Raw genomic sequence first — 288358 nt, forward strand, 5'->3', positions numbered from 1 at the left:
AAAAATTTTTTTTCCAAAATTTTGCTGATGTAAAGTAAACATGTGGGAAATGTTATTTATTAACTATTTTGTGTCACATATCTCTCTGGTTTAACAGAATAAAAATTCAAAATGTGAAAATTGCAAAATTTTCAAAATTTTCGCCAAATTTCCGTTTTTATCACAAATAAACGCAGAATTTATTGACCTAAATTTACCACTAACATGAAGCCCAATATGTCACGAAAAAACAGTCTCAGAACCGCTAGGATCCGTTGAAGCGTTCCTGAGTTATTACCTCATAAAGGGACACTGGTCAGAATTGTAAAAAACGGCAAAGGTCTTTAAGGTCAAAATAGGCTGGGTCATGAAGGGGTTAAAAACACTATATACAGCAATGTTTTCAGTTGTAATGTTTTTCATTTCAAGCACACTAAGAAATCTATTGCCAACAACATTAATGCATGTAAAAGAAGAGAAATCATTGTGTCCAAAATAAACTCCATACAATGCATTCTGGCAGCCGTGTTTAAGAATGAAGTAGTTCTTGTAAAGAATATAGACTCCTTTGAGAGCAGAATACATTTTGCTATATATATTATGTTAAAGGGCAATATAACAAAGATATGTTTTAAAAAAACATTCTTATTTTAACTGAAAGCTCCTAACCCCACCTTAACCTTTCTCAACATTAAAAAAAAATAATAGAAAACAATTTGCTGTCATCTTTAACTTAAAAACATAATGATTCCTCACATGTAAAGCGCCATGGAATAAATGGCGCTATAACAATAAATAATAATAATAATAATAATAATTCCTCCCAACCGGCCCAATTTGAGCCCAAAAATGTAGAGCTGGCAGGCTTCATAGAAGCATCTCATAAATTGAGATTCAAATAAGAAAACTGCTACCTTTTTCATTTTTGCAGTAGATCAAGTTTCAAGACCACAGTTACAGTAGATGTTTTCTTTTTTATACTTAGCCCTAATTTGCATTACATTTATCACTAGGAATCTGTCAATAGGATCAACCCTCCTAAGCCAGCTACAGCTCTGGCCAAAATTATGAGACCACTGCAAAATGTTCAGTTTGTCTGACTTTTCTCATTATAGGCATATTTTTTAGTAAAATGTAAATTGTTCTTTTAGTCTATAAACTACTGACAACATGTCTCCGAATTTCCAAGCAATACATTTTGTATTTTTTTCTGAAAAGGAGAAGTGGTCAAAATTACAAAAAAAAACAGTGCTTTCAGACCTCAAATAATGGAAAGAAAACAAGTACATAATCATTTAGAAACAACAATACTAATGTTTTAACTCAGGAAGAGTTCAGAAATCAATATTTTGTGGAATAACCATGATTTTTAATCACAGCTTTCATGCGTCTTGGCATGCTTTCCACCAGTTTTTCACACTGCTTTTGGCACAAAAAAATATAAGCAGGTCTTCTTTGCTTGATTACTTGTGACTAGGGTTGAGCGAAACGGGTCGAACATTTTCAAAAGTCGCCGACTTTTGGCGAAGTCGAGTTTCATGAAACCCGATCCGACCCCTGTGCGTGGTCGGCCATGCGGTACGCGACTTTCGCGCCAAAGTCGCGTTTCAATGATGCGAAAAGCGCCATTTCTCAGCCAATGAAGGTAAACGCAGAGTGTGGGCAGCGTGATGACATAGGTCCTGGTCCCCACCATCTTAGAGAAGGGCATTGCAGTGATTGGCTTGCTGTCTGCGACGTCACAGGGGCTATAAAGGGGAGTTCCCGCCGACCGCCATGTTACTGCTGCTGATCTGAGCTTAGGGAGAGGTTGCTGCCGCTTCGTCAGAAGCAGGGATAGCGTTAGGCAGGGTCCATTAATCACAAAACCGCTTGTGCTGTAGCGATTTCCACTGCCCAACACCACCTTCGGTGTGCAGGGACAGTGGAAGCTCCTTTTTTTTTTTGCCTCAGCGCTGTAGCTCATTGGGCTGCCCTAGAAGGCTCCCTGATAGCTGCATTGCTGTGTGTACGCCGCTGTGCAAACCAACTGCTTTTTTCAAAGCACAAATCCTCTTGTTCCTTCCTTTCTGCACAGCTATCTTGTTTGTTTGTCCACACTTTTTATTTAATTTGTGCATCAGTCCACTCCTTATTGCTGCCTGCCATACCTGGCTGAGATTAGTGCAGGGAGATAGTAATTGAAGGACAGTTCCTTTTTTTTTTTTTTTTGTGGGAGATTAAGATTGACATTTCTGCTAGAGTGCCATCTCTGTCTGTGTCATCTCTCACTCAGTGGGCCATAGAAAGCCTATTTATTTTTTTGCTTGATTTGGGTTCCAAAATCTACCAGAAAAAATCACAACATCAATCAGTGGGAGAAAAATATTGGCCTCAGGGCTTGTGTGCCAGTCCTAAGCGTGCCATCTCTCTCTCTCTCAGATAGTGGGCCATAGAAAGCCTATTTTTTTATTATTTTATTGGGTTTATAAATTTTCCCTGGAAAAAAAAAAAAGTGGGAGATTAATATTGGCCTCTGGGCTTGTGTGCCAGTCCTGAGCGTGCCATCTCTCTCACAAATAGTGGGCCATAGAAAGCCTATTTATTTTTTTGGTTGATTTGGGTTCATAATTCTACCTGAAAAAATCAATCAATCAATCAGTGGGAGATTAATATTGGCCTTTGGGCTTGTGTGCCAGTCTTAAGCGTGCCATCTCTCTCTCTCAGATAGTGGGCCATAGAAAGCCTATTTATTATTATTTTTTTTATTGGGTTTATAAATTTTCCTTGGAAAAAAAAAAAAATAGGAGATTAATATTGGCCTCTGGGCTTGTGTGCCAGTCCTGAGCGTGCCATCTCTCTCACAAATAGTGGGCCATAGAAAGCCTATTTATTTTTTTGGTTGATTTGGGTTCATAATTCTACCTGAAAAAATCAATCAATCAATCAGTGGGAGAAAAATATTGGCCTCAGGGCTTGTGTGCCACTCCTTACTCCTGTGTGTGCCATCTCTCATTCAGTGGGCCATAGAAAGCCTATTAATTTTTTTGCTTGATTTGGGTTCTAAATTCTACCTGAAAAAATCATTAAATCAATCAGTGGGAGATTAATATTGGCCTTTGGGCTTGTGTGCCAGTCCTAAGCGTGCCATCTCTCTCTCTCAGATAGTGGGCCATAGAAAGCCTATTTATTATTATTTTTTTTATTGAGTTTATAAATTTTCCCTGGAAAAAAAAAAAAATGGGAGATTAATATTGGCCTCTGGGCTTGTGTGCCAGTCCTGAGCGTGCCATCTCTCTCACAAATAGTGGGCCATAGAAAGCCTATTAATTTTTTTGCTTGATTTGGGTTCCAAAATCTACCAAAAAAAATCACTAAATCAATCAGTGGGAGATTAATATTGGCCTCTGGGCTTGTGTGCCACTCCTGACTCCTGTGTGCGTCATCTGTCACTCAGTGGGCCCTAGAAAGCCTATTTTTTGTTTTATTTGTTTTCTAAATTCTCCCTGAAACAATCATTTTATTTTCTTTGGTTTCTAAATTATTCCTGAAAAAAATCATTTTTTTTGTATTTTTTTTTCTCTCAAGTCTCCCTGAAAAAAAAAAAAAAAAAAAATCTGTGGGAGATTCATATTGCCCCTTCTGCTTGTGTGCCAGTCTTGACTTCTGGGTGTGCCATCTCTCTCTCTCTCCCCAATTGTGGGCCATAGAAAGCCTATTAATTTTTTTGCTTGATTTGGGTTCCAAAATCTACCAAAAAAAATCACTAAATCAATCAGTGGGAGATTAATATTGGCCTCTGGGCTTGTGTGCCACTCCTGACTCCTGTGTGCGTCATCTGTCACTCAGTGGGCCCTAGACAGCCTATTTTTTATTTTATTTGTTTTCTAAATTCTCCCTGAAACAATCATTTTATTTTCTTTGGTTTCTAAATTATTCCTGAAAAAAATCTTTTTTTTTGTATTTTTTTTTCTCTCAAGTCTCCCTGAAAAAAAAAAAAAAAAAAAAATCTGTGGGAGATTCATATTGCCCCTTCTGCTTGTGTGCCAGTCTTGACTCCTGGGTGTGCCATCTCTCTCTCCCCAATTGTGGGCCATAGAAAGCCTATTAATTTTTTTGCTTGATTTGGGTTCCAAAATCTACCAAAAAAAATAACTAAATCAATCGGTGGGAGATTAATATTGGCCTCTGGGCTTGTGTGCCACTTCTGACTCCTGTGTGCGTCCTCTCTCACTCAGTGGGCCCTACAAAGCCTTTTTTTTTTTTTTTTCGTAAATTCTCCCTGAAACAATCATTTCATTTTATTTGTTTTATAAATTCTTCTGTAAAAAATAATTTTTTTTTAATTTTTTTTTTTTTCTGAAGTCTCCCTTTAAAAAAAAACAAACACAAATCAGTGGGAGATAAATATTTACATTTGCGCTTCAGTGACAGTCCTGCGTGTGTGCCATCTCATTTGTTGCCAACAACAACAGAGTGTGTAACATTGTGGCTGATTTTCGTTGTGGTCTCACCCACCTGTAAAGGGGTAGCTAAATCATACTGAAGTTATAGCTCACCGTGTAAGTTGTGTGACAGCAACAAATACCGTTCGTTTGGTAACGTTTTTAAAACAATGAGGAAGTCTGGTGGAAGAGGTCGTGGCCGGGGGCGTTCATTGTCAGCTGGTAATGAGGGTAGTGGTAGTGGTGGAGCATCAGCTGGTCGTGGGAAAAAAAATATTGCACCTAAGTCTGGAGCTGTGGAGCCAGGTTCGTCGTCTGGCTACACAAGGCCTCGAACGCTCCCTTTTCTGGGAGTAGGAAAACCGCTTTTAAAGCCGGAGCAGCAAGAGCAAGTTTTGGCTTATCTTGCTGACTCAGCCTCTAGCTCTTTTGCCTCCTCTCGTGAAACTGGTAAATGTCAAAGCAGCGCGTCGTTAGTGGATGTTCACGGTCAGGGACAAGTCGCTTCCTTGTCCTCTTCAGCAAAAACAACAACAGAGAAGAATGCAGCAGGCGACACAACGGGTTACTCCATGGAGCTCTTTACACATACCGTCCCTGGCTTAGAAAGTGAAGCAGTTAACAGTCCATGCCCATTACAAGTTGAATCTGACATGGAGTGCACTGATGCACAGCCACAGCCAGACTACTATCCTGGTCCTTTGACTCAGACCACAACATTGCCATCGCAGGGTGCTGATCAAGAATCAGACCCTGATGAGACTATGTTGCCCCATCACGAACGCTATACCACCGACCGACACGGTGACACAGACGAAGTTGCACACGAGCTACAAGAAGAGGTAATAGATGACCCAGTTCTTGACCCCGATTGGCAGCCATTGGGGGAACAGGGTGCAGGCGGCAGCAGTTCTGAAGCGGAGGAGGAGGGGCCGCAGCAGGCATCAACATCGCAACAGGTTCCATCTGCCGGGCCCGTATCTTGCCCAAAACGCGTGGCAAAGCTAAAACCTGTTGGAGGACAGCGTGGTCATCCGGTTAAAGCTCAGTCTGCAATGCCTGAAAAGGTATCCGATGCTAGAAAGAGTGCAGTCTGGCATTTTTTTAAACAACATCCAATTGATCAGCGCAAAGTCATCTGTCAAAAATGTTCAACTACCTTAAGCAGAGGACAGAATCTGAAAAGTCTCAATACAAGTTGCATGCATAGACATTTAACCACCATGCATTTGCAAGCCTGGACTAACTACCAAACGTCCCTTAAGGTTGTAGCACCCTCGGCCAATGAAGCTAGTCAGCAACGCAACATCCCTTCCGGCAGTGTAGGGCCACCATTTTCTGCACCACCTGCAGTATCTGTGCAGGTTTCTTTGCCAGGCCAAAGCCGTCAGGGTCAGGGAATCACCAGTTTCGTAGTAGGAAACACTGCATCTAGGGCACCGGTGGCAACAATACCATCTCCCACCGTCTCTCAGTCTGCCATGTCCACCGGCACCCCCGCTAGTTCCACGATCTCCAGCTCTCCAGTCCAGCTCACCCTACATGAGACTATGGTTAGAAAAAGGAAGTACTTAGCCTCGCATCCGCGTACACAGGGTTTGAACGCACACATAGCTAGACTAATCTCGTTAGAGATGATGCCCTACCGGTTAGTTGAAAGCGAAGCTTTCAAAGCCCTGATGGACTACGCTGTACCACGCTACGAGCTACCCAGTCGACACTTTTTTTCCAGAAAAGCCATCCCAGCCCTCCACCAGCATGTTAAAGAGCGCATCGTCCATGCACTCAGGCAATCTGTGAGCACAAAGGTGCACCTGACAACAGATGCATGGACCAGTAGGCATGGCCAGGGACGTTACGTGTCCATCACGGCACACTGGGTAAATGTGGTGGATGCAGGGTCCACAGGGGACAGCAAGTTTGGGACAGTTCTGCCTAGCCCACGGTCTAGGAAACAATTGGCTGTAGCCATTCGCACCCCCTCCTCCTCCTCTTCGTCCTCCTGCAGAAGCGAGAGCTCGTCCACAGACCGCAGTCGCACAACCACTCCATCCGCAGCTGCCACTGTTGCACACCAGGTCTCCCATTATGGGGCAGCTACTGGCAAACGTCAGCAGGCTGTATTGGCTATGAAGTGTTTGGGCGACAACAGACACACCGCGGAAGTTCTGTCCGAGTTCTTGCAGAAAGAAACGCAGTCGTGGCTGGGCACTGTAGATCTTGAGGCAGGCAAGGTAGTGAGTGATAACGGAAGGAATTTCATGGCTGCCATCTCCCTTTCCCAACTGAAACACATTCCTTGCCTGGCTCACACCTTAAACCTGGTGGTGCAGTGCTTCCTGAAAAGTTATCCGGGGTTATCCGACCTGCTCCTCAAAGTGCGTGGACTTTGCTCACATATCCGCCGTTCGCCCGTACACTCCAGCCGTATGCAGACCTATCAGCGTTCTTTGAACCTTCCCCAGCATCGCCTAATCATAGACGTTGCAACAAGGTGGAACTCAACACTGCACATGCTTCAGAGACTGTGTGAACAGAGGCGGGCTGTTATGTTTTTGTGGGAGGATACACATACACGGGCAGGCAGTAGGATGGCAGACATGGAGTTGTCAGGTGTGCAGTGGTCGAAGATTCAAGACATGTGTCAAGTCCTTCAGTGTTTTGAGGAATGCACACGGCTGGTTAGTGCAGACAACGCCATAATAAGCATGAGCATCCCCCTAATGCGTCTGCTGATGCAAAGTTTGACGCACATAAAGGATCAGGCGTCTGCAGCTGAGGAAGAGGAAAGCCTTGATGACAGTCAGCCATTGTCTGGCCAGGGCAGTGTACAGGACGAGGTAGCGGGCGAAGAGGAGGAGGAGGACGAGGAGGATGATGGGGATGATTATATTTTTAATGAGGAAGCTTTTCCGGGGCCACTGGAAATTGGTGGCGCGGCAAGGCCAGGGTCTGGTTTTTTGAGGGACACAAGTGACGTGGATTTGCCTGAAACTGCCCCTCAACCAAGCACAACCGCAGATTTGAGAACTGGAACTTTGGCCCACATGGCGGATTATGCCTTACGTATCCTCAAAAGGGACAAACGCATAACTAAAATGATGAATGATGACGATTACTGGTTGGCCTGCCTCCTTGATCCTCGCTATAAAGGCAAATTGCAAAATATAATGCCACATGAGAACTTGGAACTAATATTAGCAACCAAACAATCAACTCTTGTTGACCGTTTGCTTCTGGCATTCCCTGCACACAGCGCCCGTGATCGTTCTCACACGAGCTGCAGGGGCCAGCAGACCAGAGGAGTTAGAGGGGCAGAAATCAGAAGTGGCGTTGGCCAGAGGGGTTTTCTGACCAGGTTGTGGAGTGATTTTGCTATGACCGCAGACAGGACAGGTACTGCAGCATCAATTCAAAGTGACAGGAGACAACATTTGTCCAGTATGGTTACAAACTATTTTTCATCCCTTATCGATGTTCTCCCTCAACCGTCATTCCCATTTGATTACTGGGCATCAAAATTAGACACCTGGCCAGAATTGGCAGAATATGCATTGCAGGAGCTTGCTTGCCCGGCAGCTAGTGTCCTATCAGAAAGAGTATTCAGTGCTGCAGGTTCAATACTAACAGAAAAAAGGACTCGTCTGGCTACCCAAAATGTAGATGATCTAACCTTCATTAAAATGAACCACAACTGGATTTCGAAATCTTTTGCCCCACCTTGCCCGGCTGACACCTAGCTTTCCTATGAAAAGGTCTTGCCTGTGGACTATTCTGAATGCCTTTTCCAATCTCGTAATTTTCAGCACCTGATTGTCCAGCATACGACATGTTTACACCTCACTAAATGGCCAAACTCTCCACACGGGGCCGTGGTATCGACACTTGGCGACAGCACCCGTGAGAGTGCAGTTTGTCTGAAGAGGTGGGTGAGCCCGCTTTTGGTCGACGGCACTGCCACTGGGTCCCTCCTAGTACAATAAAGTGTCTCTGGCGGTGGTGGTGCGCACCCAACGTCAGACACACCGTTGTAATATGAGGGGCCCTGGGCCTGTACCGCCGGCCACAAGACAGTTTCCCCCCACCCCAGCTCAAACAGTGCTCTACCACTTGCAAAATTATCTCACAGCTCCACCAATGTTTAGTCTATGCGCTGACATCCTTCAATGCCTGCCACTGACAATACCATTGTATTGACATTTTTGTTATGTTAGGCCTTCGATGCCTGTCTGTGGTCACTCCTTCCACTAGGCCTCCACTGACCACACCACTGCTGCCCGTGTACCCCTGGAACTAATTTAAAATTGCCTACAGCCATGTGTTATTATTTTAGGCCTTCGATGCCTGTCTGCGGTCACTCCTTCCACTAGGCCTCTACTGACCACACCACTGCTGCCAGTGTACCCCTGGAACCAATTTAAAATTGCCTACAGCCAGCCCAATTTTTTTATTTTAGGCCTTCGATGCCTGTCTGCGGTCCATTCTTTCAACTACTACTACACTGACCAGGGCACTGCTGCCCGTGTACCCCTGGAACCAATTTAAAATTGCCTACAGCCATGTGTTATTATTTTAGGCCTTCGATGCCTGTCTGCGGTCACTCCTTCCACTAGGCCTCTACTGACCACACCACTGCTGCCAGTGTACCCCTGGAACCAATTTAAAATTGCCTACAGCCAGCCCAATTTTTTTATTTTAGGCCTTCGATGCCTGTCTGCGGTCCATTCTTTCAACTACTACTACACTGACCAGGGCACTGCTGCCCGTGTACCCCTGGAACCAATTTAAAATTGCCTACAGCCATGTGTTATTATTTTAGGCCTTCGATGCCTGTCTGCGGTCACTCCTTCCACTAGGCCTCCACTGACCACACCACTGCTGCCCGTGTACCCCTGGAACCAATTTAAAATTGCCTACAGCCATGTGTTATTATTTTAGGCCTTCGATGCCTGTCTGCGGTCACTCCTTCCACTAGGCCTCCACTGACCACACCACTGCTGTCCGTGTACCCCTGGAACCAATTTAAAATTGCCTACAGCCATGTGTTATTATTTTAGGCATTTGATGCCTGTCTGCGGTCCATTCTTTCAACTACTACTACACTGACCAGGGCACTGCTGCCCGTGTGCCCCTGGAACCAATTTAAAATTGCCTACAGCCATGTGTTATTATTTTAGGCCTTCGATGCCTGTCTGCGGTCACTCCTTCCACTAGGCCTCCACTGACCACACCACTGCTGCCCGTGTACCCCTGGAACCAATTTAAAATTGCCTACAGCCATGTGTTATTATTTTAGGCCTTCGATGCCTGTCTGCGGTCACTCCTTCCACTAGGCCTCCACTGACCACACCACTGCTGTCCGTGTACCCCTGGAACCAATTTAAAATTGCCTACAGCCATGTGTTATTATTTTAGGCCTTCGATGCCTGTCTGCGGTCCATTCTTTCAACTACTACTACACTGACCAGGGCACTGCTGCCCGTGTACCCCTGGAACCAATTTAAAATTGCCTACAGCCATGTGTTATTATTTTAGGCCTTCGATGCCTGTCTGCGGTCACTCCTTCCACTAGGCCTCCACTGACCACACCACTGCTGCCCGTGTACCCCTGGAACCAATTTAAAATTGCCTACAGCCATGTGTTATTATTTTAGGCCTTCGATGCCTGTCTGCGGTCACTCCTTCCACTAGGCCCCCACTGACCACACCACTGCTGCCCGTGTACCCCTGGAACCAATTTAAAATTGCCTACAGCCAGCCCAATTTTTTTATTTTAGGCCTTCGATGCCTGTCTGCGGTCCATTCTTTCAACTACTACTACACTGACCAGGGCACTGCTGCCCGTGTACCCCTGGAACCAATTTAAAATTGCCTACAGCCATGTGTTATTATTTTAGGCCTTCGATGCCTGTCTGCGGTCACTCCTTCCACTAGGCCTCCACTGACACCACTGCTGCCCGTGTACCCCTGGAACCAATTTAAAATTGCCTACAGCCATGTGTTATTATTTTAGGCCTTCGATGCCTGTCTGCGGTCACTCCTTCCACTAGGCCTCCACTGACCACACCACTGCTGCCCGTGTACCCCTGGAACCAATTTAAAATTGCCTACAGCCAGCCCAATTTTTTTATTTTAGGCCTTCGATGCCTGTCTGCGGTCCATTCTTTCAACTACTACTACACTGACCAGGGCACTGCTGCCCGTGTACCCCTGGAACCAATTTAAAATTGCCTACAGCCATGTGTTATTATTTTAGGCCTTCGATGCCTGTCTGCGGTCACTCCTTCCACTAGGCCTCCACTGACCACACCACTGCTGCCCGTGTACCCCTGGAACCAATTTAAAATTGCCTACAGCCATGTGTTATTATTTTAGGCCTTCGATGCCTGTCTGCGGTCACTCCTTCCACTAGGCCTCCACTGACCACACCACTGCTGCCCGTGTACCCCTGGAACCAATTTAAAATTGCCTACAGCCATGTGTTATTATTTTAGGCCTTCGATGCCTGTCTGCGGTCACTCCTTCCACTAGGCCTCCACTGACCACACCACTGCTGCCCGTGTACCCCTGGAACCAATTTAAAATTGCCTACAGCCAGCCCAATTTTTTTATTTTAGGCCTTCGATGCCTGTCTGCGGTCCATTCTTTCAACTACTACTACACTGACCAGGGCACTGCTGCCCGTGTACCCCTGGAACCAACATCAGAAAATATAAAAATAAGTATTTTGCTTACAAAAAAGAAAATACTGGAGAGATATCAAATGCAGACATTTTAACATTAAAAACAAACACACAACTAAAATCTGGTACAGTACTAAAAATGGCCACCAGCTACAATTACTTTCTCCTGCAAGTAGTTAACTGAAAGGTTTTTTAAATTGAAAACACAGATATGGCATCCACCGAGTGTTGTCCTGTCGTGTCTTCTTTATATTATTGCCGAGAAGATGCAAAACAATGAAAATAATAAAATCATTAATTACCAAAATAATAGAGAAAGTCAACACCACATTGCAAATAAACATTCATTCCAAATAAAGAAGCAGGGCGCGTCCGAGGGTGAGTATATACCTAATAAGAATATAATCACCCTCGGACGCGCAATGCTTATTTCCAACAGCCTTCCTTCCTAAGAATCAGCCGTTCCGTGGTGTAGAGAGACGTTGTGTTACACTCCAAGGTGTTCCCCAGGTTGCCTTTCCTGAGCTTCGATCTTCCGGCTCTCGTTTAGTAGTTGTTGGAAACTACGCTGCATTAGGCCTTCAAATTGGGTATGGGGTGTAGAGAGATGGTGTGTTCCACTCCAAGGTGTTCCCCAGGTTGCCTTTCCTGAGCTTCGATCTTCCGGCTCTTGTTTAGTAGTTCTTGGAAACTACACTGCATTAGGCCTTCAAATTGGGTATGGGGTGTAGAGAGAGGGTGTGTTACACTCCAAGGTGTTCCCCAGGTTGCCTTTCCTGAGCTTCGATCTTCATGCTCTCATTTAGTAGTTGTCGGAAACTACGCTGCATTAGGCCTACAAATTGGGTATGGGGTGTAGAGAGAGGGTTTGTTACACTCCAAGGTGTTCCCCAGGTTGCCTTTCCTGAGCTTCGATATTCCGGCTCTCGTTTAGTAGTTGTTGGAAACTACGCTGCATTAGGCCTTCAAATTGGGTATGGGGTGTAGAGAGAGGGTATGTTACACTCCAAGGTGTTCCCCGGGTTGCCTTATCTGAGCTTCGATCTTCCGGCTCTCGTTTAGTAGTTCTTGGAAACTACACTGCATTAGGCCTTCAAATTGGGTATGGGGTGTAGAGAGAGGGTGTGTTACACTCCAAGGTGTTCCCCAGGTTGCCTTTCCTGAGCTTCGATATTCCGGCTCTCGTTTAGTAGTTGTTGGAAACTACACTGCATTAGGCCTACAAATTTGGTATGGGGGAAACATTGGCGCATCTGCGGTCCCTCCTTCCTCTAGGCCTCCACTGACCTGTCTACTGCTGCCCGTGTTCCCCTGGAACCAATTTTAAATTGCCTACAGGCAGCCCAATTTATTATGTTAGGGCTTCGAAGCCTGTCTGCGGTCCCTCCTTCCACTAGGCCTCCACTGACCTGTCTACTGCTGCCCGTGTACCCCTTGAACCAACATCATAAAATAAAAAAAAAAGTATTTTGCTTATAAAAAAGAAAATACTGGTGAGATATCAAATGCAGACATTTTAACATTAAAAACAAACACACAACTAAAATCTGGTACAGTACTAAAAATGGCCACCAGCTACAATTACTTTCTCCTGCAAGTAGTTAACTGAAAGGTTTTTTAAATTGAAAACACACATATGGCATCCACCGAGTGTTGTCCTGTCGCGTCTTCTTTATATTATTGCCGAGAAGATGCAAAACAATGAAAATAATAAAATCATTAATTACCAAAATAATAGAGAAAGTCAACACCACATTGCAAATAAACATTTATTCCAAATAAAGAAGCAGGGCGCGTCCGAGGGTGAGTATATACCTAATAAGAATATAATCACCCTCGGACGCGCAATGCTTATTTCCAACAGCCTTCCTTCCTAAGAATCAGTCCTTCCGTGGTGTAGAGAGACGTTGTGTTACACTCCAAGGTGTTCCCCAGGTTGCCTTTCCTGAGCTTCGATCTTCCGGCTCTCGTTTAGTAGTTGTTGGAAACTACGCTGCATTAGGCCTTCAAATTGGGTATGGGGTGTAGAGAGATGGTGTGTTCCACTCCAAGGTGTTCCCCAGGTTGCCTTTCCTGAGCTTCGATCTTCCGGCTCTCGTTTAGTAGTTCTTGGAAACTACACTGCATTAGGCCTTCAAATTGGGTATGGGGTGTAGAGAGAGGGTGTGTTACACTCCAAGGTGTTCCCCAGGTTGCCTTTCCTGAGCTTCGATCTTCATGCTCTCGTTTAGTAGTTGTCGGAAACTACGCTGCATTAGGCCTACAAATTGGGTATGGGGTGTAGAGAGAGGGTTTGTTACACTCCAAGGTGTTCCCCAGGTTGCCTTTCCTGAGCTTCGATCTTCCGGCTCTCGTTTAGTAGTTGTTGGAAACTACGCTGCATTAGGCCTTCAAATTGGGTATGGGGTGTAGAGAGAGGGTGTGTTACACTCCAAGGTGTTCCCCAGGTTGCCTTTCCTGAGCTTCGATCTTCCGGCTCTTGTTTAGTAGTTCTTGGAAACTACACTGCATTAGGCCTTCAAATTGGGTATGGGGTGTAGAGAGAGGGTGTGTTACACTCCAAGGTGTTCCCCAGGTTGCCTTTCCTGAGCTTCGATCTTCCGGCTCTCGTTTAGTAGTTCTTGGAAACTACACTGCATTAGGCCTACAAATTGGGTATGGGGTGGAGAGAGATGGTGTGTTACACTCCAAGGTGTTCCCCAGGTTTCCTTGCCATTGCTTCGGTCTTCCGACTCTCGTTTAGTAGTTGTAGAAAAGTACACTGCATTAGGCCTACAAAATGGGTATGGGGTGGAGAGAGATGGTGTGTTACACTCCAAGGTGTTCCCCAGGTTGCCTTTCCTGAGCTTCTATCTTCAGGCTCTCATTAAATTGTGGTTAAATGGAACAACTGCATTTGGCGTACTAGTTGGTTTGGGGCCTACTATCGGTGTCTGCCACTCCTTGCTGTTCTCCTGGTTTCCTGTCCTGAAATTCCATTTTCAGGCTCTCGTTAAGTAGTTGTTAATGTTAGACTGCATTTGGCCTACTAGTTGGGTTGGGGCCTACTATCGGTGTCTGCCACTCCTTGCTGTTCTCCTCCACTGAACAAAGCTGTGCCGCCTGTTTACTACGGTTGCCAATTTTGAACTGCATTTCGACTACTTACTGATTTGGCCCTACTCTCTGTGTCAGCCTCTCATTCCAGTTGTCCTCCATTGCAATGCCCCCTGGTTATTCCTGTGTTACCAATTTTGAACTGCATTTAGCCCACTTTATTCTTTGGGCCTATATCTGTGTTTCCACTTCATCGTGCCCATTGCCCAGCCAGTGATAGATGAGTCTGCTGGTACATTGACCCATAACGCAACATTCCCCGTGCATGCTACACAACAACATTGTGACCCTGCTGAAAGTCAGGTTGCTCTTCCCGCATACCATACCACCTTACACGGGGACAAAGAGGAAGGTGCAGATGAAAGTGCAGGTTCCTTCATCAGGTGGGGGGAGGAATACTAGTTGGCGACGTCCCTGGCACAGGGCCTCTCATAGTACGCAAAAGTGTTGCTGCCGGTGGGAGGCGCCCCCGCCGTGCAAACACACCGCTGTACTTTGAGGGGCCCTGTGCCAGTGCCAATGCCAACAAGTGGGCCCCCCCTGCTTGCTCAGGATCACAGCACTTGCAAAGTTGAAATAATTACCTCTCCCTGCTCCACTGCCGTGACGTGGTCCAGATTTCCTGGGCCCACTAATTACTTGAACCAGCCCTACCCCACACAACTTTAGCCAAATGACCCCCAATTTCAAATGCCTTCCAATTATTATAAGGTAAATTACGCTTGACAAGCTTCATTAAGAAGAATGGATGGTTTTGACATTAAAATGGGCACTCTAGGTGTTTTCCTGGCCCCCACTCACTGCCGACTATGCTGCCCCATTGACTTGCATTGGGTTTCGTGTTTCGGTCGATCCCGACTTTACGTCATAATCGGCCGATTTCACTCGACCCGACTTTTGAGATAGTCGGGTTTCGCGAAACCCGGCTCGACTCTAAAAAGGTCAAGGTCGCTCAACTCTACTTGTGACTATTCATCATCCTCTTGATTCCATTCCAGAGGTTTTCAATGGGGTTCAGGTCTGGAGATTGGGCTGCCCATGACAGGGTTTTGATGTGGTGGTCTCTTAATTTTTGCCAGAGCCGTGTATGGTCATGCAAGTCATTGGAAGCCAAATAAACTGATACCTTGAAATCTGCTATCCGATCTCTTATTCTACAGAAATCCATATTTTTCTTATATGTAAATTATCTGTTCAGGAATATAGGACTGATATTAATCTCTGTGACTAGACTTTTTTTTAAAATGAACGGGGGTGTTACTAGTGATGAGTAAGTATCCTCGTTGCTTGGGTTTTCCCGAGCATGCTCGGGTGTCATCCAAGTATTTTGTCATGCACGGAGATTTAGTTTTCGGCGCCGCAGCTCCATGATTTGCAACTGCTAGACAGCCTGAATACATGTGTGGGTTGCCTCTTTACAAATTCCCACATGTATTCAGCCTGTCTAGTAGTTGCAAATCATGAAAACTAAATCTCCGAGCATGCCAAAATACTCGGAGACTACCAGAACATGCTCGGGAAAACCCGAGCAACGAGTATACTCGCTCATTACTAGGTGTTACCAGTGTGAGACATATATCAAAGACAGTACAGGAAAACTGAACTTTTTCTCCTTACAAACAATTTTTTGCAGCTCTTGAGCTCTGCTGGATTGTAACAATATTGCAACTCTATAGTGCAATCAGAACAATGGAGTGTAATGACAAAAATTGTAAACATATTTTATTAATTAAAAACAATAAAAAATATACAAAACATACAAGAAGATAATAGGATAACAAAAACATAATACCCTGGTGACAAGTAATAAATATAGTGCAACAGTTATCAGTAAATAAATCCACAACCTAACATGAAAAGGCATGGAAATACAGAGCACTTGTAGATAGGGTGTGCATCACAAATAGAGCTAACTGTCACAATTGATCTGGATTACACCTCTTCTCCACTATGCTAGTGCAGTATAACATAAATATAAGCATTGGACCCGTCATTAGGGGGATAAGGAAATGGACCTTCAACTGTCCTTTTAACTTTCATGACCTGCAGTGACATTGACCAGATAGACTGATCAAAGCCAGTAATCACGGTGCATGTGTTCGCCCCTCAATGCACGCTGAATGCAACACCCCATCAAGTAAAGGAGGTCCACACATGGCCGAGAGCCAGGATGGTTGCCAAGACTCCCGGACATGTGCAGAGACCCATAAAGATACGGGGGACAGGGTGGGTGCACAGTACAGTAGAGCAAGCATGCGCACACCGTAATCTAATACAGGACCACAAAGAATGCTCAAAAATATATAGAAACACCCGCCATTAGGATAAGAGCCACATACAAATGCAGTACGGTTGTGCTAAAACTAAAAAGTTTATATACCCCAGCAGAATTTTTGCTTTCTTGGCCTTCTTTCAAAGAATATGAATGATAACACCAAACCTGTTTCTCCACTATTGGTTAGTGGTTGGGTGAAGCCATTTATTGTCAAACTACTGCTTTTTTTCTTTTTAAATCATAATGACAACAAAAAACATTCAAAGGACCCTGATCAAAAGTTTACATACCCCAGTTCTTAATACCGTGTATTGCCCCTTCTAACATCAATGACAGCTTGAAGTCTTTTGTGGTAGTTGTGGATGAGGTTCTTTATTTTCTCAGATGGTACACCTGCCCACTCTTCTTGGCAAAAAGCCTCCAGTTCCTGTAAATTCCTGGGCTGTTTAGTATGAACTGCACACTTGAGATCTCCCCAGAGTGACTCAATGATATTGAGGTCAGGAGACTGAGATGGCCAATCCAGAACATCACTTTGTTCTGCTGTAGCCAATGATAGGTCGACTTGGCCTTGTGTTTTGGATTGTTGTCATGTTGGGACATCCATGTACGTCCCATGTGCAGCTTCCAGGCTGATTATTGCAAATTTGCTTCCAGTATTTGCTGATAACATGCTGCATTCATCTTTCCTTCAACTTTGACAAGTTTCCTGTGCCTGTGTAGCTCAGATCCCCAAAACATCAGCAATCCACCTATGTGCTTTACAGTTGGAATGGTGTTCCTTTCATCATAAGCCTTGTTGAACTCTATCCAAATGTAATGTTTATGGTTGTGGCAAAAGGTTCAATTTTTGTCTCATCACTCCAAATTACCTTGTTCCAGAAATTTTGAGGCTTGTCTCTGTGCTGTTTTGCGTATTGTAGGTAAGATGCTTTGTGGCATTTGCGCAGTAATGGCTTTCTTCTGGTGACTCAACTATGCAGCCCATTTTTCTTCAAGTGCCAACTTATTGTGCTTATTGAAACAGCCACACTGCTAGTTTTCAGAGAGTTCAGTATGTAAGCTGTTATTTGTGTATTTTCTTTGCATACGAGTAATTTTCCTGGCAGTTGTGGACAATATTTTTGTTGGTCTACCTGACCATGGTTTTGTTTTTACAGAGCCCCTGATATTGTATTTGTTAATCACAGTTTGAATGATGCTGATTGGCATTATCAATTCCTTGGATATCTTTGTGTCCCTTTCCTTTTTTTTGCATTTCAACTACTTTTTCCTGTAGATCCGTTGACAATTCTTTTGCTTTCCCCATGGCTCACAATCTAGAAACATCAGTGGCTGGATGAAAGATGCAAGAGTCTGTCTGGATCCCAGAAACTCACTCAGTTTTTATGCACACACACTGATTACAAGAAAACAGGTCACAGGTGAGGATGTTACCTTTAGTGTCCATTCAAACCCATTTGTGTCAACTTCTGTACATGTTATCAGGCCTAAATCACCAGGGTTTGTCAGGCAATCCCAACATGTATTCAAGTTGTCTGGCAGCCGCAAATCATGCAGCTATGTCGACATAAAGGAAATCCCCAAGCATGACAAAATACTCAGAGACCACCCAAGCATGATTGGGAAAATCCGAGCAACGATCATACCATACTCGTTTATCACTATTGCAGAGGTTATAATTGGTGGCATGAGAGCCCACAACTCCAATGCTGCTTTCCATGTCAGTTGCTGTAAAGGTAAGTCACCTCTGTTTCCTCCATTGAAATTTCCTTTGTGTACAATTCCCATTATTAGGTTGCTACTTAAATACTCCCAAAAGAAAGATTTCAATGAAAAGAAACAATCTAATTTGGCATGAGAGCTAAGATACCCTGATCTTGAAAGACTTGCTTGGTCTTAACATTTCTATAAGGCTTGTGGACTAACCTAGTGGACATTAATACCTACGTATTATTTCCATTTAAAAGCACCCACTGACAACTCTCATAATTTAGAGATAATAAAATATACAAACATATTTTATATCATAATTAAACTTCTTATAAACTAAACAAAATATTTTGATGGACATAATTAAGTTCAAGGAATCTTCAAAACAAAACAAATACTCGAAGATTTGGGAGGCAATTCCTCAAATAGAAAATAAAAATCTAAAAAACAAGTAAACCTAAGGTAATTCCAAAGGAACAGCTATACTCAGATCACCGTACAATATACTGTAACTGAATGGTGAATTCAAATATATAAGTTGATTATAGAGATCTCAAAATAGCACAAGTACTGAAAGGACAATTCCCAAAATACATCCAGGACTTACACATTTCATAAAAACCTATAACAGGTACTATGTCTTATGCAAGTGCAATCAAATTGCATTCATTCTAACTGTAGAGTTACGTTTAGTGTTGAGCATTCCGATACCGCAAGTATCGGGTATCGGCCGATACTTGCGGTATCGGAATTCCGATACCGAGTTCCGATACTTTTGTGGTATCGGGAATCGGTATCGGATCCATATTAATGTGTAAAATAAAGAATTAAAATAAAAAATATTGATATACTCACCTCTCCGGAGGCCCCTGGACATCACCGCTGGTAACCGGCAGCCTTCTTTGTTTAAAATGAGCGCGTTTAGGGACTTCCATGACGTCACGGCTTCCGATTGGTCGCGTGCCGCTCATGTGACCACCACACGACCAATCAGAAGCCGCGACGTCATTCTCAGGTCCTAAACTCCTCATTCTAGGAATTTAGGACCTGAGAATGACGTCGCGGCTTCTGATTGGTCGCGTGGCGGTCACATGAGCGGCACGCGACCAATCAGAAGCCGCGACGTCATTCTCAGGTCCTAAACGCGCTCATTTTAAGTAAAGAAGGCTGCCGGTTACCAGCGGTGATGTCCAGTGGCCTCCGGAGAGGTAATTTTATCAATATTTTTTAATTCTTTATTTTACACATTAATATGGATTCCAGGGCCTGAAGGAGAGTTTCCTCTCCTTCAGACCCTGGGAAACATCAGGATACCTTCCGATACTTGGTGTCCCATTGACTTGTATTGGTATCGGGTATCGGTATCAGCGATATCCGATACTTTTCGGGTATCGGCCGATACTATCCGATACCGATACTTTCAAGTATCGGACGGTATCGCTCAACACTAGTTACGTTACATTCATGTCTCATGAGAAAAAAAGCTATAGTAATTCCTATGGAAAAGTCATGATTAAATAGAAATAAACAACAATGTAAATGTAATAGAAGAAGATGGAGAGAAAAAAGGCGATTTTACCAAAGTATATCAATTCAACATGGATATCCCCTTTGTGCCAGACCTGCAGAAGAAAACGTGATTGACAGTCAGTCTTCTGTGGCTGTTACCAAAATCAAAGATAACACCAATTTCATTTAATTGCTTAAATGAGATGCCCACGAATAAAATTCATTTTAATTAGCAGATCTTAGTATAAAAAAGATAAAATAATGTTAATGTTTTAAAATAATGTTCCTGCACTGAGGTAATCTTATAAATCAGCTGTGATCACGTTCTGTCCTGTCTGTATACTCTCTTCTGCTTCCTCCCCTGCTCAAGAGCTGTGGTATGATCAGACATGTTCCTGTATTACACAGTACATAGCAGGTGGCAATTTGTAACATTATCTAAGCACAGCAACATTTTTTTAGCACATGAAATTGTAGAACTTATTATTATTCCAAAAGGTGTTAAATAAAATGTACTTTTTTCTGTGGGAAAACTCCTTTATGTTTCAATTTAATAGCTTAGATGTCATGCATCCTCAAGACTATAAAGTGGATAAGTACAGATACCTCCTTCCTTGGTTGCTCATGTTACAATACTGTTAAAAAAGTAAGTTCTCAAACTTCACAAAGAAATTGGTTAACGAAAGCCTTGAATGCTCAAATTAGACTATTGCGTGATAACAACTGATATTCTTCTCATAGGAAAAAAAATCCACTGCTACGTGCATGTTGTAAAATGGAATTCACACTATTTCATAATAATGAACATATTTTTCTACTGCAAAAAGAGGATGTTGTGGTAAAGAAGTAGCTAAAATTTGGTTTTGTAAATCACCAAAACAAGTAATGTTTAGAAATATGTTGCATTCACTTCATAAATTAATCTTTTTATGCAATGTATACACAGTCATAATATTTGCTTACAATAATGACGTACACATACCCGCATCAATTTGTATGACAGTTTAGATACTGTAAAGTAAATGAAAATAATGACGTTCATGCGAAAACCCAGAATATCTTATGTTTAGAAAAATGTTGTGAAAATATTTGTGATATAGCACAGTCATTCTTAAACCAGACATTACAGGAAAGATGCCCCTCTGAACTGACCGTAAATGCCACATTTATTAGCAGGAAAAATTACCATGATAATCTGATGTCACCACATCTAATTGTCAGCTTATAAAAACACACAATTAATCCAAAATGTGCACTCATAAAGTTTCATATAGGAGAACATAAAATTACAGCTTTCTATAAGCAATACAGTTGTGTTAGAGTATGTTTCCACGTTCAGGAAACGCTGCGTGTTTGACGCTGCGTAGAGCCGCAGCGTCAAACACACAGTGTCCAGATGTTACAGCATAGTGGAGGGGATTTCATGCGGTAAAACATGCATGCAGCAGACCCGCGTAAACGGACATGCTGTGCGTCTTTTCAGGATGCGGCATGTCTGTTTACAATGCGGCGACGCTCCGTCGCTGTGCCGTAAATTTACCATAGACTATCATTAGATGCAATAACATCGCATCTAATGATTAGTCACATGCGTAGAAACTGCGTAAATGCAGCTTACTATGCATGTCTGCCGGCTCACCTGTCCCGCCACTGGAAGTCCCTCGTCCACTGCAGTTCTTGAGATATCTTATGTTATCGCGAGAACTGCAGTGCACCTGACCGGGACTTATCTCCGGTCACTAGTTTGGTTCTCGCAAACAGCTGATCAGCTGTTTGCGAGAATGCTGTAGTGTAGGTGATCACTGGAGAGTTATCTCCGGTGATCATCTACCGGCTCCGCTACATCTAGATGTCAGGCATCCAGATGTAGCAGAGCTGGACTCATCTACACTGTGTGCACATACACCACACAACATACACCATACACCATACAACATACACCATGCAATAACATGCAACAACATGCAACATGCGACAACATGCAACATGCGACGACATGTGACATGTGACAACATGCAACATGCGACAACATGCAACATTTGACATGCAACATGCGACAACATACAACATGCGACAACATGCAACATGTGACATGTTACAACATGCGACATGCAACATGCAACAACATGTGACAAGTGGCAACGACATGCAACATGCAACATGTGACATGCAACATGAGACATGCAACATGCAACAACATGCGACATGCAACATGTGACAACATGCAACATGCAACATACGACATGCACCATGCACCATATAACATGCAACATACACTATACAACACATACCTACAGTACATACATATAGACATACAGTACATTAAACATAGATTACATACTCACCATCACTTGTCACTTTGATCCCCGAAGCCAGTGTCACGTGTAAAAAATATTAAACTAATAAACAAACACTATACTCCCTGATCCGCAGAAATCCAATTAAAACGAGTGTCCCACAACGATCTCCCGTGGAGAGCATCAACATCAGCTGATGCGACCGCTCTCCAGGGGCTCCAGGAATACAATGAAGGAAGGTATCCTTCCGCACTGTATTCCTCCGCCACTATAAAAAATAGTCCCTAGTCTCACTTGTGGCACTACTGTGTGAGAAAGTTCCCACACAGCAATGCCATAAAGTGAGACCCTGAACTAAGGTAACCTCTGTGATACACTGCAGGAGCCATTATCTCCTGTCAGTGTGTCACTGGAGGGCCTATAGAGCAGTGACATCACCAGATGGCACTGTTCTATAGAGGAGATCGTCACGGGACACTTGTTATTAATTGGACTACGGCGGACAGGTAGTATACGGTTTATTATTTTACGTTTTTTGCAGGCTCTGAAGTATGGTAAGTATGGTTAAATGAAGAATATTAATAATACCCATTTCTGGCTGTGTCTTTATTTTTTTAACTCTTTCACTACACTATTATTAATAATGGATAGACGTCTTATTGACGCCTCTCCATTATTAACCCGGCTTAATGTCACCTTATAATAGCAAGGTGACATTAACCCCTTATTACCCCATATCCCACTGCTACACAGGAGTGGGAAGAGAGGGGTTAAGTGCCGGAATTAGCACATCTTACAGATGCGCCATTTCTGGGGCGGCTGGGGGCTGGTATTTATAGCCAGGGGGCCAATATCTATGGTCCCTCTCTTGGCTATGAATATCAGCCCGCAGCTGTCTGCGTAGCCTTCCTGGCTATAAAATATAGGGTGACCCCATGTCTTTATTTTTTGGGGTCCCCCTATCTTTATAGCCAGTAAAGGCTACGCAGACAGCTGCGGGCTGATATTCATAGCCTAGAGAGGGGCCATGCGTATTACCCCCTTCCCAAGCTACAAACATTGGCCCCTGGCCATTGGCTTTCCCCCTCTTGCGCAGACAATTGGGCGGGAGCCCACATCATTTTTTTTCCCATTTTATTTAAATTAAATGTTCATTCATAAACATTGGCCTTGCTATTACATATCTACTAGATGGTTGCCCGATTTTAACGCATCGGGTATTCTAGAATATGTATGTATGTATGTATGTCGCGCTGTGAGTGGGGATTAAATTCCGCACCAATATCGCTGATTGTTCACGGCCAGCCGTGTAATATATAACACAGCCACGTAGTATATAGCACAGCCACGTAGTATATAGCACAGTCCACGTAGTATATAACACAGCCATGTAGTATATAGCACAGCCACGTAGTATATAACACAGCCCATGTAGTATATAGCACAGCCCATGCAGTAGATAGCACAGCCGCGTAGTATATAGCACAGCCCTCGTAGTATATAACACAGCCACATAGTATATGGCACAACCAACGCAGTAGATAGCACAGCCACGTAGTATATAGCAGCCACGTAGTAAATAACACAGCCCACAAAAAGAATGAAAATAAAAAATAGTTACATACTCAGCTTCCGTCATCCCCCGAAGATGTCCCACTCCTCGCGATGCGGCCGGCAGCTTCCATAACCAGAGATGCATTGCGAAATTACCCAGATGACTTAGCGGTCTTTGCTTCAGACCGCTAAGTCATCTGTGTAATTTCGCAATGCATATCTGGGAACGGAAGCTGCCGAGATCATCGGGAGGAGCGGGAAAGCTGCGGAGGCGACGGAAGGTCAGAATAGCATGATTTTTTATTTTTTTTTATTACTGTTACCATTATATCTTTATACTATTGATGCTGTATAGCCAGCATCAATAGTAAAAAGTTGGTCCGGGATGGGGAGTAGGGAGGGGCCAATTCGCGGACGAACTGCCGGCCGCGATCAATCAGCGACTCGGGATTTCCGTTACAGACAGAAAGACAGGCAGACAAACAGACGGAAGTACCCCTTAGATGATTATATCGATAGATGGACGATCTATCTATAGATATATTTATAGATAGATATATCTATAGATACATAGATATACTAATCATCGGGCTTGGTATTATCTATCTATCGTATCTATCTATTACAGTATCTATCATCTATCTATTATCTATCTATTGCTATATATATAGCTATCTATAGATAAATCTATCAATAGATATATTTATAGATAGATAATAGATATGAAAGATACGATACGATAGATAGATAGATAGATAGATAGATAGATAGATAGATAGATAGAATAGATAGATACGATAGATACGATAGATACGATAGATACGATAGATACGATAGATCTATCTATTAGCTATTTATTATCTATCTATCCATATCTATCATCTATCTATCTATCTATCTATCTATCTATCTATCTATCTATCATCTATTAGCTACCTATCGATCTATCTGTCTGTGTGTGTAAACATTATTCTTCAATGGAGTATGTAAATGAAGAGGTTGGACAAGAAATGACATCACCCTTTTTTTTGGTACATCTTTATTGAGCTTACAAAAACACACACAAATGCGCATGAAAAAAACACGTCAAAAAACGCATGAAAAGTGCAGGTGACCTGCCAGTGACCTCAGGTGCAGATTTGGTGCAGATTTGGTGCAGATTTTACCTGTATCAAATCCTGATCAAATCCTGATGCAATCCTCAACGTGGACACACACCCTAAAATGTTTAACCCCTTAATCCCATATGACGTACTATCCCGTCAAGGTGGGGTGGGCCTTAGTTCCCACCGACGGGATAGTACGTCATAGGCAATCGGCCGCGCTCACGGGGGGATCGCGGCCGGCTGTCAGCTGACTATCGCAGCTGACATCCGGCACTATGTGCCAGGAGCGGTCATGGACCGCTCCCGGCACATTAACCCTCGGCGGTACAGGGAAGCATCGCGCAGGGAGGGGGCTCCCTGCGGGCTTCCCTGAGACGATCGGTACAAGGTGATGTGCTCACCTTGTACCGAGCATCTTCTCCCTGCAGTCCCCGGATCCAAAATGGCCGCAGGGCTGCATCTGGGTCCTGCAGGGAGTACTTCCGGGTCAGGAGCAGGCTGCAGCTGCAGCTCTGTAAGCCTGCAGCGATGAGTGAGATCGCCGATCTCAGAGTGCTATGCAAACTGTGAGATCGGCGATCTGTGATGTCACCCCCTGGGACAAAGTAAAAAAGTTAAAAAAAAATTTCCACATGTGTAAAAAAAAAAAAAAAATTACTAAATATATAAATAAATAAAAAATATATTATTCCCATAAATACATTTCTTTGTCTAAAAAAATAATAAAAATAAATAAAAGTACGCATATTTAGTATCACCGCGTCCGTAATGACCTATCCTATAAAACTGTCCCACTAGTTAACCCCTTCAGTGAACACCGTAAGAAAAAAAAAAAAAAAGAGCCAAAAAACAACGCTTTATTATCATACCGCCGAACAAAAAGTGGAATAACACGCGATCAAAAAGACGGATATAAATAACCATGGTATCGCTGAAAACGTTATCTTGTCACGCAAAAAACGAGCCATCACAACGCATAATAAGCAAAAAAATAAAAAAGTTATAGTCCTGAGAATAAAGCGATGCCAAAATAATTATTTTTTCTATAAAATAGCTTTTATCGTATAAAAGCGCCAAAACATAAAAAAATGATATAAATGAGCTATCGCTGTAATCGTACTGACCCGTTGAATAAAACTGCTTTATCAATTTTACCAAACGCGGAATGGTATAAACGCCTCCCCCAAAAGAAATTCATGAATAGCTGGTTTTTGGTCATTCTGCCTCACAAAAATCGGAATAAAAAGTGATCAAAAACTGTCACGTGTCCAAAAATGTTACCAATAAAAACGTCAACTCGTCCCGCAAAAATCAAGACCTCAGATGACTCTGTGGACCAAAATATGGAAAAATTATAGGTCTCAGAATGTGGAGACGCAAAAACTTTTTTGCTATAAAAAAGCGTCTTTCAGTATGACGGCTGCCAATCATAAAAATCCGATGTAAAAAACGCTATAAAAGTAAATCAAACCCCCCTTCATCACCCCCTTAGTTAGGGAAAAATAATAAAATTAAAAAAATGTATTTATTTCCATTTTCCCATCAGTGCTAGGGTTAGGGTTAGGGCTAGGGTTAGGGCTAGGGTTAGGGTTAGGGCTAGGGTTGGGGTTAGGGCTAGGGCTAGGGTTGGGGCTAGGGTTAGGGCTAGGGTTGGGGCTAGGGTTGGGGCTAGGGCTGGGGCTGGGGTTAGGGCTAGGGTTAGGGTTGGGGCTAGGGTTGGGGCTATGGTTGGGGCTAGGGTTAGGGCTAGGGCTAGGGTTAGGGTTGGGGTTAAGGTTCGGAGCTAAAGTTAGGGTTAGGGTTGGGGCTAAAATTAGGGTTAGGGTTTGGATTATATTTACGGTTGGGATTAGGGTTGGGATTAGAGTTAGGGGTGTGTCAGGGTTAGGGGTGTGGTTAGGGTTACCGTTGGGATTAGGGTTAGGGGTGTTGTTGGATTAGGGTTTCAGGTAGAATTGGGGAGTTTCCACTGTTCAGGCACATCAGGGTCTCTCCAAACGCGACATGGCGTCCGATCTCAATTCCAGCCAATTCTGCGTTGAAAAAGTAAAACAGTGCTCCTTCCCTTCCGAGCTCTCCGGTGCGCCCAAACAGGGGTTTACCCCAACATATGGGGTATCAGTGTACTCAGGACAAATTGGACAACAACTTTTTGGGTCCAAGTTCTCTTGTTATCCTTGGAAAAATAAAAATGTGGGGGGCTAAAAATCATTTTTGTGGGAAAAATAAGATTTTTTTATTTTCGCAGCTCTGCGTTGTAGACTGCAGTGAAACACTTGGGGGTTCAAAGTTCTCACAACACATCTAGATAAGTTCTTGGGGGTTCTAATTTCCATTATGGGGTCACTTGTGGGGGGTTTCTACTGTTTGGGTACATCAGGGGCTCTGCAAATGCAACGTGATGCCTGCAGACCAATCCATCTAAGTCTGTATTCCAAATGGCGCTCCTTCCCTTCCGAGCTCTGCCATGTGCCCAAACAGTGCTTCACCCCCACATATGGGGTATCAGCGTACTCAGGACAAATTGGACAACAACTTTTGGGGTCCAATTTATCCTGTTACCCTTGTGAAAATACAAAACTGGGGGCTAAAATATCATTTTTGTGAAAAAAAAATAATTTTTATTTTCACGGCTCTGCGTTATAAACTGTAGTGAAACACTTGAGGGTTCAAAGTTCTCACAACACATCTAGATAAGTTCCTTGGGGGGTCTAGTTTCCAATATGGGGTCTCTTGTGGGGGGTTTCTACTGTTTGGGTACATCAGGGGCTCTGCAAATGCAACGTGATGCCTGCAGACCAATCCATCTAAGTCTGTATTCCAAATGGCGCTCCTTCTTTTCCGAGCTCTACCATGCGCCCAAACAGTGCTTCCCCCCCACATATGGGGTATCAGCGTACTCAGGACAAATTGGACAACAACTTTTGGGGTCCAATTTTTCCTGTTACCCTTGTGAAAATACAAAACTGGGGACTAAAAAATCATTTTTGTGAAAAATAAAATAATTTTTATTTTCACGGCTCTGCGTTATAAACTGTAGTGAAACACTTGGGGGCTCAAAGCTCTCAAAACACATCTAGATAAGTTCCTTAAGGGGTCTACTTTCCAAAATGGTGTCACTTGTGGGTGGTTTCAATGTTTAGGCACATCAGGGGCTCTCCAAACGCAACATGGCGTCCCATCTCAATTCCAGTCAATTTTGTATTGAAAAGTCAAATGGCGCTCCTTCCCTTCCGAGCTCTGCCATGCGCCCAAACAATGGTTTACACCCACATATGGGGTATCAGCGTACTCAGGACAAATTGCACAACAACTTTTGTGTGTCTAATTTTTTCTCTTACCCTTGGGAAAATAAAAAATTGGGGGCAAAATGATCATTTTTGTGAAAAAATATGATTTTTTATTTTGATGGCTCTGCATTATAAACTTCTATGAAGCACGTGTTGGGTTAAAGTGCTCACCACACCTCTAGATAAGTTCCTCAAGGGGTCTACTTTCCAAAATGGTGTCACTTGTGGGGGGTTTCAATGTTTAGGCACATCAGTGGCTCTCCAAACGCAACATGGCGTCCCATCTCAATTCCAGTCAATTTTGTATTGAAAAGTCAAATGGCGCTGCTTCCCTTCCGAGCTCTGCCATGCGCCCAAACAATGGTTTACACCCACATATGTGGTATCAGCGTACTCAGGACAAATTGCACAACAACTTTTGTGTGTCTAATTTTTTCTCTTACCCTTGGGAAAATAACAAATTGGGGGCAAAAAGATAATTTTTGTGAAAAAATATGATTTTTTATTTTTATGGCTCTGCATTATAAACTTCTATGAAGCACTTGTTGGGTTAAAGTGCTCACCACACCTCTAGATAAGTTCCTCAAGGGGTCTACTTTCCAAAATGGTGTCACTTGTGGGGGGTTTCAATGTTTAGGCACATCAGTGGCTCTCCAAACGCAACATGGCGTCCCATCTCAATTCCAGTCAATTTTGTATTGAAAAGTCAAATGGCGCTGCTTCCCTTCCGAGCTCTGCCATGCGCCCAAACAATGGTTTACACCCACATATGTGGTATCAGCGTACTCAGGACAAATTGCACAACAACTTTTGTGTGTCTAATTTTTTCTCTTACCCTTGGGAAAATAACAAATTGGGGGCAAAAAGATAATTTTTGTGAAAAAATATGATTTTTTATTTTTATGGCTCTGCATTATAAACTTCTATGAAGCACTTGTTGGGTTAAAGTGCTCACCACACCTCTAGATAAGTTCCTCAAGGGGTCTACTTTCCAAAATGGTGTCACTTGTGGGGGGTTTCAATGTTTAGGCACATCAGGGGCTCTCCAAATGCAATATGGCGTCCCATCTCAATTCCAGTCAATTTTGCATTGAAAAGTCAAATGGCACTCCTTCCCTTCCGAGCTCTCCCACGCGCCCAAACAATGGTTTACACCCACATATGGGGTATCAGCGTACTCAGGACAAATTGCACAACAACTTTTCGGGTCCATTTTCTCCTGTTACCCTTGGTAAAATAAAACAAATTGGAGCTGAAATAAATTTTGTGTGAAAAAAAGTTAAATGTTCATTTTTATTTAAACATTCCAAAAATTCCTGTAAAACACCTGAAGAGTTAATAAATTTCTTGAATGTGGTTTTGAGCACCTTGAGGGGTGCAGTTTTTAGAATGGTGTCACACTTGGGTATTTTCTATCATATAGACCCCTCAAAATGACTTCAAATGAGATGTGGTCCCTAAAAAAAAATGGTGTTGTAAAAATGAGAAATTGCTGGTCAATTTTAACCCTTATAACTCCCTAACAAAAAAAAATTTTGGTTCCAAAATTGTGCTGATGTAAAGTAGACATGTGGGAAATGTTACTTATTAAGTATTTTGCATGACATAGCTCTGTGATTTAAGGGTATAAAAATTCAAATTTGGAAAATTGCGAAATTTTCAAAATTTTTGCCAAATTTCCGTTTTTTTCTCAAATAAACGCAACTTATATCGAATAAATTTTACCACTAACATGAAGTACAATACATCACGAGAAAACTGCGTCAGAATCGCCAAGATCTGTTGAAGCGTTCCAGAGTTATAACCTCATAAAAGGACAGTGGTCAGAATTGTAAAAATTGGCCCGGTCATTAACGTGCAAACCACCCTCGGGGCTTAAGGTGTTAATAGATTACTACAACAGATAAAATCTCTACTAAAAAAGCAACCAAATACGACTTGATGGTTTCTTTTAAAGGCAGCATTCCCATCAAAGTTTTTATCATCTTAATAGCTTGAAATTGTTATTTTATATAGCACTATGTACTTACAATTGCTAAATTTTCTTTTACATAATTCTCTTTTCTCTGCTCTATGTAGAAACAGAAAGTCTCTTGTTCCTGCAACATTCATTCCCTTTTTCAGCTCCTGATCCAGGTGCTTGGAATATTTTTCAGTGATTATGACTCATATAGTGAAAATTGACCTCCTGTTTCTACATAGAGCTTAGAAGGATTCAGCTAGATAGTCTTTAATCATGAGAATTCATAGACCTAATGGAAAAGAGAATAATTATCTAGGTAGTAGGGCAAAATGAGCAACTGTAAGTACACAGTGCTAGATAATATGATGACTTCAATATATTAAGAGGATACAAATTTTGATGAGATTGCTTCTTTAACTAAAGAACCAAAGATACCCTAAGTTCAATACGTTTTTCAATGCTTACCAAACATTCTACAGTTAGGTGCAGAAACATTTGGACAGCAACACAAGTTTTGTCATTTTAGCGGTTTATCAAAACATTTTTAAGATTATTATATAGCATCATTAATTCCATGGTGCTGTGCATGTGAAAAGGGGTTACATACAGGCTTATAGATATTGTTAAGAGTAAACAAATTTACAGTGACAGACTGGTACAGAGGGGAGAGGGCCCTGTCCTTGCGGACTTACATGCTTCGGGATAATGTGAAAGAGAAAGGAGGTCGGTGTGCTGCAGCACTGGTGGTGGTGAGGCGGCAGCTTGGGTGGTTGGTGAGGCAGCAGCTTGGGTGGTTGGTGAGGCGGCAGCGATGCGGCAACTCGGGTGGTTGGTGACGTGGCGGCAGCTTGGGTGGTTGGTGAGGCGGCAGAATCGTTATTGCAGGCTGTAGGCTTTCCTGAAGAGATAGGTTTTTAGGTTCCGTCTGAAGGATCTGAGGGTGCTGGATAATCGAACGTGTTCAGGCATGGAATTCCAGAGGATAGGGGATATTCGGGAGAAATCTTGGAGGCGGTTGTGTGAGGAATGAATAAGTGTGGAGGAGAGTAGGAGGTCTTGAGAGGTTCAAAGATTGCATGAGGGAAGATAGTGGGAGATTAGTTCAGAGATATAAGGAGGGGACAGGTTGTGGATGGCTTTGTAGATCAGTGTTACTAGTTTGAACTGGATTTGTTGGGGAATTGGGAGCCAGTGGAGGGATTTGCAGAGGGGTGAAGCAAGGGAGTAGCGAGGAGAGAGGTGGATTAGCCAAGCAGCAGAGTTGAGGACAGACTGGAGTGGTGCAAGGGAGTTAGCGGGGAGGCCACAGAGGAGGGTGTTGCAGTAATCGAGGCGGGAGATGATGAGGGCATGCACAAGCATTTTAGTAGATTGTGGGCTGCGGAAGGGACAGATTCTGGCAATATTTTTGAGTTGGAGGCGACAGGGGGTGACAAGAATTTGGACATGTGGTTGGAAAGACATGGCAGAATTGTGAGTTACCCCGAGGCAGTGGATTTCAAGTGTAGGAGAGAGCGTGATGCCGTTTACCATAATAGATAGATCAGGTAGGGGGATACGCGAGATGGGGGAAAGATGATGAGTTCGGTTTTGTCTACATTGAGTTTTAGGAAGCGAGAGTTGAAGAAGGAGGATATGTCTGACAGACACTCCAGGATTCTGGACAGAAGAGAGGCGACATCTGAGCCAGAGAGGTACATCTGAGTGTCGTCCGCATATAGGTGGTACTGGAAGCCATAGGACTTTATGAGTTGTCCTAGGCCAAGGGTATAGATAGAAAAAAGGAGAGGCCCTAGGACAGAGCCTTGAGGGACTCCAACAGAGAGGAGGCGGGGTGAGAAGGTAGTATGGGAGTGGGAAACGCTAAATGTGCGGTCGGAAAGGTATGGGGCAATCCAGGACAGGGCAAGGCTTTTGATGCTGAAGGAAGAAAGAAACTGTAGCAGTAGGCAGTGGTCGACTGTGTCGAAAGCAGAGGACAGGTCGAGAAGGAGGAGGATGGAGAACTGTCTGCTAGCTTTGGCTGTGAGTAAGTCATTAGTAATTTTGGTCAGAGCAGTTTCGGTGGAGTGGTGGTTGCGGAAACCAGATTGGAGGTTGTCAAGGAGAGAGTTAGATAAGAGGTTGGAGGAAAGTTGACCATTGACATGCTGCTCAAGAAGTTTGGAAGTAAACAGGAGAAGTGATATGGGGCGAAAGTTGGGCATAGCAGTTGGGTCAAGGTTAGCTTTTTTGAGGATGGGTGTGATTGTGGCATGTTTGAAGGCAGAGGGGAAAGTAACAGAAGATAGCGATAGGTTGAAGAGATGGGTTAGGGCTGGAATGAGTGTGTTAGTGAGGTTGGGGAGCAGGTGGGAAGGGATGGGGTCAAGTGCACAGGTGGTGAGGTGTGATTTGGAAAGGAAGCGAGTAAGTTCCCCTTCAGTGAGGTTGGAGAGGGAAGTTATTGGGGAAGGGCAGAGGTCTGGTATATGGAGAGGTTGGGGTGGTGGAACAGTAAAGGTTTGCCTTGTTTGGTCTATCTTGTTTTTGAAATAGGTGGCAAAGTCCTCAGAAGAGATGAGGGGAGTTGGAGGTGGCAGTGGGGGCGGAGGAGAGAGTTAAAAGTGCTGAACAGTTGTTTTGGGCTGTAGGATAGTGAAGATACAAGGTTAGTGAAATAGGTCTGTTTAGCAGAAGTGAGGGCTAGGTTGAAGGCAATTGTAGCTTGTTTGAAAGCGATGAAGTCGTCTGGCAGGCGTGTTTTTTCCAACGCTGCTCAGCGACCCTGGATGCTTGTCGGAGTTTTTTGGTGAGGTTGTTATGCCAGGTTGCCTATTGATTTGTCGCACTTTGCCATGTATGAGAGGGGCGACTGAGTCAATGGCTGATGTGAGGGTGGAGTTATAGAAAGCGGTGGTGTTATCCATGTTGTGGAGTGAAGATATGAAGGACAGGGGTAGAAGAGAGTCTGAGAGTCTGTGAATGTCTAGGTGTACAAGGTTTCTGCGAGGATTTGGTACTGGCTGGACGTGGGGGGCGGGTGAGGAGGACAAGGAAGAAAAGGTGAGTAGATGGTGGTCAGATAAAGGGAAGGGAGAGGTTGTGAGATTAGATAAGGAACAAAGGCGGGTGAAGATGAGGTCTAGCGTTTGTCCGTCTGTGTAGGTGGCTGTGGAGGACCACTGAGTAAGTCCAGAGGATTATGTAGGGGCCAGGAGCTTGGAGGCTGCTGGATGGCGGGTGTCAGTAGGGATATTAAAGTCACCCATTATGATGGTGGGGATGTCAGCAGAGAGAAAGTGAAGAAGCCAGGTGGAGAATTGGTCAATGAAGGCAGTGGCTGAGCCCGGTGGTTGGTATATAACAGCCATTTGAAGAATAGAGGGAGAGTAGATATGAACACAGTGAACCTCGAAAGAAGGGAGTATAAGGGAGGATGGGGGTTGGACAGGGTTGAAGTAGCAGTTTTTAGAAAAAAGGAAACCCACTCCCCCACCATGTCTGTTGCCAGAGCGAGGAGTGTGGGTAAAGTGGAGGCCACCATAACTCAGTGCAGCAGGGGAGGCCGTGTCAGGGGGCGTCAGCCAGGTCTCAGTGAGGGCCAGGAAGGAAAGGTTGCAGGAAGTAAAGAGATCATGGATCACGTGGAGCTTGTGGCAGACAGAGCGGGCATTCCAAAGTGTCCCAGAGAGAGGAAGCAGGGGGGTGGGGGTCAGTTGAACAGGTTTTAAGTGTGAGGGATTGCGATAGTTTCTCATAGTGTGACAAGGATAGGGGTGAAGATTAGTGGAGTGAAAATAGTGAGGGCAAATGTGAGTATGGTTAAATAGCAGAGGAAGAAAGGAGAAGCAAGTAAAATTAGAATACAGTGATTAGTCTTACCGTCTGGCCGATTCCTCGACTAATCCTGGCATATTTGTGATGATACACTTAAAGATATCAGTTGAAATGATGTCACATCTGACTAAAGTCAAATCTGACCTACACCATTCAACTTATACCATTCAAGTGTCCAAGAAATGAAGCCAGGTGAGAGAGGGGGGGGAGGAAGGAGGTGGAGGACAGTCCAGAGCAGGGAACATTTAGCAGATTGCAGTTAAATGAACATTTGGCTGCCATCAAAGCTGAAGAACGATAGGATAAGGTAGGAGGATAGTGTTAGGTGTGATAAGCATGGTTATATCAATCAGCATGCAGTAAATTAGAAGTATGATTCATTGAATTAAAGTCAGGGAAAAAGTAGCAGTGGACCAGGTAGAATAGGTGGAGAGAAGTGCATGGATTAAGGGGTGCAGTGGGTATTCCTGGTTAGCAGACAGTTAAAACATACCAGGTAGAATGGGGGGCGAGAGGTGCATGGATTCAGGGGTGCAGTGGGTATTCCAGGTTAGCAGACAGTTCAAATGTACCAGATAGAATGGGGAGAGATAGGTGCATGGATTCAGGAGTGCAGTGGGTATTCCAGGTTAGCAGACAGTTCAAACGTACCTGTGAATGGAAGTAGATGGGTCAGGGCATGGTTATCTTTCTGGTATATTTCTGACGATACACTTAAAGATGTCAGTAAGATACAGTTATTATGCCATTATGGGCTTAAAGTACAGACTCTCAGCTTTGATTTCAGGGAATTCATATTCTAAATGGAGTGAGAGATTAGGAATTACAGCACTTTACTATGTAGCTGGCTATTTTTAACCCCTTCATGACACAGCCTATTTTGACCTTAATGACCTGGCCATTTTATGCAATTCTGACCGGTGTCCTTTTATGAGGTCATAACTCAGGAACGCTTCAACGGATCCTAGCGATTCTGAATTTTTTTTGTAACATATTGGGCTTCATGATACTGGTAAATTTATGTCGATCATTTTTGCGTTTATTTGTGAAAAAAAATGGAAATTTGGTGACAATTTTGATAATTTCGCAATTTTCAAATTTAGAATTTCTATTGTTAAACCAGAGAGTTATGTGACACAAAATACATAACAAATAACATTTCCCACATGTCTACTTTATATCAGCACAATTTTGGAAACAATTTGTTTTTGTTAGGAAGTTATAGGAGTTAAAAATTGACCAGCAATGTGTCAATTTTACAACAAAATTTGCAAAACCATTTTTTTAGGGACCACCTCACATTTGAAGTCACTTTGAGGGGTCTATATGGCAGAAAATACCCAAAAGTGACACCTTTCTAAAAACTACACCCCTCAAGCTGATGAAAATCACCATAAAAAATTGATTAACCCTTCAGGTATTTCAAAAAATGAACATTTAACATTTTAGTCACAAAAATGATCTTTAAGCAGCAATTTTTTTATTTTCCCAGGGGTAAAAGGAGAACGTTGACCCCAAAAGTTGTTGTCCAATTTGTCCTGAGTATGCTGAAACCCCATATGTGGGGGGATCCACTGTTTGGGTGCACGGTAGGGCTCGGAAGGGAAGGAGCACCATTTGACTTTTTGAATGGAAAATTAGCTCCAATCGTTAGCGGACAAAAGGTCGTGTATTGAGAGCCCCTGTGTGCCTAAACTTTGGAGCTCCCCACAATTTACCCAATTTTGGAAACTAGACCCCCCAATAAACTTATCTAGATGCATAGTGAGCACTTTGAACCCCCATGTGCTTCACAAATTGATCCATAAAAATGAAAAAGTACTTTTTTTCACAAAAATTTTCTTTTAGCCTCAATTTTTTCTTTTTCACATGGGCAACAGGATAATATGGATCATAAAATGTATTGGGCAATTTCTCCTGAGTACACCGATACCTTATATGTGGTCATAAGCCACTGTTTGGGCGCATGGCAGGGCTCGGAAGGGAAGGAGCTCCATTTGACTCTTTGAATGGAAAATTAGCTCCAATCGCTAGTGGACACATGTCGCGTATGGAGAGCCCCTGTGTGACTAAACATTGGAGCTCATTCACAAGTGACCCCATTTTGGAAAACAGACCCCCCCGGGACCTTATCTAGATATGTGGTGAGCACTTTGAACCCCAAGTGCTTCACAGAAGTATATAACGCAGAGCCGTGAAAATAAAAAATCATTTTTTTTCCTCAAAAAATTATTTTTAGCCCGCAATTTTTTTATTTTCATAAGGGTAACAGGGGAAATTAAACCCCCAAAGTTGTTGTCCAGTTTGTCCTGAGTACGCTGATACCCCATATGTATGTCGGGGCTCTGAAGGGAAGTAGTGATGTTTTGAAATGCAGACTTTGATGGAATGGTCTGCAGGCGTCATGCTACGTTTGCAGAGCCCCTGATGTGCCTAAATAGTAGAAACCCCCCACAAGTGACCCCAGTTTGGAAACTAGACCCCTTAAGGAACTTATCAAGATGTGTGGAGAGAACTTTGAATCTCCAAGTGCTTCACAGAATTTTCTAATGCAGAGCTGTGAAAATTAAAAATAATTTTTTTTTCCACAAAAATAATTTTTTGGCCCTCAATTTTATTTTCCCAAGGGTAACAGGAGAATTTAGACCCCCAAAGTTGTTGTGCAATTTCTCCTGAGTGCGCTGATGCCCAAAATGTTTAGGTAAACCACTGTTTGGGCGCACATCGGGGCTCGGAAGGGAGGAGCACCATTTGACTTTTTCAACACAAGATTGGCTGGAATCAATGGTAGCGCCATGTCGCGTTTGGAGACCCCTTGATGTGCCTAAACAGTGGAAACCCCTCAATTCTAACTCTAACACTAACCCCAACACACCACTAACCCTAATCCCAACCCTAACCATAACCCTAATTACAACTCTAACCCCAACACACCCCTAACCACAACCCTAACCTCAACACACCCCTAACCCTAATCCCAACCCTAACCATAACCCTAACCACAACCCTAACTTTAATCCCAATCCTAACCATAACCCTAACCACAAGCCTAACCCTAACCCCAACACACCCCTAACCCTAATCTTAACCCTAATTCCAACCCTATCCCTAACCCTAATCCCAACCCTAACCATAACTCCAACCCTAACCCTAATTCCCACCCTAACCCTAATTCCAATCCTAACCCTAATTCTAACCCTACCCTTAGTGGAAAAATAAAAATAAATATATTTTCTTTATTTCATTATTTTCCCTACCTATGGGGTTGATAAAAAATTTTCAATTTTTTTATTTTGATCACTGTGATAGTGTCTATCACAGTGATCAAAATGTACCTGGAATGAATGATTCTGCGCGTGCGCCTGCCATTTTGGAGGATGGCGGCGCCCATGGGGGAAGATGGACGGACACCGGGAGGGACACCGGGACTCAGGATGTATGGGGGGGTGGGAGCAGACCACGGGGGGAGCAGAGGACAGGACAGAGGGGAGAGGAGGGCAGCAGAGGACATCAGTTAGATAGCAGGGGCAGATCGCTGTCTCTAGCCATGGCTGATGATATTGCAGCATCGGCCATGGCTGGTTTGTGGGTCGGGTGACCTTTCATTGACCCCGGTCATCCGACCCGCAGGAACTTGGTCATTCTGTGACACAGCATATGATTCACAGGTCGGATTGGCACCGACTTTCATGATGCATACGCTGTGTCACAGGTCGGGAAGGGGTTAAAGGGACCAAGAGTAACAAACCATCCTTAGGCTGAAAAAAGAAAGAAATCCATCAGAGAGATTGCATAAATGTTAGGAGTGGCCAAATCAACACTTTGGTACATTCTGCAAAAAAAAAGTGCACTGGTAAGCTTGGGAACTCAAAAAGACCTGGACATCCATGGAAGACAAGAACAGAGGGTTCACCACAAGGGGCAAACCACAAATCAGCCTCAAAAATAGAAAGGATAGATTAAGCTTTGCAAAAAAAAAACATTTAAAGAAGCCAGTCCAGTTACAGAAAAGCATTCTTCGAACATACCTGAACCCTATTGACTTCAATGGGAGATGAAACTTTTAAATAACGCCTTAAGGAGGATCAAAAAGCTGCCAAAACAGCTAAAATTAGGGGCAGACACCAGGATAAGTGGCATCAACTGCATTATAAATAAATAATGAAAAAAAAATTGATGTGGGTTTCCCTCTATTTTTGATAACCAGATAGGCAAACTGACAGTTACGGGCTGCAACCCTCAGCTGTCAGCATTAGCAAAACTAATTATCAAGAATAGAGGGGTCCCAACTTTAAATAAATAACTAAAAAATCCAGCTTGGGGTCCCCCCTATTTTTCACAACCTTCCAAGCTAAAGCTGAATAGGAGCCTGCAGCCTCCCCAGAAAAGGCACATCTATTAAATGTGCTATTTATGGTGCTTTGCCCGGCTCTTCTCACTTGCCTTGTGATGGTAGCAAGTGGGGTTCATATTTGTGAGGTTGATATCACCTTTGTATCGTCTAGTGACATCAAGCACATGGCTTAGTAATGGAGAGGGATCTGTGGGGGACCCAATTTGTATCTAAATTTTGGAGGGCTTTTTGTGCTCGCTTACATATGCATCTATTCTTTTCTTCGGCGTTCCATCCTTAAGCTAATGGCTAGACAGAACACCTAAACCAAAGTTTGGGTAGTTACCTCAGATGTGTTGTCTCAGATAACCTGGAGGATTGGCCTTCTTTTCTACTATTGCCTGAGTTTGCGTTAATCAATATTCATCTTTGCTCAAAAAATTTGTTGCACCTGTGGAACCTTTACCGCCACCACCAGCTATTGTTAATGGCAATTTAGAATTTCATATAGTGAAAATTAATGATAGCCGTATAGTTCACGGCTCTGTACAGTACCTAGTACATTGGAAAGGATGTGACCCGGATAAGAGGATATGGGTGCCAGCATCTGAGGTTAAAGCCGGTAGGTTGATAAGGTCCTTTCATTTGTCCCGTCCAGGTGTTAAGTCCTTCTCAGTCCCTGGCTTACTAGAGGTAGGGATCCAGAGTAAATGACACGCAAACAAGGTATTGTGTGATCATATACAGGGGAAGCCCAGGAGCACATCTCTCTCTCTGGGCTTTTCCCTTCCTTTATATAGAAAAGAATTATTCTTTTACAGACATGCGCACAAGCGCTCATATTTCACTATCTCTTACATAAACAATCTATACCAGTCTTTATCAGTAGAAAGTTACATCATCTGGAAGGTGAATGAAAGGCTGCTATTGAAAGAAGGAATGCACACATGATTACTTCCATAAAAGGAAATGTCAAGTCAGCAGAAATGTATCTTGTTGTAAGCGAGATTTCTCAGGAAGAAGACAAGATGGATTGTTTTAGTTCAGTCTGATCTCCACAATTCCCCCCTTTGACATTTTCTTTTATTTATTTTATTACCACAGGGCCAAAGACAAAGCCTTTATTTGGTATTACACATGTACATGCTTGTATTCAATAAGAGAATCAAATCTAGTATTAATTCTTCCGTTTAACTCTCGCAACCTTTTCTTTGTTTTGCAATAAGTACAGATATTACAAAGGGATAGCAAAATAAGCGCAATAATCAGTATTAGCAAAGGATAACATAAGAGAAGAAGGAAAAAAAAAACTTTATACTCTTGCATCTATTACACAAAGTTTATCTGTGCATACTGAGATACTCTTGAGCACAATCTGGAATAGTACGTATATGACTACAATAATCATAACTATATGTATTATGCTCTGCATAATCCCAGCAACCCACCCACCGATTCCTCTGAACCAGTTGGCTGGGTTAAGAAAAGAAAAGGTATCTGACCACCAGCTATCCTTATTCTGGTCATTGTCTTTGTCATACTGATCTCTGAGTCGTTGTACGTCCTTTAATTTAAATGTCATACTCATAGTACTATTCGGGTCTATATAATGACAGCAGGTGGGTCCGATGATTTGACACATACCCCCTTGTGAGGCAGTTAGGTAATCCAATACCAGGGTATGTTGGTTAGTGACTATTATAAGCTGATTCTGTACAGCTATACTAGTGTTTAGTATATCCAATATATCCCAGATCTGATCATCTAGATAATCCGTGGCTCTAACTAATTTATCCCACATCTGTGTTAACATAGGATAAATAAAAATGGTACTAGCAATTTTGTTAGGAATTCCCATTTGTACTATATGTGGCCTCCCCGAGGGACGTGGTGAGTTATCTGCAGCTCTTTTATACAGTGTGTGCTTGGGCACGGCTTGCATATTCACTTGTTTATTTGAAATTATGAATGTAGCCGGGGTTAGGCGTCCTAATGTACAAGTACCCTTTATACCTACGGGAAGCCATTTATATGCTCCTTCTCCGCATATCCAAAATGTACCTTCAGGCAGATCCCATAGAGCTGAGTGCTGCAATACCAATCTGTGAGCCAAGTCCACAAATCTAGATACATTCTGAAGCATACACCAAGAGGGTTTTTGTCCCAAGGGGCTACAGTACCCGGCTGCGGGATTCCCACATACAGGCATTCCTTTGATATACTCATTGGATTCATTACAAACCAGGTTCCCCAGCTTACTTGTACAACTGTTTGCATCACCTTGGGGGAACAATTTAGAATGTTTCCATTTTTCTATTATGTATGTATCTTTCCAATACTACAGGTTTGAAAGCATCAGAGGGGGGGACGGTTGTACTGAAACTAAGCTGTAGATTTTCTGTGGGGACCTGTCCTAAATTAGTTAATCCAGTCTTATTTCTAGGTACCCATTTTCCTCCCCTAAATGCTAAATATTGTAGATGTGTGTTACTCCCTGAGAGATTACCCTGCCACCAAGGAAATTCTACCCGTCCCACAATTGGTATGGCGATTGTAGTATTCCACAGCCTAGCATTACCAGTTTGGTTGTTGGCCAGGTTGTCTGAACAATTAGGCCAAGCGAATATTTCTTCTGCTAATACGGGAACTGCTAGAAAAGGTATACTTGTGGCTGATACCGGCGAATGGGTACAGATCCAACAATCTGTCAGGGTTTGTGTATTGTTTAACAAGTCATGCACTAATTTTCTATGATGTTGTACGAATCTATTGTTCAAAGGGGCTAGAGAATTCAGTCTATCCCACGCCTCCGTTGAGGTTATCATTATTAACATCAATATCATGAGTTTATACTGCTTTTCTTGCAATGGCTTGCATGTATCCATGATGCCTTTCCTTCAAGCTTGACTGATGTAGGTGTTGTCAACAGGACTTGGAAGGGTCCGTCAAACCTTGGTTCTAGAGCCTTTCTGGTGTGTCTTTTTACATAGACTTGATCACCTGGTTCCAACTTGTGACTTCCTTCTGTGTTGTCAGGATCTGGAAGGGAAGCAAAAACTTGTGCATGCACCTTAGTTAATTGTTTCTGAAGATTTTGCACATAAGAAGTCAATGACTCAATATTTAACACAAGTTGCTGTGGAAAATAACATCCTAAATTGGCAGTCCTGCCAAACAAAATTTCATATGGAGACAGTTTAGTCTTACCCCTTGGGGTATTGCGTATTGAGTAAAGGGCCAGTGAAAGGCATTCTGTCCAAGGCTTTCCTGTTTCAGCCATGGCTTTCTGTATTTTTAATTTTAAAGTTCCATTCATGCGTTCTACCTTACCAGAACTTTGAGGATGATACGGAGTGTGTAACTGACTTTCAACACCCAACATTTTCAGTACATTTTGAAATATTTCTCCAGTAAAATGAGTACCCCTATCTGACTCGATCACTTCAGGGAGACCGTAACGGGGTATCAGTTCGGCAACTAGCTTTACAGCAGTGTTTTTAGCTGAAGCCTTCCGAACTGGATAGGCCTCTGGCCACCCCGAGAACATGTCCACACATACCAACACATACTCATACCCATTACTTTTTGGCAGCTGGATAAAGTCTATCTGCAACCGTTGAAACGGGTAGAGAGGTCGGACGTGGTGCTTCATAGGGGTCTTTGCTGTCTGTCCGGGATTATGTGTCAGGCATATAGCGCATGCAGCACAATAGTCTCTTGCATAGTTGCCAAAACCTGGAGCCAACCAGACTTGCTTTGCCAGTAGTGTCATTGCATTTGCAGACACATGCGTAGGGTGATGTAATCCACCAACTACTATCGGGTACCAGGCTCTAGGTAGACATATTAGTCCATCTTTCTTCCAAATTCCCGCTTGTTCTTCTGCCCCTTCCTTTTTCCACCTGTCCCTCTCCTCTTCTCCTGCATCTTCCTGTGCTTGTCTCAGTCTATCTTCAGTATTTTCTGTGGGGTTTACAGTATGAACCTGTTGTAAGGGTTTGACAGCTGCTGCTTTGGCTGCTTTATCAGCCCTATCATTTCCCCTAGATTCCCTAGTGTCGAGTCTCACATGTGCAGCTACCTTGATTACTGCTACTTCTTTTGTTTCTTGTGCAGCCTCTAAGATCTGTTTGATCAGAGAAGCATGTTTTACAGGTTGTCCTGACGCTGTCATGTAACCTCTAGCTCTCCAGATTACTCCAAAATCAAACACAATACCATGTGCATACCTAGAATCAGTGTATATATTAGCTGTCTGGTTCTCAGCTATTTTAAGAGCTTCAATCAATGCTGTTAGTTCTGCTTCTTGTGCAGACTGTTTCGGTGGAAGTGGTTCTGCTTTGAGAGTTTCAGATTCTGACACAACTGCATACCCTGTATGGAAGTTACCTGTGTCATCTGCAAACCTACTACCATCTATAAACAGCTCTAAATCTGGATTTTGAAGTGGTGTTTCGGATACATTGGGTAAGCCTACCGTTTCTTGTAAAATGAGCTCTGTACAATCATGTGTGTCTGTAGGGAAAAAATTTGCGTGTGGATCAGTGTCCTTATTCCCCCCTTCAGACTCGAGAGGTAGCAGTGTAGCTATATTGAGAGTCTGAAGCCTAGCAAATGTGATAGTAGAGGGGAGCAACAAAGAACACTGCAGCCGCAAATGTTTGGCCATGGAAATGTGTTTTGGTTGGACCTGGTTTAATATCCCATAAACATCATGTGTAGTTTGAACTGTGAGTGGATGCTCTAGGACAATTTCTGATGCTTTGTCCAACAATAGTGAGACAGCAACAACTACACGTACACAGGTTGGCGCTGCTCTAGCTACGGGATCTAACCTTGCTGAAAGATATGCAATTGGTCTTTGTTTCCCTGCATGCTTCTGGGTAAGAACTCCTGTAGCATGGGAATCAACTTCTGCAGCCATAAGCTGAAACGGTTTGGTGTAGTCTGGTAGCCCTAACGCTGGAGCTGAAACAAGGGCATCTTTTAATTGTTGGAACGAAATCTGACCTTCTTTTGTCAACAAATAAGGTTCACTTTTTACACAGTCATACAGTGGTTGCATTAGTTGACTTGCATGTATAATCCATTGTCTACAATGAGACACTATTCCTAAAAATGCTCGTAGCTGTTTATGATTTCTAGGCTCATTCATCTGTCTTATTGCTTCAGTTCTTTGTGGTGTAAGATGCTTTTTACCTTGAGAAATGCAATGACCTAGAAAGACCACTTTGGTCTGACAAACTTGTAGCTTTTGTCTATTCACTTTACACCCTTCTTTTTCTAAAAAACATAGTAAACTCACAGTGGACCTTTCTGCAGTTTCTAGATCTGGGCAGCAAAGTAGTAGGTCATCCACATACTGCAAAATTACTACCTGTGGTTCGGGTTCAAACCTCTGAAGGACTGTTTGTAGGGCATTTGAATAAAGAGTAGGGGAGTGTATCATTCCCTGTGGAAGGCGTGTCCACGCCAACTGTTTGCCCTTAAATGTAAATGCAAACAAATGCCAACTATCTTGGTGTAAAGGAACCGAGAAAAATGCATTTGAAAGATCTATTACAGTAAATACTTGAGAACTGGCTGGTATCTGTGATAGTAACGTATGAGGATTGGGTACAACTGGGGTGATTGGATCTAGAACTTTGTTTATTTCTCTTAGATCATGTACCATACGATATTTGGGCATAGAACCCTTATCAAGAGTTCTCTTTTTGACTGGATACAGAGGAGTGTTAGCAGGTGATTGTATCTCTACCAAAACTCCTTTCTCTCTATATCCCTCTATCTGTTTTGTAATCGCTAGTTCCTGCTGGGCACTCACAGGGTATTGTCTGAGCTGTGGGAGAACAGTTCCTGGTTTCACAGATAGTTTTACAGGAGAGATATGCAATAGTCCCACATCAGTGTCACCCTGTGCCCACAGTGTTTCTGGGACCATTGAGAGGTCTAGATCTGTGGTGTACTCTTTTTCTTCAGCATAATCCTCAAAAGCCTGAATTCTAACATATTGTTCTAATGTTTCTGCATCATCAGGGATAGTCAGTATAACTGTGCCATCTTCCCTAAAATTGATGTTAGCTTCTAATTTCTTTAGGACATCAGTTCCTAACAAACATGTTGGGGCACCTCTGGCATACAAAAATCTGGATGCAAAACATTTAGGTCCTAATGAGACCTCTAGGGGCACAGTATATGGCAGTGTTCGAATTACCCCATCATAACCCTCAGCAAAAGTTGTTTGTTCTGAAATATCTTCCGGATTCGGAAGAAAATCTTGATTCAAAATTGAGGAAGTTGCACCTGTATCTATCAAAAATGGAATCTCTCTCCCCCCCACATTCACCTGTATCATAGGTCTTCTAGCTGGTAGGGAAGTTTGTAACACATCGAGTCAATCTGAATCTGGTATGGGACCATCTATGATGGTAGATTTCTGCTGGTTGTCCGTTTGGGGAGGGTTATTTCTGGGAACAAATTTGCCTGACTTTATATCTGCCAACTTCTTCCTGCACTCTCTTTAGAAATGACCTGGCTTTTTACAGTAGTGGCAAGGAAAGTTGTGTCTTACTCTTCCTCCTGTATTAGCTTGTGCTATTCTAACAGGCTTACGATTCTCTCTCATATCCATGACTATTCCTAAACATCGTTGTTTCACAATATTTGGTTGTTCAATTGTTCTCCAATCTGGAGTAGAGGATTTAAATTTTTCTCTGATTTTCGGATCTAGCCCCTCTATTAATTGTTTTGTAAAAAGTCTCCTTACTGAAGCATCAGTCAAATCCAATCCTTCATCCCTAAAGCTATTTTCTAATTCTTGACTATATTCTTCAATACTTTGCCCAAATTTCTGCATAATCACACCCGTAGATCCCCTTTCCCTCTGTTTTTCTCTCATGAAAATTATTAATGCCTCTGTGAACTGGGTACCTGATGCTTCTGTCTGTAAGGCACCCCCTTCTGCCACTGGTCTATTGGGCTGTAGGTGTGTCAATAATTCCTGAAAAAGTCCGGGGGACATTTTCATTCTACATAATTCTTCCCCGTCCGCCCAGACCCCAGCATGAGTCTGCATGATTTGTTGTATGTATTGTGCAAATCGGATGGGATATTGAGTGGGATCAGGCGCATTATGCAGGAGGGACATACCTTCAGCAGGGGACCAAGGAAAATACTGTCGGGTCTGGTGATATCTAGTTCCCATTACCCCGTCAGCACCAGGTTCCCTAAAGGGTCTTGGTACTACCCTAACAGGGGCAAGTACAGCGCCATGTCTAGGTGTACCACAGACTAGGCAATCATTTCTCCAATCTGGATTTTGTTGTCCACAGTGTGAACATACCCATCCTCCTACCCCACCAAGATTGGGATACAAGGCTGGAAATTGTTTTCCTCCTTCTGCTCCTCCAGATGGTACAAATGATTGGGCTTTTGGATCTAGGTAAGGTGGTGGGATTATGTCACAACTTTTTCCCTTCCCCATAATCCATTTGGAAGTGTCTGGATCATACTTCCAATTCTCCTCTTTAGCTGTTTTTGAGACCTCTATCATACAGTGTATGATTTCTTCCCACCCATTGTCTTTGATAATTCCACCTCGTTCTTTACTCAGTCTTTCCCATTCAGTGCTAAACATAAGTGCTTCTGAAATTCCCAATTTTTCTCTTACCCTTCTAATCTGCCTTCTGACTGTCTTCCCACATCTTTCCTGTATGATATCTGCTGCTTCCACTTGTCCTAAGACGGTTTTTGTCTGTTTATTTCCCATTTTTCTTTTTTTTTTTTTCAATATTAGCTATTTCTACCCCAGGTGACGTTTGGACAATCACTTATCCTAGGTGATGTCTCGTTGCCTTCTCTCCTAGGGAGCTAAAATATTGAAGGGCTGATCTGCTCCATTCTTTCTAATGTGCAGAATGTACTTAAGTGCTATTATGCACGCAAACAGACCCAGCAACACCATACAGATCACAAAACTTTCTGTGTCAGTTAGCATACTTGTCCCAGGCTCATGGACCCGCGTCCTGGGCTCATTCTATCAAACCTTATCCAGAAATGAAGGAGGTTAAGCACTTAAATGAGAGTCAAGCATGGGCGGAGGTCTCCCCGAAAGGACGCAACCACATGACCCAGTTAGGCTGACTTCCGTGTATAAGGCTTATACCCCAACTATTTCGGCTTATTTTTCTACGCACTTTTGCTCTTCTTTCACAACATACCACAACCTTCACTCTGTTCACACACTGCCAGGGACAGGACTCATAAATCTATACAATATAGTAACCCGAGTTTTATAGGTATCTACTCACTACTAGACTAACCCAGCGTGACACGGCTCATAGAGATCTTTCGGATAATACAAGGCAGATAAAAGAGAACTAATAATGTCTCTTACCTGGCCAGGTTTTTCAGTTCATTTGCCGTCCATTATCCCAGATCTCCATTGTCCGTATCTGCAGGTGAATCTCGAGCAAATACTCTCATCTCGGGTCCCCGTTCGGTGCGCCAAAGAAATGTTAAGTCCTTCTCAGTCCCTGGCTTACTAGAGGTAGGGATCCAGAGTAAATGACACGCAAACAAGGTATTGTGTGATCATATACAGGGGAAGCCCAGGAGCACATCTCTCTCTCTGGGCTTTTCCCTTCCTTTATATAGAAAAGAATTATTCTTTTACAGACATGCGCACAAGCGCTCATATTTCACTATCTCTTACATAAACAATCTATACCAGTCTTTATCAGTAGAAAGTTACATCATCTGGAAGGTGAATGAAAGGCTGCTATTGAAAGAAGGAATGCACACATGATTACTTCCATAAAAGGAAATGTCAAGTCAGCAGAAATGTATCTTGTTGTAAGCGAGATTTCTCAGGAAGAAGACAAGATGGATTGTTTTAGTTCAGTCTGATCTCCACACAGGTAAACCCGGCCCTCAGGGTCCTGGGGCCCTTGTAGAAGGGGGGCTACTGTCACGAGTATGTCACATAGAATTGGGAGCAATGGGAGTAGTAGATCACTGTGCATTGTGAATTGCAGATCTTTTATTTAGTCTGTGTGATTGGATCCCATATTAAAAGAATTTGGTTACCTTTGGTGCTGAAGAGGTTAATTACCATTTCTATGCTGGTCAGAAGCTTGCAGCTGCATTTCCAGCTACTTCTGATTTGGTCATTACCTCTACTTATGAAACCTGGCCAGATCCTCTCTGTCTTGCAGGTGAAATATTTGTCTTCCTGTGTCGTGTGCTAAAGCTAAGTGTTTGGAGTGGATTAATTGTAGAAGTGTTCTGTGGTTTGCTAGTTAGCTCCTGATCCCTGTTCCCATTTAGTTCATTCCTCCATTTCCCTATCCTTCTCCTTATTGTTGGTTAGTGCTTTTGTACAATAGAGGTTTTCTTTTATCCCTGTTTTGTCTTTCTATCTTGTTTACATTATTTTGCTGTCTCATGCCTCATGGGGTGAGGGAGTGGACAGACCAGGGCTTAGCAGCAGAATAGTAAGGTTGGAGACTGGGACCTCCCTACCTTCATGAGCACCCTGGGACAGGTATAGTTAGAGTCCCAGGGACAGTTTGATTCCCCTCTTCCATACTAAAGGCTGTCACAGCATGACAATTAGCTGCTCTAATTTTCCCCACTATTCTATGAGACTACTTTCTAAATATACTAAAGTATCTCACTCGTATATATCAGGATTATTAGTAATCTGTTGATGCATTCTATGGCCGCGGACCACACATAATTGCTTTGTATTAATGGACCAGAACATTATTGCATTTAAAATAAAAAGACAGCTGCATCCCCTTATCTTTAGTTAGGAATTATTTGCCTCAGGCAAACTGCAAATATTGTAATTGCTAATCCCGTGAACGATTTTGTTGGTCCAATTAGCTTAAAGCTTTAATATTTAAAATTATTCTTAAAGATTCTACACTTCTCAATTATCCTGTCATTGGTTCCCACATTTCTCACAATAGCTGAATCATTACAAGCCCCTAAAGGAATATATTGACCCTCTCCACTTCATGCCAAACCCCGACACCAGGAACACATCAAATCATTCAGTTGAGGGGGTCTTGGCAATAAATTATTCTAGCCATCTTCCTGATTATAGAATCACCTATAACCAACTGTCTTTCCACTTACATTATCATCCTCCCAACTGAAAGCTGGGCTTTTATCCAGAATTTTAGAAAGAACAATATCTACAACGTTTTCCTTTTATGAGACTGACATACTTGTATCATTACCTATTTTGGCAATGTTGCTTGTATGTACAGAAACAAGAAAGATTTCTCTTTCTTAGGTCACGTTCACACATTTAATATTTGGTCAGTATTTTACATCAGTATTTGCAGCCAAAACTAGGAGTGGGTGGAAAATGTAGATTGTTTCACTCCTGGCTTTGATTTACAAATACTGATGTGAAATACTGACCAAATGCTGAACGTGTGAACGTGGCATTAGACTTCTTTACATGCTCCCTTTCTACATTAATCCGGCTACTTGCCAGCTCATCTTGACCCATGCATCGACCCTTTATGGCTACACCTCTAATTGGTAGATCAATAAAAAAACAATACTTTTACTTTCAAGATTGTCAATTGCCCTAAGTGTTGTATTTTTCTATTACAGATCTCTACTAAGACCTTCAAGGACTTCAATATTCTGTCACAGTAGTAGTCACCCTAAAACTCATGCTCCAATTCTATACACATGTCATAAGGCAAAGTGTGTATCTCCAATCCTGCTTTCTATTAACTAATCAAATAAAGAACAGTAAATTATAATAAAAGGTTGGTAAAATGTAAGTGCTTACAGGTATCGAAATCTTACTTTCAAATCCTGTTTTTTTGTTATCTTCATTTTCAAATCTAGTGTACCATTTAGACTAGATTGTGTCTTTATTTTTATTTTAGCCATTTCAGATAGTATAATATGCCTTTCAGTGAATACTAACAGGCATCCTATTAAAACTTGTCCCTGCCGAGGCCATTTTTAGGTTCCCAGCAGCCATGCTAAAACAGTGGCACTCATGGATTGCTTTGTGGTGGTGCAGATATAGTGGCAATGAGAGCCATTGACTGTGGCATTTGAGAAGATAAACATGAGAGATCAGATCTAACTGTCTGCTAAAGCCAACAACATCTGTTAATGGAGTTGGCTCAGGTTCTACATTTCCTGCATCATACATTGTCTTATAAGAAATTGAAGCACAAGATTAAATATTAATTCATATGTGCTGAAGATACAATTAAACTTTTATATCATCATTATCTAATGAAGCTGTAAATCTCATTCTGCTATTTACGGTAGTTTTTGGACTATAAGACGTACCGACCATAAGACGCACCCCAAACTTTCAAAAGTAAAATAGGGAAAAAAAACAAATTGTGTCAATTGGGAGTCCGTCTTACAGTCTGAATTCAGCTTATCGGGGCGGGATCAGCACAAGTGGAGGAGTGGTCACAGAGTAGCGTGGTCACAGAGGTTGTTCGGTGGTCCAGACTGGTGTGGTGGCCTTCGGTAAATCCCATCCCAGGTTGGTGCGGCGGTGGTTATCTGGAGTTCCTGGCGGTTCTGCCGGTTCGGGGGTGGTGTGGCAGCCTCTGCTGGCATTTTGTGACCGGTGCGGCAGGGCACCGCTGGCATTTGGTGAAAGCCCGGGGGTTTCTGCAGATCTATTGCTGCGATGCGGTGGCCACCAGAAAAATATCTGCCATGGGCAGCGCATGCTCAGTTTCAGATCTTGGTACCGAGATATCGCCTCGAGTCCCGGTGCCGAGTTCTGAATCTGAGCATGCGCTGCCCCGGTGAACACTTTCCCAAAGGCCACCGCATCACAGCAATGAATCTGCGGGGGCCTCCGGGCTTTCAGAAAATGCCGGTGGAGCACTGCACAACGGAGCACAACCACCGCACCAGCCTGGGTAGAGAAGCTGCATCGCCCTGCAGCGTCGGACCAGGACCACCGCCACAGTATTTTGTAAGTATATTCTGACTATAAGACACACACCCATTTTCCCCCAAAAAATTTTGTGGAAAAAGTACGTTGTGTAGTCCAAAAAATACGGTAATATTAAAATGAAGCTTGCTTAAAACTCTTGCTTTGCTAAAATTACGGCACTTGAATCTTGCATAGATGTTTAGCCCTGCATCCATACACAATTTACCATTCAATGCAAACATAATCCAGCCATGTGGAGGAAGTGAAAACATTCACTGTTATAGGATTTTACCTCATTTAAACTTAAAAGAAATGTCACATTCTAAATAATCCTCAATTTCTTTTCCATTTTTATTTATTGTATTAGTTTGAGCACACATATACTGCAGCAAGATTTGGAAATTAGAAATATTGCTTCCCATTACAAGTTGCTACAAATTATATTGGTGTTTAATAGTTTCATAACTACTTAAGACAAAGAAATAATAGAAAAAAATTGACAATTTAGTTGAAATTTTCAAAACATTTTTTAACCAGCTCATAAACAATAAAAAACAAGAAAAAATGTTTGGCATATGCTGAAACAATGAGCAAGCAGACATTTACAATTCCATAACTCCACATCTGATGTCAATTACATTCATGTCAAGTAGTTTTATTATTTGACAAAACCATTCCAAGGAAATAAGCTGTGTCGGATGGCTTGAAATATCATTATGAGACAATGCACACAGACACGCAAGGCAGTCACGTTTTCCACTTTACACAGGAACCCAATAGTATAAGAGTTTTAAGGACATTGTCCTCATTAATCAATATCACTATCCATCTTTGTTCTAGAATAAATCATTATTTACTTGTAACAAAACAATACAAATAGGCATTACCTTTTTAATACATCATTTATTTTTCGCATGACAAGCATTGGTTCTCGGTTCTCAGCGAACTGCAATAACATCTCCACTTTTTATTTGAAATGTATCAGAAAAGTACTTGATTGGTGGTTTAAGGATAAATATTGAGAATACCATTCTTGAATAAATTACAAAATATATAGATATATGGTAAATCTCTATTAGTTTGGAACCGTTCAACAGTATTTCAATGGTTAAACATTTTTGAACACTAAAAGTCCAAATTTGGAGAAATGAGACGCATAGATGCAAATAGTTCATCATAAATCTCTAAAAAAGGTAGATCTGCATTACCTGAAGATGCATTGAAGGGGAATTGTATGACTGAGTGAGTCGAAATACAAACATCTACTGTACACACAACAAAAATTGTAATTTACCGGTTGATTTGTTTTTCAATGAAAAGTTTTGATTAAATCATTCTCAATTACACAAATGCAAAATGAGCATCACACCACAGTCAACAAACTTGTGATAAAAGTAATGTTAAACCGTATTTGACAAAGAAATTAAAAATAACTGAAATATTGGTAAGAGCATTAGATTTAAACGATGGTATTAAAAACAATTTACTAACAATAAAGTCTAAACTAGGAATAGGGATAATTTGATTTACAGGGAAAAATATGACTGGTTGGGAATCTGAAATTGCCGTTTTGTCTTTTTGGAGTGTGCACATTAGCAAGGTGAAAATTAAAATCAATAAGCAAATAAGTCAGCCATGGCTCACTAGTCCTTAGCCTCTCTTCAGGACACTCATTGCTAAATATTGAAACTGTCAATCTCTGTCAATATCATAAGCTGTCAGTATCACGGTGCTGATAGGCTTACATGGCTGCATACATTGTCAGGCATGACATGATGTGACACATCACTACTGATTGCATGTCCAGTTTCACATTTAGCATCTGTGATTTCAACAGAGAATTGCAATAATGTTTTGTTAACGCCTGATGTTATGTGAACAACTGAACAAAATAAAGTGATAGTCAATCATTGCTTCACCTACTTCCATACTACATGTAAGGGCTCATATCCATATGCGAGAAAAAAATCGGTACGATATCCGGACCGAAAAAACAGACAAGTGCTATGCGAGTGTCATGCGAATGTCAGCGAGTGTCATGCGAGTATAATGCGATTTTTAAATGCAACATCCTTATGATATCCGTATGCAATGCGATTTTAACATGAGCTTTTTACAAACAGCAGTTCTTTGTCATTTACACATCGTTTTAAAACAAAATATTCTTCAAAACACACACACACACACACACATATACATATATATTTAATATATAAAGCTGAATGTGTGTGTGTGCATGTATGTATGTGTGTATGTCCAGGATTGGCTTCTGCACCGTCGCAGGTACAGCCACAAAATTTTGCACAGTCACACGTCTGGACCCAGAGAGCATCAAAGGCTATGTTGTGAGGCAAAATTTTAACCTTGCAATTTCCAATTCACCAAACAATTGTGCCCCTATCTACTTAATGGGGAAAAAGTGAAAGGAAAAGTGTTGGAGGCAAATTGACAGCTGCCAGATGTGAACAAGGGGGACTTAAAGAATGAGAGCAAGGCGCCAAAAGTATATACCATACAGTTGCTAAGGTGGGGGCCCGACATGGGATACTCACCACACACGGGGATATGAACACACACAAAATGCACCACACACTACCACAAGCTTGAACATATATACCACCCTTAGCACACATTTCACCACACATACACCAACTTCGCCACATAAAAGTCGAAATACAAAAGTTGCCACTCAAGACTCGCCACGCGCAAGATTTGCCACATGCAAAACTCGCCACATGCAAAACTAGGCTCATGAAAAACTCGCCACACGTGCAAAACTCACCGCATGGAAAACTCGCCACACGCAAAACTTGCACACACGGAAAAATTGTCACATGCACAAAAGTTGCAACACATGCAAAAGTTGCCTCACACAAAACTTGCACATACTCAAAATACACCACACATAAAACTTGCCATGAGCAAAACTCGCCATGCGCAAAACTTGCTGCACACAACTTGCTACACTAACATGTCACATGCATCTCGATACACAAAACTCATCTCACGAAAGTTGCTACATGCATGTTGCCACACGCAACTCAACACACACAACTTGACACATGAAAGTCACCCTAAAACACACACAAGTCTTGTATTAGCCTTCAAAAATAAAAATCTGATTAATAAGCAGACAAATTACAAGAGCAACAAATATACCATATAGGAAATACGGCAGCTGTCAGTCACATGACCTGTCTATTATGTGTATATGTGAGCTAATATATGCTGCCAGGGGGGAGGGCTTCCTGTTGGCTTGGGATTTATCACGCTGCCAATAGCAACCAAACACAGCTCAGCTTCTATTTTGCTACAGTTATTTAATCTGAGCTCTGGAATTCCAAGGCATGAATGTCAGCTGATGTGAAAAGAAAAGCTGCATTACAGGCCAATGAAAAATGTGAAGACCGAGAAAAAAGGCTGACACACATGAGAACAGCAGCTGCTTCCTCAAGAGCCAATTAACTTTCTGAGCAGAGGGAAGCGAGGCTTGCAGACAAGAGAACAAGAGCTGCTTCCTCAAGGGCTAATGAACTTTCTGAGGAGAGGGAAGCGAGGCTTGCAGACATGAAAACAAGAGCTGCTTCCTCAAGAGGCAATGAACTTTCTATGGAGAGGGAAGCGAGGCTTGCCGGCAAGAGAACAAGAACTGCTTCCTCAAAAGCCAATGAACTTTCTGAGGAGAGGGAAGCGGAGCTTGCAGATAAGAGAAGAAGAGCTGCTTCATCAAGGGCCAATGAGTCATCTCAGCAGAGAGAAGGCCAACTTGCCACTAAGAGAATTGCTATTTCTTCCACAAGGGCACAGGAAATAGTTGGAGATTTGAAACATGCTGCCTTTTGTTACCAGTCAGACATAAACTATCAGGATAATCCTAAAGTTCAGATAGGAAAAATGGATGTGGTCTGCATGTACTGCAGTGCCCTGAAATGGAAAGATGAACAGCCAGGTTTATGCTGTACAAATGACAAGATAAAATTTCCACCTCTCCTGTCACCACCAGATCCCCTAAAGTCTCTGATGACAGGTACCAGTACAATATCAAAGCATTTCTTGGACAACATCAGGAAGTACAACTTCTGCTTCCAAATGACATTATTTGGTGCAACAAAAGAAATTTTTACAACAGGATTTATGCTGACATTTAAAAAAAAAAAAAACAGTAAAAAGAAAGCATTTGCACTACTAAAGCAGGATGGCACCATTGAAGCTCTAAAAAACTATAGGGAGAAAAATACTTTATCTAAAAAACTAATTAAAGCTGCCAAAAAGGAAACAGAGAAGCACATTGCTAAGGAGAGTAAAACTAATCCCAAACTGTTCTTCAACTATATCAATAGTAAAAGAATAAAAACTGAAAATGTAGGCCCCTTAAAAAATAGTGAGGAAAGAATGGTTGTGGATGACGAGGAAAAAGCTAACATATTAAACACCTTCTTCTCCACGGTATTCACGGTGGAAAATGAAATGCTAGGTGAAATCCCAAGAAACAATGAAAACCCTATATTAAGGGTCACCAATCTAACCCAAGAAGAGGTGCGGAACCGGCTAAATAAGATTAAAATAGATAAATCTCCGGGTCCGGATGGCATACACCCACGAGTACTAAGAGAACTAAGTAATGTAATAGATAAACCATTATTTCTTATTTTTAGGGACTCTATAGCGACAGGGTCTGTTCCGAAGGACTGGCGCATAGCAAATGTGGTGCCAATATTCAAAAAGGGCTCTAAAAGTCAACCTGGAAATTATAGGCCAGTAAGTCTAACCTCTATTGTTGGTAAAATATTTGAAAGGTTTCTGAGGGATGTTATTCTGGATTATCTCAATGAGAATAACTGTTTAACTCCATATCAGCATGGGTTTATGAGAAATCGCTCCTGTCAAACCAATCTAATCAGTTTTTATGAAGAGGTAAGCTATAGGCTGGACCACGGTGAGTCATTGGACGTGGTATCGATTTTTCCAAAGCGTTTGATACCGTGCCGCACAAGAGGTTGGTACACAAAATGAGAATGCTTGGTCTGGGGGAAAATGTGTGTAAATGGGTTAGTAACTGGCTTAGTGATAGAAAGCAAAGGGTGGTTATAAATGGTATAGTCTCTAACTGGGTTGCTGTGACCAGTGGGGTACCGCAGGGGTCAATATTGGGACCTGTTCTCTTCAACATATTCATTATTGATCTGGTAGAAGGTTTACACAGTAAAATATCGATATTTGCAGATGATACAAAACTATGTAAAGCAGTTAATACAAGAGAAGATAGTATTCTGCTACAGATGGATCTGGATAAGTTGGAAACTTGGGCTGAAAGGTGGCAGATGAGGTTTAACAATGATAAATGTAAGGTTATACACATGGGAAGAAGGAATCAATATCACCATTACACACTGAATGGGAAACCACTGGGTAAATCTGACAGGGAGAAGGACTTGGGGATCCTAGTTAATGATAAACTTACCTGGAGCAGCCAGTGCCAGGCAGCAGCTGCCAAGGCAAACAGGATCATGGGGTGCATTAAAAGAGGTCTGGATACACATGATGAGAGCATTATACTGCCTCTGTACAAATCCCTAGTTAGACCGCACATGGAGTACTGTGTCCAGTTTTGGGCACTGGTGCTCAGGAAGGATATAATGGAACTAGAGAGAGTACAAAGGAGGGCAACAAAATTAATAAAGGGGATGGGAGAACTACAATACCCAGATAGATTAGCGAAAGTAGGATTATTTAGTCTAGAAAAAAGACGACTGAGGGGCGATCTAATAACCATGTATAAGTATATAAGGGGACAATACAAATATCTCGCTGAGGATCTGTTTATACCAAGGAAGGTGACGGGCACAAGGGGGCATTCTTTGCGTCTGGAGGAGAGTAGGTTTTTCCACCAACATAGAAGAGGATTCTTTACTGTTAGGGCAGTGAGAATCTGGAATTGCTTGCCTGAGGAGGTGGTGATGGCGAACTCAGTTGAGGGGTTCAAGAGAGGCCTGGATGTCTTCCTGGAGCAGAACAATATTGTATCATACAATTATTAAGTTCTGTAGAAGGACGTAGATCTGGGGATTTATTCTGACGGAATATAGGCTGAACTGGATGGACAAATGTCTTTTTTCGGCCTTACCAACTATGTTACTATGTTACTAAGTTCAAGGACAGGTTCACCACTCAATTGGCTCACTGCTTCCATTACAAGGAAAAGAACCTCAATTGCTTCAAATCTTCATGGGAAATGCAGAACCAGAGGCTCAGCGGAGATGCTCTTTAATTCCTAACAATCGCATTTTGCTAACAGCAGTTATTAACCCGGGCGAAGCCGGGTAGTACAGCTAGTGTATGTACAATATATATATGATAGATAGATAGATAGATAGATAGATAGATAGATAGATAGATAGATAGATAGATAGATAGATAGACAGATAGATTAAAAGCTGGCAAATGATCTGCCGCTTACAGTGTAATCACACAGTGACAGGTTAGAAAAGAATAGTTAGAATAGATATATACACATAGAATATATATATATACTGTATGTATATATATATTTACAGTACAGACCAAAAGTTTTTTCTGTATTTTCATGATTATGAAAATTGTACATTCACACTGAAGGCATGAAACTATGAATTAACACTAGTGTTGAGCCACCTCCCTAGTGTTCGAGTTCTGTTCGGTTCGTCGAACTGGGATGTATTTGAACCCCATTAAAACCAATGGCAGACAAACACATGCAATCACATAGAAAACACATAGAAAACACCTTACAAGGTGTACAAAAGCTGACAAACTGCTAAGAAGACACAACAAACACATGGAAAAGTCACAACTACATATAGTCATGCGAAAAGAAAAGAGGTGGAGGAGTAACAGGAGGAGACACAGATATAGGCATGTCATGGTCTAAAATCAAGAAAGGCTGGAGTAAAAATCTAAAATCACCCTACCAACACCCAGACGTCATGACAAAAAAAATTAAAAAATAAATATCTTTAGGTGGAATGGCGGTGGGTCCATTCAGAAAACTTTCCTTAGAAGACGTAGTGGTACCCCCATTGGGAGTTGTGCCAAAAAAGGAACCCAATACATTCAGACTAATCCACCATTTGTCATATCCAAGGGGCAGGTCAGTAAATCAACATCAATGCGGAACCAAGTACAGTACTATGTACTGTACCTCCTTTGACGAGGCAATCAGGCGGGTCAAGAAGTTGGGAAGGGGCACCCTAATGGCCAAAACAGACATTGAGGGGACGTTCCAGTTATTACCTGTGCCTCCAAATAATGTCCTCCCATTGGGCTGCTTCTGTGAAGGAGCATACTACATAGATCGCTGTTTGCCCATGGGGTGCTCCATATCCTGCTCACTATTTGAGGCATTTAGTTGCTTCCTCGAATGTGTCATCATGGACGTTTGTAAGGCAGCACATATTATCCATTACCTCGACGACTTCTTATGCCTGGGCCCAAAAGATTCACCTCAGTGTGAATACACACGGTAGTCCACCTGTGAGAAGGAGAGAGCTGGAGGGAGAGTGGACACCCCAGAGCCGAGGGGTTAGATTGAGAAAGGAAGAAGGCGGTGTAGGATTTCCTGAGCCAGATGCCGTTAAATAATAGTACTTAGGTAAACAGGCGGTGTAGCTTGCTTCATGGGTGAAGTTTGCTGCTAATTAGCACCAAATTCTACTAGGCCCAAAAGGATTTCCTGGGCTAGATGCCGTTAAAAAATAGTACTTAGGTAAACAGGCAGTGTAGCTTGCTTTATGGGTGAAGTAGGCTGCTGAGTAGCACCAAATTCTTCTAGGCTCAAAAGGATTTCCTGGGCTAGATGCCATTACAAAATAGTACGTAGGTAAACAGGCAGTGTAGCTTGCTTCATGGGTGGGGTATGCTGCTGAGTAGCACTAAATTCTGCTAGGCCCAAAAGGATTTCCTGGGCTAGATGCCATTAAAAAAGAGTACTTAGGTAAACAGGCGGTGCAGCTTGCTTCATGGGTGAAGTACGCTGCTAAGTAGCACCAAATTCTACTAGGCCCAAAAGGATTTCCTGGGCCAGATGCTGATAAAAATAGTACTTAGGTAAACAGGCGGTGGGTGGCTGGGCAACTCTGCTGACTAGCAGACACTGAAGCTCTGGAGCAGACCTCTGAATCCCAGGCCATAGTATGAGTAAACAACTCTGCAGACGACCCCACCCACCTGGAATTGACGATGGCAACGTCATGTAAAACACAGCAAGGGGACTCAATAAGGAGTCTCCACCTTTTCCAAAAATTCGGCCACAGACACCACTTAAGTGGCATCAATTTTGCCAGAGTTTTTTAAAACGGTTGGTGAGGTGATATTCAAAAATCATCAAGCTTCTAGTCTCCCCAAGATGACACAGGGGTAGAAAAGTCCATGCGGATTCAGGATTTTATCATCTTGATGAACGTTAGTCTGTCTACATTGTCACTGACAGCTGTGTGTGCTTATCTGTCAGCACACCATCAGCAGCGCTGAACACACGTTCAGAGCGAACGCTGGCTGTGGGGCACGACAAGATCTCCAAGGTGTAATTGGCGAGCTCAGGCCATTTTTCAAGATTGGAAGACCAAATTGAGCAAGGGTCCAGTTCCACAGTCATGGCATCGATGTTAATTTGGAGATGCTCTTGTACCATCCTCTCTAGGCGTTGGCTGTGTGTCAGACTTCTTGTCTCCTGTGGCCTTGCAAAGGATGGTCTAAAAAAATCTTGAAATGATTGGAAAAAATTGCTGTTGCCACCAGATACGATGCTACTGTAACAGTTTGAGTGATGATTCGATAGTCGCACGGTTGGCAAGTTAGAACTCAGAGATTCACTACGTGCACCACTGGTGTTTTGTGGAAAAGCAGATGTTAGATTCTGTAACAGTCTCTGCTGATACTCCTGCATGTGTGAATCCCTTTCTATGGCAGGAATTATTTCACCAAAATTACTTTTGTACCGGTGATCTAAGTATGTGGCAACCCAGTAGTCAGCATTACTTCGGATTCTGACATTCCAAGAGTCATGTTGCAGGTAGTGCAGCAAGAAAGCACTCATGTGTCTTGCGCATCCAGGAGGACCAAATCCTTGTTGTCTTGGTGGTGGCAAGGTGAGAATCATGCTTCCTTCCTCTGTCCTCTCTGTTATGATGAGGTAATTCAGTACCACAATGGACATAGAAGTCAGAGCACATACAGTGACCTTACAATAACCCAAAAACATAGAACGAGCTCTGAGACGTGGGAACTCTGCTGACCGCAATCCCTAATCCTCTCCAACCACACTAGAGGCAGCCGTGGATTGCGCCTAACGCTCCCTATGCAACTCGGCACAGCCTGAGAAACTAGCTAGCCTGAAGATAGAAAACAAGCCTACCTTGCCTCAGAGAAATAGCCCAAAGGAAAAGGCAGCCCCCACATATAATGACTGTGAGTTAAGATGAAAAGACAAACGTAGAGATGAAATAGATTTAGCAAAGTGAGGCCCGACTTTCTGAACAGAGCAAGGATAGGAAAGGTAACTTTGCGGTCAACACAAAACCCTACAAACAACCACGCAAAGGGGGCAAAAAGACCTTCCGTACCGAACTAACGGCACGGAGGTACACCCTCTGCGTCCCAGAGCTTCCAGCAAGCAAGAAAAAAACAAATAAGCAAGCTGGACAGAAAAAACAGCAAACAAAATAACAAAAGCGGAACTTAGCTATGCAGAGCAGCAGGCCACAGGAACGATCCAGGAGGAAACAGGTCCAATACTAGAACATTGACTGGAGGCCAGGATCAAAGCACTAGGTGGAGTTAAATAGAGCAGCACCTAACGACTTCACCACATCACCTGAGGAAGGAAACTCAGAAGCCGCAGTACCACTCTCCTCCACCAACGGAAGCTCATAGAGAGAATCAGCCGAAGTACCACTTGTGACCACAGGAGGGAGCTCTGCCACAGAAATCACAACAGTACCCCCCCCTTGAGGAGGGGTCACCGAACCCTCACCAGAGCCCCCAGGACGACCAGGATGAGCCATATGAAAGGCACGAACAAGATCGGGAGCATGGACATCAGAGGCAAAGACCCAGGAATTATCTTCCTGAGCATAACCCTTCCACTTAACCAGATACTGGAGTTTCCGTCTTGAAACACGAGAATCCAAAATCTTCTCCACAATATACTCCAACTCCCCCTCCACCAAAACCGGGGCAGGAGGATCAACAGATGGAACCATAGGTGCCACGTATCTCCGCAACAATGACCTATGGAATACGTTATGAATGGAAAAAGAATCTGGAAGGATCAGACGAAAAGACACAGGATTAAGAACCTCAGAAATGCTATACAGACCAGTGAAACGAGGTTTAAACTTAGGAGAGGAAACCTTCATAGGAATATGACGAGAAGACAACCAAACCAAATCCCCAACACGAAGTCGGGGACCCACACAGCTTCTGCGATTAGCGAAATGTTGAGCCTTCTCCTGGGACAAGGTCAAATTGTCCACCACCTGAGTCCAAATCTGCTGCAACTTGTCCACCACAGTATCCACACCAGGACAGTCCGAAGACTCAACCTGCCCTGAAGAGAAACGAGGATGGAACCCAGAGTTGCAGAAAAACGGCGAAACCAAGGTAGCCGAGCTGGCCCGATTATTAAGGGCGAACTCAGCCAAAGGCAAAAAGGACACCCAGTCATCCTGATCAGCAGAAACAAAGCATCTCAGATATGTTTCCAAAGTCTGATTGGTTCGTTCGGTCTGGCCATTAGTCTGAGGATGGAAAGCCGAGGAAAAAGACAAGTCAATGCCCATCCTACCACAAAAGGCTCGCCAAAACCTCGAAACAAACTGGGAACCTCTGTCAGAAACGATATTCTCTGGAATGCCATGTAAACGAACCACATGCTGGAAGAACAATGGCACCAAATCAGAGGAGGAAGGTAATTTAGACAAGGGTACCAAATGGACCATCTTAGAGAAGCGATCACAAACCACCTAAATGACTGACATTTTTTGAGAGACGGGAAGATCTGAAATAAAATCCATAGAGATATGTGTCCAAGGCCTCTTCGGGACCGGCAAGGGCAAAAGCAACCCACTGGCACGAGAACAGCAGGGCTTAGCCCGAGCACAAATCCCACAGGACTGCACAAAAGAACGCACATCCCGCGACAGAGATGGCCACCAAAAGGATCTAGCCACTAACTCTCTGGTACCAAAGATTCCAGGATGACCAGCCAAAACCGAACAATGAACCTCAGAGATAACTTTATTCGTCCACCTATCAGGGACAAACAGTTTCTCCGCTGGGCAACGATCAGGTTTATTAGCCTGAAATTTTTGCAGCACCCGCCGCAAATCAGGGGAGATGGCAGACACAATTACTCCCTCTTTGAGAATACCCGCCGGCTCAGATAAACCCGGAGAGTCGGGCACAAAACTCCTAGACAGGGCATCTGCCTTCACATTTTTAGAGCCCGGAAGGTACGAAATCACAAAGTCAAAACGGGCAAAAAACAGCGACCAACGAGCCTGTCTAGGATTCAACCGCTTGGCAGACTCGAGATAAGTCAAGTTCTTATGATCAGTCAAGACCACCACGCGATGCTTAGCTCCTTCAAGCCAATGACGCCACTCCTTGAATGCCCACTTCATGGCCAGCAACTCTCGATTGCCAACATCATAATTTCGCTCAGCAGGCGAAAACTTCCTGGAAAAGAAGGCGCATGGTTTCATCACCGAGCAATCAGAACTTCTCTGCAACAAAACAGCCCCTGCTCCAATCTCTGAAGCATCAACCTCGACCTGAAATGGAAGCGAAACATCTGGTTGACACAACACAGGGGCAGAAGAAAAACGACTCTTCAACTCTTGAAAAGCTTCCACAGCAGCAGAAGACCAATTGACCACATCAGCACCCTTCTTGGTCAAATCGGTCAATGGTTTAGCAATACTAGAAAAATTGCAGATGAAGCGACGATAAAAATTAGCAAAGCCCAGGAACTTTTGCAGACTTTTCAGAGATGTCGGCTGAGTCCAATCATGGATGGCTTGGACCTTAACAGGGTCCATCTCGATAGTAGAAGGGGAAAAAATGAACCCCAAAAATGAAACCTTCTGTACACCAAAGAGACACTTTGATCCCTTCACAAACAAAGAATTAGCACGCAGGACCTGAAACACCGTTCTGACCTGCTTCACATGAGACTCCCAATCATCCGAGAAGATCAAAATATCATCCAAGTATACAATCAGGAATTTATCCAGGTATTCTCGGAAGATGTCATGCATAAAGGACTGAAACACTGATGGAGCATTGGCAAGTCCGAATGGCATTACTAGATACTCAAAATGGCCCTCGGGCATATTAAATGCAGTTTTCCATTCATCGCCTCGCTTAATACGCACAAGATTATACGCACCACGAAGATCTATCTTGGTGAACCAACTAGCCCCCTTAATCCGAGCAAACAAATCAGATAACAATGGCAAGGGGTACTGAAATTTAACAGTGATCTTATTTAGAAGGCGGTAATCTATACAAGGTCTCAGCGAACCATCCTTCTTGGCCACAAAAAAGAACCCTGCTCCTAATGGCGACAATGACGGGCGAATATGCCCCTTCTCCAAGGACTCCTTCACATAACTTCGCATAGCGGCGTGCTCAGGCACAGATAAATTAAACAGTCGACCTTTTGGGAATTTACTACCAGGAATCAAATCGATAGCACAATCACAATCCCTATGCGGAGGTAGGGTATCGGACTTGGGCTCATCAAATACATCCCGGTAATCAGACAAGAACTCTGGAACCTCAGAAGGGGTGGATGACGAAATAGACAGAAATGGGACATCACCATGTACCCCTTGACAACCCCAGCTGGACACAGACATGGATTTCCAATCTAATACTGGATTATGGACTTGTAGCCATGGCAACCCCAACACGACCACATCATGCAGATTATGCAACACCAGAAAGCGAATAACCTCCTGATGTGCAGGAGCCATGCACATGGTCAGCTGGGTCCAGTACTGAGGCTTATTCTTGGCCAAAGGTGTAGCATCAATTCCTCTCAATGGAATAGGACACTGCAAGGGCTCCAAGAAAAACCCACAACGCCTAGCATACTCCAAGTCCATCAAATTCAGGGCAGCGCCTGAATCCACAAATGCCATGACAGAATAAGATGACAAAGAGCAGATCAAGGTAATGGACAAAAGAAATTTTGACTGTACCGTACCAATGGTGGCAGACCTAGCGAACCGCTTAGTGTGCTTAGGACAATCAGAGATAGCATGGAATCACCACAGTAGAAACACAGCCCATTCTGACGTCTGTGTTCTTGCCGTTCAACTCTGGTCAAAGTCCTATCGCACTGCATAGGCTCAGGTTTATGCTCAGATAATACCGCCAAATGGTGCACAGATTTACGCTCACGCAAGCGTCGACCGATCTGAATGGCCAAAGACATAGACTCATTCAGACCAGCAGGCATAGGAAATCCCACCATGACATCCTCAAGGGCTTCAGAGAGACCCTTTCTGAAAATAGCTGCGAGCGCACCTTCATTCCATTGAGTGAGTACGGACCACTTTCTAAATTTCTGACAATATACCTCTATCTCATCCTGAGCCTGACACAGAGCCAGCAAATTTTTCTCTGCCTGATCCACTGAATTAGGTTCATCGTACAGCAATCCGAGCGCCAGGAAAAATGCATCAATATTACCTAATGCAGGATCTCCTGGCGCAAGAGAAAATGCCCAGTCCTGAGGGTCGCCACGTAAAAAAGAAATAATGATCCTAACTTGTTGAACTAGGTCACCAGAGGAGCAAGGTTTCAAAGCCAGAAATAGTTTACAATTATTTTTGAAACTCAGAAACTTAGTTCTATCTCCAAAAAACAAATCAGGAATAGGTATTCTAGGTTCTAACATAGATTTCTGATCAATAGTGTCTTGAATCTTTTGTAGTCTTGCCGTGAGCTGATCCACACATGAAGACAGACCTTTAATGTCCATCGCTACACCTGTGTACTGAACCACCCAAATGTCTAGGGGAAAAAAAAGGCAAAACACAGTGCAGAGAAAAAAAATGGTCTCAGAACTTCTTTTTTCCCTCTATTGAGAATCATTAGTACTTTGGGCCTCCAGTACTGTTATGATGAGGTAATTAAGTACCACAATGGACATAGAAGTCAGAGCACATACAGTGACCTGACAATAACCCAAAAACATAGAACGAGCTCTGAGACGTGGGAACTCTGCTGACCGCAATCCCTAATCCTCTCCAACCACACTAAAGGCAGCCGTGGATTGCGCCTAACGCTCCCTATGCAACTCGGCACAGCCTGAGAAACTAGCTAGCCTGAAGATAGAAAATAAGCCTACCTTGCCTCAGAGAAATACCCCAAAGGAAAAGGCAGCCCCCACATATAATGACTGTGAGTTAAGATGAAAAGACAAACGTAGAGATGAAATAGATTTCGCAAAGTGAGGCCCGACTTTCTGAACAGAGCGAGGATAGGAAAGGTAACTTTGCAGTCAACACAAAACCCTACAAACAACCACGCAAAGGGGGCAAAAAGACTCTCCGTACCGAACTAACGGCACGGAGGTACACCCTCTGCGTCCCAGAGCTTCCAGCAAGCAATAAAAAAACAAATAAGCAAGCTGGACAGAAAAAACAGCAAACAAAATAACAAAAGCGGAACTTAGCTATGCAGAGCAGCAGGCCACAGGAACGATCCAGGAGGAAACAGGTCCAATACTAGAACATTGACTGGAGGCCAGGATCAAAGCACTAGGTGGAGTTAAATAGAGCAGTACCTAACGACTTCACCACATCACCTGAGGAAGGAAACTCAGAAGCCGCAGTACCACTCTCCTCCACCAACGGAAGCTCATAGAGAGAATCAGCCGAAGTACCACTTGTGACCACAGGAGGGAGCTCTGCCACAGAAATCACAACACCTCTCCCCCCAACCTCGCACAACAGAAATTTGATCAAGGTCTCCCTCATCTGATGAGTTTTCCATGCCCAGCGCCAGTTCATCCTCCACTTCTTCCTTGCCTCCTGCAGCTTCCTCAACAGTTTGGCTGCTACCATGTGCCCTCGGTAATCTCTCTCCCCCAGCCTCCAATGCCAACCGCCTTGGTGCTGCCAACCGTCTGGACCTTGGAGATAGTATCCCTTCCACATACGAATCCTCCTGTTCCTCCTCCTTCTTCTCCTCCTCTTGTTCCACCACCTGACTCCGAATACTGTTTAAGGTGTGCTCCAGCATGTAAATCACCGGAATGGTCATGCTGATAATGGCATCGTCAGCACTAAACATCTTTATTACTATTTCAAAACTGTGCAGAAGGGTGCATAGGTCCCTGATCTGAGACCACTTCTGCAGCGTGATTTGCCCCACCTCTGGATCTCGTTGGCCCAGGCTATACATCATAACGAATTGCACCAGGGCTCGTCGGTGCTGCCACAGTCGCTGCAACATATGCATAGTTGAATTCCACCGTGTGGGCACATCGCATTTCAGCCGGTGAACTGGCAGGCCCAGCGACTTCTGTAGAGATGTAAGTCGTTGAGCTGCGGGATGCGAACGGCGGAAGTGAGCACACAGTGACCGTGCCAACTCATGGGGATGGCAAGACTTTGACAGCAGCCCCTTCTCCTGATGTCACCATAGTTACCCAGTGCCCAGTCACTGACATGTAACTCCCCTGTCCATGTCTACTCATCCAAGTGTCTGTGGTGAAATGCACCCTGTCACACACAGAGTTTCTCAAGGAAGCAGTGATGTTGTGTGCGACATGCTTATGTAGCGCAGGCACAGCTTTCTTGGAGAAGTAGTGGCGACTGGGCATCTGGTACTGGGGCACTGCGATGGACATAAGGTCTCGAAAATCCTCTGTGTCCACCAGGCGGAAAGCAGCATTTCTGTAGCCAACAGCTTGCAGATGGTGAAATTCAACCTCTTAGCTTTGTCATAGCTAGGAGGAAATGGACTTTTACTTGTCCACATCTGAGGGACTGAGGGCTGGCTGCCGTGCTTAGACGAGTTGAGTAGGGTGTCCCCAGCAAACTGCTGGTCTGTGAGGAAGGTGCAGGCGGAGATTTTATGTTGCCTTGATCAAAATGTGGTGTCGATGTCAGAGAGCGCTCAACACCAGCAGGTGTTTCCACTTGCAAATGTCCTGATGACCTGCCAATCACACTGGCTGTTGCGGGTAAAGAGGTGAAAGGTCTGCATCCAAAACCATGTGCGACTGCTGTCCCCACAGTCACAAAGGATGAAGAGGATGCGGATGCACTTGATGGGGCAGACGGTGGTTGACCCGGCCCACTAGGCCACATTGTAGCACAGTGAGCTTCCTACTGCAACTTGTGCCTCATATCCATGTGACTAGGGTTGAGCGAAACGGGTCGGCCATTTTCAGAAGTCGCCGACTTTTGGCAAAGTCGGGTTTCATGAAACCCGACCCCTGTGTGGGGTCGGCCATGAGGTCGGCGATCTTCTGAATCTGCTATCGGAATTCCGATACTGAGTTCCGATATGTTTGCAATATCAGAAATCGGTATCAGAATCCATATTTAAGTGTAAAATAAAGAATTAAAATAAAAAATATTGCTATACTTACCCTCTGACGCGCCCTGGTACTAACCGGCGGCCTTCCTTCCTTAGAATCAGCGCGTGAAGGACCTTAGATGACGTCACGGCTTGTGATTGGTCGCGCGACCGCCCATGTGACCGCTCACGCGACCAATCACAAGCCGCGACGTCACCGAAGGTCCTTCAAGCGCTGATTCTTAGGAAGGAAGGCTGCCGGAAAGAAGCAGGGCGCGTCCGAGGGTGAGTATATACCTAATAGGAATATACTCACCCTCGGACGCGCTTGAAGGACCTTCGGTAATGTCGCGGCTTGTGATTGGTCGCGTGAGCGGTCACATGGGCGGTCGTGCGACCAATCACAAGGCGTGACGTCATCTAAGGTCTTTCACGCGCTGATTCTAAGGAAGGAAGGCTGCCGGTTAGTACCAGGGCGCGTCAGAGGCTAAGTATAGCAATATTTTTTATTTTAATTCATTATTTTACACTTAAATATGGATCCCAGGGCCTGAAGGAGAGTTTCCTCTCCTTCAGACCCTGGGAACCATAGTATCCCATTGCACTGCATTGGGTTTCGTGTTTCGGCCGACCCCGACCCCGACTTTTCTATAGGATCGGCCGATTTCACTCGACTCGACTTTTGAGAAAGTCAGGTTTCGTGAAACCCGACCCGATCCTATAAAAGTAAAAGTCGCTCAACCCTACATGTGACGGTTCATGCATGAATTACTCAAGCTAGTCATTTTTTGGCCTCTACTGAGATTTTGCTGACAAATCTTATAGACAACATGAGTTGGGACATCCTTTGCGATGTCAAAAAATGCCCAGGCTATGCAAGGCTTAGAGCCCGTGCGACCTGAAGAGCCTCCACGACTTCTTCTCAGAGGCACAGTTGGGGTTGAGGATGCAGTTTTTGAAGTGCTTCCAGTACTCCGTCTCTGTCCAGGAAGGCGCAGCGTAACCTCGTCATCAGACTCGTCACTAGCATCTTCCTCCACCTCCTCTGCTAACCTCATGGACAGGTGGACTGTGGGTTGACAGAATGTGGGGTCTTGAACCTCATCATCATCATCCTGTGTGTTCTCACACCCGTCGTTCTCAGAGCCAACCTCTTCCTGCCCTGACCGAAAAGTCATGTTTTCGTTCCATTCAGATATCTCAGTCTCATCATCATCTTCCTCATTGTCTCCACCAACAGGAGTTACAGTTTGGGAATGAGGGTCTACATTATGCTCAGAACCTTCTTAATCTGGGCCTGGATCCGACTCACAAACATTCTGGGCATTAGTGCAGATCATTTCCTCGTCTGGATTCACGGAAGCTCTGGAGCAGACCTCTGATTCCCAGGCTATAGTATGCGTAAACAGCTCTACAGACTCAACCATGTGTGTTACCCCATGCTCAGACGGCAGCTGGAGACTTGGGAGCTGTGAGCAAGCAAGTGCGATTGGGGTGTTGGTGTGACAATTCTGAGGACTGGAGTAGTTGTGATGTTGAAGTTGACATGGAGGAGAGCCCACTTGAACGAGCACTTGATTCCCATTCAAGCACCTGCTGTTTTTGTACCTCATCTGGATTTTTTGGCGATGCTCCTAGCGATGGTCGTAAGAAAGGGATCATATCAGATTGTCCACGAAAAGAAGTAGACATCTTACTTTGGCTGGAGGATGGTCTTTCTTCTGCAGATGTTACTGTTGCTTTACCACCTACCCCATGAACACAACCTTTTTTTCCCTTTCCAACATGCTTATTCCCCTTTCCACCAGCAGCAGGCCTTTTGCCTCTCATTTTTGTGCTTAACTAATTGGCAACTCTGTATCTGTAGTTGTTGGCACAACAACCGATGGATGAAAACCGAGCAAAACGGAGTGGCCAAACTGTGGTACTAGGCCCAAAAGGATTTACTGGGTTAGATGCAGAAAAAATTTAGATACACAGGCGGTGTAGTTAGCTTCACAGGCGGGCTACTCCACTGACGTGCAGACACTGCTCCTAGGCCCAAAACTATTTACCAGGTTAGATGCAGTAAAAATTGAGATACACAGGTGTGCAGACACTGCTCCTAGGCCCAAAATTATTTACTGGGTTAGATGCAGTAAACATTTAATACACAGGCGTGCAGACACTGCTCCTAGTCCCAAACTATTTACTGGGTTAGATGCAAGTAAAAATTTAGATACACAGGCATGCAGACACTGCAACTAGGCCCAAAACTATTTACTGAGTGAGATGCAGTAAAAATATAGATACACAGGCATACAGACACTGCTCCTAGTCCCAAAACTATTTACTGGGTTAGATGCAGTAAAAATTTATATACACAGACGTGCAGACACTGCTCCTAGGCCCAAAACTATTTACTGGGTTAGATGCAGTAAAAATTTAGATACACAGGCAGTGTAATTAGCTTCACAGGCGGGCTACTCAGTTGACTACCAAATAATGCTACTAGCCCAAAAGGATTGGCTGAGCTAGATTACACCAAATACTGTGACAAACACTTGAACAGCACTGGCACAGACCTGCCTGGCAAAAAGTGCTATGAACTGCTGTAACCTACCCTGAAAAGGGCTGATATTACAACTAGTCCCGACTCCTCCCGACTCCCTAAACCTATCTCTCTAAAAATTCACTCCAGAAAAACACTCTTAGACTGTATAGCGCCCACAGCAGCAGCGGTGCTGTCTAACACTAAGCTGCAGCAGTGAGGAAATGGAGGCGAGGGGGCAAATGGCTGGTTCTTATAGGGCAAGGACATGTGACATACACAGCCAATATCACATGCCCTTGCTTTTGTGCATCACATGCACATTGCTGTGTGTGTTTGCACTGCTGATAGGCTGAGATACTGCACCGCCCCACTGTAAATCCGGGAAAGAAAAAAAATCGGCATTATTTCAGCACAGATCTATTCAACAATCTTGAAGGAGTTCCCAGAGATGCTTAGCACTTGTTGGCCCTTTTGCCTTCACTCTGCGGTCCAGCTCACCCCATACCATCTCGTTTGGGTTCAGGTCTGGTGACTGTGGAGGCCAGGTCATCTGGCGTAGCACCCCATCACTTTCCTTCTTCATCAAATAGCCCTTACACAGCCTGGAGGTGTGTTTGGGGTCATTGTCCTGTTGAAAAATAAATGATGGTCCAACTAAATGCAAACCGGATGGAATAGCATGCCGCTGCAAGATGCTGTGATAGCCATGCTGGTTCAGTATGCCTTTAATTTTGAATAAATCCCCAACAGTGTCACCAGCAAAGCACCCCCACACCATCACACCTCCTCCTCCATGCTTCACGGTGGGAACCAGGAATGTAGAGTCCATCCGTTCACCTTTTCTGCATCACACAAAGACACGATGGTTGGCATCAAAGATCTCAAATTTCGACTCATCAGACCAAAGCACAGATTTCCACTGGTCTAATGTCCATTGCTTGTGTTCTTTAGTCCAAACAAGTCTCTTCTGCTTGTTGCCTGTCCTTAGCAGTGGTTTGCTAGCAGCTATTTTACCATGAAGGCCTGCTGCACAAAGTCTCCTCTTAACAGTTGTTGTAGAGATGTGTCTGCTGCTAGAACTCTGTGTGGCCTTGACCTATTCTCTAATCTGAGCTGCTGTTAACCTGCGATTTCTGAGGCTGGTGACTCAGATAAACTTATCCTCAGAAGCAAAGTAGACTCTTGATCTTCCTTTCCTGGGGGACCTCATGTGAGCCAGTTTATTTGTAGCGCTTGATGGTTTTTACAAGTGCACTTGGGGACACTTTCAAAGTTTTCCCAATCTTTCGGACTGACTGACCTTCATTTCTTAAAATAATGATGGCCACTCGTTTTTCTTTACTTAGCTGCTGTTTTCTTGCCATAATACAAATTCTAACAGTCTATTCAGTAGGACTATCAGCTGTGTATCCACCTGACTTCTGCACAATACAACTGATGGTCCCAACCCCATTTATAAGGCAAGAAATCACACTTATTAAATCTGACAGGGCACACCTGTGAAGTGAAAACCATTTCCGGTGACTACCTCTTGAAGCTCATCAAGAGAATGCCAAGAGTGTGCAAACAGTCATCAAAGCAAAAGGTGACTTCTTTGAAGAATCTAGAATATAAGGCATTATTTCAGTTGTTTCACACTTTTTTGTTAAGTATTTAATTCCACATGTGTTAATTCATAGTTTTGAATAGAACAAGAACAGCATTGGGGAGACCCTGTAAGCATCTCTTTCTCCTAAAATCACTGCTGAGAACAATTGTGTCATACTTTTACTCAACTTTAAGGACTGACAATAAAACACTCAATATCAAAGAGAACTTGGAGATTACAGGAAAAAAAATGCTACTCAAATTTGCTTTGAATAATTCCCACACTTGTGCAGTGTATCATAGACCCACGCTTGTGTAGTGTCGATCAGGAAGCTGCACTTTCATGGTGACGAGTGGCTCCACATGTGCACCGAAACTGTGTGTGCTATCCAGCTGCACTTATTGTGTGGCTGGAGCCGCTCGTCATGGCCCATGTGTGGCCGCCTGATCGACATTGCGCAAGTGTGGCTCCCTGATCAACACTGCGCAAGCGCGGCACCACGAAGCACTGCGCAAGCATGGGATTTTTTAAAGCGGATTTGAATGACATTGGCACAATGCCGGGAGCATCATTTAAATTAAGTGGGTGGTGCAAACCATGACTGAATAAAATGAAGCCCACCCCTATAACTAAATTATTAAGTGAAGCTACCGCCTCACCAACACCGGAGCTACCACCTCACCAACACCGGAGCTACCGCCTCACCAACACCGGAGCTCCTGCAACCCTCAACCTACTGTCTCCTTCCCCATAATCCTGTAGAATGTAAGCCCGCAAGGGCAGGGTCCTCGCCCCTCTGTATCAGTCTGTAATTGTTAGTTTGTTTACTGTATGTGATATTTGTAACTTGTATGTAACCCCTTCTCATGTACAGCACCATGGAATCAATGGTGCTATATAAATAAATAATAATAATAATAATAATAAAAAAGTGTGATTTTACTATATGAAGTGCTTTTTTGCACATTATTAAACCACCGTTTTTAATGAAAAAAGTGTGGTAGTGATGCACATTGCATCACTAGCAATGCACTGTGGACAGTTACAGGCTAAAAAGGACATGACAGGTTCCATTTAAGCAAACCAAAATTAAATTTTTTATTACAAATTTGAAATTTCTGCATAATTTATGAAGGAAGCAAGAAGTGGCAACAATTATGGACTCAGAGGGACTCAGATACGCGCTGTATAAGACTTAAAGACTGGCATATCGCCTCAACATACTTATCTAACTATCCCATACAAAATGTTCTTCAAAACCAGGACCCCCGTATCATTTGTTCACACACTCTACATGCACTTAATAGCCCTTTGCGTCTGTACACATACTGGTTGATGGCCGGTTCATGCGGCATTTTGTGAACACCCTACTCATTATATTGATGGCTGGACCATACTTTGCAAGCAATTGTTACCATTCACCTTTTGCGTCTCCTCTATTTCCTCATAGATTGTAAGCTTGCGAGCAGGGACCTCACTCCTCTTGGTATCTGTTGATTTATGTAATTATTGTTATTCTGTAATTTATCTTTTTGTCTATAGAAGCTACCTCTAAAATTTGAAATGTTGTGGAATATTTTGGCGCCATAGAAGTAAAATTAATATTATTAAGACGGGCCTCATATACTTTCTGTTCAAATTGTCATGTAGTGGTACTCCTAGAGTGCAAAGCCTGCCAAAAATTACAAGCAGGGTCATGCATTGTAATTTCAAGTCACCAACTGTAGAATCTCATTCAAATACTGTGAAAAAAAAGTAGTTGAGGTACATCTACACTCATAAAAGCTCTTCACACAATGCAAAGACAGACAAAAACTACAAGCAGGGTCATCCATACACCCCTCAGGGCACCAACTGTAGAACCTCATTCAAATATTAAGAATGTGTAGTTGTAGATACTTCCACGCTCAAAAAGGCTTTGCACATATATCAAAGCCAGGAAAAGATTATAAGGAGGGTCAACCAGTCATCCATAGACCCTTGAAGGCAACAATTGACAGACCTCATTCAAATATTGAAGATTAAAAACACTTTATGCACTGCTGTAATCTGGTTCTGTGGAAATGTAGGGGCTAATCCAAACTTTGCTCATTTTTATCAAAGTGAGCCTGTCAGCACTTTCCGTTGACAGACAAAAGCACCTGTCTGTTCTGCTTAATGCTGAATATTTATGATACAAACAGCAAAGTACAAGATTAGACCTTAGAAGGACTGTTAGTATGATGGTTCAGCATCAGCACCAGTATCAACACTAGAGGACTCTGATTAGTTAAACTGTGCAAACAGGTCTGGATAACCAATCTCTCCCTCAAATCAGAACTGTCCTGAACTCTGCAATGATGTCAGTGAACTGAGTGGGCTGCGCAAGTCCTTTTATAACCATTGATGTGGTAATGCAGCCAGACAATGACAGTAATGCAACTGACAAGATGACTACAGAATTACAGTGACTTGCAGGCAATCACCGCATGCTTATCGGCTGTGTAACAGGTAGCATACATGGGGTGTGGATTTAAGCTTCAAATTCGAGCACCAGCCAATGCTCATCAAATGCTGAGCACATCCTTGCACCCAGAGTATCACCAAGCATGTTCGCTCATTCCTACTTAAAATCAATTAGATACAAAAAGGCATTGCAAGATCATTGGTATGTAACGTGACACATGAGAGATTTGAAAAATGAGGTTGCGATCTGAAGGCCTAAAGAAGCCTCATGTCACAATGTTATGGTCTGAAGTAAGGAAGAGGGGTGTAAAACCATTCTTGGAACTGGGACCCTAATTATCCATGTCCCAGGGGTACTTTTGATGGTAGAGATGCCTGGGTCTTTGACTTTACTATGCTCCTGTTAAAACCTAATCTGTCCCCTCCATTACCACATTAGACATGGAAAAGAAATGTAAAGGAAACAAGACAGAAAGACGAACAGGGACAAATTCATACCACTAACATACAAAAACACTCAACAACAAATAAGGAGCAGAATAGGGAAAGGAAGGAAAGAAAGGGAAAACAAACTAAATAGGAATAATGACAAGGAGATAAACACTCACCCTACTACTGCGCGCAGATCCCTTCAACTACTACTCCCAACTACACAGGTCAACTCTTTCCAGATAGAAGATTCTTTCACTGGCAAGGAAGAATTGAGTAGTTTCAGCTGAGAACCATCACTCTGTATGTTCTCAGCCAGGTTGGAAAGAATTCTTAACCCTTTTAGCACTGATGGAAAGGAAATTGATTTAAAATAGGACATGAATCACACAATTCATTACCCGGCGTGACCTTCTAACTTCAAGTCTCCAAGGGGGACATTACACCCTCATGACACCATATCGTTAAGAGTCTAAGCTATGAAAAATCCCATAAACTATTAAGAATGGTTCTTGTATTTAACTAATACTATCCAAAGCACATGTGTCAAAGGGGTACATTTGGAATATGGATAGTTAAACAAGACCAAGACATCCATCTGAATGATGACTAACTCAATTTTTAACTAAACTGAATAATCTAAAAGGTTATAGAAATAATCTACCACTCGAGCTATATATTTTTTGTATAAATTTGCCAAAACAGTTTTAAATATTTGTGTGAATTAAACCATAGGAATTCAGGTAATCTTTAACTAAATGGATATGCCAGCAAAATGTCTGTCGGATATTTCCCTGTAAACTGTATTCTTTTTTAACAAGTTTTTAAATAAAAGTAAAATGTTTCTAATTACCGTATATACTCGAGTATAAGCCGACCCGAGTATAAGCCGACCCCCCTAATTTTGCCACAAAAAACTGGGAAAACTTATTGACTCGAGTATAAGCCTAGGGTGGAAATGCAGCATTTACCGGTGAATTTCAAAAATAAAAATAGATCATTATTTCCCCATAGCTGTGCCATATAGTGCTCTGCACCGTTCATATTTCCCCATAGGTGTGAACCATATAGTGCTCTGCACCGTTCATTGTGCCCCCTAGCTGTGCCATATACGGTGCTCTGCACCGTTCATTGTGCCCCATAGATGTGCCATATACGGTGCTCTGCACCGTTCACTGTGCCCCATAGCTGTGCCATATACGGTGCTCTGCACCGTTCACTGTGCCCCATACATAGCTGTGCTGTGCCATATACGGTGCTCTGCACCGTTCACTGTGCCCCATAGCTGTGCTGTGCCATATACGGTGCTCTGCACCGTTCACTGTGCCCCATAGCTGTGCTGTGCCATATACGGTGCTCTGCACCGTTCACTGTGCCCCATAGCTGTGCTGTGCCATATACGGTGATCTGCACCGTTCACTGTGCCCCATAGCTGTGCTGTGCCATATACGGTGCTCTGCACCGTTCACTGTGCCCCATAGCTGTGCTGTGCCATATACGGTGCTCTGCACCGTTCACTGTGCCCCATAGCTGTGCTGTGCCATATACGGTGCTCTGCACCGTTCACTGTGCCCCATAGCTGTGCTGTGCCATATACGGTGATCTGCACCGTTCACTGTGCCCCATAGCTGTGCTGTGCCATATACGGTGCTCTGCACCGTTCACTGTGCCCCATAGCTGTGCTGTGCCATATACGGTGCTCTGCACCGTTCACTGTGCCCCATAGCTGTGCTGTGCCATATACGGTGATCTGCACCGTTCACTGTGCCCCATAGCTGTGCTGTGCCATATACGGTGCTCTGCACCGTTCACTGTGCCCCATAGCTGTGCTGTGCCATATACGGTGCTCTGCACCGTTCACTGTGCCCCATAGCTGTGCTGTGCCATATACGGTGCTCTGCACCGTTCACTGTGCCCCATACATAGCTGTGCTGTGCCATATACGGTGCTCTGCACCGTTCACTGTGCCCCATAGCTGTGCTGTGCCATATACGGTGCTCTGCACCGTTCACTGTGCCCCATAGCTGTGCTGTGCCATATACGGTGCTCTGCACCGTTCACTGTGCCCCATAGATGTTCCACATAAATTTGTGCCGCCGCTGCCGCAATAAAGAAAAAAAAACACATACTCACCTCCCTTGATTGCAGCTCCCGGCGTCTCGTTCCGGCGCCTCCATCTTCCCGGCGTCTCTGCTCTGACTGATCAGGCAGAGGGCGCCGCGCACACTATATGCGTCATCGCGCCCTCTGCCTGAACAGTCAGAGAGCAGAGACGCCGGGAAGATGGAGGAGCCGGCCGGGAAGATGGATCGGCGCCCGGCGGCTGGAACGAGGACAGGTGAATATGCTATACTCACCTAGTCCTGGCGATCCTCGCGCTGTCCCCTCCTGTCTTCGGTGCCGCAGCTTCTTTCTCTATCAGCGGTCACCGGCACCGCTGATTAGAGAAATGAATAAGCGGCTCCGCCCCTATGGGAGGTGGAGCCGCTTATTCATTTCTGTAATGAGCGGTCCCACGTGACCGCTGAAGAGAGGAAGAAACTGCAGCGCCGAAGCCCGTGGGACGGCAGGGACAGCGCGAGGATCGCTGGGACTAGGTAAGTATACCCCAGCGCCCTCACCCCCTCACCCGCCGACCCCACCGCTACCGTGACTCGAGTATAAGCCGAGGGGGGCACTTTCAGCCCAAAAATTTGGGCTGAAAATCTCGGCTTATACTCGAGTATATACGGTAATTCCACTTCTAGAAAGAACGGGAGTTTCTTATTTGTTTCTTAGCTATTGTTGACAAAGTGATAGTTTACTAGTGTACAACACTGATTTATGGGACGTGGATTTTTCTTTAGAATTTCACACTTCAAAACTTCAAAAGCTTTATTGTTCACTGTAAAAGAATATGAGGATGATCTGAGTGCCACTTTTCCAATTCCACATTTTCTCCTTATTTGATGTTTAATTAACACTGCTAACAGTTTTGTTAAGAGCTTATTCACTCTGTGTTTCTAATCTGAAACTTCATCCTTGTTAGAAAAAAATAGAACTTCCATTATCTCTCTTGCTTTCATATTTTATATCCAGTTCATTTATTTATCCATTTATGTGGCCTCAAATACTGTTATTTTGTGGCCCCTATTTTAATGCCTTCAGCTCCCAAGCCTGTTTTCACCTTCATGAACAGGCCAAATTTTACAATTCTGACCAGTGTCATTTTATGTGGTAAAAACCCTGAATTCTTCCAAGGATCCCACTGTTTCGGAGAGGTTTTTTTTCAGAACAGCAAAAAACCTCAAGAGACCTTATTTTACAAATTACACCTCTTAATAAATTCATCTAGGTGTGCAGTAATCATATTGACATCACAGTAATGTCGCAGAATTTAATAATATTGGGCTGTGAAGAAAAAAAATTGCATTTCTACCACCCAAATTTTGTTTCAGCCCCATATTTTATATTTTCACATCGGGAAATGGGTAAAAATGGCACTAAAATTTGTCCCACAATTTCTGCTCAATGTATAAATACCCCATATATGGCTGTACAGTACTGCTTTTCCATAAGGAGAGACTTTGGAGGGAAGTGGCGCTATTTGTCTCATGGAGGGCAGATTTTCCTAAAATAGTTTGCAGACTCCATATACAGAGCCCCTAAGTGCTAGAAGAGTAGAATCGTCCCTCAAGTGATCCCATTTGGAAATTATACCCCTTTGGAAATGTATCTACAGGTGTAGTGGCGATTCTGACTCCATGGCTATTGTCCAGAAACAAGCAGTAGCGGATGTTGTTGAGTGAAAATTGTAAACTGCCATTGTAGTGATGAGTACGCTGTAGCGGCCAGTACCAAACATGTGGACGCTAAATGTGATTTAATCACACTGTGGAGCTCATAAGGGAGGGGAGCATTTGGATTTACACAGAATCTGCTGTATTTCTTTTGGGGGGATAGGAGCCATTTTGTTTTTCCAGAGACTATGTACTACCAATAATGTGGAAGTCCCCTATATTTCTGTTGACAGATGACTTACTTGAATGGGGACTTGCAATTTTTGTAGATTGATTTGAAGCTTTTGCTAGGAATATTTTACATAACATTTGGGATCACATTTATCCTGCGCCCTATGCTGAGCACTTACGTTGGGGTTTCCATCTAAATCATCGAGTGATGTTATTCGTATGAAACCTCTGAGGGATCCATTTACTATAATGAGGCAGCAGAGTTATTCTGGACTGCATCTGGCCTCTGTTCAGTCTTATTCTTCTTCAGAGCTGCACAAAACTGTCTCCAGCGACATTTTTATGCACACCTAAAAAGACGGTGACCTCCGGATCATAAGCCAGACAATGTCCACAGTGCCTCCATTTGCCTCATTATAGGGAATCCTCCGCTGGGGGATCCATCTGAATCACGTATTTCAGAGAATTACACAGAAATCCCGATGTAAAAGATCATCGCAAAGCACAGGATAAATGTGAGGCAAGCTTTTCTGCAATTTTTGAGAGACAGAATTTAAAAAATCAACAGGTGAAGAATTGGTTTTATCTATTTTATACGCCGTTCATTGTGTGGTAATATTGATTAGTCGACTTTATTCTTCGTGTCATTGCAATGAAAGCGATATCATATTTAGATCAGTATTTTATGTTTGTCTACTGTCACACACTAAAATATGCCTTTTATTGCATAAATAAGTTTTTTTGCATCACCATATTTTGAAAGCTTCAATTTTTCTATATTTCTGCAGCAGAGGTGTAGTTTTGGTTCGGGGGGGGGATGAAGATTATGAGTGGGCCCCTAACCAAGTAACCTTGATTACAACTGGGTGATGCACCCTAATAGTGGAGGAGAACCTCAGCAGATGCCAGTCCTGCAGAACATATAAGAGATCACAGCACAGTTAGGGTATGTGCACACGTAGGTGGGATGTCTGCGGATTTTTCTGCACCTGTATTTGTAAATCCACAGGTAAACCGCACTGCAGATTACAGGCGGATTTACTGTGGAATTACCGCAGATTTACAGTGGTTTTTGTGCGGATTCCACCTGCGGTTTTACACTTGCTGATTCCTTTTATGGAGCAGGTGTAACCCGCAGTGGAATTCGCATAAAGGATTGACATGCTGCAGAATAAACAATGGCGCATTTCTGCACTGCGGATTTTGTTTTCCAGAGGTTTACATGGTACTGTAAACTCATGGAAAACTGATGCGAATCCGCAGCGTCAAAACCGCTGCGGATCCGCAGCAAAATCCGCAGCGTGTGAACATAGCCTTACAGATAATGACTTACCCTCGACGTTCTTTTTGATGAAATCGTTCAGTTTTCATGTCTTTTCCATCTGGCCCAGACCGACATGACAACTTCTTCCAGCCTGGACTCGGCTGCAGAAAATGCAACAAAGACACATTTTACATCTCATATTTCCAGCACTGTCCCCAATGGGACAATTCCCAACCTGCACAAACTCCTCATCCTGCTGATACCCCAATGCTGAGCCACTGCTGCCATATGTGTCCCTATTACTACACCTATTGTCTGGTTTTCTGTGCCCTCTAAATTCTAAAGCAACTCTCTATAATATAGTAATGCCAAGTGCAAATGCCGTAGAAAACAGTGCCCACATTTTGTCCCCTAAAAAGTAATAATGCCCTCTGTGCTCTTTTGACAGTCGCAGTAACATGAAGGTTCCCCTATAACAATAAGTGACCACTTTACATTTAATAATGTCCAGAGTCTCTCACTTTAAAGCTCCCCTCTACTCAATATGATGTTCTCTTATACAGTCTAATGCCCCCTCACTACATACAGTGGGGCAAAAAAGTATTTAGTCAGTCAGCAATAGTGCAAGTTCCACCACTTAAAAAGATGAGAGGCGTCTGTAATTTACATCATAGGTAGACCTCAACTATGGGAGACAAACTGAGAAAAAAAAATCCAGAAAATCACATTGTCTGTTTTTTTAACATTTTTTTTGCATATTATGGTGGAAAATAAGTATTTGGTCAGAAACAAACAATCAAGATTTCTGGCTCTCACAGACCTGTAACTTCTTCTTTAAGAGTCTCCTCTTTCCTCCACTCATTACCTGTAGTAATGGCACCTGTTTAAACTTGTTATCAGTATAAAAAGACACCTGTGCACACCCTCAAACAGTCTAACTCCAAACTCCACTATGGTGAAGACCAAAGAGCTGTCAAAGGACACCAGAAACAAAATTGTAGCCCTGCACCAGGCTGGGAAGACTGAATCTGCAATAGCCAACCAGCTTGGAGTGAAGAAATCAACAGTGGGAGCAATAATTAGAAAATGGAAGACATACAAGACCACTGATAATCTCCCTCGATCTGGGGCTCCACGCAAAATCCCACCCCGTGGGGTCAGAATGATCACAAGAACGGTGAGCAAAAATCCCAGAACCAGGCGGGGGGACCTAGTGAATGAACTGCAGAGAGCTGGGACCAATGTAACAAGGCCTACCATAAGTAACACACTACGCCACCATGGACTCAGATCCTGCAGTGCCAGACGTGTCCCACTGCTTAAGCCAGTACATGTCCGGGCCCGTCTGAAGTTTGCTAGAGAGCATTTGGATGATCCAGAGGAGTTTTGGGAGAATGTCCTATGGTCTGATGAAACCAAACTGGAACTGTTTGGTAGAAACACAACTTGTCGTGTTTGGAGGAAAAAGAATACTGAGTTGCATCCATCAAACACCATACCTACTGTAAAGCATGGTGGTGGAAACATCATGCTTTGGGGCTGTTTCTCTGCAAAGGGGCCAGGACGACTGATCCGGGTACATGAAAGAATGAATGGGGCCATGTACCGTGAGATTTTGAGTGCAAACCTCCTTCCATCAGCAAGGGCATTGAAGATGAAATGTGGCTGGGTCTTTCAACATGACAATGATCCAAAGCACACCGCCAGGGCAACGAAGGAGTGGCTTCGTAAGAAGCATTTCAAGGTCCTGGAGTGGCCTAGCCAGTCTCCAGATCTCAACCCTATAGAAAACCTTTGGAGGGAGTTGAAAGTCCGTGTTGCCAAGCGAAAAGCCAAAAACATCACTGCTCTAGAGGAGATCTGCATGGAGGAATGGGCCAACATACCAACAACAGTGTGTGGCAACCTTGTGAAGACTTACAGAAAACGTTTGACCTCTGTCATTGCCAACAAAGGATATATTACAAAGTATTGAGATGAAATTTTGCTTCTGACCAAATACTTATTTTCCACCATAATATGCAAATAAAATGTTAAAAAAACAGACAATGTGATTTTCTGGATTTTTTTTTCTCAGTTTGTCTCCCATAGTTGAGGTCTACCTATGATGTAAATTACAGACGCCTCTCATCTTTTTAAGTGGTGGAACTTGCACTATTGCTGACTGACTAAATACTTTTTTGCCCCACTGTATATACTGACCCCTTAGTATCCCCCAAACGGTTTGATAGCTCTAACACTAATCTAGATAGCTTCCATATAACCCTAGATAGCTTCGATATAGTATAACGCATCAGACAATCCTCAAGATAGTATAATGAACTCCCCATAGGCCTCCATATGGTATAATGCTCTCCCCATAGGCAGACTCTATAGTATAATGCACTCCCCATAGGCAGAATCTATAGTATAATGCAGCCCCTAATATAATGAACCCCCATAGGCTACCTCTGTAGTATAATACACTTTCCATAGGCAGCCTCTATAGTGTAATGCAGCCCCTAATATAATGCACCCTCATTGGCAGCCTGTATAGAATAATGCACCCCCATATGCAGCCTGTATAGTGTAATGCACTCCATAGGCAGCCTGTACAGTATAATGCATCCCCATAGGCAGCCTGTATAGTATAATGCACCCCCATAGGCAGCCTATATAGTATAATGCAACCCCCCATAGGCAGCCTGTATACAAGGTGGGTCATATATATAGATACACCTAAATAAAATGAGAATGGTTGGTGATATCAACTTCTCGTTTGTGGCACATTAGTATATGGGAGGGGAAAACTTTTCAAGATGGGTGTTGACCATGGCGGCCATTTTGGATCCAACTTTATTTTTTCCATTGGGAAGAGGGTCATGTGACACATCAAACTTATTGAGAGTTTCACAAGAAAAACAATGGTGTGCTTTGTTTTAACATAACTTTATTCTCTCATGAGTTATTTACAAGTTTCTCTTTGTTTACAGCCATTGACATGTCACAGAGGTTAACAAGGGAGGAGCAGATAGTAATTGTGTTGATGTCTGGTGAACGCAGTACTCGGGTCATTGAAGCAGATTTCAATGCAAGACACCATATGCAAGAAAACTGTCATTATTCCCATGTTATTTAGGTGTATCCATATACAGTAAATGGCCCACCCAAAAAAGTTTACCTCACCACTGAACATAATGTTCTGTATAAACTTCAGCACGCCGATCTGGCATCAGTCAAACATCCCTTCGGCGGATATTAGCTACTCACAAATTGCACCCTTACAAAATCTAGCTGCTGCAGCATCACAACGAGGATGACCCAGATCGGCGTGCTGAATTTGCAGAATGGGCAAAATAAAAATTGGAACAGGACCCTCAATTTACACAGAACATTATGTTCAGTGATGAGTAGTGATGAGCTAGCACTAAAATGCTCGGGTGCTTGTTGCTCGGGTCGAGCAAATTGGAATTCTCGGGTACTCGGACGGAACAACAAGCCCAATGTAAGTCTATGGGAGACCTGAGCATTTTAACCGCAATCACCCCTGGGGGTCATTTTAAGGTCTAAAAACATCTGCTCAAATAACACTGCTCAAATGACACGGTAAAAACATGCCAAATATCCCTGGAATCATTTCTGACTCCTAGGTCACAGCTGTAAACAATGTTGTCAGAGTTTCACGCCATTTTTACAGGTGTACCAAAAAAACATACAAAAATGAAACCAAAATGGATTTTGCTGGGAAATATGTTAAGGTACATCCTTTCCAAGGTAATGACTTGTATATAAGGCAAAATAATTAACCCCAGACCAAAATGTTCCTCCACTACTTGGGCTATGTTCACACACAGCGATTTTGATGAACTTTAACCTATTAATCCCATATGACGTACTATACCGTCGAGGTGGGGTGGGCTTTAATTCCCACCGACGGTATAGTACGTCATAGGCGATCGGCCGCGCTCACGGGGGGAGCGCGGCCGATCGCGGCCGGGTGTCAGCTGACTATCGCAGCTGACATCCGGCACTATGTGCCAGGAGCGGTCACGGACCGCCTCCGGCACATTAACACCCGGCACACCGCGATCAAACATGATCGCGATGTGCCGGCGGTATAAGGAAGCATTGCGCAGGGAGGGGGCTCCCTGTGGGCTTCCCTGAGCCCCACGCAGCAACGCGATGTGATCGCGTTGCTGCGAGGGTCTCCTACCTCCTTCCTCCTTGCTGGACCCAGATCCAAGATGGCCACGGCATCCAGGTCCTGCAGGGAGGGAGGTGGCTTACCAAGTGCCTGCTCAGAGCAGGCACTTGGTAACGCTGCACTGCTCTCAGACAGATCGGTGATCTGTCAGAGTGCTGTGCAAACTGGCAGATCACCGATCTGTATTGTCCCCCCTGGGACAAAGTAAAAAAGTAAAAAAAAATTTTTCAAAATGTGTAAAAAACAATAAAAAAAAATATTCCTAAATAATGAAAAAAAAAATATTATTCCCATAAATACATTTCTTTATCTAAATAATAAAAAAAAACAATAAAAGTACACATATTTAGTATCGCCGTGTCCGTAACGACCCGACCTATAAAACTGGCCCACTAGTTAACCCCTTCAGTAAACACCGTAAGAAAAAAAAAAAACGAGGCAAAAAACAACGCTTTATTATCATACCGCCGAACAAAAAGTGGAATAACACGTGATAAAAAAGACAGATATAAATAACCATGGTACCGCTGAAAGCGTCATCTTGTCCCGCAAAAAATGAGCTGCCATACAGTATCATCAGCAAAAAAATAAAAAAGTTATAGTCCTTAGAATAAAGCGATGCAAAAATAATTATTTTTTCTATAAAATAGTTTTTATCGTATAAACGCGCCAAAACATAAAAAAAATGATTTAAATGAGGTATCGCTGTAATCGTACTGATCCAAACAATAAAACTGCTTTATCAATTTTACCAAAAGCGGAACGGTATAAACGCCTCCCTCAAAAGAAATTCATGAATAGCTGGTTTTTGGTCATTCTGCCTCACAAAAATCGTAATAAAAAGCGATCTAAAAATGTGACGTGCCCGAAAATGTTACCAATAAAAACGACAACTCGTCCCGCAAAAAACAAGACCTCACATGACTCTGTGGACCAAAATATGGAAAAATTATAGCTCTCAAAATATGGTAACGCAAAAAATATTTTTTGCAATCAAAAGCGTCTTTCAGTGTGTGACGGCTGCCAATCATAAAAATCCGCTAAATAACCCGCTATAAAAGTAAATCAAACCCCCCTTCATCACCCCCTTAGTTAGGGAAAAATTAAAAAAATGTATTTATTTCCATTTTCCCATTAGGGTTAGGGTTAGGGCTAGGGTTTGGGGTTAGGGCTAGGGCTAGGGTTAGGGCTAGGGTTAGGGCTAGGGCTAGGGTTAGGGCTAGGGTTAGGGCTAGGGTTAGGGTTGGGGCCACAGTTAGGGTTGGGGCTAAAGTTAGGGTTAGTTTTGGGGCTAAAGTTACGGTTAGGGTTTAGATTACATTTACAGTTGGGAATAGGGTTGGGATTAGGGTTGGGGGTGTGTCTGGGTTAGAGGTGTGGTTAGGGTTACTGTTGGGATTAGGGTTAGGGGTGTGTTTGCATTAGGGTTTCAGTTATAATTGAGGGGTTTCCACTGTTTAGGCACATCAGGGGCTCTCCAAACGCGACATGGCGTCCGATCTCAATTCCAGCCAATTCTGCATTGAAAAAGTAAAACAGTGCTCCTTCCCTTCCGAGCTCTCCCGTGTGCCCAAACAGGCGTTTACCCCAACATATGGGGTATCAGCGTACTCAGGACAAATACGACAACAACTTTTGGGATCCAATTTCTCCTGATATCCTTGGGAAAATACAAAACTGGGGGCTAAATAATAGTTTTTGGGGGAAAATTTTTTTTAAATTATTTTCACGGCTCTGCGTTACAAACTGTAGTGAAACACTTGGGGGTTCAAAGCTCTCACAACACATCTAGATGAGTTCCTTAGGGGGTCTACTTTCCAAAATGGTGTCACTTGTGGGGGGTTTCTACTGTTTAGGTACATTAGAGGCTCTGCAAACACAATGTGACACCTGCAGACCATTCCATCTAAATCTGCATTCCAAATGGCGCTCCTTCCCTTCCGAGCCCTCCCATGCGGCCAAACAGTGGTTCCCCCCCACATATGGGGTATCAGCGCACTCAGGACAAATTGGACAACAACTTTTCGGGTCGAATTTCTCCTCTTAACCTCAGGAAAAAACAAAACTGGGGGCTAAAGTATAATTTTGGGGGAAATTTTTTTTTTTTATTTTCACGGCTCTGCGTTACAAACTGTAGTGAAACACTTGGGGGTTCAAAGCTCTCACAACACATTTAGATGAGTTCCTTAGGGGGTCTACTTTCCAAAATGGTGTCACTTGTGGGGGTTTCTACTGTTTAGGTACATTAGGGGCTCTGCAAACGCAATGTGACACCTGCAGACCATTCCATCTAAGTCTGCATTCCAAATGGCGCTCCTTCCCTTCCGAGCCCTCCCATGCGGCCAAACAGTGGTTCCCCCACACATATTTGGTATCAGCACACTCAGGACAAATTGGACAACAATTTTTGGGGTCGAATTTCTCTTCTTACCCTCGGGAAAATTCAAAACTGGGGGCTAAAAATAATTTTTGTGGGAAAAAATTTTTGTTTTGTTTTTACGGCTCTGCATTATAAACTTCTGTGAAGCCCTTGGTGGGTCAAAGCGCTCAAAACACATCCAGATAAATTCCTTAGGGGGTCTACTTTACAAAATGGTGTCACTTGTGGGGGGTTTCAATGTTTAGGCACATCAGTGGCTCTCCAAACGCAACATGGTGTCCCATCTCAATTCCTGTCAATTTTGCATTGAAAAGTCAAACGGCGCTCCTTCCCTTCCGAGCTCTGTCATGCGCCCAAACAGTGGTTTACCCCCACATATGGGGTATCAGCGTACTCAGGACAAATTGTACAACAACTTTTGTGGTCCAATTTCTTCTCTTACCCTTGGGAAAATAAAAAATTGGGGGCGAAAAGATAATTTTTGTGAAAAAATATGATTTTTTATTTTTTTACGGTTCTGCATTATAAACTTCTGTGAAGCACTTGGTGGGTCAAAGTGCTCACCACACCTCTAGATAAGTTCCTTAGGGGGTCTACTTTCCAAAATGGTGTCACTTTTGGGGGGTTTCAATGTTTAGGCACATCAGGGCTCTCCAAACGCAACATGGTGTCCCATCTCAATTCCAGTCAATTTTGCATTGAAAAGTCAAATGGCGCTCCTTTGCTTCCGAGCTCTGTCATGCGCCAAAACAGTGGTTTACCCCCACATATGGGATATCGGTGTACTCAGGACAAATTGTACAACAACTTTTGTGGTCCATTTTCTCCTGTTATCCTTGGTAAAATAAAACAAATTGGAGCTGAAGTAAATTTTTTGTGAAAAAAAGTTAAATGTTCATTTTTATTTAAACATTCCAAAAATTCCTGTGAAGCACCAGAAGGGTTAATAAACTTCTTGAATATGGTTTTGAGCACCTTGAGGGGTGCAGGTTTTAGAATGATGTCACACTTGGGTATTTTCTATCATATAGACCCCTCAAAATGACTTCAAATGAGATGTGGTCCCTAAAAAAAAATGGTGTTGTAAAAATGAGAAATTGCTGGTCAACTTTTAACCCTTATAACTCCCTAACAAAAAATCTCTGTAATTTAATTGCATAAAAATTCAAAGTTGGAAAATTGCAAAATTTTCATAATTTTCGCCAAATTTCCGTTTTTTTCGCAAACAAACGCAGGTACTATCAAAGAATTTTTACCACTATCATGAAGTACAATATGTCCCGAGAAAACAATGTCAGAATCACTGGGATCTGTTGAAGCGTTCCAGAGTTATAACCTCATAAAGGGACAGTGGTCAGAATTGTAAAAATTGGCCCGGTCATTAACGTGCAAACCATCCTCGGGGCTTAAGGGGTTAACATTGCTTTCAACCAATACAAAAGCATTCACTGGAAAATGTCATTGTAACATTTAACAACCCTAGCTGGCCATGTGGTGTGTGACACATAAGCAGACACATCTTGGTTTATGAAGGAGGGACTCTTGAAATCACAAAGCCTATTTTTAGAGAGGCATCAGGCGGCATAAATATTCTTAAAGGGTCATAATGAAACAGTGGGTCTTCTAGCTGTTATTGCCTATGCAGTGAGCCACTGTGCTGTCAAGAATTACGACGCACCCCAATACCCCTTTCACGAAAGGTAAAGGAGGTCTTCCTGAAAAAATGTTGCACTGACTTCAAGGCCTATCCTGCTACCAAGTCATATGCACCCCAATAAGCCTTTGAACCCAGGTACTGGTTGGCCACAGGAAAACCCACTTCAGATCATTCATTTTGTACTCCCATACTGTTTTCTTATGCATTGACTGCAAGGCCTGCCCTGCCACCAAGTCATATGTACCCCATTAAGAACCCAGGTATTGAATAGCCACTAGAAAATATACTTCACATTCTTCAGTTGGTCCTGCCATAAAGTTTCCTTATGCATTGAATGCAAGGGCCGCCTTGACCCAAATTTGCATGTACCCCAATCCCCCCTTGGAATTAACAGGGAGGAGGGCCTCATAAAAAAACTGTCCCATTACAAAGGAGCTGGTCTCCTAGACTTGTAATGCCCATACGCTAAGTGTATGGGCTGACAAACATTTTCTCCTGGGGGGGTACTCATCAACATACTGTGTAAATGTTTTTATTACGGGCATCATAAACACCCTTGAAAAAACTAGAGTGGCTGTAGCAGCACAGAACACGCTAACCCTGGTGATCTAGTGGCGGTGGATGATGAGACGTGGAGGAAGGCCTTATTAAAAAGTAGGCCCAATTTGAAGGATCGGGTCTCCTAAACTTGGAATGCCCATACACTAAGTGCATGGGCTGACAAACACTTCCCCCTAGGGGTACATATCAATATAGTGTATACATTTTTTTTAGGGCCATCCTAAACACCTTGCAAAACTGTAAAGTGGTTTCCTACGCAGTTGCTGCTGGGAAGGTGCAGGTTTTTAGTAAAAATATGGTGGACGAATTGTTGGATGAAGTGATCAGGAAAAGGGATATGGTGATGACAGGAATGGGGATGTACATCTACTATATAAATGTCTAAGGGTCACTTCCGTCTGTCTGTCCTTCTGTCTGTCACAGATATTCATTGGTTGCGGCCTCTGTATGTCATGGAATCCAAGTCGCTGATTGGTCTCACCAGCTGCCTGTCATGGCTGCCGCGACCAATCAGCAATGGCCACAGTCCGATTAGTCCCTCCCCTGAAGTCAGCGCCCGGTGCCCGCTCCATACTCCCTGCAGTCACCGCTCACACAGGGTTAATGCCAGCGGTAACGGACCGCGTTATGCCGCGGGTAACTCACTCCGTTACCTCCGCTATTAACCCTGTGTGACCAAGTTTTTACTATTGATGCTGCCTATGCAGCGTCAATAGTAAAAACATCTAATGTTAAAAATAATTTAAAAAAAATAAAAAATCATGATATACTCACCATTCGTGAGGCTCCGGTGACCGCTCCATGCAAGCAGCGGGTTCTGGAGCCAAGGATGGTATGGGAGAAAAACCTGTCATGACGTCACGGTCATGTGACCGCGACGTCATCACAGGTCCTGCGCGAATGCGCGAGAAGGACCTGCCATGACGTCACGGTCATGTGACCGAACTACAACGGGCCCTCGAAAGGTGAGTATATGTTTATTTTTTAATTTTTTAAACTCTGACATACATGGCTGGGCAATATACTACGTAGCTGGGCAATATACTACGTGACTGGCCAATATACTACGTGGCTCTGTGCTGTATACTACGTGGCTCTGTGCTGTATACTAAGTCGCTGTGCAATATACTATGTGGCTCTGTGCTGTATTCTACATCACTGGGCAATATACTACGTCACTGGGCAATATACTATGTGCCTGGGCAATATACTACGTGCCTGGGCAATATACTACGTCACTGGGCAATATACTATGTGGCTAGGCAATATACTACGTGGCTTGGCAATATACTACGTGACTGGGCAATATACTATGTGACTGGGCAATATACTACGTCACTGGGCAATATACTACGTGGTTGGGCAATATACTACGTGGCTGGGCAATATACTATGTGGGCTATGCAATATACTACGTGGCTGGGCAATATACTACGTGGCTGGGCAATATACTACGTGGCTGGGCAATATGCTACGTGGGCTGTGCAGTATACTACGTGGCTGGGCAATATACAACGTGGCTGGGCAATATACTATGTGACTGGGCAATATACTACGTGGCTGGGCAATATACTACGTGGCTGTGCAATATACTACGTGGGCTGTGCAATATACTACGTGGACATGCATATTCTAGAATACTCGATGCATCAGAATCTAGTGATTCTAGTGACCATCTAGTGATTAATAACAGCGGTGGCTATGGGAGGTATGAGATCCATGATACAGCCTACAATAAATAGTCATTTAGCCACCTCCAATTACCAGAATGTGTTTCATGTTGATCAGAAGATCAATGTAAAAGATGCGCATGTAAGACTCTGCCTAAAAAATGCCGGTCAAAAATATGTTGCCAAAGACGCATGAGTCTGTCTAAAGGGCAAAGTGCAACATGTTCATGAGATGCTGAATTAGAGAAAGCAGATCAGTATTGGAGGAAGACCAAACAAACTGAAGCATGCTTGTGAAAAACTAGGTTTAAAGAGGAATGCACCATCCGTAACTATAAACACACCCGTGGCACAAGCTTCTTCATTTTCACCCATACACATTAATAATAAAATTAAAAATGTCACAGTCGAAAATTATTTGTTCTAGTGTAATGAACACTGTTAAAGGAATGCCACTAAACATAGTTAACCACAACCCTGGGAAGCACTAGATTTCCTCTTTACAAGATATGGACGATGATGGTATTGATAACGACTTTGAAATTTACCACATCTACACCAAGAAAATGAAGATCACAGCTGCAAAACATGTGCAAAACAGGCTGTGAATATCTGGAAACTCATTTTCTCTTGGGCAAACTTTCCCTCTTACTAAATTGGTACCGAATGATGCATACACAGCTCTCATGTCTATTTAGCGTGAGATGGTAGAAAGATGATGTATTCTGTTTTGTCCATGTCCACTTTTTGAAAGCGAGCATAAAAAAAGGATGAAATGGCAGGAAGACGTGTGATTTTGGTCAGTAAGGAGGTGATGTCAGGTACAGATAGGTGGATCTGCGTGTCATTGGTATACCGATGATATTGCAAACCGTGCCATTACATCAGCTGTCCCAGGCTGAAAGTGTAGATGGACCAGAGTAGGGGTCCTAGAACTGAGCCTATGGGAACTCCAAAAGACCGGGGTCGAGGTGAGGAGGTGGTGTGGGAGAGGGAGACACTGAATATCCCCGTAAGTCTGGTTGTTTTTTAAAGACTCTGCCAATAACCCCAAAAAGTCCATTTGCACCATTGGCCATGCCAGCAACAGCACAGGTAGCAAAACTACCAGCCTAACCACCACCAGCATGATCAGGCACATGGCAGCAATGCACCCAACTTTGTTGGTTGAACACAAGGCTCCATGAACAGTGTCGGCGGATGATACCACTTCTTCTTCTGATGTTGTGCGTGCAAGCAAATCCCCTGTACATGGTGCATGCAAAGATACCCTGCATCTGTAGTTGCACAGAAACTCAACTAGCACCATCAACAAGCACGTTCACATCCTTGTCCCACCACAGCGTTCAGTTGTCCATACCCCAGTCCTAGGAACGCAAGCGTAAATACAAAGCCAATGCCACAGTACTAAATTTACACATTTCTCGTCTGCTTGCGCTCGAAATGTTGCATTTTAGGCTCACGGGATACGGAAGCTTTCCGCAACCTGATGGCGGTGATCATCACAAGGTACCACAATTTCTCCTGGTCTGCCGTCATGACATTACACAAGCAAGCACGTGTCCCACAACATTACCCGGGCCCTCAACAATGCTGTTACAGAGAATGTGCACCTAACCATGGACACGTGGATAAGTGCTTGTGGGCAGGGATGGTATATCTTGCTGGGGCACACTGGATTAGCATAGAGAAAGCCATGACCCAGTTGGACATTGGGAAACCATGTCACAGATGTATGGAGACAGGTTGTGGAAGGCTTTGCATGTCATAGTTAGGGTTTTGAACTGTAGCCTCTGGGCAATAGGAAGGCAGTGAAGGGCCTGGCAGAGAGGAGAGGCTGTGGAATAACGGAGGGAGAGTTGGATTACTCAGGCAGCAGAGTTTAGGATAGATTGGAGTGGTGCAAGAGTGCTAGAGGGGAGGATAGAGAGTAGCAGGTTGCAATAGTCGAGGTGGGAGATTATTAGGGCATGGACAAACATTTTTGCAGTTTCTTGGAATGTACAGGTCCTGGAAATGTTTTTGAGTTGTATTGGGCAGGAGTAGTTAAGTGCTTGGATATGTAGCTTGAAAAAGAGGGCAGAGTCGAGGATCACCCCGAGGCCCCGAACATGCATGACTATTTGTCCCGGTGTGCTGTCCCGGCATTACACAAGCACGTGTCCCACAACATTACCCTCCGCAATGCTGACCGTGCCCTCTGCAATGCTGTTACTGGGAAAGTCCACCTAACATTAGACACGTGGACAAGTGCTTGTGGTCACGGACTGTACATCTCACTGACGGCACACTGGGTTAACATAGTGGAAGCCAGGACCCAGTCCGACCTTGGGATGGTGCATGTCATCGCAACCCGAGTATTGCGGGCCCTACATCAATCTGGGTTGCCCCCACAGTCTACAGCTCCTGCACCTCCTCCTCCTTTGCGTCCTCTTCAGCCTCCATCTCCGAAAGTAGCACATCAGTCATAAGCTGGAAGCAGTTCAGCACTGCCTCATCCAAGAAGCAAAATTAATTAAACACAGAAGCGACACCCCAGTATTATATAAAAAAAAATCCCGTAGTTTGTATAAAAATATTTAAATTATTAAAATACCAGGAGATCATCATATGTGCACACAGTATAGTGAAACCACTAAAAGAGATTAAAAGAACCATACTCCAACCAGAACCAGGACCAACACAACAGGAAATATTTAAAATATATATGTTTATTTATTCAGTGACAATAGAAAACCATTAAAATATACAACCATTATATCTCATAAATGTGTATATATATATATATATATATATATATATATATATATATAATGTGCACGTAAAATCATTGTGTAGCAGGTCACTCCATTTTATATATAATATATGATACCCCCAAGGACTCAATATATATTACAAGACCATATTGCACATATAAGAAAGTGCTTGTGTTAGGACTGGTGGAACGCACCAAGAAAGATGTAATAGATGCGTTCGCAGTCCGGGGTCCACCGTGCAGGTGAAAACCTGCTGCTAGTAAATGGCAGCGTAATATGGCGGTGGAAGTGAACCCGGTAAAGCTACAGGTCCGCAATACCGCACTAAAGAGTGCAAGCAAGGAGTCAGCGAACACAACCCCAAGACTCAGGATTGAAGTCCGATTAGACCACTTGCTGACACAACACCGCAACTGGGTGTGTTAGGCAACTATTATAATTAGAGCACCAAAGTGCGAACTGTGCCGTGCTGGCAGACACCACTAAGCACCCAGACGTGGGTCAGGAAGCGCACTACTGGCACGTGGCGCCGCACTGGCGGTCACAGCAATAGACGCTGATACGTGTGTGACACGTTGAGTGGTTAGTCGGGCGCTAGATAGCAGCCATACTCCATACGCGAACAGTCATACAATAGGGTAGGGGTATTTAATGAACGACTTGCACTCACAACAAACAAACATATACAATTGTACACTAGCGCATGGCCGTGCGGTCATGCGAAGCTTATATAGCTGTAGTACTTTCAGGACCTTCCAATAAAGGACCAATGGGCAGCTGCCACAGAAGTTAGCCCTTTCAGGACCTGCCAGGAGGACCAATGGGAACCACTGCAGCATCTGAGCATGTGACCCTTGATCTCCAATGGGAGATCTCACCTTGGGCATGCTCAGAAGGGAAAAAGGAGGACTTAGTCCCAAAAGCATCCGCTCGCTGCTGCCCAGCACTGGCTTTAATGGCAAAAGCTGGAGAAGCAAAAGCAAGCCTAAGCACAGAGTGAGACTGAGCCAGACGCAAGGACCGACGTCTCTGCTGAGCAGGTTTTCCTGCGGCAGGAGAGGAATGGGAGACCGCAGCAGAAGCGGCCCGAGATTCCCCCTGAGCAGAAGCGGGAACTCGACCCCTAACAGCTTGTGCCAGAAAATCTAACCAAAAATCTAATAAAAGTGCATACAATGTGCATCTCATCTACAAAAATCAAAAATTCAAAAATCAGGTGTCCTGAGAAATCATTTAACCCCTTTACCCCCAAGGGTGGTTTGCACGTCAATGACCAGGCCAATTTTTACAATTCTGACCACTGTCCCTTTATGAGATTATAACTCCGAAACGCTTCAACGGATCCTGGTGATTCTGACATTGTTTTCTCGTGACATATTGTACTTCATGATAGTGGTAAAATTTCTTTGATAGTACCTGCGTTTATTTGTGAAAAAAACGGAAATTTGGCGAAAATTTTGAAAATTTCGCAATTTTCAAACTTTGAATTTTTATGCAATTAAATCACAGAGATATGTCACACAAAATACTTAATAAGTAACATTTCCCACATGTCTCCTTTACATCAGCATAATTTTGGAACCAATTTTTTTTTTTGTTAGGGAGTTATAAGGGTTAAAACTTGACCAGCAATTTCTCATTTTTACAACACCATTTTTTTTTAGGGACCACGTCTCATTTGAAGTCATTTTGAGGGGTCTATATGATAGAAAATGCCCAAGTGTGACACCATTCTACAAAATGCACCCCTCAAGGTGCTCAAAACCACATTCAAGAAGTTTATTAACCCTTCAGGTGTTTAATAGGAATTTTTGGAATGTTTAAATAAAAATGAACATTTAACTTTTTTACACAAAAAATTTACTTCAGCTCCAATTTGTTTTATTTTACCATGGGTATCAGGAGAAAATGGACCCCAAAAGTTGTTGTACAATTTGTCCTGAGTACGCTGATACCCCATATGTGGCAGTAAACCACTGTTTGGGCGCATGGGAGAGCTCGGAAGGGAAGGAGCACCGTTTGACTTTTCAATACAAAATTGACTGAAATTGAGATGGGACGCCATGTTGCGTTTGGAGAGCCACTGATGTGCCTAAACATTGAAACCCCCCACAAGTGACACCATTTTGGAAAGTAGACCCCCTAAGGAACTTATCTGGATGTGTGGTGAGCACTTTGACCCACCAAGTGCTTCACAGAAGTTTATAATGCAGAACCGTAAAAATAAAAAATCATATTATTTCACAAAAATTATATTTTTGCCCCCAATTTTTTATTTTTCCAAGGGTAAGAGAAGAAATTGGACCTCAAAAGTTGTTGTCCAATTTGTCCTGAGTACGCTGATACCCCATATGTGGCAGTAAGCCACTGTTTGGGCGCATGGGAGAGCTCGGAAGGGAAGGAGCGCCGTTTGACTTTTCAATGCAAAATTGACAGAAATTGAGATGGGACGCCATGTTGCGTTTGGAGAGCCACTGATGTGCCTAATCATTGAAACCCCCCACAAGTGACACCATTTTGGAAAGTAGACCCCCTAAGGAACTTATCTGGATGTGTGGTGAGCACTTTGACCCACCAAGGGCTTCACAGAAGTTTATAATGCAGAGCCATAAAAATAAAACAAAATTTGTTTCCCACAAAAATTATATTTTAGCCCCCAGTTTTGTATTTTCCCTAGGGTAACAGGAGAAATTGGACCCCAAAAGTTGTTGTCCAATTTGTCCTGAGTACGCTGATACCCCATATGTGGGGGGAACCACCGTTTTGGCGCATGGGAGGGCTCGGAAGGGAAGGAGCGCCATTTGGAATGCAGACTTAGATGGAATGGTCTGCAGGCGTCACATTGCGTTTGCAGAGCCCCTAATGTACCTAAACAGTAGAAACCCCCCACAGGTGACACCATTTTGGAAAGTAGACCCCCTAAGGAACTCATCTTGATGTGTTGTGAGAGCTTTGAACCCCCAAGTATTTCACTACAGTTTATAACGCAGAGCCGTGCAAATAAAAAATATTTTTTTTTCCACAAAAATTATATTTTAGCCCCCAGTTTTGTATTTTTCCAAGGTTAGCAGGAGAAATTGGACCCCAAATGTTGTTGTCCAATTTGTCCTGAGTACGCTGATATCCGATATGTGGGGGGGAACCACCGTTTGGGCGCATGGGAGGGCTCGGAAGGGAAGGAGCATCATTTGGAATGCAGACTTAGATGGATTGGTCTGCAGGCGTCACATTGCATTTGCAGAGCCCCTAATGTACCTAAACAGTAGAAACCCCCCACAAGTGACCCCATATTGGAAACTAGACCCCTCAATGAACTTATCTAGATGTGTTGTGAGAACTTTGAACCCCCAAGTGTTTCACTACAGTTTATAACGCAGAGCCGTGAAAATAAAAAATCTTTTTGTTTTCCCACAAAAATTATTTTTTAGCCCCCAGTTTTGTATTTTCCCAAGGGTAACAGGAGAAATTGGTCCACAAAAGTTGTTGTCCAATTTGTCCTGAGTACGCTGATACCCCATATGTGAGGGTAAACCCCTGTTTGGGCACACAGGAGAGCTCGGAAGGGAAGGAGCACTGTTTTACTTTTTCAACGCAGAATTGGCTGGAATTGAGATCGGACGCCATGTCGTGTTTGGAGAGCCCCTGATGTGCCGAAACAGTGGAAACCCACCAATTATAACTGAAACCCTAATCTAAACACACCCCTAACCCTAATTCCAACGGTAACCCTAACCACACCTCTAACCCTGACACACCCCTAACCCTAATCCCAACCCTATTCCCAACTGTAAATGTAATCTAAACCCTAACCCTAACTTTAGCCCCAACCCTAACTGTAGCCCCAACCCTAACCCTAGCCCTAACCCTAGCCCTAGCCCTAACCCTAGCCCTAACCCTAACCCTAGCCCTAACCCTAGCCCTAACCCTAGCCCTAACCCTAACCCTAGCCCTAACCCTAGCCCTAACCCTAGCCCTAACCCTAACCCTAGCCCTAACCCTAGCCCTAGCCCTAACCCTAGCCCTAACCCTAGCCCTAACCCTAGCCCTAACCCTAACCCTAGCCCTAGCCCTAACCCTAGCCCTAACCCTAGCCCTAGCCCTAACCCTAGCCCTAATGGGAAAATGGAAATAAATACATTTTTTTTTATTTTTCCCTAACTAAGGGGGTGATGAAGGGGGGTTTGATTTACTTTTATAGCGAGTTTTTTAGCGGATTTTTATGATTGGCAGCCGTCACACACTGAAAGACCCTTTTCATTGCAAAAAATATTTTTTGCAATACCACATTTTGAGAGCTATAATTTTTCCATATTTTGGTCCACAGAGTCATGTGAGGTCTTGTTTTTTGCGGGACGAGTTGACGTTTTTATTGAAAACATTTTCGGGCACGTGACATTTTTTGATCGCTTTTTATTCCGATTTTTGTGAGGAAGAATGACCAAAAACCAGCTATTCATGAATTTCTATTGGGGGAGGCGTTTATACCGTTCCGCGTTTGGTAAAATTGATAAATCAGTTTTATTCTTCGGGTCAGTACGATTACAGCGACACCTCATTTATATCATTTTTTTATGGTTTGGCGCTTTTATACGATAAAAACTATTTTACAGAAAAAATAATTATTTTTGCATCGCTTTATTCTCAGGACTATAACTTTTTTATTTTTTCACTGATGATGCTGTGTGGTGGCTCGTTTTTTGCGGGACAAGATGACGCTTTCAGTGGTACCATGGTTATTTATATCTGTCCTTTTGATCGCGTGTTATTCCACTTTTTGTTCGGCGGTATGATAATAAAGCGCTGTTTTTTGCCTCGTTTTTTTTTTTTTTTTTCTTACGGTGTTTACTGAAGGGGTTAACTAGTGGGACAGTTTTATAGGTCGGGTCGTTACGGACGCAGCGATACTAAATATGTGTACTTTTATTGGTTTTTTTTTTTATTTAGATGAAGAAATGTATTTATGGGAATAATATATATATTTTTTTTTCATTATTTTGGAATATTTTTTTTTATTTTTTTTTACACATTTGTAAAATTTTTTTTTAACTTTTTTACTTTGTCCCGGGGGGGACATCACAGATCAGTGATCTGACAGTTTGCACAGCACTCTGTCAGATCACTGATCTGACATGCAGCGCTGCAGGCTTCACAGTGCCTGCTCTGAGCAGGCTCTGTGAAGCCACCTCCCTCCCTGCAGGACCCGGATCCGCGGCCATCTTGGATCCGGGGCTGGAGGGAGCAGGGAGGGAGGTGAGACCCTCGCAGCAACGCGATCACATCGCGTTGCTCCGGGGGTCTCAGGGAAGCCCGCAGGGAGCCCCCTCCCTGCGCGGTGCTTCCCTGCACCGCCGGCACATCGCGATCATCTTTGATCGCGGTGTGCCAGGGGTTAATGTGCCGGGGGCGGTCCGTGACCGCTCCTGGCACATAGTGCCGGATGTCAGCTGCGATAAGCAGCTGACACCCGGCCGCGATCGGCCGCGCTCCCCCCGTGAGCGCGGCCGATCGGCTATGACGTACTATCCCGTCCAGGGTCAGATAAGCCCAGGGCACCTCGACGGGATAGTACGTCTAAGGTCACAGAGGGGTTAAAGTGCATAATGTGCATAGAAGAAAGTGCTGTGTTAAGGTGCTATATGTGAATGCTGTCAGGAGTCACTTACTTATGAAAATGGGGGAGTTGTTCTGGGACCGCCAAAAGCCTGATAACGTGCACCCTGAGGCGTGTTTTGGAAGCGCTGTTCCTTCGTCCGTAAAACTCTCGAGTGTGGCGCCGACCTTAGTTTGACTAGAATGGAGTAGCACCAAATATTGCAATGTTTTAAAAAGTTGCAATTAAAAAAGTAAGGCAAAAACATCTGGAATGTCTGAGCTCAGCCCACAAATCAGAAAACAAAAAAACAGCGCATACAGTATAATAAACTCAATGAAATTTGCAAATGGAATAATTAGTCGGTTCAAAGAAAGAAAAAGGCACAAAATACACAAAACTAGACAAAAAATGGTGCAAAGACAGTGATGTAACAGGGCCATTGTCTAATATTCACACTTGTACGTGATCTTGTTATGTCTCCTGACAGGGACGGACATATCATTGGTGCAACGTGTGCAGCTGCACGGGCCCAAGAGGTAATAGGGCCCATCTCCACCTATAAATCAGCAAGCAGCTTCTCTTCTGTCATATACACAGAGTGGACCACATACTGGTCTTGCAAAGGGGCCTCCTTCCATCTAGGCCCACCATTGTTCCCCAAGGATGTTTCTCAGCCATGTTTGTTGATTATCCTTTTTTCATATAACAGAACCAATTATTTTATTTTGAAAAATAAATCTTTTAAAATGTAATAAAAAACTATTCTAGTTATTTGTTTTCAATAGATACTGTAGATTTACATTATATTTTAGGAAGACAAATTTTACCTTCATCATCACAGTTATAATAGTGCTGAAGATCGTCATATTATATTGAACTAATCTACCGTTCTACTCTACGTCATTGAGAAAATATCAAGCTCCCCGTACAGAAAGCTTCAATATAATCTGACATTACCCAGAATAAAACGCTACTGGTAACTTCCTATTGCTAGAAGTGCATAGCAAACACTGCTTTCTTAAATTACATCTTTCAAAACTGAAATCATGGATTCCATTAGGCATTGTTAATGTATGATGTAAACGGAGTGTCACTCCACCAGGTCAGCAGCGGGAACAAAGGCATTCCTTTTTACTCCAAAATATGTATACCAGTATCCACTTCACACACATCAACCTAATTTGTTTGCAAGACCTTATGCTGAAAGAACTGATTTTTCAAATGTAATTTCTTTAATTACCTATTGTATTTATGTGCTATATCCAGTGAACTTTTCCACATTTTTTTCAAGCAACACCCACACACTTAAATGCATTTTGTTGTGATTTTATGTGATATACCAACACAAAGTATCAAGTCTTTGTTAAGTGTAAGAGGAGCATTGCGGCTTTAAGTCTCCTCATTTCGGCACGCTTAGCATGTTGTCGATCTCCGCAAGGAGAAACGATACTTTTTGGATAATGTTAAGCGTAAAGGAAATGATACAAGGTTTTCTGAATATTTAAAAAAAATATAAATCTAAAAATTGTGATGCAAGTGCTATTTTGAGTTGGTATATCGCATAAAATCCCAATTTAATACAAAGTTTGTGGCTGTAATGTTTAAAAATGTGGTAAAGTTCACAAGGTATGAATACTTTCTCAAGGCACTGTATTCATTGATGAGTGCGTGTGCTCAGCACTGCTCGGGCTCCATGCTTGATTCCCCACACCAAATTTTAAGCCATTAAAAATTAGGGGATTGCCTGGCAACTACAGTGATGCTGTAGCCATAATGGCTACTGGCATTACTGTGATTGACCGGCCGCATAGCGTCATCATGTCACCGGAATAGCTAAAGGAGAGCTGCTGGAGAAAGGACAGTGTGCTGGACCGCGTTTATCTACCTGATTGTGCAATCTTAAATCAAAAGCCTTTTTTAGTGCTAATGCAAATAGATTCTATTCTATAATACTGCAGTTAGCTGCATTTTAAGCTGCAGGAGTAGGAAGAGTGTGTTAGGGGCACTTGGAGCAGCCTTGCTTGCTTAGCAGTCCTTGGTGTTGCTATACGAAACTAACAGCTCTTTTCAGGATAGTTCAAACAGATTCTATTTTGTAATATTATCGCTCATATCTGAAAATAATTAGCTGGAGGAGTAGAGATTAGAGTATTAGAGACATTTTGGCAGGTTTGATTGCGTTTCAGAGTTTGTTGCCGCCATGTATCTACTATAAAATTGTCTAAGGGTCACTTATGTCTTTCGGTCTGTCTGTCTTTCTGTCTGTCTGTCTGTCATGGATATTCATTGGTCGTGTCCTCTGTCTGTCATAGAAATCCTAGAAATCCAAGTCGCTGATTGGTCATGGCAAAACAGCCACGACCAATCAGCGACGGGCACAGTACGGCGGCAAAATGGCCGCTCCTTACTCCCCGCAGTCAGTGCCCACTCTGTACTCCCCTCCAGTCAGCGCTCACACAGGGTTAATGGCAGAGCTAATGGACCGCGTTATGCCACAGTGTAACGCACTCCATTAACGCTGCTATTAACCCTGTGTGACCAACTTTTTACTATTGATGCTGCCTATGCAGCATCAATAGTAAAAAGATCTAATGTTAAAAATAATTAAAAAAAAATAAAAAATCATTATATACTCACCGTCCGTCGGCCCCTCGGATCCAGAACAGGCCTTTCCCGCTCCTCGCGACGCTCCGGTGACCACTCCATGCATTGCAATCTTGTGAGATGATGACGTAGCGGTCTTGCGAGACTGCTACGTCATCATCTCGCGGGACCGTAATGCACTCTTCAGACCGGAGCGCGCGAGGAGCGTCGGTAACCGCTTCGATCCGGGGGCCAACGGAAGGTGAGTATATAACTATTTTTTATTTTAATTCTTTTTTTAACAGGGATATGATGCCCACATTGCTATATATTACGTGGGCTGTGCAATATACTACATGGGCTGTGCAATATACTACGTGGCTGTGCAATATACTTCGTGGGCTGTACAATATACTATGTGGCTGTGCAATATACTACGTGGGCTGTGCAATATACTATGTGGCTGTGCTATACACTACGTGGGCTGTGTTATACACTACGTGGGCTGTGTTATACACTATGTGGGCTGTGTTATACACTACGTGGCCTGTGTTATACACTATGTGGCTTGTGTTATATACTGCGTGCGTGGGCTGTTATATATTACGTGGCTGTGTTATATGCTATGTTGGCTGTTATACACTCCGTGGGCTGTGCTATATACTACGTGGCTGCGCTATATACTCTGTGGGCTGTGCTTTATACTACGTGGCTGTGCTATATATTCCATGGGCTGTTATATACTACGTGGATGTGCTATATACTCCCTGGGCTGTGCTATATACTCCGTGGGTTGTGCTATATACTATGTGGATGTGCTATATACTACATGGCTGTGCAATATACTATGTGGCTGTGCAATATACTATGTGGCTGTGCAATATACTAAGTGGGCTGTTATATACTACGTGCCTGTGCTATATACTATGTGGCTGCACTATATACTCCGTGGGCTGTGCTTTATATTATGTGGCTGTGCTATATACTCCATGGGCTGTTATATACTACGTGGATGTGCTATATACTCCATGGGCTGTGCTATATACTCTGTGGGCTGTGCTATATACTATGTGGATGTGCTATATACTATGTGGCTGTGCAATATACTACGTGGCTGTGCAATATACTATTTGGCTGGGCAATATACTGAGTGGGCTGTTATATACTACGTGGCTGTGCTATATACTATGAGGCTGGCCGCGAACTATCAGCGACAGGAGCAGTCCAAATCCTGTGTATTCAATGTATTATTCTAAAATCCTCATAAATAAACTACATACATATTCTAGAATAGCCGATGCGTTAGATTCAGGCTACCATCTAGTAAGAAAATAATCCTTTCATGGACAATTAAAATATATTCTATTCTATCACAATACCCCATAACTGAAAAGGGTTCAGTGGCAGAGTAGGCATTAATGCACTGATATCTGCTAATGCTGTTAATGGCACTTTAAAAACTTTAGTCAAGCACTACAAGTTCGAATCATGGATATAAAGGATCTGTAGTGACACAGGGATGGTGTCGCCAGGGTTTAGACCAAGGTGTGTAGAGCACACAGGATCTGAGCTAGGCTGGTCACGTGATCACAGGGAGTGGAGCTAAGCCGATCACGTGACTGAAGGGGTGGAGCTACCCACGAGCGGACCGAGAGTTGACCATGGTGCGGAGAACGGTGCGCAATCCGAATAAGGAAGTCAAAGCAAAGCCAAGGGTCAGAAGCCAGACAAGTGTGAGGTAATCAAGGGCAAGACAGATGAGTAAACAGGGACAAGCCAAGGGGTCAGAATACCAGGAGGGGCAAAGCAGTACTGAGCAGGAAGACAGAGACAATAGTAAAGGGACAAACCGGGTCATACACAGCGAAACTCACACAAACAGCGTTTACAGATGAGGAATATGGGTCAGCAAACTCTAGCCGAGTAAACAGAAGTATCACTGACACTGGACCCAGGAACTATCAGCATTAAATAGAACCAAAGAGAGGTGGACAAACTTAACCCTGACCTGACCAGGACAGAGCAGAACTGCCCCATCCTGAGTCATGACAGAATCAAGTTGAGAAGAGATAATAAAATAATCATTTTTATTAAATCACAAATGTTAAAAAATCAATAAAAAATGTGCAGATGTCATATAGGGGATGCTGAAAAGTAACATAAATTAAAGGATAACGATAAGCTGGAAATAATTACAAAATGTCTAAATATTATTTTGATACCATATATTCCTATATCCTTATGATACAACAGTTGTAGGTATGTGACACAAGTCGATATATAGTAGATGGTATGAAATGTGTTGGTCTATAAGTGATCAAGAAAAAGCCTCCAAATTATCCATAGAAGAAAAAAGGTAAAATGACAAGGGGATATGGCAAAAACAGGATGGATGTTGAATATTGTACATTGATTCAATTGAACCTTATGTGGTGATGCAAAGTGCAGGCAAGTAAAAAAGATTTGACCCAATGCACATCCCCACAGTTTGTATAAATGTCAATTCATTACACAAAGGCCATGCAAGCAATTAGCAGAGAGGTAAAACAGATAAGGTAATAAAGTGCTATGTGCCATTATACCTTGTGTCAGTAAAACTCCTGATGAAAATGGTCACCTGAGCGACCAGAGGTGAGTATGTGATTTTTTTTTTAATCCCAGCAACAGCATATGGGGCAAATGTCTCTATGGAGCATCTTATGGGGCCATAATCAGCATTTGTGGAGCATTATATGGGGCAAATGTGTCTATGGAGCATCTTATGGGGCCATAAACAGCATTTGTGGAGCAATATATAGGGAAAGTGTCTGTATGGAACATCTTATGGGGCCATAATCAGCATTTGTGCAGCACTATATGGTGCAAATGTCTGTATGGAGCATCTTATGGGGTCATATTTAACATTTGTGCAGCATTATATGGGGCATATTTTAATATGGAGCATCTTATGGGGCCCATCATGAACTGTGTGGAGCATTATATGGGGCTCCTTATTCAATATGGATTTTCAAAAACACTTAACCTACTGTTAGGGGTCGAGTTCCCGCTTCTGCACAGGGGGAATCTCGAGCCACTTCCGCTGCGGTCTCCCATTCTTGTCCAGCCGCAGTGGAGCCTGCTCAGCAAGGACGTCGGTCCCAGCGTCTTGCTCAGTCTCACTCTGTTCTGAGAGTTAGTGCTGCTTCTCCAGTCTCTGCCTTTAAAGTCAGTGCTGGTCAGCAGCGAGCGGACTTCTCTGGGACTAAGTCCTTGTCTGCATGTACTGAGCATGCCCAGCGTAAGGTCTCCCGTTGGAGATCGAGGGTCATGTGCTCAGTCTCTGCAGCACATTCCATTGGTCCTCTTGGCAGGTCCTAGAAGGGCAAAAGTGCTGTGGCCACTTCCTGTGCTGCTGCTATATTAACTGCGCATGACCGCACGGCCATGCGCTAGTATTTTCTTACAATTGCTTATGTGTGTATGTTGTGAGTGCAAGTCGTCCTTGGAAACCCCTACCCTATTGAATGTCTGTTCGCGGAAGGTGTATGGCTGCTACCTAGCGCCCGACTTAGCCTACAGCACTAACACACATCACAGCGTCCTGTAGCTGTGCCTGCCAGTACGGCGCCGTGCGCCTGCCTTGCGCTTTCCATACCCGAGTCTGGGTGGTTAGTGGCGTCCGTTAGTGCAGCATCGCTCGCACTCTTGTGCACATAGATTGCTTAAGGTTCTCTACACACCCAGTTGCGGTGTTACGCCAGCAAGGGTCTAATCGGGCTCCAATCCCTTCTGGGGTTAAGTCCGCTGACCACTTGCTCGCGCACTAGTGCGGTACTGTGGTCCTGTGAATTAACAGGATCGCTTTCTTCACGCTGGGTGAGGTTTAACCCACGCGTGTATACCGCCATATTGTCTGCTAATTGCTAGCAGCAGGTTCTCACCTGCACGGTGGACCCCGGACTGCGAACGCACCTTTATCATCTGTCTTGGTGCGTTCCGCCAGTCCTAACATAATACTAGCGCCAGGGTCTGGCTAGTAAAATGGCGGACGATCAGCGTTTACAGCGGTACATCCAGCAGCTGGAGGGAAGGTTGGCGGCTCTTGAGCGTTCAACCTCAGCTGTGGATGTTACTGCTGTCGCTGTTCAGGCTGCAAGTGTGGCTGCAGCTACCTTGTCCACTGCCGCTCCTGTACCGACGCTATCTCGCCTCCCGCTACCAGAGAAATTTTCTGGTGACAGTAAGTCCTGTAGGGGTTTCGTGAGTCAGTGCTAAATACATCTCGAGCTTCTGGCCTCTCGTTTCCCTACAGAGCGGGCTAAGGTGGGCTTTATAATTTCCTTATTGTCGGACAGGGCGTTGTAGTGGGCTACGCCGCTGTGGGAGCGTGGCGATCATGTGGTGCAGAGTGCTCCGTTATTCCTGAGCACTCTGAAACAGGTCTTTCTAGGACCTCGTGTCACCCATGATACGGCGCTCCAACTGTTGGCACTGACTCAGGGCTCGTCCTTGGTCAGCCTTTTTGCCGTCCATTTCCGCACTCTGGCATCTGAGCTGGAGTGGACGGATAAAACCCTTATCCCTATATTTTGGAGGGGGCTGGCTGACCACGTTAAGGACGCTCTGGCCACTAGGGAGATTCCCGCCACACTGGAGGAGTTAATAGCAGTATCTACTCGCATTGACCTCCGTTTTCACGAGCGGAGGTTAGAGCGAGCCCAGTGTAGGCAGAGGTTTCGGCTGGCTCCCACCTTCGCCAAACCTTTGGAATCTCCAGTTCAGGCTCCTGAGTTCCAGGAACCTAAGGTGGTGTCACGAGCGGGATCTAAGTCCCAGACTGCTCGTGCACCCCAGGGTTGCCAGGTTTGCCAACAGTCAGGACATCTTGCCACCAGATGTCATCAGCGGTCGAGGAAACGTCAGCGTCTAGTGGTAGTAGGTGGAGGTGCACTAGACACTGCGACGTTTGCCTCCAAATTGTCCTTTAAGGGGACAATTACCTTTGGCTCATCCTCCCACTCGGTAGACCTCTGCGTGGATTCTGGGGCGGAGGGCAATTTTATGTCTTCTGCCTTCGCCCAACGTCACGCAATACCCCTGGTTATGCTATCCCAACCAGTAACGGTACGAGTGGTGAATGGGTCGACGCTCCCCGCACAGATAACACATCAGACCATCCCTATTACTCTGTCCCTGTCGCCATCCCATCAGGAGATTATTTCTCTGCTCGTCATTCCTGAGGGTATTGATGAGGTCCTGTTGGGGATACCTTGGCTACGGTACCACTCTCCTCACATCGAGTGGTCCTCAGGCAGAATTCTGGGATGGGGTGAATCATGTGGGGGTAGGTGTCACCGAGAGTGCGTTCAGGTTGCTACTACTGAGGTACCCGCAGATCTATCCTCTCTCCCCAAGCAATATTGGTCTTATGCAGATGTATTCTCCAAGAAGGCGGCGGAGACCCTTCCGCCCCATCGCCCCTATGACTGTCCTATCGATCTCTTGCCTGGTGCTGAGCCTCCCCGGGGTCGAGTCTATCCATTATCTCTCCCGGAAACGGAGGCAATGTCTCAGTACATACAAGAGAATCTGGCAAGAGGGTTCATTAGGAAGTCAGTGTCACCTGCTGGGGCAGGGTTCTTCTTCGTGCAGAAGAAGAATGGAGAACTACGTCCATGCATAGACTACAGGGGTCTTAATGCTATCACAGTGAAGAACAAGTACCCTTTGCCGTTGATTTCTGAGCTTTTCGATAGGCTTCGGGGAGCTAGAGTGTTTACGAAACTAGATCTGCGGGGTGCTTACAATCTGATTCGCATCCGTGAGGGGGACGAGTGGAAAACGGCATTTAACACCAGAGATGGGCACTATGAGTATCTGGTGATGCCCTTCGGGCTCTGTAATGCACCTGCCGTTTTTCAAGACTTTGTTAATGACATCTTCCGGGATATGCTTTCCACCTCGGTTGTAGTCTATCTGGATGATATTCTCATCTTTTCTCCAGATATTGACTCCCACCGGAGAGATGTTGGCAGAGTCTTCGACCTCCTACGGGCAAACTCTCTTTACGCAAAGTTGGAGAAGTGTGTGTTTGAGCAGGAGTCCTTACCTTTCCTGGGCTATATCATCTCCGCCCAGGGATTGGCTATGGATCCTGCCAAACTACAGGCTGTGATGGACTGGCAAGAGCCCCATTCTCTTAAAGCGGTGCAGCGCTTTATGGGGTTCATAAACTATTACCGCCAGTTCATTCCCCACTTCTCAACTCTGGTGGCTCCCTTGGTAGCCCTCACCAAGAAGGGAGCGAATCCCAAATTGTGGTCGGAAGAGGTCTCCAAGGCCTTCACTTCTATTAAGTCCCACTTTGCTAGCGCTCCCATCTTACATCGTCCCGATGTGGATAAGCCATTCCTACTGGAGGTGGATGCCTCGTCCGTTGGTGCTGGAGCAGTCCTCTACCAAAAGGATGCTCAAGGTCGGAAGCATCCATGCTTCTTCTTCTCCAAGACCTTCACGCCAGCGGAGAGGAACTACTCCATCGGGGACAGGGAGTTGCTAGCAATGAAGTTGGCCTTTTCGGAGTGGAGACATCTTCTGGAAGGTGCGCGGTTTCCCTTCCAAGTTTACACGGACCACAAAAATTTGGTCTATTTGCAGACAGCCCAGCGGCTAAATTCTCGCCAGGCCAGATGGTCCCTGTTCTTCTCCCGGTTCCACTTTTCCCTTCATTATCTCGCCGGGGAGAAGAATATCCGTGCTGACGCTCTCTCTCGCTCCCTTATGTCAACTGAGGAGGAGGAAGAGGAGCCTCGGCTTATTGTCCCTTCCGAGAGCCTGAGAACCGTGGCGCCGGTTTCGCTAGAGTCTGTGCCTCCGGGCAAGACTTTTGTGCCCATTAATTTGCGACCGGAGGTTCTCTCTTGGGCTCATTCGTCCAGGGTGGGTGGACACTTTGGGACAAAGAGGACATCTGAGCTACTGGCGAGGACGTACTGGTGGCCGCATATGGTCCGGGATGTCAGGGATTATGTTCTGGCGTGTGTCTCCTGCGCCAAAAATAAATCTCCGCGTCAAAGGCCAGCTGGTTTGCTCTATCCCTTGCCGGTGGCAGATAGGCCCTGGGAGATGGTCGGGATGGACTTTGTTGTGGGTTTGCCCAAGTCTCGCGGCTGTACCATCATTTGGGTCATCACCGATCATTTCTCAAAAATGGTGCATTTGGTGCCGCTGCCGCGGTTACCTTCTGCACGGGCCTTGGCAGCGTTGTTCATCAAACATATCTTCCGCCTACATGGTATGCCAGACAAAATTGTCAGTGACCGGGGTCCCCAGTTTGCGTCTCGGTTCTGGAGAGAGCTCTGTCGTCTTCTCAGTATTGAGTTGAATCTCTCTTCCGCTTATCATCCCGAGACGAATGGGTTGGTAGAGAGGGCCAACCAGACCTTGGTCACATACCTGCGGCATTTTGTTTCAGCCAGGCAGGATGACTGGGCATCCTTGCTATCATGGGCAGAGTTTGCACTGAACAACGCCGTTGCCGACTCCACTGGACAAACCCCATTCCTCCTCAACTATGGTCAGCATCCACGGGTACCTGTGCCTATGCCCGTGTCTTCCGCCGACTCCAGGGTGGCAGACTGGGCTGTGGAGGCACGGGATATTTGGGACCGCACTCAGGATGCCATTCGGGCCTCTAAGGAGAGAATGAGGTCCTCCGCTGATGCTCATCGGCGTCCCGCCCCGACCTTTGCTCCTGGCGACTTGGTGTGGCTCTCCGCCCGTAACATCAGACTGCGAGTTGAGTCCACTAAATTTGCTCCTCGCTACTTGGGTCCATTCAAGGTCCTCGAACAGGTTAATCCTGTGGTCTATCGTTTGGCCCTTCCGCCACGCCTGGGTATCACCGACACCTTTCATGTGTCCCTCTTGAAACCCGTGTATATGTCCCGCTTTTCCGAGTCATCTGCTGGGACATCGGGTTCGTCTACGGACGATTATGAGGTGAACGCTATTTTGGGGTGCAAGGTGATGCGTGGTAAAAAATTTTATTTGGTGGACTGGAAGGGTTATGGTCCCGAGGACAGGTCCTGGGAGCCTGTTGAGCACATTCGGGCTCCGCAGCTCATTGCTGCCTTCGAACGTAGCGAGGCCCAAGGAGGGGGGGGCCCTAGGAGGGGGGGGTAATGTTAGGGGTCGAGTTCCCGCTTCTGCACAGGGGGAATCTCGAGCCACTTCCGCTGCGGTCTCCCATTCTTGTCCAGCCGCAGTGGAGCCTGCTCAGCAAGGACGTCGGTCCCAGCGTCTTGCTCAGTCTCACTCTGTTCTGAGAGTTAGTGCTGCTTCTCCAGTCTCTGCCTTTAAAGTCAGTGCTGGTCAGCAGCGAGCGGACTTCTCTGGGACTAAGTCCTTGTCTGCATGTACTGAGCATGCCCAGCGTAAGGTCTCCCGTTGGAGATCGAGGGTCATGTGCTCAGTCTCTGCAGCACATTCCATTGGTCCTCTTGGCAGGTCCTAGAAGGGCAAAAGTGCTGTGGCCACTTCCTGTGCTGCTGCTATATTAACTGCGCATGACCGCACGGCCATGCGCTAGTATTTTCTTACAATTGCTTATGTGTGTATGTTGTGAGTGCAAGTCGTCCTTGGAAACCCCTACCCTATTGAATGTCTGTTCGCGGAAGGTGTATGGCTGCTACCTAGCGCCCGACTTAGCCTACAGCACTAACACACATCACAGCGTCCTGTAGCTGTGCCTGCCAGTACGGCGCCGTGCGCCTGCCTTGCGCTTTCCATACCCGAGTCTGGGTGGTTAGTGGCGTCCGTTAGTGCAGCATCGCTCGCACTCTTGTGCACATAGATTGCTTAAGGTTCTCTACACACCCAGTTGCGGTGTTACGCCAGCAAGGGTCTAATCGGGCTCCAATCCCTTCTGGGGTTAAGTCCGCTGACCACTTGCTCGCGCACTAGTGCGGTACTGTGGTCCTGTGAATTAACAGGATCGCTTTCTTCACGCTGGGTGAGGTTTAACCCACGCGTGTATACCGCCATATTGTCTGCTAATTGCTAGCAGCAGGTTCTCACCTGCACGGTGGACCCCGGACTGCGAACGCACCTTTATCATCTGTCTTGGTGCGTTCCGCCAGTCCTAACACCTACTGATGTCTCAATTAATTTTACTTTTATTGGTATCTATTTTTATTTTTGACATTTACCGGTAGCTGCTGCATTTCCCACCATAGGCTTATACTCGAGTCATTACGTTTTCCCAGTTTTTTGTGGCAAAATTAGGGGGGTCGGCTTATACTCGTGTCGGCTTATACTCAAGTATATACGGTATATTTTTGAGTAAAATGTAACTTGTTCTTTTATTCTATAAACTTCTGACAAATATGTCTCCAAATTTCCAAGCAATACATTTTGTATTTTTTTTTCTAAAAAGGAGAAATGGTCAAAATAAAAAAAAAATACCAGTGCTTTCAGACTTTAAATAATGCAAAGAAAACATTTTCATAATCATTTAGAAACAACAATATTAATGTTTAACCCCTCTGTGACCTTAGACGTACTATCCCGTCGAGGTGCCCTGGGCTTATCTGACCCTGGACGGGATAGTACGTCATAGCCGATCGGCCGCGCTCACGGGGGGAGCGCGGCCGATCGCGGCCGGGTGTCAGCTGCTTATCGCAGCTGACATCCGGCACTATGTGCCAGGAGCGGTCACGGACCGCCCCCGGCACATTAACCCCTGGCACACCGCGATCAAAGATGATCGCGATGTGCCGGCGGTGCAGGGAAGCACCGCGCAGGGAGGGGGCTCCCTGCGGGCTTCCCTGAGCCCCCCGCAGCAACGCGATGTGATCGCGTTGCTGCGAGGGTCTCCTCACCTCCCTCCCTGCTCGAGCCCCGGATCCAAGATGGCCGCGGATCCGGGTCCTGCAGGGAGGGAGGTGGCTTCACAGAGCCTGCTCAGAGCAGGCACTGTGAAGCAGCCTGCACTCATATCAGATCAGTGATCTGACAGAGTGCTGTGCAAACTGTCAGATCACTGATCTGTGATGTCCCCCCCTGGGACAAAGTAAAAAAGTAAAAAAAAAATTTTCCAAATGTGTAAAAAAAAAAAAAAAATATTTCAAAATAATGAAAAAAAAAAAAAAATATTATTCCCATAAATACATTTCTTCATCTAAATAAAAAAAAAAAACCAATAAAAGTACACATATTTAGTATCGCCGCGTCCGTAACGACCCGACCTATAAAACTGTCCCACTAGTTAACCCCTTCAGTAAACACCGTAAGAAAAAAAAAAAAAAAACGAGGCAAAAAACAACGCTTTATTATCATACCGCCGAACAAAAAGTGGAATAACACGCGATCAAAAGGACAGATATAAATAACCATGGTACTGCTGAAAGCGTCATATTGTCCCGCAAAAAAAGAGCCGCCATACAGCATCATCAGCAAAAAAATAAAAAAGTTATAGTCCTGAGAATAAAGCGATGCAAAAATAATTATTTTTTCTGTAAAATAGTTTTTATCGTATAAAAGCACCAAACCATAAAAAAATGATATAAATGAGGTATCGCTGTAATCGTACTGACCCGAAGAATAAAACTGATTTATCAATTTTACCAAACGCGGAACGGTATAAACGCCTCCCCCAATAGAAATTCATGAATAGCTGGCTTTTGGTCATTCTTCCTCACAAAAATCGGAATAAAAAGCGATAAAAAAATGTCACGTGCCCAAAAATGTTTTCAATAAAAACGTCAACTCGTCCCGCAAAAAACAAGACCTCACATGACTCTGTGGACCAAAATATGGAAAAATTATAGCTCTCAAAATGTGGTATTGCAAAAAATATTTTTTGCAATAAAAAGGGTCTTTCAGTGTGTGACGGCTGCCAATCATAAAAATCCGCTAAAAAACTCGCTATAAAAGTAAATCAAACCCCCCTTCATCACCCCCTTAGTTAGGGAAAAATAAAAAAAAATGTATTTATTTCCATTTTCCCATTAGGGCTAGGGTTAGGGCTAGGGTTAGGGTTAGGGCTAGGGTTAGGGCTAGGGTTAGGGCTAGGGTTAGGGCTAGGGTTAGGGTTAGGGTTAGGGCTAGGGTTAGGGCTAGGGTTAGGGCTAGGGCTAGGGTTAGGGTTAGGGCTAGGGATAGGGTTAGGGCTAGGGTTAGGGCTAGGGTTAGGGCTAGGGTTAGGGCTAGGGCTAGGGTTAGGGCTAGGGTTAGGGCTAGGGTTAGGGCTAGGGTTAGGGCTAGGGTTAGGGTTGGGGCTACAGTTAGGGTTGGGGCTAAAGTTAGGGTTAGGGTTTAGATTACATTTACAGTTGGGAATAGGGTTGGGATTAGGGTTAGGGGTGTGTCAGGGTTAGAGGTGTGGTTAGGGTTACCGTTGGAATTAGGGTTAGGGGTGTGTTTAGATTAGGGTTTCAGTTATAATTGGGGGGTTTCCACTGTTTCGGCACATCAGGGGCTCTCCAAACACGACATGGCGTCCGATCTCAATTCCAGCCAATTCTGCGTTGAAAAAGTAAAACAGTGCTCCTTCCCTTCCGAGCTCTCCTGTGTGCCCAAACAGGGGTTTACCCCAACATATGGGGTATCAGCGTACTCAGGACAAATTGGACAACAACTTTTGTGGACCAATTTCTCCTGTTACCCTTGGGAAAATACAAAACTGGGGGCTAAAAAATAATTTTTGTGGGAAAACAAAAAGATTTTTTATTTTCACGGCTCTGCGTTATAAACTGTAGTGAAACACTTGGGGGTTCAAAGTTCTCACAACACATCTAGATAAGTTCATTGAGGGGTCTAGTTTCCAATATGGGGTCACTTGTGGGGGGTTTCTACTGTTTAGGTACATTAGGGGCTCTGCAAACGCAATGTGACGCCTGCAGACCAATCCATCTAAGTCTGCATTCCAAATGATGCTCCTTCCCTTCCGAGCCCTCCCATGCGCCCAAACGGTGGTTCCCCCCCACATATCGGGTATCAGCGTACTCAGGACAAATTGGACAACAACATTTAGGGTCCAATTTCTCCTGCTAACCTTGGAAAAATACAAAACTGGGGGCTAAAATATAATTTTTGTGGAAAAAAAAATATTTTTTATTTGCATGGCTCTGCGTTATAAACTGTAGTGAAATACTTGGGGGTTCAAAGCTCTCACAACACATCAAGATGAGTTCCTTAGGGGGTCTACTTTCCAAAATGGTGTCACTTGTGGGGGGTTTCTACTGTTTAGGTACATTAGGGGCTCTGCAAACGCAATGTGACGCCTGCAGACCATTCCATCTAAGTCTGCATTCCAAATGGCGCTCCTTCCCTTCCGAACCCTCCCATGCGCCCAAACGGTGGTTCCCCCCCACATATGGGGTATCAGCGTACTCAGGACAAATTGGACAACAACTTTTGTGGTCCAATTTCTCCTGTTACCCTAGGGAAAATACAAAACTGGGGGCTAAAAAATAATTTTTGTGGGAAAAAAATTTTGTTTTATTTTTATGGCTCTGCATTATAAACTTCTGTGAAGCTCTTGGTGGGTCAAAGTGCTCACCACACATCCAGATAAGTTCCTTAGGGGGTCTACTTTCCAAAATGGTGTCACTTGTGGGGGGTTTCAATGTTTAGGCACATCAGGGGCTCTCCAAACGCAACATGGCGTCCCATCTCAATTCCTGTCAATTTTGCATTGAAAAGTCAAACGGCGCTCCTTCCCTTCCGAGCTCTCCCATGCGCCCAAACAGTGGTTTACTGCCACATATGGGGTATCAGCGTACTCGGGACAAATTGGACAACAACTTTTGAGGTCCAATTTCTTCTCTTACCCTTGGAAAAATAAAAAATTGGGGGCAAAAATATAATTTTTGTGAAAAAATATGATTTTTTATTTTTACGGTTCTGCATTATAAACTTCTGTGAAGCACTTGGTGGGTCAAAGTGCTCACCACACATCCAGATAAGTTCCTTAGGGGGTCTACTTTCCAAAATGGTGTCACTTGTGGGGGGTTTCAATGTTTAGGCACATCAGTGGCTCTCCAAACGCAACATGGCGTCCCATCTCAATTCCTGTCAATTTTGCATTGAAAAGTCAAATAGCGCTCCTTCCCTTCCGAGCTCTCCCATGCGCCCAAACAGTGGTTTACTGCCACATATGGGGTATCGGCGTACTCAGGACAAATTGGACAACAACTTTTTGGGTCCAATTTCTCCTGTTACCCTTGGTAAAATAAAACAAATTGGAGCTGAAGTAAATTTTTTGTGTAAAAAAGTTAAATGTTCATTTTTATTTAAACATTCCAAAAATTCCTATTAAACACCTGAAGGGTTAATAAACTTCTTGAATGTGGTTTTGAGCACCTTGAGGGGTGCAGTTTTTAGAATGGTGTCACACTTGGGCATTTTCTATCATATAGACCCCTCAAAATGACTTCAAATGAGACGTGGTCCCTAAAAAAAAATGGTGTTGTAAAAATGAGAAATTGCTGGTCAACTTTTAACCTTTATAACTCCCTAACAAAAAAAAAAATTGGTTCCAAAATTATGCTGATGTAAAGGAGACATGTGGGAAATGTTACTTATTAAGTATTTTGTGTGACATATCTCTGTGATTTAATTGCATAAAAATTCAAAGTTTGAAAATTGCGAAATTTTCAAAATTTTCGCCAAATTTCTGTTTTTTTCACAAATAAACGCAGGTACTATCAAAGAAATTTTACCACTATCATGAAGTACAATATGTCACGAGAAAACAATGTCAGAATCACCAGGATCCGTTTAAGCGTTTCGGAGTTATAACCTCATAAAGGGACAGTGGTCAGAATTGTAAAAATTGGCCTGGTCATTAACGTGCAAACCACCCTTGGGGGTAAAGGGGTTAACTCAGGAAGAGTTCAGAAATCAATATTTTGTGGAATAACCATGATTTTTAATCACAGCTTTCATGCGCCTTGGCCATGCTTTCCACAAGCCTTTCACACTGATTCTGGCACAAAAATGTAAGCAGTTCTTTGTTTGATGGCTTGTAACTATCCATCATCCTCTTGATTACATTCTAGAGGTTTTTAATGGTGTTCAGGTCTGGAGATTGGGCTGCCCATGACAGGGTCTTAATTTTTGCCAGAGCAGTGTATAGCACTGAGAAATTTATATTCTTATGTAAAAAAAAAGGTACATGTTTGGTAACGTCGCGTCTGTCACGTCCCACTATTTAACCCCTTTAGTTAACTTGTAAAAAAAAGGGGAAAAGCCATGCTTTTTTATCATATTGCCAAATAAAAAATAAAAGACAATCAAAAAGATTTATGTAAATACAAATATCTCTGAAAATGTCATCTTGTCCCGCAAAAAACAAGCCACCATACAGCTCCATCAGTGAAAAAAAGAGTCATAGCTCTCATATTAACCCCTTAGTGATGGAGCCAAATTTTTGTATTCTGACCAGTGTCACTTTATGTGGTAATAACTCTGGAACACTTCAACAAATCCCAGTGATTTTGAGATTTTTTTTTTCGTGACATATTGTACTTTATGATAATGCTAAATTTAGGTCAATATGTTTTGTGCTTATTTATTGAAAATATCAGAAATTTGAGAAAAATGTTAAAACATTAGCAGTTTTCAGACTTTGAACGATTATCCCTTTTTTATCCAGATTATCATACATTTGCAAACCATTAATAAATAACATTTCCCTCATGTCGGCTTTACATCAGCACCATTTGTAAAATGTTCTTTTATTTTGTTAGCATTTTAGGAGATTTAAAAATGTAGCAGTATTTTTTCATTTTTTCAAGGAAATTTACAAAATTAATTTTTTTAGGGACCTATCCATGTTTGAAGTGACTTTGAGGGTCCTATAAATTGGAAAACCCTCAAAATGTGATAACATTTTAAAAACAGCACCACTGACATACTGAAAACTGTCAGGTCATTTATTAGCCCTTCAGGTGATTTTCAGGAATTAATGCAATGTGGCATGACAGAAATGAAAATGTGTATTTTTACCACCTAAATGTCGCTAACTTCTGAACTGGTCACAACAGCCAGCAAACTCTAAGGCCACTATTTGGCCGTGAATTGCCATTGCAAACATCAGGACTACACAATCATGATCTGAGGGCACCAAATGGGATAAAGAGGAAGCCCCCAGACTCCGTTAACCATTTATAATATGTAGTGACTATTGACAGCAGCATCTAAGGGGTTAAACAGATTTGGACAGTGCAAACACTGATCGTGGCTGATGCAGCAGGCTGTCAGCTTTAGCATACAGCCGACAGCTGCTGGATTGTCACCTGTATGGGGAGGCTATTCTCTTATATCTCAGGTCAGTTAAAAGATGTATTGGCGGTCATTAAGGGGTTAAATTGAATACAAAAATAATAATTTTTTCTATGTAATAGTTTTTATTATGCAAAAGCGCCAAAACACAAAAAAACTATATAAAGGTGGTATCGCGGTAATCATACTGAGCAGAAGAATAAGGCTGCCTTATCAATTTTACCATACGCGGAACGGCATTAAAAAAGAAATTCTTGAATTGATGAATTTTATTCATTCTGTCTCCCAAAAATCGAAATAGCAATAAAAAAAAGCATTATGTGACCAAAAATGATATCAATAAAAATGTCAACTCGTCCCACGATAAACAAGCCCTTACATGACTCTGTCAGATGAAATATGAAAAAATTATAGCACTCAAAATATGGTGATGGCAATAAAAAGCGTTTTTTTAGTGTGTGACAGCTGCAAAATATAAAAAAATCCATGTAAATCTGGTATCGCTATAATCGCACCAACCTGAATAATAAAGCCATCTAATCTCTTATACCACATGAGAAACAGCATAAAAATAAAACCTGTTCTTCACCTTCTGTTTATTTTTTCATTCTGACTCCTAAAGATCACGGTAAAGCTTGGCTCACAGAGTAGCTGTGTAATTTTTTTTTAGAAATTTTCAGATGCAGACAGTGCCCAGTGGAAGATTCTCTATAATGAGGCAGACTGAAGCACTGTGGAGACCATCTGTCCTATGATCTGGTAGCGTCCGTCTTTTTAGGCATGTATAAAAATGCAGTCGACCACAATTTTGCACACTTCTGAAAAGAAGGAAAAAGCTGAACAGATGTCAGATGGATTCCAGAGTAACTCTGCTGACTCATTATAGTGAATGGCTTCTTTGGAGGTTTCATCTGAATCACGTAACTAGGCGGTTGGGATGGAAACCCCAAAGTAAGTGATCAAATTACAGTGCCGGAAAAATGCGATATCAAACGTTATGTAAAATATTAACGATAAAAGCTTCAACTCAATATACAAAAATAGCAAGTCCCCACTCAGGTCCGTCATCTATCAATGGAAACATAGGGGGCTTTCATGTTACTGGTAGCACAAAGCTCTGAAAAAGTGCTATAGCTCCACGTACCCCCAAAAAATATCCAGCTTATTCTGTGCTCACAAATTCAAATGCCCGCTTCCTTTGGAGCCCCACAGTGTGCTTAAACCACATTTAGCATCCACGTTTGGCATTTCTGTAATGATCACAGCCAGACTAAAATATGGGTGCGTCTCCAGAAGCTTGAGCTGGGCACCACAACTTACTAGTCTCTACATCGTTCTGGTCACTACAATGTACTGGTCATTTTAACGGCAGTTTGCTATTTACTCAATAACATCCACTGCTTCTTGTTTCTGGAAAACATATATGAAGTCAAAATCATCACCACATCTGTAGATAAATTCCCTGAGGGGTATAATTTCTAAAATGGCATCATTTGAGGGGGGATTCTGCTCTTCTAGCACTTAGGAACTCTGTATATGGAGTCCGCAAAATATTGTAGGAAAATCTTCACTCAATGAGGCAAATAGCACTCTGTCCCTCCCGAGTCTCTCCGTATGACTAAGCAGTACTGTACAACCACATATGGGGTATTTCTACATTCAGCACAGGGGGTACAGTTATCACGAAATCACATCATATTTACTTGGACAGTTAAACACAGCAGAATTTTTGTGCAAAAAAAAGCAACAGAAAATATGCAATATTTATTGCACATGTGAATAAGGTCTAAATTTCAACGCAAACTGAATGTGATTCCATGAAATCTCCTCCCCCTGTGGTCTGAAGACTCTGCTGAACTCGGCTGTTTTGGTGAATTTTTTTTCTGTAGGCTTCTTCTAAAAAAAAAAAACATAAAAAATAAAGCGTAGAATCAAAGTTTTCTGTACTGTTAAAAAAGCATTTACAATATGCTTCATATCTGCCCCAAAATCGCATCAAATAAGTAGGAAACCACATAAAAGAAACACAGCAAACACACCGTAATCACAGAAGATAGTAATGGCATTGTATGGTGTGGACACCTGCAGCAGAAAGAGTGCAGTATTTACGCTTAAGTGTGAACACATCCTCAAAATTACAGTTTTATTATATTTTTTATGTGTTTAATAGGTTTACCGATTTTTTTTCAATGGGTTTACCAATCCCGTTAAATAACCTGATCTCTGTATTTTGCAGGTCGTTACGATTACAAGGACGCCAAATATGTCTGAGTTATTTGCTGATTTGTGATGTCTATTATATTCTATGAAAAGCATTAAAAATGCCAATATTTTTTTCAGTATCAAGTGTTTTTCATTATTAATTTTTAGCCATTTTATGGGATGAAAAAATTAATTAGTGTCACTCAGGAATACAAATACATACAGTACATTGTGCACAGCAGAGTATTTCTATCAATATAATCTGCTTGTAGCAAGAGCCTGCAGTACAGATCAAGTACACAAAATTCTCCCCATAACATCACTACAACTTGTGGCACAGCAGCTTAAGGCCTGCCTGTAATGTTTACCTCTAAAATGTTACTTTAGCACCAATATTTTCACTTTTGCAAGAGGTAACACTAAAAACTGGACCACACAGTTTGTTTCCACTTTCTTTTGAGTGCAGCGATACCCAACATGCAGTCAAAAGATTTGTTTGGACAAAAAGCAGGGCTTGGAATGGAGAAATCATTATTTAAAGCTTGTAACACAAATTGACTGTAACAAATGGAAACGAAGGCACAGATGTAGAAGTTCACATTCGTTTTTATTATGATTAAATGTGGAACATCGGGACTATAGTCTGGGGGGCTCCGAAGGGGGCATGACTATGTGAGCCCCAGATATCCGTGGTAAGTCCCCTCAAACAGGGTCTGAATGGAATGCCTGGGGGACACGGGTGCTACCTCTAGTTAGATCCCAAACTCGTGGCAGCTGTCCCAGCGGGACAAGTGGACAAACAGGGTTAGCAGGAGATGTGGAGCCAACCAGATGATACTGGGTGTACGGGTAGGAGCTGGTACCGGCATTGTCCAGAGATGAGGATGGCAGATTGGTGGGATGAGATGGAACTGGCGTAGACAGAGCGGACATCATCCAGGATAGCTGGGTAACAGGTAGCTGATGATCTGTGGAGACAGACAGTATAAGCGGAGCACTGGCAGAGGACTTCAGAAAAAGAAGCACATGCTAGCAGGAACCGGAAGAAGCAACAGTGGATACTTGTTGCTCCGGCACCCTCCCTATGGTGGAGGAGCTAGAAATAGTAATCATCAATACGCCATTAGCCGGAAGCACTTTTTGAAAAATGTGAACTGTCTCTTTAAGAGACTGGGAGCGAGTGTGCACGACCTAAGCACTCTTCCCGAGAACTTGCTGGCCGCGCGCCAGGAAGCAGAGAAGGGGGAGGCAAAGGCTGTATACTGACAGAGTGGAGCTGGCACAGAGCAGGAGTCCCGACGGGGACCCCACAAAGGTACAGGGACCAGACTGGGTGTAACATTGACTAAAATAGATTGCGGGTGACATGTCACATTTGCAGGGCCCCTAATGTGCCTACACAGCAGAAAACCCCTCAAGACACCCCATTTTGGAAACTGCACCCCTAAATCATTTTATCCAGGGGTATAGTGAGGATTGTTAAGCCAAAGGTGCTACACAGAATTTGATAACATTAGGTCTTCATATTGAATATGTCATCATTAGTGTTGAGCACAATTTCTCACTACTCCAGTTTGTATTGGGCACTCGGGTATGCACCAAGAATCGTGGGTGCATGAGTGACATGCTCAAGTCCCTGCCCTGCATGTTCATATGTTTCATGGCTGTTAGACACCCCCCAAAAATGCAGGGATCTTTGATACTCGGTACATATCCGAGCACCCAATGCAAATTTGAATAGCGAGCACTTGTGCTCAAAACTAACATAACCCTAACACAACCCTAACCCCCAACTCACTCCTAACTCTAACCCAACCCCAACCTTAACTCTGACACAACCCTAACACAATCCCAACCCTAACACAACTCTAACCCTAGTACAACCCTAACCCCAACCCTATCACAACCCTAACCCCAACATAACCCATCCATCAATTCCAGACAATTTTGCATTCAAAAAGTGCCCAAACAGTGGATTTCTCCCACATATGGGGTATATCATTGTACTCAGGAGAAATTGCACAACAAATTTTGTGGTTCATTTTCTCTTGTTACCTTTGTGAAAATAAAAAGGTTCGGGTCTAAAGTAAATTTTTGGGGAATGTTAATTTTTTCCTTCCATGTTGCTTCTGTTCTCATGAAGCACCTGAAGGGTTAATAAACTTCTTGAATGTAGTTTTGAGTAAATTGAGGGGTGCAGTTTTTTGACTTGTGCCACTTTTGGGTATTTTGGGTATTCTGTCATATAGACCCCTCAAATTAACTTTAAATGTGATGTGGTCTCTAAAAAGGATGATTTTGTAAATTTGTTGGAAAAATTAGAAATTGCTGGTCAACTTTAACCCTCATAACCTCCTAACAAAAAAATTGTTTTCAAAATTGTGCTGATGTAAAGTTAGCATGTGGGAAATGCTATTTATGAACTATTTTGTTTGACATAACTCTCTGATTTAAGGGCACAAATATTTAAAGTTTGAAAATAGCTACATTTTCAAAATATTTGCCAAATTTCCAATTTTTCATGAACAAAAGCAAGTCATATGGAAGAAATTTTACCATTATCATGAAGTATCATATGTCACGAAAAAAAAATCTCAGAATCAGTGGGATTCATTGAGTTATCCCAAAGTTATAACCTCATAAAGTGACAGTGGTCAGAATTGTAAAAATTGGCTTGCACATTAAGGTCAAAATTTGCACAGTCACTAAGGGGTTAATGAATATATTCACAACTGGATATTACCAGTTGTTTACAATTGTAGGGATACATTTCTTTGACCCAACTAAGATGTCGACATGCAGATTTATAAAAAAACGGTATTTTTTTCTTTAACCCTTAAGGACCCTTGCAATTTTTATTTTTTGCACTTTTGTTTATTTCTCCCTTATTCCAAAAGCAATAACTTTTCTATTCTTCTGTCCACATATCCATATGTATAAACTACTGTAACAAAAACTTTAGATGCTTAACATAATTATTTATTCGCATTGTGAAATGAATTTTACGAAATGACATTCATTACAATGACATATTTGTAGAGGTAGAGAATAGAGGTGAGCAGATCAGGCAAAATGGGAATTTGCCAGTTTGCATGTGCTTTTTCCCAGAAATTCAGTTTGTAAAGAAGTTATGATCCACAAGTTTAATATTCTTTATAATTCTCTAGGATCTTTCCAGACCACAGACTGTAATAGGTGTTTAAATAAACACATCCTTATACTCATCACTGACCTCTACGGCCCCATTACCACTCACCATCACCCATTCAATCTTGGTTGCATCTTCTGATCATTGCTGAGAGCACTGAAATCCAGAGATCTCTCATGCTAAAGCTTCAGGCTCTAATGAGGCCTGAGTGGGTTCTGTGCAAGTGTTCGAATGGTCATGTCATGTAACTTGATCTTTTTTAAAATTTGGATTTTTATATACTTTGCGTAGAATTCGATTCCTCTCGCTCAGCTCTACATTTTTTATTTTAGACACCTTAGAATTCACAACATTTCTGCTTCTAAAATCTGTAGATATTTGTTACCCTTATTTATGAACTTTTATGTACACTTTAAAAAAAAACTGGATGAAAGAATGGAGTAAATATACCAACGCAACGGTTTAATATGCTGTGGATTTTAAAACATGCTCCGATCACTGTAATTTAACCACTTAAATGCAGCTGTCAATCTCTCTAAAGACACCCAATTGCTCCATAAGACATGATTGCAGAGATCTAATAGGTTACAATTAGTGATAAACAAGTATACTCCTTGCTCATAAATCATGCCATGAATCATGCAAGTGAGGCGATGAAAACTAAATCTCCGAGCACGCCAAAATACTTGGAGATCACCCGAGCATGCTCGGGGAGACCTGAGCAACAATGCTAATCGCCCATCACTAGTTACTATGGAAGTCATGGACATGCAGAAGTCCCAGTAACTGCCATCTTGGTTCTCCTGTTAAGCACAACCACAGGTTGAGAACCACAATTTCACTATATACTGCAATACTCTGCAGTACTATTGAAACATAAATACAGCCATGAGAAAAGCCCAACATCCAGAGTACATTTAAACCATAATTAATTTTTATTAGTAAATAATTAAAATTAACAAAATTCACAAGATTAAAACAGTGTGGCTAAGAACATGCGGGAATCTATAGTGAATTTTTTATACCTATCAAAAAAGGTTGTGTGGCACTCCACTATTAAAGGGTGCACGAATAGCATACTACTCCAAAATAGTCTAAAAATAGATTCAGCACTCCCAATTTAGATGCAGAAAATATGAAAATATTTTATCAACATAGGTACAGCTACTTTGTGAAAACGTTGATGTTTCGGCCAAAACTAGGCCTTCTCCAGAAATTGTTTTCAGCTCTTGAAAACTATAGAAACAGGTCAGGTACAGCTGAGCAATAAATTCTTTGTGGGATCAGTCAAGGCGCTGGGGACATGCACAACCATTGTAGAAGATTAGTTTTGGCCGAAACGTCAATGTTTTCACAAAGTGGATGTACCTTGGTTAATAAAATATTTTCATGTTTTCTGCATCTACATAGGGAGTGCCAAATCAATTTTTAGAGAATTTTTTTATCCCATCCAAAAATACCAGATTATAAGATATAGTAGTGTATAAACCCCTGATACATTATTGAATATAAACAATTTTGTATCAGCATTTATATATGTAATTAGACAACCCATGTCCTGGTGGTATATATAATCCTAATTAGATAGCTACAATAGAATATAAAGTGACAAGTGCAATTAATACCTATAAGGTTAAGCATAGCTTGAATTAAGTACCAATATGTGTTATCACAAATATAGAGAATCATAGTAAGGAATAAAGTGGCAAATGCAACCAATCATGCCTATAAGGTTAAGCATAACTTAAATGTATGGGCTGTGTGTGCTGTCAGTTACGATACATATGGACCTAATTACTACCAGTATAATATGACATGAAAAACATTAATTAAAGATAAAGTTCATGGTAGATGAAAGCATTTCTCCCTTTCTTCGTCAGGGGGACTGTAGTAGTACTATAGTATTGCGGTGTTACATTTAAGTGATTGAACGATTGCAGGCTCAAGTGCCCTAACTGACTAAAAACATAAAGTAAAAATGAGAAAAAATCATTTAAAAATATAATAGTATATCAAAAGTATAATCATGCATAATGATTATATTCATATACTATAATTACACTTATTTACTGGGAGCCAGTTGGAGTTGACACTTTCTGATAAAATGAAAGTAATTAATAAAGAATAAAGTGGCAAAGTAGAGTCTATTAAAATGGTTATTATGGATCTTTGTGTACTAATATTTATTTATTTTTACCATTTTTACATTCAATTCATGTGAAATACATTTCTGCATTTAGACTCTTTTTTTTTTCAATAATAACTTTGGCAGTTTCTCCATAGCCAAAATTATTTCTTTTCCGATTGCTTGTCAGTTGGGACAACCTCCTTGGAATGTGTACTGCTACTTCCCTTACCTCCTCTCAACACTGCAAGCCTCGGTGGACTTCCAATCTCCCATTCCCATTCCCCCACCCAATCAATTTCTTTCCAGCTTTCCATTTGGCAGCCCCAGTAAAAAATGTTATAATTCTCACACCCTTCTCCCCCAGCCGTCAGCTGAAAAAACAACCGCACTGTACAACCAAATTCCCACTGATAGTCTCTAGTAAATCCAACAAGTTGCACTGATTTAATACAAACATAGAATCTCAGAATCTCATGAAGCCCAATAATTGCGTAGTGATTAGTGGTTTATAAACTATAGTCACAAATTACTGCAATGGATAGATAGATAGATAGATAGATAGATAGATAGATAGATAGATAGATAGATAGATAGATAGATAGATAGATAGATAGATAGATAATCACTTCTGGTCACACAAGCTATAATGAATACCTTTTCAAATGAACCAAATAAGGATTAAATTACACACATTGTGTATATACACACATAAAATGTATACTATATATATATATATATATATATATATATATATATTTGAGCAGCCTGTAATTTAACCCTTAACAGGGATCTAGCTACACACTTTGCATATATATGTATATATATATACTAGCTATTGAACCCGTTCTACACCCGGCTGGCAAGCATTTATATTGGTATATGGTCCCCATCCTGTCATGTGCTGCTCCCATCCTGCGCCTCCATTCTGACATGTGCTGCTCCATCCTGCGCCTCCATTCTGTCATGTGCTGCTCCCATCCTGCGCCCCCGTTCTGTCATGTGCTGCTTCCATCCTGCGCCCCCGTTCTGTCATGTGCTGCTTCCATCCTGCGCCCCCGTTCTGTCATGTGCTGCTCCCATCCTGCGCCCCCATTCTGTCATGTGCTGCTCCCATCCTGCGCCCCGGTTCTGTCATGTGCTGCCCTATTCTGTCATGTGCTGCTCCCATCCTGCGCCCCCGTTCTGTCATGTGCTGCTCCCATCCTGTGCCCCCGTTCTGTCATGTGCTGCCCTATTCTGTCATGTGCTGCTCCCATCCTGCGCCCCCGTTCTGTCATGTGCTGCTCCCATCCTGCGCCCCCGTTCTTTTATGTGTTGCTCCCATCCTGCGCCCCCGTTCTGTCATGTGCTGCTCCCATCCTGCGCCCCCGTTCTGTCATGTGCTGCCCTATTCTGTCATGTGCTGCTCCCATCCTGCGCCCCCGTTCTGTCATGTGCTGCCCTATTCTGTCATGTGCTGCTCTCATCCTGCGCCCCCGTTCTGTCATGTGCTGCTCCCATCCTGCGCCGTTCTTTCATGTGCTGCTCCCATCCTGCGCCCCCGTTCTTTCATGTGCTGCTCCTATCCTGCGCCCCCGTTCTGTCATGTGCTGCCCTATTCTGTCATGTGCTGCTCCCATCCTGCGCCCCCGTTCTGTCATGTGCTGCCCTATTGTCATGTGCTGCTCCCATCCTGCGCCCCCGTTCTTTCATGTGCTGCTGCCATCCTGCGCCCCCATTCTGTCATGTGCTGCTCCCATCCTGCGCCCCCGTTCTGTCATGTGCTGCTCCCATCCTGCGTCCGTTCTGTCATGTGCTGCTCCCATCCTGCGCCCCCGTTCTGTCATGTGCTGCTCCCATCCATATGCCCCATAAAGGTTTATGGCCCCCATAAGATGCTCCATAGTATATGCCCCCGTACACTGCTCCATTATGGTTTATGGCCCATAAGATGCTCCATTGTATATTCCCCCGTACACTGCTCCATTCTGGTTTATGGCCCCATAAGATGCTCCATAGTATATGCCCCCGTACACTGCTCCATTATGGTTTATGGCCCCATAAGATGCTCCATTGTATATGCCCCCGTACACTGCTCCATTATGGTTTATGGCCCCCATAAGATGCTCCATTGTATATGCCCCGTATGCTGCTGCAATACATAAAAAAAGAAAAATACCATACTCACCTTTGGTCGCTGGGCGCCGAGTGCTGGGGGGCCTGAGCAGGGGGGACACCGGCGCGCTGTGGGGGTCAGGTGCCGGTATCGCCGCCAGCTCAGGCCCCCCAGCACTTACTATATTCACCTGGCCCCGTTCCACCGCTGCGCGCCGCCATCTTCCCGATCCTCTGGCTGTGACTGGTCAGTCAGAGGGCGGCGCCGGCGCGCATTAAGCGCGTCATCGCGCCCTCTGAACTGAAGGTCACAGGCCGAGGACCGGGAAGATGGCGGCGCGCAGCGGTGGAACGGGGGACAGGTGAATATGGCCGATACTCACCCTCCTGGCGGTCCCTGCTTCTCTGTTGGAGATCGCGGTGTGCGTTCAGTGCTTGCGCATACCGCGATCTCCTGGGAACGTCACTCTGTGAGGCCCAGACTGCGACGGCGCTTGCGCAGTCTATAAAGGCTTCGGACAGAGTGACGCTCCCAGCGTTATATTATAGATATATATATATATATGTATATACACAACACACGCACACATATATATATGTACATATATGCAAACATATATATGTACACATATATGTATGTGTGTGTATATATATACTATATCTATATATATATACACACAGATATGTTACTGAGCATTATATATATATGTACGTGTAGTGAGTTTTTATTCATAGAATAATATATATGCATGTGAGAGATAATCAGTATTCTGTTTAAAAGAAAGATGAAGAACTCCATGATGAAAATGTACTGTGTGTCAGTTAAACAGCTGTTGTACTTTTATGTGTTGGATCCTTTTGGTTTTTTTATAACTCATAAAAATGTTTTTATGAACCCTGAGGAACTTGGAGATGGTACCATCTACATAATATTTAATATTTTTTTAAACTGTTGACCTCAAATTATTTAACACTTGTAGGCTCTTTTTTCTTTTTAAGATTTACTTAAAAATATAAAGGTACATGAATAAAAATATTTATTTGACATTTCATTTACGGCTTAAACTTTTATAACTTAAAAATTAAATTGTAGTAATAGCAACAAATGAGCAGTAAATGATACAATCACATGCTCTAAATCAAGGGTGAGCAATTAATTTTCCTGAGGGGCCACATGACAAACTGTGACTGTTGTGGAGGGCCGAATTAATTGGCCAAACTTAATTCTGTTCATTATTATTGTTTTATATTAATTTTTATCACTTAAAATTGAGCAGAAAGAAGTATATTTAATAGCTGCTATTATTGCAACATGATATGATAGGACGTATTATAACTAGAGATGAGCAAACACCTTGATGTTCGGGTCTTGCGGATTCGGCCGAACACATATGTGACCGTCCAGGCTGAGAACCACTTATAAATGAGCTCCTGCGAGCGACACATCAGTGACTACCGGTGATGTCATCGATGTTACCGCAGCTCACTGAGGCTGCATTCCCAACTGGGCCAATGTACTGCAGTGACCTTGGTGGAATCCTTACTAGTACAATGAGAAAAAGTCTCACAGTTCAGAGGTAATGCATTGACCACTGATTTGCCATGAGGATTTCACTGCAGTGAATTTGAAACGCGGTGAACCCTCAGTACCCTGAGACCTTTTCTCACTGTGCAAGTGGGGATCTCACCGAGGTCACTACAGTTCAGCCTGGCTGGGAATGCAGTCTCAGTGACTGGCAGTAACCTCAATGAGGTCACCGCTAGTCACCGAGGCTGAGCTTGCAGTAGCTCATTCCCAAGTGGCACCATCCAGGTTGAAAACTGTTTATCCCCAGACATGGATTGCGGCATCGTACAAACTGTATTTGCTATTTTTAAATAAAAAAGTAAAAGTGCTTTTTTTAAATCAAATAAAAGACTTTATAGACACCTCTCCATTACTAAGCTGTGGGATATATGTCACCTGACAAAACAAAGGTGACATCAACCTCACAAATTTGAACCTCACTTGCCACTCCTACAGGGCAAGTGGAAAGATCTGGGAAAAGTGCCAGAATTGGCTCATCTATTAAATGTGCCTTTTCTGGGTGGTTGTGGGCTGCTATTTTTAGGCTGGAGAGTCCAATATCCAAAGCCCCTTAAAAGCCTGAGAATACCAACCTCCATTCATCTACTTTAGCAAGGTTTGTTGTCAAAAATGGGGGGACCCCACGCCGTTTTTTAAATTATTGATTTATTTAAATAATTTAAAAAATCAGAGTGGGGACCCATCTATTCTTGATTACCACCTTGCTGAAGCTGACAGCTGAGGATTGCAGCCCCAAGGTGTGAGCTTTTAACCTGGCTGGTTATAAAAAATAAAGGGGAACAGGAGCCGACTGATTAATACTCCCATCAGCCGCTCCTGCTCCCACTTTTATTAGCGGCAGCAGGCATCGACTGATGGAAGCAGTATTCACATCAGCCAACACCAGTGACCAGAAGTACACTTTATACCTCCGATCACAGCTGCATGCCATGCTGGCTTTTGACAATGCAGGAACCACAGCTCTTTGACCGGTGGTGATGATTTTACTGACGATCAGAAACGGTATTTGCCGCACTGTCATGCACATGACAGCGCGACAAACACCCGGTGTTCGAGGGCCAAACCCAAATAGAAACATGGACTTCCTGGTGAAGTCCGTGTTCAGTGTCCATGCCAGAACAGTAGCTGTTCAATACAGACCCCAAACTTTACTGTTCGGGTTCACCCATCTCAAATTGTAGCGTATTCTTACCTGTAACAGCTAATCAAAACCACATAATTAATTGCTATTTACAAAGTTTATAAATATTGATGAGCGAACAGGCCCAAATAATTTCTAATATCCGTGAATCCGTACCGAATAACGAATCCAATGCAAGTCAAAGGGAAAGCTGAATATTTTTCTGCTGGACCCAACAAATGGGTCTGGAGCATAAGAGTAAAAGATGAAATGTGTTGTGAATTCTGTGGCAGAGCTCCCTCCTGTGGTCACAAGTGGTACTTCGGCTGGTTCTCTCTGTGAGCTTCTGTTGGTGGAGGAAAGTGGTACTGCGGCTTCTGAGTTTCCTTCCTCAGGTGATGTGGTGAAGTCGTTAGGTGCTTCTCTATTTAACTCCACCTAGTGCTTTGATCCTGGCTTCCAGTCAATGTTCTAGTATTGGACCTGTTTCCTCCTGGATCGTTCCTGTGGCCTGCTGCTCTGCATAGCTAAGTTCCTCTTAGCTGGTATGAATGAGTCTATGTCTTTGGCCATTCAGATCGGTCGACGCTTGCGCGAGCGTAAATCTGTGCACCATTTAGCGGTATTACCTGAGCTTAAACCTGAGCCTATGCAGTGCGATAGGACTTTGACCAGAGTTGAACGGCAAGAACACAGACGTCGGAATGGGCTGTGTTTCTACTGTGGTGATTCCACTCATGCTATCTCTGATTGTCCTAAGCGCACTAAGCGGTTCGCTAGGTCTGCCACCATTGGTACGGTACAGTCAAAATTTCTTCTGTCCGTTACGTTGATCTGCTCTTTGTCACCGTATTCTGTCATGGCATTTGTGGACTCAGGCGCTGCTCTGAATTTGATGGACTTGGAGTATGCTAGGCGTTGTGGGTTTTTCTTGGAGTCCTTGCAGTGTCCTATTCCATTGAGAGGAATCGATGCTACGCCTTTGGCCAAGAATAAGCCTCAGTACTGGACCCAGCTGACCATGTGCATGGCTCCTGCACATCAGGAGGTTATTCGCTTTCTGGTGTTGCATAATCTGCATGATGTGGTCGTGTTGGGGTTGCCATGGCTACAAGTCCATAATCCAGTTTTAGATTGGAAATCCATGTCTGTGTCCAGCTGGGGTTGTCAGGGGGTACATGGTGATGTCCCATTTCTGACTATTTCGTCATCCACCCCTTCTGAGGTTCCTGAGTTCTTGTCTGATTACCGGGATATATTTACTGAGCCCAAGTCCGATACCCTACCTCCGCATAGGGATTGTGATTGTGCTATCGATTTGATTCCTGGTAGTAAATTCCCAAAAGGTCGACTGTTTAATTTATCTGTGCCTGAGCACGCCGCTATGCGGAGTTATGTGAAGGAGTCTTTGGAGAAGGGGCATATTCGCCCGTCATCGTCGCCATTGGGAGCAGGGTTCTTTTTTGTAGCCAAGAAGGATGGTTCACTGAGACCTTGTATAGATTACCGCCTTCTAAATAAGATCACGGTTAAATTTCAGTACCCCTTGCCATTGTTATCTGATTTGTTTGCTCGGATTAAGGGGGCTAGTTGGTTCACCAAGATAGATCTTCGTGGTGCGTATAATCTTGTGCGTATTAAGCGAGGCGATGAGTGGAAAACTGCATTTAATATGCCCGAGGGCCATTTTGAGTATCTAGTAATGCCATTCGGACTTGCCAATGCTCCATCAGTGTTTCAGTCCTTTATGCATGACATCTTCCGAGAGTACCTGGATAAATTCTTGATTGTGTACTTAGATGACGTTTTGATCTTCTCGGATGATTGGGAGTCTCATGTGAAGCAGGTCAGAACGGTGTTTCAGGTCCTGCGTGCTAATTCTTTGTTTGTGAAGGGATCAAGTGTCTCTTTGGTGTTCAGAAGTTTTCATTTTTGGGGTTCATCTTTTCCCCTTCTACTATCGAGATGGATCCTGTTAAGGTCCAAGCCATCCATAATTGGACTCAGCCGACATCTCTGAAAAGTCTGCAAAAGTTCCTGGGCTTTGCTAATTTTTATCGTCGCTTCATCTGCAATTTTTCTAGTATTGCTAAACCATTGACCGATTTGACCAAGAAAGGTGCTGATTTGGTCAATTGGTCTTCTGCTGCGGTGGAAGCTTTTCAAGAGTTGAAGCGTCGTTTTTCTTCTGCCCCTGTGTTGTGTCAACCAGATGTTTCGCTTCCGTTCCAGGTCGAGGTTGATGCTTCTGAGATTGGAGCAGGGGCTGTTTTGTCGCAGAGAAGTTCTGATTGCTCGGTGATGAAACCATGCGCCTTCTTTTCCAGGAAGTTTTTGCCTGCTGAGCGTAATTATGATGTGGGCAATCGAGAGTTGCTGGCCATGAAGTGGGCATTCGAGGAGTGGCGTCATTGGCTTGAAGGAGCTAAGCATCGCGTGGTGGTCTTGACTGATCATAAGAACTTGACTTATCTCGAGTCCGCCAAGCGGTTGAATCCTAGACAAGCTCGTTGGTCGTTGTTTTTTGCCCGTTTTGACTTTGTGATTTCATACCTTCCGGGCTCTAAAAATGTGAAGTCGGATGCTCTGTCTAGGAATTTTGTGCCCGACTCTCCGGGTGTATCTGAGCCGGCGGGTATCCTCAAAGAGGAAGTAATTGTGTCTGCCATCTCCCCTGATTTGCGGCGGGTGCTGCAAAAATTTCAGGCTAATAAACCTGATCGTTGCCCAGCGGAGAAACTGTTTGTCCCTGATAGGTGGACGAATAAAGTTATCTCTGAGGTTCATTGTTCGGTGTTGGCTGGTGATCCTGGAATCTTTGGTACCAGAGAGTTGGTGGCTAGATCCTTTTGGTGCCCATCTCTGTCGCGGGATGTGCGTACTTTTGTGCAGTCCTGTGGGATTTGTGCTCGGGCTAAGCCCTGCTGTTCTCGTGCCAGTGGGTTGCTTTTGCCCTTGCCGGTCCCGAAGAGGCCTTGGACACATATCTCTATGGATTTTATTTCAGATCTTCCCGTCTCTCAAAAGATGTCAGTCATTTGGGTGGTCTGTGATCGCTTCTCTTAGATGGTCCATTTGGTACCCTTGTCTAAATTGCCTTCCTCCTCTGATTTGGTGCCATTGTTTTTCCAGCATGTGGTTCGTTTGCATGGCATTCCGGAGAATATCGTTTCTGACAGAGGTTCCCAGTTTGTTTCGAGGTTTTGGCGAGCCTTTTGTGGTAGGATGGGCATTGACTTGTCTTTTTCCTCGGCTTTCCATCCTCAGACTAATGGCCAGACCGAACGAACCAATCAGACCTTGGAAACATATCTGAGATGCTTTGTTTCTGCTGATCAGGATGACTGGGTGTCCTTTTTGCCTTTGGCTGAGTTTGCCCTTAATAATCGGGCCAGCTCGGCTACCTTGGTTTCACCGTTTTTCTGCAACTCTGGGTTCCATCCTCGTTTCTCTTCAGGGCAGGTTGAGTCTTCGGACTGTCCTGGTGTGGATACTGTGGTGGACAGGTTGCAGTAGATTTGGACTCATGTGGTGGACAATTTGACTTTGTCCCAGGAGAAGGCTCAACGTTTCGCTAATCGCAGACGCTGTGTGGGTCCCCGACTTCGGGTTGGGGACTTGGTTTGGTTATCTTCTCGTCATATTCCTATGAAGGTTTCCTCTCCTAAGTTTAAACCTCGTTTTATTGGTCCGTATAGGATTTCTGAGGTTCTTAATCCTGTGTCTTTTCGTGTGACCCTTCCAGATTCATTTTCCATACATAACGTATTCCATAGGTCATTGTTGCGGAGATACGTGGCACCTATGGTTCCATCTGTTGATCCTCCTGCCCCGGTTTTGGTGGAGGGGGAGTTGGAGTATATTGTGGAGAAGATTTTGGATTCCCGTGTTTCAAGGCGGAAACTCCAGTATCTGGTTAAGTGGAAGGGTTATGCTCAGGAAGATAATTCCTGGGTCTTTGCCTCTGATGTCTATGCTCCCGATCTTGTTCGTGCCTTTCATATGGCTCATCCTGGTCGTCCTGGGAGCTCTGGTGAGGGTTCGGTGACCCCTCCTCAATGGGGGGTACTGTTGTGAATTCTGTGGCAGAGCTCCCTCCTGTGGTCACAAGTGGTACTTCGGCTGGTTCTCTCTGTGAGCTTCCGTTGGTGGAGGAAAGTGGTACTGCGGCTTCTGAGTTTCCTTCCTCAGGTGATGTGGTGAAGTCGTTAGGTGCTTCTCTATTTAACTCCACCTAGTGCTTTGATCCTGGCTTCCAGTCAATGTTCTAGTATTGGACCTGTTTCCTCCTGGATCGTTCCTGTGGCCTGCTGCTCTGCATAGCTAAGTTCCTCTTTGCTATTTGTTTGCTGTTTTTTTCTGTCCAGCTTGTCAATTTGTTTTTTTCTGCTTGCTGGAAGCTCTGGGACGCAGAGGGTGTACCTCCGTGCCGTTAGTTCGGTACGGAGGGTCTTTTTGCCCCCTTTGCGTGGTTTTTGTAGGGTTTTGTGTTGACCACAAAGTTACCTTTCCTATCCTCGCTCTGTTCAGAAAGTTGGGCCTCACTTTGCTAAATCTATTTCATCTCTACGTTTGTCTTTTCATCTTAACTCACAGTCATTATATGTGGGGGCTGCCTTTTCCTTTGGGGTATTTCTCTGAGGCAAGGTAGGCTTATTTTCTATCTTCAGGCTAGCTAGTTTCTCAGGCCGTGCCGAGTTGCATAGGCAGCGTTAGGCGCAATCCACGGCTGCCTTTAGTGTGGTTGGAGAGGATTAGGGATTGCGGTCAACAGAGTTCCCACGTCTCAGAGCTCGTTCTTGTTTTTTGGGTTATTGCCAGGTCACTGTATGTGCGCTGACCTCTATGTCCATTGTGGTACTGAATTACCTTTCATAACAGAAATGGATGGGAATGAGCTCATTCTAAATGGGAACAGCATGGCATGCCTTTCTTACTCACATATGGTAACTGAGAATAACGTTGTCAGACTATTGCGCCGGTTTTACAGATTTATAAGACCTACCAAACCAAACCTTTTTTTAAGGGAAAAATGCTAAGAAACATTTTTTCCTTCATAATAATTACATAATTAGCTTAACTACATATTGGAATACATATTTCACATCACTTTACAATGTCAGCTAAAACATGCCCATTTGAATTTTGGGCTTTGCCTTATCATTATATGGCACTCGCTTGACATTTTCAGGGTGACAGGAGGTGTGGTGAAACCTGAGTTTGGGAAGGGTCCTCAGGTAGCCCTGTATCATACATTTGGGGGAGCTCTCACTCCTATATTTGGGAGGTCCCTCCCTTATTCCAAATTGTTAGCTAGATAGTGGAATACACATTCCCCATCACTATACAATGCCAGCTAAAACATGCCCATTTGAATTTTGGGTTTCGCACATCATAACTACCACGTCCATCGCCATGTCATTATGCGGCCCTCATTTCACATGTTCAGATGGCCGGCAGGTGCCATGAAACCTGAGTTTTGTGAGCTCCACAGTTTATTTTGACCACAGGATCCCAATGGAGCCACTGTGATAGCGGGTGAAGCTGCTGTAAGAAAAATATGACACAGGAGTTGGGGGAGCTGTATGTTCAGTGTCAGTAAATTGGATTCTACCAGACACTAAAAACATTAGAATTAAATTCTAAATACAGTGTAAGCAAGCGAGGACCTGTATTGTAGTCAGTCTTTCAGGCCTAAAAACCCATGTCAGGAACATGTACAAGCCTCATTTTACAAGAGAAAAAGACAGAAATGCCATTGACGAATCTGCACAAGTCTAAGCACTTCTTCTGGAAACTACTCACCAGGCAGAATGTATCTCATTTGAATACCTTTGTATGTTTGTCTATTATATGTGCAATAAAATTTTTATTTTTTCATCACAAATCCCCTTAACTTTTCATTTGGATCTTCAGACTATATATTATCCACGACAAAGCCTGTTGACTTTATTAGGACTTTTTTACTTAGAGATCCATTTCTATCTCTCTTTTGGTTCTAGAATGTATCTTTTGCATGGTTTTGAGCAACAATGAAGTAATTACTTCAGGATATGTCCCACAGAGTGTCGAGGTCTGTGGAGTGTATTACTCAAGTGACAGGCAGTGCTACAGAGCTCAGATAAAGGCCTTAGCGTGGCAATGAGCTTCTTCCAATATGTCTAAGGCCGGCGTCACACTAGCAAGTTTTATGGACGTATGAGAGGCGCAGAAAATACGGATTGCATACGGCACAATGATTCTCTATGGCCCAGCTGCTATCTGCTGTATTTTACGGATCCGTATTATAAGGTCTTGTACGGCCGTAGAAAATCGCAGCATGCTGCGTTTGTCAGGGTATTGCCCAAAAAATCCGCCAATGAAAGTCAATGGGGCAAGAAAAATACGGATTACACATGGACCAGCAGTGTGACTTGCGAGAAATACGCCAGACATCTCTAGGTGCCAGGAAATGTGCCAAGCCCTCAATCAGAAAGCTCAGACTTGCTAATTAGCTCAAAAAGCCAGACAGACATCCCAGAAGTCTGGCGCTCGCCTCCACGGAGTTCCAAGCAGCATGGCAAGCATCATCAATGTTGATCAGCTCCTCATCCTGGTCCAAGAAAGGCCAGAAATCTGGGACCAGCGTGATCCAAATGATTCAAACCGGGCCAGGAAGGAGGCAGCTTGGAGGACCATCTGTGGGATCCTATTACCAGATTATGCCCAACAGCCACGTGCGGAGCAGACACAACTTTGTAGGTACACTCATGTTGCGAGATTAATTAACATTGAAAAATGCTTTACCTACATGATTTCCTTTTTTTTGGGGGGGGGCTTAGTCAGGTATGTTTTTTTTTTTATTTTTGTCCAAAAACAAAGATACTGAACATGAGAAAGGGTTTACGCAAATACATAATCTAGATGTTGCGTTGTGTCCTATTTTTGTAAATGCCAGACTGGTACAGTGGGGAGTGTACCCTGTCCTTGTGTTGTTTTATTTTATTGTGTACAATATTTTTTTGGGGTTTAAGCAATTTAAACTTTAGGAAATCCATTTAAGAAGGCATTTTGTTAGCATCGTTAAAATATGATCAGTCAATGCCAACTGTTTTAAGCAATGTGCAGAATGAGCTTATAGAATATTTTTTACCATGTCGTTGCAGTGGAAGATGTTATGATACGATGGCGCAGCATCAGGGACCAATACCACCGGGAAAGGCAGCAGCGGGCAAGAAGTGGGTCAGCAGCTCCAACCAAAAAGTGCAAATACATATATTACGATAGACTTTCCTTTTTGGATCCCAGCATGGATCTTAGACAGTAAGTAAAAACATCACAACACAATTACTATTAATATTATAATTGTTATTGTTATTTTTGAATGTTACAGGCCATTTATTCGATGGAGCTTTACATGTAAGGAGGGATAAACATAACAAAGACAAGTACAAAAATCTTAAACAATACAAGTAAGAACTGGTACAGGAGGTGAGAGGACCCTGCCTGCGAAGCCTCACAATCTACAAGGGTGGGTGAGAATACAGTAGGCGAGTTTAGAGCTGGTCATGCAGTGGTTTGGTTGATAGGTGGTTTCTGCAGGTTATATGCTTGTCGGAAGAGGTGGGTCTTCAGCCTCTTTTAGAAGGTTTCAATGGTAGGCGAGAGTCTGATGTGTTGTGGTAGAGGGTTCCAGAGTAGGGGTCAGACACAAGATAAATCTTGTATACGATTGTGGGAAGAGGAGATAAGAGGGGAGTAGAGGAGATCTTGTGAGTATCGGAGGTTGCATGTAGGTAATTACCGGGAGACGAGGTCACAGATGTATGATAAATTTATGTTAGCAAATGACTCAACATTTTTTTTTTATATAATTTTTTTAATACCAGAACACAGTCCAACCTCACTGAGAGGGAGACCGGGTCGGACTCGGAGGCTGTGATTGATCACGTTGGTGTTGAAGAAGAGGTGACACTGGCAGGCCCATCTTTGGCCTCTTCTACCTCCATCCTTTCTGGACCATCGGCTTCTGCATCACAAGAGACAGCAGCAAGTGTCCAAGAAGCTGCACCACCCTCATCAGCACCTGATTCTGGTAGCCAGGAAGAGCATGGTCACAGCAGCAGCCCTACTGTCCCACTGGTGTCCTCCCCACAGGCAGCTGGTCCTTTACGTAGAGGCCGCAGAAGGAGAAAGCTGCAAGCCAGAAGGAGAGATTGGACACTGATGTCCTCAATTATTTGGCCAGGGCAGCCACAGATGATGGAGAGGAGGCCTTTGCTCGTAGCCTTGCCCGGTACCTTCGTCCCCTTCCCCGTGAGGTGAGGCTACGTGTGAGAGGGTGTATTCAAATCCTGATTGATTTATGCACCTCCCCAAATGACCCCTATGAGGTTTTGGAATTTATTGAAAGAAGGCAGCTTTCACCACATAACCTCTTGCACCTTCCACAACTTCAACAGGTGCATGGTCAATCAGGATTTGAAGCATCTCCTCCACGCGTGCCTACACCTCAACCCCTCCCCACCCAAAATCAACCAAGGCCAGCACCATACCATATGGCAGCCTACAACCAACCTTCCCAATATGGCCACTTTTCCAGATCCAGTGCTGGAGGCTGGTCCCAACCTGGGTTTGGGCGACATGGCCATATTGGGGGTGGCTATGAATCCAGCCAATATGTTCCGCAGCATGAGGGCCAGAGACAATTTCCTTATGGCTAATACCAAACTGGCCAATATGAGCAAGGCCTGTATTTTGATCCGCCACACTCAGCATCCACACAGGGTGAAGGACAATTGGACCAACAAAGGCCACCTGAGCAGGACCCTGATCTGCCGCCATCACCTCCACCAACTTACAGGAATCTGTAACACAAAGTTATTTTGTTTTATATTTGTTTCGCGTAACCATGTTTTGTTTCACTTTGTGCTGTAATTGCTGTTTGTTCTGTTGCAGATCTAAAAAAAAGAGAAACACAAGAAAAAATATGAAAAAATATGGTTTCAAGTTTACAACAAAAGGCTTTTGCTGGAAGTAAAAAATGTTGTCAAAAGCCAATTGACGTTTATGGGACATTCATTCTTACATCACACACATATGCTCTGTTCATAAGCAGCTGGTAAATAAGTAAATACAACACACAGAGTACAGTTTCTGTATGAAACAAATTTATAATGTTGATAATATATTTTGAAAATAAGTAAATCACATCTGAGAAACAGGATAATCTTGCCAGGGAGTAGAACCCTGAGGAGAAACAAAATAATTTGTGAAAATATCTCTCACTTTGATTCCAGAAAGGGGACGGCGCGGAGGAGGGCCATGTGGTGTAGGGCTACTCACATTGGGCAACATTTCTTCACCAAGAACAGATGCCGGACAATCATGAAGTCTCGTAAAATTGTGCAAAACAACACACGCTTTAATAACTTCATTAATAGTAGCCTCACTCAGCTGAATTGCAGACTGGAGGAGACGCTATTTGGCACACAGAATCCCAAAGGCACACTCCACCAGTCTGCGTGCCCTGGAAAGCATTAAATTAAAAACACGCCGCTGGTGATCCAGGTTGCGCCTGGGATAAGGCCTCATGACATTCCTTGTCAATTGGAAGGCCTCATCTCCCACAAGAACTTATGGGACTGATTCAGCATTTGAGCCTGGGAGTTGTTGTGGTGGTGGGAGGTCTAACTGGTTTTCACGTAGCCGCTGACCCATAATGGATGAATTGAAGACCCTTGAGTCTCCTGTTCGCCCATAGGCCCCAATGTCTACAATTATAAACCTGTAGTTACTGTTAACTACAGCTAACAGAACTACAGAGAAAAACTGCTTATAATTGAAGAATTGGGAGCCAGAGTTCGGCGGCTTATGCACCCTGATATGTTGCCCATCCAGGGCTCCAATGCAGTGTGGGAAGCCACAAGTGTCATTGAATCCACGGGCTATTTTTAGTCAATCAGCCATTTTTGGCTCAGGCATGACAATTTCATGTAGTTTATCCCATAATTCAATACATGTTGAGCGCACAATGCCAGAAATGGTGGAGGGACCAATCAGAAACTCCAGGTGTAGTCCTGCACAAGACAAGCAAGTTGACAGGAAGCTGAAAGGACCCCCAAAAAAATTATTAGTTATGTAACAATAATTTAGATCATGTAGAAAAGCCACAGAGACATCATCACGTGTTTCTCAACGCAAGCAATAAATAGCCAGGTCTTTCACCGGGAAGGAACAACCACGAGAAGGGCAGCATCCAAAAAGGAAAACCACCTATGCCAAAACATACGTGATGGTGTCTCCGCGGTGTTGGATGTTTTGAACTCACTGAGGTCATTCATCCTTATGTTTATAGTCCTTTTACTAGGCACTGCTCCTAGTAGCCAGTTTCCTACTCCACACTGATGAGGGGCAAATACCCCGAAACAGCTGTCTGTGGATGGATACCTTGTTTTGGCATAGGTGGTTTTCCTTTTTGGATGGTGCCCTTCCCGTGGTTGTTCCTTCCCGGTGAAAGACCTGGCTATTTATTGCTTGCGTTGAGAAACACGTGATGGTGTCTCCACGGCTTTTCTACATGCATTTGCATATTTCCCATAAGGGATGGGAGCAGTGTTCTGGATCACTGCGTTGAGAAACACGTGATGGTGTCTCCGCGGTGTTGGATGTGTTGATCTCCCTGAGGTCATTCATCCTTATGTTTATAATAGTTTAGATCAACCATGAGAAATCGCAAGTATGTTGTTTACTATAAAACTCTGGAATATAAATGAAATTTATCGATATTTACCTAGAGGACATAAGTAGAACATTAAAAAAATATATTATTCTTGTGGTTTGCTCCAAAGTTACACTTATATTTTAAAAGAGCTGATAGCAAACAACCCAGAAAAAAACATCATCAACATACAGTATGTGAGGATGTTGAATACATACTGTAAGGAAAGGAGAAGACGCTCCTCTGTGGATATGCTTTTTCGCATCCTGGTATCCTGATACGTGAGTCCTGGATGTACTGTCTCCAACAAGATATCACATGTTGGTATTGTCATTCGACAGTATACGTAAAACTTATCAGGATGTGCACGCAGAGCTGTATAAAGACTCTGAAAATGGCCTTTAGTGGGGCGTTGGGTCAAAAGAGGATGCACCCACATTCTTCTTCTCCTCCTTCATGGATCTACAATCACAGGATATGGCTGGCCAAACCGACACAACAAGACCCAGTTAAACAAAACCCGCTGAGTTGGGGTGAAGTGCAGTAGGTCAGACATGGTGCAAACGTCATCACAACACAACAACAGATGCACAACCTCAAAATGGCCATATGGGAGTGTGCCACCTGTTGTAGAGGCCTTAAATAGGGTTGCTGATGCTGATTTAAATAAATTTCAGCCTCAAAAACCGTTAAATGTCCATTTTGTCAGGTTGCGTGGAAAAAACGCATTACGGATGTCATACAGATTACATACGCAACATTACATGCGCAAAATACGCGACAACACATTGCCAACAGATTACATACGGAACACTATTTTTGGATTTTTTCTGCGTATTACGGCCATAAAATACGGACCGTATTTCCATACGCTGAGTTTGACGCCGGCCTTAGGCTGCGGCCTGGTTAGGTCTGTGGAGCGTATTCACTTTTTCTTAGAAGTGCTTAAAAAGTGAGTCTTATAATATTAAAAATATGATATACATCTCAAGGATCTATTAATTTTAAATAAACTGTCTACCACCAAAAGTGTGTGTGCTGTTAAAAGTTTTAACTTTTTCTTGCACACTTTTGTTGTAGTAGTACAATATTAGACCCATACATGCAACCCGACTGAAGCTGCCTGGACTGTTGCAGGTGCTTAGTTTTGGGTAGCGAAACTATCAAGCTTTTCTTGTTCTGTCCATTTTTGTAAAGTACTGGTGGGTGTAATTGTTTTCTAAGTATTATATACTGCATTTAATTTTCTAAATACCTTTTTTAATAGTAAATTTGTCAACTGTACATCTGATTACCATGCTGCATGCTGTTTTCTTATTTTTGATTCCAAGTATAACTCTATGTGTACCTACATGGCAATACCTTATTTTGGGTTATGTTGCATTTTTGTTCAATGAAAGGGGGATAGCAATAAAAATAAGAAATAAAAAGTAAAGTTTTTTATTTAATAACCCTATACACCAGAACAATGATGCTGCCTGATGCAGCAAATTATTTTCAAAGCGTGCACCTACTCAGTAACCTAACATTTTTCGGTTATGTATATTGCATTTTTATTAAGAGAAGGTGAAAAATTAAAAAATATGGAACACAAAAAACATAAAAATTCAAGGTTTTAAAACTTTTTTCGGAGCTGAATTTAACAACGATATGCACCACAACAATTCTGCTGACTTTTGCTGTAAATTTTTTCCGTACGTGTACCTACCTAATGTCACAGTAATCTGGACTTATGTACATTACGTTTTTTGGTGGGATAGTTTATTCCTTGCAAATCAAATTTTGGGGGACAGTTAGGGGAATCTGACACATTCAAATTTCAAAACATCATCTATAGTACTATCTACTGAGGCACCTTCTTGCTCCATAACCTTAGTAAATGTTTATTTCATACGTCTTATATGACAGTGTTATTAGACAAGTTACTTGCAGTAACTAATAATGAGTGAGTTCTAACACATGTATCTGGTATATTCTTTTGGTCATTTGGAAACAATTTGGCACTAATTTGAACATACATCATTTTGCTATAAAACTTCAAAGTTTACTTACTGCGTCAAATTCAGGTGAGCAAGTTCATGGACAATTTCTGTTATTCAATTCTCAAAGAATCCAGGTGCAAAATGATATTGTACCAATCTATGCTGTTTTATAGATGGTTTTATACTGTTTTATGCATAACTGCTGCAAAGATAACAGGTGCTGTTAATCAATTCCATAGAATAAAGCCTCTTAAAATAAAAATAATTGATGCACTTTTCCAAGGATCGCAGAAAGTGCATAACTTTTGGACCCATGGTTTACTTCTTAGTTTAGGGCAGTAAATAATTGCAAAGTAACGATGCATAATAGGAAAGAAAAACATAGGAATGTATAAAATACCTTTCTCTACTTCTACAACTGTGTATAGAATAAGGTAAACCTAGGTACTGTGTTTGGTAGGGGTGTAGGACATGTGCAATGCAATATGAGATCTTATTGGCATAATTGTCATCGTTTACTGTAGATGTATTTCACGTATCATTGATGAATAACTTGATGCAGACTCTTTACCCCCTTTACCAAAATGAGACACAATTTGCCTTAGAAAGGAGAAGGGAGTCCATGAAGTTGTATTCACAACAAGAGATGAATGCATCAATCCACAGAGGATCAAGCTTGATTTTAATTTCCTGAAATTTTCAGTTTCATGCAAATTTCATGCAAATTCAAACACTTTGAGATTTGAGTCACAATTTTCAAAACAATAAGTGAAGCATCAGAAAGCAGGCTAATGTTTTTTTGTGTGGCTTCTCCGTAATGCACATAATTTTGCTTGAGAGTACTGTAACCACAACAAGCAAGTTGCAAAAGTACAAGGTGGTTCGACTTTCAGTACCCTCGGAATCGCAACGTGACCCCATTCACATGTATTGTATTGTGATGTAGCAGCAAGACCTGGTGCATTGTATCTGTGGGACAGCTGTCACAGACAAAGGAATAAATAGGGAGGGCAGAACAAGTAATCTAAGTAATAAAGTTTCATTCACTAGCTACTGAGCAATAAGATTGTCAGGAAAGATGTGATGCAGACAACCTTCCTTGATATGCCTTATCAGATAGCTTGACACTCTCATTGTGAGCTACAATGGAGAAATGCCGTGTTAGGGCTCATACAGATGACCGTATTTTCAGTCTGAGTGTGATCTGACAAAAGTTTGGATAGCACTCGGATTAAAGTTATTCTATGTCTCCGTGCACATGCCCAATAAGCCAGTCCAAGGAGAAAATCACTGTGTGCCCAACTTGGATCACCCACAATTCAGAATATCAGATCACACTATAATCAAACTCTGATCAGAGTTTGATCAGAGGGTGATTAGCATAAATGGACTGATTCTCTCTGTTGGGAAAAAATAATGTCATGTGACCCAAGCTTAAGAGTGGTTTCCATCTAAGATAGAACATATATTATATGTATGACTGCTCACCTACAAGGCCACAGTGTAATGCTACATTACTCTTGCATTGACGATTAGGGGACTTAACTTCTTTAAAAATATGAAACTAATGTACATATCTTGAATACGATTTCGTGCAAATCTAATATATTCATGTTCATGACTGCGTATAATATCAGATTACATAATTCCTACATCTGAATTTAAAAAACACATAGTAATGACTAATTTGCTTTAAAAATAAAAATACATTTACAAAATGGTAAATGCATGGATGTTCTCTAACATCTCAAACAAAAAACCATAATGGCATGAAATGGAATATTCCTGTACTATACGCATTTTAATGTGGATTACCATAATGCAGCTGCCTAAGTAAAGCTAATAGAACCCATGTACAATATACACTGCACAGAATGGTAGATGGTGATTTTAAACAGATAATGATCTGAAAAAACAAAGTAAGTAATGCATTGCAGAATTTATTCACAATTACTTTCCATGGATTGTGGAATATTTGGGATACATGAAGGGTTTTCAAAGCTTAAGGGGAAATACATGAAAAGCATTTGTGGTTTTCTTCCAAGAAAATTACTAGTTACAAAAGCCATTTTGAGGAATAACAAAATTTGCTTCCGACCAAAGGGATTTATAAAGGTCTTAGTCCATACTTACCCATCATGTCTGAACAAGAGGCTCTTGTAGGTTTGAAAGGCATTTTAAATAAAAATGTAGAAAATCCAAAAATAGCTGATCCCTTCTATAAAAAACACGTGTTTTTAAGTTCATAGTTTCATGTAGTATTGGCATGCTAAATATAGTATACTTACAGTATGTTCTTAAATGTGGAAAGAAGTCGTGGAAAGAAGTTAAAGTGCTTGCCAAGAAGGTCTGAAATAAATCTGTCACACATACCTACAAACCATTGTGCAAGAGATCTGTGCTTTCGGTAATCGACGGAAATGTACAGTTGAGCTTGATGGCAGATTAAAACAAAAATGTTCCGGAAAACCACTTCTTTCCCAAATGTTGTAATGAAAACCTTTATGGTAAAAAAAAGTAGCCCAAATAGGAATTTTGGTCAACTTATCTAACTCCAAGGTCTCATGTTGACCTTTCAATTGTCTTTGGATTTTGCCATCAACTATAGACCTTTTACTTTACTGAGCACCTTTTCCTTTATTGTTTTCCCTCTCCATCAGTGTCTACCTTCTCCTTTACTGGTAATTATTTCCTCTTGCCACCCTTCTTTAACCCGTTAAAGGTGCAGCCACTTTTCATTTTCCGGGCCCCCCTTCTTCTAAGAGCCTTAACTTTTTTATTTTTCCATTTGATATAGCTTACAAAGGCTTGATTTTTGCAAAGCAAGTTATAGATTTGAATTATATTATTCTTTTTTTACCGTATAATTCACTGACAAATGTGAAAAAAGAGCAATTCCTCCATAGTTTTTAGATTTTCATTTTAACCCCTCTCTGCCATCCGATATACTATTCCATCCATGTGACCTGGGACTTAATTCCCATGGATGGAATAGTACATCATAGGTGATCAGCTGCGCTCACGGGGGGGGGGGGAGGTGCATCCGATCGCGGCCGGGTGTCAGCTAATTCTCACAGGTGACACCCGGCACTTTAACCCCCAAAACACTGTGATCAAACAAGATCGCAGCATTCCGGTGGCATAGAGAAGCATCGCAGAATTGTAAAAATTAACCATTAGCTATGAACATACAAACCACCCTTGGGGTAAAAGGGTTAGTCATTCATGACCAGACAACATGATTTACATGGTCAGCGTGATTATAAAGGTTTCAAAAACTGACATTTTTTTCAACTTTGTAACAAATAAAATATAGGTTTGTCGCTATTTTTTGTGACCCATAACTTTTTTATTTTTGCGTTGATGGACTTCTGTGAGAATTTGTTTGGTTTTTTTGCTTACTGAGCTACAGCTTTCATCGGAACCATTTTGGGGTACATATGATATTTTCATTGCATTTCATTGCATATTTGGGGGCCGGTGCGCCAAGCAAAAGAGCATCAATTTTGTTTTGTTTTAATTGTATGTAATTTCCAATTATTGGAAATCATGCAGCTACAAAATAACAGCTATTTTGAAGGTTTTTCGCTTTACAACATTTACCATGTGGGTTAAATAATTTAAATTTTCATAGATCAGACTTTTACGACATGGCTATGCTGAAAGTACGGAATTTTTTATATATCTTTATTTCTAACTGTGGAAAAGTGAACATTTTCAACATTTTCTGTTTCTGATTTCTTCTAAATATTTTTAAAACATTTTTTTTTTGTTTTTACATTATAATTAATTTTTTGTTTCAATAGGGGACTTTGACATGCAATCATATGACCTCTTCTATAATATACTGTAATACTTAAGTATTCCAGTATATAGAGCAAATCATAATTTCTTATGAAGCCTGCTTGTGGCTTTACTTTATCGAAATGCCAAAATGACATTGGCCTTTAAATGGCTCCTAGCTGCTAAATTTAATCAATAGCACCCCAAGAGGGTTCGATGGGTGTATTAACATGTATGAGAGCCCATGGCAATCATTTAAATTTCATTGTCAAAGATTGACAAATGTATTTAAATGTTTAAAAAGCAGCAATCAGATGCTTTTACAGGCCGCTACTGGCTGTAAAACACAACCGGCACCTGTATTCGGTAAAGAGGCCCCAGCTCATGCGCCCGCTCAACACACCATGGCCGGCTCAATGACAGACTTCTTTACTGTTGTCACTAGTGTTGAGCATTCCGATACCGCAAGTATCGGGTATCGGCCGATACTTGCGGTATCGGAAATTCCGATACCGAGTTCCGATACTTTTGTGGTATCGGGAATCGGTATCGGATCCATATTAATGTGTAAAATAAAGAATTAAAATAAAAAATATTGATATACTTACCTCTCTGGAGGCCCCTGGACATCACCGCTGGTAACCGGCAGCTTTCTTTGCTTAAAATGAGCGCGTTTAGAGCCTTCCATGACGTCACGGCTTCTGATTGGTCGCGTGCCGCTCATGTGACCGCCACGTGACCAATCACAAGCGGCGACGTCATTCTCAGGCCCTAAACTCCTCATTCTAGGAATTTATGACCTGAGAATGACGTCGCGGCTTGTGATTGGTCGCGTCGCGGTCACATGAGCGGCACGCGACCAATCAGAAGCCATGACGTCATGGAAGGCCCTAAACGCGCTCATTTTAAGCAAAGAAGGTTGCCGGTTACCAGCGGTGATGTCCAGGGGCCTCCGGAGAGGTAAGTATATCAATATTTTTTATTTTAATTCTGTATTTTACACATTAATATGGATCTCAGGGCTTAAAGGAGAGTTTCCTCTCCTTCAGACCCTGGGAACCATCAGGATACCTTCCGATACTTGGTGTCCCATTTACTTGTAATGGTATCAGGTATCGGTATCGGCGATATCCGATACTTTTCGGGTATCGGACGATACTATCCGATACCGATACTTTCAAGTATCGGACGGTATCGCTCAACACTAGTTGTCACTAGGGTTGAGCGAAACGGGTCGAACATTTTCAAAAGTCGCCGACTTTTGGCTAAGTCGGGGTTTCATGAAACCCGATCCGACCCCTGTGCGGGGTCGGCCATGCGGTACGCGACTTTCGCGCCAAAGTCGCGTTTCAATGACGCGAAAAGCGCCATTTCTCAGCCAATGAAGGTAAACGCAGAGTGTGGGCAGCGTGATGACATAGGTCCTGGTCCCCACCATCTTAGAGAAGGGCATTGCAGTGATTGGCTTGCTGTCTGCGACGTCACAGGGGCTATAAAGAGGCGTTCCCGCCGACCGCCATCTTACTGCTGCTGATCTGAGCTTAGGGAGAGGTTGCTGCCGCTTTGTCAGAAGCAGGGATAGCGTTAGGCAGGGTCCATTAACCACAAAACCGCTTGTGCTGCAGCGATTTGCACTGTCCAACACCACCCTCGGTGTGCAGGGACAGTGGAAGTTTTTTTTTTTTTTTTTTTCCCCTCAGCGCTGTAGCTCATTGGGCTGCCCTAGAAGGCTCCCTGATAGCTGCATTGCTGTGTGTACGCCGCTGTGCAAACCAACTGCTTTTTTCAAAGCACAAATCCTCTTGTTCCTTCCTTTCTGCACAGCTATCTTTTTTGTTTGTCCACACTTTTTATTTCATTTGTGCATCAGTCCACTCCTTATTGCTGCCTGCCATACCTGGCTGAGATTACTGCAGGCAGGGAGATAGTAGCTGCCTGCCATACCTGGCTGAGATTACTGCAGGCAGGGAGATAGTAATTGTAGGACATTCCCTGTTTTTTTTTTTTTTTTTTTTTTTGGTGGGAGATTAAGATTGGCAATTTGGCATTTCTGCTAGAGTGCCATCCCTGTGTGTGCCATCTCTCTCACATAGTGGGCCATAGAAAGCCTTTTCATTTTTCTGTATTTTTTTTTGTGGGGTGTATAAATTCTCCCTGATAAAAATACAGTGGGAGATTAATATTGGCCTTTGGGCTTGTGTGCCAGTCCTGAGTGTGCCATCTCTCTCACAAATAGTGGGCCATAGAAAGCCTATTTTATTTTTTTTGGGGTTTTATAAATTCTCCCTGAAAAAAAGGGAGATTAATATTGGCCTCTGGGCTTGTGTGCCAGTCCTGAGCGTGCCATCTGTGCCAGCCCTGAGCGTGCCATCTCTCTCACAAATAGTGGGCCATAGAAAGCCTATTTAATTTTTTTTTTGGTTTTATAAATTCTCCCTGAAAAAAAGGGAGATTAATATTGGCCTCTGGGCTTGTGTGCCAGTTGTGAGCGTGCCATCTGTGCCAGTCCTGAGCGTGCCATCTCTCTCACAAATAGTGGGCCATAGAAAGCCTATTTAATTTTTTTTTTTGTTTTATAAATTTTCCCTGAAAAAAGGGAGATTAATATTGGCCTCTGGGCTTGTGTGCCAGTTGTGAGCGTGCCATCTGTGCCAGTCCTGAGCGTGCCATCTCTCTCACAAATAGTGGGCCATAGAAAGCCTATTTAATTTTTTTTTTGGTTTTATAAATTCTCCCTGAAAAAAAGGGAGATTAATATTGGCCTCTGGGCTTGTGTGCCAGTTGTGAGCGTGCCATCTGTGCCAGTCCTGAGCGTCCCATCTCTCTCACAAATAGTGGGCCATAGAAAGCCTATTTTTTTTTTTTTTTGGGTTTTAGAAATTCTCCCTGGAAAAAAAAAGGGAGATTAATATTGCCCTTTGGGCTTGTGTGCCAGTACTAAGCGTTCCATCTCTCTCTCTCTCTCTCTCAGTCAGTGGGCCATAGAACGCCTATTTTTGGTTTTATTTGTTTTCTAAATTCTCCCTGAAAAAATCATTTTATTTTATTTGGTTTCTAAATTCTTCCTGATAAAATCATATTTTTTTTATTATTTTTTTTTCTAAAGTCTCCCTGAAAAAAAAAAAAAAAAAAAAAAACAGTGGGAGATTAATATTGGCCTTTCTGCTTGTGTGCCAGTCTTGACTCCTGGGTGCGTCATCTCTCAGTCAGTGGGCCATAGAACGCCTATTTTTGGTTTTATTTGTTTTATAAATTCTCCCTGAAAAAATCATTTTATTTTATTTGGTTTCTAAATTCTTCCTGATAAAATCATATTTTTTTTATTATTTTTTTTTCTAAAGTCTCCCTGAAAAAAAAAAAAAAAAACAACCAAAAAAAACAGTGGGAGATTAATATTGGCCTTTCTGCTTGTGTGCCAGTCTTGACTCCTGGGTGTGCCATCTCTCTCTCTCTCTCTCTCTCTCTCTCTCTCTCTCCAATTGTGGTCCATAGAAAGCCTATATTTTTTTTCCTTGATTTGGGTTCTAAAATCTACCAGAGAAAATAACTACATCAATCATTGGTAGAAAAATATTGGCCTCTGGGCTTGTGTGCCACTCCTGACTCCTGTGTGCGTCATCTCTCAGTCAGTGGGCCATAGAACGCCTATTTTTGTTTTTATTTTTTTTATAAATTCTCCCTGAAAAAATCATTTTATTTTATTTGGTTTCTAAATTCTTCCTGATAAAATCATATTTTTTTTATTATTTTTTTTTCTAAAGTCTCCCTGAAAAAAAAAAAAAAAAAACAAACAAAAAAAACAGTGGGAGATTAATATTGGCCTTTCTGCTTGTGTGCCAGTCTTGACTCCTGGGTGTGCCCTCTCTCTCTCTCTCTCTCTCCAATTGTGGTCCATAGAAAGCCTATATTTTTTTTCCTTGATTTGGGTTCCAAAATCTACCAGAGAAAATAACTACATCAATCATTGGTAGAAAAATATTGGCCTCTGGGCTTGTGTGCCACTCCTGACTCCTGTGTGCGTCATCTCTCAGTCAGTGGGCCATAGAACGCCTATTTTTGTTTTTATTTGTTTTATAAATTCTCCCTGAAAAAATCATTTTATTTTATTTGGTTTCTAAATTCTTCCTGATAAAATCATATTTTTTTTATTATTTTTTTTTCTAAAGTCTCCCTGAAAAAAAAAAAAAAAAAACAACCAAAAAAAACAGTGGGAGATTAATATTGGCCTTTCTGCTTGTGTGCCAGTCTTGACTCCTGGGTGTGCCATCTCTCTCTCTCTCTCTCTCTCTCTCTCTCTCCAATTGTGGTCCATAGAAAGCCTATATTTTTTTTCCTTGATTTGGGTTCCAAAATCTACCAGAGAAAATAACTCCATCAATCATTGGTAGAAAAATATTGGCCTCTGGGCTTGTGTGCCACTCCTGATTCCTGTGTGCGTCATCTCTCACTCAGTGGCCCATAGAAAGCATATAGTTTGTTACATTTGTTTTCTAAATTCTCCCTGCAAAAATCTATTTTTTTTTTTTGGGGGGGTTTCTAAAGTGTTCCTGAAAAAAAAAAAAATAAAAAAAAAATAATAGTGTGACATTAATATTAACATTTGTGCTTCAGTGACAGTCCTGCGTGTGGGGCATCTCTCTAATTTGCAGCCACCAAAAAAAGAGTGTGTAACATTGGGCCTGATTTTCGCTGTGGTCTCACCAACCTGTAAAGGGGTAGCAAAATCATACTGAAGTTATAGCTCACAGTGTAAGTTGTGTGACTGCAACAAATAACGTTAGTTTGGTTACGTTTTTAAAACAATGAGGAAGTCTAGTGGAAGAGGTCGTGGCCGGGGGCGTTCATTGTCAGCTGGTAATGAGGGTAGTGGTAGTGGTGGAGCATCAGGTGGTCGTGGGGAAAAAAATATTGCACCTAAGTCTGGAGCTGTGGAGCCAGGTTCATCGTCCGGCTACACAAGGCCTCGAACGCTCCCTTTTCTGGGATTAGGAAAACCGCTTTTAAAGCCGGAGCAGCAAGAGCAAGTTTTGGCTTATCTTGCTGACTCAGCCTCTAGCTCTTTTGCCTCCTCTCGTGAAACTGGTAAAAGTAAAAGCAGCGCGTCGTTAGTGGATGTTCACGGTCAGGGACAAGTCACTTCCTTGTCCTCTTCAGCAAAAACAACAACAGAGAAGAATGCAGCAGGCGACACAACGGGTTACTCCATGGAGCTCTTTACACATACCGTCCCTGGCTTAGAAAGTGAAGCAGTTAACAGTCCATGCCCATTACAAATTGAATCTGACATGGAGTGCACTGACGCACAGCCACAGCCAGACTACTATGCTGGTCCTTTGACTCAGACCACAACATTGCCCTCGCAGGGTGCTGATCAAGAATCAGACCCTGATGAGACTATGTTGCCCCATCACGAACGCTATACCACCGAACGACACGGTGACACAGACGAAGTTGCGCAGGAGGTACAAGAAGAGTTATTAGATGACCCAGTTCTTGACCCCGATTGGCAGCCATTGGGGGAACAGGGTGCAGGCGGCAGCAGTTCTGAAGCAGAGGAGGAGGAGGGGCCGCAGCAGGCATCAACATCGCCACAGGTTCCATCTGCCGGGCCCGTATCTTGCCCAAAACGCGTGGCAAAGCCAAAACCTGGTGGAGGACAGCGTGGCCATCCGGTTAAAGCTCAGTCTGCAATGCCTGAAAAGGTATCCGATGCTAGAAAGAGTGCAGTCTGGCATTTTTTTAAACAACATCCAATTGATCAGCGCAAAGTCATCTGTCAAAAATGTTCTACTTCCTTAAGCAGAGGTCAGAATCTGAAAAGTCTCAATACTAGTTGCATGCATAGACATTTAACCACCATGCATTTGAAAGCTTGGACTAACTACCAAACGTCCCTTAAGGTTGTTGCACCCTCGGCCAATGAAGCTAGTCATCAACGCAACATCCCTTCCGGCAGTGTAGGACCACCATTTAGCGCACCACCTGCTGTATCTGTGCAGGTATCTTTGCCAGGCCAAAGCAGTCAGGGTCAGGGAATCACCAGTTTCGTAGTAGGAAACACTGCATCTAGGGCACCGGCGGCAACAATACCATCTCCCACCGTCTCTCAGTCTGCCATGTCCACCGGCACCCCCGCTAGTTCCACGATCTCCAGCTCTCCAGTCCAGCTCACCCTACATGAGACTATGGTTAGAAAAAGGAAATACTTAGCCTCGCATCCGCGTACACAGGGTTTGAACGCCCACATAGCTAGACTAATCTCGTTAGAGATGATGCCCTACCGGTTAGTTGAAAGCGAAGCTTTCAAAGACCTGATGGACTACGCTGTACCACGCTACGAGCTACCCAGTCGACACTTTTTTTCCAGAAAAGCCATCCCAGCCCTCCACCAGCATGTTAAAGAGCGCATCGTCCATGCACTCAGGCAATCTGTGAGCACAAAGGTGCACCTGACAACAGATGCATGGACCAGTAGGCATGGCCAGGGACGTTACGTGTCCATCACGGCACACTGGGTAAATGTGGTGGATTCAGGGTCCACAGGGGACAGCAAGTTTGGGACAGTTCTGCCTAGCCCACGGTCTAGTAAACAGTTGTCTGTAGCCGTTCGCACCCCCTCCTCCTCCTCCTCCTCCTCGTCCTCCTGCAGAAGCAAGAGCTCGTCCACAGACCGCAGTCGCACAAACACTCCATCCGCACCTGCCACTGTTGCACACCAGGTCTCCCATTATGGGGCAGCTACTGGCATACGTCAGCAGGCTGTATTGGCTATGAAGTGTTTGGGCGACAATAGACACACCGCGGAAGTTCTGTCCGAGTTCTTGCAGCAAGAAACGCAGTCGTGGCTGGGCACTGTAGATCTTGAGGCAGGCAAGGTAGTGAGTGATAACGGAAGGAATTTCATGGCTGCCATCTCCCTTTCCCAACTGAAACACATTCCTTGCCTGGCTCACACCTTAAACCTGGTGGTGCAGTGCTTCCTGAAAAGTTATCCGGGGTTATCCGACCTGCTCCTCAAAGTGCGTGGACTTTGCGCACATATCCGCCGTTCGCCTGTACACTCCAGCCGTATGCAGACCTATCAGCGTTCTTTGAACCTTCCCCAGCATCGCCTAATCATAGACGTTGCAACAAGGTGGAACTCAACACTGCACATGCTTCAGAGACTGTGCGAACAGAGGCGGGCTGTTATGTTTTTGTGGGAGGATACACATACACGGGCAGGCAGTAGGATGGCAGACATGGAGTTGTCAGGTGTGCAGTGGTCGAAGATTCAAGACATGTGTCAAGTCCTTCAGTGTTTTGAGGAATGCACACGGCTGGTTAGTGCAGACAACGCCATAATAAGCATGAGCATCCCCCTAATGCGTCTGCTGATGCAAAGTTTGACGCACATAAAGGATCAGGCGTCTGCACCAGAGGAAGAGGAAAGCCTTGATGACAGTCAGCGATTGTCTGGTCAGGGCAGTGTACATGACGAGGTACCGGGCGAAGAGGAGGTGGAGGATGAGGAGGATGATGGGGATGAGTATATTTTTAATGAGGAAGCTTTCCCGGGGGCACGGGAAATTGGTGGCGTGGCAAGGCCGGGTTCTGGTTTTTTGAGGGACACAAGTGACGTAGATTTGCCTGCAACTGCCCCTCAACCAAGCACAACCGCAGATTTGACAACGGGAACTTTGGCCCACATGGCGGATTATGCCTTGCGTATCCTCAAAAGGGACACACGCATTACAAAAATGATGAACGATGACGATTACTGGTTGGCCTGCCTCCTTGATCCTCGCTATAAAGGCAAATTGCAAAATATTATGCCACATGAGAACTTGGAACTAATATTAGCAACAAAACAATCAACTCTTGTTGACCGTTTGCTTCTGGCATTCCCTGCACACAGCGCCCGTGATCGTTCTCACACGAGCTCCAGGGGCCAGCAGACCAGAGGTGTTAGAGGGGCAGAAATCAGAAGTGGCGTTGGCCAGAGGGGTTTTCTGACCAGGTTGTGGAGTGATTTTTCTATGACCGCAGACAGGACAGGTACTGCAGCATCAATTCAAAGTGACAGGAGACAACATTTGTCCAGTATGGTTACAAACTATTTTTCATCCCTTATCGACGTTCTCCCTCAACCGTCATTCCCATTTGATTACTGGGCATCCAAATTAGACACCTGGCCAGAATTGGCAGAATATGCATTGCAGGAGCTTGCTTGCCCGGCAGCTAGTGTCCTATCAGAAAGAGTATTCAGTGCTGCAGGTTCAATACTAACAGAAAAAAGGACTCGTCTGGCTACCCAAAATGTAGATGATCTAACCTTCATTAAAATGAACCACAACTGGATTTCAAAATCTTTTGCCCCACCCTGCCCGGCTGACACCTAGCTTTCCTATGAAAAGGTCTTGCCTGTGGACTATTCTGAATGACTTTTCCAATCTCGTAATTTTCTTCACCTGATTGTCCAGCATACGACATGTTTCCACCTCACGAAATGGCCAAACTCCCCACACGGGGCCGTGCTATCGCCACTTTGCGCTTGGACCCTTGAGAGTGCTGTTTGTCTGAAGAGGTGGGTGTGGCCGCTTTTGGTCGACGGCACTGCCACTGGGTCCCTCATAGTACAATAAAGTGTCTCTGGCGGTGGTGGTGCGCACCCAACGTCAGACACACCGTTGTAATATGAGGGGCCCTGTGCCTGTACCGCCGGCCACAAGCCAGTTCCCCCCCCCAGCTCAAACAGTGCTCTACCACTAGCAAAATTATCTCTCACAGCTTCACCAATGTGTAGTCTAGGCGCTGACATCCTTCAATGCCTGGCACTGACAATACCATTGTTTTGACATTTTTGTTATGTTAGGCCTTCGAAGCCTGTCTGCGGTCCCTTCTTTCTACAACTACTACACTGACCAGGCCACTGCTGGCCGTGTTACCCTGGAACCAATTTAAAAGTGCCTACAGTCAGCCCAATTTTGTTATGTTAGGCCTTCGAAGACTGTCTGCCGTCACTCCTTCCACTAGACTTCCACTGACCATACACTGCTGCCCATGTACCCCTGGAACCAATTTAAAGTGCCTACAGCCAGCCCAATTTTGTTATGTTAGGCCTTCGAAGCCTGTCTGCGGTCACTCCTTCCACTAGACTTCCACTGACCAGACCACTGCTGCCCGTGTACCCCTGCAACCAATTTAAAAGTGCCTACAGCCAGCCCAAGTTTGTTATGTTAGGCCTTGGAAGCCTGTCTGCGGTCACTCCTTCCACTAGACTTCCACTGACCAGACCACTGCTGCCCGTGTACCCCTGGAACCAATTTAAAAGTGCCTACAGCCAGCCCAAGTTTGTTATGTTAGGCCTTCGAAGCCTGTCTGCGGTCACTCCTTCCACTAGACTTCCACAGACCAGACCACTGCTGCCCGTGTACCCCTGGAACCAATTTAAAAGTGCCTACAGCCAGCCCAAGTTTGTTATGTTAGGCCTTCGAAGCCTGTCTGCGGTCACTCCTTCCACTAGACTTCCACTGACCAGACCACTGCTGCCCGTGTACCCCTGGAACCAATTTAAAAGTGCCTACAGCCAGCCCAAGTTTGTTATGTTAGGCCTTGGAAGCCTGTCTGCGGTCACTCCTTCCACTAGACTTCCACTGACCAGACCACTGCTGCCCGTGTACCCCTGGAACCAATTTAAAAGTGCCTACAGCCAGCCCAAGTTTGTTATGTTAGGCCTTCGAAGCCTGTCTGCGGTCACTCCTTCCACTAGACTTCCACAGACCAGACCACTGCTGCCCGTGTACCCCTGGAACCAATTTAAAAGTGCCTACAGCCAGCCCAAGTTTGTTATGTTAGGCCTTCGAAGCCTGTCTGCGGTCACTCCTTCCACTAGACTTCCACTGACCAGACCACTGCTGCCCGTGTACCCCTGGAACCAATTTAAAAGTGCCTACAGCCAGCCCAAGTTTGTTATGTTAGGCCTTGGAAGCCTGTCTGCGGTCACTCCTTCCACTAGACTTCCACTGACCAGACCACTGCTGCCCGTGTACCCCTGGAACCAATTTAAAAGTGCCTACAGCCAGCCCAAGTTTGTTATGTTAGGCCTTCGAAGCCTGTCTGCGGTCACTCCTTCCACTAGACTTCCACAGACCAGACCACTGCTGCCCGTGTACCCCTGGAACCAATTTAAAAGTGCCTACAGCCAGCCCAAGTTTGTTATGTTAGGCCTTGGAAGCCTGTCTGCGGTCACTCCTTCCACTAGACTTCCACTGACCAGACCACTGCTGCCCGTGTACCCCTGGAACCAATTTAAAAGTGCCTACAGCCAGCCCAAGTTTGTTATGTTAGGCCTTGGAAGCCTGTCTGCGGTCACTCCTTCCACTAGACTTCCACTGACCATACACTGCTGCCCATGTACCCCTGGAACAAATTTAAAAGTGCCTACAGCCAGCCCAAGTTTGTTATGTTAGGCCTTCGAAGCCTGTCTGCGTCCCGTTCTTTCAACTACAACTACACTGACCAGGCCACTGATGGCCGTGTTCCCTTGGAACCAATTTTAACTTGCCTACAGCCAGCCCTATGTTATTATGTTAGGCCTTCGAAGCCTGTCTGCGGTCACTCCTTCCACTAGACTTCCACAGACCAGACCACTGCTGCCCGTGTACCCCTGGAACCAATTTAAAAGTGCCTACAGCCAGCCCAAGTTTGTTATGTTAGGCCTTGGAAGCCTGTCTGCGGTCACTCCTTCCACTAGACTTCCACTGACCAGACCACTGCTGCCCGTGTACCCCTGGAACCAATTTAAAAGTGCCTACAGCCAGCCCAAGTTTGTTATGTTAGGCCTTCGAAGCCTGTCTGCGGTCACTCCTTCCACTAGACTTCCACAGACCAGACCACTGCTGCCCGTGTACCCCTGGAACCAATTTAAAAGTGCCTACAGCCAGCCCAAGTTTGTTATGTTAGGCCTTGGAAGCCTGTCTGCGGTCACTCCTTCCACTAGACTTCCACTGACCAGACCACTGCTGCCCGTGTACCCCTGGAACCAATTTAAAAGTGCCTACAGCCAGCCCAAGTTTGTTATGTTAGGCCTTGGAAGCCTGTCTGCGGTCACTCCTTCCACTAGACTTCCACTGACCAGACCACTGCTGCCCGTGTACCCCTGGAACCAATTTAAAAGTGCCTACAGCCAGCCCAAGTTTGTTATGTTAGGCCTTGGAAGCCTGTCTGCGGTCACTCCTTCCACTAGACTTCCACTGACCAGACCACTGCTGCCCGTGTACCCCTGGAACCAATTTAAAAGTGCCTACAGCCAGCCCAAGTTTGTTATGTAAGGCCTTCGAAGCCTGTCTGCGGTCACTCCTTCCACTAGACTTCCACAGACCAGACCACTGCTGCCCGTGTACCCCTGGAACCAATTTAAAAGTGCCTACAGCCAGCCCAAGTTTGTTATGTTAGGCCTTGGAAGCCTGTCTGCGGTCACTCCTTCCACTAGACTTCCACTGACCAGACCACTGCTGCCCGTGTACCCCTGGAACCAATTTAAAAGTGCCTACAGCCAGCCCAAGTTTGTTATGTTAGGCCTTCGAAGCCTGTCTGCGGTCACTCCTTCCACTAGACTTCCACTGACCATACACTGCTGCCCATGTACCCCTGGAACAAATTTAAAAGTGCCTACAGCCAGCCCAAGTTTGTTATGTTAGGCCTTCGAAGCCTGTCTGCGTCCCGTTCTTTCAACTACAACTACACTGACCAGGCCACTGATGGCCGTGTTCCCTTGGAACCAATTTTAACTTGCCTACAGCCAGCCCTATGTTATTATGTTAGGCCTTCGAAGCCTGTCTGCGTCCCGTTCTTTCAACTACAACTACACTGACCAGGCCACTGATGGCCGTGTTCCCCTGGAACCAATTTTAACTTGCCTACAGCCAGCCCAATGTTAGGCCTTTGATGCCTGTCTGCCGTCACTCCTTCCACTAGGCCTCCACTGACCTGTCTATTGCTGCCCGTGTACCCCTTGAACCAACATCATTAAATATAAAAAAAATTAATTTGATTATAAAAAATAAGATCGTGTTGAGATCTCAAATGCAGACATTTTAACAATCAAAACAAACACACAACAAATATCTGGAACTGTACTACAAAGGTCCAACAGCTACAATTTCTTTCTCCTGCAAGAAGTTAACTGAAAGTTTTTTGGAGTTGTTAACACAGATATGGCATCCACCGAGTGTTGTCCTGTCGCGTCTCCTTTAAATTATTTCCAATAAGATGTTAAACTATTAATTTAATAAAATCAATAATTAAAAAAATAATTGAGTAAGTCAAAAGCACATTGCAAATAAACATTAATTACAAATCAAGAAGCATGGCGCGTCCGAGGGTGAGTAGATACCGAATAAGAATATAATCACCCTCGGACGCGCAATGCTTATTTACAACAGCCTTCCTTCCTAAGAATCAGCCCTTCCGTGGTGTAGAGAGAGGTTGTGTTACACTCCAAGGTGTTCCCCAGGTTGCCTTTCCTGAGCTTCGATCTTCCGGCTCTCATTTAGTAGCTGTTGGAAACTACGCTGCATTAGGCCTACTAATTGTGTATGGGTGAAACAGTGGCGCATCTGCGGTCCCTCCTTCCACTAGGCCTCCACTGACCTGTCTACTGCGGCCCGTGTACCCCTTGAACCAACCTAGTAAAATATTTAAAAAATTAATTTGATTATAAAAAATAAGATCGAGTTGAGATCTCAAATGCAGACATTTTAACAATCAAAACAAACACACAACAAATATCTGGAACTGTACTACAAAGGTCCAACAGCTACAATTTCTTTCTCCTGCAAGAAGTTAACTGAAAGTTTTTTGGAGTTGTTAACACAGATATGGCATCCACCGAGTGTTGTCCTGTCGCGTCTCCTTTAAATTATTTCCAATAAGATGTTAAACTATTAATTTAATAAAATCAATAATTAAAAAAATAATTGAGTAAGTCAAAAGCACATTGCAAATAAACATTAATTACAAATCAAGAAGCATGGCGCGTCCGAGGGTGAGTAGATACCGAATAAGAATATAATCACCCTCGGACGCGCAATGCTTATTTACAACAGCCTTCCTTCCTAAGAATCAGCCCTTTCGTGGTGTAGAGAGAGGTTGTGTTACACTCCAAGGTGTTCCCCGGGTTGCCTTTCATGAGCTTCGATCTTCCGGCTCTCGTTTAGTAGTTGGTGGAAACTACGCTGCATTAGGCCTACAAATTTGGTATGGGGTGTAGAGACAGGTTGTGTTACACTCCAAGGTTTTCACCAGGTTGCCTTTCCTGAGCTTCGATCTTCATGCTCTCGTTTAGTAGGTGTCGGAAAGTAGGCTGCATTAGGCCTACAAATTGGGTATGGGGTGGAGAGAGATGGTGTGTTACACTCCAAGGTGTTCCCCAGGTTTCCTTGCCATTGCTTCGGTCTTCCGACTCTCGTTTAGTAGTTGTAGAAAAGTACACAGCATTAGGCCTACAAAATGGGTATGGGGTGGAGAGAGATGGTGTGTTACACTCCAAGGTGTTCCCCAGGTTGCCTTTCCTGAGCTTCGATCTTCATGCTCTCGTTTAGTAGGTGTCGGAAAGTAGGCTGCATTAGGCCTAAAAAATGGGGAATGGGGTGGAGAGAGATGGTGTGTTACACTCCAAGGTGTTCCCCAGGTTTCCTTGCCATTGCTTCGGTCTTCCGACTCTCGTTTAGTAGTTGTAGAAAAGTACACTGCATTAGGCCTAAAAAATGGGTATGGGGTGGAGAGAGATGGTGTGTTACACTCCAAGGTGTTCCCCAGGTTTCCTTGCCATTGCTTCGGTCTTCCGACTCTCGTTTAGTAGTTGTAGAAAAGTACACAGCATTAGGCCTACAAAATGGGTATGGGGTGGAGAGAGATGGTGTGTTACACTCCAAGGTGTTCCCCAGGTTGCCTTTCCTGAGCTTCGATCTTCATGCTCTCGTTTAGTAGGTGTCGGAAAGTAGGCTGCATTAGGCCTAAAAAATGGGGAATGGGGTGGAGAGAGATGGTGTGTTACACTCCAAGGTGTTCCCCAGGTTTCCTTGCCATTGCTTCGGTCTTCCGACTCTCGTTTAGTAGTTGTAGAAAAGTACACTGCATTAGGCCTAAAAAATGGGTATGGGGTGGAGAGAGATGGTGTGTTACACTCCAAGGTGTTCCCCAGGTTGCCTTTCCTGAGCTTCGATCTTCATGCTCTCGTTTAGTAGGTGTCGGAAAGTAGGCTGCATTAGGCCTACAAATTGGGTATGGGGTGGAGAGAGATGGTGTGTTACACTCCAAGGTGTTCCCCAGGTTTCCTTGCCATTGCTTCGGTCTTCCGACTCTCGTTTAGTAGTTGTAGAAAAGTACACAGCATTAGGCCTACAAAATGGGTATGGGGTGGAGAGAGATGGTGTGTTACACTCCAAGGTGTTCCCCAGGTTGCCTTTCCTGAGCTTCTATCTTCAGGCTCTCATTAAATTGTGGTTAAATGGAACAACTGCATTTGGCGTACTAGTTGGTTTGGGGCCTACTATCGGTGTCTGCCACTCCTTGCTGTTCTCCTGGTTTCCTGTCCTGAAATACCATTTTCAGCCTCTCGTTAAGTAGTTGTTAATGTTAGACTGCATTTGGCCTACTAGTTGGGTTGGGGCCTACTATCGGTGTCTGCCACTCCTTGCTGTTCTCCTCCACTGAACAAAGCTGTGCCGCCTGTTTACTACGGTTGCCAATTTTGAACTGCATTTCGACTACTTACTGATTTGGCCCTACTCTCTGTGTCAGCCTCTCATTCCAGTTGTCCTCCACTGCAATGCCCCCTGGTTATTCCTGTGTTACCAATTTTGAACTGCATTTAGCCCACTTTCTTCTTTGGGCCTATATCTGTGTTTCCACTTCATCGTGCCCATTGCCCAGCCAGTGATAGATGAGTCTGCTGGTACATTGACCCATAACGCAACATTCCCCGTGCACGCTACACAACAACATTGTGACCCTGCTGAAAGTCAGGTTGCTCTTCCCGCATACCATACCACCTTACACGGGGACAAAGAGGAAGGTGCAGATGAAAGTGCAGGTTCCTTCATCAGGTGGGGGGAGGAATACTAGTTGGCGACGTCACTGGCACAGGGCCTCTCATAGTACGCAAAAGTGTTGCTGCCGGTGGGAGGCGCCCCCGCCGTGCAAACACACCGCTGTACTTTGAGGGGCCCTGTGCCAGTGCCAATGCCAACGAGTGGGCCCCCCCTGCTTGCTCAGGTTCACAGCACTTGCAAAGTTGAAATACTTACCTCTCCCTGCTCCACTGCCGTGACGTGGTCCAGATTTCCTGGGCCCACTAATTACTTGAACCAGCCCTACCCCCCACAACTTTAGCCAAATGACCCCCAATTTCAAATGCCTTCCAATTATTATAAGGTAAATTACGCTTGACAAGCTTCATTAAGAAGAATGGATGGTTTTGACATTAAAATGGGCACTCTAGGTGTTTTCCTGGCCCCCACTCACTGCCGACTATGCTGCCCCATTGACTTGCATTGGGTTTCGTGTTTCGGTCGATCCCGACTTTACGTCATAATCGGCCGATTTCACTCGACCCGACTTTGGACATAGTCGGGTTTCGCAAAACCCGGCTCGACTCTAAAAAGGTCAAGGTCGCTCAACTCTAGTTGTCACCCTTTTTTAACTTATTGTATGCTGAAAATCTTGACAAATTTAGTCATTAATTTCGAGCTGGTTGTGAATATTTTTCTTAGCTTCTTGTCATCATAAGTAGAAATGAGCGAATATGTTCGGCTCCCTCATTATTCAGCAAGCTATAGCACTTACCAAATAAGCTGCAGAGGGAACCCAGATACCTGGAGCACTCCCGATAATCAGCTATCCAGCACTGCAGCTGCATGTGTTGCAAATATGTGACATTCTCAACACATGCATGGAGAGCCTGTTTGTTGGGCTCTCCATGCATGTGTTGTGACTGTCACATAGCCAAGACACATACATCTGTGGCGCTGATCAGCTGATCAGCCGGATGAATCCAGGAAGCCGGGTTCCCTCTGCAGCTTATTCGGTAAGTGCTATAGCTTTCCTAATAAGGCGGGAGCCCACAAAAACCAAGCCACAATACAGCTCCATCAGCAGAAAAGTAAAAACAAGTTATAGCTCTCAGGATAAAGTGATAGAAAAATAATTATTTTTTTTCTATAAAATAGTTTTTATTGTATAAAAGTGTCAAAACATAAAAAAGCCATATAACTGTGGTATCGCTGTAATTGTACTGCTCTGAAGAATAAAACCACCTTACCAATTTTACCACACACAAAACGGTATAAAAATCAAAAACAAAAAACTATTCCGGAATGACTGGTTTTTGTTCATTCTCTCTCCCAAAAATCATAATAGAAAGCGATCAAAAAATGGCATGTGCCCGAAAATGGTATCAATGAAAACATCTGCTCGTCCCTCAAAAAACAAGCCATATCATGACTCTTTAGGCCAAAATATGAAAAAATTAAAGCTCTCAAAATATGGTGATGCATAAACTAGTTGTCGCACTAAAAAGCTTCTTTTAGTGTGTGACAGCAGCTAAAGATAAAAACACTATATAAATCTGGTATCACTGTAATCGCACCAACCCAAAGAATAAAGTCGCATAATCACTTATAACGCATGAGAAACGACATAAAAATAAATAAAACCAATTCTTCACATGCTTTGATTTTTTCATTCTGCCTCCCAAAGATTGCAGTAAGGCTTGGCACACATTTATGCTGCGGTGTGCTGAGCGTTTACACCGAGGTTTCTGTGTAAATCTCTGAAATAGGTGATTCAGTTATAATGATTCCCTATAATGAGGATGATGGAGGCACTGTGGACCCCATCTGACCTGTGACCCAGCTGTGTCCATCTTTTTCGGATTGCAAAAAGTGCCGTCGGCCACAGTTTTGTGCACTTCTGCAAATAACACTGCTGAACAGACGAAGGCCAGACGAAGTCCAGAGTAACTCCTGCCTCACTGCAGTGAATGAATCCCTCGGGGTTTCATCTGTCACGTCACTCGGAGATTTAGATGGAAACCCCAAAGTAAGCGCTCAGAGTAGAGCGCTAGATAAATGTGATCCCAAACATTATGTAAAATGTTCCCAATAAAAGCTTCAACTCAATCCACAAAAGAAACAATTCTCCACTCAGGTCTGTCATCTGTTAATGGAAATATAGGGGGCTTCCACGTTACTGTAAGCAGAATTGCTCTGCAAAAGCTCAATGACTTCACATTCCCCAACAGAAATTCAGCAAATTCTCCGCTCCCTAATCCAAATGCCCCCTACCTTCTGAGCCCTGAGCCTTCTGAGTTTGGCATTTCTGTAGTGATGGGAGCCTGCCTAAATTACAGGTGCATGTCTCCAGAAGCATGAGCCTTGCATAATGTACTGGTCACTACAGCATACTGGTCACTACAATGGTAGTTTGCAATTTTCACTTAATAACATCCACTGCTGCCTGCTTCTGGAAAACACCAATGGAGTCAAAATTGTCACTACACCTGTAGATAAATTCCAAAAGGGTTAGAATTTCCAAAATGTAGTCACTTGAGGGGGATTCTGCTTTTCTAACACTTAGAGATTCTTTATATGGAATCGGCAAACTGGTCTAGGAAAATCTGTGCTCCAGGATGCAAAAAGCGCTCTGTCCCCTCGAGTCACTCCATATGGAAAAGTAGTACTGTACAACCACAAATGGGGTATTTCTACATTCAACAGAAATTGTGGGACACATTCTCGTGCCATTTTTACCCATTTCCCAGTGTGAAAATGTAAAGCTTGGGGCTAGCACACAATCTTGATGGTAAAAATGTAAATAATTTTTTCTTCACTGCCCAATGGTATAAAAGTCTGTGACACATCTGTGGTGCCAATATAATCACTTATGGGGGGTTCTGATGTTCTGGCACCTCAGGGGCTCTACCAATGTTACATGGCACAATCAAACAATTACAGCAAAATCTGCACTGTAATTTGGTGTTTCTTCCCTTCTGAGCATTTCACTGTGTATCAAAAGTAGTTTTTGACCACATGTGAGGTATCAGTGAACTCATGAGAGATGGCAAAACAAACTTTAGCATCCATTTTCTCCTTTTGCCATTGTGAAAATACAAAATTTGTAGCTTCAAAAACTTTTTTGTGGGAAAAATGTGACTTTTTTTTATTTTCACGACTTATCATTATAAATGTCTGTGAAGCACCTGGGTGTTCAAGGTGCTCAATACACATATAGATAAGGTCCCAAAGGGGTCTAGTTTCAAAATGTTGTCAATTGTGGGGAATTTCCACTGTTTAGGCACATCAGGGGCTCTCCAAATGCAACATGACATTCACTAATTATTCCAGTAAATTTTACATTCAAAAATTCAAATGGCACTCCTTCCCTTCCAATTCCTCCTGTGCGCCGAAACAAAAGTATTCCCCCACATCAGTGTACTCAGAAGAAATTGCACAACAAATTTTATGGAGCAATTTCTCCTGTTACCCTTGTGAAAATGCAACATATAGAGCCAAAAAAGGTATGTTTTGGAAAATTGTGATTTTTTATTTCCATGGCTCTACGTTATAAACTTCTGTGAAACACCTGTGGGTTCAAGGGTCTCAATACACATCTAGATAAGTTCCATAAGGGGTCTAATTTCCAAAATGGTGTCACTTGTGGGGGATTTCCACTGTTTAGGCACATCAGGGGCTCTCCAAACACGACATGGCAACCGCTAATTATTCCAGCATATTTTATATTCCAAAAGTCAAATGGTCCTTCTTCCCTTCCAAGCCCTGCCGTGCATGTAAACAGTTTTTTTCCTCAACAATTTTGGTATCTACGCACTCAGGAGAAATTGCACAACAAATTGTATGGAGAAATTTCTCTTGTTATCCTTATGAAAATGCAAAATTTGGAGCTAAACAAAGAGTTATCTGGGAGCAATATGATTATTTTATTTTCACGGCTTAACGTTATAAACTTCTGTGAAGCACCTGGGGGTTCAAGGTGCTCAATACACATCTACATAAGGTCCCCAAGGGGTCTAGTTTCCAAGATGGTGTCACTTGTTGGGGTTTCCACTGTGTCAGGGGCTCTCCAAATCGCTGGTCAAATTTTAACCCTTATAACTTCCTAACAAAAAAAAATGATGTTTTAAAAATTGTGCTGATGTAAAGTAGACATGTGGGAAATGTTATTTATTATCTATTTTATGCGATATGACTCTGACTTAAGGGCATAAAAATTAAAAGTTTGAAAATTGCGAACCTTTAAAAATGTTCTCCAAATTTTCGTTTTTTTAACAAATAAACACAAGTCATATCAAATAAATTTTACCACTACTATGAAGTACAACATGCCTCGAGAAAACATTCTCAGAATCATCAGGATCCGTTGAAGTGTTCTAGAGTTAAGACTTCATAAAATGACAGTGGTCAATAATTGTAAAAATTGTCTTGGTCAGGAAGGTAAAAACAGGCTTCGGGGTGAAGGCGTTAAGAAACCATTAGGGATTTTTGAAGCAAGAACACTGGCAAAGTGGTCATAAACATGCTGAGTCATCTTTTGACCCTTCCCATTGACTTTAAATACATGTGCAGATCTTTTCAGAGCAGAAAACGTTTGAGAAATGGCCAGCTCACTTCTTTAACTGTTGGTTTCTTGGGAAACCTGAAGTAGTTAAAAGAAGCTCCAAAGACTACACATATTAACAGCAAGTTGTTTTTATGTGGAAATGTACATGTTCACTCCTTTGAGCATTTAGTTGCTTTTTATGAGGTTTTTGGAGTGGAATCAGCTTAAAAAATATGTCTATTGAATGCGTTTTTGATACGCATCTGCCCTTTCATTTGAATTTGTGAAAAACATTTAAAAGAATTGACATGAATCAGGTTTGAATCTGCTTTAAATCAGCAAGAAAAACAAAGCAGCATACACATGAGATTTCAGAAATCTCATTCATTTTGCAGGTACTGTAAACTGCTGCATTTTTGGTGTAGAAACGTCTGCTGCAAAAGCTTAACTTCTCCACATATCATAAGAAGTAAGTCGCTAAGTTCTGCCTCAGGTCTCAAGATATCTGTGTGTGGGAAGCTGGTTGGGAACCATTCCTATGAGAACAGTTCGGTAAAATATGTTTCAGCTATATAAATAATCAATGAATGCAATAATATATCTCAGGAAATATTCCTTAATATTTACAGAATATCTAACTGTGTTATTATACAATTGCCATGGCAATTCCTAGTGTTGTGGGGCATAAATACATTTCCCGCAAATATTCTTCAAAAAACAATGCTTTATTCTTTGTAAACTTGATGCTTTTAAGTTTACTAAATGGTTTCCATTGTGCTTGATTTACAAGAGAAGTCTATTCCAAAACACATTTGATTTGCAGATGTCAAATGGAACAAAAAGAAAAAAAAAACACAAAGGCAAGCACAGAACTATAAAAACAGACTATTGATTGCAGTTAATTTTACATATCATTACTTGAGCAATAAACACTTTCAGGAACATCTTGATACTTGGACAACTCCATGGCAAAATAATGTTTAATTACCCACTTTTATTCCTAAAGTATGGGTAGTCGCCTCTGGTTTGGATTTTGAAAAGAGCACTGAGTTCTAATTTATGGGAAGCATGACTTTCTGTTTCTTGATACGTAAACAGCTGTCTTTGTTTTTGCATTTGATTTTACAAAGATCCCATCAAACCTTTATATTCCTAGATGTTTTTAAACCTGCAACTAATAAAAAAAAAGAAAAAATCTTCATATTGCTAATACACTGGTAACCAGTAAAGCTTGCCAGAATTTTTCTGTTGGCAAAATGATTGTTAGGCTGCAATCACACGTTCAGTATTTCGTACCTTTTTTACATAAGAAGTTGGAAGCTAAAACCAGGAATGGGTGAAAAACGCAGAAGTGGTGCACGTATTTCTAATATACTGTTAGGCCGGTGTCACACTTGCGAGTGCAATGCGAGAAGCTCACGCGAGTCTCTCAAAACCCGACAGTGCCGCTGGCACTTGGGACCAGAATGTGCGGCTGCATGTATTTCTATGCAGCTGAAAGCTCCGGTCCCGAGTGTGGCCGCAGTGTCGGGTATTGATGCGAGAGACTCTAACGAGTTTCTCGTATTGCACTCACAAGTGTGACAAGCCTTACTCTGATTATTCCACTCCTGATTTTGACTTACAAATACTAATGTAAAATACAGACCAAATACTCACCTGTGAACATAATCTTAAGCCCGATTTTTTTAGTATGAGTGCTATCCATGATTTTCACTGATAGCACTCATGCCTATGATAGTCTATGGGGCCATTAAAATGTCATTTTTTTTTGCTTTGACCAAGTGGTCCGCGAAAATGTCGGGCACATGTTCTATTTTGAACTGAGGGTCAGATCAAAATCAGCAATGCAAGTCAATGGGTACATGAAAAAAAAAGTACTTCCTTCGGATTACATCCGAGAGTGGTCTGATTTTCATAAACAAACAGAATGGAGAAGACGGAGAATTTTTTTTTAAAATTTCTCCACATATAGGAAAATCAGATGACACTCGTACCACGCTCTGATCAAACACTAAGAAAAGTATCACGGTGCTAGCAGTGATCTCATTGAGGTCACCGCAGTTCATCATTCTGGCTCACAGTGAACTGAGAGTTGGAACACAGCTTCAGTGACCAGTGGTTACCTCATTGACATCACCTCTCATTACTGAAGCAGTGCTCTGAGCAGCTCAGCGTCTCCTGCTTTTCAGCCTGAACAGTCACATCATACGACCGTTCAGTTTGAAAACCAGACATAGCAGAGATGGATTACAGCATAGTACAGTATGGACTATCTTCTCGTCGAACAGGTGAGGAATATGATTGCTTATTATTTTTGGTCTTTTACAGCGGACATGAGCTTCACTGGATTAAGCGTAAAGGTTAGTCTAATTAGTTTTTTTAATAAATGTGTAAGAAAGGGTGTGAGTTTTATTTCAAATAAAGGATTTTATTCTTGCTGTGTGTTTTTTTCAAAACTTACTATGGGGTTTGCATTGGGCATGTCTTATAGACACCTCTCCATTACTAACCCTTGGGCTTGATGTCAGCTGACAATACAAAGCTGACATCAACCTTAACTCTCTTACCCTACTTGCCGCCACCAGAGAGCAAGTGGGAAGAGCAAGGCTAAGTGTCAGAATTTGTGCATTTTAAGAATGTGCCATATATGTGCCATATATCGGGTTGCTGAGGGCTGATGTTGTTAGCCTGGGAGGAGAGGCCATATCTATGGCACCTTTCCCAGGCTATTATTGTCAACCCACAGCTGTTTGTTTAGCCTTTGCTGGTTTGAATTCATAGGAGACTCCAGCAGAGACTCAAGCAGATAGATGAAGCTGCAACCCATAATGAGGTCCTGGTTATGGAGGACTTTAACTACCCGGATATTAACTGGGAAACAGAAACCTGTGAAACCCATAAAGGCAACAGGTTTCTGCTAATAACCAAGAAAAATTATCTTTCACAATTGGTGCAGAATCCAACCAGAGGAGCAGCACTTTTAGACCTAATACTATCTAATAGACCTGACAGAATAACAAATCTGCAGGTGGTTGGGCATTTAGGAAATAGCGACCACAATATTGTGCAGTTTCACCTGTCTTTCACTAGGGGGACTTGTCAGGGAGTCACAAAAACATTGAACTTTAGGAAGGCAAAGTTTGAACAGCTTAGAGATGCCCTTAATCTGGTAGACTGGGACAATATCCTCAGAAATGAGAATACAGATAATAAATGGGAAATGTTTAAGAACATCCTAAATAGGCAGTGTAAGCGGTTTATACCTTGTGGGAATAAAAGGACTAGAAATAGGAAAAACCCAATGTGGCTAAACAAAGAAGTAAGACAGGCAATTAACAGTAAAAAGAAAGCATTTGCACTACTAAAGCAGGATGGCACCATTGAAGCTCTAAAAAACTATAGGGAGAAAAATACTTTATCTAAAAAACTAATTAAAGCTGCCAAAAAGGAAACAGAGAAGCACATTGCTAAGGAGAGTAAAACTAATCCCAAACTGTTCTTCAACTATATCAATAGTAAAAGAATAAAAACTGAAAATGTAGGCCCCTTAAAAAATAGTGAGGAAAGAATGGTTGTAGATGACGAGGAAAAAGCTAACATATTAAACACCTTCTTCTCCACGGTATTCACGGTGGAAAATGAAATGCTAGGTGAAATCCCAAGAAACAATGAAAACCCTATATTAAGGGTCACCAATCTAACCCAAGAAGAGGTGCGAAACCGGCTAAATAAGATTAAAATAGATAAATCTCCGGGTCCGGATGGCATACACCCACGAGTACTAAGAGAACTAAGTAATGTAATAGATAAACCATTATTTCTTATTTTTAGTGACTCTATAGCGACAGGGTCTGTTCCGCAGGACTGGCGCATAGCAAATGTGGTGCCAATATTCAAAAAGGGCTCTAAAAGTGAACCTGGAAATTATAGGCCAGTAAGTCTAACCTCTATTGTTGGTAAAATATTTGAAGGGTTTCTGAGGGATGTTATTCTGGATTATCTCAATGAGAATAACTGTTTAACTCCATATCAGCATGGGTTTATGAGAAATCGCTCCTGTCAAACCAATCTAATCAGTTTTTATGAAGAGGTAAGCTATGGGCTGGACCACGGTGAGTCATTGGACGTGGTATATCTCGATTTTTCCAAAGCGTTTGATACCGTGCCGCACAAGAGGTTGGTACACAAAATGAGAATGCTTGGTCTGGGGGAAAATGTGTGTAAATGGGTTAGTAACTGGCTTAGTGATAGAAAGCAGAGGGTGGTTATAAATGGTATAGTCTCTAACTGGGTCGCTGTGACCAGTGGGGTACCGCAGGGGTCAGTATTGGGACCTGTTCTCTTCAACATATTCATTAATGATCTGGTAGAAGGTTTACACAGTAAAATATCGATATTTGCAGATGATACAAAACTATGTAAAGCAGTTAATACAAGAGAAGATAGTATTCTGCTACAGATGGATCTGGATAAGTTGGAAACTTGGGCTGAAAGGTGGCAGATGAGGTTTAACAATGATAAATGTAAGGTTATACACATGGGAAGAAGGAATCAATATCACCATTACACACTGAACGGGAAACCACTGGGTAAATCTGACAGGGAGAAGGACTTGGGGATCCTAGTTAATGATAAACTTACCTGGAGCAGCCAGTGCCAGGCAGCAGCTGCCAAGGCAAACAGGATCATGGGGTGCATTAAAAGAGGTCTGGATACACATGATGAGAGCATTATACTGCCTCTGTACAAATCCCTAGTTAGACCGCACATGGAGTACTGTGTCCAGTTTTGGGCATCGGTGCTCAGGAAGGATATAATGGAACTAGAGAGAGTACAAAGGAGGGCAACAAAATTAATAAAGGGGGTGGGAGAACTACAATACCCAGATAGATTAGCGAAATTAGGATTATTTAGTCTAGAAAAAAGATGACTGAGGGGCGATCTAATAACCATGTATAAGTATATAAGGGGACAATACAAATATCTCGCTGAGGATCTGTTTATACCAAGGAAGGTGACGGGCACAAGGGGGCATTCTTTGCGTCTGGAGGAGAGAAGGTTTTTCCACCAACATAGAAGAGGATTCTTTACTGTTAGGGCAGTGAGAATCTGGAATTGCTTGCCTGAGGAGGTGGTGATGGCGAACTCAGTCGAGGGGTTCAAGAGAGGCCTGGATGTCTTCCTGGAGCAGAACAATATTGTATCATACAATTATTAGGTTCTGTAGAAGGACGTAGATCTGGGGATTTATTATGATGGAATATAGGCTGAACTGGATGGACAAATGTCTTTTTTCGGCCTTACTAACTATGTTACTATGTTACTATGTTACTATGAGACTCATATGTTAATTTTTTTTCTGAGGTCCCATGTAAATTCACCAGCTGTGAACTGTTATTCCTAGCCTGGGAACCTTTTGGGATATTGTCCCTTTTCCCAGATTATTAACATCAGCCCCTAGCCATGGGCTTTTGGGCTTTCCATCTGCTGATTATGAAAATTATGTGGGAGCCAAGCCATTTTTTTTAACTTAATTCTTTATTTTATACAGGAGGTACACATCATTGTCGCCTGGTCGTGCTAATCTCAGGGAAATCGGGCGCTTATGATATGATCGGCCTTCAGCACCCAGCGCCTGGGATCAGAGCGAACTTTACTGCTTTTCGTGCTGGTATGTGTCACATGGGCGCACAAGCAAAACATGGATGTGAAACAGGCACACGCCTACAGCAAACAGATATGAGGATGTCACATGCAAGTCTTATATGTACATTTGGATGGCATACGGACCACAGAGCTCACCAGTATTGTTTTTTCCTGCACAGGAATCACATTGAGGTGTGAATGAGGCTTAAGACCTCTTCAACATGTCCTTATATTTCCAGTACTGAAGAAACCAGTACCAGTAAGGTCTGTGGCTATCCATGTGAAAGTATGACACCATCTGTGTGGTATACATATGTCCATGTGTCTGTGTGTAGATATATACCATCCGTGCGCCGTCCATATTCACCAACAGTATGACAAGTACTGAAATAGAATGAGGAATACAAATTACAGATGTTTAGGTGTTAGATGTGCAAAGATAAAGAAAGATGATAGATAGATACAGTAGATAGATAGATAGGTAGATACATATATACAAATAAGTCTGTGAGATATATATAATCAGTGCTTGCATGTGTGCATTTCTGTACTTGTATTTATCTAATAATTAAATAAGTACATCAGTAATGTGACCGCTCAGCACAACATCCGGAGCACACTGACAGTAGTGTGAAAACGCGGCTGCAGTATCAACCAGTGATGTAATTAAGGTTACAGCTGGTCAAAGACAAAAGTTTTCATGTAGCCTCTGCATGAGACAGTCCATGAAGTCCGGTAACCTTAATGACATTAATGTTTGCAGCATGAGGAATGGCACTGCTCAGCACAGCATCCAGATGTAGCAGAGTTGGAGATCATCATGGGACCTGGGATGGATTTACAGACCACTTTGTATTAATTTTGCTTTGTATGGTAATAAATAGGTAAAACAGGTTCGGGGAGTCATTTTCAAGTTTCGGGGAGTAACGGTCGGGCAAAATAATTTGAAATCCATGATTGGTTCATTTTAATGAAGGTTAGATCATCAACATTTCGGGTATCTAGACGTATCCTTTTTTCGGTCAGTATTGAACCAGCAGCACTGAAGACTCTTTCAGATAGCACACTAGCAGCAGGGCAAGCGAGCTCCTGTAATGTATATTCTGCCAATTCAGGCCAGGTGTCTATTTTAGATGCCCAGTAATCAAATGGGAATGACCTGTGAGGGAGAACATCGATAAGGGAGGAAAAATAGTTTGCAACCATACTGGACAAATGCTGTCTCCTGTCACTTTGAATCGATGCAGCAGTACCTGTCGTGTCTGCAGTCATTGCGAAATCACTCCACAACCTGGTCATAAAACCCCTCTGTCCAACGCAACTTCGGATTTGTGCACCTCTAACACCTCTGCCATGTTGCCCCTTACAGCTCGTGTGAGAACCATCACCGCCGCTGTGTGCTGGGAATGCCTGAACCAAACGGTCTACAAGAGTTGCTTGTTTGGTAGCCAATATTTGCTCAAGGTTCTCATGTGGCATGGTATTTTGTAATTTTCCTTTATATCATGGATCCAGGAGGCAGGCCAACCAGTAATCGTCATCGGTCATCATTTTGATAATGCGGGGGTCCCTTTTTAGGATACGCAAGGCATACTCAGCCATGTGGGCCAATGTTCCAGGTGTCAATTCACTGTTTGTGCTGGGTTGAGGAGCACTTCCTTGCAAATCAACATCACTTGTGTCCCACAAAAACCCTGTACCTGACCTTTCAACGCCACCAGTTTCTATTGCCCCCTGAGAAGCATCCTCCTCCCATAAATATTCATCCCCATCATCCTCCTCCTCATCCTCTTCATCCGCCACCTCGTCCAGGAGAGTTCCCTGAGCAGACAATGGCTGACTGTCATCAAGGCTTCCCTCCTCCTCGGCTGCAGACGCCTGCTCCTTAACTAATCAATGGCGATGATAGTGACAGGTCTCAAATAGTGATTAGCTGAACACTTTCTGCAATTTTCTGTGTGTTGAGATGGGGCTTGGAAGTATGGAGCAGCGGAGTCTCTACTTCCTAAGCAAGTAAATATTGTGGTCACTAATTGGCTAGTGGCCATTTCCTTTGTGTCAAGACAGGAACAAGAGCTAGAGCCTGACATGGACCCAGTAAGCATTGAAACGGGAGTTGTGGGGATCAGTAAGGGTACGTATAACTTCTTATATATTTTTTAAGCCCCTTTGAACCTAGACTCTTTTAGGCCCCTTTCGTTTGAGAGCTCTCTTAGATTTGTGTACAAATAATTATTCAGGTGAAGATTGGGTACCAGACACAGTATAAAAAGCAGAATCAGGATTTTTACTTTTTTTTCAATGAATGTTGTGTATACAATAGAGACAATGAGAGTGCCAACCTTAAGCCCCAATTATAAAGGAAGCACATGATGTAGTAAAAAATAGACCCTCTTTTAGGATATCCATATGAGATAGAAAAGCCTTTTTAGCAGAGTTTGAAAATAAACAATACACCAATGTGACAGGGTCACTGGTAGGATATGTGAGGGGAGATATGTGTCACGGAAACTGCTTTCCTTCATGATCTAGAAACCTATAAATTTATTTTCAGCATGATATGTGCTGAAGGAGTTAAAGGGGTTGTCCACTACTTTCAGTTAACCCCCCAATTTACCCCCGGGGCCCCTAATGAATTTTGTAAATACCTTCTGTTGCCATTTTAGCCTGTGAGCGGCGGTGCTATGACGGTGGCTGAGTCCAGGTCATGTGACCCCCAGGCTGCAGCCGCCGCTAATTTCTGCCGACATCACGTCAATTTCCAGACTCTGGAAGTTGACGTGATGTCATCAGTAGGAGTAACCCAGCCTCCACAAACAGCGATCACTCATCAAGAGTGACTGGGCTGTGGGCGGTGCTGGGGGCTGTGGGGCTAGGCTGGGATGTGCAGGCTATGCTGGGATGGGCGGAGCTGTGCTGGGATGGACGGGGCTGCGCTGGGATGTGCGGGCGTGGGGGGTCTGCGTGGCTGCTCTGGAATGTGCAGGCGGCGGGATGTGCGGGAGGCGGGCGGTGCGGTGGGGCTGCTCTGGGATGTGTGGGTGTTGGGTGGTGCTGGGGTCTGCGGGTGTGTTCGGTGGGTACGCTGGCCATGCCGGGGTCTGCTTCGGGCGGGGGTCATTGGTATGTGTGTCTCTGTGTGCAGGCATCGTCCAATGGGTCTACAAGTCCTATCGGGCTATGCCTGCTACAGTAACAGTGAGTGAAACATTAGCCAATGATGGGACAGTAGTAGTCCCATCATCTGGCTAATGTGTTGAATGTAAAAAGAAAACACATACACATATACATATACAGACATACAACATACGTACAAACATACATACAGACATACAACATACATACAACATACATACATACATACACTGTGTTCCAAATTATTATGCAAATTGAATTTAAATGTCATAAAGATTTAATTGTTTTGTTTTTCAAATAAACTTGTGGATGGTATTGTGTCTCAGGGCTCAATAGATAACTGAAATCAATCTTAAACACATGTGATAATTAGTTTTCCAGGTGATTCTACTTAAAATGATGTTCCACATTATTAAGCAGGCCAAAGTTTTCAAGCAATATGAGAAATAAGAAGGATCTCTCTGCTGCTGAAAAGCGTTAAATAGTGCAATGCCTTGGACAAGGTATGAAAAAATTAGATACTTCTCAAAAATTTTGTGATCATCATACTGTGAAGAGATTTGTGACTGAATCAGAGCACAGGCAGAGTTCATGCAGATAAATGCATAATGAGGAAGGTTTCTGCCAGACAAATTCATTGGATTAAGAGAGCAGCTACCAAAATACCATTTCAAAGCAGCAAACAGTTATTTGAAGCTGCTGGTGCCTCTGGAGTCCCTCGAACCTCAAGGTGTATGATCCTTCAAAGGCTTGCTGTGGTGCATAAACCTACTATTCGGCCACCCGAGCAGAAACAGTTGCAGTGGGTCCAGACATACATGAAGACTAATTTTCAAACAGTCTTGTTTACTGATGAGTGTCGAGCAACCCTGGATGGTCCAGATGGATGGAGTAGTGGTTGGTTGGTGGATGGCCACCATGTCGCAACAAGGCTGCAACATCAGCAAAGTGGTGGAGAAATCATGTTTTGGGCCGGAATCATGGGGAAACAGCTGGTAGGGCCCTTTAAGGTTCCTTAAGATGTGAAAATGACCTCTGTAAAGTAAATAGCGTTTCTGACTGACAACTTTCTTCCATGGTCTAAAAGCAGAAACATGCCTTCAGGAGCAAAATCATCTTCATGCATGACAATGCCCTATCTTATGCTGCAAATAGTACCTCTGAGTCATTGGCTGCTATGGGCATAAAAGGAGATAAACTCAGGGTGTGGCCACCATCTTCCCCTGACCTCAACCCTATAGAAAACCTTTGGAGTATCATCCAGCACAAGATCTATGAGGGTGGGAGGCAGTTCACATCAAAATAGCAGCTCTGGGAAGATATTCTGACTTCATGCAAAGACGTACAAGCAGAAACTCTCCAAAAACTCAAGAATGCAAGAATTGTGAAGGTGATATCAAAGAAGGGATCCTATGTTAACATGTAACTTGGCCTGTTAGGATGTTTTGGAGTTAAATAGCTTTTTTTCCAGTGAATGTGACCTCCTAATGCTGCAAATTCCACAAATGAGCTTTTTCAGTTCATTAAAACATATCAAATGTTTAGAAATTCTACTGTGCCTAATAATTTGGAACATTGCATTTTGATTTTTTGTTCATTTTGGAGATTGTACTGTTATCATTGGGAGGTTTCTTCAATAAAATTCGATGTATACTCTAACGGGTGATGACTTTTATTAGACTGACTGTCATTTGCACCGACCATTTAGGAAAATCCGAGAAAAATGTCATCTGCATAATAATTTGGAACATAGTGTACATTCATACAGACATACAACATACATACAACATGCATACAGACGTACACACATACAACATACATACAACTTACATACAGACATACAGACATAAATACAGACATACAACATACATACATACATACTACATACATACATACAACATACACCATGCAGCATACACCATGCAACATGCAACATACGACATGCAACGCACGACATACAACATGACACATGCAACATGTGACATGCAACGTGTGACATGCAACATGCGACATGAAACATGCAACATGCTGCATGCGACATGCACCGTGTGCCGTGTGACATGCGACATGCAACGTACGACATGCAACATGAAACATGCAACATGCGACATGCAACGTGCATCATGCAACATACGACACATGACGTGCAACGTACCATATGAAACATGCGGCATGCGACATGCAACGTGTGACATGCAACATACGAAATGCGATGTGCAACATGCGACATGCAACATGCAGCATGCAACATGCGATGTGCAACATGCAACCTGCGGCATGCGACATGCAACATGCAACATGCAGCATGCGACGTGCAACATGCGACATGCAACCTGTGGCATGCGACATGCAACATGCAACGTGTGACATGCAACATGAAAAATGTGACAAGAAACATGCAACATGCGACATGAAACATGCGATGTGCGACATGAAACATGTGACATGAAACATGCAACATGCAACATACAACACATACATACAGTACATACAACATACATATAGTACATACATATAGACATACAGTACATATAACATTACATACTGACCATCACCTTGTCACCTTGATCCCCAAAGCCAGTGTCACCTGTAAAAAAATTAAAATAATAAACAAATAATATACTCCCTGATCCGCAGATATCCAATTAAAACGAGTGTCCCTCAATGATCTCCTGTGGAGAGCAGCAGCATCAGCTGATGTGACCGCTCTCCAGGGGCTCCAGGAATACAATAATGGAAGGTATCCTTCCTATAATGTATTCCTACGCCCCTGTGAGAACATAGTCCATAGTCTCACTTCTGGCACTGCTGTGTGGGAAAATTCCCACCCAGCTTTGCCATAAAGTGAGACCCTGAACTGAGGTAACCTCTTCAGTGATGCACTGCAGGAGCCATTGTCTCATGTCAGTGTGTCACTGAAGGTCTATGGAACACTGACATCACCCAATGTCACTGTTCTATAGTGGAGATAGTCGTGGGACATTCGTTATTAATTGGAACACGGCGGACTGGTAGTATACGGTTTATTATTTTTAATTTTTTGCAGGCGATCAAGTATGGTAAGTATGGTGAAATTAAGAATATAAAAGTACTTTTTTCTGGCTGTGTCTTTTTTAACCCTTTCACTACTCTAGGATTAATAATGGATAGGCGTCTTATTGACATCTCTCCATTATTAACCCAGCTTAATGTCACCTTACAATAGCAAGGTGACATTAACCGCATGTTACCCCATATCCCACCGCTACAGGGGAGTGGGAAGAGAGGGGCTAAGTGCTGGAATTGGCGCATCTTACAGATGTGCCAATTCTGAGGTTGCTGGGGGCTGGTATTTGGTGCCAGGGGGCCCAATATCCATGGCCCCTCTCTAGGCTATGAATATCAGCCTGCAGCTGTCTGCGTAGCCTTTCTGGCTATAAAATATAGGGGGACCCACGTCATTTTTTGGGGGGATCCCCCTATTTTACTAGCCAGTAAAGGCTACGCAGACAGCTATGGGCTGAATTTCATAGCCTGGGAGGGGCCATGGGTATTAACCCCTTCCCAGGCTATAAATATTGGGCCCCGGCCGTCGGCTTTCCCCCTCTGGCGCAGAAAATTGCGCGGGAGCCCACACCATTTTTTTTTTCATTTTTTTTAACTGAAACATATTGTTCATTAACCTCTTCCTGCCAGCTGACGGAATAGTACGTCAGCTGGCTGTATCCCCCCACTTTGAGGTGGGCTTCAGAGGACAGCCCACTTCAAAGCCGCAATATGTCAGCTGTTTTCAATTAAAAAAATTAATTAGATGATTGCTAAATAGTGCAGCGAGAAAAAAAATCAAAAGCCCAAATTATGTTTTTTGGTCGCCGCGACCTTGCATTAAAATGCAATAATGGGCGATCAAAATAACATACCTGCACAAAAGTGGTATCATTAAAAACATCAGCTCGGCATGCAAAAAAATAGCCCACACCCAACCCGATAGCTCAGAAAATATAGACACTGCGGGTATCGGAAAATGGAGCAATTATTTTATTTATTTCTTTTAGCAAAGTTTGGAATTTTTTTCACCACTTAGATAAAAAATAACATAGACATGTTTGGTGTCTATGAACTCGTAATGACCTGGAGAATCATAATGGCCAGTCAGTTTTAGGCTGTGTGCACATGTTGCAGATTTGGGTGCAGAATTTTCTGCACAAAATCTGCATCTCCTGTTTTTTTGGTGCAGTTTTGATGCACTTTTTGGTGCGGTTTTTGCACGGTTTTAATTCTGTTTTTGATGCGTTTTTATGCAGTTTCTGGTCCGGTTTTTCGTGCATTTTTTGCACGGTTTTGATGCGTTTTTGATGCAGTTTTCATGCATTTTTGATGCAGTTTTTGGTGCGGTTTAGATGCACATTTTGGTGCAGTATTGATATGTCTTTGGTGCGGTTTTTGCACGGTTTCAGTGCATTTTTTTATTCATTTTTGTGCAGTTTTTATGCATTTTTGTATGCGTTTTTGTATGCGTTTTTGAAAGCTAAATAAAGATGTATTATTGAACAAAAAAAGATTTGTGATGTCATTATTGTCCAACCTCCTCTTTTGTCCAACTCACACTCCATTACACACACAGATAGACAGATAGATGATAGATGAGATGGATAGACAGATCTACATATAGATAGATCTATAGATGCATACATCTATCTATTCATATATCTATCTATAGATATATCTGGATAGATACAGTGGGGCAAAAAAGTATTTAGTCAGTCAGCAATAGTGCAAGTTCCACCACTTAAAAAGATGAGAGGCGTCTGTAATTTACATCATAGGTAGACCTCAACTATGGGAGACAAACTGAGAAAAAAAAATCCAGAAAATCACATTGTCTGTTTTTTTAACATTTTATTTGCATATTATGGTGGAAAATAAGTATTTGGTCAGAAACAAAATTTCATCTCAATACTTTGTAATATATCCTTTGTTGGCAATTTCAGAGGTCAAATATTTTCTGTAAGTCTTCACAAGGTTGCCACACACTGTTGTTGGTATGTTGGCCCATTCCTCCATGCAGATCTCCTCTAGAGCAGTGATGTTTTTGGCTTTTCGCTTGGCAACACGGACTTTCAACTCCCTCCAAAGGTTTTCTATAGGGTTGAGATCTGGAGACTGGCTAGGCCACTCCAGGACCTTGAAATGCTTCTTACGAAGCCACTCCTTCGTTGCCCTGGCGGTGTGCTTTGGATCATTGTCATGTTGAAAGACCCAGCCACGTTTCATCTTCAATGCCCTTGCTGATGGAAGAAGGTTTGCACTCAAAATCTCACGATACATGGCCCCATTCATTCTTTCATGTACCCGGATCAGTCGTCCTGGCCCCTTTGCAGAGAAACAGCCCCAAAGCATGATGTTTCCACCACCATGCTTTACAGTAGGTATGGTGTTTGATGGATGCAACTCAGTATTCTTTTTCCTCCAAACACGACAAGTTGTGTTTCTACCAAACAGTTCCAGTTTGGTTTCATCAGACCATAGGACATTCTCCCAAAACTCCTCTGGATCATCCAAATGCTCTCTAGCAAACTTCAGACGGGCCCGGACATGTACTGGCTTAAGCAGTGGGACACGTCTGGCACTGCAGGATCTAAGTCCATGGTGGCGTAGTGTGTTACTTATGGTAGGCCTTGTTACATTGGTCCCAGCTCTCTGCAGTTTATTCACTAGGTCCCCCCGCGTGGTTCTGGGATTTTTGCTCACCGTTCTTGTGATCATTCTGACCCCACGAGGTGGGATTTTGCGTGGAGCCCCAGATCGAGGGAGATTATCAGTGGTCTTGTATGTCTTCCATTTTCTAATTATTGCTCCCACTGTTGATTTCTTCACTCCAAGCTGGTTGGCTATTGCAGATTCAGTCTTCCCAGCCTGGTGCAGGGCTACAATTTTGTTTCTGGTGTCCTTTGACAGCTCTTTGGTCTTCACCATAGTGGAGTTTGGAGTCAGACTGTTTGAGGGTGTGCACAGGTGTCTTTTTATACTGATAACAAGTTTAAACAGGTGCCATTACTACAGGTAATGAGTGGAGGAAAGAGGAGACTCTTAAAGAAGAAGTTACAGGTCTGTGAGAGCCAGAAATTTTGATTGTTTGTTTCTGACCAAATACTTATTTTCCACCATAATATGCAAATAAATTGTTAAAAAAACAGACAATGTGAGTTTCTGGATTTTTTTTCTCAGTTTGTCTCCCATAGTTGAGGTCTACCTATGATGTAAATTACAGACGCCTCTCATCTTTTTTAGTGGTGGAACTTGCACTATTGCTGACTGACTAAATACTTTTTTGCCCCACTGTATATATATTGATAGATGTATGGATAGTGTAAGGTGCGTGTCCACTGTCCGGATTATATCTGGATTAGCTGCAGATTGGAAGCTGAATACTTGTAGTCCCATCAGATGATGTCTGCACACAGCCCCCCCGCACAGCCCCTCACACACCCGAACAGTCCAGTACACATCCGATCAGCCCCGTACACACCTGAACAGCCTCGCATATACCCGAACAGCCCCGCACACACCCCAACAGTCAGGCACATACCTGAACAGCCCCGCACAGACCCAAACAGTCCCGCACACACCCGTACACACCCGAACAGTCCCGCACACCCGAACAGTCCCGCACACACCTGAACAGCCCCGCTCACACCCGAACAGTCCTGCACACACCCGCACACACCCGAACAGTCCTGCACAAAACCCCAACAGTCCTGCACACACCCAAACTGCCCCGCACGCATCCGAACAGTCCCGCACACACCCGAACAGTCCCACACACACCTGAACAACCGCTCACACACCCAAACAGTCCCATACACACCCGCACACACCCGCACAGCCCCGCACATACCCAAACAGTCCCACACAAACCCGAACAGTCCCACACACATCCCAACAGTCCCGCACACACCCCAACAGTCCCACACACACCCCAACAGTCTCACACACACCCGCACACATCGGAACAGCTCACAGACCCAGCCTGCACACACCTACACACACACAGTCACCACACACACTCTGCTCACACACTTCCCTCCTCCCGAACTGCAGCATTTCTCAGACCCACATCCACAGCAAAACTGCAGATCTGCCGTTCTGCTGCGGATGTGCCTGACTCAATGCAAGTCTAAGGGTGCAGAAACGCTGCAGTTCTGCACAAAAGAAGTGATATGCTGCGGAAAAAAAAGCTGTGTTTTGGTTCGGCTTTTTCCGCAGCATGTGCACAATAAGTCTGCGGCTCAAATAGACTTACATTGGTTGTGCACTACAGTGCGAATTTGATGCAATTCCGTGCGGCAAAAAACACTGCAGATCTGCAATCAAATGCGCAACGTGTGCACACAGCCTTAGCATTTAGTGAACCTAGCAAAAAAGCCTATCAAAAAACAAGTTTGGGATTGCACTTTTTTTGCAATTTCATCGCATTTCACATTTTCTGTTACACGACATGGTAAAACCAATTGTGTTGTTCAAAAGTAGAACTTGTCCCGCAAAAGACAAGCCCTCACATGGCCATATTGATGGAAAAATTATGGCTCTGGAATGAAGGGGAGCGATAAACAAAAACAAAAAAACAAAAAAAACTCCATAGTTGAAGGGGGAAACATGGATATGGACATATCTATGGAAATAGATATAGATATATTGAAATATATATCTGTATCTATCTATCTATCTATCTATCTGTGTGTAATGGAGTGTGGGTTGGACAAATGTAAAAGAGGAGCTTGGACAGAAATGACATCACAAATCTTTTTGAAGATAGAGGAGGGAGAGGAGGAAGGGGTTTGGGTGTGTTTTGGAGTGGGTGTGCTAGGTTCCGGCTTAGAGGCCAGTGCAATGCATCATGGAACTTGTAGTATTAGAGCACAATAAGTCAGAAGAATGGAAGTTGTTGATTAACCCAATGAGAGCTGGATCCAGCACTGAAGATTTGCTGCTACAGCATGTTAAAAGGTAATATTGCTAACATAAACACAGTGGATGTTTTCTGTGGCACATAATAACAAGATTTATTAAAAAAAAAGTTATTGTAGTGGACAACTTCTTTAAGTGGCCATGTTATGGGCGGGTTTTTAGGTGAGTAGGTAGGAGATGGGCTGGACTCCTACTCACCATATTTACACCTCAAGGTTATGGCTGGGGAAATAAATGTCTAGACCTTTTTTTCTGGGCTCTGTGTTGTGTAGAGGCAAGCAAGCCCTAGGCTGATGCTTCTGTGAGATCTGCCAAATGCGTTGGCCCAGAAGTGCTGAGCAGGATTGCTTGTGAACTTTTTATTTCCTTTTGAACCAGAAAGGCTGTTTTTTCTGTTACCATTTTGGGGTTTATGAAACAATAAACCACTTGGAGACTTTAGCTCACGTGTGCCTGTGTCTACCTTGAGGAGCAGCTAAGTGGGCTGACCTGCCACAAGTGGTGTTTTGGATGTGGGCAAACTTTCCAGGAACACGTGTGTTAGGAGTCGAGTTTACTCTGCTGCACAGGGGGAATCTCGATCCGTGTCTGCTGCGGTCTCCCATTCGGTATCGGCCGCAGTGGGCTCTGCTCAGCGGAGACGTCGCTCCCAGTGTCTCGCTGAGGCTGATTCGGTGCATAGGGTCACTACTGCCTTTTCTGGCTTTCCTATGGTACGCTGCACTGATCTGCGGCGAGCGAGCCTCTATGGGACTAAGTCCTTGTTTACTCACACTGAGCATGCCCAGGGCAGGGTCTCCCATTGGAGGTCGAGGACCACATGTTCGGTCACATGCTCAGGTGCTGCAGTACATTCCATTGGTCCTCCTGGAAGGTCCTGAAAGGGCAAAACATGCTCAGGTACTGCAGCACTTTCCATTGGTCCTTCTGGAAGGTCCTGAAAGGGCAAAAACTTCAGTAGCAGCTTCCTGTGCTGCAACTATATAAACTGCGCATGACCGCACGGCCATGCGCTAGTATTGTCTTGAAAATATATGTGTGTGTGTAGATGGATGTATGACGAAGGATGAAAGCTCCTAAGTATCCCTCCCTAGTGTTGTTGTCTGTTTGCGGATGATGGTAGCTATCTAGCGCCCGACTAGCCATCAGCACAAAACACATAACAGCGTCTAGTTGCTGTGACCGCCTGTACGGCGCCGTGCGCTTTCCTTACCCAAGCCTGGGTGGTTAGCGGCGTCCGTTAGTGCGGCAACGCACGCACTCTTGTGCCTTTATTTACTATTTCTATAGTTTCCTTACACACCCAGTTGCGGTGTTGTGCCAGCAGTGGTCTAATCGGACTTCAATCCTAGTTGGGGTTGTGTTCGCTGACTTATTGCTCGCACTCTATGTGCGGTACCGCGGTCCTGTGACGCAACAGGATCGCTTCCTTCACGCAGGGTGAAGTTAACCCTTGTGTGTATGCTTACAGTTCCGCCATATAGTCCGTCTTACTTAGCAGCAGGTACTTTCCTGCACGGTGGATCCCGGGTTGCGAACGCACCAATTCCATCTAATAAACTATATATTTGGTGCGTTCCGCCAACCCTAACAGAATACTAGCGCCAGGATCTGGCTAAGTAATGGCGGATGAACAGCGATTTCAGGGGTACATCCAGCTGCTGGAGGGCCGGTTGGCGTCTCTTGAGCATGCAACCTCGGCGGTGGATGTTACCGCAATAGCGGTTCAGGCTGCTAGCATGGCTGCAGCAGCTTTACCCACTGCTAGGGTTGAGCGAAACGGGTCGTTCATTTTCAAAAGTCGCCGACTTTTGGCAAAGTCGGGTTTCATGAAACCCGATCCGACCCCTGTGCGGGGTCGGCCATGCGGTACGCGACTTTCGCGCCAAAGTCGCGTTTCAATGACGCGAAAAGCGCCATTTCTCAGCCAATGAAGGTAAACGCAGAGTGTGGGCAGCGTGATGACATAGGTCCTGGTCCCCACCATCTTAGAGAAGGGCATTGCAGTGATTGGCTTGCTGTCTGCGGCGTCACAGGGGTTATAAAGGGGAGTTCCCGCCAACCGCCATGTTACTGCTGCTGATCTGAGCTTAGGGAGAGGTTGCTGCCGCTTCGTCAGAAGCAGGGATAGCGTTAGGCAGGGTCCATTAACCACCAAACCGCTTGTGCTGTAGCGATTTCCACTGCCCAACACCACCTTCGGTGTGCAGGGACAGTGGAAGCTACATTTTTTTTTTTTTTCCCCCGCCGCTGTGCAAACCAACTGCTTTTTTCAAAGCACAAATCCTCTTGTTCCTTCCTTTCTGCACAGCTATCTTTTTGGTTTGTACACACTTTTTATTTAATTTGTGCATCAGTCCACTCCTTATTGCTGCCTGCCATACCTGGCTAAGATTACTGCAGGGAGATAGTAATTGAAGGACACTCCCTGTTTTTTTTTTTTTTTTTGTGGGAGATTAAGATTGACATTTCTGCTAGAGTGCCATCCCTGTCTGTGTCATCTCTCACTCAGTGGGCCATAGAAAGCCTATTTATTTTTTGGCTTGATTTGGGTTATAAAATCTACCTGAAAAAATCACTACATCAATCAGTGGGAGAAAAATATTGGCCTCAGGGCTTGTGTGCCACTCTTGACTCCTGTGTGCATCATCACTCACTCAGTGGGCCATAGAAAGCCTATTTATTTTTTTGCTTGATTTTGGTTCTAAAATCTACCTGAAAAAATCAATACATCAATCAGTGGGAGAAAAATATTGGCCTCAGGGCTTGTGTGCCACTCCTGACTCCTGTGTGCATCATCACTCACTCAGTGGGCCATAGAAAGCCCTTTTTTTTTTTTTTTTTTTGCTTTATTTGGGTTCTAAATTCTACCTGAAAATTCAATAAATCAATCAGTGGGAGATTAATATTGGCCTTTGGGCTTGTGTGCCAGTCCTAAGCGTGCCATCTCTTTCTCTCAGATAGTGGGCCATAGAAAGCCTATTTATTTTTTTTTTTATTGGGTTTATAAATTTTCCCTGGAAAAAAAAAAAAAGTGGGAGATTAATATTGGCCTCTGGGCTTGTGTGCCAGTCCTGAGCGTGCCATCTCTCTCACAAATAGTGGGCCATAGAAAGCCTATTTATTTATTTTTTTTTGGTTTTATAAATTCTCCCTTAAAAAAAAAAGGGAGATTAATATTGGCCTTTGGGCTTTGTGCCAGTCCTAAGCGTGCCATCTCTCTCTGTCTCTCAGATAGTGGGCCATAGAAAGCCTATTTATTATTTTTTTTATTGGGTTTATAAATTTTCCCTGGAACAAAAAAAAAAAAGTGGGAGATAAATATTGGCCTCTGGGCTTGTGTGCCACTCCTGACTCCTGTGTGCGTCATCTCTCACTCAGTGGGCCATAGAAAGCCTTTTTTTGTTTTATTTGTTTTCTAAATTCTCCCTGAAAAAATCATTTTATTTTCTTTGGTTTCTAAATTCTTCCTGAAAAAATCATTTTATTCTATTTTTTTTTTTTTCCTAAAGTCTCCCTGAAAAAAAAAAAAAAAAAAACCAAATCAGTGGGAGATTAATATTGCCCTTTCTGCTTGTGTGCCAGTCTTGACTCCTGGGTGTGCCATCTCTCTCTCTCTCTCCAATTGTGGGCCATAGAAAGCCTATTATTTTTTTAGCTTGATTTGGGTTCCAAAATCTACCTGAAAAAATCACTACATCAATCAGTGGGAGATAAATATTGGCCTCTGGGCTTGTGTGCCACTCCTGACTCCTGTGTGCGTCATCTCTCACTCAGTGGGCCATAGAAAGGCTTTTTTTTGTTTTATTTGTTTTCTAAATTCTCCCTGAAAAAATCATTTTATTTTATTTGGTTTCTAAATTCTTCCTGAAAAAATCATTTTATTCTATTTTTTTTTTTCCTAAAGTCTCCCTGAAAAAAAAAAAAAAAAAAAAAATCAGTGGGAGATTAATATTTACATTTGTGCTTCAGTGACAGTCCTGCGTGTGTGGCATCTCTCTCATTTGTTGCCACCAACAACAGAGTGTGTAACATTGTGCCTCATTTTCGTTGTGGTCTCACTCACCTGTAAAGGGGTAGCTAAATCATACTGAAGTTATAGCTCACCGTGTAATTTGTGTGACAGCAACAAATACCGTTAGTTTGTTTACGTTTTTAAAACAATGAGGAAGTATGGTGGAAGAGGTCGTGGCCGGGGGCGTTCATTGTCAGCTGGTAATGAGGGTAGTGGTAGTGGTGGAGCATCAGCTGGTCGTGGGAAAAAAAATATTGCACCTAAGTCTGGAGCTGTGGAGCCAGGTTCGTCGTCTGGCTACACAAGGCCTCGAACGCTCCCTTTTCTGGGAGTAGGAAAACTGCTTTTAAAGCCGGAGCAGCAAGAGCAAGTTTTGGCTTATCTTGCTGACTCAGCCTCTAGCTCTTTTGCCTCCTCTCGTGAAACTGGTAAATGTCAAAGCAGCGTGTCGTTAGTGGATGTTCACGGTCAGGGACAAGTCGCTTCCTTGTCCTCTTCAGCAAAAACAACAACAGAGAAGAATGCAGCAGGCGACACAACGGGTTACTCCATGGAGCTCTTTACACATACCGTCCCTGGCTTAGAAAGTGAAGCAGTTAACAGTCCATGCCCATTACAAGTTGAATCTGACATCGAGTGCACTGATGCACAGCCACAGCCAGACTACTATGCTGGTCCTTTGACTCAGACCACAACATTGCCCTCGCAGGGTGCTGATCAAGAATCAGACCCTGATGAGACTATGTTGCCCCATCACGAACGCTATACCACCGACCGACACGGTGACACAGACGAAGTTGCACACGAGCTACAAGAAGAGGTAATAGATGACCCAGTTCTTGACCCCGATTGGCAGCCATTGGGGGAACAGGGTGCAGGCGGCAGCAGTTCTGAAGCGGAGGAGGAGGGGCCGCAGCAGGCATCAACATCGCAACAGGTTCCATCTGCCGGGCCCGTATCTTGCCCAAAACGCGTGGCAAAGCCAAAACCTGTTGGAGGACAGCGTGGCCATCCGGTTAAAGCTCAGTCTGCAATGCCTGAAAAGGTATCCGATGCTAGAAAGAGTGCAGTCTGGCATTTTTTTAAACAACATCCAATTGATCAGCGCAAAGTCATCTGTCAAAAATGTTCAACTACCTTAAGCAGAGGACAGAATCTGAAAAGTCTCAATACAAGTTGCATGCATAGACATTTAACCACCATGCATTTGCAAGCCTGGACTAACTACCAAACGTCCCTTAAGGTTGTAGCACCCTCGGCCAATGAAGCTAGTCAGCAACGCAACATCCCTTCTGGCAGTGTAGGGCCACCATTTTCCGCACCACCTGCAGTATCTGTGCAGGTTTCTTTGCCAGGCCAAAGCCGTCAGGGTCAGGGAATCACCAGTTTCGTAGTAGGAAACACTGCATCTAGGGCACCGGTGGCAACAATACCATCTCCCACCGTCTCTCAGTCTGCCATGTCCACCGGCACCCCTGCTAGTTCCACGATCTCCAGCTCTCCAGTCCAGCTCACCCTACATGAGACTATGGTTAGAAAAAGGAAGTACTTAGCCTCGCATCCGCGTACACAGGGTTTGAACGCACACATAGCTAAACTAATCTAGTTAGAGATGATGCCCTACCGGTTAGTTGAAAGCGAAGCTTTCAAAGCCCTGATGGACTACGCTGTACCACGCTACGAGCTACCCAGTCGACACTTTTTTCCAGAAAAGCCATCCCAGCCCTCCACCAGCATGTTAAAGAGCGCATCGTCCATGCACTCAGGCAATCTGTGAGCACAAAGGTGCATCTGACAACAGATGCATGGACCAGTAGGCATGGCCAGGGACGTTACGTGTCCATCACGGCACACTGGGTAAATGTGGTGGATGCAGGGTCCACAGGGGACAGCAAGTTTGGGACAGTTCTGCCTAGCCCACGGTCTAGGAAACAATTGGCTGTAGCCGTTCGCACCCCCTCCTCCTCCTCTTCGTCCTCCTGCAGAAGCGAGAGCTCGTCCACAGACCGCAGTCGCACAACCACTCCATCCGCAGCTGCCACTGTTGCACACCAGGTCTCCCATTATGGGGCAGCTACTGGCAAACGTCAGCAGGCTGTATTGGCTATGAAGTGTTTGGGCGACAACAGACACACCGCGGAAGTTCTGTCCGAGTTCTTGCAGAAAGAAACGCAGTCGTGGCTGGGCACTGTAGATCTTGAGGCAGGCAAGGTAGTGAGTGATAACGGAAGGAATTTCATGGCTGCCATCTCCCTTTCCCAACTGAAACACATTCCTTGCCTGGCTCACACCTTAAACCTGGTGGTGCAGTGCTTCCTGAAAAGTTATCCGGGGTTATCCGACCTGCTCCTCAAAGTGCGTGGACTTTGCTCACATATCCGCCGTTCGCCCATACACTCCAGCCGTATGCAGACCTATCAGCGTTCTTTGAACCTTCCCCAGCATCGCCTAATCATAGATGTTGCAACAAGGTGGAACTCAACACTGCACATGCTTCAGAGACTGTGTGAACAGAGGCGGGCTGTTATGTTTTTGTGGGAGGATACACATACACGGGCAGGCAGTAGGATGGCAGACATGGAGTTGTCAGGTGTGCAGTGGTCGAAGATTCAAGACATGTGTCAAGTCCTTCAGTGTTTTGAGGAATGCACACGGCTGGTTAGTGCAGACAACGCCATAATAAGCATGAGCATCCCCCTAATGCGTCTGCTGATGCAAAGTTTGACGCACATAAAGGATCAGGCGTCTGCAGCTGAGGAAGAGGAAAGCCTTGATGACAGTCAGCCATTGTCTGGCCAGGGCAGTGTACAGGACGAGGTAGCGGGCGAAGAGGAGGAGGAGGACGAGGAGGATGATGGGGATGATTATATTTTTAATGAGGAAGCTTTTCCGGGGCCACTGGAAATTGGTGGCGCGGCAAGGCCGGGTTCTGGTTTTTGGAGGGACACAAGTGACGTGGATTTGCCTGAAACTGCCCCTCAACCAAGCACAACCGCAGATTTGAGAACTGGAACTTTGGCCCACATGGCGGATTATGCCTTACGTATCCTCAAAAGGGACACACGCATAACTAAAATGATGAATGATGACGATTACTGGTTGGCCTGCCTCCTTGATCCTCGCTATAAAGGCAAATTGCAAAATATAATGCCACATGAGAACTTGGAACTAATATTAGCAACCAAACAATCAACTCTTGTTGACCGTTTGCTTCTGGCATTCCCTGCACACAGTGCCCGTGATCGTTCTCACACGAGCTGCAGGGGCCAGCAGACCAGAGGAGTTAGAGGGGCAGAAATCAGAAGTGGCGTTGGCCAGAGGGGTTTTCTGACCAGGTTGTGGAGTGATTTTGCTATGACCGCAGACAGGACAGGTACTGCAGCATCAATTCAAAGTGACAGGAGACAACATTTGTCCAGTATGGTTACAAACTATTTTTCATCCCTTATCGATGTTCTCCCTCAACCGTCATTCCCATTTGATTACTGGGCATCAAAATTAGACACCTGGCCAGAATTGGCAGAATATGCATTGCAGGAGCTTGCTTGCCCGGCAGCTAGTGTCCTATCAGAAAGAGTATTCAGTGCTGCAGGTTCAATACTAACAGAAAAAAGGACTCGTCTGGCTACCCAAAATGTAGATGATCTAACCTTCATTAAAATGAACCACAACTGGATTTCGAAATCTTTTGCCCCACCTTGCCCGGCTGACACCTAGCTTTCCTATGAAAAGGTCTTGCCTGTGTGGACTATTCTGAATGCCTTTTCCAATCTCGTAATTTTCTGCACCTGATTGTCCAGCATACGACATGTTTACACCTCACTAAATGGCCAAACTCCCCACACGGGGCCGTGGTATCGACACTTGGCGACAGCACCCGTGAGAGTGCAGTTTGTCTGAAGAGGTGGGTGAGCCCGCTTTTGGTCGACGGCACTGCCACTGGGTCCCTCCTAGTACAATAAAGTGTCTCTGGCGGTGGTGGTGCGCACCCAACGTCAGACACACCGTTGTAATATGAGGGGCCCTGGGCCTGTACCGCCGGCCACAAGACAGTTTCCCCCCACCCCAGCTCAAACAGTGCTCTACCACTTGCAAAATTATCTCACAGCTCCACCAATGTTTAGTCTATGCGCTGACATCCTTCAATGCCTGCCACTGACAATACCATTGTATTGACATTTTTGTTATGTTAGGCCTTCGATGCCTGTCTGTGGTCACTCCTTCCACTAGGCCTCCACTGACCACACCACTGCTGCCCGTGTACCCCTGTAACCAATTTAAAATTGCCTACAGCCATGTGTTATTATTTTAGGCCTTCGATGCCTGTCTGCGGTCACTCCTTCCACTAGGCCTCCACTGACCACACCACTGCTGCCCGTGTACCCCTGGAACCAATTTAAAATTGCCTACAGCCATGTGTTATTATTTTAGGCCTTCGATGCCTGTCTGTGGTCACTCCTTCCACTAGGCCTCCACTGACCACACCACTGCTAACCGTGTACCCCTGGAACCAATTTAAAATTGCCTACAGCCAGCCCAATTTTTTTATTTTAGGCCTTCGATGCCTGTCTGCGGTCCATTCTTTCAACTACTACTACACTGACCAGGGCACTGCTGCCCGTGAACCCCTGGAACCAATTTAAAATTGCCTACAGCCATGTGTTATTATTTTAGGCCTTCGATGCCTGTCTGCGGTCACTCCTTCCACTAGGCCTCCACTGACCACACCACTGCTGCCCGTGTACCCCTGGAACCAATTTAAAATTGCCTACAGCCAGCCCAATTTTTTTATTTTAGGCCTTCGATGCCTGTCTGCGGTCCATTCTTTCAACTACTACTACACTGACCAGGGCACTGCTGCCCGTGTACCCCTGGAACCAATTTAAAATTGCCTACAGCCAGCCCAATTTTTTTATTTTAGGCCTTCGATGCCTGTCTGCGGTCCATTCTTTCAACTACTACTACACTGACCAGGGCACTGCTGCCCGTGTACCCCTGGAACCAATTTAAAATTGCCTACAGCCATGTGTTATTATTTTAGGCCTTCGATGCCTGTCTGTGGTCACTCCTTCCACTAGGCCTCCACTGACCACACCACTGCTGCCCGTGTACCCCTGGAACCAATTTAAAATTGCCTACAGCCATGTGTTATTATTTTAGGCCTTCGATGCCTGTCTGCGGTCACTCCTTCCACTAGGCCTCCACTGACCACACCACTGCTGCCCGTGTACCCCTGGAACCAATTTAAAATTGCCTACAGCCAGCCCAATTTTTTTATTTTAGGCCTTCGATGCCTGTCTGCGGTCCATTCTTTCAACTACTACTACACTGACCAGGGCACTGCTGCCCGTGTACCCCTGGAACCAATTTAAAATTGCCTACAGCCAGCCCAATTTTTTTATTTTAGGCCTTCGATGCCTGTCTGCGGTCCATTCTTTCAACTACTACTACACTGACCAGGGCACTGCTGCCCGTGTACCCCTGGAACCAATTTAAAATTGCCTACAGCCATGTGTTATTATTTTAGGCCTTCGATGCCTGTCTGTGGTCACTCCTTCCACTAGGCCTCCACTGACCACACCACTGCTGCCCGTGTACCCCTGGAACCAATTTAAAATTGCCTACAGCCATGTGTTATTATTTTAGGCCTTCGATGCCTGTCTGTGGTCACTCCTTCCACTAGGCCTCCACTGACCACACCACTGCTGCCCGTGTACCCCTGGAACCAATTTAAAATTGCCTACAGCCAGCCCAATTTTTTTATTTTAGGCCTTCGATGCCTGTCTGCGGTCCATTCTTTCAACTACTACTACACTGACCAGGGCACTGCTGCCCGTGTACCCCTGGAACCAATTTAAAATTGCCTACAGCCAGCCCAATTTTTTTATTTTAGGCCTTCGATGCCTGTCTGCGGTCCATTCTTTCAACTACTACTACACTGACCAGGGCACTGCTGCCCGTGTACCCCTGGAACCAATTTAAAATTGCCTACAGCCATGTGTTATTATTTTAGGCCTTCGATGCCTGTCTGTGGTCACTCCTTCCACTAGGCCTCCACTGACCACACCACTGCTGCCCGTGTACCCCTGGAACCAATTTAAAATTGCCTACAGCCATGTGTTATTATTTTAGGCCTTCGATGCCTGTCTGCGGTCACTCCTTCCACTAGGCCTCCACTGACCACACCACTGCTGCCCGTGTACCCCTGGAACCAATTTAAAATTGCCTACAGCCATGTGTTATTATTTTAGGCCTTCGATGCCTGTCTGTGGTCACTCCTTCCACTAGGCCTCCACTGACCACACCACTGCTGCCCGTGTACCCCTGGAACCAATTTAAAATTGCCTACAGCCATGTGTTATTATTTTAGGCCTTCGATGCCTGTCTGCGGTCACTCCTTCCACTAGGCCTCCACTGACCACACCACTGCTGCCCGTGTACCCCTGGAACCAATTTAAAATTGCCTACAGCCATGTGTTATTATTTTAGGCCTTCGATGCCTGTCTGCGGTCCATTCTTTCAACTACTACTACACTGACCAGGGCACTGCTGCCCGTGTACCCCTGGAACCAAATTAAAATTGCCTACAGCCATGTGTTATTATTTTAGGCCTTCGATGCCTGTCTGTGGTCACTCCTTCCACTAGGCCTCCACTGACCACACCACTGCTGCCCGTGTACCCCTGGAACCAATTTAAAATTGCCTACAGCCATGTGTTATTATTTTAGGCCTTCGATGCCTGTCTGCGGTCACTCCTTCCACTAGGCCTCCACTGACCACACCACTGCTGCCCGTGTACCCCTGGAACCAATTTAAAATTGCCTACAGCCATGTGTTATTATTTTAGGCCTTCGATGCCTGTCTGCGGTCACTCCTTCCACTAGGCCTCCACTGACCACACCACTGCTGCCCGTGTACCCCTGGAACCAATTTAAAATTGCCTACAGCCATGTGTTATTATTTTAGCCCTTCGATGCCTGTCTGCGGTCACTCCTTCCACTAGGCCTCCACTGACCACACCACTGCTGCCCGTGTACCCCTGGAACCAATTTAAAATTGCCTACAGCCATGTGTTATTATTTTAGGCCTTCGATGCCTGTCTGCGGTCACTCCTTCCACTAGGCCTCCACTGACCACACCACTGCTGCCCGTGTACCCCTGGAACCAATTTAAAATTGCCTACAGCCAGCCCAATTTTTTTATTTTAGGCCTTCGATGCCTGTCTGCGGTCCATTCTTTCAACTACTACTACACTGACCAGGGCACTGCTGCCCGTGTACCCCTGGAACCAATTTAAAATTGCCTACAGCCAGCCCAATTTTTTTATTTTAGGCCTTCGATGCCTGTCTGCGGTCCATTCTTTCAACTACTACTACACTGACCAGGGCACTGCTGCCCGTGTACCCCTGGAACCAATTTAAAATTGCCTACAGCCATGTGTTATTATTTTAGGCCTTCGATGCCTGTCTGTGGTCACTCCTTCCACTAGGCCTCCACTGACCACACTGTTGTGAATTCTGTGGCTGAATTCACTTCTGTGGTCACAAGTGGTATTGCAGTCTCTGGGCTTCCTCCCTCAGGTGTTTTGGTGAGCTCGTTGGCTGCCTTGCTATTTAGCTCCACCTGAGTCTGTCTTCCTTGCTCCTTGTCAATGTTCCAGTGTTGGATCTGAGCTACTCATCTTTCCTTGGGCCTGCTGCTCTGCTAGATAAGTGCTTCTAGTTTGTTTTCTGTTTTTTCTGTCCAGCTTGCTATTAACTTTTGCTGGAAGCTCTGAGAAGCAAAGGAGTGCACCGCCGTGCTGTTAGTTCGGCACGGTGGGTCTTTTTGCCCCTTTGCGTGGTTTTCGTTTTAGGGTTTTTTGTAGACTGCATAGTTCTCTTTGCTATCCTCGCTCTGTCTAGAATATCGGGCCTCACTTTGCTGAATCTATTTCATTCCTACGTTTGTCTTTTCATCTTGCTAACAGTCATTATATGTGGGGGGCTGCCTATTCCTTTGGGGTATTTCTCTGAGGTAAGTCAGGCTTGTATTTCTATCTTCAGGCTAGTCAGCTCCTCAGGCAGTGCCGAGTTGCATAGGTAGTGATAGGCGCAATCCACTGCTGCTTATAGTTGTGTGAGGATAGATCAGGTACTGCAGTCTACAGAGATTCCACGTCTCAGAGCTCGTCCTATTGTTTTTGGTTATTGCCAGATCTCTGTATGTGCGCTGATTACTGCACGCTGTGTTGCCTGATTGCCAGCCATAACAGTACAAGGAGCCAAACCAATGATTCCCAATAGAGGGAAAAAAGAAATCCTGACAGCATTTTTTTTTCTTAGCTCTGTCTTCAGTCTTTTTTTTCCCCTAGACATTAGAGTGCTTCAGGACACAGCTGTGGACATGGATATTCAGGCTCTGTGCTCCTCAATGGATAATCTCGTTGTAAATGTACAAAAGATTCAAGATACTATTGATCAGAAATCGATGCTAGAACCAAGAATTCTGATTCCTGATTTGTTTTTTGGTGACAGAACTAAGTTCCTGAGCTTCAGAAATAATTGTAAGCTATTTTTGGCCTTGAAACCTCATTCTTCTGGTAATCCTATTCAACAGGTTTTGATTATTATTTCTTTTTTGCGCGGCGACCCACAGGACTGGGCGTTTTCTCTTGCACCAGGAGATTCTGCATTGAGTAATGTTGATGCATTTTTCCAGGCGCTGGGATTGCTTTACGATGAGCCTAATTCAGTGGATCAGGCTGAGAAAAATCTGCTGGCTTTATGCCAGGGTCAGGATGATGTAGAAGTATATTGTCAGAAATTTAGGAAGTGGTCAGTACTCACTCTGTGGAATGAATCTGCACTAGCGGCTTTGTTCAGAAAGGGTCTCTCTGAAGCTCTTAAGGATGTAATGGTGGGATTTCCTATGCCTGCTGGTTTGAATGAGTCTATGTCCTTGGCCATTCAGATCGGTCGTCGCTTGCGCGAGCGTAAATCTGTGCACCATCTGGCGGTATTGTCTGAGAGTAAACCTGAGCCTATGCAGTGCGACAGGACTATGACTAAAGTAGAACGGCAAGAACACAGACGTCTGAACAGACTGTGTTTCTATTGTGGTGATTCTACTCATGCTATTTCTAATTGTCCTAAACGCACTAGGCGGTTCGATAGCTCTGCCGTTATTGGTACTGTACAGTCCAAATTCCTTTTGTCCATTACCTTAATGTGCTCTTTGTCATCGTATTCTGTCATGGCGTTTGTGGATTCAGGCGCTGCCCTGAATCTGATGGATTTGGATTATGCTAAACGTTGTGGATTTTTCTTGGAGCCTTTGCGGTGTCCTATTCCGTTGAGAGGAATTGATGCTACACCTTTGGCCAAGAATAAGCCTCAGTACTGGGCCCAGCTGACCATGTGCATTGCTCCTGCACATCAGGAAGTTATTCGCTTTCTGGTACTGCATAATTTGCATGATGTGGTCGTGTTGGGGTTGCCATGGCTACAAACCCATAATCCAGTATTGGATTGGAACTCTATGTCGGTAACCAGCTGGGGTTGTCAGGGAGTACATGGTGATGTTCCATTTTTGTCTATTTCGTCATCCATTCCTTCTGACATCCCAGAGTTCTTGTCGGACTTTCAGGATGTATTTGAAGAGTCCAAGTCTGATGCCCTACCTCCGCATAGGAATTGTGATTGTGCTATCGATTTGATTCCTGGTAGTAAATTCCCTAAGGGTCGTTTATTTAATTTGTCCGTACCTGAACACACCGCTATGCGCAGTTATGTGAAGGAGTCCCTGGAGAAGGGACATATTCGCCCATCGTCGTCACCATTGGGAGCAGGGTTCTTTTTTGTAGCCAAGAAGGATGGTTCGCTAAGACCGTGTATTGATTACCGCCTTCTTAATAAGATCACTGTTAAGTTTCAGTATCCCTTGCCATTGATTTCTGACTTGTTTGCTCGGATTAAGGGGGCTAGTTGGTTTACTAAGATTGATCTTCGTGGTGCGTATAATCTGGTGAGAATCAGGCAGGGAGATGAATGGAAAACGGCATTTAATACGCCCGAGGGTCATTTTGAGTATCTGGTGATGCCGTTCGGACTTGCCAATGCTCCATCTGTTTTTCAGTCTTTTATGCATGACATTTTCCGTGAGTATCTGGATAAGTTCTTGATTGTTTACTTGGATGACATTTTGATCTTCTCAGAGGATTGGGAGTCTCATGTGAAGCAAGTCAGAATGGTTTTCCAGGTACTGCGTGCTAATTCCTTGTTCGTGAAGGGATCAAAGTGTCTCTTCGGTGTGCAGAAAGTTTCATTTTTGGGGTTCATCTTTTCCCCTTCTACTATCGAGATGGATCCGGTTAAGGTTCAGGCCATCCAGGATTGGACTCAGCCGACATCTCTAAAAAGTCTGCAGAAATTCCTGGGCTTTGCTAATTTTTATCGTCGCTTCATCTGTAATTTTTCTAGCATTGCCAGACCATTGACCGATTTGACCAAGAAGGGTGCTGATTTGGTTAATTGGTCTTCTGCTGCCGTGGAAGCTTTTCAGGAGTTGAAGCGTCGTTTTTGCTGTGCCCCTGTGTTGTGTCAACCTGATGTTTCTCTTCCGTTCCAGGTCGAGGTTGATGCTTCTGAGATTGGTGCAGGGGCGGTTTTGTCACAGAGAGGTTCTGGTTGCTCAGTGTTCAAACCATGTGCTTTCTTTTCCAGGAAATTTTCTGCTGCTGAGCGTAATTATTATGTGGGCAACCGAGAGTTGCTGGCCATGAAGTGGGCATTCGAGGAGTGGCGTCATTGGCTTGAGGGTGCTAAGCATCGCGTGGTGGTTTTGACTGATCATAAGAACCTTACTTATCTTGAGTCTGCCAAGCGCTTGAATCCTAGACAGGCCCGTTGGTCGTTGTTTTTTGCTCGTTTTGATTTTGTGATTTCATACCTTCCGGGCTCTAAAAATGTGAAGGCGGATGCTCTGTCTAGGAGTTTTGTGCCCGACTCTCCGGGGTTATCTGAGCCGGCGAGTATCCTCAAGGAAGGAGTCATTGTGTCTGCCATCTCCCCTGATTTGCGGAGAGTGTTGCAGAAATTTCAGGCTAATAAACCTGATCGTTGTCCGGCCGAGAAACTGTTCGTCCCTGATAGGTGGACTAGTAAAGTTATCTCTGAACTTCATTGTTCGGTGCTGGCCGGTCATCCAGGAATCTTTGGTACCAGGGAGTTAGTTGCTAGATCCTTCTGGTGGCCATCTCTGTCGCGGGATGTGCGTGCTTTTGTGCAGTCCTGTGGAATTTGTGCTAGGGCTAAGCCCTGCTGTTCACGTGCCAGTGGGTTGCTTTTGCCCTTGCCGGTCCCGAAGAGGCCTTGGACACATATTTCGATGGATTTCATTTCTGACCTTCCCGTTTCTCAAAAAATGTCGGTCATTTGGGTGGTCTGTGATCGCTTTTCTAAAATGGTTCATCTGGTGCCCTTGGTTAAATTGCCTTCCTCCTCTGATTTGGTGCCTTTGTTCTTCCAGCATGTGGTTCGTTTACATGGCATTCCTGAGAATATTGTTTCTGACAGAGGTTCCCAGTTTGTCTCGAGGTTCTGGCGAGCCTTTTGTGGTAGGATGGGCATTGACCTATCTTTCTCCTCGGCCTTCCATCCTCAGACTAATGGCCAGACCGAACGAACCAATCAGACCTTGGAAACATATCTGAGATGTTTTGTTTCCGCTGACCAGGATGATTGGGTGTCATTTTTGCCGTTGGCTGAGTTCGCCCTTAATAATCGGGCCAGCTCGGCTACCTTGGTCTCTCCATTTTTCTGCAATTCTGGGTTCCATCCTCGTTTCTCTTCAGGACAGGTTGAGTCTTCGGACTGTCCTGGTGTGGATTCTGTGGTAGACAGGTTGCAGCAGATCTGGACTCAGGTAGTGGACAATTTGACCTTGTCCCAGGAGAAGGCTCAGCTTTTCGCTAATCGCAGACGCCGTGTGGGACCCCGACTTCGTGTTGGGGATCTGGTTTGGTTATCTTCTCGTCATATTCCTATGAAGGTTTCCTCTCCTAAATTTAAACCTCGTTTTATTGGTCCGTATGGGATTTCTGAGATTCTCAATCCGGTGTCTTTTCATCTGATCCTCCCAGACTCCTTTTCCATACATAATGTATTCCATAGGTCGTTGTTGAGGAGATACGTGGCACCTATGGTTCCATCTGTGGAGCCTCCAGCCCCTGTTTTGGTGGAGGGGGAATTGGAGTATGTTGTGGAGAAGATTTTGGATTCTCGTGTCTCTAGACGGAAACTCCAGTATCTGGTCAAATGGAAGGGTTATGCTCAGGAAGATAATTGCTGGGTTTTTGCCTCTGATGTCCATGCCCCAGATCTTGTTCGTGCCTTTCATGTGGCTCATCCTGGTCGGCCTGGGGGTTCTGGTGAGGGTTCGGTGACCCCTCCTCAAGGGGGGGGTACTGTTGTGAATTCTGTGGCTGAATTCACTTCTGTGGTCACAAGTGGTATTGCAGTCTCTGGGCTTCCTCCCTCAGGTGTTTTGGTGAGCTCGTTGGCTGCCTTGCTATTTAGCTCCACCTGAGTCTGTCTTCCTTGCTCCTTGTCAATGTTCCAGTGTTGGATCTGAGCTACTCATCTTTCCTTGGGCCTGCTGCTCTGCTAGATAAGTGCTTCTAGTTTGTTTTCTGTTTTTTCTGTCCAGCTTGCTATTAACTTTTGCTGGAAGCTCTGAGAAGCAAAGGAGTGCACCGCCGTGCTGTTAGTTCGGCACGGTGGGTCTTTTTGCCCCTTTGCGTGGTTTTCGTTTTAGGGTTTTTTATAGACTGCATAGTTCTCTTTGCTATCCTCGCTCTGTCTAGAATATCGGGCCTCACTTTGCTGAATCTATTTCATTCCTACGTTTGTCTTTTCATCTTGCTAACAGTCATTATATGTGGGGGGCTGCCTATTCCTTTGGGGTATTTCTCTGAGGTAAGTCAGGCTTGTATTTCTATCTTCAGGCTAGTCAGCTCCTCAGGCAGTGCCGAGTTGCATAGGTAGTGATAGGCGCAATCCACTGCTGCTTATAGTTGTGTGAGGATAGATCAGGTACTGCAGTCTACAGAGATTCCACGTCTCAGAGCTTGTCCTATTGTTTTTGGTTATTGCCAGATCTCTGTATGTGCGCTGATTACTGCACGCTGTGTTGCCTGATTGCCAGCCATAACACCACACCACTGCTGCCCGTGTACCCCTGGAACCAATTTAAAATTGCCTACAGCCATGTGTTATTATTTTAGGCCTTCGATGCCTGTCTGCGGTCACTCCTTCCACTAGGCCTCCACTGACCACACCACTGCTGCCCGTGTACCCCTGGAACCAATTTAAAATTGCCTACAGCCAGCCCAATTTTTTTATTTTAGGCCTTCGATGCCTGTCTGCGGTCCATTCTTTCAACTACTACTACACTGACCAGGGCACTGCTGCCCGTGTACCCCTGGAACCAATTTAAAATTGCCTACAGCCATGTGTTATTATTTTAGGCCTTCGATGCCTGTCTGCGGTCACTCCTTCCACTAGGCCTCCACTGACCACACCACTGCTGCCCGTGTACCCCTGGAACCAATTTAAAATTGCCTACAGCCATGTGTTATTATTTTAGGCCTTCGATGCCTGTCTGCGGTCACTCCTTCCACTAGGCCTCCACTGACCACACCACTGCTGCCCGTGTACCCCTGGAACCAATTTAAAATTGCCTACAGCCAGCCCAATTTTTTTATTTTAGGCCTTCGATGCCTGTCTGCGGTCCATTCTTTCAACTACTACTACACTGACCAGGGCACTGCTGACCGTGTACCCCTGGAACCAATTTAAAATTGCCTACAGCCATGTGTTATTATTTTAGGCCTTCGATGCCTGTCTGTGGTCACTCCTTCCACTAGGCCTCCACTGACCACACCACTGCTGCCCGTGTACCCCTGGAACCAATTTAAAATTGCCTACAGCCATGTGTTATTATTTTAGGCCTTCGATGCCTGTCTGCGGTCACTCCTTCCACTAGGCCTCCACTGACCACACCACTGCTGCCCGTGTACCCCTGGAACCAATTTAAAATTGCCTACAGCCAGCCCAATTTTTTTATTTTAGGCCTTCGATGCCTGTCTGCGGTCCATTCTTTCAACTACTACTACACTGACCAGGGCACTGCTGCCCGTGTACCCCTGGAACCAATTTAAAATTGCCTACAGCCAGCCCAATTTTTTTATTTTAGGCCTTCGATGCCTGTCTGCGGTCCATTCTTTCAACTACTACTACACTGACCAGGGCACTGCTGCCCGTGTACCCCTGGAACCAATTTAAAATTGCCTACAGCCATGTGTTATTATTTTAGGCCTTCGATGCCTGTCTGTGGTCACTCCTTCCACTAGGCCTCCACTGACCACACCACTGCTGCCCGTGTACCCCTGGAACCAATTTAAAATTGCCTACAGCCATGTGTTATTATTTTAGGCCTTCGATGCCTGTCTGCGGTCACTCCTTCCACTAGGCCTCCACTGACCACACCACTGCTGCCCGTGTACCCCTGGAACCAATTTAAAATTGCCTACAGCCAGCCCAATTTTTTTATTTTAGGCCTTCGATGCCTGTCTGCGGTCCATTCTTTCAACTACTACTACACTGACCAGGGCACTGCTGCCCGTGTACCCCTGGAACCAATTTAAAATTGCCTACAGCCAGCCCAATTTTTTTATTTTAGGCCTTCGATGCCTGTCTGCGGTCCATTCTTTCAACTACTACTACACTGACCAGGGCACTGCTGCCCGTGTACCCCTGGAACCAATTTAAAATTGCCTACAGCCATGTGTTATTATTTTAGGCCTTCGATGCCTGTCTGTGGTCACTCCTTCCACTAGGCCTCCACTGACCACACCACTGCTGCCCGTGTACCCCTGGAACCAACATCAGAAAATATAAAAATAAGTATTTTGCTTATAAAAAAGAAAATACTGGAGAGATATCAAATGCAGACATTTTAACATTAAAAACAAACACATACAACAAAAATCTGGTACAGTACTAAAAATGGCCACCAGCTACAATAACTTTCTCCTGCAAGTAGTTAACTGAAAGGTTTTTTCAATTTTAAACACAGATATGGCATCCACCGAGTGTTGTCCTGTCGCGTCTTCTTTATATTATTGCCAAGAAGATGCAAAACAATGAAAATAATAAAATCATTATTTACCAAAAAAATAGAGTAAGTCAAAACCACATTGCAAATAAACATTCATTACAAATAAAGAAGCAGGGCGCGTCCGAGGGTGAGTATATACCTAATAAGAATATAATCACCCTCGGACGCGCCCTGCTTCTTTCCGACAGCCTTCCTTCCTAAGAATCAGCCCTTCCGTGGTGTAGAGAGAGGGTTTGTTACACTCCAAGGTGTTCCCCAGGTTGCCTTTCCTGAGCTTCGATCTTCCGGCTCTCGTTTCGTAGTTGTTGGAAACTACACTGCATTAGGCCTACAAATTGGGTATGGGGTGTAGAGAGATGGTGTGTTCCACTCCAAGGTGTTCCCCAGGTTTCCTCGCCAATGCTTCGATCTTCATGCTCTCGTTTAGTAGTTGTTGGAAACTACACTGCATTAGGCCTACAAATTGCGTATGGGGTGTAGAGAGATGGTGTGTTCCACTCCAAGGTGTTCTCCAGGTTGCCTTTCCTGAACTTCTATCTTCAGGCTCTCATTAAATTGTGGTTAAACGGAACAACTGCATTTGGCGTACTAGTTGGTTTGGGGCCTACTATCGGTGTCTGCCACTCCTTGCTGTTCTCCTGGTTTCCTGTCCTGAAATTCCGTTTTCAGGCGCTCGTTAAGTAGTTGTTAAAGTTAGACTGCATTTGGCCTACTAGTTGGGTTGGGGCCTACTATCGGTGTCTGCCACTCCTTGCTGTTCTCCTCCACTGAACAAAGCTGTGCCGCCTGTTTACTACGGTTGCCAATTTTGAACTGCATTTCGACTACTTACTGATTTGGGCCTACTCTCTGTGTCAGCCTCTCATTCCAGTTGTCCTCCACTGCAATGCCCCCTGGTTATTCCTGTGTTACCAATTTTGAACTGCATTTAGCCAACTTTATTCTTTTGGGCCTATATCTGTGTTTCCTCCTCATCCTGCCCATTGCCCAGCCAGTGATAGATAAGTCTGCTGGTACATTGACCCATAACGCAACATTCCCCATGCACGCTACACAACAACATTGTGATCCTGCTGAAAGTCAGGTTGCTCTTCCCGCATACCATACCACCTTACACGGGGACAAAGAGGAAGGTGCAGATGAAAGTGCAGGTTCCTTCATCAGGTGGGGGGAGGAATACTAGTTGGCGACGTCACTGGCACAGGGCCTCTCATAGTACGCAAAAGTGTTGCTGCCGGTGGGAGGCGCCCCCGCCGTGCAAACACACCGCTGTACTTTGAGGGGCCCTGTGCCAGTGCCAATGCCAACGAGTGGGCCCCCCCTGCTTGCTCAGGTTCACAGCACTTGCAAAGTTGAAATACTTACCTCTCCCTGCTCCACTGCCGTGACGTGGTCCAGATTTCCTGGGCCCACTAATTACTTGAACCAGCCCTACCCACCACAACTTTAGCCAAATGACCCCCAATTTCAAATGCCTTCCAATTATTATAAGGTAAATTACGCTTGACAAGCTTCATTAAGAAGAATGGATGGTTTTGACATTAAAATGGGCACTCTAGGTGTTTTCCTGGCCCCCACTCACTGCCGACTATGCTCCCCCATTGACTTGCATTGGGTTTCGTGTTTCGGTCGATCCCGACTTTACGTCATAATCGGCCGATTTCACTCGACCCGACTTTTGAGATAGTCGGGTTTCGCGAAACCCGGCTCGACTCTAAAAAGGTCAAGGTCGCTCAACTCTACCCACTGCCACCTCTGTTCCGACCCTATCTCACCTTCCTTTGCCTGAGAGATACTCTGGGGACAGTAAGTCCTGTAGGGGTTTCGTAAGCCAATGTGGTATACACCTCGAGCTCCTGGCTGCACGTTTCCCTACTGAGCGGGCAAAGGTGGGATTCATAATCTCCCTCTTGTCGGACAGAGCGTTGGAGTGGGCTACGCCGCTGTGGGAGCGCAACGATCATTTGGTGCGGAGTGTTCCTCGGTTTCTGGACTCTCTAAAACAGGTCTTTTTAGGACCTCAAGTCACCCATGATACAGCGCTCCAGCTGCTGGCTTTGACTCAGGGTTCAACCATGGTCAGTCATTTTGCTGTTCTCTTCCGGACATTAGCGTCTGAGTTGGAATGGTCAGATAAAACCCTCATTCCCGTATTTTGGAGGGGGCTGGCTGACCATGTGAAAGATGCTTTGGCTACTAGGGAGATTCCCGCCACACTGGAGGAGCTCATAGCCATATCTACTCGCATAGACCTTCGTTTTCACGAGCGAAGGTTGGAGCGAGCCCAGTGTAGGCAGAGGTTTCGGCTGGCTCCCACCTTCGCCAAACCTTTGGAATCTCCAGTCCAGGCATCCGAGTCACATGAGGCCTTAGAGGTGACACGAGCGGGATCCAAGTCTCAGTCCGCCCGTGCACATAAGGTCCGTCATGTTTACCGGCAGTCAGGACCTCTTGCCTCCAAGGGTCCTCAGCGGTCGGGGAAATGTCAGTGTTTAGTGGCAGTTGGAGGAGGTACACTAGACACGGCGACGTTTGCCTCAAAGTTGTCCTTCAAGGGGACAATTACCATAGGCCCATCCACTCTTATGGTCGAGCTATGCGTGGATTCTGGGGCAGAGGGTAATTTTATGTCTTCCTCTTTTGCCCAGCGTCACGCAATACCCTTGGTGATGCTCGCCAAGCCTGTGACAGTTCGAGTGGTAAATGGGTCAACACTACCCTCACAGATTACCCACCAAACCATTCCTTTCACGCTTTCTGTGTCTCCATCACATCAGGAGATAATCTCCCTATTAGTAATTCCTGAGGGAATTGATGAGGTCCTGTTGGGGATACCATGGCTTCGCTACCATTCTCCTCATATTGAGTGGTCCTCTGGGAGAATTTTGGGATGGAGTAAATCCTGCGAGGGTAGATGTCAGAGGGAGTGCATTCAGGTTGCTACTACACAGGTACCCGCAGATCTTTCCTCTCTCCCCAAGCACTATTGGCCCTATGCAGACATGTTCTCTGAAAGAGCTGCGGAGACCCTTCCGCCTCACCGCCCCTATGACTGTCCTATTGACCTCTTGCCTGGTGCTGACCCTCCCCGGGGTCGAGTCTATCCATTATCTCTCCCGGAGACGGAGGCAATGTCTCAGTACATCCAAGAGAATCTGGCAAGAGGATTCATTAGGAAGTCAGTGTCACCGGCAGGGGCTGGGTTCTTCTTCGTACAAAAGAAGACTGGAGACTTACGTCTATGCATAGACTACAGGGGTCTTAACGCCATCACCGTTAAGAACAAGTACCCATTACCCCTGATATCTGAGCTGTTTGATAGGCTACGGGGAGCGAGGGTATTTACGAAGTTAGATGTGCGGGGTGCCTACAACCTGATTCGCATCCGTGAGGGGGATGAATGGAAGACGGCTTTTAACACCAGGGATGGGCACTATGAATATCTGGTGATGCCCTTTGGGCTCTGTAATGCCCCAGCCGTTTTCCAAGACTTTGTGAACGACATCTTCCGGGATATGCTCACCACCTCGGTCGTAGTCTATCTGGATGATATTCTCCTCTTCTCTCCAGATATTGACTCCCATCGGAGAGATGTTCGCAAAGTCTTCGACCTCTTACGGGCAAACTCCCTCTACGCCAAGTTGGAGAAGTGTGTGTTTGAGCAGGAGTCCTTGCCTTTCCTTGGTTATATCATCTCTGCCCAGGGTTTGGCTATGGATCCTGCCAAGCTACAGGCTGTAATGGACTGGCAGGAACCCCATTCTCTTAAAGCGGTGCAGCGCTTTATGGGGTTCATTAATTATTATCGCCAGTTCATTCCACACTTTTCAACTTTGGTAGCTCCCTTGGTTGCCCTCACCAAGAAGGGAGCAAATCCCAAGTTGTGGTCAGAGGAGGTCTCCAAAGCCTTTCTCTCGATCAAGTCACACTTCGCTAGCGCTCCCATCCTACATCACCCCGATGTTGATAAGCCATTTATCTTGGAGGTGGATGCCTCATCCGTTGGTGCTGGAGCAGTCCTTTTCCAAAAGGATGCTCAAGGTCGGAAGCATCCTTGCTTCTTCTTCTCCAAGACCTTCACACCAGCGGAGAGGAATTATTCCATCGGGGACAGGGAGTTGCTGGCCATGAAGTTGGCTTTTTCGGAGTGGAGACATCTCTTGGAGGGAGCTCACTTTCCCTTCCAAGTCTTCACTGACCACAAGAACTTGGTGTATCTGCAAACGGCCCAGCGGCTGAATTCTCGCCAGGCTAGATGGTCCCTGTTCTTCTCCCGGTTCCATTTTACTCTCCATTTCCTCTCCGGGGAGAAGAACATTCGTGCTGACGCTCTCTCCCGCTCCGTGGTGTCATCGGAGGAGGAGGAGGAGGAGCCTCGGCTTATTGTCCCTTCTGAGAGCCTGAGAACTGTAGCTCCAGTTTCGCTAGAGTCTGTGCCCCCGGGCAAGACTTTCGTACCAGCTAACTTGCGACCGGAGGTTCTCTCTTGGGCTCACTCCTCCAGAGTGGGTGGGCATTTTGGGACCAAGAGGACATCTGAGTTTCTGGCGAGAACATACTGGTGGCCGCATATGGCCCGAGATGTCAAGGACTATATTCAGGCAACATGTGGGCATCCACTGTATCCACAGGGATGCCAAAGACTACCTTGTTGCCAAAGTGTTGAAACGAGCTGTGGTACGGCGTTTCATGCGGTCGGGGACTTGCTGCACCCCATGATAATCGAGTGAGACTTCAGCCTGTTCTGGGCCTTTGAAAATGTGTCTCTGTTTGATGGGGTTGCTCAAGAGCCGGGAGCTGACACCAGGCACCCACACTTTGCAGTAAATAGCGAACTGCTGTATAGAGTGACTACACTGAGGGGAGGTGAAATAGTGGACCAGTTGTTGGTTCCAGGGCCATACCGGCTTAGAGTTCTAAACATAGCCCATTCACATGTTTAGGGGCGACATCTGGGGTGGAGAAAATGCAGGAGAGAATACTGCAGTGGTTCTAGTGGCTGGTATGTCATCAGGAGATCCTGAATTATTGTAGGTCCTGCCCCACGTGCCAGATGACGGCTCCCTCTGTGCACTTACAAAGTCCTTTTGTCCCATTACCAGTAATAGAGATCCAGTTTGAGTGGATTGCCATGAACCTAGTAAGTCCTTTAGTTATGTAGCACAAGGGCAGCAATATATCCTAGTGTCATGGACTTTGCGAATCGCTACCCTGAAGCAGTGCCCCTATGAAACTCTTCGGCTAAGGGTATCACCTGGGAACGTGTCCATAATTTTGCTAGAATGGGCTGGCCGAAGGAGATTCTGACAGACTAGGTAACTCCCTTCATGAGAAAGGTTATGAAAGAACTCTATAAGGTCCTTCAGATTGCCCAGCAGCAAACCTCAGTGTATCATCCACAGACCGACCACCTAATAGAGTGCTTCAGTTAAACCCTGAATGTCATGCTCAAAAAGATAACTGAGAAGGACGGTCAAGACTGGGACTACCTGCTTCTGTTTCTGCTCTTCTCCATCAGGGAAGTTCCCCAGGCCTTTACTGGCTTCTCACCATTCGAGCTCCTGTATGGTCGATATCCGCGAGGACTCCTGAACATCACAAAGGAAATGTGGGAAGCTGAGGTCATGCCACACCGGAGCACTATAGAGCATGTCGCCCAGCTGCAGGAGATAATGGTGAAAGTGATGCCTATTGTGAAGGAGCATCTTCTCTAGGCACAGGAAGCACAGGCAAGGATGTATAACCCATCAGCGAGGTTGAGGCAGTTGCAGCCAGGGGACATGTGCTAATGCTTATCCCCACAGTGGAGAGCAAGTTCCTAGCCAGGCCCATATGAGGTGATGGACAATCGGGGCAAAGTTAGTTACAAGGTACACCAGCCGGGGAGAAGGAAGCCGCACCAGGTCTGTCATGTGAACTTGCTAAAACCCTGGAGAGACTGAGAATCGCTAGACACCCCTTGCCTGGGAGCTAGTCCCAAAGTCACCGTGGACAATGTCACCATTTCAGAGACTCTGATGCCAGCCTAGAGGCAACATTGTCGGGAGCTGTTGCAGCGGAACCGGGATTTTTTCTCAGAGTTGCCGGGGCTTACGCAGGTGGTCAAGTATGACGTGTTGACAGAACCGCACATAAGCTGAACCTCAAGACCTAAAGCATTCCAAAAGCACGGAGAGAGGTGATATCATATGAGGTGAAAAGGATGCTAGACCTTGAGGTGATAGAGGAGTCAAAAAGTGGATGTTCGAGTCCTATCTTCAGAAAGTATAATATCTGATAATCCAAATTAGTATTAAACCTTAGGGCGTACTAGCCTTAGTTACAGGCGGTATATACAGTATTAGCGTTTAGGGATTGGTACGGTCAGACCATTTGTCTTTACTGGTGAATCACTACCTGGTGTTTTTTCTTTTTCTGTTGGTCCCGAGTTTGGTTAGGCCATGTATTAGGTGTTGTTTGTGGTATAGTATCTTTATACATGTAGAGGGACTCATAGGTCCTTAAGGGTGAGTCGACGAGGAGCGGGGTGCCATATTGCGTCCAAGAGGGTGCCAACCTCTGCAGACAGGTAGGGAATATTTGTAGGGACGTGTAGGGTTTTGTTATCGGTCCCTTGTCCCTCCCACCCCTTGCCCTTTACAATTTTCTTAGGCCAGGTTTTTAATTGACCCACTCCCATATAGAGGGGTCTGGGTGTTGTGTCAGTCTTTTATCCTTATTTTGTTTAATCGAGTCCTATCTTCCTCATGCCAAAGCCTGATGGTGAGTGGCTATTCTGCCACAACTACCACAAGCTGAATGAAGTCTCTAGTTTTGATGCTTACCCGATGCCTCCTGTGGACGAACTCATTGAGAGACTTGGACCCATAAGATATTTTAGAACATTGGACCTGTTGATGGGCTATTGGCAAATCCCCATGTCCCAGAGTGCCAAGGAGAAGACAGCCTTCTTGAAGCCTGATGGGTGTTTTCAATACACCAGGATGCCCTTTGGTCTGCATGGCGCCTCGGCCACCATCCTGAGGGCAAAGGATCGGATGCTGGCTCCACATTAGAAGTATGCCTCGATGACATAGTGGTCTTTAGCCCTGACTGGACTAATCATCTACCGAAAGTGTAGGCAGTTCAGGATGCTTTAAGAAATCCCCAAAAATGTGCCATAGGGAAGGAAGAGGCCAAGTACCTAGGCTATGTCATCGGGAGAGGTGAAATTGAGCAGCAAATCAACAAGATTGAGGCAATCAAAGAGTGGCCGCAACTGCTTTCCAAGAAGCAAGTGAGGGCATTTCTTGAAATTGTGGGGTACTATCCATTCCAACTTTCGCTATGATTGCTGTGCCATTGACAGATCTTCTTAAAGGCACCAAGTCAATGATAATTAAATTGTCTGATGACACAGAGATGGCATTCCAGGGACTGAAGAGAGCTCTGTGTAAACATCCGGTTGCTGAGAAGGAGTGTTTGGCCATAAAATGGGCCGTGAATACATTGAGGAACTATCTACTAGGCCGGAGTTTAAAACTTGTGTCTGATCATGCCCCTCTGAGATGGTTAGGGGAGAAAAAGGTTAAGAACGTCTGGGTGACTTGGTGGTACTCAGGCCTCCAGGATTTCAAGTCCCATTTAGATCACAGACCCAGGAAGTCATACGTGAATGCAGATGCCCTCTCCCGAATTCACTGCTTTGTGTCTGAAGGTGCCAAAGCTCCCGGCTTTGGGCAGAGGCGGGAATATGTGACAGGGTCACTGTCACGATATGTGAAGGGAGATATGTATCACGGAGACTGCTTTTCTCCATGATCTAGAAATTCATACGTTTGTTTTCAGCATGATATGTGCTGAAGGAGTTAAGAGACCATGTTGTGGGCAGATTTTTAGGTGACTAGGAAAGAAATGGGAGGGACACGTACTCACCATATATCCACCTCAAGGGTGTGGCTGGGGAAATAAATGTCCAGTCAGTTTTTTTCTTAGGTCTGTGCTGTGCAGAGGCAAGCAAGCCCTAGGCTGATGCTCCTGTGAGAGCTGCCACATGTGTTGGCCCAGAAATGCTGGGCAGGGCTGCTTATGAACTTTTTATTCCCTTTTGAGCCGGAAAGGCTGTTTTTTCTGTTACAATTTTGGTGTTTATGATACAATAAACAAACGAGACTTTAACCCACGTGTGCCTGTTTCTACCTTGAGGAGCAGCTAAGTGAAACGAAGTATCACATCGAGTATGCAAAAATGGTAAAATAAACCTTCATCTAGAGAAAATGTGTTTGTCAATAAAGTATAAAATATTTATTTTACAATGAAAAAAATGTATACTGTAACATTTTTCACTGTTTTATGGATGATACAAGTATCTCTGTAGTCAATAAAAATGTAGAATATTTTTTCCCAATCATCTGATACCTAAGCCACTTACATGAGAATATCCAGAGAAGTAGAATCTTTTGTTTTAACTGTTTTTAAACATGTGTTGATTTGTGCATACCATTTATACACTATCTCATTTTCTAACATTCAATCCCACAATTTGAACCTGAACGTAAAACAATAGCTCCATATTTGGCATTGTCTAATGTCACATGTCAGCATCCCTGCCAGCATTCCTGAACTTTCACATTAAATTCCTTAACAACTATTTTAAAAGTGGATCTAAAAATATACTTCAAGTCACAACACTACTAATACGGTCAAACAATAACCACATTTGGTCCTATGGTTGCTGTTGACACTACTGAAAACGCATACCTTCTTATTCTTAAACCAGCAGAGTCTTAAATTTAAAGAAAGCAGCTACAGTATCTCAGTGACACATACAATAAAAAAAAATGGATAAATGTCCATAGTATAGCTTATGCTGTCTCCCAAGACCTCACCTAACCCAGCTTTATTGTAAATAAACTACTGTGGGAAAGCTTGTGAAAAGTGACAGTTATTTTAATAGTTGCTTTGTTATTAGCATTGTCAGCAAACCGAGTTCCATAAATACCACGGCATAAATCCACCCATGGCTGCAGTTCTGTAAAGATCTGTTTAAAATTTAAAAAAAGGGAAATGTTTTGCTTATGTGATCTCTGAGGATATGAGTCAGTTGTTAATAAAAAAAAAAATCATGGTTAAAAAAATATATTATTCAATTTTCTAAAAGTGAATGAAGATGGAGATACATACCTGTTTAAATTCAATAAAATAATACCATTGTTTATTATATAATGCCATTACAAATTGGAAACCTGTGAGAATGTTTTCAAAGGTAGCTGACAAGGTTACTAATCAGCTCTTACATGTCACTAGTGGTTTTGCATCCATTAGTTAGGGTGGAGCTCCTCTTAATGGTGTACTGTTAATGTCAGTGTGTTCCTTCCCCTCATGTAGTAAAATTTGTGTCCCTGACTCCCTGTATAACATTTATCCAGTATATAAAGCACCAACTCCCTCACAAGTCACATCATGATTTCTGACTTCTGTAGTCTCTCCATGATTTCTGACATCTGCAGTCTCTCCATGATTTCTAACATCGGCAGTCTCTACATGATTTCTGACTTCTGTAATCTCTCCATGATTTCCCACTTCTGTAGTCTCTCCATGATTTCCCACTTATGCATTCTCTCTATGATTTCCCACTACAACCCTCAGTTTTACCCTCCCTCCCCTGTACCTACCTCATCCATGCTGCACAAGATAACAATAGAAGACAAAACACAATAAGATAAAAGAATGTATGAGGTTTTATTTAGAGATGAGGTAACTTGTTCGGAAAATGTTCGTCAATCTCAAATTCGGCATGAACTTTCATTTTGATTCGTGTTCGGTTTCTCGAACATTTTAACTCAAAGTTGGTAAAATTCGGTCACAGTTCGGTAAATCATCGCGCTTCCACTAATGCTTTTGTTACGACTTTGGGTAGGATTGTGGTGCTGTATGATGAGTGAAGTGAATGGGGGGTTGTGTTTGATCAATGAAGGGGGTGTGGAGAGGTTAGAAAGAGTGGTGGGCTGTTTTTTGGCTTTTTTCCCCTTAAGTTTATGTGTGGAGATTCAGTAGCCAATCAGGAAGCAGAAACAATCCACAACATCCAGACACAAGGGCATGTGTCATTGGCTGCTGACAGGGCTGCCACTAGGAATTTCAGGGCCCCATACTGTAAACATTTTTAGGCCCCCTTGAGACTCCGCCCAGGCTCTACTCCAGATGCGCCTCCTCCCAGCTCCGCCTCCACCCATCAAATCTTCCACAGTCCCACCGCCCACTCTTGGAAAAACTTCACTTCTGCACCACGTCCTCACCAATCACACATTAACAGTTGCAAGATCACATACATATAGCCACCAGCTTTTGCTTTGGCCAAAAGAATTTTAAGCCGCCTCCATGACAAGGTAGACTCTATTAAACCTTTGTTAAAATACTCAATACTCTTTTTTAGGTATATTTTTCTTTTTCTTTGAGGGAATGAGTCACATACATTTTTTTTTTAAATAATTGAAACCAGATTGTGACATTTTTTATAATCTGTATTTCTGATTGCAGATTATTGTATTCTATTTTCTGTACATTTATGGAAGCTGTTGGTGGATATCGGTCTGCACTTGGAACGCGGTGCATGGATGGGCCACGGGTCTCCTGACCTGAACTCAGCAGCCTCATAGCATGTATGAGGATGCAGGCCGGGAGATCAGCGCCAGTCCATGCACTGCGAGCCCAGACCAATTTCCCAAATAAAGATGTTTCCGAATCATATATACCTACTTTTTATTTTTCTATCAATATGGCCATGTGAGGGCTTGTTTTTAGCGGGACAAGTTGTACTTTTGATTGACAGGATTGGTTTTACCAAATAGTGTACTGGAAAATGGGAAAAAAAATTGTGCACTGAAATTGCAAAACAAGGTGGAATTCTACAATTGCTTTTGGTAATTTTCATTACCATGTTCAATAAAGCAAAAAATTCTACCAATCCAAAAATTAGTAAGCAGCAAGGTAGATATGGTACCAAATTAATTAAAATTTAGCTTTTAATAATAATGCTTAAAAACCTTATAGACAAGAACAACAGGACAAACATAAATTACAAAAACTACAACTGATACTATATATACACCTAGACTATATGTCTGTTCCTCATAGGTGTATCCAAAACTACTCAAATGCACTTCAGAGTCACCGGACTCATAGACACTTACAATTTGAGCAATAGTAAAGCATTGACCTTTGGCCTCATGCAGCTATTCATCTATATTCTCAACAACCAGCACAGTCTAGGTATAATGAATAGGTATCACATAATACATGACAGCCATAAACATAAAAGGACATATGCTGAGGTATTGGAACAGTCTCACCCAGATAGTGTGCGTTAATTTCACCTGGTCTCTCACGGACGGTTCCACACAGATGCCTCAAATCGATCCCAAAAAAAATGTGGGGAAACGGGTATAACTCAGCCCCCGTACAATTAAGGACCCACTATTGGAATATAAGTGCATCAGAATTTTTATCCCCGTGGCCTCCCATCGCGTTTCATTTTTTCAAATCATCAGGGGAGGAAGGTTAAATAAATAAGTTGCCAATTTGGGGAAGAGGGGAGATGTTTCCCTCACAAGGGATAAACAACCTCCTTGTTCAATATCATCCTGCACCATTCACCAAATGCTAAAACTGACCTGCCATTATAATTCTCCAGGTCATTACGAATTTGTAGATACCTAACATGTATAGATTATTTTTTTTTATGTGGTGAAAAAAAAATCCAAAGTTTGTCAAAAGAGAAAAAAGAAGTCATTTTCTGAGACCTGTAATGTTTCCATTTTTTGTGATCTGAGCCTGGGTGAGGGCTTATGTTTTGCATGCCGATCTGGCGTTTTTATTGATACCATCTTGGTGTAGATGTGATCATTTTATCTCCCATTATTGCATTTTAATGCAATGTTGCAGTGACCAAAAAAAGTAATTCTGTAGTTTTTTTATTTTTTTTCGTGTTACGCCGTTTACCGATCACATTATTTATTTTTATGTATTGATAGATCGGGCGATTCGGAACGTGGCAATGCCAAACGTGTATTTTCTTATTTTATTGTTTTATTTTGAATGGAGGGCTATTTAAACTTTTATATTTTTCTTTAAAAAAACTTTTTTTCCACTTTTTACTAGCTTCAATAGTCTCCATGGGAGTCTAGAAGCTGCGATCATCCGTTCGCCTGTGCTACACAAAGCAGGGTCACAGCCTTGCTCTATGTAGGATAAATGCTCACTTGCTATGAGTGTCGGCCACTGGTTGATGCTCATAGCAGAGCAATGACAACCACTGGGGTCTGCTGAAGACCCTGGGTTGTCATGCCAACCCATTGGCGACCCACAGTCATGTGACATGAGCGCCAATGGGTGTGGTTTGCAAAGTGCCGCTGTCAGACCGTGATCATAGCTATCTGGCAATAACAACCACCTGCAGACCCCAGATTGTCATGTTAACCTATCTGCAATCTGCAGTCATGTGACACGGGCCCCGATGGTTATGGTTTTCTACGTGCATATGCATGTTAAATGCCGCTGTCAGAGATTGACAGTAACATTTAACATGTTAACAGCTATGGGTGGATGGTGATTCCTCCTGCATATGTTAGGGGAACATGAGAGTTGATCAGATCAGCTTCCATGTGCCCCTATCAGCTGTCATGTGCCGAAAAAGGTGCGGGCGCATCGCCGAAGCCTGCTGCAAACAGGGGGAGGCATCCTATGATGGTCACTGCATGTTTTTAGGTGTTAAGGGGGTTAATAAATGTAACAAGTGTATATTATTGCAAATATATTCACAGTACCAAAAAATCTCTTTATTGGTATTCATTAAAAACCTATAAATTCTAGAATGTACTGTAAATACACCCAAAATAAGAGAACTCAAACAGTGATATAATAGGAAAAATAGCAAGTAGTCAAGCATTAAAGGAGATCACCCTATTTGTCAACTACTCTTGCTCCTACCTGTCCGCAGAGGTTGGCACCCTTTTAAAACGCAATTGTGCTGCCACTCCTTGTCAACCAGCCATGGTCATCATCGCTACCCACTCCTCAGACTCACCCTGTTGGATGCAATATGCAGACTTCCCTCAGCAGCCACCCATCTCCTCACCTCAACAGCCTCCCATCTCCTCACCTCAGCAGCCTCCCATTTCCTCCCCTCAGCAGCCCCCCTCCTCACTTCAGCAGCCTCCCCTCTCCTCACTCACATCAGCAGACTCCTGTCTCCTCACCTAGCAGCCTCCTCTCTCCTCACCTCAGCAGTCTCCCCTCTCCTCACCTCAGCAGCCTCTCATATCCTCCCCTCAGCAGCCTCCCCTCTCACTCACATCAGCAGCCTCCCATATCCTCACCTCAGCAGCCTCCCATCTCCTCAGCAGCCTCCCCTCTCCTCACCTCAGCAGCCTCCCCTCTCCTCCCCACAGCAGCCTCCCCTCATCTCAGCAGCCTCCCCTCTCCTCCCCTCAGCAGTCCCTCATCTCCTCACCTCAGCAGCCTCCCATCACCTCACCTCAGCAGCCTCCCATCTCTTCACCTCAGCAGCCTCCCATCTCCTCACCTCAGCAGCCTCCCATCTCTTCACCTCAGCAGCCTCCCCTCTCCTCACCTCAGCAGCCTCTCATATCCTCACCTCAGCAGCCTCCCCTCTCATCACCTCAGCAGCCTCCCATCTCCTTACCTCAGCAGCCTCCCATCTCCTCACCTCAACAGCCTCCCCTCTCCTCACCTCAGCAGTCTCTAATCTCCTCACCTCAGCAGCCTTCCCTCTCCTCACCTCAGCAGCCTCCCCTCTCCTCATCTCAGCAGCCTCCCATCTCCTCACGTCAGCAGCCTCCCATCTCTTCACCTCAGCAGCCTCCCCTCACCTCAGCAGCCTCTCATATCCTCCCCTTAGCAGCTTCCCCTCTCCTCACTCACAGCAGCAGACTCCCATCTCCTCTCTCACCTCACTCCTCTCTGCAGCTTCCTCTGAGTCATCACAAACTGCCCGCCTCCTCTCTCTGCTCACCACCGACTTAAGTATCTTCTCCTGTCTCCCACAAACATGACATGCTGCTCTGCAGTCTGCTCCTACATTAAGAAGAGCGCACAGCATGTCACAAGACCGGTGTCAGGACCATGATTCACTTGGGACTGCTACTGATTAAAGGTACAGCACCCATTTCTGGACGCCAGATGCACTAACAACACTGTAGTTGTATTTTTAAATCACTGCAGTGTTGTTATGTATCTGGCTTGCAGCGGCCATGAACTATTGCGCCTGTGGCCCGACCAGCAGTAGCAAGGGAGGAGGGCACGGGCTGCCAGAGCAACCGGGCCCCCCTTTTTGCTACTGTACATCGGGCCCAATGCAGTAGTAAGGGCAGAAATGCCCTGTTGGCGGCCCTGGCTGCTGAAGTCACATGACTGTGACTGTACATTCTGTCAGTGTAGCAGCACAGAGAGGCCGTTCCTGCTGCTGCTACTGGATAGTCAGAAAGTTATGTAGCTTGTTTATTTTCAGTCAGCTAGTTCAGATAGGATCCTGTGTGGCTGTAAAAATTGACCTTCCAGCAGATCAATTGTTTTTGTTCATTGTGTGTGACACCAGGGCACATTCCAGCATCTAACTCTTTTGTGCTGCTAATATTGTACTTGAGTCAGGAGGACTCCACATTTAAGAATCTAGCTTATTTGTTGTAATACAGTACTCCTGAAAGCAGGCCACATTTCAGTATCTAATAATTTCGTGCAGATATTTTTGCTCCATCCAAGAGTCCACATTTGAAAATCTAAATTGTTAGTTCTAATACCATGATCCAGAAAGCAGGGGATATTTCATTATGTAATAATTTTGTGCTGATAATTTTGCGCCATTCAGGAGTCCACGTTTTAGAATCAAAATTGTTTGTTCTAATAGCGTGCTCCAGAAGACATGCCACATTTCTGCAGACAAATATTTTGTGCTGGTAAAATTTTGGGGCAGGCAGGAGTCCACATTTGGCAATAAATTCTTTTTTGCTAATACTGTGGTCCTGAATCAAGGCCACATTTCTGGAGAAAAATATTTTGTGCTGGTAATATTTTGGCCTAGGCAGGAGTTCACATTTTGAAATATAAAATTGTGGTAATACTGTGGTCTTAATTAAGTCCACATTTCTGCTAAAAAATATTTTGTGCTGGTAATATTTTGGCCTAGTCTGGGGGCTATAATTCAAAATATAAATTATTTGTACTAATACCGTTGTCCTGAAGCAGGGCCACATTTCAGCATTTAAATATCAATCAAAAACAGCAGACATGTTTACTTCCGTAACAGCTGACGAACTCTCACTCACCATGATTGTAGTGGGTAAATAAGTGGAGGTTCTGCAGATGGAGACCTGTGAGAGAACACTTGCAATATTGAAGGAGGAGAAAGAAGTGGCAGTAGTGGCCGATGATTGGAGAGGCCTGCTAGTCTGCATTTTAGGCCTGTGAGATCCCCAGATCAATGCATGTTGATCGCGCATGTGCAGTCTCATGCATATAATAGTCAATTTACTGGATTTTTTGCGTCTACTCAGTCGTTTTTTACAAAGTTGTCAGATAACCTAAGTTGGGTCATCCTTTGCGGTCTCATAAAAAGGGCCAGGCTAGTCAACTATTGCCACCCTTGCTAACTGCAGACCCACAATCTCTGCTTGCCACAGCCAAAGTTGTGGCTGAGCATGCAATGCTTGGCGTGATTGCATCACTCAGTGTCTGTGTGGGAAGCTACAATGTTACCTACTCATCTTCCTCCTCCTCTACCTCCTCTGATGAGCTACTCAGCTGTGTGCCTCTGGGTTCACACAAAGTGTGATCTACAACCTCATAGTCATCCTCTCTTTTTTCCTGTTCCTCGCACTGAGAATCACCCTCCTCCTCCTCTTCCTGCACTGACAGCACAGTACCAGTACAATCAGCGTGTCTCAGGTATCTGAGTCTCACCAGGATCACCTCCATCCCAGGGTTAATGTCTGTTGACGAGGGTCTGGATTCTGCTTGGACCCTACTTCATCCGGCCCCAGATCCAACTGGAAAATATTTTGACCATTAGTGCAGATGCTTTCCTCCTCTTGAGTCTGTGAATCTTTAGAGCATACCTCTGATGACCATAGAATAGAATGCAAAAACAGCTTTGCAGACTCGCCCATCTGAGGTTACCCATCGTTAGTTGGGCGGTTGGAGAGTTGTGATGCAGGGGGAAACAAGGGTACTTGCAGTGACACTTCTGAGAACTGTACTGTGTGTGATGTTAAGGTGGAGGAAGAGGATGAGAGGCTGCTTGATGCAGAGCCTACCATTCACTAGAACACATGCTCTTTCTGGCCCTCATCTACAAGGCCAACCAATGTGGACTACCAAAGAAAGGGAGTCGAGTAGCCTGTCCAGTAACAGAAGTTGTCAAAATGCTGTGCAATTACTCACTGCAGCAAAACACACCTATATCTCATCTCTATTATAATCCCTGTTTCACAACCCTAAACAATTATTCAGTATTGTCAATTCTCTCCTCCATCCCCCAGCCCCCCCTTCTGCACTCATCTCAGCTAAAGACTTTGCCTCATTCTTTAGGCAGAAGATTGACAACATAAGGCAAAGCTTTTGCTTTTAAAGTCTCCACAGCCTAATCCTTAAACTTAAGCCTAAGCCTTAAGCTTTTGCCTAAAGTTCTTATAAATACTCAACCCTCCTTCTTCAAAACCAATTACTACACCAACACGGAAGATCAACTTTCCTCTTTACTCTCCAAATCATGTCTCACTATCTGTGAACATGACCCAATCCCGTCCCATCTCATTGAAAACCTTGCCACAGTCTTCATCCCAACCCTAACCCACCTTTTCAACCTGTCACTAACAACTGTTGTCTTCCCCTCATACTTCAATCTCAATCCCCGATCACATTCATCTTCAAAAAGCCCTCCCTTGACCCATCCTTTGTGTATAGCTATTGCCCCATATCACTTTTCCCTATGCCTCAAAACTAATGGAACAACATGTCCATTTTGAATTGTCCTGACACCTCTCCTGCTCCCTCTTTGACTGCTTGCAATCTGGCTTCCAACAGCACCATTCCACTGAACCTTCCCTGACTAAAGTCACCAATGATCTAGTAACCGCCACATCCAAGCGACACTATTTTGTCCTCCTCCTGGAGGACCTGTCATCTGCCTTCAACACAGTGGACCATTACTACAAAATCTCTCATCCCTTTGCATTACTGACTTGGCCCTATATTGGATCTCCTCACACCTAACAGGAAGGACATACAGTGTCTCCCACTCACACACCACCTCTTTATCTCACCCCCAATCTGTCATGTCCCCAAAGGTTCAGTTCTGGGACCCCTGCTCTTCTCCATCTACATCATCAGGCTGGGACAGCTCATATAGTCTCTGTAACTAATGGAAACGGAGGCACAGAGGATGAAGTTCACATTCATTTTTATTGAAGTTTAACATGGAACCTCGGGACCACAGTCCGGGGGGTTCTGAAGGGGGCGTGACTACGTGAGCCCCAGACACCTGTAGTATGTCCCCTCGAACATGGTCAGAATAGAATGCATGGGGGACACGGGTGCTACCTCCAGTTAGACCCCGGACTCGTGGCAGCTGTCCCAGCAGAACAGATGGACAAGCAGGGTTAGCGGAAGACATAGAGCTAACCAGATGATACCGGGATACCGGAATGATATACGGGTATGAGCTGGTACCGGCGAATCTGGCGTTGTCCAAAGAGGTAGATCGCTGACTGTTGGGACGAGATGGGATTGCGTAGATTGACCTGTCATTGTCCAGGATAGCCAGGTAACAGGTAGCTGATGATCTGTGCAAACAGACAGTGCAAGCGGAGTACTAGCAAAAGAAGTAAGCACCAGTGGATACTTCTTGCTCCGGCACCCTCCTTATGGTGGAGGGGATAGAAATAGTGATCACTAACACACCATTGGTCAGAAGAACTCTTTGAAAAATGCGAGCTGTCTCTTTAAGTACCTAAGTACTCTGCTCGGGAACCTGCTGGCTGCATGCCAGGAAGCAGCTGAGGGAGGAGGAGCAGAGGCTGTATCCAGACAGCATGGAGCCGGCACAGAGCTGGAGCCCCGATGGGGACCCCGGGAAGGTACAGAAGCAGGACCGGGTGTAACACTCTCACAGCTTTCATTATCCCCTCTATACTGATGACACACAGATCTACCTCTCTGGAAATGATATCACCTAATTAATAATCAGAATCCCATAATGTCTATCCGCTATTTCATCTTTCTTCTCTGCTAGATTTCTAAAACTTGGATAAAATCGAATTAATCATCTGTCCACCATCTTATCCAATCCCCTCAACTGACCTATCCATCAAAGTCAATAGCTGCCCACTGTCCCAAGTCCCACAGGCTTGAATTTAATCTTTCCTTCAAATCTGAGATCCAAGCCCTTTCCAAATCCTGCCAACTCCAACTCAAAAATAACTTCAGGATCCTCACATTCCTCAACCATGAATCTGCCAGAACACTAGTGCATGCCCTCATCATCTCCCGCCACACCTATTGCAACCTCCTGCTCTGTGGCCTCCCTTCTAACACTCTTGCGCCCATCCAAAATGCAGAAAAGCAGTTTGAGCAGTTGCATGAGGTATCAGGGCTCCTAGCACCGCAGGCTTACACCTGTCCATGGCTGATTGCTTCTGTGCCATTATAAAATGTTCTACTGTAGGTCAATTGATTAGTCAACCACCTGTGGTACTATCCTTACATTTTTTCTATCTACATTAGTCTATGAAATTGATGTTTGTGCCACCTGAGTGTGGCTGGGAAAGAAAATAAAAATTTGAGCTGTTGCATGAGGTATCAGGGCTCCTAGCAAAGAAGGCGTACACCACTCTCTTAACCACCTGGTGTTAATTTAACCTGCAATTCAAAGCTCTATATGTGGGCTCTGACCCTTATGCCTCATGTATAGCTTATGGCTGACTGCTGCTGTGAAATTCTAAAATTTCTACTGTGGGTCAATTTATCAGTCAACTACCTGTGTTACTGTCCTTAACGTTTTCTAACATTAATGGTCTACCAAACTGATATCTGTGCCACTTGAGTGTGGCTGAGCAGAAAAAGCAGTTTGAGCTGTTGTATGAGGTATTAGGGCTCCCAGCACAGATCCTTCACATAACTCATCTTAATTTAAACGTAAATGCTGTAAATGCTGGCCCAGACCCTGATATCTCATGCTTGGCCCATGGCTGACTGCTGCTGTGCCATTAACAAATTTCTACTGTGGGTGAATTGATGCCACTTTTCTTGGCGTCTGTCACTAATTTGAGTTGTTTTGGCAGCTTTTTGACCCTCCTGTAGGTGTTGTCTATGCATTTTGTTTTGCCTTCCATTTAATTCAATGGGTTCGGCATGTTTGATGAGCTGTTTAACGAACTGTTTGGCGAACACAGAAATGTGAACCGAACCTTGAAAGTTTCGCTCATCTCTAGTTGTATAGTTGTGGATTTTTGGTTCACATTCCTCCCAGCTTTATAGAAAATTATTATTATTATAGGTGCTCTCATGTTCTCTATTAAAAACAAATGTTAAGACTTCTTTACTCTACTACTGAACATTCTATAATAGAAAACGAAGAGACTCCAGCTCCATGATTAAAGGTGTGCAAAAAACTGAAACAAGTTGATGCAGGTCATTTGAATTTGAATAGCTTAATGTGTATGTCCCCCAAATTGCTTATGTGAATAAAGAATTGCAGCTCATGGAGCTGCAGTCTCTTCAGTTTGCATTTTCCACGCCTCAAGATGCAATCACGGTGAGCTGGATTTTATTTCATTAGGCCCAGGAACAATAAAAGGGCTAGAAACAAGGGCCCCCAGTCTACACCTTGTCGCCATCCTTCCCCAGCTGGAGCCTTATTTTTCATTGGGCAAAGGTGAGGTAGTATTTTGGTGGGGGGGTTATTCTCACTTGTGTGAGAAATATACAAGGACATCATACTGTGGGGTGCCATCATACTGTTTGATGACTGTGGGTATGATACTGGGTGTGGGTAGCTGTGTTAGATCATACTGTGCTCAGGAATTTGGGGTATCATAATAAGGGGGTCTGCTTTGTCTATCATACTGTGTAGGGGATGTAAGGGCCATCATATTGTGTGTGAGTGCATTATGCCCTGTGCAGTCTACCATACTGTGTGAGGGAGTTGTGGAACCATCACACTGTGTTGAGGAGTGTAGGGCATCATACTGTGTGTGTGGGAGGGTTGTGGGGCCTGGCCATCATGCTGCTTTGGGATCTGTTGGAAAATCATACTGAGTGGGGACATCATACTGTGTGGGGAGCATTGGGGCATCATACTGGTTGATGGAACTGTGTGGATATCATACTGTGTGGGGGTAGCTATTGATCAAAGAACAAGGGCTAAATAACAAGAGCATTATGATTTACTGTTTTTCATCAACTTTTTGAAATAGTAGCATGGTTTTGAATAGCTGTTACTGAAAAGAAAAAATGTTACAATTAGACTTATCAAAACATTAATTAGCAGTAGCAGCAAATCACCATAATTTATTCTGTTCAATATTAAGAGATAAAATATATTTTATATTTGGCCTCCATGTGTTTACTTTCTGCTTCCTTCTGATCGGTATCTGATTGCACTAATTATTTAAGTGTGTATCAAGTGCTTTTCTATACAGGAGACCAGTGCCAGCAAACATAAACCTTACAGTATAGTTTCTTTACAGTGGATCCACATAGTGGATGAGTGACCTGGAATTCATCCTGACTGTGCACACTGTAGAGTGCTTTACTTCCTGAGTAGAGATGAGCAGATCTAACAAAATGAAAATTTGCCAAATCACATGGATTTTACTGGAAAGTTTTATTTTCAGCGAGATTAGTCTCTCCAGACCACAGATCATAAATCGTAAAATTGACATGTAAAAATAAAAAAAGACTCTAATGCTCACATCACAGCTCACATGTACCAATATCTTTTCTGCCTCTGGTGTCCAATGGAGAATTCTGGATTTGTGTAAAATTCGAGTAAAATTTAATTCCTCTCAAATTTATTGGGCCATATCTAGTCCTGAGCGCTTTGCCTGAGAAGGTGTATATTCACAGTGCGGATCAAACCTTAGTGTCAACAAATGATACTGATAAATTAAATACCTGTATAGGAAAATTGTGATTTTGTAGCTGAAGAACTGACAATAGCTGGCAATTGATACTCTATAACCAGAATACAAAGCCATTAGCAATGTAAATTAAATTCTGTTGAAACTGAAACTCTTGCAGAAATGATGATTTCTCAAAATAACTTTTTAATTCATCATCTCTTTAAGATGTATCAGACATCACTGAGCGGGATTTATCTGTCTCTTAAGCTACCTGATATGTTTTTTTTCATATTGAATAAAGGAAGTTTAAGCAAAAAAACCAAACTATCAGAGCCTTTCATGTTCCCAGCCCTTGGCAGGGTACAATCCTGCATAGGGTTCTACTGGCCACTTTCAAGCTATCTAAGAAATTTTTATTTACAAAAAATATACATATATTGGAAAAAAATTACATTACTGGAATACCAAGAATTTTTGTTTACTAAGATACAACCATTTTTCATTTTCTTCCCTCTGTGCGCAGGGTCCCAATCCTGCTCAGGGTCCTACCAAAAAGTCACACTCTTTTTGCCACAAAAAAATTTTTTGGAAAAAAAGAAGAATTGTTGCCCTTTATGCTCAGCTCTGTTGAGGCTGTACAGGCCACCATCCTTGGCATTCATTCCAAAGGTGCCCCCCTCCCTCCCAAAAAAAGAAAAAAAAAATAACATCTAAAAATGTGGAAGAAGCTAAGAGATGTATCAAAGATTTGTGTGATGGGAGGCAAATAATTTTGCTTTGAAAATCTTTTTTAGATTTTGGGCCCAGACCTGGCTGTAACTTGGTCCTGCACAGGGTCCTACCTGAGAGATTCACCAAAGCTGCTGCCCCTCAAAAAAGATTTTCTCTAAAAATGAGGATGATAAGACATATTGAACATACAGTGCCTTGCGGAAGTATTCGGCTCCTTGGAACTTTTCAACCTTTTCCCACGTATCATGCTTCAAACATAAAGATACCAAATGTAAATGTTTGGTGAAGAATCAACAACAAGTGGAACACAATTTTGAAGTTGAACAAAATGTATTGGTTATTTAAAATTTTTGTGGAAATTCAAAAACTGAAAAGTGGGGCGTGCTATATTATTCGTCCCCTTTACTTTCAGTGCAACAATCTCCAGAAGTTTAGTGTGGATCTCTGAATGATCCAATGTTGTCCTAAATGTCTAATGATGATAAATATAATCCACCTGTGTGTAATGAAGTCTCCGTATAAATGTACCTGCTCTGTGATAGTCTCAGGGTTCTGTTTGAAGCAGGTCCGTGATACTGGTGTGGAGAAGTTTAAAGCCGGATTTGGATACAAAATGATTTCCAAAACTTTACTGCAGAGTTCTACAGCTGAGGTGGGACAGTCTGTCTATAGGACAACAATCAGTCGTACACTGCACAAATCTGGCCTTTATGGAAGAGTGGCAAAAAGAAAGAAAGTTCTCAAAGATATCCATAAAAAGTGTTGTTTAAAATTTGCAACAAGCCACCTGGGAGACTCAGTAAACATGTGGAAGAAGATGGTCTGGTCAGATGAAACCAAAATCGAACTTTTTTTTCAACAATGCCAAGCGATATGTTTGGCGAAAGGCAACACAGCTTATCACCCTGAACACACTATCCCCACTGTCAAACATGGTGGTGGCATCATCATGGTTTGGGCCTGCTTTTCTTCAGCAGGGACAGGGAAGATGGTTAAAATTGATGGGAAGATGGATGGAGCCAAAAACAGGACCACTCTTGAAGAAAACTTGTTGGAGTCTGCAAAAGACCTGAGACTGGGACGGAGATTTGTCTTCCAACAAGACAATTATCCCAACATAAAGCAAAATCTACAATTCAATGATTCACAAATAAACATATCCAGGTGTTAGAATGGCCAAGTCAAAGTCCAGACCTCAATCCAATCAAGAATCTGTGGAAAGAGCTGAAAACTGCTCTTCACAAACACTCTTCATCAAACCTCACTGAGCTCGAGCTGTTTGCCAAGGAAGAATGGGCAAGAATTTCAGTCTCTCGATGTACAAAACTGATAAAGACATACCCCAAGTGACTTGCAGGTGTAATTGCAGCAAAAGTTGGCGCAACAAAGTATTAAGTTAAAGGGGCCGAATAATATTTCACGCCCCACTTTTCAGTTTTTGAATTTCCACAAAAATTTTTAAAAAAACAATAACATTCGCTCAACTTCACAATTATGTTCCACTTGTTGTTGATTCTTCACTAAAAATTTACATTTGGTATCTTTATGTTGAAGCATGATATGTAGGAAAAGATTGAAAAGTTCCAAGGAGCCGAATACTTTCGCAAGGCACTGTATGTCCAGGAAGATGAAGAATTTTGATTTGAAAAACTTTTTGCCTTTTGTGCCCAGGCCTTATGTGTCAATCCAGTTGATCATTAAAAATGATGTTTGACCCAAGCAGTGATGAAAGCAGAAAGTGGCAGCCATTGAAGCACAATAAGTTTTGTTTGACTACAAGTTTTACAAGCTGTAGATGATGATGACGATGATGATCGCATCAAACCCCATCCAACCGGGATATTCAGAACAATCTATAGAGGAAATATAACCTCTTATTTATCAAAAATGTGGATTATCCTATTATCATGTGTTGATGGCATAGTTGTATATTGTAACAAATGTACTCTCTTTCAAATGTCTCAGTAAGGGGCATGTGACCCTTATCATCTACCAATGTTAAAGTATCACAAGTTCCAGTTTCTATGCTGCATAATATTAGCCGTTACCTCACACATTATGTTGTTTGTACAGATGTAGCAACATATGCAGTGATGAATTACATCACATTGCAATTTCGAAGGTGGCTGAGTCATATGGTTCTGTTGCTACAATTCTTGGTGATTGTCCTTTAGCATGTAAAAATAGTTAAAGTGCTCAGTTTTCTAGCGTTGTGCCCAACCTTATTCTAGTTAGTAAATTGCACAACTTTTTTTTATCAAATTGTAGGTGTGTGTTAAGCAGTATTACTTTGCCAAATTTTATGGCAGTTACAATGCTTTTGGCATTGTTGCTTACAGCTGTAGGTTGCTGGGTTGAATTTGACTAAAAGTTATTCTGTGTATGATTTCCTACAATGCTCTCCCTTGTTGCTGGTGGCCATGGGGAGATGTCCATGGAAGAGGATATCAAGGAAGTGTATAAGTGTCCGCTTCTGTGAAGGAATCACCACAATATTACAATAAACTCACTTATTGTCGTACACCACCATCATGCAAAACATTGACTCAATGATCCGTAAGATACATGTATAGTCCATGGCCATAACTGCTGATTTTGACAGTGGAATGCAGCTTGCACTATGATGTCAATTTCAAGGAGCGGACCGTTGGCTGACCACAAACGATTCTTCCACAAAAGGCAGTGCTATTCAGTTGGTTCGGCATCGATTGTGGTGAACTTGGACACTGTGGATGTTCTGCTTCCACACAAACAGATGACTTAATGCATGTTTCATGGGCATAAAAATTGATGATGCAAAGAAGGTAGAGAAAGAAGAGTTTGGAAAGATGAAGAAAAGGATGATGATGTAGTTGATAACAGTGACTAGGTGCTACCTGTGGATGTGTTCAGGCTATCAAAAAAATTACCTAAAGGAGAAGGAAGACAGCTTGAGTGTTACTTATCTTGTTGGACTATTTGCTTTCCCCACATAAGTGTCACAGCGATGACTCGCATGCCTTCTCAGTGCAGACATACTCACTGCATTTACCGCTGTGTTCCTCCCTTTGTCAGTCCTCATACAACACTTCCAAATCTGCTGCATATCTTTACTGTCTCCACCTGGATATAGAGACATGTGTCCAAATCCTGCAGTTGTTGATTATTTGGTGTGTTCCTTACCTCAGAATTTGTAAACTTTGTAAACACAAACCAGGAGTAGGTGAGAAATGCAGAAGGGTGGCAATGAGAGGGTGGAGTACACATAGCATCTTGAATGAATAGTACTTCCACAGGTTGGGAGTACTGAGTATACACAGCGATGTAAAGGCGTAGTTCTCTCACAGGCAAGGTTGCAGAATAGACACAGTGGCTTTTGGCACCATAGTCTCAAAGATATGGGTTTCAGTGTGCACACAGCATCTTTTAGCACAGTACTACCACAGATATGGGTTGCAGAGTCCAAAAAGCGGCTTTTGGCATAGTTCTCTTTCAGGCAAGGTTGCAGGGTGCGCATACTTTTTTGCACAGTTAATAGTCGTATTCTGTCCCTCACATCAGCTGAGTCCTGTCTGTTAACTAATAAAAGCAGAATGGAAGTGGCACTGGTCAATCACAGCCATACCAATACTTGGCATGGTTGTGATGGCTGCGGAAGTGTCCAAAGTCTAAAAAGATTGTTGATTAGCTGTGCTACAACCTTTCAACAATATTTATTAGCCTGGCACACTAAGTGTCCGTTACGGACCCGAACTTTACTGTTCGGTGTCGCGCATCGCAATTTGTAACCTTATTGACAAATATTTTAAGTTTATGTAAATTCTCAATATTTACGGTGTTGAACCCTATATTTTAAGACTTCTTCCTGTAATTCTCCCTGACATGCTGGGAAACATCTTTCTCGCCAAATCCTCGCTGGAAAATAGTAATTCTTGCCTAATCGGTGATTGGAATTTATCCCAAACTTTGTGTTTTTGCAATTTCATCTGCTTTTTGAGGATTGACTATATGTTTTCAATAGAATTGAGATGTGAGGAGTATCTTAGCAATGAAAAAGTGTGAGCCTGCAGATGTGATCAAAGGTAAAAAGTTCACTTCTGGTAACTGGCATCTTCTGATGTGACTACTGCTCTCATCAGCCTATATCTGCTGTCACTAATAACAGCAAGAGTAGGCAGCGGCTGAAGGGAGCATTCATCAGCCAGCGCCTTTGCTCTAAATAAATAATTAAAAAAAATGGCATGGGTTCCCCTGTATGTTTGATAACTTGCCAGGCAAAACTCACATCTAGGGGCTGCAGCCCTCAACAGACAGCTTCGGCAAGGCTATTTATCAAGAAAAGATTGGTCCCCATGCAGTTTTTGTCATTATTTAAAAAGTGGTGTAGGGTCCCCCTATTTTTGACAACCAGCCACATTAAAGCCAACAGCCGAGGTTGGTATTCTCAGGCTACTAATAGATATTGCTACCCAGCCTAAAAATAGCAGCCCTCAGCCACCCAGAAAAGTTGCATCTATTAAATGTGCCAATTCTGGCACTTTGCTTTTGCCTTCCCACCCTGCAGGGGTGGCAAGTGGGGTTCATCTTTTTGTTGATGATGTCACCTTTGTATTGCCCAGTGACATCAAGCCCACGAGTTAGTAATGGAGAATCATCTATAAGACACCTATCCACTACTAATCCTATAGTTATATTGTAAATAAACACACAGCCAGCATAAAGGGCTTTATTTGAAATAAACACACTTTTACATTTGTATTTAAAAATAACAAACACAATTATACTCACCTAAAGTTCATTCCATTGTAACCACCGTCTCCTGTAATAAAATAAAAATAAAAAACAACCATATCCCTCACCTGTCCATTGTTCTGTCTCACATCATAATCCTTGCCTGAGGATAAACAGTTTTCAACCTGGACGGTGCCAAGATGCGACCGCAAAGGCTGAAAACCATTGATGAATGAGCTGCTGCTAGTTCAGCCTCAGTGATCAGTGGTGACATTATCAAGCTTACCGCAGGTCACTGAGGCTGCATTCCCAGCCGGGCCAATTAACTGTAGTGACCATGGTGAGATGACCACTCTCAAAGTGATAAAAAGTTTTATGGTGCAGCTGTGAGTTCACCACAGTGTATTTTGTTTTTATTTCAAATAAAAGACTTTATACTGGCTGTGTGTTTATTTACCATACAACTACAGAAATAGTAATGGAGAGATGCCTTGTAGATACCTCTGAATTACTAATCTGTGGGCTTGATGTCACTGAACAATGCAAAGGTGACATCAACTCCACAAATATGAACCCCACTTGCCACCGCGACAGAGCAAGTGGGAAGAGCCAGAAATGGCACATCTAATATATGCGTCTTATCTGGGTAGCTGCGGTCTGCTATTTTTAGGCTGGGGCAATATCCATGGCCCCTTACCAGCCTGAAAATACCAGCCCTGTTGTGAATTCTGTTGTCGAACTCCCTCCTGTGGTCGTGAATGGTACTTCGGTGAGTTCTGTCCATGGACTCCCTCTGGTGGCTGTGAGTGGAGCTGCTGCTTCTGAGGTTCCTTACACAGGTGACGTGGTTTATCCTTTGGTTGGCTGCTCTATTTAACTCCACTCAGATCGTTACTCCATGCCAGCTGTCAATGTTCCTGCATTGGTTCAGTTCGCTCTTGGATCTTTCTGGTGACCTGTCTACTCCAGCAGAAGCTAAGTTCCTGCTTGTTATTATTTGTTCATTGTTTCCTTGTCCAGCTGGCTATCATGATTTTGTCTTGCTAGCTGGAAGCTCTGGGATGCAGAGTGGCATCTCCGCACCGTTAGTCGGTGCGGAGGTCTTTTTGCACACTCTGCGTGGTCTTTTGTAGTTGTTTGTGCTGACCGCAAAGATACCTTTCCTATCCTCTGTCTGTTTAGTAAGTCTGGCCTCCCTTTGCTGAAACCTGTTTCATTTCTGCGTTTGTGACTTTCATCTTTACTCACAGTCAATATATGTGGGGGGCTGCCTTTTCCTTTGGGGAATTTCTCTGAGGCAAGGTAGGCTTTATTTTCTATCTCTAGGGCTAGCCAGCTCTTAGGCTGTGAAGAGGCGTCTAGGGAGAGTCAGGAACGCTCCACGGCTATTTCTAGTTGTTGTGATAGGATTAGGGGTTGCGGTCAGCAGAGCTCCCACATCCCAGAGCTTGTCCTGTTGAGTTTAACTATCAGGTCGTGCTGGGTGCTCTTAACCACCAGGTCCATAACACAGCCCCCAACTGTCTGCTTTAGTTTGGCTGGTTGTCAAAAATAGGGGGATCCCATGCTAGTTTTTTAAATATTTATTTAAATAATTTTTAAAAATTAAAATTAAAAAATATATATTTGCGCTAAGTGTATATACCTTTAGATAAATGAACCACAATCATATGGTTCATAAAGTTATGCCAATAAAAGTATGCTAGGTAACAAAGCATAAGATAGTAATTGGGTTACCTTATGTAGCAGACAAGGGAGTGTAGTTCAGTGTTTGATCTCTAGATAATCCCGGAGGAGAGAGGGGGTTTCACAGGAGCATTTGGCAGTTGTAGTTCAAGAAGTCTTCTGGAGCGCTGTCCCGGCTGGTGACAGATGCTCCTCTTGCTTCTCTATTAGGACCTTGTGCACGCATGGAGCACTCGCAGCAGAGGACAGCAGCGTGTGGTGAGCATGCAGGACCTTGCGTGATGTCAGAGAACACGTGACCGGGCACGAGACAATGTACATAGCTCTGTATGGACCATTTCCTACGCGTTTCAGAATACATGGATTCCTTTGTCAGGAATCGTCAGCGCTCCACGCTTGCACAAGGTCCTACCAGAAAAGCAAGAGGAGCATCTGTCAGCACAACACACAAACTAACTATAGTACACTTAACCAGGCCGGACTGACCAGTCAATAATTATTGTAATGGTATCCTAAAGAACAACAACACAGAACAACCGTGGAGGTTGGCACCCTAACTTTAACTCAATTTTGGTGCCCCGGCTCAACGATGGCTACCACTAGATGCACCCTGTTACTCCCTAACTAGCCAGAAATAATGTCTGGTCATAGCCACCAGGACTAAGCCCACAAGGATATCAATGTCCAACAGGGTACAGTATATAAGGCATAAATATGGTGGAGTGGTGGAATAAGAAAGGAAGAGGGATTTATTATAAGTGCTCAGGGGTGATGATGACTAGATTTAAGTAACGGACACCTGTCCAAAACCATTTATATAAAGATAATGTCACCAAAATACCATTCAAAGCAAGACCAAAACGCAGGTCACTGCCAAACAGAATTTTTGGATATACTTTCATCAAACAGTAAGACAAATCACTCCAGCGATTAACCAAGGCTTTAATCTATTGTTACTTGCCCTCAGATCTCCCTACCCAGATGTCCCTGCCTTGCTGCGGAGGTTGGCACCCTAACTTGTACGCAATACGGCGCCCCTGCTCAGCGGCAGCTCACCCATCATTTTAAAACCGACCATTTTTTTCTTTTTTAACTTGTGCACTTTTGGATGTGTGGTTTGGGTTATTGTATTGCTAGAGGATATATGTTCTTCACCTCTCACACATTCAGAGAGGATCTTGTCTGTTCCATGCTTGCAAAAACTTCTTATTAACATTGAGCACTGTTGAAACTGGGATACCAAGGTTTTTGGAGATGGCCTTATATCCTTTAGAAGTCTAGTGTTTGCTAATAATAGCAGTTCTGATGTCCTCAGACAGCTCCTTTGTCTTCACGATTGTGGCAAGGCTTTTTAACCCCTTCATGACCCAGCCTATTTTGACCTTAATGACCTGGCCGTTTTTTGCAATTCTGACCAGTGTCCCTTTTTGAGGTAATAACTCAGGAACGCTTCAACGGATCCTAGCGGTTCTGAGATTGTTTTTTCGTGACATATTGGGCTTCATGTTAGTGGTAAATTTAGGTCAATAAATTCTGCGTTTATTTGTGATAAAAACGGAAATTTGGCGAAAATTTTGAAAATTTCGCAATTTTCACATTTTGAATTTTTATTCTGTTAAACCAGAGAGTTATGTGACACAAAATAGTTAATAAATAACATTTCCCACATGTCTACTTTACACCAGCACAATTTTGGAAACAAAATTTTTTTTTGCTAGGAAGTTATAAGAGTTAAAATTTGACCAGCGATTTCTCATTTTTACAACGAAATTTACAAAACCATTTTTTTTAGGGACCACCTCACATTTGAAGTCAGTTTGAGGGGTCTATATGGCTGAAAATACCCAAAAGTGACACCATTCTAAAAAATGCACCCCTCAAGGTGCTCAAAACCACATTCAAGAAGTTTTTTAACCCTTCAGGTGCTTCATAGCAGCAGAAGCAACATGGAAGGAAAAAATGAACATTTAACTTTTTAGTCACAAAAATTATCTTTTAGCAACATTTTTTTTATTTTCCCAATGGTACAAGGAGAAACTGAACCACGAAAGTTGTTGTCCAATTTGTCCTGAGTACGCTGATACCTCATATGTGGTGGTAAACCACTGTTTGGGCGCACGGCAGGGCTTGGAAGGGAAGGAGCGCCATTTGACTTTTTGAATGAAAAATTGGCTCCACTCTTTAGCGGACACCATGTCACGTTTGGAGAGCCCCCGTGTGCCTAAAAATTGGAGCTCCCCCACACGTGACCCCATTTTGGAAACTAGACGCCCCAAGGAACTTATCTAGATGCATAGTGAGAACTTTGAACCCCCGGGGGCTTCACAAATTGATCCGTAAAAATGAAAAAGTACTTTTTTTTCACAAAAAAATTCTTTTAGCCTCAATTTTTTTCATTTTCACATGGGTAACAGGATAAAATGGATCCTAAAATTTGTTGGGCAATTTCTCATGAGTACGCCGATACCTCACATGTGGGGGTAAACCACTGTTTGGGCACATGGTAAGGTTCGGAAGGGAAGGAGCGCCATTTGACTTTTTGAATGAAAAATTATCTCCATCGTTAGCGGACACCATGTCGTGTTTGGAGAGCCCCCGTGTGCCTAAACATTGGAGCTCCCCCACAAATGACCCCATTTTGGAAACTAGACCCCCCAAGGAACTTATCTAGATGCATATTGAGCACTTTAAACCCTCAGGTGCTTCACAAATTGATCTGTAAAAATGAAAAAGTACTTTTTTTTTCACAAAAAAATTCTTTTCGCCTCAGTTTTTCATTTTCACATGGGCAATAGGATAAAATGAATCCTAAAATTTGTTGGGCAATTTCTCCCGAGTATGCCGATACCTCATATGTGGGGGTAAACCACTGTTTGGGCACACGGCAGGGCTCGGAAGGGAAGGCGCGCCATTTGACTTTTTGAATGGAAAATTAGCTCCAATTGTTAGCGGACACCATGTCGCGTTTAGAGAGCCCCTGTGTGCCTATGCATTGGAGCTCCCCCACAAGTGACCCCATTTTGGAAACTAGACCCCCCAAGGAACTTATCTAGATGCATATTGAGCACTTTAAACCCCCAGGTGCTTCACAGAAGTTTATAATGCAGAGCCATGAAAATAAAAAATAATTTTTCTTTCCTCAAAAATGATTTTTAGCCTGGAATTTCCTATTTTGCCAAGGGTAATAGGAGAAATTGGACCGCAAATGTTGTTGTCCAGTTTGTCCTGAGTACGCTGATACCCCATATGTGGGGGTAAACCACTGTTTGGGCGCACGGCAGGGCTCGGAAGGGAAGGCACGCCAATTGGCTTTTTAAATGGAAAATTAGCTCCAATCATTAGCGGACACCATGTCACGTTTGGAGAGCCCCTGTGTGCCTAAACATTGGAGATCCCCCACATATGACCCCATTTTGGAAACTAGACCCCTAAAGGAACTAATCTAGATGTGTGGTGAGGACTTTGAACTTCCAAGTGCTTCACAGAAGTTTATAACGCAGAGCCATGAAAATAAAATAAAAATTTTATTTTCTCTAAAATGATTTTTTAGCCTGCAATTTATTATTTTCCCAAGGGTAAAAGGAGAAATTTGACCCCAAAAGTTGTTGTACAGTTTCTCCTGAGTACGCTGATACCCCATATGTGGGGGTAAACCACAGTTTGGGCACATGTCGGGGCTCGGAAGTCAAGTAGTGACATTTTGAAATGCAGACTTTGATGGAATGCTCTGCGGGCGTTACGTTGCGTTTGCAGAGCCCCTGATGTGGCTAAACAGTAGAAACCCCCCACAAGTGACCCCATTTTAGAAACTAGACCCCGAAAGGAACTTATCTAGATGTGAGGTGAGCACTTTGAACCCCCAAGTGCTTCACAGAAGTTTATAACACAGAGCAGTGAAAATAATAAATACGTTTTCTTTCCTCAAAAATAATTTTTTAGCCCAGAATTTTTTATTTTCCCAAGGGTTACAGGAGAAATTGGACCCCAAAAGTTGTTGTCCAGTTTCTCCTGAGTACGCTGATACCCCATATGTGGGGGTAAACCACTGTTTGGGCACACGTCGGGGCTCAGAAGGGAAGTAGTGACTTTTGAAATGCAGACTTTGATGGAATGGTCTGCGGGCGTCACGTTGCGTTTGCAGAGCCCCTGGTGTGCCTAAACAGTAGAAACCCCCCACAAGTGACCCCATTTTGGAAACTAGACCCCCCAAGGAACTTATCTAGATATGTGGTGAGCACTTTGAACCCCCAAGTGCTTCACAGACGTTTACAACGCAGAGCCGTGAAAATAAAAAATCATTTTTCTTTCCTCAAAAATGATGTTTTAGCAAGCAATTTTTTATTTTCTCAAGGGTAACAGGAGAAATTGGACCCCAGTAATTGTTGCCCAGTTTGTCCTGAGTACGCTGATACCCCATATGTGGGGGTAAACCACTGTTTGGGCACATGTCGGGGCTCGGAAGTCAAGTAGTGACGTTTTGAAATGCAGACTTTGATGGAATGGTCTGCGGGCGTCACGTTGCGTTTGCAGAGCCCCTGGTGTGCCTAAACAGTAGAAACCCCCCACAAGTGACCCCATTTTGGAAACTAGACCCCCCAAGGAACTTATCTAGATATGTGGTGAGCACTTTGAACCCCCAAGTGCTTCACAGACGTTTACAACGCAGAGCCGTGAAAATAAAAAATCATTTTACTTTCCTCAAAAATGATGTTTTAGCAAGCAATTTTTTATTTTCTCAAGGGTAACAGGAGAAATTGGACCCCAGTAATTGTTGCCCAGTTTGTCCTGAGTACACTGATACCCCATATGTGGGGGTAAACCACTGTTTGGGCACACGTCGGGGCTCGGAAGGGAAGGAGCACCATTTGACTTTTTGAATAAAAGATTGGCTGGAATCAATGGTGGCGCCATGTTGCGTTTGGAGACCCCCTGATGTGCCTAAACAGTGGAAACCCCTCAATTCTAACGCCAACACACCCCTAACCCTTATCCCAACTGTAGCCGTAACCCTAACCACAACCCTAACCGCAACACACCCCTAACCACAACCCTAACCCCAACACACCCCTAACCCTAACCACAACCCTAATTCCAACCCAACCCTAAGGCTATGTACCCACGTTGCGGATTCGTGTGAGATTTTTCCGCACCATTTTTGAAAAATCCGCGGGTAAAAGGCACTGCGTTTTACCTGCGGATTTACTGCGGATTTCACCTGCGGATTCCTATTGAGGAATAGGTGTAAAACGCTGCGGAATCCGCACAAAGAATTGACATGCTGCGGAAAAAACAACGCAGCGTTTCCGTGCGGTATTTTCCGCACCATGGGCACAGCGGATTTGGTTTTCCATAGGTTTACATGGTACTGTAAACCTGATGGAACACTGCTGCGGATCCGCAGCCAAATCCGCACCGTGTGCACATAGCCTAATTCTAAAGGTATGTGCACACGCTTCGGAAAACGCTGCGGATCCGCAGCAGTTTCCCATGAGTTTACATTTCAATGTAAACCTATGGGAAACAAAAATCGCTGTACACATGCTGCGGAAAAACTGCACGGAAACGCAGCGGTTTACATTCCGCAGCATGTCACTTCTTTCTGCGGATTCCACAGCGGTTTTACAACTGCTCCAATAGAAAATCGCAGTTGTAAAACCGCAGTGAAATGCGCAGAAAAACCGCGGTAAATCTGCCATAAATCCGCAGCGGTTTAGCACTGCGGATTTATCAAATCCGCTGCGGAAAAATCCGCAGAGGACCAGAATACGTGTGCACATACCGAAACCCTAACCCTACCCCTAACCCTACCCCTAACCCTACCCCTAACCCTACCCCTAACCCTACCCCTACCCCTAACCCTACCCCTAACCCTACCCCTAACCCTACCCCTAACCCTACCCCTACCCCTAACCCTAACCCTACCCCTAACCCTAACCCTAGTTCTAACTCCAACCTTAGTGAAAAAAAAAAAAAAATTCTTTATTTTATTATTGTCCCTATCTATGGGGGACAAATGGGGGGGGTCATTTACTGTTTTTTTATTTTGACCACTGTGATAGATTATATCACAGTGATCAAAATTCACATTGGAACGAATCTGCCGGCCGGCAGATTCGGCGGGCGCACTGCGCATGCGCCCGCCATTTTGGAACATGGCGGCGCTCGGGGAAGAAGACGGACGGGACCCCGCCAGGATCGGTAAGTATAAGGGGGGAGATCAGGGCACAGGGGGGGGAGATCAGGGCACGGGGGGGCGTCGGAGCACGGGGGGGGAGGGATCGGAGCATGGGGGAGAGTGATCGGTGTGCGGGCGGGTGGATCGGTGTGCAGGGGGGGTGGATCGGTGTGCAGGGGGGGTGGTTCGGAGCACGGGGGGGGATCGGAGTGCGGGGGGGTTTGATTGGAGCACGGGGGGTGTGATTGGAGCACGGGGGGAGCGGACAGGAGGACGGGGGAGCGGAGCACAGGACGGAGGGGAGCGGGCCACAGATCGGGGGGCTGGGGGGGCGATCGGTGGGGTGGGGTGGGGGCACATTAGTATTTCCAGCCATGGCCGATGATATTGCAGCATCGGCCATGGCTGGATTGTAATATTTCACCATTTTTTTAGGTGAAATATTACAAATCGCTCTGATTGGCAGTTTCACTTTCAACAGCCAATCAGAGCGATCGTAGCCACGAGGGGGTGAAGCCACCCCCCCTGGGCTAAACTACCACTCCCCCTGTCCCTGCAGAGCGGGTGAAATGGGAGTTAACCCTTTCACCCGGCCTGCAGGGACGCGATCTTTCTGTGACACAGCATATGCGTCACAGGTCGGATTGGCACCGACTTTCATGACGCATACGCTGTGTCACAGGTCGGGAAGGGGTTAAAACACTGACTTCATCATTCATTGGCTAAATCATGTCAAATGGGCACCAACAATTAACCCCTTCCCGACCCATGACGCCACGTAGGCGTCATGAAAGTCGGTGCCAATCCGACCCATGACGCCTATGTGGCGTCATGGAAAGATCGCGTCCCTGCAGATCGGGTGAAAGGGTTAACTCCCATTTCACCCAATCTGCAGGGACAGGGGGAGTGGTAGTTTAGCCCAGGGGGGGTGGCTTCACCCCCCCGTGGCTACGATCGCTCTGATTGGCTGTTGAAAGTGAAACTGCCAATCAGAGCGATTTGTAATATTTCACCTATTATAACTGGTGAAATATTACAATCCAGCCATGGCCGATGCTGCAATATCATCGGCCATGGCTGGAAACACTAATGTGCCCCCACCCCACCGATCGCCCCCCCAGCCCCCCGATCTGTCCGGTACACTGCTACGGCTCCCCTCCGTCCTGTGCTCTGCTCCCCCGTGCTCTTGTCCGCTCCCCCCCGTGCTCCAATCACCCTCTCCGTGCTCCAATCACCCCCCCTGCACTCCGATCCACCCCCTTGCTCCGTTCTACCCCCCGTGCTCCGTTCCACCCCCCGTGCTCCGTTCCACCCCCTGTGCTCCGTTCCACCCCTCCCGTGCTCCGATACCCTCCCCCCGTGCTCCGATCCCCCCCATGCTCCGATTCCCCCCCGTGCTCCCCCCCACCCCATCATACTTACCGGTCCGTCTTCTCCCTGGGCGCCACCATCTTCCAAAATGGCGGGCGCATGCGCAGTGCGCCCGCCGAATCTGCCGGCCGGCAGATTCGTTCCAAAGTAGATTTTGATCACTGAGATAGATTATATCTCAGTGATCAAAATAAAAAAATAATAAATGACCCCCCCCCCTTGTCAACCCCATAGGTAGGGACAATAAAAAAATAAAGAATTTTTTTTTCCCACTAATGTTAGAATAGGGTTAGGGGTAGGGTTAGGGGTAGGGTTAGGGGTAGGGTTAGGGGTAGGGGTAGGGTTAGGGGTAGGGTTAGGGCTAGGGTTTCGGTATGTGCACACGTATTCTGGTCCTCTGCGGATTTTTCCGCTGCGGATTTGATAAATCCGCAGGGCTAAACCGCTGCAGATTTATGGCGGATTTACTGCGTTTTTTCTGCGCATTTCACTGCGGTTTTACAACTGCGATTTTCTATTGCAGCAGTTGTAAAACCGCTGCGGAATCCGCACAAAGAAGTGACATGCTGTGGAATGTAAACCACTGCGTTTCCGTGCAGTTTTTCCGCATCATGTGTACAGCGATTTTTGTTTCCCATAGGTTTACATTGAACTGTAAACTCATAGGAAACTGCTGCGGAGCCGCAGCGTTATCCGCAGTGTGTGCACATACCTTTAGAATTAGGCCATGTGCACACGGTGCGGATTTGGCTGCGGATCCGCAGCGGATTGGCCGCTGCGGATTCGCAGCAGTGTTCCTTCAGGTTTACAGTACCATGTAAACCTATGGAAAACCAAATCCGCTGTGCCCATGGTGCGGAAAATACCGCGCGGAAACGCTGCGCTGTATTTTCCGCAGCATGTCAATTCTTTGTGCGGATTCCTCAGCGTTTTACACCTGTTCCTCAATAGGAATCCGCAGGTGAAATCCGCACAAAAAACACTGGAAATCCGTGGAAAATCCGCAGGTAAAACGCAGTGCCTTTTACCCGCGGATTTTTCAAAAATGATGCTGAAAAATCTCACACGAATCTGCAACATGGGCACATAGCCTTAGGGTTAGGGTTGGAATTAGGGTTGTGGTTAGGGTTGTGATTAGGGTTATGGCTACAGTTGGGATTAGGGTTAGGGGTGTGTTGGGGTTAGTGTTGGAGGTAGAATTGAGGGGTTACCACTGTTTAGGCACATCAGGGGTCTCCAAACGCAACATGGCGCCACCATTGATTCCAGCCAATCTCGTATTCAAAAAGTCAAATGGTGCTCCCTCAATTCCGAGCCCCGACGTGTGCCCAAACAGTGGTTTACCCCCACATAAGGGGTACTAGCATACTCAGGATAAACTGCGCAACAATTACTGGGGTCCAATTTCTCCTGTTACCCTTGTGAAAATAAAAAAATGCTTGCTAAAACATCATTTTTGAGGAAAGAAAAATGATTTTTTATTTTCACGGCTCTGCGTTGTAAACGTCTGTGAAGCACTTGGGGGTTCAAAGTGCTCAACACATATCTAGATAAGTTCCTTGGGGGTATAGTTTCTAAAATGGGGTCACTTGTGGGGGGTTTCTACTGTTTAGGCACACCAGGGGCTCTGCAAACGCAACGTGACGCCCGTAGACCATTCCATCAAAGTCTGCATTTCAAAAGTCACTACTTCCCTTCTGAGCCCCGACGTGTGCCCAAACAGTGGTTTACCTCCACACATGGGGTATCAGCGTACTCAGGAGAAACTGGACAACAACTTTTGGGGTCCAATTTCTCCTGTAACCCTTGGGAAAGTAAAAAATTCTGGGCTAAATAATTATTTTTGAGGAAAGAAAACGTATTTATTATTTTCACGGTTCAGCATTATAAACTTCTATGAAGCACTTGGGGGTTCAAAGTGCTCACCACACATCGAGATAAGTTCCTTTCGGGGTCTAGTTTCCAAAATGGGGTCACTTGTGGGGGGTTTCTACTGTTTAGCCACATCAGGGGCTCTGCAAACGCAACGTGACGCCCGCAGAGCATTCCATCAAAGTCTGCATTTCAAAACGTCACTACTTCAATTCCGAGCCCCAGCATGTGCCCAAACAGTAGTTTACCCCCACATATGGGGTATCACCGTACTCAGGAGAAACTGGACAACAAATATTGGGGTCAAATTTCTCCTGTTACCCTTGGGAAAATTAAAAAATTCTGGGCTAAATAATTATTTTTGAGGAAAGAAAACGTATTTATTATTTTCACGGCTCTGCATTATAAACTTCTGTGAAGCACTTGGGGGTTCAAAGTGCTCACTACACATCTAGATAAGTTCCTTTCGGGGTCTAGTTTCCAAAATGGGGTCACTTGTGGGGGGTTTCTACTGTTAAGCCACATCAGGGGCTCTGCAAACGCAACGTGACGCCCACAGAGCATTCCATCAAAGTCTGCATTTCAAAACATCACTACTTCACTTCCGAGCCCCGGCATGTGCCCAAACAGTGGTTTACCCCCACATATGGGGTATCATCGTACTCAGGAGAAACTGGACAACAACTTTTGGGGTCAAATTTCTCCTGTTACCCTTGGGAAAATAAAAAATTGCAGGCTAAAAGATCATTTTTGAGAAAATAATTTTTATTTTTATTTTCATGGCTCTGTGTTATAAACTTCTGTGAAGCACTTGGGGGTTCAAAGTCCTCACCACACATCTAGATTAGTTCCTTTGGGGGTCTAGTTTCCAAAATGGGGTCATTTCTGGGGGATCTCCAATGTTTAGGCACACAGGGGCTCTCCAAACGTGACATGGTGTCCGCTAATGATTGGAGCTAATTTTCCATTTATAAAGCCAAATGGCGTGCCTTCCCTTCCGAGCCCTGCCGTGCGCCCAAACAGTGGTTTACCCCCACATATGGGGTATCAGCGTACTCAGGACAAACTGGACAACAACATTTGGGGTCCAATTTCTCCTATTACCCTTGGCAAAATAGGAAATTCCAGGCTAAAAAATCATTTTTGAGGAAAGAAAAATTATTTTTTATTTTCATGGCTCTGCGTTATAAACTTCTGTGAAGCACCTGGGGGTTTAAAGTGCTCAATATGCATCTAGATAAGTTCCTTGGGGGGTCTAGTTTCCAAAATGGGGTCACTTGTGGGGGAGTGCCAATGTTTAGGCACACAGGGTCTCTCCAAACACGACATGGTGTCCGCTAACGATGGAGATAATTTTTCATTCAAAAAGTCAAATGGCGCTCCTTCCCTTCCGAGCCTTACCATGTGCCCAAACAGTGGTTTACCCCCACATGTGAGGTATTGGTGTACTCAGGAGAAATTGCACAACAAATTTTAGGATCCATTTTATCCTGTTGCCCATGTGAAAATTAAAAAATTGAGGCTAAAATAATTTTTTTGTGAAAAAAAGTACTTTTTCATTTTTACGGCTCAATTTGTGAAGCACCTGGGGGTTCAAAGTGCTCACTATTCATCTAAATAAGTTCCTTGGGGCATCTAGTTTCCAAAATGGGATCACTTGTGGGGGAGCTCCAATTTTTAGGCACACGGGGGCTCTCCAAACGTGACATGGTGTCCGCTAAAGAGTGGAGCCAATTTTTCATTCAAAAAGTCAAATGGTGCTCCTTCCTTTCCAAGCCCTGCCGTGCGCCCAAACAGTGGTTTACCCCCACATATGAGGTATCAGCGTACTCAGGACAAATTGGACAACAATTTACGAGGTTCAGTGTTAGGTCTCGAGTTCCCGCTTCTGCACAGGGGGAATCTCGAGCCATCTCTGCTGCGGTCTCCCATTCTTATCCAGCTGCAGTGGAGTCTGCTCAGCAGGGACGTCGGTCCCAGCGTCTTGCTCAGTCTCACGCTGTACAGAGAGTTACTGCTGCTTCTTCAGCTTCTGCCATTAAAGTCAGCAGCGAGCGGACCTCTCTGGGACTAAGTCCTTGTCTGCACACACTGAGCATGCCCAGGGCAAGATCTCCCGTTGGAGATCGAGGGTAATGTGCTCAGGTTCTGCAGCACATTCCATTGGTCCTCTTGGCAGGTCTTGGAAGGGCAAAGTTTCTGTGGCCACTTCCTGTGCTGCAACTATATAAACTGCGCATGACCGCACGGCCATGCGCTAGTGTACAATTGTTAATGTGTGTATGTTGTGAGTGCAAGTCGTCCTTGGATACCCCTACCCTATTGAATGTCTGTTCGCGGAAGGTGTATGGTTGCTATCTAGCGCCCGACTTAGCCTACAGCACTAATCACACATTACAGCGTCCAGTTGCTGTGACCGCCAGTACGGCGCCGTGCACTTCCTCTGTGCTTTGCTTACCCAAGCCTGGGTGGTTAGTGGCGTTCGTCAGTGCGGCACCGCATGCACTCTTGTGCCTTAAAATCGTTATTTGGTTTCCTTACACACCCAGTTGCGGTGTTATGCCAGCAACGGTCTAATCGGACTTCAATCCTAGTTGGGGCTGAGTTCGCTGACTACTTGCTCGCGCTCTATGTGCGGTACCGCGGTCCTGTGACGCAACAGGATCGCTTCCTTCACGTTGGGTGAAGTTTAACCCACGTGTGTATACTTATGAGTACCGCCATATAGTCCGTCGTTACTTGGCAGCAGGTTCCATCTCTGCACGGTGGACCCCGGGCTGCGAGCGCACCATACTCTATCTGTCTTTATATTTGGTGCGTTCCGCTAGCCCTAACATTACACTAGCGCCAGGGTCTGGCTAGTAATGACGGACAAACAGCAATCCTTGCGGTATATCCAGCAGCTGGAGGGTAGGTTGGCGGCTCTTGAGAGCGCAACCTCAGCTGTGGATGTTACCGCGGTTGCTGTACAGGCTGCTAGCGTGGCTGCAGCAACCCTGTCCATTGCCACCCCTGCTCCGACATTTTCTCGCCTCCCGCTGCCAGAAAAATTTTCTGGTGATAGCAAGTTTTGTAGGGGATTTGTGAGTCAGTGCTCTATTCACCTCGAGCTCCTGGCTGCACGTTTTCCCACAGAGCGGGCTAAGGTGGGATTTATAGTGTCTCTTTTGTCGGACAGGGCGTTGGAATGGGCTACGCCGCTGTGGGAGCGTGGCGATCATGTGGTGCAGAGTGCTCCGCTGTTTCTGAGCACTCTGAAACAGGTCTTTTTAGGACCTCAAGTCACCCATGATACGGCGCTCCAACTGCTGGCATTAACTCAGGGTGAGTCCTTGGTCAGTCAATTCGCCGTCCAATTCCGCACTTTAGCTTCTGAGCTGGATTGGTCGGATAAAGCTCTTATCCCCATATTTTGGAGGGGCCTGGCTGACCACGTTAAGGACGCTCTGGCCACTAGGGAGATTCCTGCCACACTGGAGGAGTTAATAACTGTCTCCACTCGAATTGACCTCCGTTTTAACGAGCGGAGGTTAGAGCGAGTCCAGTGTAGGCAGAGGTTTCGGCTGGCTCCTACCTTCACCAAACCTCTGGAATCTCCGGTCCTGGTTCCTGAGTCACATGAGGCCAGGGAAGTGTCACAAGCGGGATCTAAGTCCCGGACCGCTTGTGCACTCAAGGTCTGTCATGTTTGCCAGCAGTCAGGACATCTAGCCACCAGATGTTCTCAGCGATCGAGGAAACGTCAGCGTTTAGTGGTAGTAGGTGGAGGTACACTAAACACGGCGACATTTGCCTCTAAATTGTCCTTTAAGGGGACAATTACTATAGGCTCAGTCTCCCACTCGGTAGAGCTCTGCGTGGATTCTGGGGCGGAGGGCAATTTTATGTCTTCTGCCTTCGCCCAACGTCACGCAATACCCCTGGTTATGCTAGCTCAACCAGTAATGGTACGAGTGGTGAATGGGTCGGCACTGCCCTCACAGATAACACACCAGACCATCCCTTTTACTCTGTCCATGTCGCCATCTCATCAGGAGATTATATCTCTGCCCGTCATTCCTGAGGGAATTGATGAGGTCCTGTTGGGAATACCTTGGCTACGGTACCACTCTCCTCATATCGAGTGGTCCTCTGGCAGAATCCTGGGATGGGGCGAATCTTGTGGGGGTAGGTGTCAGAGGGAGTGCGTTCAGGTTGCTACTACAGAGGTACCCGCAGATCTTTCCTCTCTCCCCAAGCAGTATTGGTCTTATGCAGACGTGTTCTCCAAAAAGGCGGCGGAGATCCTTCCGCCCCATCGCCCCTATGACTGTCCTATTGATCTCTTGCCTGGTGCTGAGCCTCCCCGGGGTCGAGTCTATCCGCTATCTCTCCCGGAGACGGAGGCAATGTCACAGTACATCCAGGAAAATCTGGCAAGAGGATTCATTAGGAAATCAGTGTCACCTGCTGGGGCAGGGTTCTTCTTCGTGCAGAAGAAGAATGGAGAATTGCGTCCATGCATAGACTACAGGGGTCTTAACGCCATCACCGTTAAGAACAAGTATCCTTTGCCCTTGATATCTGAGCTCTTCGATAGGCTTCGGGGAGCAAGGGTATTTACTAAACTAGATCTGTGGGGTGCTTACAACCTTATTCGCATCCGTGAGGGGGACGAATGGAAGACGGCTTTTAACACCAGGGATGGGCACTATGAATATCTGGTGATGCCCTTCGGGCTCTGTAATGCCCCAGCCGTTTTCCAAGACTTTGTGAACGATATCTTCCAGGATATGCTTTCCACCTCGGTCGTAGTCTATCTGGATGATATTCTCATCTACTCTCCAGATATTGACTCCCACCGGAGAGATGTTTGCAAAGTCTTCGACCTCCTACGGGCAAACTCCCTCTATGCCAAGTTGGAGAAGTGTATGTTTGAGCAGGAGTCCTTACCTTTCCTAGGCTACATCATCTCTGCCCAGGGATTGGCTATGGATCCTGCCAAACTACAGGCTGTGATGGACTGGCAGGAACCCCATTCTCTTAAAGCGGTGCAGCGCTTTATGGGGTTCATTAATTATTATCGCCAGTTCATTCCGCACTTCTCAACTTTGGTAGCTCCCTTGGTTGCCCTCACCAAGAAGGGGGCGAATCCCAAATTGTCGTCTGAGGAGGTCTTCAAGGCCTTTAACTCTATAAAGTCACACTTCGCTAGCGCTCCCATCCTACATCGCCCCGATGTTGATAAGCCATTTATCATGGAGGTGGATGCCTCTTCTGTTGGTGCTGGAGCAGTCCTCTTCCAAAAGGATGCTCAAGGTCGGAAGCATCCTTGCTTCTTTTTCTCCAAGACCTTCTCACCAGCAGAGAGGAATTATTCCATCGGGGACAGGGAGTTGCTAGCCATGAAGATGGCTTTCTCAGAGTGGAGACATCTCTTGGAGGGTGCACGTTTTCCCTTCCAAGTCTTCACAGACCATAAAAATTTGGTGTACCTGCAGACAGCCCAGCGGTTGAATTCTCGCCAGGCCAGATGGTCCTTATTCTTCTCCCGGTTTCATTTCACGCTCCATTTTCTTTCTGGGGAGAAGAACATTTGGGCCGACGCTCTCTCTCGCTCCGTTGTGTCATCTGCGGAGGAGGAGCCTCGGCTTATTGTCCCTACCGAGAGCTTGAGAACTGTGGCCCCGGTTTCGCTAGAGTCTGTGCCCCCGGGCAAGACTTTTGTTCCATCCAATTTGCGACCGGAGGTTCTCTCTTGGGCACACTCGTCCAGGGTGGGTGGACATTTTGGTACCAAAAGGACATCTGAGTTACTGGCGATGACGTACTGGTGGCCGCATATGGCTCGTGATGTCGCAGAGTATGTTCGGGCGTGTGTCTCTTGTGCCAAGAACAAGACTCCTCGGCAACGGCCAGCTGGTTTGCTTTATCCTCTGCCGGTGGCGGACAGGCCCTGGGAGATGGTCGGGATGGACTTTGTGGTGGGCTTACCCAAGTCTCGTAACTGCCCCATTATCTGTGTGATCACCGACCATTTTTCCAAAATGGTGCACTTGGTGCCTCTTCCACGGCTACCTTCTGCACGGGCGTTGGCTGTCTTGTTCGTCAAGCATATCTTTCGCCTACACGGTATGCCAGACAAAATTGTTAGTGACCGGGGTCCCCAGTTTGCGTCTCGATTCTGGAGAGAGCTTTGTCGTCTACTCAGTATTGAGTTGAATCTCTCTTCGGCATATCATCCCGAGACGAATGGGTTGGTAGAGAGGGCCAACCAGACCTTGGTCACATATTTACGACATTTTGTTTCTGCCAGGCAGGATGACTGGGCATCCTTGCTACCGTGGGCAGAGTTTGCACTTAACAATGCCGTAGCCGACTCTACCGGTCAGACTCCATTCCTCCTAAATTACGGCCAGCATCGGCGTGTTCCTGTGCCCATGCCTGTGTCTTCTGCTGACTCCAGGGTGGCAGACTGGGCTGTGGAGGCACGGGACATTTGGGACCACACGCAGGATGCCATTCGGGCCTCCAAGGAGAGAATGAGGTCCTCCGCCGATGTTTATCGGCGTCCCGCTACGACCTTTGCTCCTGGCGACTTGGTGTGGCTCTCCGCCCGTAACATCAGGCTGCGAGTTGAGTCCACTAAGTTTGCTCCTCGCTACTTGGGTCCCTTCAAGGTTCTCGAACAGGTTAATCCTGTGGTCTACCGTTTGGCTCTTCCTCCACGCTTGGGTATCACCGACACCTTTCATGTGTCCCTCTTGACACCCGTATACATGTCCCGGTTTTCCGAGTCATCTGCCGGGACATCGGGTTCATCTACGGACGATTACGAGGTGAACGCTATTTTGGGGTGCAAGGTGGTACGCGGCAAAAAGTTCTATCTGGTGGATTGGAAGGGTTATGGCCCAGAGGACAGGTCATGGGAGCCTGCTGAAAACATTCGGGCCCCACAGCTCATTGCTGCCTTCGAGCGTAGCGAGGCCAAAGGAGGGGGGGGCCCTTGGAGGGGGGTAATGTTGGGGTTGAGTTCGCTGACTACTTGCTCGCGCTCTATGTGCTCTCTGTGACGCATCAGGATTGCTTCCTTCACGTTGGGTGAAGTTTAACCCACGTGTGTATACTTATGAGTACCGCCATATAGTCCGTCATTACTTGGCAGCAGGTTCCATCTCTGCACGGTGGACCCCGGGCTGCGAACGCACCATACTCTATCTGTTTTTATATTTCGTGCGTTCCGCTAGCCCTAACATTCAGTTTCTCCTTTTACCATTGGGAAAATAAAAAAATTGTTGCTAAAAGATAATTTTTGTGACTAAAAAGTTAAATGTTCATTTTTTCCTTCCATGTTGCTTCTGCTGCTGTGAAGCACCTGAAGGGTTAATAAACTTCTTGAATGTGGTTTTGAGTACCTTGAGGGGTGCAGTTTTTAGAATGGTGTCACTTTTGGGTATTTTCAGCCATATAGACCCCTCAAACTGACTTCAAATGTGAGGTGGTCCCTAAAAAAAAATGGTTTTGTAAATTACGTTGTAAAAATGAGAAATCGCTGGTCAAATTTTAACCCTTATAACTTCCTAGCAAAAAAAAATTTTGTTTCCAAAATTGTGCTGATGTAAAGTAGACATGTGGGAAATGTTATTTATTAACTATTTTGTGTCACATAACTCTCTGGTTTAACAGAATAAAAATTCAAAATGTGAAAATTGCGAAATTTTCAAAATTTGCGCCAAATTTCTGTTTTTATCACAAATAAACGCAGAATTTATTGACCTAAATTTACCACTAACATGAAGCCCAATATGTTACGAAAAAACAATCTCAGAACCGCTAGGATCCGTTGAAGCTTTCCTGAGTTATTACCTCATAAAGAGACACTGGTCAGAATTGCAAAAAACGGCAAGGTCTTTAAGGTCAAAATAGGCTGGGTCATGAAGGGGTTAATAACAAGTGATTCTCATTTGTGATGCAACAAGCTTTAGATTTTTCTATTTATCCCTCCCATTATTTTTTGTTTTAAATTATTGTTTATCATTTGCTCTTTTGTATTTAACAGGAGTGCTCTATACAAATAAAGTTTCACTTGATTCATTTTTTTCAAGTGATATTCCACATTATGTACTTAAACTTCATGAGTACCAATAACGAAGAACAGGACTGTAGTAAAAGTCATTGCCTGTCATGAAGTCCAGCTGCCCACTAATCTTCATAGAATCACCATCATGGTAGGCATATTTGTCTTTGGCAGTTCCTAGGCTGCATTGCAACCCATACGAACCCTGCGGTCACGTCACAGGGTGGCTGATGAAAGTTTAGAATAGTGCGCCTCCATGCCATGTACTGCAAAAACCACTGTGAGATTGACAGTGGCATTTACCAGGTTATTGGCTTCGTGCGGGGTCCACGCCAAACATCTTCTCCCAACTAGCGTAATACATACTGTATATGGTGCTCGTCCTTAAGGGCTTAACACAAACTGTTTGCCCATATAATTCGATCACCATGATAGTTGATATCAGATGCCTTGTTGTCCTCCATAACACTTTCTTCTGAGGTAAAGAAAAGATAATTGAATTGTCAGCAGGTTATTTTCTGGCAAAGCTGAAAATAATTGGAAATAGGGGTTTTGTGACTAAGTTTGTTTTCATGCTAAGGAATGACATTGCATTTTTTTAAATCATCTGATCACTCTTCAGAACAATTTATAGTTAATGCAAATTGCCAATATAAAAACTGAATCAGCAAACTTTATAAAACCCAAAAGTTGTTTCTGTCTCAAAGCTTTTGGCCGTGACCAGATACGGACTGGGACTAAAATTCTGCCCTGACATTTAATATCACGCAGGGCCATGCTGTCCCCATCCCCAAGCACCAGATGGAATATATCACCAATATTACCCTGGATGGAGGAAAGCAAGATCTACTACAAGACCAATATAATGATACCGGAGGCCTGCTTGGGTAAGTGATGGAGTCAGTGACTTTGTGTTCCATCACAACTCTTAACAGTATGGGTGTCTTGAGCACACAATTCTACTAAAAACATAGCAGACAAGACGGCCCACTACCAGACCGGCCCTTCTGGCATTTGCCAGATGGCCAGTCCGGCCCTGGCCAAGACTGTGGAAAAAAACAAGGTTCAGGCTTCATAATAATAATACACCAAAGGAATATCTAACTTTTTGGCACCTTTATGAATTTATTTATTAATATATCTAAGGATTACCGTGCATTTACATGCATATATCAATCTATTCACATCTCTTCACTCTAATTGAGAGCAGCTTACTATGTGAGTAGATACATGATATACTCTTTACTTGAATACCTTGAATATTAATTTACTTTATATCTTTTATGCATACCTCCCGTTGTCTCATCCACCATCTTTTATGTGTCTGCTTTTTGTATTTTAATGTTGATTTCAAAAGAGTATATTCATTTTTTAATAAGGCATAATACCGGTCCTGGCATTATTTTTATTCTTTAGTGTGTATTTAACAATGCTATACGGGACAACATATATTACCAGAGGCAACATTGCAGCTTCTTGATTCATAATAACAATGTGGATTTTTTTTCCTGATACTTAATAGTCTATAAATGTAATGAATATCATACTCTAAAATGCCTAAATAAACAAGAAAACACAGATTAAAAGGATAACATTCAAGAGGAGCTGTCCTTCCATTATAGAGCGAACCTTTCAATATGTATGTTAATCACACAGCTGGGGAATACAGCTTCACTAGAACTGGGATACTTTGTGCCAAATTTGTTATTTGAAAACCAGCGAGAGGGAATATCCACACCAAATCATAATAAAATATAAACTTTTATTCTGATATTACAATTGTAATACAAAAAAATCACACATGACAGAATATATATATAAAAAATCCGACATGCAAAGAAGAGGAAAGAACCAACCGATACACTAGAGATAGGACATAGGTCCTCAGTATGACCAGGGTGAACAAGCAAAACTGCTTAAATATCAATAGTAACGGTAACAATACAATACTCCATCTATCAAACACCATAAACCCATATAACCATCTAATCTAATATGTCCCATATTCACATATGTTAATGGAATATGGTGTAAGCTCACCCATAGTTGGTCCAGACTGCTATGTAGCCTTCCCACAGCCCCTGACGCGCGTTCCGCCTGATCGCTTTCTCAAAATTTGTTATGCATATAACAAGTGGTGCTGAAAATATACATTTATGTACAGAATAAAGCTAAGTAAAATGCATTCATATTTTCTGCATTATTTAGGTAATGAAAGAAATATCATTGTGGGATTAATACTAAAGGGGAAAAATGCACTTTGACTCTACAATCTTTTTATTTAAATCTGTAAAATAAACATAGATCTTAACAACACAGTGTCATTGTAACACTGAGATCCATTACCGGTTGTGTTGTGTAAATATTTGCTTTACATTGTGTTTCTATGGCATTTTTGGATTGTGCTGCTTAAATCAAGCGCTGTTTTAACTTTTTATTGACTGTTAAAGGAGAATTTAAGTTCACAGTTAATGACTCGAGCGGTGAATGAGCCTTTTTGCACCAGGAGCTAGCAGAGTAGTCTGCATGGCACCAACTACAGTCTAATTTATAAATAAAATAAGACCAAAGTAAAGGCTTTCTCTTTCTTCTGAATTTTATACACACAACGTCTGGCTCTGCTGTACTTAGAAAGCGCAGTTATAGTCTAGTGTTTCCAATGAGCAATTATTTGAAAGGTGATATCATTTATTCTTTTTATTTCTGGAGGTTTACCAATGTTTTAAGACATCTAACATTGTAATTCTAAAGTTATTTATGATGCATAAGGACAATTTCTACTCATAACTAAGCTAGTTAAGATTCTAAAAGTGTAAAAATAATCAGGATATGTTTGCGTGGTCATATCTAGAGGTGAGCGAACTTGTTAAGGAAAGGATCTCCAATCTCAAATTCAGCACGAATGCTGCACATTCAGATTTGTGTACGGATTCCCGAATATTTTCCTCAAAATCGGCAAAATTTGGCCAAAGTTTGGTATATGATCGAGCTTTCACTAACGCTTTTGTTAGGACTTTGGCTTGGATAGTGGTGCTGTATGATGACTTGATTGATGAGGGGACAGTGGGTAGAAGTTAGAGCAGTGTTATTCTTTTTTTTTTTTTTTAAATAATAATGTGTAGAGATTCCGGCAGCCAGTCACGGTGCAGAAACCATCCACAACATCATGACACAAGGGCTTGTGTCATTGGCTGCTGGAGTCACATGATTCTCCCCACATAAAAAACAGACATGTGGCTTAGGTGCCATTTTGTGACTGCAACAGCATAGTGAGGCTACTGATACTGCTGTAAGCAGTCAGATACTTAGCTAGGCGGTTTATTTTCAGCTCGTTCAGATAGATAGGATCTTGTGTCAAATTAACCTTCCAGCATCTAAATCATTTGTGCTATTTGTGTGGTCCCGCCACCAGTTCACTTTCCTGCTTATGAATCTTTTGTGCTAATTCGGTAGTACTGCCATCAGTCCACATTTCAGCATATAAATCCTTTGTGCTAATGCTTTGGTCCAGCCACCAGTCCACATTTCAGCATATAAATCCTTTGTGCTAATGCTTTGGTCCAGCCACCAGTCCACATTTCAGCATATAAATCCTTTGTGCTAATGCTTTGGTCCAGCCACCAGTCCACATTTCAGCATATAAATCCTTTGTGCTAATGCTTTGGTCCAGCCACCAGTCCACATTTCAGCATATAAATCCTTTGTGCTAATTGAGTTGTCCAGCCACCAGTCCACAATTCACCATATAAATATTTTGTGCTAATTCTCTGGACCCGCTAACAGTCCACATTTCAGCATATAAATCCTGTATGCTAATTGTGTGGTCTGGCCACAAGTCCACATATCAACATATAAATCTTTTGTGCTAATTCTGTGGTACCGCCACCAGTCCACATTTCAGCATATAAATCCTTTATGCTAATTGTGTGTACCGGCCACCAGTCCATACATCAGCATATAAATATTTTGTGCTAATTCTGTGGTACTGCCACCAGTTACACATTTCAGCATATAAATCTTTAATGCTAATTGTGTAGTCTAGCCACCAGTCCACATTATAGCATGTGACTCTTTAGTGCTAATTCTTTGATCCTGCCATTAACCACATTACAGCACATAAATCATTTATGCTAATTGTGTGGTCCAGCCACCAGTCCATACATCAGCATTTAAATCTTTAGTGCTAATTAGTGTTGAGCATTCTGATACTGCAAATATCGGGTATAGGCCTATATTCGCTGTTCGGAATTCCGATACTGAGTTCTGATACTTTTGCGATATCGGATACCAGAATCGGAAGTTCCTATAGTGCAATGATGCACTATAAGGGAGTGTGGGCGGTGCGTGGGCGGAGACTGTGTGTGTGTGCGGGCGGGGTCTCTGCGTGACCGTGGGGGGTCTGTGCGTGCCTGCTGGGGATCTGTGCGGCGTGCGGGGCTCTGTGCGAGCTTCCGGGGCTTTCTGCCTGTGTGCAGGCATCATCCGATGGGACTACAAGTCCCATCTTACGATGCCTACTACAGTGACAGTGATTGACACATTAGCCAGTGATGTAACAGTAGTAATCCCATCATCCGGCTAATGTGTTGAATGAAAAAAAAAACCATACATACTACATACATACTACATACATGCTACATACATGCTACATACATACTACATACAACATACATACTACATCCATACTACATACATGCTACATACTACATACATACTACATACATGCTACATATATGCTACATACATACTACATACTACATACATGCTACACATATGCTACATACATGTTCATACATACATACATGCTACATACATACTACATACTACATACATGCTACACATATGCTACATACATGTCCATACATACATACATGCTACATACATGCTACATATATACTGCATACATACTGCATACATGCTACATACATACTACATACATGCTACATACACGCTGCATACATGCTACATACATGATACATACTACATACATGCTACATACATGCTACATGCATACATGCTACATACATGCTATATACATACTACATACACACTACATACATACTGCATACAGTACATTCATACATTACATACATACAGTACATTAAACATAAAGTACATACTCACCATTACTTGTCACTTTGTTCCACGAAGCCAGTGTCATCTGTACAAAAATATGAAAATAACAAATAACCAATATACTCCCTGTCTGCAGAAATCCACGAGTGTCCCACGACGATCTCCCGTAGAGAACAGCAGCACAGCTGATGCGACTGCTTTCTAGGGGCTCCAGGAACATAATGACGGGAGGAAGGTATCCTTCCGCACTGTATTCCTCCGCTGCTGTAAAAAAAATAGTCCCTAGTCTCACTTTTGGCATTGTTGTATGAGAAATTTTCCCACGCAGCAATTGCCATAAAGTGAGACTTTGTCCTAAGGTAACCTCTCAGTGATGCACTGCAAGAGCCATTGTCTCCTGTCAGTGTGTCACTGAAGGTCCTATAGAGCAGTGACGTCTCCTGATGTCACTGTTCTATAGGGGAGATCGTCGTGAGACACTCGTTATTAATTGGACTACGGCAGACAGGTAGTATACGGTTTATTATTTTACATTTTTTGCAGGCGCTGAAATATGGTAAGTATGGTTAAATGAAGAATATTAAAATACTTTTTTCCTAATGTGTGTGTTAGGTGTCGAGTTCCCGCATCTGCACAAGGGGAATCTCGAGCCATCTCCGCTGCGGTCTCCCATTCTTATCCAGCCGCAGTGGAGTCTGCTCAGCAGAGACGTCGGTCCCAGCGTCTTGCTCAGTCTCACTCTGTACAAAGAGTTACTGCTGCTTTTCCTGCTTCTGCCATTGAAGTCAGTGTTGGGCAGCGGCGAGCAGATGATTTTGGGGCTAAGTCCTGCTTTTCTCTTTCTGAGCATGCCCAGGGCAAGATCTCCCATTGGAGATTGAGGGTCACATGCTCAGGTACTGCAGCACATCCCATTGGTCCTCCAGGAAGGTCCTGAAAGGGCAAAACTTTGGTAGCAGCTTCCCATTGGTCCTTTATTGGAAGGTCCTGAACGTGCTGCAACTATATAAGCTGCGCATGACCGCACGGCCATGCGCTAGTGTACATTTGTAAATGTGTGTGTGTTGTGAGTGAAAGTCGCTCTTTAAATAACCCTCCCTATTGGATGACTGTTCGCGGAAGGTGTATGTTTGCTATCTAGCGCCCGACTTAGCCATCAGCACGTAAACACACAATACAGCGTCTTATTGCTGTGACCGCCAGTGCGGCGCCTTGTGCTTTCACAGCGCTTTCCTGACCCAAGCCTGGGTGGTTAGTGGCGTTCGCCAGTGCGGCGCTGCATGCACTCTCGTGCTTCTATTGCTGTCACTCTGACACCTCAGTAGCGGTGTCAAGCGCATGAGGTCTATGTACTCAAATCCTGTGTCTTGTGATTGAGTTCTGAGACTCGTTGCTTGCGCTCTTGGTGCGGTACCACGGCCCTGTGACGTAACAGGGTTCGCTTCCTTCACACAGGGTGAGGTTAGCCCATGTGTGTATTCACTTTGTACTGCCATATAGTCCGTCATTACTTGGCAACAGGTTCCATCTCTGCACAGTGGACCCCGGGCTGCGAACGCACCATACTCTATCTGTCTTATTATTTGGTGCGTTCCGCTAGCCCTAACATTACACTAGCGCCAGGGTCTGGCTAGTAATGACGGACAAACAGCAATCCTTGCGGTATATCCAGCAGCTGGAGGGTAGGTTGGCGGCTCTCGAGAGCTCAACCTCAGCTGTGGATGTTACCGCAGTTGCTGTACAGGCTGCTAGCGTGGCTGCAGCAACCTTTTCCATTGCCATCCCTGTTCCGACATTATCTTGCCTCCCGCTGCCAGAAAAATTTTCTGGTGATAGCAAATTTTGTTGGGGATTCGTGAGTCAGTGCTCTATTCACCTCGAGCTCCTGGCTGCACGTTTTCCCACAGAGCGGGCTAAGGTGGGATTTATAGTGTCTCTCTTGTCGGACAGGGCATTGGAATGGGCTACGCCGCTGTGGGAGCGTGGCGATCATGTGGTTCAGAGTGCTTCGCTGTTCCTGAGCACTCTGAAACAGGTCTTTTTGGGACCTCAAGTCACCCATGATACTGCGCTCCAACTGCTGGCATTAACTCAGGGTGAGTCCTTGGTAAGTCATTTTGCCGTCCAATTCCACACTTTAGCTTCTGAGCTGGACTGGTCGGATAAATCCCTTATCCCCATATTTTGGAGGGGCCTGGCTGATCACGTTAAGGACGCTCTGGCCACTAGGGAGATTCCTGCCACACTGGCGGAGTTAATAACTGTCTCCACTCGAATTGACCTCCGTTTTAACGAGCGGAGGTTAGAGTGAGCCCAGTGTAGGCAGAGGTTTCGGCTGGCTCCTACCTTCGCCAAACCTCTGGAATCTCCGGTCCTGGTTCCTGAGTCACATGAGGCCATGGAAGTGTCACAAGCGGGATCTAAGTCCCGGACCGCTTGTGCACTCTAGGTCTGTCATGCTTGCCAGCAGTCAGGACATCTAGCCACCAGATGTCCTCAGCGGTCGAGGAAACGTCAGCGTCTAGTGGTAGTAGGTGGAGGTACACTAGACACGGCGACGTTTGCCTTTAAATTGTCCTTTAAGGGGAAAATTATTATAGGCTCATTCTCCCACTCGGTAGAGCTCTGCGTGGATTCTGGGGCGGAGGGCAATTTTATGTCTTCTGCCTTCGCCCAACGTCACGCAATACCCCTGGTAATGCTAGCTCAACCAGTAACGGTACGAGTGGTGAATGGGTCAACACTGCCCTCACAGATAACACACCAGACCATCCCTTTTACTCTGTCCATGTCGCCATCTCATCAGAAGATTATATCTCTGCTCGTCATTCCTGAGGGAATTGATGAGGTCCTGTTGGGAATACCTTGGCTGCGGTACCACTCTCCTCATATCGAGTGGTCCTCAGGCAGAATTCTGGGATGGGGCGAATCTTGTGGGGGTAGGTGTCAGAGGGAGTGCGTTCAGGTTGCTACTACAGAGGTACCCGCAGATCTATCCTCTCTCCCCAAGCAGTATTGGTCTTATGCAGACGTGTTCTCCAAAAAGGCGGCGGAGATCCTTCCGCCCCATCGCCCCTATGACTGTCCTATTGATCTCTTGCCTGGTGCTGAGCCTCCCCGGGGTTGAGTCTATCCGTTATCTCTTCCGGAGACGGAGGCAATGTCACAGTACATCCAGGAAAATCTGGCAAGAGGATTCATTAGGAAGTCAGTGTCACCTGCTGGGGCAGGGTTCTTCTTCGTGCAGAAGAAGAATGGGGAATTGCGTCCATGCATAGACTACAGGGGTCTTAACGCCATCACCGTTAAGAATAAGTATCCTTTGCCCTTGATATCTGAGCTCTTCGATAGGCTTCGGGGAGCAAGGGTATTTACTAAATTAGATCTGCGGGGTGCTTACAACCTGATTCGCATCCGTGAGGGGGACGAATGGAAGATGGCTTTTAACACCAGGGATGGGCACTATGAATATCTGGTGATGCCATTCGGGCTCTGTAATGCCCCAGCCGTTTTCCAAGACTTTGTGAATGACATCTTCCGGGATATGCTTTCCACCTCGGTCGTAGTCTATCTGGATGATATTCTCATCTACTCTCCAGATATTGACTCCCACCGGAGAGATGTTTGCAAAGTCTTCGACCTCCTACGGGCAAACTCCCTCTATGCCAAGTTGGAGAAGTGTATGTTCGAGCAGGAGTCCTTACCTTTTCTAGGCTACATCATCTCTGCCCAGGGATTGGCTATGGATCCTGCCAAACTACAGGCTGTGATGGACTAGCAGGAACCCCATTCTCTTAAAGCGGTGCAGCGCTTTATGGGGTTCATTAATTATTATCGCCAGTTCATTCCGCACTTCTCAACTTTGGTAGCTCCCTTGGTTGCCCTCACCAAGAAAGGGGCAAATCCCAAATTGTAGTCTGAGGAGGTCTCCAAGGCCTTTAACTCCATAAAGTCACACTTCGCTAGCGCTCCCATCCTACATCGCCCCGATGTTGATAAGCCATTTATCATGGAGGTGGATGCCTCTTCTGTTGGTGCTGGAGCAGTCCTCTTCCAAAAGGATGCTCAAGGTCGGAAGCATCCTTGCTTCTTCTTTTCTAAGACCTTCTCACCAGCAGAGAGGAATTATTCCATCGGGGACAGGGAGTTGCTAGCCATGAAGTTGGCTTTCTCGGAGTGGAGACATCTCTTGGAGGGATCACGTTTTCCCTTCCAAGTCTTCACAGACCATAAAAATTTGGTGTACCTGCAGACAGCCCAGCGGTTGAATTCTCGCCAGGCCAGATGGTACTTATTCTTTTCCCGGTTTCATTTCACCCTCCATTTTCTTTCTGGGGAAAAGAACATTCGGGCCGACGCTCTCTCTCGCTCCGTTGTGTCATCTGCGGAGGAGGAAGAGGAGCCTCGGCTTATTGTCCCCACCGAGAGCTTGAGAACTGTGGCCCCGATTTCGCTAGAGTCTGTGCCTCCGGGCAAGACTTTTGTACCATCCAGTTTGCGACCGGAGGTTCTCTCTTGGGCACACTCGTCCAGGGTGGGTGGACATTTTGGTTCCAAAAGGACATCTGAGTTACTGGCGAGGACATACTGGTGGCCGCATATGGCTCGTGATGTCGCAGAATATGTTCGGGCGTGTGTCTCTTGCGCCAAGAACAAGTCCCCTCGGCAACGGCCAGCTGGTTTGCTTTACCCTCTGCCGGTGGCGGACAGGCCCTGGGAGATGGTCGGGATGGACTTTGTGGTGGGCTTACCCAAGTCTCGTAACTGCATCATTATCTGGGTGATCACCGACCATTTTTCCAAAATGGTGCACTTGGTGCCTCTTCCACGGCTACCTTCTGCACGGGCGTTGGCTGTCTTGTTCAACAAACATATCTTTCGCCTACAGGGTATGCCAGACAAAATTGTTAGTGACCGGGGTCCCCAGTTTGCGTCTCGATTCTGGAGTGAGCTTTGTTGTCTACTCAGTATTGAGTTGAATCTCTCTTCGGCATATCATCCCGAGACGAATGGGTTGGTAGAGAGGGCCAACCAGACCTTGGTCACATATTTACAACATTTTGTTTCTGCCAGGCAGGATGACTGGGCATCCTTGCTACCATGGGCAGAGTTTGCGCTTAACAACGCCGTAGCCGACTCCACCGGTCAGACTCCATTCCTCCTAAATTACGGCCAGCATCCGCGTGTCCCTGTGCCCATGCCTGTGTCTTCTGCTGACTCCAGGGTGGCAGACTGGGCTGTGGAGGCACGGGACATTTGGGACCGCACTCAGGATGCCATTCGGGCCTCCAAGGAGAGAATGAGGTCCTCCGCCGATGCTCATCGGCGTCCCGCTACGACCTTTGCTCCTGGCGACTTAGTGTGGCTCTCCGCCCGTAACATCAGGCTGCGTGTTGAGTCCACTAAGTTTGCACCTCGCTACTTGGGTCCCTTCAAGGTCCTTGAACAGGTTAACCCTGTGGTCTACCGTCTGGCCCTTCCTCCACGCTTGGGTATCACCGACACCTTTCATGTGTCCCTCTTGAAACCCGTATACATGTCCCGGTTTTCCGAGTCATCTGCCGGGACATCGGGTTCGTCTACGGACGATTACGAGGTGAACGCTATTTTGGGGTGCAAGGTAGTACATGGCAAAAAGTTCTATCTGGTGGATTGGAAGGGTTATGGCCTAGAGGACAGGTCCTGGGAGCCTGCTGAAAACATTCGGGCCCCACAGCTCATTGCTGCCTTCGAGCGTAGCGAGGCCCAAGGCGAGAGGGGGTCCTAGGAGGTGGGGGTAATGTTAGGTGTCGAGTTCCCGCTTCTGCACAAGGGGAATCTCGAGCCATCTCCGCTGCGGTCTCCCATTCTTATCCAGCCGCAGTGGAGTCTGCTCAGCAGAGACGTCAGTCCCAGCGTCTTGCTCAGTCTCACTCTGTACAAAGAGTTACTGCTGCTTTTCCTGCTTCTGCCATTGAAGTCAGTGTTGGGCAGCGGCGAGCAGATGCTTTTGGGGCTAAGTCCTGCTTTTCTCTTTCTGAGCATGCCCAGGGCAAGATCTCCCATTGGAGATCGAGTGTCACATGCTCAGGTACTGCAGCACATCCCATTGGTCCTCCAGGAAGGTCCTGAAAGGGCAAAACTTTGGTAGCAGCTTCCCATTGGTCCTTTATTGGAAGGTCCTGAACGTCCTGCAACTATATAAGCTGCGCATGACCGCACGGCCATGCGCTAGTGTACATTTGTAAATGTGTGTGTGTTGTGAGTGAAAGTCGCTCTTTAAATAACCCTCCCTATTGGATGACTGTTCGCGGAAGGTGTATGTTTGCTATCTAGCGCCCGACTTAGCCATCAGCATGTAAACACACAATACAGCGTCTTATTGCTGTGACCGCCAGTGCGGCGCCTTGTGCTTTCACAGCGCTTTCCTGACCCAAGCCTGGGTGGTTAGTGGCGTTCGCCAGTGCGGCGCTGCATGCACTCTCGTGCTTCTATTGCTGTCACTCTGACACCTCAGTAGCGGTGTTGAGCTCATGAGGTCTATGTACTCAAATCCTGTGTCTTGTAATTGAGTTCTGAGACTCGTTGCTTGCGCTCTTGGTGCGGTATCACGGCCCTGTGACGTAACAGGGTTCGCTTCCTTCACACAGGGTGAGGTTAGCCCATGTGTGTATTCACTTTGTACCGCCATATAGTCCGTCATTACTTGGCAGCAGGTTCCATCTCTGCACGGTGGACCCCGGGCTGCGAACGCACCATACTCTATCTGTCTTATTATTTGGTGCGTTCCACTAGCCCTAACAGTGTGTGTGTTTTATTAACCCTTTATTACTATTGGATTAATAATGGATAGGCGTCTTATTGACGCCTCTCCGTTATTAACCCGGCTTAATGTCACCTTACAATAGCAAGGTTACATTAACCCCTTATTACCCCATATCCCACCGCTACACGGGAGTGGGAAGAGAGAGGCTAAGTGCCGGAATTGGCACATCTTACAGATGCGCCATTTCTGGGGCGGCTGCGGACTGGTATTCGTAGCCGGGGGGGGGGGCAATATCCATGGCCCCTCTCTAGGCTATGAATATCAGCCCGCAGGTGTCTGTGTAGCCTTTCTGGCTATAAAATATAGGGGGACCCCATGTCATTTTTTGGGTCCCCCTAATTTATTAGCCAGTAAAGGCTACGCAGATATTGGTCCCCTGCCGTCGGCATTCCCCCTCTGGTGAAGAAAATTGCGCGGGAGCCCACGTCATTTTTTTTTAAAAATTCAACCCTCATTAAGGCCTCTTTCACACTTGTGTGGGTACGGGTACGTCGCTATGCGTCGGGCCGGCGTATTGATGCACGTTGTGAAATTTGTGCACAATGTGGGCAGCGGATGCAGTTTTTCAATGCATCCGCTGCCCATTCTGAAGTCCGGGGAGGAGGGGGTGGAGTTTTGGCAGCGCATGGAAAATAGAAATGGTGGACGCGACGGACAAAAAAACCTTCACTTAAAGGTTTTTTCGTGCCGACGGTCCACCAAAACACGATGGATCCGTTGCACGATAGATGCGACGTGTGACCATCCGTCGCAATCCGTCGCTAATACAAGTCTATGAGTAAAAACGCATCCTGCGAGCACATTTGCAGGATCCTTTTTTTCCCAAAACGATGGATTGCAATGGATTGCTAAAAACGCAAGTGCGAAAGTAGCCTTAGAAACATCGGCCTTTCTATTATATACTGTATCTATGGATATACAGTTATATGAAAAAGTTTGGGCACCCCTATTAATCTTAAGCTTAATGTTTTATAAAAATAGGTTTTTTTGCATCAGCTATTTCAGTTTCATATATCTAATAACTGTTGGACACAGTAATGTTTCTGCCTTGAAATGAGGCTTATTGTACTCATTGTACTTATTTGTTGTGAATTCTGTGGCTGAATTCACTCCTGTGGTCACAAGTGGTACTGCAGCTTCTGAGCTTCCTCCCTCAGGTGTTCTGGTGAGCTCGTTAACTGCTTCATTACTTAACTCCGCCTGATGCTGCTATCCTTGCTCCTTGTCAATGTTTCAGTGTTGGATCTGAGCTTCTCCTGATTGTTCCTGTGACCTGCTGCTCTGTATAGCTAAGTGCTTTTTGCTTTTTTGTTGCTTTTTTTCTGTCCAGCTTGTCTTTTGTTTTGCTGGAAGCTCTGAGACGCAAAGGGTGTACCGCCGTGCCGTTAGTTCGGCACGGTGGGTTTTTTTTTTGCCCCCTTTTCGTGGTTTTGCTTTAGGGTTTTTTGTAGACTGCAAAGTTCGCTTTACTGTCCTCGCTCTGTCCTAGAATATCGGGCCCCACTTTGCTGAATCTATTTCATCCCTATGTTTTGTCTTTTCATCTTACTCACAGTCATTATATGTGGGGGGCTGCCTTTTCCTTTGGGGAATTTCTCTGGGGCAAGTCAGGTCTATTTTTCTATCTTCAGGCTAGCTAGTTTCTTAGGCTGTGCCGAGTTGCCTAGGTAGTTGTTAGGCGCAATCCACAGCCGCTTTTAGTTGTGTTTAGGATAGGATCAGGTGTGCAGTCTACAGAGTTTCCACGTCTCAGAGCTCGTTCTTGTATTTTTGGGTATTTGTCAGATCACTGTGTGCGCTCTGATCGCTAAGCACACTGTGTTTCTGGATTGCCTTCATAACACCTGTCATTAGCAAACATAACAGTACAAGGAGCCAAACTAATGATTCTCAATAGAGGGAAAGAAAAAGTTCTGACATCATTTTTTTTTTTTCTGCTCTGTGTTCACTTTTTTTTTTTCCCCTAGACATTTGGGTGATTCTGGACACAGGTGTGGACATGGATATTCAGGGTCTGTGCTCTTCAATGGATAATCTCGTTATAAATGTACAAAAAATTCAAGATACTATTGATCAGAAATCTATGTTAGAACCAAGAATTCCTATTCCTGATTTGTTTTTTGGAGATAGAACTAAGTTTCTAAGTTTCAAAAATAATTGTAAGCTATTTCTGGCCTTGAAACCTCATTCTTCTGGTAATCCTATTCAACAGGTTTTGATTATTATTTCTTTTTTGCGCGGCGACCCTCAAGACTGGGCATTTTCTCTTGCGCCAGGAGACCCTGCATTGAGTAGTGTCGATGCGTTTTTCCTGGCGCTCGGATTGCTGTACGATGAGCCTAATTCAGTGGATCAGGCTGAGAAAAATTTGCTGGCTTTGTGCCAGGGTCAGGATGATATAGAAGTATATTGTCAGAAATTTAGGAAATGGTCAGTACTCACTCAGTGGAATGAATCTGCGCTGGCAGCTTTGTTCAGAAAGGGTCTCTCTGAGGCTCTTAAGGATGTCATGGTGGGATTTCCTATGCCTGCTGGTTTGAATGAGTCTTTGTCTTTGGCCATTCAGATCGGTCGACGCTTGCGCGAGCGTAAATCTGTGCACCATTTGGCGGTACTGCCTGAGGTTAAACCTGAGCCTATGCAGTGCGATAGGACTATGACTAGAGTTGAACGGCAGGAATACAGACGTCTGAATGGTCTGTGTTTCTACTGTGGTGATTCCACTCATGCTATTTCTGATTGTCCTAAGCGCACTAAGCGGTCCGCTAGGTCTGCCGTCATTGGTACTGTACAGTCCAAATTCCTTCTGTCCATTACCTTGATATGCTCTTTGTCGTCGTTTTCTGTCATGGCGTTTGTGGATTCGGGCGCTGCCCTGAATCTGATGGATTTGGATTATGCTAAACGTTGTGGGTTTTTCTTGGAGCCTTTGCGGTGTCCTATTCCATTGAGAGGAATTGATGCTACACCTTTGGCCAAGAATAAACCTCAATACTGGGCCCAGCTGACCATGTGCATGGCTCCTGCACATCAGGAAGTTATTCGCTTTCTGGTGTTGCATAATCTGCATGATGTGGTCGTGTTGGGGTTGCCATGGCTACAAACCCATAATCCAGTATTGGATTGGAATTCCATGTCGGTATCCAGCTGGGGTTGTCAGGGGGTACATGGTGATGTTCCATTTTTGTCGATTTCGTCATCCACCCCTTCTGAGGTCCCAGAGTTCTTGTCTGATTATCAGGATGTATTTGAAGAGCCCAAGTCCGATGCTCTACCTCCGCATAGGGATTGTGATTGTGCTATCAATTTGATTCCTGGTAGTAAATTCCCTAAAGGTCAATTATTTAATTTATCCGTGCCCGAACACGCCGCTATGCGCAGTTATGTGAAGGAATCCCTGGAGAAGGGACATATTCGCCCATCGTCATCACCACTGGGAGCAGGGTTCTTCTTTGTAGCCAAGAAGGATGGTTCGCTGAGACCGTGTATTGATTACCGCCTTCTTAATAAGATCACTGTTAAATTTCAGTATCCCTTGCCATTGTTATCTGACTTGTTTGCTCGGATTAAGGGGGCTAGTTGGTTCACTAAGATAGATCTTCGTGGTGCGTATAATCTGGTGAGAATCAGGCAAGGAGATGAATGGAAAACTGCATTCAATACGCCCGAGGGTCATTTTGAGTATCTAGTGATGCCGTTCGGACTTGCCAATGCTCCATCTGTGTTTCAGTCTTCTATGCATGACATCTTCCGTGAGTATCTGGATAAATTCCTGATTGTTTACTTGGATGACATTTTGATCTTCTCAGATGATTGGGAGTCTCATGTGAAGCAGGTCAGAATGGTTTTTCAGGTCCTGCGTGCTAACTCTTTGTTTGTGAAGGGATCAAAGTGTCTCTTCGGTGTGCAGAAAGTTTCATTTTTGGGGTTAATCTTTACCCCTCCTACTATCGAGATGGATCCAGTTAAGGTCCAAGCCATCCAGGATTGGATTCAGCCGACATCTCTGAAAAGTCTGCAAAAGTTCCTGGGCTTTGCTAATTTTTATCGTCGCTTCATCTGTAATTTTTCTAGCATTGCCAAACCATTGACCGATTTGACCAAGAAGGGTGCTGATTTGGTTAATTGGTCTTCTGCTGCTGTGGAAGCTTTTCAGGAGTTGAAGCGTCGTTTTTGTTCTGCCCCTGTGTTGTGTCAGCCAGATGTTTCTCTTCCGTTCCAGGTCGAGGTTGATGCTTCTGAGATTGGAGCAGGGGCGGTTTTGTCACAGAGAGGTTCTGATTGCTCAGTGATGAAACCATGTGCTTTCTTTTCCAGGAAGTTTTCGCCCGCTGAGCGTAATTATGATGTGGGCAATCGAGAGTTGCTGGCCATGAAGTGGGCATTCGAGGAGTGGCGTCATTGGCTTGAAGGAGCTAAGCATCGCGTGGTGGTATTGACTGATCATAAGAACTTGACTTATCTCGAGTCTGCCAAGCGCTTGAATCCTAGACAGGCCCGTTGGTCGTTGTTTTTTGCCCGCTTCGACTTTGTGATTTCGTACCTTCCGGGCTCTAAAAATGTGAAGGCGGATGCTCTGTCTAGGAGTTTTGTGGCCGACTCTCCGGGTTTATCTGAGCCAGCGGGTATCCTCAAGGAAGGAGTCATTGTGTCTGCCATCTCCCCTGATTTGCGGCGGGTGCTGCAAAAATTTCAGGCGAATAAACCTGATCGTTGTCCAGCAGAGAAACTGTTCGTCCCTGATAGGTGGACTAATAAACTTATCTCTGAACTTCATTGTTCGGTGTTGGCTGGTCATCCTGGAATCTTTGGTACCAGAGAGTTAGTGGCTAGATCCTTCTGGTGGCCATCTCTGTCACGGGATGTACGTACTTTTGTGCAGTCCTGTGGGATTTGTGCTAGGGCTAAGCCCTGCTGTTCTCGTGCCAGTGGGTTGCTTTTGCCCTTGCCGGTCCCAAAGAGGCCTTGGACACATATTTCGATGGATTTCATTTCTGACCTTCCCGTTTCTCAAAAGATGTCAGTCATTTGGGTGGTCTGTGATCGCTTTTCTAAAATGGTCCATCTGGTGCCCTAGGCTAAATTGCCTTCCTCCTCTGATTTGGTACCTTTGTTCTTTCAGCATGTGGTTCGGTTGCATGGCATTCCTGAGAATATTGTTTCTGACAGAGGTTCCCAGTTTGTTTCAAGGTTTTGGCGAGCCTTTTGTGGTAGGATGGGCATTGACCTATCCTTTTCCTCGGCTTTCCATCCTCAGACTAATGGCCAGACCGAACGAACCAATCAGACCTTGGAAACATATCTGAGATGTTTTGTTTCTGCAGACCAGGATGATTGGGTGTCCTTTTTGCCGTTGGCTGAGTTCGCCCTTAATAATCGGGCCAGCTCGGCTACCTTGGTTTCTCCATTTTTTTGCAATTCTGGGTTCCATCCTCGTTTCTCTTCAGGACAGGTTGAGTCTTCGGACTGTCCTGGTGTGGATTCTGTGGTGGATAGGTTGCAGCAGATCTGGACTCAGGTAGTGGACAATTTGATCTTGTCCCAGGAGAAAGCTCAACTTTTCGCTAATCGCAGACGCCGTGTGGGTCCCCGACTTCGTGTTGGGGATCTGGTTTGGTTATCTTCTCGTCATATTCCTATGAAGGTTTCCTCTCCTAAATTTAAACCTCGTTTTATTGGTCCGTATAGGATTTCTGAGGTTCTCAATCCTGTGTCTTTTCGTTTGACCCTCCCAGACTCCTTTTCCATACATAATGTATTCCATAGGTCGTTGTTGCAGAGATACGTGGCACCTATGGTTCCATCTGTTGAGCCTCCTGCCCCGGTTTTGGTGGAGGGGGAATTGGAGTATATTGTGGAGAACATTTTGGATTCTCGTGTTTCTAGACGGAAACTCCAGTATCTGGTTAAATGGAAGGGTTATGCTCAGGAAGATAATTCCTGGGTTTTTGCCTCTGATGTTCATGCTTCCGATCTTGTTCGTGCCTTTCATGCGACTCATCCTGGTCGGCCTGGGGGCTCTGGTGAGGGTTCGGTGACCCCTCCTCAAGGGGGGGGTACTGTTGTGAATTCTGTGGTTGAATTCACTCCTGTGGTCACAAGTGGTACTGCAGCTTCTGAGCTTCCTCCCTCAGGTGTTCTGGTGAGCTCGTTAACTGCTTCATTACTTAACTCCGCCTGATGCTGCTATCCTTGCTCCTTGTCAATGTTTCAGTGTTGGATTTGAGCTTCTCCTGATTGCTCCTGTGACCTGCTGCTCTGTATAGCTAAGTGCTTTTTGCTTTTTTGTTGCTTTTTTTCTGTCCAGCTTGTCTTTTGTTTTGCTGGAAGCTCTGAGACGCAAAGGGTGTACCGCCGTGCCGTTAGTTCGGCACAGTGGGTTTTTTTTTTGCCCCCTTTGCGTGGTTTTGCTTTAGGGTTTTTTGTAGACTGCAAAGTTCGCTTTACTGTCCTCGCTCTGTCCTAGAATATCGGGCCCCACTTTGCTGAATCTATTTCATCCCTACGTTTTGTCTTTTCATCTTACTCACAGTCATTATATGTGGGGGGCTGCCTTTTCCTTTGGGGAATTTCTCTGGGGCAAGTCAGGCCTATTTTTCTATCTTCAGGCTAGCTAGTTGCCTAGGTAGTTGTTAGGCGCAATCCACAGCCGCTTTTAGTTGTGTTTAGGATAGGATCAGGTGTGCAGTCTACAGAGTTTCCACGTCTCAGAGCTCGTTCTTGTATTTTTGGGTATTTGTCAGATCACTGTGTGCGCTCTGATCGCTAAGCACACTGTGTTTCTGGATTGCCTTCATAACACCTGTCATTAGCAAACATAACACTTATTGTACAGAAAATGTGCAATCTGCAGTCAAATAAAATTTGACAGGTGCATAAGTATGGGCACCCTTATCATTTTCTTGTTTTAAATACTCCTATCTACTTTTACTGACTTACTAAAGCACTTTTTTTGGTTTTCTAACCTCATTGAGCTTTGAACTTCATAGCTAGGTGTATGCAATCATGAGAAAAGCTACTTAAAGTGGTCACTTGCAAGTTATTCTCCTGTTTGAAACTCATCTGAAGAGTGGCAGCATGGGCTCCTCAAAACAACTGTCTAATGATCTGAAAACAAAGATTATTCAACATAGTTGTTCAGGAGAAGGATACAAAAAGCTGTCTCAGAGATTTAACCTGTCAATTTCCACTGTGAGGAATATAGTAAGGAAACGGAAGAACACAGGTACAGTTCTTGTTAAGGCCAGAAGTGGCAGGCCAAGAAAAACATCAGAAAGGCAGAGAAGAAGAATGGTGAGATCAGTCAAGGACAATCCTCAGACCACCTCCAGAGAGCTGCAGCATCAACTTGCTGCAGATGGTGTCACTGTGCATCGGTCAACTATACAACGCACTTTGCACAAGGAGAAGCTGTATGGGAGAGTGATGGAAAAGAAGCTGTTTCTGCAAGCACGCCACAAACAGAGTCGGGTGAGGTATGCAAAAGCACATTTGGATAAGCCAATTTCTTTTTGGAAGAAGGTCCTGTGGACTGATGAAACCAAGATTGAGTTGTTTGGTCATACAAAAAGGCGTTATGCATGGCGGGCTGTTATGTTTGCTAATGACAGGTGTTATGAAGGCAATCCAGAAACACAGTGTGCTTAGCGATCAGAGCGCACACAGTGATCTGGCAAATACCCAAAAATACAAGAACGAGCTCTGAGACGTGGAAACTCTGTAGACTGCACACCTGATCCTATCCTAAACACAACTAAAAGCGGCTGTGGATTGCGCCTAACAACTACCTAGGCAACTCGGCACAGCCTAAGAAACTAGCTAGCCTGAAGATAGAAAAATAGGCCTGACTTGCCCCAGAGAAATTCCCCAAAGGAAAAGGCAGCCCCCCACATATAATGACTGTGAGTAAGATGAAAAGACAAAACGTAGGGATGAAATAGATTCAGCAAAGTGGGGCCCGATATTCTAGGACAGTGCGAGGACAGTAAAGCGAACTTTGCAGTCTACAAAAAACCCTAAAGCAAAACCACGCAAAGGGGGCAAAAAAAAACCACCGTGCCGAACTAACGGCACGGCGGTACACCCTTTGCGTCTCAGAGCTTCCAGCAAAACAAAAGACAAGCTGGACAGAAAAAAAGCAACAAAAAAGCAAAAAGCACTAAGCTATACAGAGCAGCAGGTCACAGGAACAATCAGGAGAAGCTCAGATCCAACACTGAAACATTGACAAGGAGCAAGGATAGCAGCATCAGGCGGAGTTAAGTAATGAAGCAGTTAACGAGCTCACCAGAACACCTGAGGGAGGAAGCTCAGAAGCTGCAGTACCACTTGTGACCACAGGAGTGAATTCAGCCACAGAATTCACAACAGTACCCCCCCCTTGAGGAGGGGTCACCGAACCCTCACCAGAGCCCCCAGGCCGACCAGGATGAGCCGCATGAAAGGCACGAACAAGATCGGAAGCATGAACATCAGAGGCAAAAACCCAGGAATTATCTTCCTGAGCATAACCCTTCCATTTAACCAGATACTGGAGTTTCCGTCTAGAAACACGAGAATCCAAAATCTTCTCCACAATATACTCCAATTCCCCCTCCACCAAAACCGGGGCAGGAGGCTAAACAGATGGAACCATAGGTGCCACGTATCTCCGCAACAACGACCTATGGAATACATTATGTATGGAAAAGGAGTCTGGGAGGGTCAAACGAAAAGACACAGGATTGAGAACCTCAGAAATCCTATACGGACCAATAAAACGAGGTTTAAATTTAGGAGAGGAAACCTTCATAGGAATATGACGAGAAGATAACCAAACCAGATCCCCAACACGAAGTCGGGGACCCACACGGCGTCTGCGATTAGCGAAAAGTTGAGCTTTCTCCTGGGACAAGATCAAATTGTCCACTACCTGAGTCCAGATCTGCTGCAACCTATCCACCACAGAATCCACACCAGGACAGTCCGAAGACTCAACCTGTCCTGAAGAGAAACGAGGATGGAACCCAGAATTGCAAAAAAATGGAGAAACCAAGGTAGCCGAGCTGGCCCGATTATTAAGGGCGAACTCAGCCAACGGCAAAAAGGACACCCAATCATCCTGGTCTGCAGAAACAAAACATCTCAGATATGTTTCCAAGGTCTGATTGGTTCGTTCGGTCTGGCCATTAGTTTGAGGATGGAAAGCCAAGGAAAAGGATAGGTCAATGCCCATCCTACCACAAAAGGCTCGCCAAAACCTTGAAACAAACTGGGAACCTCTGTCAGAAACAATATTCTCAGGAATGCCATGCAACCGAACCACATGCTGAAAGAACAAAGGTACCAAATCAGAGGAGGAAGGCAATTTAGCCAAGGGCACCAGATGGACCATTTTAGAAAAGCGATCATAGACCACCCAAATGACTGACATCTTTTGAGAAACGGGAAGGTCAGAAATGAAATCCATCGAAATATGTGTCCAAGGCCTCTTTGGGACCGGCAAGGGCAAAAGCAACCCACTGGCACGAGAACAGCAGGGCTTAGCCCTAGCACAAATCCCACAGGACTGCACAAAAGTACGTACATCCCGTGACAGAGATGGCCACCAGAAGGATCTAGCCACTAACTCTCTGGTACCAAAGATTCCAGGATGACCAGCCAACACCGAACAATGAAGTTCAGAGATAAGTTTATTAGTCCACCTATCAGGGACGAACAGTTTCTCTGCTGGACAACGATCAGGTTTATTCGCCTGAAATTTTTGCAGCACCCGCCGCAAATCAGGGGAGATGGCAGACACAATGACTCCTTCCTTGAGGATACCCGCTGGCTCAGATAAACCCGGAGAGTCGGGCACAAAACTCCTAGACAGAGCATCCGCCTTCACATTTTTAGAGCCCGGAAGGTACGAAATCACAAAGTCGAAGCGGGCAAAAAATAACGACCAACGGGCCTGTCTAGGATTCAAGCGCTTGGCAGACTCGAGATAAGTCAAGTTCTTATGATCAGTCAATACCACCATGCGATGCTTAGCTCCTTCAAGCCAATGATGCCACTCCTCGAATGCCCACTTCATGGCCAGCAACTCTCGATTGCCCACATCATAATTACGCTCAGCGGGCGAAAACTTCCTGGAAAAGAAAGCACATGGTTTCATCACTGAGCAATCAGAACCTCTCTGTGACAAAACCGCCCCTGCTCCAATCTCAGAAGCATCAACCTCCACCTGGAACGGAAGAGAAACATCTGGCTGACACAACACAGGGGCAGAACAAAAACGACGCTTCAACTCCTGAAAAGCTTCCACAACTGCAGAAGACCAATTAACCAAATCAGCACCCTTCTTGGTCAAATCGGTCAATGGTTTGGCAATGCTAGAAAAATTACAGATGAAGCGACGATAAAAATTAGCAAAGCCCAGGAACTTTTGCAGACTTTTCAGAGATGTCGGCTGAATCCAATCCTGGATGGCTTGGACCTTAACTGGATCCATCTCGATAGTAGAAGGGGTAAAGATGAACCCCAAAAATGAAACTTTCTGCACACCGAAGAGACACTTTGATCCCTTCACAAACAAAGAGTTAGCACGCAGGACCTGAAAAACCATTCTGACCTGCTTCACATGAGACTCCCAATCATCTGAGAAGATCAAAATGTCATCCAAGTAAACAATCAGGAATTTATCCAGATACTCACGGAAGATGTCATGCATAGAAGACTGAAACACAGATGGAGCATTGGCAAGTCCGAACAGCATCACTAGATACTCAAAATGACCCTCGGGCGTATTGAATGCAGTTTTCCATTCATCTCCTTGCCTGATTCTCACCAGATTATACGCACCACGAAGATCTATCTTAGTGAACCAACTAGCCCCCTTAATCCGAGCAAACAAGTCAGATAACAATGGCAAGGGATACTGAAATTTAACAGTGATCTTATTAAGAAGGCGGTAATCAATACACGGTCTCAGCGAACCATCCTTCTTGGCTACAAAGAAGAACCCTGCTCCCAGTGGTGATGACGATGGGCGAATATGTCCCTTCTCCAGGGATTCCTTCACATAACTGCGCATAGCGGCGTGTTCGGGCACGGATAAATTAAATAATCGACCTTTAGGGAATTTACTACCAGGAATCAAATTGATAGCACAATCACAATCCCTATGCGGAGGTAGAGCATCGGACTTGGGCTCTTCAAATACATCCTGATAATCAGACAAGAACTCTGGGACCTCAGAAAGGGTGGATGACGAAATCGACAAAAATGGAACATCACCATGTACCCCCTGACAACCCCAGCTGGATACCGACATGGAATTCCAATCCAATACTGGATTATGGGTTTGTAGCCATGGCAACCCCAACACGACCACATCATGCAGATTATGCAACACCAGAAAGCGAATAACTTCCTGATGTGCAGGAGCCATGCACATGGTCAGCTGGGCCCAGTATTGAGGTTTATTCTTGGCCAAAGGTGTAGCATCAATTCCTCTCAATGGAATAGGACACCGCAAAGGCTCCAAGAAAAACCCACAACGTTTAGCATAATCCAAATCCATCAGATTCAGGGCAGCGCCCGAATCCACAAACGCCATGACAGAAAACGATGACAAAGAGCATATCAAGGTAATGGACAGAAGGAATTTGGACTGTACAGTACCAATGACGGCAGACCTAGCGGACCGCTTAGTGCGCTTAGGACAATCAGAAATAGCATGAGTGGAATCACCACAGTAGAAACACAGACCATTCAGACGTCTGTATTCCTGCCGTTCAACTCTAGTCATAGTCTTATCGCACTGCATAGGCTCAGGTTTAACCTCAGGCAGTACCGCCAAATGGTGCACAGATTTACGCTCGCGCAAGCGTCGACCGATCTGAATGGCCAAAGACAAAGACTCATTCAAACCAGCAGGCATAGGAAATCCCACCATGACATCCTTAAGAGCCTCAGAGAGACCCTTTCTGAACAAAGCTGCCAGCGCAGATTCATTCCACTGAGTGAGTACTGACCATTTCCTAAATTTCTGACAATATACTTCTATATCATCCTGACCCTGGCACAAAGCCAGCAAATTTTTCTCAGCCTGATCCACTGAATTAGGCTCATCGTACAGCAATCCGAGCGCCAGGAAAAACGCATCGACACTACTCAATGCAGGGTCTCCTGGCGCAAGAGAAAATGCCCAGTCTTGAGGGTCGCCGCGCAAAAAAGAAATAATAATCAAAACCTGTTGAATAGGATTACCAGAAGAATGAGGTTTCAAGGCCAGAAATAGCTTACAATTATTTTTGAAACTTAGAAACTTAGTTCTATCTCCAAAAAACAAATCAGGAATAGGAATTCTTGGTTCTAACATAGATTTCTGATCAATAGTATCTTGAATTTTTTGTACATTTATAACGAGATTATCCATTGAAGAGCACAGACCCTGAATATCCATGTCCACACCTGTGTCCAGAATCACCCAAATGTCTAGGGGAAAAAAAAAAAAGTGAACACAGAGCAGAAAAAAAAAAATGATGTCAGAACTTTTTCTTTCCCTCTATTGAGAATCATTAGTTTGGCTCCTTGTACTGTTATGTTTGCTAATGACAGGTGTTATGAAGGCAATCCAGAAACACAGTGTGCTTAGCGATCAGAGCGCACACAGTGATCTGGCAAATACCCAAAAATACAAGAACGAGCTCTGAGACGTGGAAACTCTGTAGACTGCACACCTGATCCTATCCTAAACACAACTAAAAGCGGCTGTGGATTGCGCCTAACAACTACCTAGGCAACTCGGCACAGCCTAAGAAACTAGCTAGCCTGAAGATAGAAAAATAGGCCTGACTTGCCCCAGAGAAATTCCCCAAAGGAAAAGGCAGCCCCCCACATATAATGACTGTGAGTAAGATGAAAAGACAAAACGTAGGGATGAAATAGATTCAGCAAAGTGGGGCCCGATATTCTAGGACAGAGCGAGGACAGTAAAGCGAACTTTGCAGTCTACAAAAAACCCTAAAGCAAAACCACGCAAAGGGGGCAAAAAAAACCCACCGTGCCGAACTAACGGCACGGCGGTACACCCTTTGCGTCTCAGAGCTTCCAGCAAAACAAAAGACAAGCTGGACAGAAAAAAAGCAACAAAAAAGCAAAAAGCACTAAGCTATACAGAGCAGCAGGTCACAGGAACAATCAGGAGAAGCTCAGATCCAACACTGAAACATTGACAAGGAACAAGGATAGCAGCATCAGGCGGAGTTAAGTAATGAAGCAGTTAACGAGCTCACCAGAACACCTGAGGGAGGAAGCTCAGAAGCTGCAGTACCACTTGTGACCACAGGAGTGAATTCAGCCACAGAATTCACAACAGCGGGCAAAAAACACAGCATTCCAAGAAAAACACTTGCTACCCACAGTAAAATTTGGTGCAGGTTCCATCATGCTCTGGGGCTGTGTGGCCAATGCCGGCACCGGGAATCTTGTTAAAGTTGAGGGACGCATGGATTCCTCTCAGTATCAGGAGATTCTTAACAATAATGTTCATGAATCAGTGACAAAGTTGAAGTTACGCAGGGAATGGAACTTTCAGCAAGACAATGATCTAAAACACCGCTCCAAATCTACTCAGGCATTCATGCAGAGGAACAATTGCACTGTTCTGGAATGGCCATCTTAGTCCCCAGACCTGAATATCATTGAATATCTGTGGGATCATTTGAAGAGGGCTGTCCATGCTCGGTGACCATCAAACTTAACTGAACTGGAATTGTTTTGTAAGGAGGAATGGTCAAAAATACCTTTATCCAGGATCCAGGAACTCATTAAAAGCTACAGGAAGCGACTAGAGGCTGTTATTTTTGCAAAAGGAGGATCTACTAAATATTAATGTCACTTTTCTGGTGGGGTGCCGATAACTTATGCACCTGTCCAATTTTGTTTGAATGCAGATTGCACATTTTTTGCTAGTACAATAAACCTCATTTCAAGGCAGAAACATTACTGTGTCCAACAGTTATTAGATATATGAAACTGAAATAGCTGTTGCAAAAAAAACAATTTTTATAAAACATTAAGCTTAAGATTAATAGGGGTGCCCAAACTTTTTCATATAACTGTATCTATCTATAGATATATTTATAGATAGATATATCTATAGATACATAGATGTTTCTATCCATATATTTGGCTGCTTTCACACATCAGGTTTTTGTCATCAGGCACAATCCGGCGAGTTTTGAAACAGTAAGGAAAGGAAAGTCCAGGACCTGGTATACGAGAGATGCCTTAATGTGGCTACCAGGTACACATGAATTGGCCAATTTATGAGCTAAACGCTCTCATTTTTTCATATTTCTAGCGCAGTAATGCAGTTCAATTTTAATGTTTCTTGTTTGCATGTTTTGGCGCCGCAGTGTGCTGCCTTATTTATTTGACTGCATATGAGTTGGTGACTCTAGGTTCAGCACCTGTTCACACTGGGTCTGTGTTTGGATGTGACGGTCAGTTTTTTTAAATTTGGACTCTAAGTTTGGTCTCCTTCATGTGTCTTGCTTTTGGCTGGTCTCATAGAGCACCAGGTCTATATCAGTCACTCTTCTGATGCCACTTTTCCTGGTGTCTGCCTCATCATTGAGCTCATTTGAGCTGTTTTTGCAGCTTTTGGGCGACCCTGAAGGTGTCGTCTATGCGTTTGGTTTTGCTTCTCTTTGAATTCAATGGGATTCGGATACATTCCGCAAACTGTTCGGCACTAATCGTAACCAAACCGAACCTTTAAAGGTTTGCTCATCTCTAGTCATATCAGACATGATCAAATTTATCCACTGCAAATCGACTGCAAGTTGACTTCCATGACATTTGCAGTTCTCACTTAATTTGACCAATTTGTGACTCGATTCACGTGGATGAAAAAAAAGCCCAGCACCTTTTCCCACATCAGCATCAACCAGGGAGTAGATTTATATGATGTCAGGCTCGGTCTTGATGGCTTCCATATAATGCCTTGCAGCTACCACATTACATGCTTTAGTGCAGCCAATTAGGGGAAACAATCACAGTCACTATAAAAAAAAATACAAGCAAAGCAATGGTCATTTTAGGGTTTTATACTCTGGGGATTGAAGGTCAAAGTGATAAGGAGTTGCAGAAACTACAAAGTCTGTATGACTGTGAATTGATTAATCCATATATAACTGCAGTACAGCACCTTTTTTTCATTCTTCAGGCATATCTGTCTGAAAAAGAGTCTTTAAAAAAATGTAAATATACGGTAGTGTTCAAAATAATACCAGTGTTCAAAAACAAAAATCACAAAATATTTATACTAGTTTTTATTTCCATGCATTGGGAACATTGCACACATGTTTTCTAATTGGAAACATGAAGAGAAATGTATATAATTTTTAACTGCTTTACAGAAAATAACAAAAAATGAACATTGGGTTGTTCTAAAAAATACCAGTGCCTGTAATTGTCTTTACAAACTCACAATAAGTACTTTTTTGTGGATTTAGCATTCCTGTGATTCACTAACCTAATATTTAGTTGTATACCCACAGTTTTTTAGAACTGCTTCACATCTATGTTGCATAGAGTCAACCAACTTCTGGCACCTGTCAACTGTTATTCCAGCCCAGGACGCTTTGACAACATCCCACATTTTTTTAGGCATTTGTTGGCTTTGCATGAGAACGGCATTTTTGATGTCACCCCACAAGTGTTCTATTGGATTAAGGTCTAGGGATTGGGCTGGCCGCTCCATAACCTCAATTTTGTTGGACTGGAACCAAGAGTTTGCTCATTTACTGGTGTGTTTAGGGTCATTGTCCTGTTGAAACAATCATTTCAAGGGCATATCCTCTTTAGTGTAAGGTAGCATGACCTCTTCAAGTATTTTAATATATGCAAACATGTCCATGATCCCTGGTATGTGGTAAATAGGTCTGGCACCACAGTAAGAGAAACATGCCCACATCATGATGCTTGCACCACCATGCTTCACTGTCTTCAGAGTGTACCGTTGCTTGTGTGCAGAATTTGGAGGTTGTCTAACATACTGTCTGTGGCCCTTGGATTCAAAAAGAACAATTTTACTTTCATCAGTACAAAAAATGTTTCTCCATTTCTCTTTAGGCCAGTTGATGTTGTATTTGCTTCAGCACAAGTCTTTTTTTAACAGTGGGACTTTGCAGGACTTTTTGCCAAGAGATTAGCTTCACACATGTGTCTTCTAACTGTCACAGTACTCACAGGTAACTTGAGACTGCCTTTGATCATCCTGGAGCTGATCGTTGGCTGAGCCTTTGCCATTCTGGCTATTCTTACATCCATTTGAATAGTAGTCTTCCGTTTTGTTCCACGTCTCTCTAGATTGGCTTTCCATTTTAAAGCATTGGAGATCATTATAGCTCGACAGCCTATAATGGTCTGCACTTCTTTATATGTTTTACCCTCTCCAATCAACTTTTTAATCAAAGTATGCTGTTGTTCTGAACAATGTCTCTAACAACAAATATTTTTCAGGCTTCCAAGGAGAAATGCATGTACAACATGTCCTGGCTTCACCCTTAAATAAGGGCCATCTGAGTCACACCTGTTTCTTCACAAAATGTTTGACTTCACTAATTGAACTACACACTGCTATTATTTTTAACACATCCCCTTTGAATTAATTATTCTAATACACATACTCAAAAACATTCAGATCATGAATCTGATTCTGTTGGCTTAGAATCAACTGCACCAACTGGTAAATTGTTTGACATGTGGTAATATAATTTATACCAAAAACAGTGATTAATCTGGTTAGTCATATTGGACTGCTATTATTTTGAACACTACTGTATATATATATATATATATATATATATATATATATATACTGTATAGATATATATATATATTTAAACGCAACTATCTACCTCGCAAAGTTTGCATAATTTTGTTGGTTTGAAAAGATAAATCAAGGTTAAATGTGTTAACACTTGTTTTAATAGTCCAATATTAAAACAGTAAACACCACATGAATATAGTGGCCTGTTGTTTTGGGGCATGTACAAGGAAATGTGACATCTTTAACTTTAGGCCATTCAGAGATCATTTCATCTTCAACTTGCTTAACTGTCCAAAATAACAGTAATTTTGACAAGGGGTGCCCAAACTTTTACATGCCACTGTATTTATGTAGTTTTTCTTGACACTTCTTTTTTGGGGAAAGGGAGTGATGTAACGTCACAATTGTCATAAACTATAGATTAAAGCTAAATTATTAATTTTACAAAAAGAGCATCGCACTGAAAAACATAATAATTTGGAATTGATTTCTTTTATCCACACTCCTTTCTAAAAAATGTTTTATAAAAGTTAATCAATAAAGTATATGTATCCTAAAACGGTGTAATTAATACCTAGAACAGCTACCGTGGAGAAAGAATATGAAAGTTAAGGCCCTTGAGTTACTGCAACACAAAATTCATCTTTTTTTCGTAAAACATGTTTTAATTGTACAATTTTTAAAAAAATATATATATATATAGGGTTTCTATATGTGTTAGGGCTCATCAAGAGTCAGTTTTTCTTGTACAAGTGCTGGCCATGTTTTTTACAGACAACGCTTATACCTATGATAGTCTATATGGTATTTCACATGTCTGAATTTTTTATTGGACCGTCAAGTCTCAAATCAAACTAGCCAATGCAAGTCTATGGGTTTGTGAAAAAAATCGGACAACATAGTGGGGAAAATAATTATTTGATACAGTGCCGATTTTACAAGTTTTCACACTTACAAAGAATGGAGAGGTCTGTAATTTTTATCGAAGGTACCCTTCAACCGTGAAAGACAGAATCTTAAAAAATCCAGATAATCATATTGCATTATATTTACCTAATTAATTAGCATTTTATTATATGTGATAAGTACTTGATACAATAGAAAAACAGAATAAAATTTTTGGTACAGAAAACTTTGTTTGCAATTACAGCAGTCAGATGTTTCCTGTAGTTCTTGACCAAGTTTGCACACACTGCAGCAGGAATTTTGACTCACTCTTCCAAACAGATTTTTCCAGATCTTTCAGGTTTTGGGGCTGTCACTATGCAACATTGAGTTTCAGCTCCCTCCAAAGATTTTCTATTGGGTTCATGTCAATAGACTTGCTAGGCCACTCCAGGACCTTGAAATGCTTCTTATGGAGCAACTCCTTAGTTACTCTGGCAGTGTGTTTGTATCATTGTCATCCTGGAAGACCCAGCCAAGACCTATCTTCAATGCTCTTACTGTGGGAAGGAGGTTGTTGGCCAAAATTTTGTGATACATGACCCCATCCATCCTCCCTTCAATATGGTGCAGTTGTCCTGTCCCCTTTGCAGAAAAGCACCCCCAAAGTATGATGTTCCTCCCGCTATGCTTCACAGTTGGGAAGGTGTTCTTGGGGTTGTACTCATTCATCTTCTTCCTACAAACATAGCGAGTGGATTTGATACCAAACAGTTCTATTTTGGTCTCATCTGACCACATGACCTTCTCCTATGCTCCTGATGGATCATCCAGATGGTCACTGGTGAACTTCTATATGGGCCTGGACATGTCATGATGTGAGCAAGGGGACCTTGTGCTCCAGGCAGGATTTTAATCCATGATGGCATAATGTGTTACTACGAGTAATGTTTGACACTTTGGTCCCAACTCTGTTCAGGTCATTGACCAGGTGCTCCCATGTAGTTCTAAGCTGATCTTGACCTTTCTCAGAATCATCCTTACTCCAAAAGGCGATAATTTTCTTGGAGCTCCAGTCCAAGGAAGATTGACAGTCATGTTATGTTTCCTTCATTTTCTAATAATTAAGCCAACAGTTGTCTTCTCATCAAGCTGCTTGCCTATTGTCCTCTAGCCCATCCCAGCCTTTTGCAGGTCCCTGGTATCCTTAAACAGCTCTTTGATCTTTGCCATGGTGGAAAGGTTGGAGTGTCATTTATTGAGTGTGTGGGCAGGTGTCTACTATACAGGTAACAAGTTTAAACAGGTGTAATTAATACAGGTAATGAGTACAGAGTAGGAGGGCTTCTTAAAGAAAAACTAAGAGGTATCTGAGACCCAGAATTCTTTCTGGTTTGTAGGTGATCAAATAATTATTTCATGCAATAAAATGCAATTTAATTATATAAAAATCATACAATATGATTGTCTTGTTTTTATTTTTAGATTTTGTCTCTCACAGTTGAAGAGTACCCACGATAAAAATTACAGACCTCTCCATTCTTTGTAGGTGGGAAAACATGCAAAATCGGCTGCGTACCAAATACTTATTTTCCTCACTGCAGATGTTATCCATGTGCTGTCCAGTTTTTCCAGATTGTTTGATAAGAGAAGTTTGAGGGCCTCCAGAAGGTGTTTCTTTCATCCAAGAAGAACTGGTGAAACTCTGATGAAAAGTTGACAGTCTGATGAAACACAGTTCTTTTTTGCGTACGAGAAAATTCACTTAAGTCTGAATGACCTCTTAGGTATCACTGCATTTACCTGAGGAATTATTTTAATTTGATATTTTTACTGTCAGTAAACTGCAAAAGAAAAAAAATACAAAGAATAATAATTATTTTTTGCATTCCCCAATTTTTATATTTAAATGCATGCATTTTAGGATCAAAATCACTTTTTCCAATAAGGTTTCTTTAAACATTTTGAATCTTTTAGCTTGTATCAGTTCCTATTTATCATTGCACATAGTGTAGAAGGGTGCACAGTGATTATAAAGTGAATTTGCAAAAGCGATTATGGAGTAAAAAAAAATGCCATCCTTTTCCTTCATTACTTCTTTGGTTTATTATACAGAAATGCAACTTATAAGACAATAAAATAATGAAATTTGTAATAAAACAATAAAAATTTCTACACTATACATACCAAACTACGATCCAAATAATGGGTCAAACACCGAAGAGATCCATAATAAAAATGTGACTTTACTTGTAATTAATTAAAACATGATAATAAAAAAGGAGAGATGTCACAATAGGGGACGATAAGAGGTGGCACACAAAATATAGCATGTATTCTTATAGTTAAGTTTACAATGGCTTCAAAAGTGCCATGGGGAGCAATAGGTTATTGGAATAAATCAGGTAATGTGCACTTACATAAAGAATATACTTGCTATGCAAACAATAGATCACTATTGTGGTGTTGTTCCTTGCTATAAATAATTATTAAGACCATACTCTCAAAAATAATGGTGCTGTGTTATAGGTGTATGAACTAGGTGTTGCCCTCATAAATTTATATTTGCAGCAGTGTGAATGAATCAACAGAAAATGTAGCTCCTAACACTGTGTGTATTACCTATTGCACCTAGGAGAGATGCCGTGGACTGAAGAAGCTGGCGGCGAAACGTGCGTCGGGGTGAGGGGACGCCGAGGTGACCTCATACAACGGATCTTTCATAGTTTAGTCACAACTAGGTAAATGAAGAAAGGCACTAAAGCACTTTATCATTATTCGTTCCACCGCATCTCTCCTAGGTGCAATGGGTAATACACACAGTTAAGGGCTGCAGTTGAGTCTCCTGCCAGGGCAGTGGTGATACTCAGTACCGGGTCTGGTAGCAATTAAATGGGTGGTCACGGTGGCCCTGGACGCCCAAGTAAAAGGGATGTCTTTAAAGGGGTTGTGGAAATAATGAAAGTTTGTGACACCACCTGTAGTTTTTGGTCAGAGGTGACCGACGCTGCTTAAAGGGATCCTTTGGGGGCGATGGTGCTGCAGCAAAGATGGTGTTGCTTCCCACAGGTGTAGCGGGGTCACCAGGGCTACCGATGTGTTTGGCATGAATGGTGAATGCCGGCAAATAAATGGAGAACACATGGTTGCAGTCTTTACCTGGTGTTCTGCTGTTAAGCAGCCTCAGTCCAGGGTACCGGCAACAGGTGTAGAGTGGAGTCCAGGCAGCTTGAAGACAAGTGGAAATCGCCTTGACAGGTCAGTTTGGGAGTCTTCCACTATGCACTAATCTCTAGTCCCTTGCTGCCTGTAGTTGTCTAGCAAGGTCCTCTTTTTTTCCTGTCCAGGGACAGTACCTGGACGGTAGGTAACTTGAGCCATCTCTTTGGGGTCTCTGTCCAAGGTGACTCTGGGCTCTGATTGCTGCTGTATCTCAGGTATTATGTGGGCAAGTCCCTTTTAGTTTCCTGCCCTCCGGTTCTGCCGTGGGACCTATAGTTCCTCAAGACCTCAGGCTCCCGGTGCACAGTTTCTGCACTCAGCTTAGAGAAGCCCAGTTGCAGCCCTCCTCTAGCTCCTAAGTCCATCTGTACTCCTTCACTGTCTGCTACGAACTCTCAACTGTCCGCTTGTCTGCACCAGACTAACTGACTCCTCCTTCAGACCAGGATGTAAATAGGGAAGTTCCCCTTAAACCAGGTTTAGAGCTCCCCTTCAGGCTTGGAGTCAGAAAGTGTTGCATATAAGATTACCTGCCAAAGGAATGCCTCCTGTCTCCAGGCATGGCACTACCCCGAAAGGAAGGCAACACCAATGTAGTACCCGAACTCCTGGGGTGCCACACATTCTCTGTTGATTCATTCAAACTGCTGCAAATATATATTTATGAGGGCAGCACCTAGTTCATAGACCTATAACACAGCACCTGATTTATTCCATTAACCTATTTCTCCACATGGCACTTTGAAGCCATTATAAACTTAACTATAAGTATACATATTATATTTTGATTGCCACCTCTAAGCGTCCCCTATTGTGACATATTTGCTTATTTTATTATCAGGTTTTAATTAATCATAGAAAAGTCAAATTTTTATTATGGATCTCTTTGGTATTTGACCCATTATTTGGTTCAAAGTTTGGTTTGTATAGTTGTTGAAGTGCCTAAAATAATAGTCTTGGACCTTCTGGTATAATTAAAGTTTCTACACTAAGCAGAAACTGTGAATAATGTGCCCAACGTGAATTTCAATTTCAATGAAAAACATGTATTAATGCTACAATAAAATTAACTGCAATTAATTTACATCGAATTTTTTTAAAAAGACCAGAATGTAATGGCCCCAATACAGTGCTGAGTAGACACAGATGCTGTCAACGGCTCTACATTATTGAACATCATTTTGAGATATTGTTTTGTCTTTTATCAGTTCAGCAATATAGTTGTCTTCATATCCCAATACGTTTCTCAAGACCTCCACTGTGTGCTGCCCAATGACCGGAGGGGGTTGACGTGCAGACATGTTGAAATTGCTGAATCTTACTGCTGGACCTAAGAACATAAAAATGACATCTGCTTAGGTTAGTTAGTTGCTTAAAGGGAACCTGTCACCCCCCCTCAGGCGTTTGTAACTAAAGGAGCCACCTTGTGCAGCACTAATGCTGCATTCTGACAAGGTGGCTTTTTAGTTACAAACGCCTACACATGCTGAAATAAACACTTATAAAATGTGCCCCAACATACCCTGAAATTATCCTGGGGCGGGACTTTCCTTCTCAGTCAGAGGCAGCACAGCCGTCACTCCGGAGCTGTGCGCGCCGGGCGCCTCCTCTTCTTGCTGCATTATCATCCCCGGCGCCTGCACTGTAAGTTGCGCTGCCCGTCGTACTTACAGCGCAGGCGCCAGGACAATAATGTAGCAAGAGGAGGCGGCACCCGGCGCGCACAGCTCCGGAGTGACGGCTGTGCTGCGTCTAATTAGGAAGGAAAGTCCCACCCCCTGGGATGATTTCAGGGTATGTGGGGGCACATTTTATAAGTGTTTATTTCAGGGTGTGAAGGGAGCATAACTAAAAGAGCCACCTTGTCAGAATGCAGTATTAGTGCTGCACAAGGTGGCTCTTTTAGTTACAAACGCCTGAGGGGGGTGACAAGTTCTTTTTAACTTCAGTTTATATGCAATAGCTCAAAATGTAATTTACATAGTGTTTCTATTTTAAATTTAGAAGTGCAGTTAGAAATGACATGATTTAGATAAGTTGGCTAAATCTGCTTACTTCAACAAGATCATCCAACTTTCTACATCTAATTGTAGATGGTAGGGGTGAAAAACTAATTGTACTTTGTACTTCATCACTGTTCCTGGGCCTTCACATTGACTCTATTTCTTGGACAGCATACCTGAAAATTTGTGTTTGCAGTAACAATTCTTATCAGGTGCAATTTTGGTGATGCAGGGTGACACCAAATGTACTATAGGTCTTGTTGCTATAGTCCTACTTTAAGGAAAACTATTATCAGAAAATGATATATAGCTTAAATAATTTTTTCTGTTAAATGTGTATTTTTTACTTTTTGACGATGTTGTATTGCCATACCAAAATATGTATTAAAAATAAAAAAGTAGAAATCTTACAGTTTTTACACTGGCTACTGGGATTTTATTGGACTTTCACTTTGTATTGTTTCAGGAAACAATACCTGTGCATAGCCACAATGATCAGACCCTGATTCTAGCATTTTATTGAAGCAGCTAATGAGCCAATGCAATGGTCATTGTGAAGGAAGGGGGAGCTGAGGGGATTCTTTAGTAAGCTGTGTATAGAGGTGTTATGTGTCATTATAATCCTGCCACTAATAAGTAGTCTTGCTTAAAACTCTTCCTGCAAGGACATAAGGTAGAAGTTTAAAAATCATCAATGCTAATGAGAACTTGCAAAATAAAAATAATAATAATAATAATTATTATTAATATTATTATTAATTTCTAAATATAATTTGAAAAAAAACATATGCAAAAAATATTTAAGAATGCAAGTAACACAAAAACCCTATTTAAACAATAGGTAATTTTCTATTGATGTTTCCTATCAGGAAAGCAGTATATTATTTATCATTCTTCTAAAACTGGCTCAGTGGTTAGCACTGCAGCCTTGCAGCGCTGGGGTCCTGGGTTCTAATCCCACCTTGGACAACATCTGCAAAGAGTTTGTATGTTCTCTCCGTGTTTGCGTGGGTTTCCTCCGGGTACTCCGGTTTCCTCCCACATTCCAAAGACATACTGATAGGGATTCCAGATTGTGAGCCCCAACAGGGACAGTGATGATAATGTGTGCAAAACTGTAAAGCGCTGCGGAACATGTTAGCGCTATATAAAAATAAAGATTATTATTATTATTATTATTATTATTATTAAAACTGTGCATAATTCAAAAATTAATACATTGAGGGAAATTTACTAAGTAAAATTCTGGTACAATTTGCATTAAAAAACTATGTACATAGAGTCAGTGCAAATTTATTCGCACATCCCATTCAATCGGCCATGAGAGTGGTATGTGGCTGAAGCACAAGAGCAAGAGAACTGCCTCTTACCTACTATAATCCTCAATGCTTCTTTTGAGCCGCTAGCCTGGTGCAACTTCATCATTGTGGCGTGATGGACGTGGGGAGTCAAACCAGGCTGGCTAATAAAAATAAAAGCTGTGGATGCCCCCAGACAAGACAGGTCACTATCTCTTCCATTCAGCGGCTACAGGCCACTGTCATGTCTAAAGGAATGGGAAGTGCAGATAGATCCAATTCAGCTTTTCTTGAACCACATTTATTAATAAAGATGAGTGGATCATTTTGCACAACCAGGTCAGTGCTATCTGGCCATGCAAATAAACCTCTGCAAATTTCCTGAACTTCCAGTTTCCACAGCACAGTGTTTGATTTCCCAGCCTATCATCATGTCATCTGTGATGCAAGGGAAAGGTCATTTGTGTAGCTCCTACCCACGGCCAGAGAGTACTGATCTGGACTGTGGACCTGAGTTGCGCTAAGTGATCTGCTAATCTCTGTTTATTAGTTTCTGATCTTTGTTTGACAGAGGGGTGTGGCTTTTTTTAAGAAGATGTTTGGACACACCTTCTCATTTAAAGATTTTTCTGTATTTTCATGACTATGAAAATTGTACATTCACACTGAAGGCATCAAAACTATGAATTAACACATGTGGAATTATATACTTAACAGAAACATGTGAAACAACTGAAAATATGTCTTATATTCTAGGCTCTTCAAAGTAGCCACCTTTTGCGTTGATGACTGATTTGCACACTCTTGGCATCAGGTTACTTTTCAAAAAATCTGATAGAATTATACAGGATGGTATGTCATTCTAGCCAAATATCAGAAAGAAACTAATGGTGAAGTTCAAGTGAGCTTTACAGATATGTCATATTAACATTTTTCTTATAAAGAGCAAAAAACTTTTATTTAAGGGAAAACCCTTAGAAAACTGCTTGTTTGTCCAGTAACGTTCTTGGGATTTTCTGCACTTCGCCTGATGGCTTTGAGGTTATATGAAAAATGCTAAAATATATGCCTGTGGCATTTTGGGTAAGCTGAGCCAAACCAAAAGATCAGGATTTAGAACTAATCATCTCTGAAAATTCCCAGGAATCAATCCCGGAGTGTGTTTAATTATGAAAACACAAATCAAATCTGTTTCTGGGAGTTTTTCAATAGTAATAGGAAATTACACAAGCCATAGGATTGAAGGTCTGTGGTATATTCTTTCTATAATAGCTTGATAGCAAAAAGACAAAACGTCAACTGTGGCTTTAATTGCTCAATGAACTTAACACTGAACCACCTTGTCCAGAATGGCCTAAAGTGGCTTACAAATAGTGAATGATCTGTAGAAATCGAGATACAGATAAAGAATAACTGCTCCCCATCTATGAATAAATTAAGCTCAATGTTATAAATTATGTTTTACAGAAATTTGCTTCTATTCATCAAAATAGTGACCGTGTTGTTTCTGCAGCATCAGCAATGATGCTTGGTAAACAGAGCACACCTTTGTACAGCAGCCGAGACAGCAAAGCTATAACAGAACGAATGCCGCTGTGGTTTCTGCAAAATATGTTTTACAGTCATAGCAAGGTATAAAACAACGTTGTTAGTAAAAAACCCCATGATACAGCCCATTCCCTGAAGTCATGAATACTGTGGATGCAATCAAGAATAAGCCCTGTAATAGTGAAAGGCCTCACTTTTACATTACAAAAACAACTTGCATTGCGAGCATTTAATTGGAAAGGTAGATGTTGTAAAATTTTTACTTTTTAGGTGACCTTTTTCTTTAAACTGCTCTCATTTAGGTGGCCGGTAGCAGAATAAATTGCATTACCTTGAAGAATATTTTATTTTGCCCTAAATGTTTAATAGAAGCTGATTTGATAAGTAATTATTAAATAATATAGTGTAAATGGTAATAAAAGCTGAATTCTATTACTAGCAATCTCTACAGGGCCGGCTATGATGGAAATCTCAAGCAAAGCATAGTGTTGGGCTCATGTACATGATTGCCATCCTGTATTACTAATACACTCTACATGTACAGTAGATACAGACCATTTTGGATTCCAGTAGGCTTGCCTGGATGAGTGGTTCCTTAGGTTAGACTAAGAAGTGTGGAATCCTGAGGCCACCATGACTTTTCCCTTTAACAGCTATATGGTGATCTTAACCTCAGTGCAGGGTTTACCAGGCATAGGGATTCAAGTTCTTGGGTATCCATTAGTGCACTCATGGTTGGGTCTGAACAGGTGCAGTATATTGTTTTAATAAATTTTAGAGGTCTCCAGACAAAACAAAAAAACAGCCTAAAGAGTGGAAAGATCCGGGACTATAAGTGGCAGATAAGTATGACAGTGGACTACTTCTAATGTGTGGTCCATTGATTAGACCATTCAGCTCTTTATCTGTATTTCTGTAATAATACTATTTTATAAGATAAAATTCTTATACCATACAATAATCCAACAGATCACTGAATAAAAATGATCTCAAATGCGCTTTTAAGCTATTGGTGGTTCCAGTCACTATTGCCGCTGCCAGTTGCAGGAGGGGACATATCATTAGTGCAACCACAGTAGACGCACATGGGCCCAAGAGGTAAGCGGGCCCACTACCACTTCCAAGTCAGCAAGCATCTTCTGTCATACACAGAACTATTGGACTGGGCACACAGAGGGCCTTTTCTTTCTGTGTCCATCACTGGCTATATGTCTATTCACATTTGCGTTGTGCGGTGCAGCGTCGGCGACGCAACGCACAACGCAAATGTAAACGCATGCACAACGCAGCATTTTGTGATGCATGCGTTGACTTTTGCATGCTTTTTGGAGCAGAAAAAACTGCATCATGCAGTGTCCTCTGCGCCCTGACGCTTGCGCCACAGTGACGCATGCGTCACAAAACGCAAGAGCAACGCATGTCCATGCGCCCCCCATGTTAAATATAGGGGCGCATGACGCATGCGTCGACGTGGCTCCCCTCGATGCAACGCTAATGTGAACGTAGCTGGCAAGGAGTCCAATGCCATAATCCTTCCAGGGTAATCTATGAATCATTGTTGTCTGCCTATGAGACTTATTACTAGACTAAGCATTTGGCACTATTTTTTCATACTAATCTTATTTATAATACCCTTGTATTACATTTTGAACTTTCTGGCAAATGATAATGCTATTCATATACTAGTATTTTTACTTCTTGGCCTCCTGCTCCACACTCATCAGTGGTAGGACAGCATAAAAAGTTTCCATTTTACGATCTGTGTATTTAAAGGCCATAGTTAATTCTGTGAAAATGTGGATGTTTCTTACTGAAAATATACTTGTTAATTTCACCTAGTTAGGCTTTACTTTGTGTTTTGCACCCATTTTTGTATATTGATCCATTGTCTGTATACACCCAGCTCATTTTACCACAATGATGCTTCTACTTACGTGTTTGTACTTTTATCTCCCATATTGCTATACATCCACTGTTATCTGCTGCTCTTTCCACCTATCGCGCCGGTGATAGAAGGGTTACTGTATTCTGTATGACAATGCTTTCAAGACTCCTGTTCCATTGCAATTATTGTCACTTTACTTTGCTTTACATGGGTCAAAATCTGTACACGGTATGTCCCTATATAACCTATTATATTGTATCTTGCTTTCTATTTTTGCACTTTGCTATTCTCTACGATGTTTCCAGATGTAACCTAAACATATAAATTATTGTTCTGTGCAAACTGAATAGAACAATAAAATAGATTATTTAAAAAAAAAAATAATTAACATATAGATGTGATGAAACAAAACTTGCTACAGTTCCTGAATAAATATGTACAGTAACCCTGAAAAATCTTTGGGCAATTCACTACAAAATTTATTCCAGCTTTCAGGTTCTAAAAGGCCACACATTTTTGTGCAACCCACAGCTGCAAAACAAAATTTGTAACATCTTTTCTTTTTGCGTTGACCCTCCCGTTTTTATAAAACGAGGGTGGAAATAAGGTGGGGCCAGCAAAGCCACAGAGATTTCAGACAATGCACACAGGCATCCCAAAGATGATGATTGGAGAGTCGATGGTGGTCCTACTGGAGGGACCTCCAGAAATCAGCAAATTGTAATCACTTCTGAAGATGGAAAATAAATTGTTAAGTTTGAACAAAAAAAATTGCCGAATCCTACTTCAGCTAAATTTTCTCTAAAAGGAATATTATTGTTTCATCTGGGGTAAATGCTTCTCTTCTCTAGAGTCTGGTGTTGGTTTTCTTTAGTTCCTGAGCTTCTTTATTCCCCAGGTATGGCACTTCTTCCTTTCACGTAAATCTAATCTTTTTAGTGAAGCGTGCATGTTCCTCAACATTAGCACACCTAGTTGGGTAAAACGACTGGCTTTATACATAGGGAAGAAGAGGCCATATTTGAAAGATGGAAAGGCGCAGAAACAAAAAATTAGACATTTCAGATTCAAAGCAGTAATATTTTTACCAATTAAAAAAAATATATATTTATGATACATGACATACTACTGGTATAAGCACCCTTATGTTCAAATCTCTGCTGTACAGACTTTTGCTACCACCAAATTCCGAAGCAGTGTTTGTAATATAGCGATCTTCATCTAGGGACTGCTTGATCATTCACAATGCATTGTCGAAGCTATAAGAAGCCATATTGTATACCCAGCTGTTCTGAAGTGCATACCAATCTGGTGTAATGTAGCCGTAAGGTGGTTCTGGAAAAGCTTACAAGAGCAATAGCAGTTTAGAAGTCAAGTACATAATTGTGCAAGTAGTTATCATACTTTCTTGCTTGGACAATAGACATCTTTAATAATTTTAAATACCAATTTGATTGCAGACAGCCTGCGACACATATGGAGTCAATTAAATACTCTTTTAAATAACACTTTTTGGAGTACTTTTTGAATACCATGGTAGGTAGAAATTCCCTAGTTATGTGTATCTCCTGTTCATCATTCTAACCTATTCAACAAAATTGAGCAATGAGAACATACGTACACAGCGTCTTTAACAGGTGGAATCCTCCCTGCATCTGATTGAAAATATACTGCAAATGCGACCCAGAAATGAATATAATGTACAGAAATGTCACAATGACATTGCTGTGCACATGTTCCATCTTATGTCACTTCTTTTAACAGTTTTGGTAAAGGTTAAAGGGAACCTGTCACCCCGTTTTTTGAGATTGAGCTATAAATACTGTTAAATAGGGCCTGCGCTGTGTGTTCCTATAGTGTATGTAGTGTACCCCGATTCCCCACCTATGCTGAGAAATAACTTACCAAAGTCGCCGTTTTCGCTTGTCAATCAGGCTGGTCAGGTCGGGAGGGCGTGGTGACATCGCTGGTTCTTCCTCAGCTTTACGTTGGTGGCGTAGTGGCGTAGTGGTGAACAAGCAGCGCGCGATCTGCGCTGTCATCCCTTTCGTCGGTGGGGGCGGCCATCTTCCTGGGGCCGCGCGTGCGCAGATCGAGTGCTCTGCTGCACGGGGCTTCAGGAAAATGGCCGCGGGATGCCGCGCGTGCGCATTAGAGATCGCGGCGGCCATTTTCCCAAAGCCGAGATGCAAACTGAGCTTTGGGAAAATGGCCGCCGCGATCTCTAATGCGCACGCGCGGCATCCCGCGGCCATTTTCCTGAAGCCCCGTGCAGCAGAGCACTCGATCTGCGCACGCGCGGCCCCAGGAAGATGGCTGCCCCCACCAACGAAAGGCATGACAGCGCAGATCGCGCGCTGCTTGTTCACCACTACGCCACTACGCCACCAACGTAAAGCTGAGGAAGAACCAGCGATGTCACCACGCCCTCCCGACCTGACCAGCCTGATTGACAGGCGAAAACGGCGACTTTGGTAAGTTATTTCTCAGCATACATGGGGAATCGGGGTACACTACATACACTATAGGAACACACAGCGCAGGCCCTATTTAACAGTATTTATAGCTCAATCTCAAAAAACGGGGTGACAGGTTCCCTTTAACCCCTTACCGGCATCGGACGTACTATACCGTCCGATGCCGGCTCCCCTGCTTTGATGCAGGGCTCCGCGGTGAGCCCGCACCAAAGCCGGGACATGTCAGCTGTTTTGAACAGCTGACATGTGCCCGTAATAGGCGCGGGCAGAATCGCGATCTGCCCGCACCTATTAACTAGTTAAATGCCGCTGTCAAACGCTGACAGCGGCATTTAACTACCGCTTCCGGCCGGGCGGCCGGAAATGACGTCATCGCCGACCCCCGTCACATGTCCGGGGGTCAGCGATGCGTCTCCATTGTAGCCATAGAGGTCCTTGAGACCTCTATGGTTACTGATTGCCCGTCGCTGTGAGCGCCACCCTGTGGTCGGCGCTCACAGCACACGTGCAATACTGCTACATAGCAGCGATCAGCAGATCGCTGCTATGTAGCAGAGCCGATCGTGCTGTGCCTGCTTCTAGCCTCCCATGGAGGCTATTGAAGCATGGCAAAAGTTAAAAAAAAAGTTTAAAAAAATGTGAAAAAAATAAAAAAAACATAAAAGTTTAAATCACCCCCCTTTCGCCCCAATCAAAATAAATCAATAAAAAAAATATCAAATCTACGCATATTTGGTATCGCCGCGCTCAGAATTGCCCGATCTATCAAATAAAAAAAAGTATTAAACTGATCGCTAAACAGCGTAGCGGGAAAAAAACTCGAAACGCCAGAATTACGTTTTTTTGGTCGCCGCGACATTGCATTAAAATGCAATAACGGGCGATCAAAAGAACGTATCTGCACCGAAATGCTATCATTAAAAACGTCATCTCGGCACGCAAAAAATAAGCCCTCAACCGACCCCAGATC

General features: G+C 43.9%; 1 protein-coding gene across 1 annotated transcript in view; it reads right to left on the reverse strand.

Annotated features, from left to right (window-relative positions):
* Positions 1-279090: 279090 nt before the first annotated feature.
* The window catches only part of SUGCT (succinyl-CoA:glutarate-CoA transferase), a 1605135-nt gene continuing 1595867 nt past the window's right edge, over positions 279091-288358 (reverse strand). The window contains exon 14 of the mRNA XM_069730210.1: positions 279091-279507. Coding sequence (XP_069586311.1) covers positions 279344-279507 — 164 coding nt within the window. The 3' untranslated portion in view covers positions 279091-279343. The remainder of the gene's footprint in view (positions 279508-288358) is intronic.

The sequence above is a fragment of the Ranitomeya imitator genome, chromosome 6, assembly GCF_032444005.1.
Source record: "Ranitomeya imitator isolate aRanImi1 chromosome 6, aRanImi1.pri, whole genome shotgun sequence".
In the NCBI taxonomy this organism is placed as follows: Eukaryota; Metazoa; Chordata; class Amphibia; order Anura; family Dendrobatidae; genus Ranitomeya; species Ranitomeya imitator.